The 239,320-nt window shown below is 46.4% G+C and overlaps 2 protein-coding genes across 5 annotated transcripts; one reads left to right on the forward strand and one right to left on the reverse strand.

Annotated features, from left to right (window-relative positions):
* The first annotated feature begins 21,486 nt into the window (after window positions 1-21,486).
* On the forward strand, window positions 21,487-127,340 carry FNIP2 (folliculin interacting protein 2). 4 transcript variants are annotated; one of them, XM_074376805.1, is made up of 18 exons: window positions 21,488-21,755; window positions 75,056-75,182; window positions 77,907-78,035; window positions 80,018-80,118; window positions 80,224-80,295; window positions 81,872-81,972; window positions 82,154-82,243; window positions 83,610-83,681; window positions 91,673-91,802; window positions 98,807-99,008; window positions 99,320-99,408; window positions 100,757-100,903; window positions 101,028-101,197; window positions 105,109-106,285; window positions 107,056-107,212; window positions 119,125-119,325; window positions 122,752-122,867; window positions 123,891-127,340. In XM_074376805.1, the coding sequence occupies exons 1-18, from the start codon at window positions 21,649-21,651 to the stop codon at window positions 123,967-123,969; spliced, it is 3,267 nt and encodes a 1,088-aa protein (XP_074232906.1). In that variant the 5' UTR covers window positions 21,488-21,648; the 3' UTR covers window positions 123,970-127,340. The 4 variants fall into 4 exon arrangements, with proteins under 4 accessions (XP_074232915.1, XP_074232906.1, XP_074232911.1 ...); XM_074376800.1 differs by lacking the exon at window positions 21,488-21,755 and adding an exon at window positions 53,633-54,265; XM_074376814.1 differs by lacking the exon at window positions 82,154-82,243 and having other exon boundaries at window positions 21,487-21,755.
* SPMIP2 (sperm microtubule inner protein 2) lies at window positions 124,597-172,163 on the reverse strand. Its single transcript, XM_074375332.1, has 5 exons — window positions 171,826-172,163; window positions 159,079-159,137; window positions 131,407-131,596; window positions 126,357-126,490; window positions 124,597-124,735 (listed from the first exon to the last, which is right to left on the reverse strand). The coding sequence occupies exons 1-5, from the start codon at window positions 172,108-172,110 to the stop codon at window positions 124,597-124,599; spliced, it is 807 nt and encodes a 268-aa protein (XP_074231433.1). The 5' UTR covers window positions 172,111-172,163.
* Window positions 172,164-239,320: the final 67,157 nt, after the last annotated feature.

Here is a 239,320-nt window from a genome sequence, read left to right on the forward strand (position 1 = left end):
ACCTAAAGGTCCATCGACAGATGACTGGATAAAGAAGCAGTGGTATATATATACAATGGAATACTACTCAGCCATAAAAAAGAATAAAATAATGCCATTTGCAGCAATATGGATGGACTTAGAGATTGTCATTCTAAGTGATGTAAGCCAGAAAGAGAAAGAAAAATACTGTATGATATCACTCATATGTGCAATCTTAAAAAAAAAAGAAAGACAAGAAAAAAGGACACTATGAACTCATCTACAAAACAGAAACAGACTCACTGACATAGTAAACAATACTGTGGTTACCAGGGAAAGTGGGTGGGAAGGGATAAATTTGGGAGTTTGAGATTTACAAATGTTAGCCACTATATATAAAAATAGATTTTAAAAAAAGTTTCCTCTGTATAGCACAGGGAAGTATGTTCAATATCTTGTAATAACCTTTAATGAGAAAGAATATGAAAGCAAATATATGTATGTATATGCATGACTGGGACATTGTGCTGCACACCAGAAACTGACACATCTAATAAAAGTGAGAAACCAAAATGCACAGTTATTGAGGAAAAAGCTAGTGCAGCCTGATGGTCTACACATGAAAGCCAAGTTGAAGAAGAATTCTCCATTTATTCACAATTCAGCCCAATTTGCTCAAAACTCAGAACTATAAGCAAAATTCGACCATAAATAAAAATTCTAGAATATGTTCAGTATTTCCAATCCTTCTTCAAAATCTAATAATGTTTGAGAGAAGCTTAAGTGATACCTGTTATCTCCATAAAGCTCTCAATTGCTCCAAGACTAACGCCTGAGAAATTTTCATTTGTATCCGGAAAACTATTCCTTCTAATCATGTTCTTTGCAGAAGTAGATTTTTTTAAATTAGCAGATACTCTAATACCTTTCTGAGAAGTGTGAATGATTACAGACCCAGATTGTGGGACTTCATGAGTTAAACAAAATGCCTTTACAATTTATAAGAAGACAAATTGTATTGTTTAAAATTATATATGTATTATAAAATCATTTATGTATTATAAATTATTTAAAATTAGTCCTGTATTATAAAATCTGTAGTGTTTAAATTTTTAAACAGTGGATTTTTAAAATTCTCTGGGTATCTTTATTTTAGTGGAAGATAATCAGTTACCATTAAGCTGAAATTTTAAATAAGCACTAATACATGTTGCATGCTTATGTAGCATGAGGGTTTTATATACTTTATATTGATTTATTGTTAAAAAATAAGATACATATTCACAGCATATAATCAAAAGATGAAAAGAATATATGGCAGAAAACTTTCTGGCCACTCAGGAAATTCTTAGAAAATTTACACCAGGAAATTCGAGCCTTACAGGGCTACCATTTTCTTGAGTGTTTCTCTTGAGCATTTCTGTGATTACACCAACAAATATATCTAGATATGTATTTATATAATATATTACACGTTATAAGTATATATTACATACTTTCCATTCCCTGTTTTGACACAGTGTTCCACAGTTTGCTCCTGCTGATTAGCATTGTCTCTTGGTATCCCATTCAACAACATAAATATTTCCTTGTTTTTTATTACAGCATGGTATTTGATTGCATGTGTCCATCAGGACAACCCCTTCTAGATGGAAATTTAGGGGTTTTTTTCCCCACTCTACTTTTACTGTAACAGTCCTGCAAGAAATATCGGGGAGGGGGAGTAAGTGTAGCTCATCATGCATGAGGTCCTGGGTTCAATCCCCACTACCACCATTCATTCATTAATTAAACCTAATCACCCCCGCAAAAGGAATATCTGCGTACAGTTATCAGTTTGTTCATTTCTAAGTACATCTGTTCCATAAATTCCAGCCAGAGGAATTGCTGGTCAGAGGTACGCGCATGCATTTGATAGGTATTGCCAAGCTGCTTTTTGTGGTGGTTGTATCCACTGACACCCCGCACCAAGCAGCGTATGAGAGTTCCTGTCTCCACCAGACCCTCAGCACCAAACGTATTATTAAGCTTTTTGATCTTTGCCAATCAGATAGGAAGAAAGCACCTTACTTGTGCTTTAGATGGGTTTTCTTATTAATCCCCATAACAGTAAGTCCTGTTTTATATATGAGGAAATTAAGGTTTGCAGAAGTTGGGTTACTTGCCCCAAGTTACTCAGATTGGGGGTGGTATAGCTCAGTGGTAGAGCACGTATTTAGCACACAGGTTCAATCCCTGGTACCTATATTTAATAAATAAATAAACTTAATGATCCCCCAAAAAAATACAAAAAAAGAAAAGAAAAGAAAAAAGTTACTCAGCTAAAATGTGGAAGAATCAAGATTAAACTCACTCTCATCTGCGTCTTGAACAAAACTCCTAACCATTACATCATACAGTATTTCCATTAAGGAACACAGCCAAATAGCCTTGAAACAAATGACATTTCTCATAATTATTTTTGATGACTCAGAACTTAATTCCAAAGCTACAGCAGGATTTTGCAGCATCTTAGTGTCAGCATTATTAATATAATTATCACTGAACAATGGACATGTGTCCTAGTTTAAAAAGCATCCTTGTAGACAGATGCCAGTAGACCAATTTAATGGTCTCTTATGACGTCACCAATGCTGAAAAATTTCATCTCATCCCCCAGAATGTCAGCTCTCCTAATCCACACCCAGTGTCCTGGTTTCACAGCTAGTTGAGCACTGAGGGATGAACTTAATTGAAATGAAACCTCGTTAGGTCTCGAATGCTGGTATCACGAGAACACGCTGGAAATCTAAAAGGCAGCACGAGGATTCCCAGCACCTTCCCTCCCCACAGTTCACTGTGGTTTGTCAAAGTCAAGTGCGGGTCTTCCTAGCAGGCTGATGGGGTAAGTCTGCAAAACAAACAACCCAAACACACATGACTGTTCCCTGCCACCTCCGGACACTATTGGAGAGACTGTGCGTGGGATGGAGGAGCTGACTATGTGAGAATCAGGTGCTCCAGCACTCCACGCTGCAATTTGGAGACATTGCATGTGCCTGTACTGGGTGTGGGCTTTCTGCTTGTTACAGGTTTGACTTGTTCGCAGCTCTTCGTGGCATGTGTGAGGTCTCTGCCTGCCAGGAGAGATTTCACAAAGAGAAAACACTGCTGCCTCGACCTCAGTTCACAAGCATGAAAGTCTGCCCCAGAATCTCCTGATTTCCCCATTTCTTTCCCCTTCTCCATTTCACATCAATGGAGAAGACATGGAAAATCCAAAAAACAGGGTGGGGACCTGAAAAAACAAAAAAGTTGGACATATATCTCACCTCCTGCGCCAAAATGAATTACAGATGGATATAAGATTTAAATGTAAAAAAAAAATTGTGATAAAAACATTATCTCAGATGAGAGAGGATGCTATGGTGTGATACAAAACTCAGAACCCCTAAAAGAAAATACGAATGAAATAGACTTCCAATTTTTAAAAAATTCGGCATAGAAAAACCCACCACAAATAAGGTCAAAGACAATTGACAAACTGGGAAAATATTTATTCCAATTCATATCAAAGTCCAAGTACTCATTTCTATTGTGGATAAAGAGCATCGACAAATAAACGAGAAAAAAACCCAACATCCTTAGAAAAGTGGACAGAAAATATGAGCTTAAGAGTTTTCGGAAATGGAAATACAAGTGGTTCTTAAACTGATGCTCAAACTCTTACACAAGAAAAGAAATGCATGTTAAAGTACACCATGACTGTCAAAAATTCAAATGTTGTTAAGTTTGATTTGGCCAGGCTACAAGGGAATCATGTAAGTGCCTATGTGATGAGTGAAAGTAACTGGGTCTTATTTTCATATTTATCACAACACAAATGCTGATGCTCTTGGACCTGTCAGTCCTACGTCTAGGGGAATATAATCCTATAGAGGGGAGTCAGGAAAGGACTTGACAGAAAGGCAGAGCCTGAAGGTGGTGAGGGAGGGAGCAGTCTGATTTGGTGGGAAGGGTGAGAACATCACAGGCATAGCACCAAATGCTAAGGTGCCTGGAGAGAGGACAAGGCTTGTGGCACAACAGGAGGAGGGCCAGTGTGGGCAGAGAGGGGACTGGAGTGGGTAGGACATGGTGAGGAGATGGCAGAGACGTTTGGCTGGAGCAGGACATGGAGGGAGAGTCTTACAGGTCATTTCAAAGACCCCAGCTTTTTTGGGAGGGCAGTAATTAGATTTATTTATTTTTATTTTTTAATGGAGGTGCTGGGGATTGAACCCAGGACCTCGTGCATGCTAGGCATGCACTTTACCACTGAGCTGTACCCTCCTACCCAAATGCTCAACTTTGATTGTAAAGAAATGAGAAAATCAGTGAGATTTTCTGAGCAGCAGAGTGATGTGATGTGACTTAACCAACATTTTTAAAAGCTCACTCTAGGGAACTAATTCAATATCTTGTAATAAGCTCTAATGGAAAAGAATATGCAAAGAAATATACATATATGTATAGCTGAATCACTATGCTGCACACCAGAAATGAACACAACATTGTAAATTGACTATACTTCAATTAGAAAAAAATAAGAAATGAGAGCTTAGGAAGAGAGCTATGAGATCAGTAAGTAAAAAAATCAATTTTATTTGTATATACCCTCAAGAGTTAGGAAGTGTAATTTGAAAAGGTGACAGTGTTCATAACAGCAATGAAAATCATATGATATGTGAGAATAACCTAATAAAAAATAGGCAAGTCATGCAGAAAGAAAGGAAGGAAGGGAGGAATGAAGGAAGGAAGGGAGAGAGAGAGAAAGAAAGAAAGAAAAAGAAAGGAAGGAAGAAAGAAAAAGAAAGAAAGAAAGAAAGAAAGAAAGAAAGAAAGAAAGAAAGAAAGAAAGAAAGAAAGAAAGAAAGAAAGAAAGAAAGAGGAAGGAAGGAAGAGAAAGAAAGAAAGAAAAGCTTATGCTAGCTGCTGTGCTAAGAACAAGGGAGGGGGTCAGAGAGCAGTCAGGAGGCAAGAGGTGACAATGGGCTGAATCAAGATGACAGTATAGAGATTCCTTAAAAAACTGAACATAGACTTACCCTATGACCCAGCAGTCCCACTCCTGGGCATGTATCCAGATAAAACTATAATTTGAAAAGACACATGCAACCCAATGTTCACAGCAGCACTACATACAATAGCCAAGACATGGAAACATGCTAAATGTCCACTGACAGATGACTGGATAAAGAAGTTCTAGGATATTTATACAATGGAATACTACTCAGCCATTAAAAAGAATGAAATAATGCCATTTGCAGCACCATGGATGGACCTAGATATTATCATACTAAGTGAAGTCAAAGAAAGGCAAATATCATATGATATCACTTATATGTGGAATCTAAAAAAAGATACAAATTCTGTTTACAAACCAAAAATAGACTCACAGACATATAAAACAAACTATGGTTACCAAAAGGGAAAGGGAAGGAGGGATAAATTAGGGGTTGGGAATTAACAGACACACATTTTATAAAATAGATGAACAAAGACCTACTGTATAGCACAGAGAACTATATTCAATTTCTTGTAATAACTTATAATGGAAAAGAATATGAAAATGAATGTACGTATGTATATGTATAACTGAATCGCTTTGCTGTACACCTGAAACTAACATTGTAAATCAAGTACACTTCAATAAAAAATAAAATAAAATGTAAAAAAGATGACAGCAGTAGAGGCAAAAGTAAATACGCAGACTAGGGGTATATTTTGAAGATAGAGTCCCTTGGAATTGCTGACAGAGTCTATTTGGGGTAGAGAGAAAGGGTCTAGAATGATCCTAAGATTATGAACCCCAGGCTGGAAAGACAGCTTGTCATCCGCAGAGATGAAGCCCAAGGGAGGAGTGGATGGGGAAGGAGGTCCGCATGGAGTCCCGGGCAGCAGCACCTGGAGATGCTCAGAGACACTCACCTGGGAACGTCAGCTGGGCGCTGGCGGTATGAACTTGGGTCTGGGGGAGACCCGCACGGCGCTAAAGCGAGGAAGTCGGCATGTGTGAATCGGTGATGAGAGCCTGAACTGGGTGAGATGGTCAGGGAGGAGGGGTGGAGGACGACTCTCCAGAGCTCCCACCTTGAGAGGTTCAGACTGTCACGAGAAGCCAGAAAAAGAGATGGTGGAAGAGCGACAGGCGAGGTAAATGGGGACCCCAAGTGTGGAATCCGGGCAGCCAAAGAAGTGGGGGTGCCAGGGAGAGTGAAGGGGTCATGGCCGCAGGAAAAGGAGGGCTGAGAATGAGCCACCGCCTTAGGGACAACGACCTCAGTCGTCAAGAAGCCTGACGGGGCGTGTAGCTCAGGGGTGGAGTGCGTGCTTGGCATGCGTGAGGTCTGGGTTCAGTCCTCAGTGCCTCCGTTAAATAAAATAAAGTAAATAAAATAATGATTTGGCTTTGCAGCTGTATCCCTTTGCTTAACACATTTCCCCCTTCTGCTAAATTAAAAAAAAAAAATACTTAAATAAGATTTTATTCTTGATAAGAAAAACATGCAAATAATTCTGAAAAACATACCATACTCCTAAAACGATTCCTGAACGCCCAGCCACGTCCATCCAGGCCAGAGTTACTGCCTGCGGACGCACTTACCGCTCCTCTGAAAACTCAGTCTCTCATCACTGACACCATCAAGGTAAAAAATAAGTAAGGAGGAGGTGGTATAGCTCAGTATAGACTATGTGCTTAGCATTCACGGGGTCCTGGATTCAATCCCCAGTACTTCCTCTAAAAAATAAATAACGTAAATAAATAAATAAACCTAATTACCAAACAAACAAAAACAAAATTAAATTAAAAAAAAGGGAGTGTGAGTGACCACACACACAGCCTTAGACAGGAGGACCATGAACGTGAGACCCCCACGATGCAAGACAGCAGGGAACTGAGCCTCAATTTACAGGAAATATAGGAGAGAAAAAGGAACATGTTGGACAAAACCATGAGGATTCAGGCAGCCAAATCCAGAATGTGGAGACGTCTACAGGAAAAATGACCTTTGTAAAAACAAAACAAAACAAAACCCCTCTCCCCCAGAGTAAAACACGTAAGTGGCATGAAAAAAGCGGGGAGAGACACTGTTAGAGATGGAAAACTGCCTCTAAATGCAATGTGTTTAGAGCCTGGTTGGAGCAAATCTATTGTAAAAAAAGATCTTTGCGAGACAATCTAGGAACTTTAAACCCTGATTATGTATTTAGACTTGCAGGACGATACTGGTATGCGACGGGTATTTTCTACAGTCCTTATCTGTTAGCGGTGCCTGCTGGCATGTTCACAGGTGAAATGCTGTGAGGTCTGGAATTTGCTTTAAGACACTCCAGAAGACTTAGAAAAGAAGGGTGCGTGAAATCAGACTGACAAAATGATACACAGAGTTCATTATACTGTCTCTCTACCTTTGTGTATGCTTGAAATTTTTCAAAATAATTTAAAAAAATAAGAAGACAAAAGCTAAGTTCAAGAAATAGAGATACCCTTTTCAGGCTTTTTGCCATTTAAACATGAACAGAGAGGTGACATGAAAGCCATCAGGCAAGGGAGCTGGCTGGGAAAGGGTTTTAAAATTCTTCAGGGTGGGAGAAGTAGAAGAATATTTGTACGCCATGAGAAAGACCACCAGGTCGTCTGCATCTAACATGCTCCCTGCTTAAAAGACCAAGTCTGTGACATTTAGGCAGCAGACATCCTTTTTATTTTGGATTTTTTCTTCTTTTTTTGGTTTTGTTTTTTGTTAGATTTTTTTTTTTAATTTTTCTTTCTTTTTAGCAGACATTCTTTTTAAAAGAAAATTTTAAATTATCTTTGCTATTCAATGGAAATAGCGTTTCAGGAACCCTCACATGAAGAAAACCTTTTGCATTTTTCTCAAAGCCTGAGGAAATCAGAAGCATCTATCTATCTCCTCGGGCTCTCTGAGTGAATCCACACTGGGGCAATTTGCTTAATATCCAGGTCATTTTGTTTCTTACGTTAAAAAAAAAATCAGACAGCTTGTCAAATTTCTCATGTGGTATAACCAAGCCACAATATGTCATCTATTTCTAAGGAACTGTAATTCTTTTGAATCTTATCCTGGAATGCCCACCCCCTCCTCCAACTCCAAGTCTTCCTGCTGGATTTCTAGCTGATGAATCAAGGCTTTCGTTCATTCATTTATTTAACACATATTTCTTTCCTTAGCAACTATGCCAGCATAGCTTTGTGTTACGCACTGAGGAGGTTGTAAAGCCAGTCTGTTTCCAGTCTTGTGCAAGTTTACAGTCCATTCCAGACGTCAAGAGAAAAAGAAGGAAGGAAGGAAGCAAGAGAGGGAGGGAGGAGAAAAAGAAAGAATGCATTTAAAGTGGCCAAAAGAGATGTGTTATCTTACATTCAAAAAGCAGCAGTGAAACCCATGAAACAAAACCCAGAAAACGTCATCGTGGGACATGAAACAAGGCTTGCCTAAATGAACAGACTCGCTGAGTTCCCAGATTGGGAGACTCCGTATTGGGACAATATCAAATATGCCCAAATTAATCTAAAATTCAGTGCCCTTCAATAAACAGCCTAACCTAGAGTTTCAGAAATTTGACAAGTTGATCATAAAAATGACTGAGAAAGGTAAATATGAGCCAAAAAAAAAAAAACTTTTTAAGAGAAGAAGAGTCAGGAGGAACTTGCACTGGCGAGAAATCAAAATATCCTCTAAGTCTATAATAATTAGTGTCATATTTGACTGGGCAGGAAAAAACTAGTATGTAGAAGAGAATAGAAAGTCTATTAAAAACAATCAGGTAGTAACCTTTAATGAAAAAGAACATGAAAATGAATATATGTATGTACATGGACACCGTGCTGTACACCAGAAATTGACACATTATACCTGACAGTACTTCATTTAAAAAAATTTTTACTAAAAACAGTTGGAATTTAATGCTAACTTAACATAGCATGTTTTTTACATGTTAGATGACCGTCTAATTTTTACTATTTAGAACACAGTGATTTTTTTTTTAAAGAATGACTTAGAAGGAAAAACTTACAGTGCTGTAACAAAACTCCCTCCAATCTCATCGACTTGCTTATGTAAATGAGGTTTCACAGCATTTACATCTATAAAAAGAAACAAAAAGTATAAATTACTGTCGAGCCCATCTGATTCTTGCAATGAGTAATCTTTATCCCTAAGAGTGAATAAACTGAATTTACCTTCATCTGTCATTGAGACATGCATTTATCACACAACTTTATTTTGTGTATGTTTAAGAATTACAAATTGATGCTACATTGTTACATTTTGTACTAGAATGATGGGATATTTTAATTAAGAGATTTATTATCCCAGAAGTAAATTCATTTAAATTTATATCTCTGTTTGTTACAGTGGATAATAATTGAACAATCAAAGATTTTCAAGTATAGAAATTGTTTTGCATGAAGATAAAATTATGTGGGGGAAGTGAATAGAATTATTAGCTCAAGGATATCAAAGAATGATGCAAAATCTTTGGCTGTTAATGGAGAGGTATCATATTTGGGGGACATTCATATTTAATTTGATATATTTTTTGTACTGATTTTTTCCCCAAAATTAGTGATGTTTAGATTCCATTTGTGCCTTGATTAGAAATTATTTAAGTAAGCTATGTAGCTCAGAGAATAAACCTTGACCTGGGGGCAGAACTGACGGTGCAGTCTTGCTAAGTAATTGGAAGCCAGAGGGTTGCACGAAGGTGTCTCCTACTAAGTCTTGAAAGAGAAGGAGCTCAGGGGAGGCAAATCAGTTCAGAAGGGGCTGAAAGAAGGAACCAAGTCCAAAAAGGAACAACAGAAATGGACATTTGAAACCATTATTTAGGCCATCGTTTCAGAAAACGTGTTCCCTAAAGCATGAGGGTCTCACAAGATGTCAGCAGATAGCTGTTCCATGAGAAAAAAAAAATTTTGGTAATGATTTTTTCCCTTTAAAATGAATCTTTTAAAAAATCTACACATAAGTAAATATCATATAGTACATTGACATAATTGTTTATGTGACTGTTCCTCTGCAATAATTTGTCCCGTGAGAGTGTATATAGCACAGCAGTTAAAAGGGTACGGTTCTGGGCCAGACTGATGGTTTCATTACTCAGCTGTTCACTAGGTGGTGGCAGCTACTTAACCTTGGGTATCAGTTTTCTCATCTGTAAAATGGGAGTAATCATATTACTTCCCTCATAGGGTTGTTGCCAGGGTTAAATGAGAGAATAACAGGAAAATGCTTAGAACAAGGTCTGGGACAGAATAAGTGTTACAGATGGACTTGCTATTATTTTTAAGAAATAGTGTACTGCACCTAAGAATATCATTGATCTATTAATAAGGAACTTTGATGTGCAAATTAGTGTGCAATCTGCTTAAATAACTAATAATTACCACACTATATGTTATTATTCCTTCAACAAACATTAATTTATTGGCTACTGGTTTGTACTGGTCTATGCGATGTGTCTTTTTAAAATATTTTAGACTTTTTATAGTCACCAAAATAAAAAAAGTAATTTCTCTAGCATTTTAATGTATAAGATTTAAAGAAAACAGATGAATCAAAATTTAATTCCTTCCAGCAATTAATCTGAAACCATATTTTGCTGTCTAGTTTAATCCAAATGACAAGTCGTGAACTCCTGTCATGTTTTATAAAGACAAAAGCAATTTTTAAAAAATTGAAAGGGTAAAGAAATTTGAGGAAGGCTGGCTGACACTGTAAAATTACTAAAATGTTGAATAAAAATACAAGGTTGTCAAGATACGCACATTAAATTTTCCAGTTGGACTCCAGCACTGGTATATAAAGATACCATTGAATGACAACATAGAGATATTTTTTCCAACCGTATGAAACTGAACTCTAGGCTTGGTCGACATCGCTGGTAGATGCCAGCAAATCCACACTGACTTCTTCAAACCACTGGGTTTATATCCAGTGCACTGCAGTGATCATGCTGTAGTATTCTCCTTGTAATGTGCTCAACAGTGGACTGAAAATTCAGCCAGTGCTTTCCCGTCTATACGCTCAATGAGCTTTATAAAGTGCTTAACCCACTACAACAATAATTAGGTCTGCATCTGACCTTAAATAATTAGCAGAATCTCATTTATTCTTGGAAGGAAGGCAGAGCTAGAAAAACAATGTTTGAACTTATTTGGGCTTGGGGGCATCAGTGAAAATCAGGAAAGTATAGACTTTTTCTGAAAGACTGCACATTCTTGCAAAACTCTGCACAGAACTTCAGGGGATCTGTGTGATGTGTCTCAAAGCGTTGTCTGTGAACCGTCTGCATCCAGATTTCTTGAGGTTCTATTTCAAGTTCATTTCCTGAGTCCTATTCTTACTAGATTGGAATCTCATAGGATCAGGCCCAGAAAGAGGACTTTTAACAATGCCCACAAGTGAGACGATTTAAAAATAAACTTTTTTTTAATCAAAGGAAAACACACACACACACACACACACACACACACGAGCATATCCACGTGTATCACTTTAAAAGTCAAATAGTACTAAAAGTCTTAAAAAAAAACCCCAGCAGTCTCCTGCTCCACACTTTCCCACCCCACCCCAGCCCTACAGGTTCCCACCCTCAACTTTTCTAGCTAGTTTCGTCATTTTCCTCCATATATTTTTTTTAAAATTACATGCATATGTCACGATTTCTTGGTTTGCCAATTTCAGTCCTGTCTCTTGACTTCCTGCCACTGTGAATAAATACGAGATCATTGCTTCCCTCCCCCAACTCCATTTTTTCTTATTCCCTCCCCATATATAACTATGTATAATTTTTGTTAAATCAATAGCCCACATTACGTTAGAGAGATGATGTAATAAATATTGGTCCCTGAGCCAAGTAATGTGCTGAAAGCACACTTTTTCTTTCCCTGTGCAAGCTTTCTCTTTTTTTCCCTGAAGTTAATCATTGCCTCACTTTATCACCTGTTTGGTTTCCCAGCTACCTAATGCTAATCTTTTCCTAGGGTTCCAGCATCTCTGCCGTATCCTCTTTACGTTCCCATACTTACAGTGCAGCTTTCTTGCAGCCTCAGGAGCCCATCCCTTCTCCTTCCCTGGTCTGGCTGTTTTCTAGAGGCCCTGGGCTGCCCCTTCCTGCCACCTTGCTGCTTTTCTTTCTAGGATCTTCCTGCCCCATACTCCCTTTTCTTGTTTTCATCCTCTATTTTGCTAACATGCATCTCCCAGCTGCTTAAGAAAGGATGGAGGTATGATGTCTGAGACCTTGTGTGTCCCAAAGTGTGTGTATTCTACGTGACGTGATGTGTAGTTTAGTTTGGGGAAGGATCCTAGGCTAAAATAGTTTTCTCTCCACCTGTTTATGGTGTGCGCCCTAGTCTCCCTTCACCAAGACCAGCCGGTAATGACTCTGATGCTTTTCTGAGTTCTGTTTGGTTTTTGTGAACTGCTTTCTTCTCTGAAAGGTCTTTTAACTTTTTTCCTTACACAAGATGTTCTGAAATTTAATGATGCTGTGCCCTAAAGTAGATGAAGAAAATGTATTCTTCTGGGTGAGCCCTACCAACATGGGGACTCATATCCTCAGTCCCAGGAGATTTTCTTCTGTTGTTTCTTTGATGATATGTTCCCCTGTCTTCGCTGATCTCCTTTCTGACAGTCCTCTTGGGAAGTCCATGAATGGATTCTCTAATGTTCCACCTTTCCTCTTCAATTTTCCATCCTTCCCAATTTTATCCTTCACTTTTTTTTAATTGAGTATTTTATTTACATCATCATATATTGAATTTTCAAGAGTACTTCCTTGTTGTGTTTTCTTTTTTCATCTCTTATTTTTGTTTAGACTAATCAATTCCAGTTTCTGAAGTCCCTTTCTCCCTGCATGGTCTCTGTTCACCCCAGATCCCTTTCAGCTCTGTGTGCATTTTCCTTTCCATGCTGGTGGTGTTCATCAAATACTGAGTTGTTCTTGGATTGCCCTTTGTATTTAAGAATCAGACTCTTGGGAGGGGGGAGGGTGTAGCTCAGTGGTAGAGTGTGTGCTTAGCATGCATGTGGTCCTGAGTTCAATCCCCAGGACCTCTGTTTAAAATAATAATAATAGTAATAATAACAATAATAATAAATAAACTTAATTACCCCCCCAAAAGAATGAGACTCTCAACGTGTGATGAGAGGCTCTGTGTGGAGAGCCGATTCGTGGAATCCATGAGTAGATACTCCAGTGGTGAACCAGCATCCACGGGGCTCCTACCATCACAGCTGTCTGCAGAGCTATTCTTGGCTGCCCTCCCCTCGCTGGGAGCTCGGCACTCGCCTAGTCCTTTTCTGGCCCACGGAGGGACAGTGTGGGTGAGGGCAGGAGGGACCTGGCGTCTGACTACTACATGTGCAGACCTTTCCCTCCCGAACGGCGAGGCCGTAGAGAGTCTCTGAGGGAAAATGGTCCTCATCTTCATCCTTGGGTTTTGAACTCCTCCTCTTTGATCAATTACTTACCCCTCCTTCATCCACTTTCCGACTTCCAAGCACTCGTCCTTGGCCAAACATTTGCAGAAACCTCAAATTCTCTGTCTCCCTCTCCCTTTTTGTCTTTGTTCCTTGTAGGCCAACGCCTTCTTTTTTTATTGCTTTGCTGTTATTTTTGTGGTCTTTGAAGAGGTGGGGGATGGGACAGAATACCTGTGGGCCAATCACGATTTTAAGCAGAATTCCACAGTAATTCTTGTGCAACAAACACTTCAGGGTCACTGGCCAGAGCACAGTGGTGTTGGAACACTGGATGACTACTGGCTAAATACATAAACTAGATGAATTTATGTAGAATTAATGATTTAAGAACAACAAACGATGATGTTTGTTGAACTATTGACTTAGGCAGTCATCAGATCCCAAAATGAAAATCCCTGTCAAACAAATGAACAAAAAGGAAACAGAAAGAAAAGGGAAAGAAGGAAGAAAGATCACAAACGTGTTACTGTAGCTATTTCCATCTGCTCAGGGTGTGGGATGGAGACATCACTATATTCTTCCCTGTACTTTTCTGCATCCTCTACATTTTACGCACTGGGGGTCATTTGAGTGTGAATGCATGTGTGGGACTGAGTTTCTGTCTCTCTCCCAAGACCTCACCTTTGGAGGCAAAATAAAGTCCACAGAATCTGAAATATGTGCTTTAGTTGAAGAAGCTTTTACTGAGTGCCTAGACCAACGTTATACACCTCGGAGGCATTAATAAATAGGTAAATACTACCAGAAAAGAAACTATTGTTTTGAAGTTTGGAAGAAGAAAGTGTCGTGTGGGTAATCTTTTTAAGCTGAGAAGGAACAGTATCTTATCAACATTTTGACATTTAATTTGTTCAAAATAACCTACATAACTGGCACTTCTTATCTCACAGAATCTATGCACGGAGCTGGAAATGAAAAAACCCATCCCCCTCTGTCCCACCCCAGTCTAAGCAAGATTCCAGAGTCATGGCACAGGGTCCTTGAAAAATATTCAGAGAAAACATAGCTGTCAGCATTTTATAATTTATAAATTAATGTATATAAGGCCAACTTTCTTGATTGCTTACCCAACGATCACCCTCCCTACTCCCTTGCTCTCTTTGTGAGAGCCTCAACTCACTGGAGGCAGGTGGGGTCCTTAATGAAGAATGGAGATTGAAAGAGTCAGGCAGTCAAGGTGTGAGGAGGTGACTTTCAGTTGAAAAGGGAAAGATAAATAAGGGTTAATGAGACAAAGAGCTGTGGGATGGGTGGGGGTCTCCCTGGAAGAGGAGTCCCGGTAGAAGTGAAAATGCACCATTGAGGCTGGAGGACAGCCAGGGAGTGGGAGGGTGGGGGGCTATGAATTGGGAGGGGGCGGGAGGGAGGGACGCGAACACAGGGGCCTCAGTTGGCCACACTAAAGGTTCTGGGTGGCACCACATGCAGTGGGAGGCCTTTAAAATGTTCTGATCAAGGAAGTGACACAAAACAACTCACATCTTTAATCGATCTTTACGGCGGCACACGTAGAGTAGGCTGGCAAAGGGGAGAGAAAGAGATCAATTCACAGCAGAAGTCCAGGCAGGGGATACTGATGGCTGATACAGGGTGACAGCGGCAGCTGAGAGGGAGGGGGACGGATGTGGGAAATGTCTTGATGATGAGGAGAGAGGGTCAAGACCGCTCCCCAAGTTTCTGTTTTAAACAAACATGTAGAGGGAGGCGCTGTGTTCTGAGGAGAGGAAGACGCAAGAGATGCAGGATTTGGAAGAAGCAAAGATTAAGAGTTGGGTGTGGGATGCCTGTAAAATATCCAACTGGACACATGGGGTAGATAGCTGGTTATAAAAACCGAGAAGAGGTCTGGATCAGAGGTAAAAGGCTGGGTGTCGTCAACGTATAGGTGGCATTCAGAGTCCCAGGAAGGGAGAGGAGGGGCACGGATGAGGGGAGAAGGAGTACTCTGGCCGAGATGGAAGAGAAACCCCGAGGAATCTCATGCTTTAAAGGATGGGGAAGGAGGAGCCTCCAGAGGAGACTGCAGGAGCAGCTAGGAGGGATGTGTAACACTAGAAGAGGTCTACAGCAGCAATGAGTGGGGATTTCAAAAAGGAAGAAGCGGTCAACTGTATCGACTGCAAAGACAGGGGGGTGCCTTGATTTCCACACCAGGGAAGTCACCGCTTGCTATGGCGAGATTATCAAGTGTTCTGTTGCAAATGCCAGAGACTCAGTTTACAGTGGATCAACCCTTGTGACATCAGAGTCCACTGAATCCAATTTTAGATTTTGAGTTTCTTTTCTGAGAGGTTCTAACTATTTATTGGGATAGATATTTCACGACTGTCATTCTTTCTTAGACTTATATTATCCAAAGAACAAAAAGTGAACCTACTGATTAAAAATATAAAAAGACTCATTCTGTCCTGCAATTACCATATGGGTCAATTAGACCCTTTCATAACTAGGTGATCTTAATTTCCTCCAGCTTTAAACATTTTACTATATCATTATCCTAGGAATTATTTCAACATTACTCAACAATTATTTCCAACTATGCTAGAAAAGACAAAGATAATAAGAAAACAGAAGACTCTGAATCACCTAGAAGGCTGGCTCAATGGTAACACATCATTATTACATCATCCTTTTATTACCTTATTGTATTGCCCAAAGTCCTGCATCATCTTTTAAGACAGGATAGGAGAAAAAAAAAGATGCTGGACACAGTGTCCTTGTAGTTTTTATTTTTTATTTTATTTTTTTGATGGAGACACTGGGGATTGAACACAGGACCTCCTGCATGCTAAGCACATGCTCTATCGCTGACCTATACCCTCCCCTACTCTTTGTAGTTTTTAAGTTAAAGCTTCTATCAATCACTGGTGATAATTCAGAATTCAGAAATTTCATTTTCTTCTCATAATAGCAAAGAAAAAAAGAAAACTGATAGAGAAAAACACTTCAGATTATTAGAAAACTCAGATGATAAATGCAAGAAGACAGACAGAAGCACTCCAGACTTTAATGATGGAATTTATCAGAGAAGTGAAACTGCAGGCAATGAGTCTTTAGCTGATGCCGCCCTAGATAAATTTTCTCAAACTCAAGAAAAGTTTAACTGAACTTTTAACTGAATCACTACTATGCTGTACACCAGAAATTAGCACAGCATTGTAGACTGACTATACTTCAATTAAAAAACATTTTTTAAATAAACAAAAATCAGGTTTGAAACAACAACAACAAAAAAATCAACGATTTAACAATATATATTTAAAGATGAAAAGGAAACATGGCATTTTTATCCAGTTAGCTGTTCAACAGGAACAATTTCATTATTCAATGAACCTGGGCTACGCTAAAAAGATGTGTGATGTATTCAGTTATCTTTTACGATGTTTTACATCAAATATACTTGCTGCAGTTGTCAGTCAACAAATGCTAAAAACAATGTATACACAAAGGAGACTGGAAAGAAATGCATAAGGTAGAGATGAAAAAAATCCATCGAATTGCTAATTCTACCTGTCCCCCAGATTTACTGAGATACAATTGACATATAACATTGGGTAAGTTTAAGGTGTGAATTGCTAATTCCAGCTGGTGTTTATAAATCTAAAAATGAAAATATTTTGCAGCTGAGAAGATAGTTATCCTCCCATCAACAAAATTACAAGCCATCTAAGTTTTCAGAAGTGTTGCTGAAAAATAAGATAGAAAGTTATTAATAAGATAGAAAACTAAGATAGAACTATTAGAGATGTTTTTGAAATCTGGTGTTAATATTTACGAGATGATTGTGTTCTGGGTTCATATATGTTGATCGAGTTGTTCAAGGGACATGGTCCATTAGGGTAATATTCCTTCAAATGTAGGAAAATAAGGAATAAAAATTGAGTTTGTTTGAATTCTTATTAAAATTCATTTAAAATTATTTTTCACCATTCCTTTATTTTTCCTCTTGTAAACGATTTGCAAAATGATGTAAAAATATGAAAAAATAGAGCAGGGCCATTGGTGACAACTGTTTTCTCTGGTGTACTGTGGGTTAAGCAGGTAGGGTGTATCTGTCTCAAATAATAAGCTATCGAGGACAGAAAACAGGACCCTCTCTTGGACACTGCTTTTGGCTTCAGATGATAGAAATATAATCTCATCAAAGGGGGAAGGTCAGCTCAGGGTGGAGGGATTGTGGTTCAGTTATGTTATGAAGGGGCACAGCTGGTTTCATGCTCACACTGATAGCAAGATAGTCAACGGCATTACACGTAAACGTACAGCGTCCACAGGGAAGGGAAAAACCCCGCATCTCTCCTTATACCTCTTTCTAGAGTGAGGAACCATCTTCCAGAATGGCTTCTTCTTCTCCAGAGGTTGAGATGGTGTCAGTGTGTCCTGAGGCACGCTGGCCTGGGGGAGGGATGGACACCTGAATAAAACTGGGGTTCTGTTGGGAGGAAGAGGGTTACGGGGCAATAGCGCCCACAACAGTCTAATTGTGGACGCAAAACTCCTAAAGCAATTTACAGGATACACACTGATTGGAGGGAACTCTGACCAGCGCTTCGAATGGAACCGGGTAAGTCAGCCAGCCGTTTTTCAATTCCCCCTTCGCCATCTTGGTGCTGTTCTGCACCTCCAGACGTCCAGGATATTGTTTGACTCCCTCCTCCTCTGGACGGCTGCCTATAGGGGCAGCAGCTAGTATATTTTCCAAGATGCAGTGAGTGGAATGAAGTGGATGAGATGTATGGACCAATTGGTGCTGGAGACTGGGACTGTGGCAAGCCTCAGGGATGAGGCAGTGACCAACCGGTCACAGGTGAGAGATGGGATGTCTGAAGAGGCCTGAACAGCCAAGAAGAGAGATAATGAAACTGCGGTGCGAGAGCTGTCTGGAGCTCAGCTGCCTCCCAGAACTTGGTTGGTTAGGATTTTTGTAATGCTTCAAAATCCAAAGAGAGGTGTGGCCAGAATCAGGATGAGGAAGAACGTGGTGCTAAGAGGAAGCACAGTGAGAAAAGGGAGATGGGGGACCATTTCAGTTCCTTTTTTCTCTCCTAAATGAAGTGTTGTCATTAATAGTTTTAAAATTAAAACCACACTTTTCCTTTATAGCTGCCCAGTCAGGTCCGAGGATGCTGGCTGCCTGATTTTTTTCATCTCATCTTTTGGATGATTCTGTACACCTGGACTGGCTGGGACAGGAACAGCCCCTGGAGGTGAGGACACCATGCCAAATTTCTCTCCAGTACGCAGTTACAAAAGGCACTAGGCACACCAAGAATATGCAGGTTTTAGTCTGAAGAATAAAAGACATTTCTTTTTTTGTTGTTTTTTTAAAACCTACTTTTATATAACAATTGACTTCTATAGCTTTCCAGAAGTCTTGTATAGATTTTTTTTTTCCTTTTTTCGGGAGGAGGTAATTAGATTCATTTATTTACTTTTTTTTTTCTTGATGGAGGTCCTGAGGATTGAACCTAGGACCTCGTGCATGAGGCATGCACTCTAGCACTGAACTTTAACTACCCCCCCTTTTTTTAAATGTGAAGTGTAGTTGATTTATAATGTTAGTTCCAGGTGTACAGCGAAGTGATTCAGTTATACATATACATACATATACTTATTTTCTTTTCAGTTTCTTCATAAAAGACATTTCTGACTAGATGGGGTAAGGGAGGGTGGTATGTTTCTGGCCATAATGTGACTTGTCTTAATAAAGTCACAAGAGATGAGACCAATATCTGAGATACAGGATACTGACCAGTACTGGCAGTTCTACTGAGGTACATGCTCCCAGTAAACAGAGAGAAACAGCAAAGTTGCAAATTAGGGTCCTGTGTACCCTTCATCCTGCAAAAGGATGCACCAGCACGAACACAACCCACCACTTTAACAGGAAAAATCTGAAGGAAAAACATAAACGGAGTTTCGGTTTCTACCACTTTCCCCTTACCTTTGTGAATTTCAGCACTTCACAGTTACTATCCTACCGAGGCCCAAAACCTACACAATAAAAATTGACGATGCAAATGAAAATGGCCCAGAAGAAATATTTTTTATTATTTCTATTTATGTAAATCCATTTGCCTTTTTGATTTCTCCTTTGAACAAGTCTCAGAGAACCCTGGTGAACCACTGCCCACTGCTGAGGCAGGAGATGCGGAGAGCCAAGGTGGGACTCTTCCCATCGTCAGAAAAACTGGAGAGCCAAGGATATAAGACTAAGGTTAAGAAGCTGCTTTTAGTGTGCTAAGCTCCATTACACCACAGGTGGCGATTTCTGCACCAAGGGGCGAAGTTTCACGGAGGCCAGAGTGGGCGGGGGGGGGGGGGGGAGGTAGGAAAGTGAACTCAAGTTTGGCAGCTCCTCCCTATCCGCACCAAAGAGTCTGCCGTAGACCCCACATTAGGATGTGCTCTGACTGTTAAACACGTATTAGGAAAGCAGCCCTTTGTTGCAAGGTAGCTTTAGTTTCTAAACCTATGTAGTAAATTCCACGTGTTTTGTAATTGCACTTTCAACTTTCTACGTAACTGTGGGACGGTGGCCCAAGACGCCGAACAGAGCAAAGTATTCGACCAAACATTTAAATTATTAAAAAAAAAAACCACTAAACAAAAGCACATCTGCAGAAATCTAACTTGGATATCGCCGAAGTGCCAACACCTCGGGTGCAATGGGAGTCCCATCCGATCCGCGAGGCAGCAACCAATTGTATTCATCTCCCCCCGCCCCCAGCGCACGCCCCCCCAGGAGGTAGACCGCGCACCTGCCCAAGGCGGGGACCAAGTGCACGGCCTTTTGTCTCCGGAGAACAAAGAGCCGCCTTGCGCTCTCTGGCTGCGTCCTGGGACCCATGCGGTCTCCGGGACCCCGCGCTGTCAGCCGGGCCGCGCCCAGGGGCAGCCCCCACTTTAGACGCGCGACCCTCTGGCTCCCACCAGCCTGGGTCCCAACCCCGCCCCAGGGCCCCACCTCACCAACAGGGTTCCGCCCTCGGCCCCGAGCGCACCAGGGCCCCGCCCCCGCCTAGCCGCGCGACCCCCGACATCGGCCCCCAGTCGCGCGCCCCTGCGTCCCCCAGGCCTGTCCCCACGAGCCCGCAGATCTCTGATCCCTCGTTCCCCCCGCCGCCTGACCCCCGGGCTCCCGGCCCTCCAAGCGGCTCGCCCCACGACCCCCGCTCCCTCGCTCACCAGGGCTTCGCCCCAACCCAGTCACACACCCCGCCTCTGGGCCCCAGCACCCGGCGTCCCAGGCCTCCGCCCCCGCGAGGACCCGGGGCCCCTGTTAGCCACGGCCGCTGGGCTCGCCTGCTCCTCACCCAGTTGAGAGAGCAGGGCGGGGCCACTGGGCCAATGGCGGCCGCGCTCCCCTCTGCGCTCCGCCCCCCGCCCCCCTCTCCGCGCTCCCCCCCCCGCTCCAGCCCCTCCTCCGGGCTCCTCCCTCTGCGTTACTCCCTCCTCCCCTGCTTCACCCCCTTCGCGCTCCTCCCCCAACGTTCCCCTTCTCCCAGGCTCCTCCCCTCTCCCCGCCCGCGTTCCCCCCTCCACCTCGCGCTCTCCCCGTTCCACACCGCGGGCTCCTCCCCTACCATCCCCCCTCTGTTAACCTCCCCAGGCTCCTCCCTCCCCCCGGGCTCTCCCTCTACCCCGCTCTCCTCGCTCCTTCCCCCGGGCTCCTCCCCGTTCACACCCCACCGCGCTCCCCTCCCCCCCGTCTCCTCCCCCTACCGCGCTCCCCCCGTTCACCTCCGCAATCCCCCTCTCCGGGCTCCTCCTCCCTCCTCCCTTACTCTCCTCCCCCCGCTCCCCGCCCCGCGCTCCCCCTCCCCCCGCGCTCTCCGCCTTCCCCCCCCGCCGCGCTCCCGCTCCTCCTAGGGTCCCCCCTCCCTCCGCGCTCCCCACCTCCCCGCGTTCCTCCCCTCGCCCGCGGGAGGGACCTGTCAGCGCGCGGCGGCGGGCCAGCGCCGTCATATGACCGGCCGGCCGCCCCGGCGCCCAGCACAGCCCCTCCGCCCCCGGCCCCGCGCGCCTGCCGCCGCGATGGCCCCGCCGCCGCCGCCGCCGCCTCCGCCGCCGCAGCCCCCGGCCGCGCGCTGAGCCCCTCGAGCGCCGCGCGGACCGGACCCGAGCGGAGCGGAGCCCGAGCGGCCGCGTCATGGCCCCGACCCTGCTCCAGAGGCTCTTCAACAAGAAGGGCGGCGGCGGCTCGGCGGCAGCGGCGGCGGCCCCGGGCCGGGCGCCCCGGGAAGGACCCGCCTTCAGGTGAGGGGCGCAGCGCGCCGGCGGGCGAACGGAGGGATGGAGGCGGGGGATGAGGGATGGAATGAGGGGGATGAGGGGAAGGGAGAGGAGGCGGTGGAGGGGAGGGGGCGGGCCGCCCGGACCCTGCAGCCCCAGGCTCCTGCCCGGCCGGGCGTCGCGGGCACTCTCCAGCGCGGCCCCGAAGCCTCCGTGCCCAGGAGGGTCCCTCGCCCCCCTCGCTCCCCTCACCCCCTTCTCTCCTCCCTCCGGCTCCTTCCTCACCGCTTGGGGTCCCTCCCCTCCCGGAGTTGTTGGGGCTCAGGGGGAATCCCCACTTTGCTCGGGCCTGGACGCGGAACCGGGGGTCCCTGGGGTCCCGGGGTCTGGGGACCCCTCCCGCAGAGCCGCCGGGCTGCACTGTCACCCTGGGGGCAGCCCAGCCTATTGTGTACGTGACAGTGTCCTGAACTTGTGAAGGAGCAGCTGTCGCCAGCAAGGCATCTTTCTTGTTCCTTGCTGTAGGTGACCAGTTCTCAGACGGATGATGAAAGTCTCTCGTTTGGAAGGGTGATGCCGCGTGAGGTCCGCAGGGGGCGGGATGCGTTCCCCATCTGCTGAGACCCTCTCACAAAGCTGATGCCGCGTTTAGGAGGGCTGACCTGAGTGCACACCTTTAAAGGGGCACTGCTCTCATTGCTGGAGCGTTTCCCATGCTTTATGTTGATTTTTCTCATTCATTTCCCCGACAGCCTTGTGAGGTGGGTGCGATCTAATCCCCCTCTGACAGCTGAGGGGACTCAGGGTCACGGAGGACCCCAGCAGCTTGCCCAGAATCCACAGCAGTATGAGACTGAACCTGCTCTCCACCCCAGCTGTTTGACCATAGAACCCAGTCTTTGTAACCTCTTTCTGCTTCCAAGGGCTAACTTTTAGAAGAGGCCTTAGAATGACCTAGACTGCCTTTCAGCACACTGATCTTGAGAAGTTCGTTTATTTACCATTAACAGTTTTTTTTCCCCAGCAAATATTTTATTGAGCGTCTACTTCCAACTCTGACATTCTGCTAGGTGCTCTTTGGCCAAAATGTCTTGCAAAAACAGTGTAATGTTAGACCCAGACTTCTAGACCCAGTATTATAAGCCTTTTAAAAGTTTGAAGTGAAGATTTGGATACATTTGGGATTAAGTTTTATGTTGTGGGTTTTGCTTTTCTTAAATTCCATTCATTTAACTCCTCACTGCAGTTAGGTGAACATTCCCCATATTTTGTGTTTGTGGAGTGCGCATGTGTGGTGTTCTTTGGAAGGTGAGTTGCCAGGGCGTGACACCACCTTCGTTAAATTTGCACGTTTTCTTTAGGCTGCCCAAATGCTTACAATTTGGGTAGGGAATTCTATTCCTCTCACTGCTTTCAGTCCTGTGTCCCTTCTCAGAATGGTAGAATTACTTCAGACCCAGGGTGTGTAATTTCTTCTCTTCCCTCCCAGTGACCCAGACTCGATCAAGGGAACAAAGCCTGGAGAGAAAAGGGTGTGTGTTTCAGGTGTCCTTGTTTTGACAGCCCCTGTCAAGGACATGTAGAGCCGTTTCCAAGGCTGGCGGAGATGGTGGAGTTCCAGGGCCATTGTTTCCTGTGCTCTTTGCTCACTTGCCCACCACTGTCTTCTCCCATCCACAAGTTATAACTGAGTGTATTTTGAACAACAACAACAACAAAAAGCTGTGGCTATATTTAGGGTCTGGCCATATTAGGGAAATTGGTTTAACTTTGCGGGAACATTTTCAGTGTAGTGTTCCGACTTCCCATTGGTGTCTAATGAAGAGCACAGAATTGTGCGAGGGAATGTCTTTTGGTTTCCTTTTTGGTGACCTCCTTAGGATTTTCTACAAGTTTTTAAGGTAAATGCCTTTGAGAGAATTGGAGACCTCAGGGGCCTTCGGCAGTGGCCCTGCTAAGGACTTATCGTGGAAAAAGAAGTGACGTTGCAGATGTTAAAGACTCAGGAAGATGAGGACAAGTCACCCATGACACACTGCATGGAGGAAGGGCGCCCAGCAAGCCTTTCCCCGGCTCGCCTCACCTGGCTTCACTCTTAGGTGCTGTGCAGCCTTCCTGGGAAAAACCTCCTGGAAAAGTCCCCTTTCTTGCCCTGCAGAGCAATGACCTTGCGTTCCGTCTCATAAAGATTTAACCAAATAGGAGCTGTCATGTGCTGTTCGGGGAAAGGGTACCTCAAATAGGGGATGAGCTGCCCTGGGAAGCCTACTTTGTAGTCGAACAGACTTCCAAAAGTCCAGGTGAAACCCTGAGGTTAAAACTCTAGTATGCCTAGCATGAATCTGTATGCTTTTCTTTTTTTTTAAAATTGAAGTATAGTTGATTAACAATGTTGTGTTGGTTTCAGGTGTACAGCATAGTGATTCATAGATATATATTCCTTTTCATATTCTTTTTCACTATACGTTATTAAAAGCTGTTGAATATAGTTCCCTGTGCTGTACACTAGGACCTTGTTGTTTATCTGTTTTGTATGTAGTGGTTTGTATCTGCAAATCCCCAGCTCCTAGTTTATCCCTCCCCATCCATGAATTTGTATTTTTCAGTGCATTTAAATACAGGCTGTACATGTAGATTTAAGAATGAAAGGAAGATTCAGGTAGACTTTGGGGGGGGGCAGTTTTGTAGCATAGATTACCATATATTTGGGGAGAAAAACCTAAGTAAAAATAAGATCTAATTTTTTATGTGTATCTTGTTGCTGCAGAGCATTTAGCTCTCTTTTCTCGTGGTGATGGACTTGGGTAGTTCTCAACCTTTTCTCCAAGTCTCTACAGTCTCACCCTGTACATTAGTCTGTTCACTCTGTGCATGTCCTCGTCACTCCCCCGAGTTTCCTGTGTGCTCTGGTCCCTCTGGTTCTCACCGGACTTGATTAGGGAGAGTCTTTTCTGCCCAGTGTGAGTAGCTTACAGCGCAGGTCATTTTCAGATCTTCATCCTTTCCGGCCTTCCACCTAAAAAGAGAATCGTCACAGTTGAGATTCCTTCTTAAGTGTATTTCTTTTAGGGTCTCCACAAGAAGCCCTTTTCATAGCTTTGAGGAAACAGGTTCCTAAGAAAACAGAAAAAGAATCCGAAGTGATTGAATTTACATGTTCGGGAGATGAAGTTAGGAGCACAACGTGATTATGGTATTTGTGAAGTGTGGACTCTAAAGTTATAAAATTGCACTATGGTCTTGAAATTTGACAGGATTCTCTATTAGCTGGTTTTGACAATGTTTTCGCCTTTAATTCATCACTACTTAAATATATATTTGAATAACCCTTTTTAAATTAAGGATAAATCTTAAACCAAAAAGAATATGAAAATGAATATATGTAGGTATATGCATGACTGGGACATTGTGCTGTGCACCAGAAAATGACACATTGTAACTGATTCAATTTTAAAAAAGGATAAATTAGCCACAAAGGATAAATTAGAACAAAATGAGATTATTTGTCTGGTGGCTTGAATGCAAAGTAGAATCGGTTCTTGGTTACCTTGAATCTCGGGTCAGCATGTTCACAGAGGGCGATTAAAAAGCCACAGTGTGCCCAGTGACTTCTTGCGTGTCTGGTTCAAATCTGGTGCTTTATCTTAAGGAGTTTTTTTTTTAAATGTCTCTGGTAAATTATTGGACCAGTTTCCACCTCAGACGTGTACACGAGAGGGAGGTGATAAAGATCACAGGTCATCGTACGTTTTATTCTGGACTAGTCAGATGGAGAGAAGAAGCTTGTGTGTGTATCATCTGGGATATGAGGAGTAAACAAAAGCACCTCAGCTGCTCGGTTGGGTCGCGAGCTGGGTAAGCGCTGGGACGAAGAGACCCCCCCACCCCGCCTCCTCCGGTGCTGAAGGGCTCAGGCCCCATGGCCTAGTTAGTGCTAATCCACGTTGTTCTGTTAGAGCACATTTAAGTCATCTGTTCCAGGGAGAGTCTAAGCATAATTTAATCCGCTTACCATCAGGATGGCAGGGGGTCTGGTGCTCCTCTGCATGTGGCCCGTGTGAGTCCAGGTGGGCCGTCCGGGGTCCTGCCTGCGGGAGTTTGCAGATCACACACCAAGACGACCAACAGCACATTGGAACCTGTAACAGGAAGGTCACTTGGACACCCGTAAAGAGTCCGTCTTTACCCGAAGTCCAGCATGAAGAACGCGCGCTTCTCATCCTGGGTGTGACCAAGGGCAGGACTGGGATTTATCTTCCCTCTGACGGAAGTGCCTCCTGCCGCTGCAGCTGCCTCCCAGCGTTTCTAACGAGGTTTTCCCGGGTAGGGCAGAGAATATTCTGGAAGAAGCACAGAGCAGTTCCACTGCACTCAGACTTAGTGACTATATAACATAAGGCCCAGGACACATAAATGACGGCTTTGATTTCTTTCTCCGGCTCCCTAAAAGTCTCCCCGGGGGTCTCCCTGCTGCTGCCCGGGGCCCCTCGGCACACCCGTCACATTCCATGTCCTTGTCCCGAGCCGGGCCGCACGCCGAGGGGGTCTGCGGCACCTGCGGCCGGTCCCTCCCGCGGGCCAGGTTCTGTTAAGAGCGGTCGGAGGACGGATTGAGGAGCTGGCCATTTTCAGCCCTTCTTGTGCACCGTGTGGACGCAGGATCCACCATGTCCCTCCACCCCTCTGGGCCTCAGTTTTGTCATTTCTAAAGTGACAGCGCCCATCCTGTGCCAGGAGGTTGTGGTAAGGAGGTAATATTTTTGAAGATTTTTTGAAAAGAATAAAATGCAGTGGGAAGTGATTTGAAGTATTACCAAGAGCCATTTAAGTCATGGAATTCAGTGTCATCCATATTGAGGTGTCACTAACATTACATTTTCAGAGGCTGTTTTCTCCCTCTGTAGTTGGGAGACTTGAGACAGAACTGAAGGGACATGTTTTTATTTACTTATTATTTTTTAATGGAGGCACTGGGGATTGAACCCAGGACCTCGTGCATGCTAAGCACACACTCTACCCCTGAGCTACACTCTTCCCCCTTACTTGTTTTGTTTGTTTTTTTTTTTTACCTTGATAGTGTCATTGATGAGGACATTGAGTCTTCAAAGGAGCATTAAGACCGCCCACAGGCAGTAACTCCAGCCTGGATGGAGGTGTCTGGGCGTTCAGGAAGTTTTAGGACTATGGTGTGTTTTTCAGAATTATTTGCAAGTTTGTCTTATCAAGAATAAAATCTTATTTATTGGAAAGGGATACAGCTGTGCAGCCATGTCTTTATTTTATTTATTTATTTAATTTTATTTTATTTATTTAATGGAGGTGCTGGGGATTGAACCCAGGACCTCATGTATGCTAAGTACGCACTCTACCCCTGAGCTACACCCTTTCCCCCAAATCATTAATTTATGTATGTTTATACACATACACACACTTGCACATATATCCACACACGTGTACATATATTTATATGTGCATATGGAAAGGTGCTCTCTAGAGAAAGTGAAAACAATATACAAATTTACGAATAATATTTCAAATAGGAGCGTGTGACTGATGACGTGTGGAAGAGAGGTCAGGGCACTGCACCCCCGCACGTTCACAGTGGGTGGCAAGGGGTGGGTGAAGGATTTGTCGTACTCCTCTGTGTCTTCGCTCTTGCTGGTGTTTCAGATTTTGCTCTAGCGAATCTGGGTTGCCTTCGTGATGTAACTTACTTTACAGGTTAAGTGGCCTTTGGAGTTTTTTACATTGTCACATAACACTTGTGGAGAAGCCTGATCTGACTAAAAACTCTTCATAGACTTTTTTCCTCTTTGTTAAAATAACTGGTAGTTCCTGTTATTGAAAGTAATATGCTGTTAATTTTAACGTACAAAACCTAAGTCCACTGCGATCCTTAGGAAGCCAGTTGAACTGGAGAAGTTGATCACTGCAGGCAACACACGTGCGCAGTTTTAGCTGGTGGAGCAGGGTCCCGACTTCCCCGAGCCTCGCTCAGCCCAGCGTGGTCTCCTCCAGGGCTCCGAGCGCAGTTTTGGATCTGCGACCAGCTCTCCTGCTGCTGATCAAGAGAGATCTAAGTAAGATTTGTCTGAAAGATGCTTGGAAAAAAGTGACACAACCGTCTAGGTTGGGGGAAGAGTTGGGAAACTTACGGGGCTTGGATCGGATGTTTTTGAAGCTGAGACGGCTCTGTCATGTTAAGTTCTGAAATGTGATTGTGTTGCACGTGGTCATTTGACTCCGCAGATGGTCTTGAGAGATGGGCCAGTGGTCTTTTAACGCCCAGAGTGCAGCTCCAAAGAGAGCGCTGGGTTCTTTTGCTGTGGCTTTAGGTTGTGTTTCCATGGTTTGCTCCTGAGGTCAGCTCAAGGAAGCCACTGCTGTTGTGTTTCCTTGGCACAGGAAGTCGTAAAAATGGTCCTTGCCCTGGTGGAAAGACTTTGAGGCCGGCGTGAGCTCCTGGCGGGTGAATCGGATTTGGGAACTGGCCCTGCGCTCATTCCCCCAGACGCTGCTTTTCTCGGTGTGGGCGAAAAAGAACCAGCGTGTTGTCTCGACTGCCCAGGCCCTGGCCTCGTGGGCGATCACGTCCTGGGCTGTGGAAGTCAGTCTTTCCCTCGCGGGTAACAGTGGGTCCCTACTTACCAAGTGTTCTTTTTATCTCAGGTTTGTGAAAAATGATTATTATGTGAAAGAGGAAAAACAGGATGGACGTTTCCAGCTAACTGGGCATGTAATAGTGATTTCCTTCAACTCCACCCCGTCTGGAAATGGACCGTCTGTGACTCACCGCTCAGGGCCACACAGGCGCTTTTGTGAAGGGTGCGTGGAGGGGAGGCCGGGGTGGGGTCCCCCTTTCGTTCAGCCGGAATCTGGCCAGCTGCCTTGATAACAGACTTCTGGAAAGGACAATGTGCCTTCTCACATACTGTGCTACAAGCTTTTTTCTTGTTGCACTCTCTGTTTGGGCCAAAATAACACAGTATATTAAGTGCAGTAAATGGGGCCATTAACATTCTAACGTGGGTGTGCGTCGTGTGGCAGGGTGTGTAACATTTTATCATTAATAGGAGTCTGGAACCCCGGACATCGTATTTCTAACTCTGTGCTTTCCATTTCTCTGTATACATAGAACATCTTTCTGGTTATCTGTCACTGAATCTTGTTGAATTTGTAGCTCTTGCCCTAGAATTAGTGCCCAGCATAGTGTTATGAAGAGATACATGTCTGCTTTATGAAGATGGTGTTATCACCACACCTGACACTTTTTCATCATAAATGAGAGCATTTCTCTATTTGAGATAATACATCTTTAAACAACTGATTGCAGGTGTCTGAAAATGACTGCCAATTCACACAGGGTGTCTCAGTGACGATGGTGACTGGCTCAATATAAATTTGTCCCCCAAAGCTGATAGGGACGGACTGAGACCCTGCCTGTCTGGTGGGAACCTGAGTCTAGTTTCCAGTGAGGACAGTTGTGTGTTGGAAGGTAATCATGTAATCACATGGCATATGTCAGCAACCTAAATAAACTGTGTGTTTATGATAGAAATATTTTTCTAGGAAAATTGATAGCCTGTTTGTTTGAACATACCCTAGGTTACATTGTGTAATAGATACCAGTAGAAATGAAACAGGTACACAAATGTACTTGATGATTTAACACATCCTAAGAAATATCCTAACTTTAGAAGTCTCTCTTTTTCCTTGGTTTAAGAATCCTGGAGACCTTGCAATACTAAATGCAGCATTGCCAAGATTTACTGGTCAGATGGTCATTGTTTAATTTTATTCATTTGTGGCCCGCTCTGACCAAAAGGTGTGTGTGTGTTTAAACATTTTATCCATGAAACTTTTCACAGAACATAGTATCATTTGTTTTGATGGCTTAACAAACAGAAAACTAGCATCTGCTTACAAGTGCACACGCATTAGTTAAATGGAATTGAGTGATTTTTGCATTTCACTGGTAAATTCTGCTCCTGAAACTTTTCATTCAGTTGTCATGGCAACTCTATTCCTTCACAAGTTGAAGACAAGGCAGATGTTAACCTGCATGTTTCTCAAGAGATGAAACAGGTGTGATTTAGGATGTGTTAAGAAGAAGCAACAAAATCACCTGTCTGATCAGCTCTGCCTTTTAACACCTCATAAATACTAAAGATCGCCAACTCTTTTTCCCTAGTGCACCCAAGAAATCAGACATTTTCCTTCTTCTGTCTTACAGTTGAGACCCTTGGGGTGAGGGGGGAAACAATTCAGTGTTTCTTCTCATTTGGCTCTTAATTAACCATCCTCTTTTGCTCAAATTCTTTTGTAAAAGACAATTGAAAAATAGTAACAAGAATATCTTTTAAATTTGCCATTTGAAAACATATTTGCAAGTGATCGAATGAAAGAAGCGAACGTCCGTGTTGTGGTTGGAGGGCAGATATGGGGGCTGTTCTAGGCCTGGGTGTGCCCCGTCCTGGCTGGAGGGCTCAGTGCAGCGCTTGGCAGGACATTGCACTTCATAAATAGTTGTTAAGCGGATGAGTGAATGAATGAGAGTTTTGCAAATGATGATCCTCAAAGATTCTCTGGTATTCCAGAATCTGACTTCTTGATATATTATGTTGTTGTTTTTGGTTTTTTAGGGTTTTTTGTTTTTTGTTTTTAGCAGGGAACTGCCTTTCTTGATGTTTCTCACGTGCAGTGTGTCATCTTTCAAGGGAATCTTGTTACAGACAACTCAATTTCCTTCTTGCCATTAATATTAATGAATTGTTTTTCTGGTATCAAAATCATTGGGTAAATACTCAAGGGACCTGTCCTCTCAAAAAAACAAACAAACAAAAAAAAAACGAAAAAGAAAAATCAACAGCTAAAAAAGACACATAAGAAATATGTCTGAAACCCAGTTATAAAATCCCACAGCTGTTGAAAGCAACCTAGGGAAAATTATTTAATTTAAATAACATCTGCGAACCTCTGAAATCACTAGCTGTGCGTCGGTAACGGTGAAACTCTGTTCTGTACTTTTTAGATTCGTTGAGTTTTTGCATGGCTTGGTAAAACGGAAATACATTACAGAGTGAAGTTAGCTAGTCGGTTCTTTCAGATTTAAGATACAGCACACTTAATCATAAAAACTGTGCCAGTATTCCAAACCCTGCAGACCATGTTCGCCTGTTACAGGAAGTAAGTGCCTTGGAGGAAAGGTGGAACCATCTCTGCTTTCCATGCGTGATGCGTCCATTCGAAAAACTAACTTAGAAATGGGTTTCTGAATCTGCCGTGTTCTTTGGGAAGAGTTAGCTCAGAACCACATGTCACCGACGATGGCCTCACCGTGTGAGGAAGTGGACTATGAGTAAACATTTTCCCCACGCGCTTTGGCCATGACTGTTTGCTTTAGGATGGTCCATTGAGCAAGTCAGCTGCTAGGGCAGAAGGAGGGGGAGGGCAGGGACAGCTGTCTCCACCCAAAGGGCAAAGAAGGCTCCTCGGTCCTTTCTGAGTGAGCCGGGCTCCTTGGGGACCCTGAGGACACTGGTCCTGGCCCCTCCTGTGGGACACCGTGCCCTGCCTGGCGCCACGTGGTCCTGAGAAATGGCTAATACATTAAATTATGAGTTTATTTTGTTCAAGATAATTCATTTTTAAAGGCACCTGATTAAAAATCAAACCCTGTAGGGGAGGGTACAGCTCAGTGGTAGAGCGCGTGCTTAGCATGCATGAGGTTCTGGGTTCAATCCCCAGTACCTCCATTAAACGAAAAAATACATAAGTAGATAAATAAATAAATCTAATCCCCCCCCAACAAAAAAAGAAAAAAAGAAAAAAAACCAAACAATACAAGATTATATGCATTTAAATATAAGCGCCTCTCACTTTTCACCCCTGATCTCTCTTCGTAAAGGCTACCAGTGTTAACACTGGTTTCTTTTAGTATACCCTACTGGAAATACTCTGCTCAAATACAAGAAAAATACATTCTCTTTCATTCACACAACACAGCTGTTCAGCATGTTGCTCACAGTGGTCTCATACTCCATTGACTGAATGCGTGTCGTACTCTGCTTTACCCGGAGTTCTCAGGTCTGCTGCACACCACGGGGGCCCCGAAAGAGCGATGTGCCCAGACCTTCTCTGATCCTGATGTAACTGATCTGGGTGCCCACGTGCCTGTCTTTATGAACACCCCCCACCTCAGGTAATTTTAGTGTGCAGCCAAGTTCGCTCATTTTCACCAGTCCCCTATTGATGGATATTTAGGTTATTTTCAGGCATTTTTATTTTGTTAGAGATGGTGAACTCCTTGGTTGGAAGATTCTTGTGCATTAGCTCAAGTGTATATGATGTATTAATTACAACATATTTTATATGTATATAATATGTTATACATATATAATTTGCTATAATATATTAAATTTAACATAACACTCATATAATCAAATGTTTGATATGGTAAATAAACCAAAATCAATTGGTACCTACAGATGAATACATTAGTAAAATATGTAAATGTATGACCAAGGACTGGAAAGGAAAACAGAAAACCACAACAGGTGATGTCATGGGGTAATGAACTTGCAGGCAAATATCCTTTAAAAAACATTTCTTTACTATTATCAGATAGTGTGGGCAAAAAATAAAAATTAAGAAAAAATTTATTTTATAAGGCATATAGCTATTTGTGGTTTTAAAGATGCATGTTCATAGAGTAAACCTCATTAATTAGTGGTCATATTATGGACTATCTACATAGGCAGCTTCTCTGGGACCTTTTGAGAGGCCAGTAGTAGCTGCTTCTCCGAAAGGTCAGAGCAGACCCTCTGGTGTGTGTGGAGGAGGGACTGTGTTCACGCCGTGCACACGTGTGTGCAGAGCAGAGCTCTGTGCTGTGTGGCTTTTCGGCGTCACCCTCCTCCTGCCTCACAGTTACCCTCTGGGAGTGGGCGTTTTCTTAGCTAATCTGTAGATGGTGAGGTTGTAAGCGTTTACAGAAGAAAACCCTGAGGCTCGCTGGAGGTTGCCGTGTGGTTAGCAATGACCTGGGAATCCAAGCCCAAGGCCAGGCGTGGTCTGTGTCCCCTCTCTGCACGGTGACACTTGAAGTACCTGTGACATTGATGTTCCGTGGGGTTTATAAGGAAGTGTGGGGTCTAAACGTCACTTCTGGGGGCTTCCTACTGAATGGCGCAAGCAATAGACACTAAGTTGAGACAGCGAATTCTACTCCGGGGCCGTAGTTCAGGTCCAAGTCTCCACTGTCCTGTTAGGATGAAAGCAGCGGGGGAGCCTCTTGGTCTGGCTGGTGAGGGGAGGCACCCCTGAGGGGATGAGACCAGATGGGTGGGATTCAGAGAGGAGCAAATGAGGAAGACTTCCCACCGCAGGGGTGCGCTGGGGCAGCGAATGCGCTGGTCTCTCTGAAAGAAGAGGGCTCTGTGAGGCTAGCCCTCCGGGACCAGGTTGTGGAGGGAGGGCCTCGCAGCTTTGTTTGTGTTACATTTTAGATTTAGGGGACCCCAAAGAGTAGGTGGGAGTCCTCAGTCTGTACTTTGAGAGTTAATGGATAGAGCTGGGACTTTGTTATGTATTTGCCTTCCTGGATCACTTACACTCACCTTACAGCGCAGGACACATCCTCTCTGAATTTCTCTTCTGTAAAGTGGGTGTAAAATTGCTTCTCTTGCAAGATTTGGAAGGCTGGAGGTGACACACGTTGGTGATACCTACTGCACGTGCTGGGCACCAGTGGGCCTTCAGTGAAAGGCAGCTCTTTTGTTTTCCTTTTTTTTGAGGTATAGTTGATTTATGATGTTGTGTTAGTTTCTGGCTAAGGCATAGTGATTCAGTCATATAAATACACACTGCTTTTCATGTTCTTCTTCATTATAGACTGTTACAAGGTGTTCAGTATAGTTCCCTGCGCCGTGCAGCAGGCCCTAGTGGTTGATCTATTTTATATACAGTCGTGTGTTTCTGCTAATCCCACACTCCCAATTTGTCCCTCCCCCAAAGGCAGCTTTTGTCTCAGGGTTGAGTGTCGTCCATCTTTCCCTCCAGCTCCTCCCCTGCATTAATCCCATCTCTGGGTGAAGCCAAGACAGTAGGGACATGGCAAGGAGCTTGTCTTCATCAAAAGGTGGGCTTCCCGCTCTCAAGGCGCTGGCTCAGCGCAAACACCTGGCATTTGGATGCTGGGAGCCAGGCTGGTGCAGTGTTACCATCTGTGACGTTCCTCAGTTTCCCCCCCTCCAAACCCCAGACTTCTCTTACCTCCATAGGGAAGGAACAAAACTGATATAAGCCCGGAATGTCACACTCCCACCTTTATGGTTACCCCCAAGCCTATGGCAAAAGCCATACTTGGTAAACCTACCAAGTTTGACCAATCAGTCTCTCTCTCCTTAAATAATGACCTTATCTGTTTAGAGCTGTTTGAGGTTCACAGTGGACCTGAGATCAGGTTGCAGATTTTCCTTCTGCCTCGTGCCCCCACCCATGCAGAGCCTCCCCGGTCGTCAGCCCCACTCAGCAAAGCGATCCGTTGCTTATGGAGGACAGACGGACACCCGCACAGCCCAGTCACAAAGCCGCGGGTTGACCTTTGGGTCTGCTCGCTGCTGTGCCCTGTGAGAGTCTGGACAAGCGTACCATGCCGGTCTCCACCCTTACAACGTCACACGGAGTGTCTCCACGGTCCTGCACATCCTCTGTGCTCTCCCCAGCCCAAAGAGCGCTCTTTTTTGGGCTCAGGAGCTCCTTTTCATCCCTGAGTAGTTTCCAACTGTTCCGTTTCTTGTACTGATGAATTCCCCCAGTATTTGTTAAGAGCCAGTTTCCTGAAGTGTAGACCTCTTCCAGGCGGGGGAGTTTGTGTCTGAGCACTCGTCGATTTTTACAGACAGAAAGGGAAGACGTTTCCCCGGGGAAAGGAGAGAGCGGCATTTATCCCAGAGCTAGAAGGAGAAGGAGCTTCCTTTTGTCCCATGGGCTCCTCTGGCCAAAGTGCTGTGTGCGGCCCCTCGTGTAGGGGTCCTGGTTGGATAACCCGCACCCCTGCCCCCTCTAGTGGATGTCGCTGCGGGCAGCCTGGTCCCAGGAGGCACAGCTCCAGACACATAACCTCTTGTCGCCGGGCCAGCCCTCCTCCGGCAGCCCAGGTGCGCTGGGCTTGGGTCTCACGGCTGCTGGCTGTGGAACAGCTGTTTAACAGGGGGGCTCTTTCCAGAATTGAGTCCAGATCAGCGCTCGTGGGTCAGGGCTGCTGTGTTCCAGTCGGCGGACCCTAGTTAGTAGGTCACTTCCAGGGGAGACAGCCTTGCCCGCACGTGTTAGACCTGCGCCATCTCCCTGTGTTCTAGAAACCTCTCTGTGCAGGGCCGGGACCCCCAGGACCCCGGAGCTAGTGTGGGGCGAGGGACGCAGCCATCCCTGAGGATGAAATGACAAGGTGTCTCCTCTCCTCCAAAACAAATCCCACGTGTGTTCACCCGCAGTTGCACCCTCTGCCCAGAAGACTCCCCCTTTCTCCCTGTCCCCCTAGTGTCTGGGACCGGGGACCTTGGCCAGCTCTGCCCCGAGCACTGGGGGCAGCAGACTTCACTTTCTTTTTCTATCTCTTTTCCTTTCTTTCTGTCTGACATTCTCAGTAAGGATCACCAGCAGATTAATTCTTCTGTGGCCCTTGTGGGCTAAGGAGGTGGCCTGACCTGCGTTGGTTCGGTCTGGCCCGCTGACCGGGATTGGAGGCTGAGATGGGGCCTCCATGCTGAGCGAGTGATTATGGGTTTATCTGTCTTCCATGACTTTCCCCGCATGTGGTTTCCTTGGGGACCTGACCTGGATGTGTGGAGGAATGTGCGTGGAGCCTGTTTCAGAGGGGAGACCAGACAGGGCATGAGAGGGACGGGACTGTAAACAGAGTAAACAGTCCTTAAAAGGAGCAGTGTATGATCAGACAGAGGAAGGCAAATATTGTCTGGTATCGTTCTATGTGGAATCTTAAAAAAAAAATGATACAAATTCTATTTACCAACCAAAAACAGACTCACGGACCCAGAAAACAAACTATGGTTACCAGAGGGGAAAGGGGCGGGGAGGGATGAATTAGGGGTTGGGGATTAATAGCCACACATGACTGCATATAAACTAGATAAACAGTAAGGATCTCCTATATAGCACAGGGAACTACGTCTATTTCTTGTAATAACATATAATGGAAAAGAATCTGAAAAGAAAAAACATATATGTATGTATATGTGTAACTGAATCACTTTGCTGTACACCTGAAACTAACATCACAAATCGACTACACTTCAATAAAAATTTTTTTTAAAAAAGCATTATGTGAAACAGTGCCCAGGGTTTGGGGCTGAGTCACCTGGGAGAATGGTAGCAGAATTAGTGGAAATAGGGCCGTCACAAGGGGAAGTGACTTTGTAAAGGGGAGTACGGGCGTTTGTTTTTGCAGAGGCCACGCTGGAGGTGAGTTGGACACTCCAGTGATGCTGTTTGTGGGGCAGTGGGGGTTGGGGACATGTTAGGCCAGCGGGCCCAGAAAGCATATATCTTGCTCTTAAGACTTTTTGTTTCTTGTTTTTTGTAGTTAAAAAGTTTGATCCATAATTGGTATATAACATTGTATTAGCTTCAGCTGTACAACATGATTCGTGATTTGTATATGTTGTGAAACAGTCACCTCGGTAAGCCCAGTTAACATCCATCGCTTGACACAGTTACCAAAACATTTTTTCTCATCATGAGAATGTTTAAGATCTCTTTTCTCAGCAACTGTCAAATACGTAGCACAGTATCAACTACAGTCACCGTGCCGTACAAGACTTTTCCTTTCCTATTTCCTTCCTCAAAATTACTTTGGTCAAAATTCTGTTTGCTCATCCAGACTCCGTTCAGATGCCACCTCTGATTGTCTTGCTGACTGCCCCAAATGGACATGCTCTCTGACTCCGGAACTTACTGGATTTGGGGGTTTTTTTGTTTGTTTTGTCTTGCTGGCACTGACAGCATTCCACTGGCTGGTGTTCTGAGTATCCGGAAACCACCGGGTTCCACCTTGAGAACACGGAGCACCGTGTGTCTGTTGCGTGGTACCCAGCCTGGCACTGAGGACGCTGGGGAGCTCCCAGTGTCTCAGTATGTTTATCTGAGCTGCTTTTTGTTCAGCTGGTATCACTCCTTAGAGGAACATAAATTATCAGCCATTGTATAAAGCTCCTCTTTGTGCCCAAACTCGCCTCTAAAGCTTGAAGAACCTCTCCCGGTGCTTGCATTTCAGAATTTAACCAGTACATGTGTGTAGGGTCCTGTCCGTGCCTCTGCCTGTGTTTACCCCTTTTTTGTTCTTTCTTTTCAGTTGCAGAGTTAAGTTTTTTTACGCCTTAGAGCCCCTTCTCTATGGACTATTTTATCTTCTTCTATATCGGTTCTAGTTTAGATTTCTGAGGTTCACTGCCAAGAAATGGAGTATTCTGCTAAATATTAATATTCTGTCCTGTTCTATCCTATTCCATTCTATTCTGTTCAAGAACAGAGTCCTCTGAGAGCTTTGTTTCCTCGGAAGAACTTGAACATAAGCCTTCCCTGAATGGACCACACCTTTGCCCACTTGCTTATCTGTGTGTTCAGAGGCCCCTGAAAGAGCTGCCTGTGTGCACTCTTCAGCTGGGCATTGTCGTGCCATTGGCAACGTGGCCTTGACCCTGGCCGGCCCGTCCCTCAGATCAGCCACGAAAACGCTGAGTCCACTCTTCACCCCCTGCCACTGAAAAGACCGCCCTGTTTCTACTCCTCCTTCCAGAGAAGTGTTTGTTTAGCCCGTCTTCTGTGTTCTGGCCCTAATCCAGCACTCCGTCCACGATAAACATTGACTGGCTTCACACCGTTCCATCCTCCTACAGACAAGGGACCAGATACCCGTGTACCAGCGCAGTTCCCACAGTACAAGCGTTGATGGCAGGGGAGATGCGGGTGAATGGAGGAGTGCTTGTTTGATTTCTCATGGCCGTCCTTTAAAAACACAAACCGCCCAAGTTTACTGGTGCATCAGTCCTAGACGCTTGCAGCTTCCAGGGGCTGCCAGACGTTTGTTCCTCCCGTTTGAGTTTTGCAGATGTCAGTTTTGAAATAAGTGGGCCAACTAGGGCTTGAGACTGTTTATTTCCCCCATAAATTGTGGCTGTCTTCAAATGGCAGTGAGGTTGACAGTGGTTTTTATTTCCTAGTGAACACAGCTTGGTTTGGGAAGAGGCTCCGATAGTCACCCTCTGCAACCTTTGTTCTGTGACAGTCTTGGTCCCTTTTTCCTGGAAAAGCGGTGATAAAGTGACTGGCGTCAGACGTATTGCAGTCTTGATCTCCTGGGGTTTCCTTCTCCTTCTGACCTTCTGTGATTTCCTCTGCACGATGCTGTGCCCTTAATTTGCCGCTTTAATCAGCTCAGATGAGGTAATCTCCTAGTAGGGAGTCGGGGTAGCAGACACAGCTTTCTGAGTATTGCTTCTTAAAGCCCTAGGTCCTCTTTTAACCCCCGAGTCTGTGACCTGACTTGTACGTCTGAGACAGACGCACCTGTGACTCCAGGTGGAGCTCCCATCTCCTGGAAGTCTGGAGCTGGAGGGTCTGGTGCTTAGATCTGTCGGGACAGTTAGGAATCTGCCCGTCCCCGATGAGTGCAGTCAGCCCAGGTCCTCTTAATTAGATCTCCTCTTTTCCTTGGGAAAGGCCGGAGAAGATCCGTTTCGTCTGTGAAATGTAGTGGTGATGGTTTCAAAGTAGAAACAAGCCAAGCTGGAGGTTTAGGATGCTGAAGTTGGGAACCACGTTGCTGCATAAACCAATTTTCCCTGCAGTTTTCTTTTCTAAACAGCGTGGTGAGAGAGGTGCACATGGGTCACACGTGCCCCTGGGTGCTAGAGGCCAGTGTTTCAGAGAAAACATTGTTGATAAGACAGACTGAACTGCAATCGTTCACATCAATGTGGATTTTCTTTCCTAAGTAGGTGTGTTTGTCTCCTAGAACAGGAAGCAGGCTCCCCGCCAAGGCGCTGGTGGCCTGCGCGGGTGGAGCGGGTCGGAAACACAGACCACAGTTCCTGCATCAAGCCTCTACTGGTTTCCAGTCCTACAGATGTGGCTGCTTCCCTTGTCTTGCACTTGTGAAAAATTGTTGTGACTTTGCAGCCAAAATGCATTTTATATTTTTTAATGATCGTAAACCTGTCCTGCTGTGCGTTGTGAACCCTTGCGTTGTTTTCACGAGATCTGTGCGCCTTCCTGGCACCGAGATGCTCAGAGCCCCTCAGACTCCGGTCCAGGCTCCTGCACGCGGCAGGGCGGGGCTGCTCTCTCTGGGCTCTGCCCCAACCTCGGCACCCTCAGCTGAGCTGTCTCGCTTCCTCACACAGTTCTGAGCTTTCCCTTCCCGAAGGTGTCTTTGCCTGGAGCTGGCCCCTCCCTCCACCTCTCACCCGCGGACTCCTGCCTTGTGAGGGTGGGCGCAGTGGGGGCTTGGAGCCCGACTCCAGCCGTCCCAGGCGACAGCATCGCTCGAGGCTGTGTGATCTTGCTCCTTCCTGGGCCTCTCTGTGCTGTGCTGCTGGGCTCCCGCTGGTACTTCGTGGTGTGGTTGTGAGATGTCGGCCGGCTGGTCTCGTGGAGTTAGAGCAGTGCGTGGTCCATGGTAGGTGCTCTAACAGCTGGTCGCACCCACCCCCCAGCGGATCAGACAGCCCTGCCACCTCCTGTTCATCATGCACTGTGGGCACCGTCCCGCTGGGCTGTCCCCGCCTGTGCCTGACTCTGCCCAGGCCCACTAGGTCAGGTGACATGCCATGTCCGTGTGTTCACAGGGGACCCGGTGCCTGGCACGTTGACCAGAGGGCCGGTTAGCTCAGGCCGTAAGCTTAGTGTCTGACCTCAGCTTTCCTTTCCCCATGTGAAGACCTTTTTGGCTTTTTTTGGCGTCCTTTTTATTTGGAGTATAGTCAGTTTACAATGTGTCAATTTCTGGTGGACAGCATCATGTTTCAGTCATACATATACACGCATGTATTCCTGTTCATATTCTTTTTCATTATAGGTTACTACAAGGTATGGAATATAGTTCCCTGTGCTGTACAGAAAAAGCTTGTCGTTTATCTGTTTTATATATAGTAATTAGTATCTGCAATTCCTGAACTCCCAATTTATGTCTTCCCACTCCTTTCCCACTCAGGTAACTGTAAGTTTGTTCTCTATGTAAGTCTGTTTCTGTTTTATAAATAAGTTCATTTGTGTCTTTTTTTTAGATTCCACATATAAGTGATATTATTTGATATTTGTCTTTCTCTGTCTGACTTAATTCACTTAGAATGATGATCTGTAGATTCATCTATGTTGCTGCAAATGGCGTTATTTTATTATTTTTATGGCTGAGTACTATTCCATTGTATAAATACACCACAACTTCTTCATCTACTCGTCTGTCAGTTGACATTTAGGTTGCTTCCATGTCTTGGCTATTGTAAACAGTGCTGCTGTGAACACTCGGGTACATTTTTCTTTTTGAATTAGAGTTTTCTCTGATAGATGCCCAGGAGTGGGATTGCTGGATCATATAGGTTCCTTTTAAGCTTTTATTTGGGCTTTTGATGAGAAGGGAGATGAAGGAAAAGACCGTCTCCTGGTTCAGCCTGGGGTCCTTTGTGGGAGGTTTGAGGCTGTAACGTGCGCTGCCTGGGAGGAGGGGCGGTGCACGCGGACGGGCCCCTGGGATGGTGCCATGTTCTCCGAGGAAAGGTCACAGAGGGCCCCACGGAGAGCTGGCTGGACTCTGGAGGAGCAGCTGGTCAGCACTGACGCCGGGGGCAGTCACGGCCACCGCCCCCGCTCTGAGCACGTGCTCCCAGGCTGTCCCGGCACCCGCCTCTGTTGGCCACGACGCAGCTGGAGAAGCCCTGGTGTTCTCCCCTTGCGTGCTCCGTCTGTGGCCAAGAACAGAAACGGTGTGAAGGAAAGGCTTCTGCGAGGGTAGAGTCGTCTCTGGCCACGAAGGATGAGAAGTGTTTCTGCCCTGGGGGTGATTGCTGGTCCTGGCCGCCCAGGGGCAGGCTGCCCTCGGGGAGAGCGCTGCCTCTCCTGGGGCAGGGGTGGGGAGGGGCTGGCTGCGCTGCTCTGAGCCCTTTGGTCAAAGCCATCCGAGGCCTGGCGCACTTGGGGAGTGAGGCCGGCAGTGGACTGCTGTGGACTGGCTGCAGATTGGACCCCCACAGCAGTGTAATTTGGCACAGGTCCCGTGTCTGAGCTTGCCCCTGCGCCCTCCATCCGCGCTGGCCCGAGGGGACAGTGGTGTGGGCACAGTTCGGTGGGCACGGACTGCGGGCAGCGCCGCTCCAGGCACTTCCCAGTAGAGCTGCCGAATGTGTGCTCATGACTGTTTATATGTGGGGCCTCGTCTCCTTCTGAAGAAAGCAAGGCAGGACGCATAGCATTAGGGGTGTGTGTGCACACACGTGTGCATGTGTGTGCGCGTGCGTGTGCGCATGTCCCACCTCTTATCACGATTAGCTCTGTGGTTTGGGGCAAATTGCTCTCCGTCTCAGTCTTTGTACCTGTGGGTGGAAAGAACGTCCCTGTTAGATGAGACGGTGAGAGCATGGTGACCACTGATTGTGACAGGCATCCAGGGAAACGGATGAACAATTTCCGAGCGTTTTGCCGGTGGGCCTTGCTGGGCAGGGCATGAGGGGCGGTTCCCAGTGCTCCTGAGAGTAAGGGCCAAGGGCACAGTCACTCTGCCCAGGCTTCCCAGGCCCTTCCCGGTCCCCAGGCCACCCTGTCCCTGGCTCTTGGTCTCTGCAGAGTCAGAGGAGGTGGGGGCGTGTGTCTCCACACCTGGCTGAGCCCCTCTGCTCCGGCAGGCGTGCTGCCCCCGGGGACGCGTTCACCCAGATGCAGCTCTGCTTCTACAGGTCCCTGTGCTTTCGCGGTGCCGTCCTGCAGCAGCTGCTCTTCGTCTGCTGGACGCTGCCCAGTTTCCCGCCACACCCCCCACCCCGCCCGCGGAGCCTCGGAAGGAGCAGGCTTGGGGGTGTATGTGTGTATGTGTAGCATGGCAGGCTCTTCCCGCCTGGAAGTCATTCTCACATGGTTAAGACATTAAAGATGTTATTGTTAGGAGGAACAGTTGGTCCATTTATTTGTTAGAATAATGGCTCTGTTACAGGCTAACCTGGGTTTGTAGGACAGCCAGGTACTCTGGCCGCCTCTGTCACAATGCTTCTTTTTTTTTTTTTAACATTTTTTATTGATTTATAATCATTTTACAATGTTGTGTCAAATTCCAGTGTTCAGCACAATTTTTCAGTCATTCATGGACATATACACACTCATTGTCACATTTTTTTCTCTGTGAGTTATCATAACATTTTGCATATATTTCCCTGTGCTACACAGTGTAATCTTGTTTATCTATTCTACAATTTTGAAATCCCAGTCTATCCCTTCCCACCCTCCACCCCCCTGGTAACCACAAGTCTGTATTTTCTGTCTGTGAGTCTATTTCTGTCCTGTATTTACGCTTTGTTTTTGTTTGTTTGTTTGTTTTTGTTTTTTAGATTCCACATATGAGCGATCTCATATGGTATTTTTCTTTCTCTTTCTGGCTTACTTCACTTAGAATGACATTCTCCAGGAGCATCCATGTTGCTGCAAATGGCATTATGTTGTCGGTTTTTATGGCTGAGTAGTATTCCATTGTATAAATATACCACATCTTCTTTATCCAGTCACCTGTCACAATGCTTCTGACGTGTGTTCTGAGCTAGAAAAGCAGACTTATGCGTGAACTCCGGGACCCCACACAGTACAGCCTCATTCAGAAGTATCTGCTGGGCTTCTCCATGTTCCAGGCACAATGAACTGTTAGGGCAGGGAATGAATGGTACGTCCCTGCCCTGGGGCAGTTCCGTTCATGTAGGTGTGTTCCACGCTGTTCTGTCCTAACGTGCACGAGAGGAGCGAACCCTGTGCCGAGAGGTAGAGGCGGGGTCTTGCCGGAGCCCCTGGTGAACGTCATTAGTGACTGGGGTCTAAGCCGGTGGGTTCCTGCAGGTTTCAGGTGGACTTTTTTTTTCCATTCAGGACTTTCTTAGGCTTTTTAATCTTACCGTTTGGAGAGTTAGATACTAAATATATATATACATATATATATATTTATATTTATGTTGGTATAAATAATATACTATATATGTACTATATATATTTAAGTCAATTTGCTATTTGAGCTCATGATTTTGTTTATTCTTATTGTCCTTCCATCTTCTCTGTAAATGATTTTCTAAAAATAAAACCCAAATTACCCTGATTAGAATTTGTTCCCCAGTTTTCAGAAAACCTGGCTCAGTGGGGTGGAGAGGTGGGGGCTGAGTGTTGGGGGGTGGCAGCAGATGCAAACATGGACTTTCTGGTAGGACTTGTGGTTGCTCCGAGACACGCTCGGGCTGCAATGTCTCCAGCCTCCTCTCTAACTTCATTTTTATTTTCAGCGTCCACCGATACTCTGGGCTTTAGCTGTTTTCTTCTGTATGGAGAGGCCTAAAGAAGTCTCTGCACTGGGGTTCTGGTGATACTAGGAGCTTTACCAGTTACACCAGCGATGGTTAAGATGCAGGAAATCCTCCTTTGGGGCGTCACCACTTCCCACGGGCTCACAGAGCACGGCTGTCGGCAGGGACCTCAATGTGCCCCATGTGTTCCCTCTCCTGCACGCTCTCCACATTGTGTGGAGTGACACAGGAGGGCTGTGTGAGTCTGTCATCGACCCGGACAGAGCTGCGTAGAGAGACGGGTTATAAGTGGTATAAGGTGTGTTTTGGGCTGGCGGGGTGGGCATCTGATGGAGCCGTGTCCCTGAGCAGGTGACAGACACGGGGACCCAGGCAGCAGGGTCTTCTGGTCTTTTTCTTCCCCTGGAGGAAGCAAACCTTTCCCCGTGGAAGGAGGCACAGGCCATGTGGGTGAGGCTCTGGGTGACAGACATTCCTCCAGTGCCTTCTGCTCGCCCAGCACTGAGCTGCTTTGTGGGGGCGCAGGGAGGACTACGACACGGTCTGCTTTTCTGGAGCTCACGGTCGAGTAGAGGAAACGGTCACAAAAACCGTCTCAGGTACTGGTCCAGTCAACCCGCATCACCCGCGGGTTCCCCGTGTGCAGGTTTGCCTGCCCACCGAAATCAGTGCGTGACCTTCAGGTCAACACTTGCGCCGTGTTCACGGTCATTCAGGGCCGTGGGCAGGTGGGCAAAACCCTGCGGGCTCCCTAGTGCGCCTTCGCAGCGGAGGTCAGACGGGGTGGCCGCCCCTGCTGGTTTCAGCCCTCCTACGCAGACAGGAGTCTGTTTTACAGTCCGTTTAGTGTGCAGGTGTTGTTTTTCCTTTGCATTTCTGTGCTTTTTGTTAGTGGTTTTGCTGTTTGAAATGGCCCCCAAGCTTAGTGCTGAAGTGCCGTCTAGTCTTCCTAAGACAAAAAGAATGTGATGTGCCCTGCGGAGAAAATGCATGTTTGATGAGCTTTGTTGGGGTGAGTTCTGGTGCTGTTGGCTGTGATTTCAGTGATCATGAAGCAACAGTACATATTAAATAGAGGGTCTTTAAACAGAAACATGCATAAAACAAGATTAAGGACTCATCACTGTATGAAATCTTGTGGCCAGAGACTGGCAGGAGCCGAGCCCTGTGTCTCCCCTGAAAGCAGTGGCTCGTTAACCAGTTTCCATAGCGACCGTGTGGCGCACAGGACCAGGTGATGGGGCAGCATCCGCAGGCAGCTCAGGATCGGCACCTGATCCCAGGACGAGTTCTGAGGTCGTTCCGGCCAAAGGACTGATGAGGTGAGGAGTCAGAGCAAGGGCTCGTGGGGCTTGAGAGGTAAGAAGTAAGACCCAACAGTTTCATGGGAAGGGCACTGGAAGCTGAGGAAGTCAGGGCAGGCTGGAGAGGGTGGGACGGCTGTGTGGCAGGGCTGTGGTCTGAGGCGTCCTGGAAAACCGCTGGTGGAGAGGGCGGGAGCCTCGTGGTCATGGTCAGCATTCACAGCCGCAGGGCTCTGAGACTCAGAGATGCCGAGACTCAAGGCCCCGAGAGCAGCACAGGTGGTTCAGCGTCCACGTGTGCGGCCGTGTGCGCGTTCCCGGGGATTCCCAGCCCCTGACCTGTGATCGGGAATCTCGAAAGCCCAGGTGCAAAGAGGCAAAGTGTCAGATGAGTGGCTGGGATCCTGATGGCACAGAGGGAGGTGCTGCTTTGGTTTACAAGTCCCACCTCCTTTGCCCCGTGGGGAGGCCCTGGGGCAAGAACCAGCAAGGTTTGTTGACGGATTAGATTTGGGAGGGCGCGGGAGGGAGTGGTCAAGAGTTGCCCCCAGTGTTGACTAAGAGTCACGAGATACTCTTTCTTCTGCAGAGAGTGGAGCGAGCTCACATGTCCGGAGTGTTCTCTGTTCTCCCTTGGTGGCCACAGTCCTTCAGTTTTCGGTTCCCTTGTCATGTGACTGTCATTACTGCGGCATCAGAGGTTGGCGACCGTGTGCAGTTGACAGAAAGAAGTAGTGAGCCCTCTCGGGTCTCTCTGTGTGGCTTTGGGAGGTGACCGCTTCCTCTCGGGCTCTCAGAGGTTTCGCTCTGGTCACCTCCAAATACTGCTCCTGCCGGCCTGGACGGAGCTGGGTGTCTTTCTCACGGTCTGGAGGTGGAGGGGAGGCAAACGTAGTTCTTCAGAGTTTCCCAGGGCTGCGGGCGCTGCCTGATTCGGTGGCCACCAGCCATGCGGGGCTGGTCTGAGCGGTGTTCTCTGCATATTAAACTCACCCTGGATTTCAAAGACTGTGTGAATTATTAAAATTCACTCCGTCTGTTTCTTTTTTGCTTTTTTAAATGTGAGTACTAGAACGTTTTAAATTACACGTGTAGCTCACAGTACATTTCTGTTGGACGGTGTTTCATTGCTCCCTTTGGATTTCTAGGGAATAATTTGAAAATACTGTTAGATGGTACTAGTTATAAAGATCAAGTTCTTGGGTCCACTCGTATTTATAATTCCGTGGAAGTTACTAACGTACCTGAATGTAGCTCTTGTAAACAGGAGTGCTGTCGTGAATACGAAAAAGGTCTCTGCCGAGAAAAACTCCTCCCTAAGAACTGTGTTCTTCGTTTTGTTTTGTGGAAATTCTGTGATTCTGTCCTGAAGGCAACATTCACAACAGTTCTGCTGGATGGACTGCAACTGAAATCTTTGAGAACTGATATAAAGGTTAGCGTTACCTCATGCTCTGGGCAAAATACAGGCAGATTTTTAAATGTGCAATTATTTTTCAAAGGAGCACCCGAATCTGTGCCACCTTGAGCCGTACTGTAATGAGGTTTTGCTGTCTCCGAGGGTGACTGTTTCCAGAACCCAGGTGAACCGCCGTTCTTGCGGCAGCCTGAGGGAATATGGCAGGAAAGAGGTTACTTCGAACTTCAGAGCCGTTGCCTCAGTGCCTCCTCTGCTCCGTGGTAGCTCACCTACACAAGCAACACGCAGGAAAGGTAAAAGACGCGGTGTGCACGTCCCCAGAAAGTGCCTCGCAGTTTAGGAGTCGGTAACAGACATCCTGACACCCGGCGTGTGTGGCGGGGAGAGGTTAGCACTTCACCGTAGCAGCTAAAGCGTGGAAGACTGAACGTGATGTTTTACAGAAAGGCACAAAATATCGAGATTCGCAGATACTGACTACTGTGTATAAAATACATAAACAAGGACCTCTTGTACAGCACAGGGAACTGTATCAGTATCTTGTAATAACATATAATGGAAAAGAATCTGAAAAGGAATATGTGTATATTCATGTATGACTGGGACATGACGCTGTACAGCAGAGACTGACAGACACTGTAAACTGTACTTCAATTAAAAAATGAAAAAAATTTTTAATTAAAAAAAATGTGATTCAGGGCGACTTTGAGTGAGCATGTGTGTTCTTTTAGGGGAATGTGCGTGGCCAGCAGCTGATCTGCCCCACACCGTGACAGGTCTCCCTGGGGGTGACATGGGGATAGCGTCCGGAGGGGCAGCCGAGGGCAGGGGTGGCAGCAGCTGAGGGAGAGGTGCTGAGCCTCCCGGTGGGGCACTGTGCGTGGAGTCTGTCCACATGTTAGAGATGTTGGAACATCTTCTGAGAACGAGTCCTCGCGGGCAGTGTTCAAGGACAGGTGGCCCTGGGTGTGCGTCCAGAAGGACCTTGAGGACCTGACCTGGAGAGTCAGGTGGCAGGTACTTCAGGAGGGGCAGCTGGTGTGATGGAGGCGACACAGGAGGTGGGAAAGGAGCTTGTCGGGGGAAGGAAGGATGCCCTCTGTCAGTTTGACAACTAATTGTTTCATAGATTTAATTTTCTCGCTGTTGCCCTCATTTGTTCTAGCATTTGTGGTTCCCAAGGGAGTCTGCTGTGGTCTGTTTCAGAAGCTTTGGTTGCCTGGAGCATCCAGAGAGCTGGTGGTGTGTGGGTGGGGAGGTGACTGACTTTCTGGGGAGAAGGGTGACTTGCCCGATGTCGCTGTGGCCGGAGTTACTTGTTCTGGCCGCACGTCGTGTGCATACAGGGTCGTCGCCCGTGAGCGCAGCAGCTCAGACAGGGCAGTGCGTGCTTTTGGATGGGGGTCGGAAAACGGAAACCCGTCTCAGCCATCCGGTGTCTCGGGGGGACTCTCGCAGGCTCACAGCGAACATCTTGAACGACCTTCTAAGATTGGGGAGTGAGTGTCGTCATCAGCCGAGGAGACCGAGGCTCCAGGTCACGTGGCCGCTGGGCGATGGGCCTGAGCGGCCGGAGCCCTGGCCCTCCCCCTGGGTCCTGTCCCTGGGTGACAGCCCTCACCGCGTCACGAGGAACTGACTCAGAGGAACGAGTCTGCTGATTCAGGCCGCACATCCTTTCCCGCCTCTCAGTTCCAGCTTTCTCTTCTCATAACTTGAGTTCCACCGGCGCCCAGGCAGCTTCCCTAGTCTGTGTGGCCCTGGAGCACTCAGAGCAGCAGAGAGGCTTTCTCTCTTAATTTACTGGCAATGAACTTACACGAGAAGCTTGTAATTTTAGCTCTGCTAGGGAAGCGCCCCTGTTGCCGCCTGTCGGACAAACCGGAAGAACAGGAGGCGCCCCTTCTGTCAGTAGGTGACCCCTCACCTGCCCTGAGTAGCCCTCACTGACTTTGTTCTGCTGTGTCCGGTGACTGTTCCATGAATGGGTCCTCGCAGACCAGGATGGGGGTTAGGGGGCCAGGAAGGAGGCTGCTGCACCAGTCCTGGCACACTGGGGCTGGACGGGATGGTGGCAGTGGAGGTTGTGACATGGGCTGTCATCTCTCCGTGGAGGAGCGGTGGTAAGCAGGAGCCAGGAGTCCACGTGCTCCAGGTAAAACTTTGACCCCTTGCCCAGCATCCATGCCCCCAGTGGTGAGGGGAGAGAGGGCCTGAACGCTCTGGGAACTTCGGGAAAGACCCTCTCCCACCACCATGGCACGGCCAGCCCCGTCGCACCATCACCACACCCGCCTTGAGATTGTGGTCACACTGATTCTGCTTACCTCTGTGTCATCAGTGTCCTGAACAGGGCCGGCCACATTGGTATTTGAAGGGCTGAATGGATGGAGTCCTGCATCCTTAGATACATATTTTAAAGGCAGGTCTATACATTATTCTGCACAACCAGTGAGATATCTTAATAAATTGTAGAAGAACATCAAATGCTTTTTATTTTGTTGAATCTTAGTTGGTGGTTTATTTAATTACAGCATGAATTGATTAATAACTCCTAGTTCTTCCAAAACTATCTCAATGGCTGTAAGAGTTACAATAATAAGAGTTATTACTGGATACCATTGCCAGTAGTTTGATCGAATCGTTTATTCCTCTCTGAGGTAAATAGTGGTACACCCCCACCACCAATGTTATAAATGTTAAAAAATTATACATTCCTAAAAACATTTTTTTTAACGTAAGAGAGAAGGGGAGACAAAGTTCTTTTCACCACAGAACTCTCCTCCAGGAAGATTCAGAGCTGGCTTTTGGGTGTGGCTCAGGTGTGGCATTTACCTGGGGGAACCAGAGCTGTGAGGTGGGGCACAGGTGTGGCATTTACCTGGGGGAACCAGAGCTGTGAGGAGGTGGAGGACGAGGGAGAGGCTCAGCACAGAGGGTCCAAGTGCTCAGCCAAGGGGGCCCGAGTGCATCAGTGGTGGCTTGACTCCGCGAGCTGCCCTGTCTCCGTGCTGACAGCATCTTGGGACTGGACCCCGCCTGGACCACTCTGCATTGCACTCAGAGTGGCCCAGGCTGCATCCAGTTCACAGTGTCTACAGAAAGGCTGAATTACGTGATAGCTGTACCTGCACATGGAAGGGAGGTGCAGATAGCTGAGGGCCCTTGATTGGGTATTTTTTGAAACTGCTCCTGAGTTACATGGTGGCAGTTTTGATAGGGACATTGGAAAAACTGGAAACTGGCGGTTCTGCAGAGCTGCTTTGGGTCAAATAGGTGGGGTGAGCAGCTGTGCTGAGGAGGGGTTTCTACAGCTGCTCCTCCAGGCCGCTTTGCCTGGACTGTCCCTGTGTGCGCAGGTCACACGCGCTGCAGAGGAAGGGAGCTCTGGGAACAGTTCAGCGGACGGCCCCGACCCAGGAGCTCAGCCTCCAGATTCTTTTTTTTAGTATTTCGTTTTGCTTATTTTTTAGTTTGTTTTCATTTTGGGAGGAGGTAATTAGGTTTATTTGTTTACTTATTTATTTTTATTTATTTTTTTCTTTTTTCGGTTTTATTGGTAGAATTATTACAGTTTGACTGCACATACACATTATATTGCATGTAGATGCATATATACAATATACTGAACGTTTTTTTAGTTTACAATGTGTACTGATCACTGTTTCTAAGAACAGATTAGAGTTTTAGCTTTTTAAACTTACGTATTTATTTACTTATTTATTTAATGGCGGTACTGGGGATTGAACCTAGGACCTCGTGCATGCTAAGCATGCCATTTACCACTGAGCTACACCTTCCCCCAACTCAGACCCCAAATTCTTAAGCAGACCTGGAGGGCTGGCACTTTTGCTAAGGTCCAAATGCTAGTGAGGGCCTGGCCTGGAGTCAGAGTTAAACTTTAAAAGGTGTGTACTATTTTGTCGCTGCTGCGTTTCTAACTTTGGGAAGTTTTCAAAGCCAAAGTTGTGTGTGGTGGTGGTTAATGTCAGAGAATGATGGGGATGCGCTGTAAAAATCATAGGGAGAAAGGATTGTAGGTTGAAATCTGATACTGTACCTTAGAGAAAAATGCTGGAAGTTTTTATCTGAATTGCTGGTTACCTAGCTGATTCCAGAAGGGGTGAATCATTGCACCGAGACGCGAAGACAGGCAGTGCCCCTTGTTGTGGGCGGAGAGTTAACTCTGCAGAGCCTCCCAGCCTGGAATGAGTGCGCCTGGCCCAGCCGCCTCTTCTGTTAAAGTTTAGATGTGAGGTCGTCAGAGCCACGGTTCTCCTGTGGCCTCCTTTTCCCTTGGAGGCCGGGGACCTCCTGGAGCCTCATTTCCCTCTTTCTTGTCCCTGTGTCCTCAGCCCCCCGGTCCTGGGCTAGAGAGAGAGCCTTTGAGTAGCGCTCATTCCAGGACGGTGTTTGCGTGGCGCCTAAAGCCCCCTCACCGCTGCGTGTGCTGTACCACTGCTGGGGCCATCTCCAGAGTGAGGGAAGCCGGGGAGGCTGGTTTTCAGTGAGCTGTCTCACGGTCCCGCAGCCGCAGCTCTGTGCTTCTGCCGGCTCGACGCAGTCGCATCGAAGGAAGAACCGTGTGCACGGAACTGCACGCTCACAGGTCGCTTTTCCTTCCCACCGTCTGAGATTGTTGTGGCTCTGACAGTTTCCTTACAGGAAAGCCTGCAGAGCTGTTACAGAGTGAAGAAGTCGAGTGATCGTTACCAGTTTGGCAGCAGGAGCTTTTAAAAAATCAAGTCATTTTCTCCACTGTGTGTAAATAATCCATACCTATCGCTGAAAAATGGAAAGTAGAGAATAATAAAGGAAACGCATTCCGAGGCTCGCTACTCAGCGATGTTCTGTTTCTTTCTAGTTCTCTTTTCTACGTTTGGTGTTTAGAAAGCACTCTTGTCCTCGAAGTGCATTCACCCCTTTGCATCCTGTTCTTTTTATTTAGCTTTGTAACATAAGGAGTTTTCTATGTTTCCTGGATTTCCTGAAGACGTAACACTCCTGCGTTCGCTCTTCCCTTTCCCGGGTGCCTCTTCTGCGCTGGGTGCTGGCCGCTCTGTCTTCAGAGCACGGGGAGACAGACAGGAGAGGAAGTGGTCTGCACCGTCAGGAGCCGCACAGCATCCTGATGGTCACTTTTATCTCAATCTGAAAGCTAAATTGTCTCCCAGGTGGTTCCTCATTTTAAGTCACAGCAGAAATATTGGTTGATTTTGTTGTACGTTTAATCTGACTTTGTACAGGTCAGAAAATCCCTCTGCGTAGGTGTCAGACCGTTGGCTGGAAGTCAGAACCCAAGGTGAGAGGGCGGTAAACTCTGAGCACCTCTCTACCAAGGAAATGGAGGCTGGAAGGTGTGCAGACTGAAGTTGGGGAGAAATAGTGACATTAGAGAAATGGACAGCATCGGTCCCTAAGATACAGGTCACGTCCTGACACATACACCACCAGGACAGCACTAGCTCCTTCTCCTCTTCTGTCCTTGGATGTCAGTTAAAGGCTGAGTCAGGGGTCTAGAGTTCCCTGTGCCGTCCAGCCTGGTTTGTGCTCAAGGGAATCCTTTCCTACTGCAGTGTGAGTCTTATTTCATCCCCATGTCCCTTGTAACCGCGTCATCATTTTTGTCTTTTTTCTGGTCATTTAAAAAATGTTTGCATTATCTGGATAGGGTATAAAACTTGCATTTTTATAACAACGTTTGAAGCCTTTGGAAAATGTGAAATATGGGACTGATTGAACGGCTCTGTGGCTAACTTCTAGGTAAGTGTGTGCACAGAATGCATACTTAGAAAGAGTTTACGTCCCAGATGAATATCTTTTAGAGACTGAAGTTTTGAAAGCGAAATTCATTTACTTTATACATAAAAAGTGGGATGTGCTTGTTCCCCCAGTGATTCCCCTACATATTTTATAAAATCTGGCTTTGGGGGCATTTTTCAAGGCCTCACCTTCTGGGCACTGCACTGTGCGGTCACTGCGGCGGTGACTGAACACAGGGGAAGCCCGGGAGCTGGAGGCGTCGACCCAGGGGTGGGGTAGGGGGGGCAGTACCTGCATTCACGCTCTTCTGGCCCTCTTGCAAAGAAGGGAAAGTGATTGAAGGAAGCAGCCAGGGTCTCAGCAGGGCCGTGCACTCAGGCCTTAAGCTCAGCGTGTGTTTGCTCCCCTTCCTGGAGACGTGCGCTCATTTTCCCTGGTCCTGTCTTGTCTCGGCATCAGCTCAGCTTGTGCCGCAGAGAAGTTGGCGGTCATCACAGTGCATTACAGGCTTTCCCTCTCAGAGCAGGGTGATTTGAGACCTTCTGCGGGTTGGTTACAGAGGAACTTTAGGGTCACACGTGTAGTGAAGTCTGGGCAACTGAGGCCCCTGCTACACCATTTGATTTCCTCACACTTGCGGAGTGAGGTGCCTGTGGCTGCCCTAGTGTAAAGATGAAAATCTCCCAAAACTTGTCAATGAAAAAAATGAATCAGTAGTCTAAGAAAGAAATGGAAATTTTTCTTCAAGCCACCCTGAGGATTATAACCAGGAGACCATCTTTCAGGAAGCTTTGAGGACTGTTCCGCCCATTAGAGGTCAAAGCACAGTTATATATGTTTTTGAGCCAGAGGGTTAACATCACATGATGTACTGGCAGTTTACAGAATCCAGATCTGCACGTACAAAGTGAGTAGAGGGTCGTCTGGACCCTTACAAGACTCAGAAGGATGGTGGTCTCCGAAGGAGGCCAGGTGCGCGCAGCCGCACAGCGCACGCTAAAGGTGGTGAGGCGGGGGGCCCAGATGGGCAGAGAAACATTTTATGTTTAGATTTTTCTTGTCTTGCCAAGAATTATGAATTTTATTTCGTTAAACTAAAGACCCAGTCAAGGGTCCATCTGATGTTAGGGATCTGTTAATGTTTTCTTCAGCCAGATTCCAGGACGACAGATGGAGGAGGAGTCAGGCCAGCCTCTTAGAGTTTTCTGTATCCAGACGTGACCTGTGTGTCGGGGACCTATGCTTTTTAAGCTCTTCTGAAAGAAAAATTCTTTTTTCCATGAATTTACAGTGGCGTGGAAAAATCATACTGACATGTATGATGTATCAATATACATCATAGAACATATATAAAATATAAACGTATAAAATATATGGAGTATGTACAAATACAAAATATGTATCATAAAAAGCATCCTGGCGTGTGTGACATATCAGTGCCTCCCTCGTATAGCGCTGAGATACGACACTATAGTGTTATTCTCAATTTTGTGGTTGAAGTGTGCTCGTGTCAGAAGTCACCCGCTTGAACTGCTTTTGTTCTTGGTGGCTCGGGGCTCGCTCAGCTTGGATATGGTTAGGAATTAAGAATTCCGCACAAGAGTTCTGAGGACGTATGGCTTCTCGTTTACTACTCTGTTTCTTGCGGATGCACATTACATGATGTATCCCTGCCCGCCCTGCAGGTGTCCCCAGTGTGGGAAGCCCTGCCCAGCTCTGTCGTGGGAACCCTGCCTCCCTCTCCCCTGCTGGGGGTGGAATCTTGCAAGGTTACAGAGTAAGTCCTGTCAGCTGACACTGGCTCACATGAGAGCCCTTCGGAGGGTGGTGGCCAATGTCACAGCAACCTTGCAGCTGAAGACGAGTCACGCCTTGTGCCCGGAGCCTTGCGGGCCACATGAACAGGTCTTGTGATCCATCAGTCGAGCACTGCTCGGTCCCCAGCCGTGCCTCGGATGGAGCGCGTCAGTCCCAGTGGCTCCGCCTTTGGCTGACCGGTGGAGCACAAACCCAGGAGCAGAAGTAGGACTCGGACTTGTCCGTGAAGAATGGGTTTGCTGAGCCACGTTTCATAACATGATGGGTGCATCGGACTTCCTGAAACATGGGCGGGCTTCATTTACGTAACAAATGAATGTTCCTTTTTTTTTTTTTTTTTAACTTTTGAAAGAGGAAATCAGTAGGCTGCCACCGAGAAGCCTGTCTCACCTAAGGCATCTGTGCAGGGAGCGCGGGGTCCTTCCCTGCGGGAACTCCTCCAAGCACGGGGTCTCCCACGCTTGGTCCAAGGCCAGCTGAGGGTCAGGAGATGTGCGGGGGCCCCTCGAAGGGCGCGGAGCAGCCCGGGAGCCGGAGGGACCCAGCTGGCTGCGTGAGCGATGCCGTTTCTGGTGCTTGGAGGACCCAGAAGACGCTTTTATGTGAAAAGCTTCGCAAACAAGCCAGGATAGGAAGGGGCCCCGACCCCACGGAACTCAACCACAGGTTTGAAACTTCAGTTCTGTTTCAGGATCTCAGAGAAACTCTGATGTAGTTTGCCACGTGGTAAGGAGAGAAAAGTGTGCTGATCTGAGACTCGTGTTTCCAGACTGCCCCTAGGCAGAGACTACCCCTAGGCAGGCGGCTCAGGTGGGGTGGGGGACGGGCAGACAAGTCCTCTCCTTCCTCGGGGAGCTGGGGGCACGAGCATTTTTCTGTGGCTGTTTGGATTCAGCCACCACGTGCTTCCCTCTTCACTTCCCACGGCCCCGCGGGAGCCACCATGAGCAGCGTTGCGTCCTGTCCCGAGGAGGCTTGAACACAGTGGTCATCAGGGAAGGGGGTGCGGCCCCGAGGGCAGTGCCGTGACAGATGTGGCGCATGGCGGGCATGCTGGCTTCTCAGCCTGACAGGTGGGTGGAGGGCCGGGCGTCCTGGCTGGCGGTGGGGAGGGGAGGGAGCGCCCGGTCTTGTCTTCTGGAGACTCCTTTCCTGGGCAGGATGCTGTCAGGACGAACTGGCCAGTAACGCAGCTCATCAAAGGAATACCATCATCCTCGCTGTCTTCTCTTAGGCTGATTATTTCATCCACTTGGGAAGAATTCATTAATTTTATTATCAGTAGCTCTCAACTGAAGTGTTATTTGTAAAGAGCGTTAGTGCATATCAGTGAGACAGGAAAACCCTTTGAGAATTGCACTTTATTTCAGAACGTTACGTGGATAGACAGCAAGGAGAGCCGAAGGGTGAGCTCCCGTCTCGTGGCTGGTGTGAAAGTCAGTTTCTCCATTGGCTTAAATGTTGTTACCTTTTTCCTTGTAGAAGTCTTATCAAAGTTAACATGACTCATAAACTGTTTTTTTTTTCCTTTTCTTTTTATAAATTGAAGTATAGTTGATTTACGACATTGTGTTAATTTCTGGCATACAGCATAGTGGTTCAGTTATACACATATATTCCTTTTTGTGTTCTTTTCCATTGTAGGGTATCACAAGGCAGTGAAGTTGCCTGTGCTGTATGGTAGGACCTTGCAGTTTATGACTCCCAAACTGTTCATCCCATCAATAAATTTCTTGGTTAACAGATAATCAGGACATGATTTCTGTCATGTAAAAATCATTGGATTTCTTCAGTGGAAACTTGATAAAATGGTACACAGTTCCCTGTGGTGTAAGTGCCCATAGATCGGATAGAGAGCTGGGGGGAAGTGTGGCGATCACACACGTGCTGTGTTACAGAGATGGGTTTGTGGAGGAAACGGTGGTGAATGACGGTACAACAGTACATGTGAGCGCTCAGATATGAGGTCCACTTTTATACTGTCTGTTTCTTACCAAGAAAGGGGGCTGAGTGACAGGAGAGGGGGAAGGCTTGGCACTCAGCCTTCTTGGGTCTTGATCCGGATCTGGTCCTGACCCCCAACTCTGCTGCCCAAAACCTTATAACCGGGGTGGGGGCATCTCCTGCCTTTTGGGGTCTCACCCTCAACTGTTAAGCTGTGTGGTTGGTTCAGATTGCTTTTAAATAAAGTTCTTCCCTCTCTGACTCTTCCATGTAGCATCGGGGCCTTCTGCATTTCCTATTTTTGTCACTCACACAACTCTAGATTCCCCAGGGAAGTGTTCGGGGGGGCTGGGGACCCCCAGGAGAAGATAATGTGCGGCCACAGCAATTTTCACAAAACTTCTAAGGTTTTTGGTGTAATCCTCTGCTTCTCACTTTTCAGTGAATTTGCCAGGATTCTCATCGTTTCCATTTTAACAACACTTTAAACTCAACGAAACATTTTCACATCCATTTTCTCCTTTCCTTATTTTAACTCCCTTTAGATTTACTTTTCAGATCTTGAGGTTTCTTTTTCAATTCTGTCCGATGCTGACGTGTGTCATTTCCTTGGAATTCATCTCTATTCAGGCCACTGTCTGGGTCGCTCTTCCACTTTCTCTTCCCCGTCCTACGATCTTGAAGAGGCATTAGTTACAGGCAGGGCTGTGCTTTGGTTTCCTGAGCTTCTTCAGAACTCAGGTGGGTCTCGGGGGTGAGTGAGTCACTGACGGGAGCTTGCGCTGCCAGGACCCGCCTCCGCGGTGCTCCCCAGCGATGTGTGTGTCCCGGGCGGGGGCAGTCGGGCAGGTGCCTTCCAGCGCCTGCTTTGCTCTCGGGGATGTCAGTGCGGTAGTTTTAGGTGGCTGTCTCAGCTGAGCACACTGGTAAGTAGTTTTTTCTTTTTCTTTTTCTTTTGTTTTTTTCTCCTGCTCGATTTTTCAGTTGTTTGAAGGTTGAAGAGGAAGATTCCACAGATACAGTGGAATCGTTACAGGTCCCTAGCAGTAGCGCAGGATAGAAGGGACAGGATGCAGGACAGAGAGTCACATTCCTCTCCCCACCAAGGCTCACGCGGAGTGAAGCGTTTCAAGGTAGAAGTTTGTCCTTTGTATCTTCGCGTCTGCTCTCCTTAACCTCTAGAGTGACAGACATGGGGCTTCAGTTTATTTTACAACACTCCAGAATCAGTAGAAACTGGTAGTGTTTGATGAGGTGTCTGAAATGGTTTGTCAATTAAAAATTCCTTGCTGAAACTCAATTCGGATCTAGTAACTGAACTGTGACGCTGGGCATGTGGTGAAGTCTTCAAATGGAACTGCTTCCCAGTCTTTTTTCTTAAAATATCAACCACGGCAATGCTGCAAATAACTTGATTTTTTCAAACTTTCCCAGCCAGTGAGATCCATCCCTAGGGCTGCTGGTTTGAGGAATCTGGGAGGGTTTGCCAAGCGTGTCTGTGAGTCACTGTTTCTCTATTGACGAGAGGACGTTTGACATAACCTCACCTTAAAAAGTGTCGTGCCTCCACTCGCCGAAGAGGAACCGAAACAGCACTTCAGGGTTGATTGTGCATGAAGTTTCGTATATGTTGAAATTTGGGTCCTGAGGGGATGCGTTACTGCTTTAGACTCACTGGGGGATGGAGGGAGCCGGAGAAGTAATGGATGGAGAACTCTGATTTATCCACACTTTGGATAAACTAATTTTATTAAAAAAGAAAGAGCCCTGGCTTCTTTGCACAAGTTGCTTAACAAGAAAACAAGTACAGAAACCAGGGTGTGTTTTCCACTAGTGACCTGCTTCACGGAGATGAGCCGACAGTGGTTTTACCACCTGGCTCTGCTGAGAGGGGTTAGGATTACCGAAGATTCGGGTGCAAGACTGTTAAAGGGAAGTCTGCTGCAGGCTGCAGGGGCGGGGACGGTGTCCCCAGGGTGTTCCGCGCTGCCACTTGGGAAACGTGGCTGCTGGCTGGGGCGAGGGTCATGTACAGGGAACCCCAGCCCTGGGCGGCTGGTGGTCTTGTGCTGGTGACGAGCTCCACGGGGAGGCTGTGGGCTGCGGGGTGTGACTCCCCCAGGTGCACCGGGCATCGCTGTCACCACACGCTGCCCCTCCTGCGTTCCTTCCCGTTTCACTGACCCGACGCACCACGAGGAATGTTCTGTGAGTCGTTAGGAGAGTTTGTTCCCACTGGCTGTTGGTCGGATTCCGGGATGTAATGTGAGAATGAGTGACTGGAGGACCGGACGCAGGGGTAACTCGGTATTGCGGCAAAGTCCAGTGGGCTTCAGGGCGAAGGAACACGGGTCTGTTCCACGAGGCCACGTCTCTCGGGAGTGAGTCAGAGCAGGCTCAGCTCCCGGGCCGGGCAGCGGGCTGGGCCAGCTCCATCGAAGCTGACAACCTGTGTGAACTCCTGTCTGGGTATTATTTTGACAAGTGTTGATGACCGGCAGGGTAGAGCTCTTGTTATCAGTCACCATAACCAATTGGGTCCAGAATGACAGCGTTCCAGACAGCAGGCAAGGGTACTCCACTGCCCGAGAAGAAAACAAAAAAAAACAAAACAAAACCTTGGTAGAGCTAAGCTAGTTTTTTTTCTACTTAGTAATTCTTTAAAAAATTCAGCCCTAACCCCAGGTGAGAATGTGGACTGCAGTACCAGATTTAGGGGACCCTCCTCTGATCTGGGGTCGGCTCTGCCTTGATCCCCTGATTGAGGGTTTGTCTCAACCTCACTGCATCTTCTATTTTCCCTTCTAGAAAAAAAATTAAAGTGGTGGGCTGGGTGAGTCATCCCCAAAAATGTAGTTTCCTCACTTCAGATCCATTGGACCAAATTCCTGGAAGTGGAGCCCCGTGAAGGTTTGCTCATTAAAAACAAACAGATGCAAAGAGCTTCTAGGGTCTTTCTAGTGATGAGTCAAGTCTGGGAACCACCCGCCGGAGGGCGGGCGGTGTCTGAGCCCCATCCAGCTCCAGCATTCTGATGTCCGCCAGTACTGACGAGACTCAGAGGGGCTGGAGAAATGTGAAGACCTCGGTAACCAACAGGGTCCAAACTATGTCAGTGGTCATTTTTTCCCACCTCGGGGAACACACCACGTGGATGTTTGAGGAAAGGTGTTCTCGAGAGAGGGAACAGCAAGTTCAGAGATCTTAAGGCAAAAGCATGCGTGATGTGCATGCTAAAAAGTGATGCCCATGATGCAGGGAGGGAGTGGTCCTTTGTGGGAGGGGAAATGGGCTGGGTGTGCTGGTGGTCAGGACCAGCAGCTGCTCACTGGGACCTGACAGGACTGAGAGGAGGGGGTCTGCAAAACTTCGGAGCCAGGACAGAGACGTTTGGTGGCTGCAGCCAACACTCAAGTCACGTGTCCTTGGTTTCGTCGCCACAGGGACTTCTCTAGCAGTTTATAGTAGTAGACCAAAATGATCTTCCCAGAATATCGCCATGACAGACTTTAAAACAGTGCTCATTACTCAAAGTTCCTGTATTTTGTTTTGTTTTTGTTTGGCGGCGGGGGGGGGGGGGTAATTAGGTTTATGTATTATTATTATTTATTTAATGGAGGGACTGGGGATCAAACCCAGGACCTCGTGCATGCTAAGCACGTGCTCTACCACTGAGCTATACCTTCCCCTTCAAAGTTCCTGTATTTTAAAAGTTCCCTTGGCCATTGAATTTTTTTACAAAACAGATTTTATTTTTTTAGAGCAGTTGTAGGTTCACTGCAAAATTAAGCAGAAAGAAGAGTTCCTCTCTCCTCCCTGCGCCAGGCTCCCAGCCTCCCCACTGTCCACACCTCACGCCAGAGCTGGACACTCGTCACAAGGGCTGGCACCACAGCCGACACCGCATGTCGCTCCAACCTTGGCTGACGTTTGAGGGTCGCTCTTGGTGTTGCTCATTCTGTGGTTTGGACGAACGTGTAACAAAACCTACCCACCGACGTAGGGTCACACAGAGGCATTTCACTGCCCTAAAAGTCCTCCGTGCTCTGCCTGTTCTCACCCCCGACCCCGGCCACCACGCTGGTTTTGCCTCTTCTAGACTGTCATCGGGCTAGAACCACACAGGGTGCGGCCTTTTCAGGTGGCTTCTTCCACTTAGTGATCTGCAGTAAAGTTTCCTCCGTGAGTTTTCATGGCTTGATGGCTTCTTTCTTTCTTTTTTTTGTTGAAGTATAGTTGATTTACAATGTTGTGTTCGTTTCTGGTGTACAGCATAGTGATTCAAGTAGCTCATTTCTTTCTAGTGCCGAATAATGTTCCATTGTCTGGATGGAGCACAGTCTGCTTACCTGTCCGTCCACCGGAGGGCATCTTGGTGGCTTCCAGGTTTTGGCAGCCATGACTCGAGCTGCTGTAACTGTCCATGTGCAGGTTTTTGTATGTTCCTAAGTTTTGTTCCTTTGGGTGAATATCAAGGAGTGTGATTCCTAGGTTGTAAGGTAAGAGTTTGTTTAGTTTTATAAGAAGCTGCCCAGCTTCCAGAGTGGCTGTACCGTTTGGCGTTCCCACCAGCAGTGAGAGGCAGTTCCTGTTGCTCCACATCCTCTTAGCGTTTGGTGACGTCAGCGCGCTGGACTTCGGCCGTTCTGGTCGGTGGGCGGTGGCATTTCACGGTGCTTCGCTGTTGCTTTAATGTATGTTTCTCTGATGACTAAGACGTGGAGCACCTTTTTCATATGCTTACTTGCCAGCTGTGTATCGTTTGTGAGCTGCCTGTTCAGGTCTTTTGCTTATTTTAATTTTTGTTTTTGATTTTTAAATTGGATTGTTTGTTTTTTTTTATTGTTGAGTGTTATGAGTCGTGTGTATATTTCGGATACCAGTCCTTTATCAGAATTATCTTTTGCAGATACTTTCTCCCATCCTGAGGCTTGCCTTCTGCTCCTTTTGATATTGTCTTTCACAGAGCAGAGATTTTAATTTTAACGAAGTCCAGCTTATCAGCTGTCTCATGGCTTGTGCGTTTGTGTTTTCATCACCATGCTCGAGGGCGTCTAGATTCTCTGCTGTGTTACCTTCTAGGAGTTTTATAGTTTTGCATTTTAGGTCTGTGACCTATTTTCTTTTTTCAAATCATACACAAAAATCAGTTTTATGTGTATGGTAGTTCTAAATATGAAAAGCAAACAATAAACCTTCTAGAAGATAACAGAAGACAAGCTCTTCATTGTGTATGGGTAGGAATAGATTTTTTAAACAGTATACAAAAAAATACTAATCATAAAGGAGATGATTGATAAACTTGAATATAAAATATTAAGATCCATGATCTATTTTGAGTTGAATTTTTGTAAAGGATTTTAGGGCCGTGTTGAGATTCATTCTTTCGTGTGTGGATGGCCACTTGCTCCAGCGCCGTCTGTTGAAAGACTGTCTTTTCACCATTGAACTGCCTTTATTCCTTTGTCACAGGTCAGTTGACTACATGGGAGTCTGTGCCTGGGTTCTCTGCTCCTGTTTATTGGTCTGTGTGTCTGACCTTTCACCAGGACCACACTGTGTTTGCGGAGACTGTAGTGGGTCTTGAAGTTGGGTGGTGCCAGTCCTCTGACCCTCTTCTCCTCCTTCAGTATCGTGTTGGCTGTTCTGGGTCCTTTGTCTCCCTCCCATAAAGTTCAGACTCAGCATGTCAATATCCACAAAATAACTTGCTGGGGCTTTGATTGGGATTGACTCTATGGATCAAGTTGGGAAGAACTGACATCTGGAGTCTTCCACCCATGAGTGTGGAATGTCTCTCCAGGTATTTCGTTCTTTGATTTCTTTTATCAGAGCTTCACATTTTCCTCATACAGAGCCAGTACATTTTTTGTTAGATTTATCCCTAAGTATTTCTTTTTTTTATGGGGGGGTTGCTAATCTATGATATTGCCTTTTTAATTTTAAAATCCAAATGTTAATGCCAGTATATAGAATATTTTAAAAAGTATTCTAACAGGTGTATTTTTCAGAGCATGGCTGCATTCATGTCACACTATCTACTGTCTTTTTTTTTAAAAAATGCCTCCTTTTTCTTTCATATTGTTACTAAACTTATTTTTAATATTTTTCTTAAGTATCTTCTCTGGTTATCAAAATGATGCAATTCTATTACAAAGCATTTGGAAAATGCAAGCAAATATAAAAACGAAAACCCAGATTACCCATAGTGCTGTCACACAAAGGTTTACTGCTGAGAATACTTTGATCTTCCGCCCTGCAGTCCTTTTGGGCACGCAGATGTTAGCTGCACTGGGCTGAGTGAGTCATGCGTCCTGTGCGGGTACAGAATCTGCTTTCTCACTTAGTGTTAACATGCTCCCCATGTCATTAAAATGTTTCTAAGACAGTCTTTAGTGGCCACTTGTGGCATCTTAAATGGATGGCGTCCAAACCTTTGGGAATGTTTTCCTAATGAGTTTTAGGAAAATTTAGTTTTCCAGCTTTTGACTGTTACAGTGCAGACAAAAACCCAATTTTTGTTCAAATTTCTGACGGTCTTCTAGGGAGGGAATTTTCCTTGGAGATTTTCGTGGTAGGAAACTTGAAGGAGACCCATTTTCCTTCCTCAACAGATTTGGAAAATGTGGATAGAAATTGGTCCAGTAGGTGGCAACCCCACCACCGTTAACCTTTGGGAAACAGCCAGTGGTCGGTTATCGACCTTCAGGGTCCACACCGTGCGTGTCCTGAGCAGCTCGGGCACCCACGGGCCTGGGCACATGGGACTCGCCCTGTAACCCTGATGTCCAGGAGTTGAGGATCCGATCAGTATGTGTGCGGCCTGCGGATCAGAACTGATTCCTGGGCAGAGAGGGTATAGCTCAGGGGTAGAGTGTGTGCTCAGCATGCGCAAGGTCCTGGGTTCCATCCCTGGGACCTCCATTAAAATAAATAAATAAACCTAATTACCTCCCCCCTAAAAAAAGCACTGAGTCCCTCCCCCGGGACAGGAAGGGCGGGGGGTGTGGCAGGCAGGTGTGACCCTCCTGGGGACTGTGCCTCTTCTTGGAAACCTGAAGCAAAGATAAGGACCCCCCCAACTCTGACATCTTTCATAGGTTAAATCACTTCTTAAAGGGTAGAATGTGAGGGTTTTTCCTTAATGTTTTAAAAAACATTATGTCTATATATCTTCAAAGATGATACATTCACTTAGTTCAATGATAAAAATACACATTTGAAAATTGATGCCCCCACCTCTTTTTTCCCCATCCCATTTAGGTCATCAGTTTTATTAGCTTCTTACAAATTCTTTTTTTCTCTTCCCTCTCATTTTAAAAGCTGTTAATGCTCTCTCTTTTTTTATGACACGTTCCCATTACACAGGAAGTACAGACTACATTACAATAGCCATGTGTGTAACCACAACCCAGTTTTCTTAAATCTTACAAGTTTGCCCCTTTTTGCTTCACGTGTATGATTTCTTTTTTAAAAGAACTAAAACATCAAGGAAGCAGGTGGCGCTTCCTGCTCAGTCCTCCTGGGCCCCGTCTTCTCCGTCCTTCCTTCCAGAGGCGACCCCTGTCTGTGCGACGGCTCTCATTCCTCTGCGTCTCTGTGGGTTGCTGGCTGTGATGTTTCCATCAGTCATACTGGGCTACATGTACCTAATGCTATAGAACGGGTATCACACTGCACATATTATTTTGATGCTCACTTCCTTATACAGCTGTATGTTTCTGAGATTCGTTCACATTTATCCATGTAGCTCCAGTTCCTTAATGCTAACCTCAGTATAGTCAATTCATTGTGTAAGTCAGTAAACTCATTTTGCAAATATGCTGCAGTTTATGTATCTATTAGTCTATTGATGAGCATTTCAATTAAAAAAATTTACTATTATAGACAACATTGCAATGAGTAGTAGAATTACACGTGTCCCTGTCTGCACATCTGCATGAATTTTACCAGATATATGCCTACGAAAGAGTGGGGTTTAGGTGTTAGGAAGTGTGCATGTTGGTCCCACTCCAACATCATCTTTGGGAGGAGGGTAGAGGGTGTAAATTGAATCTCGGTCTCTTTGAAAACAGCTTTATTGAGATGTAATTCACGTATCATACATCCATCCATTTAAAGTGTAGACACACTTCAGTAGATTTGACTGTGTTCACAGACTTGCACCACCACCACCACGTCAACTTCAGAACGTTTTCATTACCCTTAAAAGAGACTCCACACAAAATGTACCTGTCCTCCCCCCGTGCCCCTACCTCCAGCTCTAGTCAGCCACTAACTTACCATCTGTCTCTATGACTTGCCTGTTCTGGACGTTTTCTATAAACAGAATCATCCAATAGATGATCCTTTGTGAGGACTTCCTTCACTTACCGTGATGTTTTCAGGGTTGACCCGCATTCTGACCTGGATTGGCCCTTCGCTCCTCTCTGTTACTGAGTGACGTTCTGTTGCGTGGATAGACCAGATTTTATTTATCCAGTGATGGACACGTGGCTTTTTCCACGCTTTGGCTACCATGAGTGATGCTATTCTAAAGATTCCTGGACAAGTGTTTATGTGGGTCTTTTTTTTTTTCTGGATGAAGAAATTAGAGTCTGGATGCAGTAGGAACAGAAGGCAGAGGTCCAGGTGTCCAGCCGGTGCAGGTGGGTGAGAAGCCGCAGGGGCCCCTTCTCCGGCGCCCTTGGCCGTGGTGGCTCACAGCTCCCCCGCCGTTGCTGGGTGGCGGAGACTCGTGGCTGCCGGCGTGGCATCCCGACCACTGCTGCATGTCCACTTGTGGTGCCTTCTGTGGCGTCGTACACGTCCTGGCCTCGAGTCCCAACTCCCAGACACCATGCTGGTCCCTCCCTAGGATGGCTCTCCAGTTGTCTTTTGTCTTCCCAGCCAGCTAGGGACAGCATTTCCAGGCCGTGTAATTTAAAAGCCAAGCCTAGGAGGTGCAGTTTGTCTGCTGGGTCCCCTCTGTCCAGGGCCGGGAGCAGACCTCAAGACCTGGAACTCCCTTCCAGAACCGATGGCACAAAACGCCACTTCTGATAAACTAGCCTCGCTCTTCACCTGGGAGACCAGAACATTCCAAGGGCAGAGCTGTTCTTCCTCTTCCTGCTTTTTAAAAATTCAGTTTATTTGAACCAAATCATTTTCTATTTCTTCCATGCAGAAGTCAGCGAACATGAATACACGTTCTTCCTTCTCCCGTGGGAGGCGGCGTGCCCTGCGCCGGCAGCTGCGCTGTCCCGGGGCTCGGCTGTGTCCCCTGTGGCCGTGCAGGACGCACTGTCGCACGTGCACCCACCAGCGCTGCTTTGTGGTCTGTCGTGCGGGTGGAGCAGAGTGACTTGGAGCTGTCTCTGCCCGTGTCCAGCCCGGTTGTTTCCGCCTCCTGCTTTTAGGAGTCGAGCTGCAGTCACGCCCTTGCAACTGTTTTATTCCGGCAGCAGGCTGGGTGGGTCCCAGGCCAAAAGCACTGGTGATGCTGAGAGCTGTGACACATCCCCTCCCTCCTAGTCGTGTTGAGTCTCCGCCCGTGGTTCTCTCGTGTGGGTGTCTGAACTTGTGGAGTTTCGCCAGTCTAGCAGGTGTACGAGTTTAATTTGCTGTTCTCTTTCTAAGAACGACAGCTAGCATCTTTTTGTGTATTTAAGGACCATCTTATTTTTGTTTTCCTTTGAACCCTCTGTATCCGTTGCCCACATTCCCAGTGGTTTCCAAATCTTTATCGATTTCTGGATGTTCTTTATATAGTATGGAGATGAATCCTTTGTAATATGAGCTGCTGATTTTTTTGGTGAACTTTTAAAAAGCCCTTGATCACTTTTTCCTCCTAATTGAGGTCATAGCATATATATATACGTGTCCTGCTTTTCAGTCTTAACACTATGTCACCAGCATTTTTTGTGTGTTTTTGGGGGGTTTTATCTGTTTTTTTGTTTTGAGGGTGGTAATTAGATTTATTTGTTTATTTTTAGGGAGGCGCTGGGGATTGAACCCAGGACCTTGTGCATGCTAAGCACATGCTCTACCACTGAGCTCTCACTGAGTTTGAGAATTTTTATTTCTCAAACCTGTCATGTTTTGACACCTCAGTCAGAGACACAGAGGGAGGTCCTGGAGCAGAGCATGTGACCCTGTTTGCTAGTGACGTTAAGGTGGTGTCACAGCGCTGTGGGAAGAGCACGGAGTTTGGAGTCAGGAGACGTTGGTTTGAGTCCTGACTCTGACACTGGTTCTAAGCCTATAAACATCTCCTACCTTTTGTGCAAAACAGACGGTATGATGCAGACTCTCCCGGACGTCGGGGAGGGCCAGCTCGGCGCTCTCCGGGGGTCTGTAGGCAGCTATTTCCCACGTGCGGTGCAGCTGGCATCACCTGCCCTCCCCGCCCACACCCAACAACAGGCCTTCTAGAACCGGTGTCTCCAGGCTCTGAGATTACGTGGTGAAAAAGGACACTTACTTAATACAGTGTGAATCAATTTGACACAGTCCTGGGGCAATAATAACAAATGCAAAGCCATAAATAGTTTTAATGAATGAGAAGGGGGATTACATTCTTAGAGAGACGCTTCGCCCTGTCCTAAGGGGAGGCGGGGTGGGGCAGGGTGGGGACACGTGTCTCTGAATGCTGAGAAGGAAAGCCGGCAGATGTCCACAACGGGGGCCAAACTGGCTCGGAACGGCCCGAGGTCATGAAGGTGGATTCGCTGCAGGACTTGACCCACTGCCTCGTGCTCCACAGCCAAGCATCTTCAAGCAAACAGTAATTAAGGTTGTTTAAGTCAATACTCGAGTCTTTGACGGGTTAAAAAAAAAAAAGTGTTCCTGTTGTGATCCTCAGTTTCATTATTTTTTTCTTTTTTAAAAAATTTGCATCTTTTTTATTGAAGTATCGTCAGCTTACAATGCTGTCAGTTTCTGGTGTACAGCATCATGTTTCAGTCAGGCACATACATATATTCATATATTTTTAATTTTTCAAGAGCCAGGACAGTCATGTGGTTAAGGTCCAGAAGGCACGGAGTGCTGGTGCACAGCTGCAGCAGGCTCTGCGTGTCCTCACGGTGACAGGGCTCCCCGTTGTCCCCGCTCTGCAGAGGAGGGTGCTGAGCCTGGCCACGTCCTAGGCAGGGGCCGGACGAGGACTGGAACCCAGAGTCCGCACGCTTCCTCACTGCGCTGCCTCGCAGATATACACGTAAAGGTGTTTTCCACTCCAGATGGGACCATCCTTACAATGACAGCTCCTTCTAGAGATGACTCTATGCACGTATAACAAAATCCAGAGTTCTTCCCCTCGTTTTTCCTTTTTCAAAAATACATATGGTAGTGTCCTGCACACGCTGTTTTATACTTTTTTTCCAGGGCAGACGATGTCCTGGAGCTTATTCTGTAACCTCATAAGGAGCATCCTCGTCCGCTGCCCTGTCCGTATAGTGCTCTGTAGCATGGACGTGCTGTGATTTCTTTAGCCACCCCCGTGGGTGTTTGTCCCAGTCCTTTGCTGTTCCAAATGCTGCTGCAGTGGATCCCTTTTGTGTGTAATCATTTTGGACCCTGCAGGTTGGTCTGTGGGATTAATTCCTGCAAATGGAATTGTGGGTCAAAGAGCATGTGAGTTTGTGTGTTTGTACCTCCCCCCCTTATTTTGGCCCCTACCTCTGCCCCTCGGCCCAGCTCTGCCTCCTGCTCACCTGTACCCATCTCTTCTAAAAATAGTATTTTATAACCAGAGGTAGGTGTACGGTTTCTGTTTTTTGGCTTTCTCATTTGCAAACAAAAGACCATGTGGAGAATATCTCGCTTTTGACCCCTGGAAACCTCTAGGGGAAACCGTGATTTCTTCATCTGTGAACGGGTTAGATGGATTGAGAATTAGTTAATACATAAGGCAGTGTCGTGACTATTTACTTCGAAATTCATTCACTCCCATGTTATTAGCAGGCAGCTTCCCTGGGTGGAGAGGAGGAGGGAACCTTGCCTTCAGGAAAAGGCACAACACCATGCTGATGGAGGTTAGCTCTCAGCAGGGCTGGAAGTCACAGCCCAGTGGTCCTGGAGCGCAGCGATGCATGCTGACTGCTGTGGTTATGCGGACGAGCGTGTGAGAGAATCAGCTCAGGGAGTACGGGATTGAGGCACACAGGGGGACGGACAGCAAGGCTGCTTAAATACAGGTGGTTTCCAGTTTCTAGATACCAGAAAAGAGTTAGTCATGCTGTTTGATGAATTAACAAACCATTTTGGAAAGCATAAGCCACTACGAGCCATACTTAGAGATTCTGTAAGATTTTAAATGGGAGAAAGGGAAGAAGGTGTAATAATGACAGCAAAACCTAGGAAGCCAGCCTCGGGCAGGATCCTGGGACACCTGCCCCCTCGGGGTCTCCCTTGCCTGGAGAGAACTTGCCCCTTTCCCCTTGAGATGTCGGCAGTGTCTTCTGAACGTTCTACTGATCGGAGCTGTGTTCGTGTTAAGAAGCCTGCTAAGCACAGCGCCACGTCCTTCCAGGGAGGTGAGGGCGCCACGTGGGGGCGGAGATGGGTTCACGGAGGCCGCTCTCCTCCTAGGACCTGGCTGAGGTCACCTGTTCTGAAGGACACTGTGCCCACGCAGTTGACCATTTGAGATTACGGCGTGTCAGCGTCAGAAGGACACGAGCTTGAGGGATGATTCTGGCCACAGCCGTCCTTACAAAGCAGGGAGCTGGAGGGTGACTGGGCTCAGGCGCTGCCTCCTGCCTGGGAGCCGGGCGGCCTGACGTCCAGCGTGGCGCTCTGCTGGGCTGTCGCCGCCACGGTGGCCCCGGGCCGATGGTGCCGTGATGCCACACAGACTTCACCTGAACCAGGAAGGGGGCCGGAATTTGCCTTTCCCTCTCGTGTGTGGCACCGTTCCCCGCCTGCAGCACCCAAACTTCCAGCCGTGTCGCGACTCATCGGGTTCTGTCGTTGCTGTGTGGGCGTGTTATATAAACACTGTGTGGCTCCAGCTTGTGACCTCGTGGCCACGCATAGCCCCGTCCCAGCGCGCAGAGCCCCGCCGCGAGGCACCAGCAGCCCCCACGGCCGGCGTGTTGGGACCGCGCACGTTCACGGTCACGTGGGAGACCCTGACCTTCCCTCAGACGTAGGAAGTGTTTCCCTGAGCAACAAACTCATCCTATGATCCCCAAATCCTAAACTCTCTGAAAAAACTTTTGGAACTGACCTGAACGGTTGTAAGGCTATTTGTAGTCTCTCGATAATCCATTGAGCGTAAACGTCCATCACTTGGGCTGGTGAAATACTGACTTGTTTGGTCTGGGGGTTTGATCACACCTCAGCCCCGGAGGAGATGTTCTGTAATACGTGGCATAAGCTTCTTTCTCAGATCAAAACAGTCTGAATGCCCAGGATCTCAGTGAAAGAATTGCGTATCTGGACTTCTCTGAGTTAGGCTGTACAGTGTTCAAAGTGCTTTCCTACTGATTTTCTGTCTTCCCAACAGCCCTGTGAGGTCGGTAAGGCAGATGCATTTGGGGAGAGCTGAGCTCCAGGGTACGGACTCCCGAGTTCCCTGGGATGGCAGTGGCAGAGCCGGGAGCCCTGTCCACCCTGGAGGATGCTGACCATGTCCCAGGCACCGCGTCATCTGTGACCTGGACCAGTGCCTCACCCGAGCTGGGCAGACTGACCTCTCCTTCCTCATAGAGACGTTTACCGCAGTGATGGGACAGTTTACTGACTGGTTTGTGTGTTGACCTTCCCTACCAGATTGTGAGCATCTGGAGGTAGGAGCTGGATCTGGTTGGCTTCTGTTTCTGGTGACTTTCACGGCACCGGGGTCCAGCCAGGCTCTGAGGGCAGGCATGGTCCCCGGGGCTCAGGTCTCAGGGCTCCTTCCCAGCCAGGCTGCCGACGGTCAGGATTGATTCTTTCACACCACACGTTTCTTTTACAAAAACAAAAAAGACCTACATATCACCTACTTTTTAAAGACGAAAAAAGTTACAGCCAACATCCGATATCAGTTTCTTCTGGGGAAGTAACAGTGGGAGACGTTTAATTGGAATCATTTTAAAATTCTGTCCTTAGGTCAGCATTATGTATTAAAGCTGCTGGTGAGAACGTGAACCTTCCAGAACTTTTTTTCTGCTATACTCTTGACCACAGGACAGCAATTCAGAGGTGAATTTTTTTTTTTTTGTAGCTCTTCCAAAACAAAAAACCGGGCACTTTGTGAAGCTGTATCAGTACAAAATAGGGGAAGAAAGAAAAGCCAGCTAATTTGCAAATCGGTTTTCCTGTTAGTCAGCTTCCTGAGCTCCTGACCTGGCAAAAAAGAAATGAAGAATTCCAAATATGTTACTACCATCTATTTACATAACTTTTTCTTGCCTAAATAGCCCGTTACTGGGCAGGAAATAATGAATATTTGTGCCAACCGGGTGAACTAGTTTCCCCTCCCCCGACCCTGTGTGCCTGCACTTCCAGGAGACAGTCATAGGGCCCCCTGCACTGTTCTGAGAAGGGTTTCTCTTTGTATTTAGGAGCTTGTTTTGAGAGTGAGAAGAGGGGCAGTAGGGGCAGAAGAGCCCAGATGAGGGTTTACGGGAGCTGGGGGGACGTTATGCGAACACAGCGAGGTCATCACGGGAGCAGGAGTCACGCTTTGTTCGCAGCTGCATCCCAGTGCCTGGGATGCTGGGCGCGTGGACGGTGCCCGCCGGTCTCTGTTGTGATCATTATCGTGGGCTTTGTGTGACCTTTTCTCTGACCGTGTGGAGTTCCCTGTCACATTCTCAGATCACAAGACGGCGCCTGAAACTCCTCCCTTGAACCTATTTTGACTATTTTTGTTTCCTTGCGGGAGAGCAAAAGGCAAAGCATTCTTGAAGGGTCCTTCCCTCATAGACCAGGTTTCAACACAGACACCCCCAAGCCCCTTCCAGCCTGACCCCTGCTGTCGCTCGAGAGGAATCGGACTCCAGCACCGTGGGTCCTGGAGGACGTGGCCAGTCGCCCTGCAGCAAATCACCACCACTGCCCTCACCCTTACTGGCAGGACTCCTGGAAACCCTGGGTTCCCCAGTCAGGGCTGCCTCTCCGCTTGCCCCGAAAATGGTTCCCTCCACCAGCGTTAGTTCTCTCCTGAAACACAGGTCAGGACACGTCGTGCTCTTTCTTAGAAAGTTTGATTGGCACGTACACCACTGCGTGTGGAGCAGACATACAGTCCTTGACTCCGTGGTCCAGGCCCTCCATCCGTGGTCCCCAAACTCACCAGCCTCCTCTTCTGTGCAGCTGTTCTGCACTAGAGCCTCTCCCAACCCCCAGGATGGTGGGTGACTTTGGACCCCTCGACTCTGTGTCTGCCCCGCCTCCGTCTGCCTTGACTCCCCCCAGGCACCACACGTCCAGTCCCCGAATCCTCCATCCCCTCATTAGTCCCCTGCTTCTGGGGACGTTTCTGTCCCCTCTCCTGCCTTGTCCTCTTGTTTTCAGGTTGTCTCTTCCAGCTCCTTGAGAGGAGGGACTCACACATTGCTTCCCTGTCGTGTCCCCCGAGTGCCAGTGTCCCTGGGTTCTCCTGGGCTTGTAGAGGCACGTCCCCAGGCTCCGTCCCCGTCATCACATGGCCATCTCCCCTCTGGGTCTGTGACAGGTTTCCCTCCTCCTGTGTATACACCATTCACTGGATTAGGACCCGTCCTAACCTGGTGTGGTCTCAGATCACACTTGCAGAGACCCCGTTTCCAACCAAGGTCATATTCAGAGGTGCCAGGAATTAGGAACTGATTATATCTTCTGGGGGAGCACACTTCAACCATGACACATGATTGTATCTATTGTATCTATTTTAGAGACAGTTTGTTTTCTGTGCTTAGAATCGTCTGAACCGTTGCTTATCACCTTTCAGATACGTAACTGAGACTTTGGCCACTCGCTTCCCACTCTTAATGAGTAGTTCTAGAAGTAAGACCTGGTTTTACCTCCGACCAGGCAAATCTTAGCATCATGGAATTTTCAGACTGGGTAGGGTCCATGTAAGTCCTTTCATTTAAATTTTGCTGTAGGAAAAGGTAGACCAGTCACCTTATTTTCTTGTGCCTCAGGTCATACAGCTGTAACCATAAAGTTGACAAATACAGTGTCCCCCCGTGCCAGAGACAACGGTCTTACTTTGCTTTCAACAAAAGCAGAGAAATGTGGCGTTTCTGATTAGAATCAATGTCTTTAAAATACTAGCCAGAAAGAATATGAAAATGAATATACGTATGCATATGCATGACTGGGACACTGTGCTGTACACCAGAAATGGACACATTGTAACTGCCTGTACTTCAATTAAGAAAAAAAAATACTACCCATATATTTTAAGGCAAAAGCCCTGGGCTAGCTTTTCGCCCTCTCCGAGTCAGGCAGAAAGGAGCCGTGGTAGGTGCTCAGGGAAGCTCGAGGGTGACCAGTGCTTGGGTGTTGAAGGGAAGGTGAATGTGAAGGGCGCGTGCGTGCCCGTGGCTGCAGGTAACTCAGGGACGTGGGGAAAGAGCTGGCAGAGAACGGGAGACATGCACAGGTATCTCCCATGACCTTCCCCGCGGGCCCAGGGATGGAGCCTATGGGGGACGGAGCTGAGTGCGCTCCCAGGCCCGCCCCTCCCAGAACACTGGTTTAATCTCCTGTGTTTTCGTCCCAAGGTGCTCGCCTGTAATCCCCCTACCAGTCGTGGGGAGTGTCAGAATTACAGCTGGGTGTTCAGATTCACATGCAAGAAGAAGAACAGAGTTTTCCTTACATTTTAGAAACTACTTTGGAAGGTATTTTGATCACAAAGTGGACAGTCTGACATCCATCCTTTCCCCTTCTGATATCTTTTATTTTCACCTTTTTAAGTTGGAAAATAACATGAAACATTTAATAAGATGTCGTTATTAAATGTTAGCTCTTCCAGACAGGCTAGCCTTGGTTCGATTAATAGCCGAGTCAGGGTCACCCCTCAAAAATAAGGACTGAGCAGCTTGCTTTGTAAATTATAGTGCTGTTTTGGCAAAATGTAATTGTTGGGCAACAAGAAAACAGAGAGCAATGAAATCTTTGTTGATGTTTTTCTCTTTTTCTTTCTTTCTTTTTAAAATGGGTGTGCTGGGGGTTGAACCCAGGACCTCGTGCATGCCGAGCACGTGCTCTACCCCTGAGCTGCACCTGTCCGTCCCCAGGTTTTTTCACTTTTCATGGCTTCAGCCTGTGAGCCCAGTTTTCATTGTTGCGGAGGGTGTTTTAATGACCTGGTGTAGTTCTAAAGTGTCGGGGTTTGGGGCACAGTCGTCAGGGCTTGTTTGGTTGGAAGTGACGGGAAGCTCGCTGTGGGAACCCTGCTCCCCGGGAACAGCTGGCTGCCCCCTCACCTCTGTGTCCCTCCCCACGACCCCATTCTCAGGCGGGCTCTCAACCCACGATGGCCGAAACGGGCCCCAGAAGCTCAGGGCAACCCTTAGATTCACGCAGCCAGGGTGGGGCCGTGCGAAGCAGCCTGGCCTGGAACACAGGCGGTCTGGACTGAGAGAAAGAGGAAAACAGCTTCTGAAACAAACTCACAGCGTTGTGTCCAGACTGGGAGGCAGGGGTGCTGGGCAGGGCGGCTCGGCGTACAGGTTGCGCGAAGACAGTGCAGCCAGCACTGTGTGTTTTCTGGTGCTAGGATTTGAGAAAACAAATCTGCTCCCATAAAAGAGCGTATTCAGTGGTGACCACCACCGCCTGAAAATGCCTGAAAAAGGGAAGGACCAACGACGCGTAGTTTGAGATTGGGGACCAGTTTTTTTTTTTTTTTAAATGGTAATAGTAACAATTCTAAAAACTTTAAGGAATTACCATTTTGGAGCCCTTACCTGTGTGAAGCCCTGTTTTATGTATTTCACGTAATTCCTCCAGCAGCTTTGTGAAGTGGGGGTTACGACCCTCATTGTGCTGGTGAAGAAATGGAATCTGGGAGAACTGGGGTTTGAATCCACGTCTCTGACTTCACTCTGTTAAGCTGTCTCTTACTTTAAAGTGTGCCTTTGTCTGTCTGCCTGTCTGTCTGTCATCTAACTGTCCATCTGTCGTCCCTCCTCTTCCACTGTTCTCAGCACTCAGGACCCTTTGTCTTGGGGCCACCTGTGGGGCCCACACTGACCCAGTCAGCTCCGCCCCCAGGCACACCTGCCCCTTCCTCCCCCCCTGTGCCTGTCACTCTGGCGTTCAATTAAAGGGCCTGACTCGGAATAAATTCTGTTTGTCCTTCCTGCTTCTGGTCTTAATCTATCCAGCCCTGTCTTCCTCAGAGCAGCAGATTGAATTTTTTTTAAAGTGTAGACCCAAGTTTACCCACCTGTTGACCTTGGCTTCTCTTTGCCCTCCGGGGTGCCCGTCCGCCTGCCCCTCCAGCCCACTCCCTCTCTCCACCATTTTTACTTTCTCTTCTGGGCCTGTCCTTCTCTTACCCTGACCCTCCCTCTTCCCGTTGTGTTCTTCATTCTCACACTCCTTAACCTCTGCTTCTTCAAGTCTGTGGGAAACACCATGTCCTTAAATCCTTAGGGACCTCCCTGCCCCTCTCCCACCCCTGCAGTCTGAAAACGTGAGAGTCTCATTACATCCTGTCTTTTTTGCACTTAGGACAGTCTGTAGTTATTCATGGATTCTTGGTGCTTAGCCCAGTGTCCCCACTAGAGCATGTCCTCCTGAGGGCAGGGACCAGACTTCCAGCGTCCAGCGCGGTGACCGGGACATCACCGGCTCTCAGATCTGTGCCGGGCGGGTCGGCAGGCTAGTGACCGAGGATGCCCGGAGCAGTGCGCTTCAGATGACTGGCTATCTCAGCTGTCACGTTCTGATTTCACTTACCACTCTGGCACGAAGCTGAGTGGAGAGCAGCTTTGTCCTGGTGGCTTTTGGTTTGCTCAGGAGCAAGCTGTGCCTCCTTTAGTGCTGATGGTTATGGTGTGCGGTGCAGATGTGCACAGAACTCCTGTGTCAGAGCCACGCTGGCAGGACCTGCTAAGTTTCAGGATATGTAATTGCTCGCAGTTTGGCCTGAGCCTAGGTGGCTGGGAGTGGAGGACTGTGGGCCGTCCTGGCGGGCTCCAGATTCCCTGCCACTGTGCAGAGGCATGGGCACTCCAGACCTTGGGTGGGCCTCTCTTGGAACCCAGGCCCCCAAGATTCAGCTCTCCACACGCCTCTGCCCTCCTGCCCGCCGTCTTTGCCCAGAGTTGCTTTGGAAGGAGACGCTTTCTCTCCAGGGATGTGCTGTTTGAGCAGTCTTCCCAGCCTGTGTCATGGGCACTGGGAGCATTTGGATGGTCCTTCGGGGTCTACACCCGGGACCGTGTGCCCCCAGTTGGAAGGGATGGTGCCCGCTGTGCACGGTGGCTTTCCCGGCACCCGGGCATCCGGGCCGGGAGACTTCCTCCCTTTCTCTCTCCATGGTCCTGCCAGGTGTTGCAGCTGACATGACCTCTTTCTCTTCTTGTTAATCCATAGCTGGTCCTGTTCTGAGTTCGACCTGAATGAGATTCGCCTGATCGTTTACCAGGACTGCGAAAGGAGGGGCAGGCAAGTCTTGTTCGATTCCAAAGCTGTTCAAAAGATTGAAGAGGCAGCAGCTCAGGTATGAAATGTGGGTTTGCTTTCATCGTTTTTGTTCATGCTGTGAGCGCCCTCGCTGAGCAGCCATGTGTTAATCCATCGTCCTCTCTTTGGGCTGTATCGTGCAGCACCATTAATGGTTCAGAAGAAACCCAGGTGGAGCCGCCACCCCGCCCACCACGTTTGTGTTCTCACTAATACACACAGCCGAGACTGAGCAAGTGATGGTGACAGATGTAAGCAGTGTAAGTAGGTATTGCTAGAAGTGAATTTGCCGGCGAGTCACAGTCCAATAGGATTTTGGCGCCAAATACGTGCCGTGTGTAACGGGAAAAGTGAGGACTGTAAAATTCATGAAGTGTTAGCCTGAAGGGAAGGTACAGGTCATCCTGTCTGGCATTTCTCATAGATAGTAAGAGGTGTTACACAGCACTGGATTAAACAAGTAAACAGCTCTCCTCGCTACAGGGCTTCAGTGTGCCAACATGCACTGTCATCTTCGAAAGGGAGTGTGCCTCCAGCCTGTCTGACCAAGGAAGCTTTTATTTATTTCCTCTTTTTAGTAGAGGGCTGGTGGTGGAGCTGGTGGAGGTGGTGGTGGTGGTGTTGGAGGTGGTGGTGGACGTGGTGGTGATGATGGTGGAGGGGATGGTGGTGGTGGAGGTGGTGGTGATGGTGGTGGAGGGGATGGTGGTGGAGGTGGAGGTGGTGGAGGTGATGATGATGACGGTGGAGGTGGTTGTGGTGTGATGGTGGTGGAGGTGGTGGTGAGCGCGGTGTGGGTGTGGGGGGTCTGGAGCTGGGTAAAGTGAGGACAGAGCAGCTCTTGATCCCTTGGAGCCAGAACAGAAAAAGTGGAGTGACATGTCCAGGTAGGAGCAGAGTCTGGTCCTCCCTGTGAGTCTCAGGGACATCCTCCAGAGTACTTCTTAGTTGTGGCCTTTCTAACAGTTGTTCAGAAGTCTCCAAAGTAAAAAAAAGCTTCTTGTGTGCATTCTGTTCACATTCAGTCACCTGCTGCTGTGTTGATGGAACCCCGGCAGTGGGAGAATATGCGGCTGAGGGAGGGAATGGTCTGCATCACGGTCTCCGTCTCATCGGAGCGGAGATCTCCTCCTGCCTCTGATAAGCACCGTTTCTGCAGGAAGTGTCTGCTTAGAGGCAGCCACCTGGGCAGGCTCGGCGGGCTTTAGCGTGGGTGCCCAGCCAGGTAGCTGATCACTCCCGTAGTCGCCGGGCTTGTTAGGTGAGGTGGGGAGGCATGAGAAACCTCGTAGGTGATTCACCCAGAGGCCCTCCTGGCAGGTTGGTCTCAAAGCTGAGGTGAGCCAGGACTTGCCCGTCAGTTTGGTGAGCAGGACGTGGTTTCCCACAGCACTGCCTGTTTCCCCGAAGGCCCTGCCCAGTGGTTGACCACGCACAGGTGGAGGGAAAACAGTTCTCACCGGTTTCCAGAGGGAACCAGAACCTTCACTCTGTTGGAGCAGCGATGACCCTGGAGTCTGGAACTGAAGCTTCCTTGGAAGCTCTCAGGAATTGAAAAGACAGCTGGGTCCGGGGAGGTTTGTGACTTGCCCAGGGCTGCAGAAGGCATCCGGTCTCGGCTCTGCTCACTGTCCAGGGGCGGTTGCCGATCGTGGACCTCTTGGCAGGTTGTCCCCAGCTGGGAGCCTGGTAGCCTGGGGCGGGTGTGGACTGCCTGCCCCACCAGGCCCCTGCGGGCTGTGCTCCTGGCTTACGTGGTGCTAAGAGGCAGGCGGATCTGCAGGGGGTGAGGAGGGTGTGTCACGTGTTCAGGGACAGCTGTGGAGGCACTTCCTCACGTGCTTTGCCCATGTTCAACCCCTACCCCTTGGCAAGCACATGACTGCAGGCATTTGCATCCGACCACCCGTGTGACTGTCACGTGAAGATTAGATAAGCTGCGGTTGCATTCATGTTTTTCTGAGCAAAAGCTGCGTGAAGAAAAAGCAAATCAGAGTAGAAGCAACTTACCCTAGAGGGCGAGGGTGCTCCTGGGGGGAGGACTCCATTCTGGTGTGGGAGAAGCGGGGACGTTAGCAAAGGTGCGCCTTTATACCTTTGTGTCCCTGTCACAAAAGTCAGCAGCGAGCCCGTGTGGGGAGCGTGGAATAGCCAGTCCCTCCAACCCCTGACCTTTGAAGGCCAGGTGGCCGGCACACGCTGGGGCATCCAGGGGCCCCTGCTGCAGAGTTCTGGCTTCGTCTTTCCCAAGTCGACCTTGTGACTTTCTTTCCTGCGCCTTTACTGCTGCGGGAGCTGTGTCCCAAACACGGGCCTGTCTTTCCAGGTTAATAGGGGGCTTTCTCAGTTCCATCTGCTTGGTAGAAGTTTGCTTCTGAAGCAAGGGCTCTGTCCTCGTCGGTTTTGTAGATGACGACTCGACGTGGCAAAATCTCTAAGACAAGCACAGAGGGCAGACCTCATGGATGATTTTAAAATATGAATCGAAACAGAAGATATTTGAGTTACTTGAAGACAATAGTCTGCATACATAACCCGCCACCTTCTGTCTGTCCCCCTTCCTGAGTGCTCGCCTCTTCCAAGTGTTTCAGACTCTCAGGAACCATGTTTTTGTCCTTGTTAGAAAGGAAAAAACCCAAACTCTGGTTTTCTGCACAGCACAGGCACCACAGGACAGGAGGTTGTAATGAGGGAACCCCCGGTAACGCGTGTGTCGGAACCAGTATTCTTAGCGTGGCTGACCCTGCCCTCCCTCTTCCAGAGAGCGGAGGATGTGCCGGTGAAGGCGTCGGCCAAGTGCTGCCAGCGAGGCGGGGGCAGCAGCCTCTCTGCCCACGGTGCCCCCTGGGCGTCCGCGCAGCCGGCCAAGGAGCAGCTCCCGAAGTACCAGGTAACACACCCCTCCTGCCCGGAGTGCCCTGGGGCCGAGTTCAGGTACTGCCAGCTCTCCTCGGGGATGATGGCTGCTTGGCAGTTCAGCTCCAGGAATAAGAGATTAAGTGTTCAAACGCCAGTGCTGGGTCCACACGTTGGCTTTTCCCTCCCGGTAGAAGCTACTGAGCACGGGCAGCGGTGATCGGGAACAACGCAGCGCGAATGAGGAAGAAATGTTGCAGCTAGGGTGAACCCTCCTGTTTTGCTTCCTTTGCAGTCAGAACCAAATTAACACATGTGCATTTTCCAGTTTTGTTACACGAACTCTAAGGATTCTGGGATGTGTATCCTAAGAAGATAGCGCTTCCCGCTAAAAGGAAGGGAACCTTGTGTAGGAGCAGACGGAGAGGCCAGACCTACCTTGAGTGTGAAGGAGAGAGGGCTGGTGGCATTTTTCATGCTGTGTGTGTGTGTGTGCGCGCGCGCGTGTGTGTGCGTGTAAGCCAGCAGAGGACAGGAATTAGGGTTCCCGAGGAATACTGACTGACTAGGTCTAAGGGAGGAAGTGTTTCATCAGTGCTGACTGGCAGAAGGATGCTGCTTGAGCCAGGATATATCAGGGTTTTTTGGGGGGTGGGGAGGAGCCATGTAGAGTTTTGCCTACTATGTTGTGATCTGGACCAGCAAAGCCAGGGAAGTCACCAGGGGCCACAGGTCTACAGCGCTCTGTCAATTTCACGGTCTCAGGACTTGCGCCACGCGTCAGCCCTCGCCCTGCCGGGCTCCTGGTCTCAAAGCAGTTATGTGGTTAAACCAGTACAGGGTGAGACTTTCAGCTCATGGGGAATCACAGTTGGCGTGTGGACCTGGTACCCCAAGAAAAAGCAGGTTACGAAGTGGAGGTGCTGGGCGCAAGTCATGAGTAAAGAATGTGAAAGCCTGTTGGTTGCTGTCTGCGGGGAGTGAGAAGAGGTCGGTGTGCGCTGTAACCAGAGAGGAGCCCTGTTAGATAAGGCTGAGAGATTTGTGTTTCTCTTTCCTCCTCTGCAAACATGTATAAGGGGGCGTGTATGTGTGTGTGTGTGTGTGTGTGTGTTCGTGTGAATACATGTGTGTGTGTGTGTGTGCATTTGAGGTTTAAAAAAAAGAAGAGCATGTTAATTCAAGAGCGATTGGCGTGGTTTTGCTAGAGCAGAAGGAGGAGCAGCAGGAGGCGGCCACTGGTTTTGGTCCAGCTGTGCGGGTGCACACGCACACCTGTCCTCTTCATTGGTGTGTCACCAGCTCTTAGAGTAGGAGCTGAGGATCCTGTATCCGAGTGATTGAAAAAGAGCATTAAGTCCACTGGATACAGGAGAGATGGTTAAGAAAGCCAGCTGGGAGGACGGAGGCACCACCAGAGCAGTCTGAACACTGGGGAGGGGGTGGGGGGGGTGGGCAGCGCCGTTCCCCCCACCCCCAATGACAAAAGGGGCACAAAGGACTACTCAGGAGTTAGGGGGTCAAATATTTTAAAAATATTTTTGTGAAATGTTAAGGTCACCAGACCGTCCGTGATCCTTGGGACCCACAAACCCTGCCGGCCCCACCTGGCATCTTTGTTCAACACTGTTGCTCATTTGGTTGAGTCATCCAGACCGTGCTTCTCTCCAGGCCGTGTTCTTAGCTCCACGAGAAGCGCTCCCCTGTCTTCTTCCGTCATTCCATCTTTCTGTTTAGCGTTTGTAAGCGGGGATAATGAAAATGTTTGTTTCTCAGAGCAAGGTAAAAATGAGCTCAGATTAAACACTTGGGTCCTGCATGGAGAGGGTGTGTGTAAAGAAGAAACCGTGTTGGTTAGTGATACCTGGGGGGAGCAGGCAGTCGCCCCCAGGCCTGAGACACTGAGATGAGCGGGGCTGCCCCGAGCAGCAGCTCTCCTGCCAGCCGCTCTGGAGGTCGCCCTCCTCTGTGTTCACTGCCTGTGACGTGACTCTGGGTTTCTTCCCTGGCGCCCAGTACACCCGGCCAGCGTCTGACGTCAGCATGCTGGGGGAGATGATGTTCGGCTCGGTCGCCATGAGCTACCAAGGCCCCACCTTAAAGATACACTACATACGGTGAGTTTGGGCTGCCTCTGCGTGCTGGATGAGGGGTGCTGGGGCGGGCTCCTCCGCTCAGAAATGCACTGCTCCCTCTCCTTCTGTTTCTGTTTTTCCCTCCAGATCCCCTCCACAGCTGATGATCAGTAAAGTGTTCTCTGCTAGAATGGGCAGCTTCTGCGGGAGTACAAACAAGTGAGTGGGGGGCCTCGCCCCCCGTCTTCCTAGGTGGCTCTTTCTGGGGAGGGCAGTTCTTTGAGGCCCTGAGGGTTTCTGAGATGGGAAGCAGGGTGTGTCCCCATTCCCTGAGGGGTTTTAAAGCAGCCATGTGTCCAAGACACAGTGAGCTCCTATGAAAAGGCCTTGGACCTTACCAGGTGGCCGTAAAGACAAGCTACTGTCTAGATGGGGGTACTGGGGTCCCCATCTGCTACCTGCCATGTTCCTCCTGCCCGTCACCAAGTGCTCGTTCCCTGGAGAATGAAAAGTGAAGGGGGAAGAGAAGGGACCGCAGCGAGGAGTTCATGGGCGCTCCTGATACCACTTTGTCTTTAAAAGAAGCCTTGTCTGTTAGTCTGTTCACCGATTCCTTTTCTAAAGGAACGAGGCACAGGGTGAGACCCTCAGGCCTAGAGGCACCAGGACGGCAGGAGGGTTGCTGTTCTTGCGTCCGTCTGAGTCATCATGCAGACTCCGGGGTCGGCTGGGACTTGGCCAGGCAGTATTCCGATGGTCACTCCCGAGCTTCCCCTCCAGTCTTAATGTCACTCTTCTGTGCAGACTAAGAATGCAGAATGTCTGACCTAACTCTTACTCTGGGACGTGTGTTCATATATTCTCAATTTTTCAAGCAGAAATATTTCATATACTTCTTAGAACATCGGTTAACTTGGGTCAGGTTGAAAGAAATGTTTGTTATAAATTAAAGGGGTGTTCTCAGGGGTCAGATGAAGGCTGTTATTTTTTACAATCCTGGGAAATTAAAAGTATATTCCTCTGCAAATAGCTGGGTGCCATTCAGTAAGTCAGCTTACTCTTCAACAAAATAACGAATTTACTTGTTTGAGCATTTAACGTTGGATTGTCCTGACTTAAGCCAGGTTATGCATTGATGTTTATTTCTTGTGAGATATTCTTTTTCGACCCTTGATATAACCTGAACATTTATTACACTAACTCCCTCTGATAAAATACCGAGCTCAGGTTTAAGTAAAAATGATTTTGGCCTCATTATGCTCTATTATCCTCGAAATCTTTATCTGTTCTGAACTACAATGAATTATTAAAATCTGCTTCTCTCATGCGTGTGTTTATGAGTCATTCTAACTTTTTAGAAGTTGTGAAACCAAACTCCGATAGGGAGCAAAATTTCTGTTATATCCTCCTTCTGAAAAAAAGTGGCTGAATTGCTCAGAGATGTTAACAAGGAGTTAAAATGGATCGCATTTTGAGAGTTTATGTAGACTTGCCCTTGAAATGAGAGGCAGTGTCCTAGGTGTCAGTCACTAAAGCAAGGCTTGTAGAGTTTGCTGTCCCCCATCAGATGACGTGGAATTGTCTGGAACGTGTCGTTTAGTTTTCCAGGTTGAACCACCTCCAAAGAACCTGTCTTGTCTTTTCCTCCAACAAATTCCCCCAAAGCTTAATCCCCTTTGGCAGATGTGAGACTTTATTAACTTACTGAGGAAAGTCTGACCAGCAGATAGGATGTCTGTATCTGACAGTCCTCATGTTCTTCTCCCCTTGACCTTCCGTCCCTCTCTGGATTTAGCTTGCAAGACAGCTTTGAATACATCAACCAAGATCCCAACTTGGGGAAACTGAACACAAATCAGAACAATCTGGGTCCCTGTCGTCCCGGAAGCAACCTAGGTAAAATCCGCCGTGTGGCTGGGCTCTTTCTTTCTGGGAACCACTCTCGTGGGTGTGCATTCGCTTTCTGTGAGTCTGTGGTGGTGTTGTTCTCTGTGTATTTATTTTGCCCCATCTTTAATCCGTGTTTCTCTGTGTGTGTGTGTGCTGTGTCCGCCCTCCCGTGTGTCTCCACCTCCAGGGCCACTGCAGTCCTGGGGCAGCAGACAGCTGCAGGGGGGCGCTGAAGGAGGACCTCTCCGGCTCACCCGCAGCGCCTCTTTCTTTGCAGGTTTGTGTGGAATGCTGAGCCCAGGGGGACCCCCCCACCCCCACCGCACAGCAATACATCCTGGGCAGGTTCTTAGAAAACAAAATCCTATTTGGTGCCTCTCGAGAAACCCAAGGGGCTCTTGAGATGTCCGTTCCAAACGTTGCCAAGTTCCTGGTGTTTTGAAAATTCCACCAGTGAACCTCTCTCACCCACGGCTCTGCTAACAGCCCAGCGTGAGCTAATTGTGATCTAAAACGAGCCCTTCGTGTTTCTAAGAGGACAACATTCTGTGATTTTCCTCCACCTCTTCTGCTGCTGTGAACCGTTTCTCTTGGCCGTGGTGTCTCTGGTCCATTTCTTTACCCGCACCCTTTCCTGCACAGAATGTCTTCAAAATCACTCTAATAAGAGCATGGACGACCCCCCCCACTCCCTCATCTCTCTCTCACCCGCTAGCATTTAAGTAGTTGAAATGTACTTTCCAGCTTCTTGACAGATGTAATCACCTCGAGGTGTCTCTGGGCTGCGTCTGTTCTGAGATGGCCCAGCCTCCCAGCTAAAGCTGTCGCGCGTCTGCCGCACTCTGGCGAGCTTAACACGTGTGGGAACCTTCGTTACTGACACTCAAAGTGGTTGGTGGCAAGTGGCGTTCTACGCTGTTTGCCTCGGTAACCTGAAAACCTGCGTGGCTAACGGGCACCCTCCCACCTACTTCAGCACGAGGATGGCATGTGTGCATGCTCTCCTGCAAACTGGGAAAATAAACGTGCTTCACAAAGTAGCCGCGGGTGCCACAGGCAGGCAGCGGGTGGGTTCCTCGGGCGCGGAAGCCTCCCCGTAGCAACACATCACCCCCCTGGAGTCTACTTCAAAGTGAGTGGAAGTCTTTTCTGTCTGCCAAGACAGTGGGTTAGAAACAGAGGAGCCCCTTTTATGTTAATGAGATGGTTTCCAAGCCCGTCTCCTCTCCAGGTTGTCCCCAGCCACTGCTAAGACCAGCTCCAAAGCAGTTTGGGAATGCAGCGCTATTTAAATACTAATAACGAGGAAGACGGCTGGAACAACCTGCCTGAGCACGCTTGTCCGTGGCACCCACTGCACGCGCAGTTTACTGTTCCGTTTCTCCGAGAGACAAGTGTCCCTCAGAGAGGCTTCTCTGCTGCAGTGGGGCAGGGACAGGCCGGTGGGGACTTGATTCTGTTTCCCGCCTCCTCTCACCAAAGTCCGTAATGGCCTGAACTTTGCTCTCTGGCGCATCTCTCTGTAAACCCGAGCCAGTCATTGCGGGCTGTCGCCTGCCCTGAGACGCAAACGTCACAGCAGATTTTAGACGGCTGGCTCTTCGGAGAGCCCAGTAACGTAGCTTCCTTTGCCTTTTCCTCAGCACACAGCACTCCTGTGGACATGCCGAGCAGAGGACAGAATGAGGACAGGGACAGCGGCATTGCCCGATCAGGTACGCCTTTCCTCCTCCTGGGGTGCCTGCCCGCTGGGACCATCCCAGGGCCTCCCATGTTGAAGCTCCGGGACTGACGCGCAGCGTGTGGTGCACGTGGGCCGGTTTCTCCTGACGCCCACACCCCTGGGAGACTCCTGTGCTTGGGGAGGTTTCTTTTTAGAGGGAAACCTCCTGGAGCCAGTCATTCTGGGAACTTGCTTGCTGAGCACTGAGCGCGGAATCGGGGGAAGGACCGGGTCTGTGGGAGTAAGTCTGTCCACCACCGTGAGTGGGGCTGCCAGCTGACTTGTCACCCTTCCTTCTGTCCTGGTGCCACGCTGGCCTGGGTCTCATCCCCAGGACTCCCTCCCTCCTGGTGTCAAGCCTTAAACTTTCCTAGTGCTGCTTTTAGGATCTGTGGGTTTCTGCTTTTGCCCACGATTCTGCTGTTGGTTTTTGATTTGTGGTTCAGATCCAAAATAGCGTCCATGCTGCTGAAAGAAGGGTGCTGAATGAATGATCTGAAATTCGGGGGTTCGGGGGCATGTGGGCTGAGTGCCTGCAGAGTCGGGGCACCTGCCCGTCTCTCCAGTGACATGGGCCACCTGCCTGCAGGGGTCCAGGCTCGGTGCCTTCGCTCACTGGCTTCCCGCTCAGGTGCTCTCGGAGGAGCCCTGGGTCCCATGCGCCTGGTCCCTGCACCGCTCAGCGCAGCCCTGCCCCGCTTTACAGACGAAAGGGAGTTTGCTACTGAGTCAGCCTGTTTGGTTTGTTTGTGTCACAGAGTGGAAGGGACGCAGCATTTTATTAATGGTTAAATGACATGACACTAGTAGATTCATTTTGGTCTTCCTAATCCTTCCGCACGTCAAGTTGGGTGGTGACCTGTTGGGCGGAAGTGTAGTTAATTCCTGTTGATTAGACCTCTGTCATTTTCATTTGTAGCAATTTTTGTACAAACATAAAATCTGAGAAAGTGAGGAGCTTACGAGGTGCCCAGAGAACTGTTTTACTTTTTGTGTGTGCTTGATGGTACTCGGGGAAACTTCATCATGGGGCCCGGTCAGCATCCCCTCCGCAGGTGTGTCCAACGTCTCTGAGTTACATCCGTCCGTCAGTTACTCAGGGCTGTGAGGCTCCTCCTCCCCCTCCTCCCCCTCCGCCTCCTCCCAGGGCTGGCCTGGGGCGGGCTTTGTTCTGGCTGAACTTCCAGGGAAGAAGATGTGGGCACCACCGTGGAACCGAGATCACTCTCAGTCAGAACTGCTGCCCGAGTGGCTCATAGAATTTAGTATGTTGGGCCTGGTGTGGCGTGTGCTCTTTACCTCTCTGCGAAAGAAAGAAAGAGAGGAAGACAACTGTCCACCGTTTACCGGGGGCCCATTCTGACCCTGACCCGCAGGGTTCCTGCAGGAACCTCCCTGTGTTTATGTGTGTTTTGCCCCTTCTTGTTCCAGAAGAGATTAAAGAGACACCGAGGGAGCTGGTCCACCAGACACGTCGGGCAGCTTTGGAGGTTCCCAGCTCACGTCTCGGTTTATGCCATAATTGATGTAAAGGGTTCGTGTTGTGCACGTCAGAATCCCATTGGTTTGGTACCGTTCAGATTGTCAGTTGCTCCTGAAACTAGCTTTCCTTGCCCTTTGAGAAGCAGGAGCATTGAGGGGCGAAGTTTGAATTGGAGGGAGAGGTCTGTCACAGCCGGGTCTCAGTTTTCCCGTGGGGGTCGGGGGAGCAGGCGTGAGCCCTGGCCTGTCTGGCGGCGTGGCCCCTGGCCCAGGAGTCTCTCCTTCCAGGCTCCAGCTCTCCTGCTGGAGGAAGGGCAGGTGTGGGGCTGCAGGTGGTCTCCCTTCTCTTGGAGGATGTGCTCACCTTTCTTAGTGGGAGCTGCTCTTAGATTGGGGTGAGGGTCACCCCCGGGGAGGGCAGCCCTCTGCTAAGTCCTCTTGTGTCCCCACTGTGATTTGGTCTCCAGGTCTCTCCTGGTGACGTCACCTGCATCGTGCGGGGACCAAGGTCCTAGTCCTGGAGCAGAACAGGGACTCCCAGTGTTTGACTGAATTGGCAGCAGTAGGAGATGTAGAGAAATTAAAGATGTTGATGATTTCTTTCTCCTGTAGTTTTTAACCTCGTATCTGAAGAGTTGAGAGATGGGGGGAATATTTTTAAACAGGTTTTGTTTTTCAGAGCAGTTTTTAAAAAATTTTTATTTAAAAAAATTTTTTTAATTGAAGTAGTTTCTGGTGTGCAGCACAATGCCCCAGTCATGCATATACACACATAGATTCATTTTCACATTCTTTTTCATTAAAGGTTGTTACAAGATATTGAATATATTTTCCTGTACTGTACAGAAGAAATTTGTTTTTTGAATCTATTTTTATATATAGTGGCCAACATTTGCAAATCTGAATCTCCCAAGCTCATCCCTTCTCACCCCCTTTCCCTGGTAACCACAAGATTGTTTACCGTGTTCAGAGCAGTTTTAGATTTGCAGGAAAACCGAGATGGGAGCACAGGGGTTCCCAGCCTGCCCCGTCACTAACGTCTTACACAGTGCAGTGCACTCGTCCTAGTGACTGAACCCAGATCGACATGTTATTATTCTCTGAAGCCCACAGTCTACTTCCAAGTCCTTGGTTCTTACCCAGTGTCGTTTTCCTGTTCCAGGACCAGGTCCCCTTTGTTGTCACCGCCTGTAGTTCCCTCCAGGCTGGGGTGTTTCTCAGACTTCTTTGTCGTGACGACTCTCACAGCTTTGAGAAGTAGTGGGCGGGTGTTGTGCGGAATGCCGGCTGTTAGGATGTGTTTGGTGTTTTCGGCGTGGCTAGATGGGGGTGACGGGTGTCTGGAAGAAGGATCACAGAGGTGAAGTGCCACTCTCATCACATCACATAAGGGTGCGTGCAGTCAGCCTAAGTCGTGACCGTGACGTTGGCCTTGGGCACCTGGCGGAGTCGGGTGTGTCCAGCTTCTCCCTGTCCCCTAACTCGGACCCCTCGCAGCAACTCAGGAAGGAGGTCACCGTGTAGCCCACACCTACAGCTGGAGACTGTGCCTGCTCCTGGGGGCAGAGCCCTCATCCACTGTGCCTCCCTCATCCATCCATCCACCCACCCACCCTTCTGTATCAATGTGGACTCAGATATTTATTTTTCAAATGGGTCATCACAATACCACCTTATTTTGTTGCTCTGAGTCCTCCAGCTTTGGGTATGGGAACCATGGCTCCTGTGTTTCTTTAACATACCAGTCCCGTGTGTGTGTGTGTGTGTGTGTGTGTGTGTGTGTGTGTGTGTGTAGCACTTCTGACCTTCTGTCCAGACTGGATGCTCCAGATCTGCCTTGTATATTTTCTACCCAAGTCCCGGAGTCAGTCTTGTCTTCATGGAGTCCTGGCTGTCACTGGAGGATGGAATTAGATTCCGAGGTCAGGACACAAGGTGTGCTTGCTGCCACTGGAGTGTCGTCTATTACAAGCCCGCTCAAGACATTAAGCCACATGTGTTTACTGAGTAACGTTACCACCACCTCCTCTACCTCCACCTCCACCACCACCACCACCATCACTACCACCGTGACGGGTCACCACCACCACCGTCACCATCACCACCACCACCACCACTACCAGACAAAATGGGGGAAGAAAAAGAGAAAATCCAAGCACTGTGTATACAGCTCTGACCACAGGAAGCTTTTAACAAACTCAGACTTTGGACTCTGCCTAGAAATTGTTTTCTAATGCCTTGCCCCTGTCATACTTATCAATTGAGGCAGGCATCCCTGTCCTGCACGTCATCATCTGCTCATTTTCAGGCAGCGTTTCTTGAGCATCTTACGTGCCAGACATTTTTGCAGGCTGTGGGACAGATCAGTGATCCAATAGACATGATCCCCGATGTCCTGATGGAGTTTATATTCAGTGAAGGACACGTGGGTCATAGTCAATGAAATGCAGGCAAGTATTCATCACTGAGCTGGAAAGGGTGCTTGGGAGGCCTCTCCGAGGAGATGAAATTTCAGCTGACTTGAGTGCCCCTGGTAACCAGCCTCACGGAGACCAGAGCAGAGAGCGAGTTAGGCCAGGGGGGCGGAGACAGAGGGGGGACAGGCCATGCAGTCTGCGTGTAAGGACTGGCAAGACCGCGTGCACCAGGAGCCCAGGGGAGGTGGATGCAGTGAGATGCTGGTACAAGTTGAGCTTGGAGAGGAAGGAGATGCTGACCCCGTTCACGTAGCTTTACTTTGCCAGGAGCGTTCCCAGATACACACAGACCCGTCTGTCCAAGCTGCAGAAGCGACAGAAGGCTGGGAGCACTCCCGGCGTCCTTGCCCAAGGTGCCTCCTTGCAGGTGGGGGGTGTGGCAGGTCCGAACCCGCGGTTCTGGGCCAGCGTTCGCACTTGCCCTGAACGTGGGCCAGAGCCCTGCCCCTCCACCCTCCGGGCGTGCTGCTGCGCCTTTGATCCCGTGATCACGGATTCCAGCTGCGTCAGCGAGTCAGTGGGAATTCTCCCACTGGAGAAATGACAGCAGCATCTGAGCTCCAACCCTCAGTCTTCCCTTTCCAGGGTCCAGGTGGTTCCCTGTGACTCACCACCTTCTGTGGGTCTCCTGTGCTTCCTCGGGCATCTTTGTTTCTTCTTCTCCCCTAGCGCGTGAGCTCCCTGAGAGCGGAGATGCACCTCCTGTGTCTGCTGACTGCTCTGTCCCCCGAGGCCAAGTCCACCCGGCACACAAATTGAAGATGCTCAAAGGATGTTTGAATCAGGGCAGTGGGGATGTATATGTCCCTGTATATACAGGGAGAAATGCACATAGGTTTTTGAAAGAGTTATTAATATATCCAGCTACTTTCATTCAGAACACCTGGGCTGCCCTTCCCACGGCTGGGTCTCCTGGCTTTTAAGTCTTAGTTGAGATGCCCCATTTTCACAAGGCTGTTCTCCAACCGCTGATTAGAAAGTTTACCTTGACCACCCCCGTAAATCTTTGCCCTAGCTGCTTCAAGAAAATCGTATGACCTTGTCACAATCTGAAATCAGGATGTTTATTTATTCCATGCTCAGGAAACATGTGTCATAACAGTTTCAGGGCATTATTTCTTCAGATCCAAAGTCTGCAGCCAGATCATCAGTCCAGTGTTTCTAGTAAACTCTCCCAATAGCAACCATATTTCCAAAGAAAGTTAAACATTGATCTTGAACTTGCACGACAAATGACACAGGCCCAAGAAGAGCCAGCAATCAGCATTCTTAAGCCATTAGACTTACTCTCTGTTCTCACTGCACATTTCAGCAGCAATAACTAGATGTTCGTGGAAGAGCTCCCCCTCCGCCAGAAGGGTGGGGATGGAGGCACCAACCACTTTCTTACTAATGTGCAGAACTGCAGAAGCCTTTGCAAGCTGTATGTCTTACCGTTTTTTTTTCTAATCAGAAAAGTATTCTGAAAAGGAAAGTGAGACTAACAACATTAAGGCGTGTTAGACAGAGCACTTGTAAAGCTGAAACAGCCTATGACGAGTTTCATTCAAAAGTCTCCCGTCTTACAAGTGAGGCATCAACTGGAGGATGTCTTTGCCAGCTCCCCTTCCCCCCCGATAACCATAAGTTTGTTTTCTATGTCTGTGAGTCTCTTTCTGCTTTGTAAATAAATTCATTTATGTCTTCCATAAAAATTGTTATTCAGCGTTTTATAGTGAGGATAAGAGGACATCCTCCTCGGGTTTTTTTTATTATTATTTTAATTTTTTGCCTTTCCTTTTCATGTCTGTATTACAAGTTCTAGGTCTTTCCATAATTAAGTAATCAGAATGAATGACCTTTGAGTACTCCGAAATGTCTTCCTTAATGCACCTTTGCCAAGAATGATCAGAGAGAGAGCACAGCTGACATTTATTGTGTGGGGCGCCGGGCTAAGCGTTTGACTTGAATTGATGTGTTTAATCCTCACAGGAACCTTCTGAGATAGGTCAGTGGCTTGCAGACTTTTCATTTGTCTGCAGCCCACGTGAATGCATTTCACATCATGGTCCAGTAACAAGCATCTTTATACATAACAAACAAAAGTGTCCTCCCTTCATGTTAATGCTACAATCTACTCTATTTTCTTTTCTGCTCCTTTTTTTTTTTTTAAATGCTGGTTTTGATCCACTAAACAATCCCTAACCAACTACAAATTGCACCCCTCCTGAAACACACTGAGGCGCGGTCCTTTCCTGCCGCCGTCTCACAGACGAGAACGCTGACAGGTTAGGCGAGCTGCCCTCATGGCAGCGCTGGGGTCTGAGCAGGAATCCGGGCTCTTCCTCGCTTCACTGAACCCAGGGACGCAGCAGCACACTGCCCAGCACACACTGGACCTTGGGGTCGTCTCCACCTGCTTCTCTGATAGGGAAGAAGTGTTTCTGGTACAAGTACTGGCCCTCAATCCTGTCCTCCACCTGCCAAGGAGGTGATTTGCTTGGCCTGACACCGGGAGAGAGACAGGGAACCTTGAAGGTGTGGGAATAAGGGACAAGAATCTCCTGCGTCTTACAGGGGGCTTTGGGAACCTGGGGGCAGGCATAAGTGTCTAATTAGGGTTTTTTATTAAGTAATTTTGTGTGACTTTGAGAGAAAATTCTCTTCTCTCCCCCTTCAGAATTCTCGGTAACGCTACCTCCCTGATGCTGTTTGGAACAGGGATTTGATTTTGGAGGTTTGAGTCCAGCCTCAGGGCTGAAACCTGGTCGTCTGCTGGCGCCAGCCTCATCTGGTGACACCAGTGCAGAAGCGCCATCCATTTGCAAACGTTTACTAATTGTCTGTTGTGTCCCCGGCGCTGTCCTGGGTACAAGGATCAAAGATGAATAAGATCTAGCAGGCATGTGTTCTGTGCATCGGACCAGATCAGAGGAAGAGCATGTTAGAGATGCTCGTGGCACCGGAGCCGTTGGCATCCTAGCTGTGTGGGACTCCAGCCTGGCGGCCGTGCAGCTCCATGGGGGACCCCAGGTGCACACACAGTGCCTGGCACACCGTAGACACCGGACTTGCCACCAAGTCACTGTGGCAGGATTCTGGAACTCAGGCCGAGGGACTCGGCTTATTGCCATCTGCCTGTAGAGTATAAATAGGAATATGATGGCTCATGCGGAGAAACTGCCTTCCAAGTGCTACCCACGAGCGTAGTATACCGCGTTTAGTGAAATCCGTGTCCTCTGCCCCGTGCGTGACTCGCTTCTGAAAATGTTGACCGGCCGTTGTAACGTTCCCTCCTCCACTGGACCGAGTAACGTTTTGGCGTCTTGGTCCCTGAGCCCTGGGGCAGTAAAAGGAGAAAAATTCCATCTCCTCCTGTTCTTCTAAACCAGCAGCCCCCGCCCAGCAGCTGGGGTTTGAAAGATGCTCTTTGCCTGTCCGGATGGGGGCTGGTCGGGCTGGCGCGCGCCTCACGCTTACTGCGAGACCTGGTGCAGCTCGGGGACCACGTACAGGAGGAAGCAGAGAGGCTGGGAGGCAAATGAGTAATCCAGGCAGAAAATCTGCTCGGTGCTAGAGGTTGTGCCTTCACAGCTGGGGAGTGGCAGGGCTGGGGGAGGGTGGGTGGTGTTGTGTATTTGGGGGTTGAGGGCAGGAGGGGCTCCTTTTTAGCCTGGATTTCACCTCAAAATACAGAGTGAAGAAGTCGTCAGGAAGGGAAGTGTGTGTAGGTGAACAGCGTGCACGGCTCCCGTCACCGGGGAGCAGTACCGTAGTTGGGTGCACCCCGCCGTCAGAGACCTGCCGTGTGCACAGACCGGGGGAGCAGCAGTTGTTTGCATTTGCCGTGGTGCCCTGGCTGTGTCTGCAACCCTGTTCTCCCTTTTAAAGGACGTTTCTTGGCTGTACAGCCGTCTTAGAGAAGCCAGTCCCCCTGCTGGGGGTGGCTGGGAGGGCCTGAAGGTTGAGGTGACCTGGCTTGTGTTTCAAAGTGCAGGTTCAGGTGGCCTCGCTGAGCTCAGCTTTCGGACTTTCTGCCCCACAGCCTCACTCAGCAGCCTTCTGGTCACCCCTTTCCCATCTCCGAGCTCCTCGACGTCCTCTTCCAGCAGTTACCAGCGCCGCTGGCTCCGAAGTCAGACGACACGTCTGGAAAACGGCATCCCGCCGAGGAGGTGAGCTGCGGGTCCCTCTGGCTGAGGCGGGTGCCGGGGGGTGGGGGGCCGCCCACTGAGACGGGCATGCAGTGGGCACCTGCCACCCACGCAGACACTGGCTCCCGCTCAGCCTGAAAGTTCACAAATTAGAGGTTTCATGGAAAGAAAAAAAATTTTTAAAAAAACAAAAATCTCCTGGTTTGGAGGACACTGGGAAATACCCGCGTAGCTGTGAGGGGGCCAGATTTGTCCATTGGAAATGAGCCTGCTCTGTCTTTTCTGGCTCCCTGAGATGCGGCTTTTGTGAATTAGGAGGGTGGAGTACAGCTTTCCTTGGCCGACAGTGACACCAGTGTGGTCTTTGAAAATATCCAGACTCGAGGCTTGTGACAGACTCTCTTTAGAAAACTTAGATTCTTAAACTCAACAGCCATGAGCCTGATTATGAAGAGGTTCGGCCTCAGGATACTTTCTGTCTTCATTTAAGTGGGTTTAGTTATGTTGCAAAATGGACATTTTGGACTTAGTGCAATGTTACATCTACAGCGTCCAGCCTCTTCTTCCAACAATCCAAAAATTTAAAAGGGAATTAAGGTAGGTTGTACCTATGAAGATGCACATGTCAGATGGTGGACTTTGTAATTGACCAGTAATCGCCACGCGCGGGGATCTGTGACGGGGTAAACGTGAATTCGTCCACACATCTGCACCGAAGATGATACGCATATAAACGAGGGTGTGGAGACCCTAAGTGATAAGCACTTGAGAGGCGTCAGGTGTTTTAGTGTTGGGGGCAGGGGAGCTTCATGGAAGAGGTGATACTGAAAGGACACGGTGGGAAACGAGGGGCCGAGGCATGTGCAGCGCAGCTGTGCTGGCCCCCTTCTCCCGCGGCCCCACCACCCCAGGGAGCTGGACAGAGAGAAGGAATTACATCAGCTCACTGGCTGAGGAGCGGCTCCTTGGGTAGTGGGCTTGGAACTGAGTGGTTAAGCGCCTGGAGTTGGTGTGGGGCCAGGAACTTGCTCCCGCTCGTGGATGCAGGTGAGAAGGACGTGCCATGTCCCCCTCAGCAGTGTGATGGCTGTGCTCACACCGCAAGTCAGGTCAGGCGGGACAGAGCTGGCAGAGGAAATGCCGCCAGTGTGGCTGTTGTCACCATCCCCATCCCCACATCCCCATCCCTGTCCCCACATCCCTGTCCCTTCGTCCCCCATCTCTGCCTCCCGCATCCCCATCCCCTTCCCCGTCTCTGTCCCCATCCCTGTGTCCCTGTCCCCACATCCCCATCCCCGCGCCCCCGTCCCTGCAGCTGCCAGAAGGCACCCCTGGCCCCGCGTCATCATGACAGCTTCTGGGATTGGAGGACACAGGTGGTCTTATCCACTGGTTTCACCGTGGTTCAGGCCCTTTTTGCTTTCTTTCCATTTTGTATTTTTACTTTTTATGATAATTGGTATCCATGATAAGAAATTTATTTTTTCTTTTTTACTCTTTTAACTCTTTTTTTAGATTTTTAAATTTTTAACTTTTATTATTTTTTTTTAATGGAGGCACTGGGGATTGAACCTAGGACCTGTACATGCAAAGTACATGCTCCACCACTGAGCTGTACCCTCCCTGCAGGTGATCCTATTAGAAGCCTTCCCCTTCAGACATCTCTTACTAAAAATGCTTTTCCATCCTTCTGTCCCCTCAGGTTCAAATTCAAAGGTGAATAGCATTCCCCAACCCACTCCTTCCAAAGTCTTCAAAAGCTATAATCCGAATCGAGGCCTGGCTTGGAAAGTAATGAACCTCTAGTGAACTTACACCTAAAATAAGTAGCTTGGGCTCAAAAATGAAAATGTGGGGCCCCTTGTTCAAAAAGCAGGAAAAAGTGCTATTAAAGGTAAACAGTGTAAGGCTTTTCCATTAAAAATAGTTTACTTATAAAATGTAAGAGGAATAGCAGTGATACATGACTAACATAAACTTGTAAATTGAAAAAAAATGTTTTGGTGTAATAGTTTTATATAGTGTAATCAATAATAATACCTAGCGTGATGTTTTGATTCATTGTAAGTTTTCTGGCTCATTCTTCTGCAAAGTCAGTTGTATGAGTCATCAAAATTTATACATCAGTCAGTGGGGACGGTATAGCTCAGTGGTGGAGTGCATGCTTAGCATGCACAAGGTCCTGGGTTCAATCCCCAGTACCTCCATTAAAAAAAAATACATAAATAAAAACCTAATTATCCCCCAAAAAGAAAACCAAAAAAAAATTTATACCTCAATTGATAAAATTAAAAGCAGCGTTAGTCGCTGCTGGCAAACGCAAGATGGCAAATAACTTTTGATAATTCTTTTATTTTGAGAAAGCTGTTTCTGCTCACTGTGACTGTTACTGGAGACTTAAAGGTTGTGACAGCACTGACATAAATTTGTGATAAACTTGAAAAATATAAATTTCAGTATGTCTAGATCAGATGTTCTTATGGAACCGTTTTGCCAAAGATTCTGTTCTTCACACACATCCATTTTGTGTAAGTTTGAACTTAATTTTAAATGTAAATTTGTACAAGGTTATGTTAGTGTGCCCTCTGACAGTTCCTGAATGGTGTGGAGGTCTCACAAGAAACTGGAAGTGTCTTCGTGGGTTGCATATAATGCAGAATGCCTATTTATGCATTCTGTCACGGCATCTTCAACTACATGGAAAAATTAATTTTAAAATGGGCTTCCTGGTTAATGATTTCTTCGCCTGATGCTTCATATGAAAGTAACAGGTACTTTCTATGCAGTGCAACAATATTTGCATTTAATTTCTGTATCTGTGCCTGTGGATATTTGCATTGCAGTGTTGCCACATTTTTCAAAAGCAGAGATTACAAAGTCTTGGAAGGATTCGGGTGACTCCCTGATGTACTCCCGTCCACTGTGGGCTCTCACTTTGTGGCAATTTACTGTCCGGGGCTCAGGTCGGAGAGAGTAATGTTTGTGCAGACTCCACAGGGACGGGCTCCGATGATGGACAGACAAGCTGCCTCCACATGGGTCATGGCCTTGGTCAAATCCTTCCTCTCTCCGATGGCCATGATGGCTGCTGCTGCCGCCAATCTGGGCCCAGGTCCCAGCCTTGCAGGCCCCCAGGTTCCCTGCCCCCCAGGTCAGCTGCTCAGTGTCCGAGGCCCCCCCCCCCGTGCACTCTGCTGCCCGGGGTCTTCCCTGCACACGCTCATGTGTCATTGTCACATCAGACTTCACCTCTGTAGCTTAAGGGTGAGGGTGAGGCTGTTAGGGATGGAGATGGCACCCCCAGGTCACCACCCGAGCTGCCTCCCAGAGCAGGCTCCGTGGGGCTGCCAGATGCAGGGCTGGCCCTGGATGCTGGGCTGCTGGACTTGGGGCAGGTGCTGGACACAGGGCTGGTGCTGGACGGGGACTGCCCAACACCCATACGGAATTTCTGTGGGCACTTTGACTCGACCCCGTGCTTGTGAAGACCCCTCTTTGTTTACAGCTTGCAGCCCCTCACCACCTTTGGCAGGCATTGGGTTGGGGAGAGTCTCTGGACTAGACGGGGCACGTGGGTACCAAAACCATGATTGCTGCCGGCGTTGAGAGGGAGTTCACAGCAAGCAAAGACTTCACCCCTAAGAGCATTCAGGGGAGCCAGGGAGGCTCCTCACCACCCTAGGGGTCAGGTGCCCGCTGACCTCGGGGCCCCTGCCAGGCCGCTGGGTCAGCTTTGGTGACCCGTGGGGAGTCGGGGGACTGACCAGCTGCTCAGCATAGTGGAGGACGCTGCAGAGAACCCCCGCCCCAGCTTAGTGGGGCTGTTGAAACCCTAGAGAAGCAGATGTGCTGTCCCAGAAAGGCTGTTGGCTGGGACTGTAAAGCTGAATAACCGTGCAGAGTTTGACCTACAGAAGTGGTGGTTTCATGTGGGCCGCTGTAACACATAGGTTCCCCATAAGTTCAAAGCTGACGTAACCAGTCAGACTGAGCAGTCCCGAGACGATGGCAGGTCGCTGAGATGTCCTTAGACAGCCTCCATCGCTGCTTTATTCAGGACCTGGATGTGCACATAGTGTCTGTGAATGCTGGGTCATAAATGTCAGCTCAGCCCTGCTGGATTATTTTATTAAAAGGAAATTTGAGCGTGTAGCGCAGTCTTCCCTCGATCTGAAGGCCTGGGGCTGGTGTGACTGCCCCCAGCCCCTCCTCGGCGCCCCGGCGGGTGACGCGGCGGATGGCGTGGACTCCAGCACATGGAGGAGACGTAGGGCAGGGCTCTGGTCCTTCCCAGTGTCCAAGAAACGAGCCCAGACCAGCCGACAGGAGCCCTGGGCTCTGACTCCAGCACCGTCACTAAAAACCTCTCTGTTCTGAGGGAAGGGGATGCATCGCCCTGCCTCAGTTTCCTCATTTGCGAGACGGTCTATGTGCCTGACCCAGTGGCTTGAGGGTAAAGATATGATGAAGTGTTTCTGTGCATCCTTACCTTTTTTTAAAAACATTCTGAAACATCCTTTCATTGTAGCTTGGCTTTTAAAGTATATTTCCAAATACCACATGACCTGGTTTATTCCAGTTTGCATGGTTGATCCAAGACTATAGATTGAACGAAGCTCAGTTGCTTTTTTTTCAAATTTTAATTTTTTAAAATCTTTTATTGAAGTGTAATTGATTTGGTGTTAATGTCAGGTGTACAGCACAGTGATTCAGTTGCACATATACATACATATACTTTCTTTTCAGATTCTTATCCATTATATGTTATTACAAGAAATTGAATATAGTTCCCTGTGCTACACACTAGGTCCTTGTTGTTTATCTGTTCTGTATATAGTAACATGTGTCTGTTGATCCCCAGCCCCTAATTTATCCCTCCCCACCCTTTCCCCTTTGGTAACCATAGTTTTCTATGTGTGTGAGTCTGTTTTTGGTTTGTGAATAGAATTTGTATCATTTTTTTTTTGATTCCACGTATAAGTGGTATTATGTGATATTTGTCTTTCTCTGTCTGACTTACCTCACTCAGTGTGATCATCTCTAGGTCCATCCATGATGCTGTAACCTCCAGCTGCTTTAGAAGTCAGCGGAGATATGCAGTAAAGCACAAAAGAGCTGTGCACGCTATCAAAGGCGGGGAAGTTTCTCAGACATTCAGTAGGTGGCACCGTCTGCTGTGTTAGGTGGAGTTGGTGACTGCAGGGTGGAGGTGAAGCTGGTGGCCATGTCTGCAGGGGCTCAGTGTTTATCACCATTTGATTATTAAGGACCACGTTGGCCCAAGATGAGTGCACGGATATGGTCGTCTTACTTTTGAAAAGGGAGGGAGATAGGAGATAACAGACGAAGAAGAAAGGGTTGCAGGGAAGTGTTGGTGTAACAGCAGCTCAGAATTACCTGTGCGGAACAGGAATAAACTGGTGCAGGAAAACAAAGTTACAGGACCGTTCTCTGGAAAAGGAGAGGGAACTCACTGTATGAAGCTAAGTAACATCGCCAGAGCGCCTCCGGAACGTTTTTTCTGACGAGCGGATGGTTAGGATCAAGGAATTTCTCAGAGAAAACAGTTGCTGGTTCATTTTCGCATGTAGCATGAACCGGAGCATCTGGAGCTCCTCCCCGTGCGTCTGTGGGAGCGCCGATGTGTCAGCCACACTCCTGTCTCCGGGATCCTGGATGAAGTTGAGAGAAGCAATGACCTGTCCCTCTGAGGTCAGAACAGGATGTCTGTGTCCTTTCCTTTAACAATAGGATAGCTTTCCTGGCGATAAAACTTCTGATGTGGGTATGTTTGAGGTCACAGGAATGTTACAGACCCTGAGCAGACACTAAATAAGAAGTTTAAGACCAAGAAGGAGGCTGGGGCCTGGAGTTCTGCTAGCAGACATGGTTGTTGGGGGTAATTCATAGTAAAGGAAGTGGGAAAGGCAGTGTCCTCCTGTACTGGGCAGATAGAGGAGGCTAAACATGGAGGCTGTGAAAAAAGGAAGGTTAACTGCACACCTGCCGCGTGCCAGGCTGGGAGCATTCATTTGGTGTTCTGTCCTTTGCTTCGAGATCTTAGAAAAAATAATTTTTTTTTAAATTTTCATTCTTGATTTTAGTAGCTATGTGGGCATTATTCTTGTTTCTCGGGAGAGTTAAAGAAGGAACATGGTTGGGCCATGTCTGGGAGGCTTACCCCCGAAGACAGACTGAATACATATTCAGGATTTATTGGCTTCAGGATTCTCTTATCATAGACGCAGAGCCTCTCGACAGAATCTTAAGTTTGTTGGGGATCTGACTATTCCAGGAGAGAGGAGGCTCTTTCTGCTTGGCAGACTTCCTGGAGAGTGTGATCAGCCACCGGGGTGAATCTGAGCGTTTATAGGAGTAACTGCGTCCAATGGTCTTAATAACTTTGGGAAGTCGGGCGAGCCTCAACTCCCGTAAATACCCAAATGTGGTGCCCAGGGCACACGCAAACCACAGAGGGTCATTTCCCTTCGAATGCTCTCATCCAGCGGGATCCATCAGCCAAAACAAAGGACCTGCATTTTGAGCCAACAGGTGTTCCACGCCCCTTCCTAAATACTGCCAATCTGGTATAAAAATAGAGCCCTTGGGGGAGGGTGTAGCTCAGTGGTAGAGCACGTGTTTAGCATGCACAAGGTCCTGGGTTCAATTCCCAGCACCTCCATTAAAATAAGTAGACCTAATTCCGCCCCCACCCCCACCCCAAAAGCAAAACCAAACAAAAAATAAAGTCCAAGGGCGAAGGATTAAGAGTCTAACAAGAGGACATTCTCAGTTACTCTCAGTTGTCACTAAAGTTGCTTTTCACGTTAGGAAAGCACCGTGTGGTGACCAGATGTCTTGGTTTCCATGGCAGAGAATGGAGGATGGAGGAGAATGAATTAGCAGGGGACACTCAGCTGGACCGAGCACCCGGGAGTAGCCGTCTGAACATCGCCCTGCATTTCAGTTCACCTTCCGCGTGGCTCCTGACGCAGGACAGCTTCTCACCCCTCTCCTTCCTCCAGGTCCACAGACGAAACGTTCAGCTTGGCCGAGGAGAGCTGCAGCTCGAACCCGGCCATCGTGCGGAGGAAGAAGATCGCCGTCAGCATCATCTTCTCCCTGTGCGAGAGGGAGGAGGCGCAGCGGGATTTCCAGGACTTCTTTTTCTCTCACTTCCCGCTGTTTGAATCTCACATGAACAGGCTGAAGAGTGCCATTGAAAAGGTACTGAGACCGTAAGCCGTCGTCCAGTGGAGACACGGTCACGGGGCTCGCGAGGTGGTGGGGGCTCTAGGCACCACATCCCTTTCGCGGGGAACATGACTCGTCCAGCAGGGCTGGACCCGTGGGCACCGTGGTGTTAGGTGCCAGCTGCTGGATGGCTTGGGGAAAGGAAATCCCTTCTCCTGTCACCATCAGTCATTGCTACCTGGGGTGTTGACTATAACATCGTCTCTTACTAGTGAAGCCCTGTAGATGGTTACGAAGGAATTTCTCCTCCAAGGGTCATGTGGTTTGTTTTCTCTTCAACGAAGGCCATGATCTCCTGTAGGAAGATAGCAGAGTCAAGTCTCCGCGTCCAGTTCTACGTCGGCCGGCTGATGGAAGCACTGGGGGAGTTCAGGTAAACTGGCAGCACCCAGGGAGCCCAGCAGGGGACAGGACAAGCCGCAGCAGGGCAGCTGCGGCTCTCAGGACGTTCCCACCGCAGCTGTGAGGGCTGCCTTTCCTCCACACTGTTGCCAACGCTTGTTATTTCTTTTCTGTTTGATGATGGCCATTCTGACAGATGTGGGGTGGTGTCTTATTGTGGATTTGAGTTGCATTTCCCTGATGTTTAGTGATGTTGAGCATCTTTTCATGTGCCTGTTGGCCATCTGCATTTCCTCTTTGGAAAAATGTCTGTTCAGGCGCTCTTCCCATTTTTTAATTGGATTGTGTCTCTTTTTTTTTTTTAATTGAGCTGCATGAGCTGTTTATATAATTTGGATATTAACCACTTATTGGTCATATCATTACAAATATTTTCTTCCATTCATTAGGTTGTCTTTTCATTTTGTCGATGGTTTCCTTTGCTGTGCAAAAAGATTTTGAGTTTTATTAGGTCCCATTTGTTTATTTTTGTTTTTATTTCTTTTGCTTTTAGGAGATGGATCCAAAAAAAAATATTGCTGTGATGTAGGTCAAAGAGTTTTCTGCCTATGTTTTCCTGTAGGAGTTTTAGAGTATCCGGTGTAACATTTAGGTCTTTAATCCATTATGAGTCTATTTTTGTATCTGGTGTTAGAGAATGTTCTAATTTCAGTCTTTTACAGGTAGCTGTCCAGTTTTCCCAGCACTGCTTATTGAAGAGACTATCTTTTCTCTGTTGTATATTCTTGCCTCCTTAGTCGTAGCTTAATTGACCATAAGTGCATGGGTTTATTTCTGGACTTTCTGTCCTGTTCCATTGATCTATGTGTCTTTTTTTGTGCCAGTGCCATGCTGTTTTGATTACTGTAGATTCAGAGCCTGAAAAGTCAGGGAGTGTAATTCCTCCAGCTCCTTTCGTCTTTTTCAAAATTGTTTTGGCTTCTCAAGATCTTTTGTGTTTCTTCCTTTGTTCTGACACAAAGCATTGTGAAAACAAAATTTTTTAAGAATGAGCATTTTATATGAAGAGTTACTATACTCTCTCTGTAGAGGGTCTCTGTCACTGCTGCTTAACTTTGCCATTGTGCAAAAGCAACAATAGATACTGTGGAAATGGTTGCACATGGCTGTGTTCCAATAAAACTTTATTTACAGAAAGCTGGCAGTCAAGTCAGATCTGGCCTGTGCATCCTAGTTTACTGACCCCTGTTTTATATACTGCTTTGGATCCCTTGGGGCTACATAAATCCAGATTACTGTTTTCTTCTTTATTCCTTTGCATAAAGATTCTCCGAAGTAATGTCTGTGACAGTTCTGGGTCACCCTTCTCTCCTCTGCAGAGGGACCATCTGGAACTTGTATTCTGTCCCGAGGATCACAGAACCGGTGTGGCTCACCATGATGTCCAGCACTTTGGAGAAAACGCAGCTCTGCCAGCGCTTCCTCAAGGAGTTTACCCTCCTGATAGAGCAGATCAACAAGAACCAGTAAGCGTTGGCTCCCTGGAGCCCGGGATGCGCGTGCAGTGGCCGGTGCCTGTGCTGAACCTGACGCCGTGCCGCGCCTCCGCGGCCCTGACTCTCCCGCTGCCCCCTTTCCTGTTCTGCCCAGGTTCTTCGCTGCCTTGCTGACCGCCGTGTTAACCTACCACCTGGCCTGGGTCCCGACTGTCATGCCAGTGGACCACCCTCCCATCAGGGCTTTCTCAGAGAAGCGCACCTCTCAGCTGGTGAACACGCTGGCCAAGACACACCCGTATAACCCTCTCTGGGCGCAGCTGGGTCAGTACCGACGTGACTCTTCAGAGCCCATGTGGGATGGGTTGGGGAAATGCTGGAGAGTTTAGCTGATGTCGGCCACGCAGCCTGGCCATCCAAGGTTGTCCTTGGGCAGGCAGGGAAGTGGCCCTGGGAGCCTACCTGTAAAACATCCCCTTCCTCCCCTCCCACTGCCGGCAGCGTCCTTCTGCTCTTTAAAGTGGGGTTTCTTAACTTCGGCACTCTGGATACGTGGACCGGATCATTCTTGGGTGGGTGGGTGGTGGAGGGGCTTGTCCTGTGCCTGGAGACTGAACACTGCATCACTGGCCTGTGCTCACCAGCGGCCCAGGAAAACCCCTCGTAAATGTCTCCAGACACCGCTGAGTGTTCCCCCCACCCCCCGTGCAGGGTGCAAAACACCCCCTGGCTGAGAACCGCTGCCCTAGAGGATGGACTGCGTAGGAGAAAAGTGAGAGAAAAGAAAGTAACACACTCTGTGATTTCACCCCCTTTTAAATCTGAGCTGAAGTCAGAAACCCCGTCTTTTCCACACTGCTCTGCTCAGTGCTGGTGGTTTTTATGTCCTCTAGGCTTTGGGCTCAGAGGGGTTGCAGGGACCTGACGCCCCAGCGTGGCTGGTCAGAGTGTGGACTTGGGAGACCAGAGCTCATGTGCAGGAGAGGTGTGCTCCGGGGCCTCACCTGGCACACGTCTGCAGTGAGCAAGGCAGGCCTGCACAGCTGCTCTGTTCCAGACCCTATCCCTCCGCTGGGCCCAGGGGTGCAGAGCTGGGTCACGTGCAGCTCAGCCTCGGGAAGCCTGCAGCCTGATGGAGGAGGCGCAGGTGGTATTCAGAACATCCTGGTTGCTCCTTCGCTAGGGGTGTGTGATGGACATGAGAGACAATGCAGTGGAGAGGGCAGGACGTGGGCAGCAGGGCCAGACTGCCTGGACCCAAATCCAGCCTTCATGGGCAAGTGCCTCTTCACCTGTAAAATGCTAGTTCATGGTCACCAGGGGAGGTAAACCAGTTAACGCTGGGAGCACCTTGGTCATGGATGCTGTGCTGAGGATGTTATGAGGGGGCTCCGAGAGACGGGGGTGGGGTGGGGAGGGGGCTTTCAAGGAAGACATGCTTGAGGAAGTCGTAAAGTGGCATTCTCCAGAAACAGAATTGCAGACAAGCACTTGAATGCCAGGAAACAGTGTGTTACAGTAGTAATGCAAGCCATCCCTGGGAGCCATGCATGGCTCCAGGTGCCTTTTGCATGTGTTAATTCATTAGATTCTCATTTTAGACCTGCTAGTGTGTCCTCACCAGACGGTAGGTAATGAAGATGCCTTTCCCTGTGCCCTGAGTCGTGAGGTTGTGAGGTGGGGACTACATGTCCATCCTTAGGGGATCACAGGTGAAAAGCAGCTTTTCTCCTCAAAAAGGGTTTGATATTATTGGCTTAAGTTAATGCAAGTTAAACAGTCTCAGATTTTGTCTTCATTTTTTTTTCCTCCAGAAGTTTAAGTTGTATTTTCCAGAATGCAGTGGAATTAGACTGCAGATCAATTTTTTTAAATGACCAGGAGACAATTCCCACCTGCTCAGAAAATCAACAGCCATATTTAAATAACCCACAAGCCAAATGAGAGAAATAAGAAAACAGTTTGAACTAAGGGATAACAAAGAGACGGTGAATGACAGCGTGCAGGACTAGCGAAGCACTGTCCGAAGGGGGCTTGGTCGCCCTGACGCGTCTATGAGATGAAACAGTGAAATAGACACGTCTGTGATCAGCGGCCAATTAGGACCAAGCTCCTCTCTTTGTCTCCTGTTTTCTCAGCCCCCCATTCCCGCCATCCCCTGTACCCTCTCGATTTGTGTCCTGAGCGCTTCTCCCTCCCTCCCCTGTCTTGTTCTCTTGTCTCTAGTTTGTTTCTTCTCTTTTCCCTCCTGCTCCCTGTGATCTTATCCGGGGTGTGTTTCACCCTCCCTGCCCACCTCACCCTCTTTTTGCTCCTCCGTCTCCTCCCCTCTCTGTTATTTCTCTGTCTTCTCTTCACCCTCCCTGCCCCGTGCCACCCCTCCCCCACACCTGTGTCCCCCTGTCCCCGTCCATCTGTCCTGCCCCTTCTTGCTTCCATGCACTCCGGGTTTTGGACTCTCTCTGTTTCACCTGCACACACTCTTTTTACCCCTTCCTTTCTTCTCATTGAGTTGCCTTTCCACAGTGAGGTGGTTTGGGTTTTTTTTTGTTTTTTGCTAGATTTGGGATATGTAATACTTCTTTATTAACACTGGGACTGATTTAACAACGGCACCCCAGGAAGTCCTGAGGTGGCCGTGAGTCCCCACAATGATGGGCAGATGTGATCACAGGAAGTAACAGCAATAAATCCTTAGTCAAGCAAGTTTTCCTGAATGGAAGTGCCTGTCCTCGCATCAGATGACAATTCTGAGTTACTCTTTTGAATTCTTGGGTGATTTTTCAGTCAGTTGCAAAAGCCTCAGAGATGAAGTTCTATTAGCTGTGACTTGGTCCTTTTGTAGAGAGGATGGTTTCATATCACTTCCGTCCCACCCTTTACCTGTTCTCTAGAGCCCTACCCCAGGGAATCTTTTCCAGAGGAGGCACTTCTAGGGGGATCCTCTCCCTTTCTCTCGGTTTGCAACTTGGCGATTAGTTTTATCCAGTATATGCCGCATAAATGCCTCCCCTCCTCTCTCGGATGGAGTCCAACTCCCTGAGTTCTTATTTATAACTGTTACCATGTATCTCTGCTCCTTTATTTAGAATCCTTTCACTTTTTGATCTATTGCAATATCCTGATTAATCCCACGTGGTTTCTGACTCAGGGATGATTATGCAGAGATGTAAACAAGATAAATCCGTGTAAAACATGAAACACTCAGCAGTGCTCCTGTGCAGTCAGTAAGTGTTGGCTTTTGGTTGTAATTGTCAATAATAATAATAGCAGAGCATCAAAGGTGCAGCTGTCAAGTGTAACATTCCGATTATCAAAAGCACTCCTTTTGATAGGCAGGCACGTGACAGGCACTTGTGAGGAGAAGCCGCGCTGCTGGGTTGCTCCACACATTGGCCTTTCTTCTTCCACCTGTAAGCTGAGTGTCCGTGGTTCATTAGCCAGTTTCTAATGAGTGTGTCAGGGTATAACTTGTGGGACATTGTTTTCCAGTAGAATTTTCCTGTGAAGTAATAGGAAAAAATTCAGATTCATTATTTACAACTAAGTGAGTTTCTTCTACTTGGTGTGCGTGTGCAGTGAGCAGACCGTTTCATTAAGCATTCTGAACTGATCCACTGCACTTCTCTTCAGAGATCCCGGCATTGGGATTTCACGCCGAGGCCTACTGTCCTGGGAGTCTTCTAAAGAGATCTCATTCTAGTCCCAAGATAAATTATTTGATTTGGTCACATATTCAGGGCTCTGGTTTAGCCTTCCTTGGGGAGATGGGAGCCGGGCAGCTTACTAAGCTGCATGGAAAGACCCAGCAAGCATCACCAGGGACTGTGCACTGCACCAGAATTACACCAGTGCTGCACCCACCATGCACTGCACCCTCTGAGCACCAGCCCTGCACTGCACCCAGCATACACCGGCACTGCACTCACTGTGTACCGGCTCTGCACTGCACCTGATACACACCAGCACTGCACCCGCTGTGCACTGCACCCGCTGTGCACTGCACCCAGTATATACCAGCAGTGCACCTGAGCAACAAAAGCGGGGCTGCACCCGGCAGGCCTTCCCAGGCAGACTTTCCATCCTAGAGGAAAACTGAAATACCGTCAGCGCTCAGAATTGCCTCTTTGCCTCAGTCAGGGGAGTGAAGCAGCGATTCCGGGTTTCAGGCTGACGTGCCCTTGACTCGATCACCCAGATGACTGTCCCTTGTGTCGGTCTGCTCTGCCCTCCAGGCGATCTGTACGGAGCCATCGGCTCTCCAGTGAGGCTGACGCGCACGGTGGTGGTGGGGAAGCAGAAGGACTTGGTCCAGCGCATCCTGTACGTCCTGACCTACTTCCTGCGCTGCTCCGAGCTGCAAGAGAACCAGCTGACTTGGGGCGGGCCCCCCGGCGAGGCCGACCAGGTGCTGAACGGGTGCAGCATCACCACAGCCTTGGAGAGGGGGCAGGTGGAGGAGTCTGAGTACGTGGTGGTCACAGTGCGGAGCGAGCCGGCCCTGCTGCCGCCCATCCTGCCCCCGACCGCGCCTGAGGGGCTCCCGGAGGGCTCTGACCTGTGTCCCGTGCTTGACAGAGAAGGGAGCCTGAGGCCTGAGCAGAGTCCCGAGGCCGGCGGCGCGGGGTCCCCAGCGCCAGCCCTGGACGGCGCCGGGCATCCTCCGGGCGCGACGGGTGGGGATGCAGAGAGTGAACACGAGGCCCCGCAGGGCGGCGCTGCCAGGCTCTCGGGCTGTGCGGGCTCGGCGGCGGGACCGAAGATGGGCCCACGCGCGGCAGGCGAGGAGCTGAGGCCCGAGATGCCTAGGAAGCTGCCGGAGCGCTCCGCGGCCAGGCCGTGCCCCGACAGGCCTTCCCGGGAGCCGCCGCCCCGGGAGAAGGTCACCTTCCACATTGGAAGCTCCGTGTCGCCAGAGTCGGACTTTGAAAGTCGCACCCAGAGGATGGAGGAGCGGCTGAAGGCCTGCGGACGGGGCCTGGAGCCGGCGCGGTGGCCCTCGGCCGGGTGCAGGGCGGCCGCCGACGCGGCCCGGGACCAGTGGGCGCCCGGGTGCTCCTGCGGGCCTGGCTTCCCGCCCTCCGAGGACTGCGGGGGTGCTTCCGGGACCCGCAGCGTCAGGACCGGGGGTGCGGAGGATGACGCCGCGTGCGCACCTGCGCCGGGCGCGGACGGGCCCTGGCCCCAACAGGGCCCCAGCGCGTGTGGCCCGCGGGACGCTGTCCCCCATGGGGACGCCGGCTTCAGGGTGGAAGGAAACATCCCCAGGAACGAGAGCTCGGACAGCGCCCTCGGGGACAGTGACGACGAGGCGTGCGCTTCCGCCTCCCCGCTTCTGGATCCCGGCGGCGCCGGGGACCACGACCCCGACCGGATGGAAGGGTCCCTGGAGGTGGAGCTGCCGCTGCCCAGGTAACACGGGTAGGAACAGAAGGCGTGGCTCAGGGGCGGTTCCTGGGACGAACATCCCGCGTTTTTGCCGCTGTGCGCTGTGTTGCGGGTCAGGGTTGCGTTCTCGAAGGTTGGGGCCTGCCCTTCCTCTGGGAACGATGGGGGATTAGAGCAGCCGAGCCGTAAGACAGGCGGCCGGCAGGGCCTTTGCGGCTCTTGAGACGTTTGGGGGAAGTAAGGGACGGATGCGGTGGCTTTGGGGAGCGGGGAGGGCCATCTCCCGTCGCGCCTCAGTGGTGGCGGGTCACACCCCGCCGCCTGCAGCCGGAGCAGTGTGAAGGGGCCGGGAAGCACCACCTCTTCATAACACTGTGGCAGGTCGGCGGTTTGGTCTGTGGGGCCCGGAGCCGGAAGCAGAGATCGCTGTGTTCCGCCCTGTCCTGGACGGATGTGCAGCTGTGTCCAGCTCCCAAAGCCAGGCTTGGCAAGAGCCCCTGGGGAGACTTCCCCTTTCTTGCCTGCTGGTGATGTGCTGTGTGAGGCACAGGAACAGACTCAACCAGCTGTCAGAATGCTTGTTTTTTCCTGCTCTTCCCCTTTAAGGAAACCCTTCTTCCTCTACACTCCTTTCCTTTTGTGGCAGGCGCACCAATGCCCCGCTTTCTGGAGGGGTCCCGATGGGAACCACCTGAATCCATCTTCTTACCCGCACCCCCTGGGGTTCAGGCCCAGCGGCAGTGCGAGAAGGGGCACTCGCTGGTCGTGTGTTCTAACAGCTGGTGTCGTCCTAGGTCTCAGAGCATCAGCAACCCGAACGTGAGAAACTTCGGCCGCTCCCTGCTGGCGGGCTACTGCCCCACCTACGTGCCCGACCTGGTGCTTCACGGGACCGGCAGCGACGAGCGGCTGAAGCAGTGCCTGGCTGCCGACCTGGTCCACACAGTCCACGTGAGTGATGCCAGCGGGGAGCCGGGGGGTGCGTCAGCAGCAGGTGCTCAGACCCAAGAGACTGCAGTTACTGGCTTGGTGGTGGAGATGCCGTGGGCAGGGTTACGGGAGGAACGCGGGCTGCCAAGGCACCCAGGACTAGCAGCAGTTGGAGGCTGAGCATGGGGGCCCAAAGCAGCGAGGGGTGCAAGAGGGGCTGCCTGGCTACAGGAGCACAGGGTGAAGGGGGGACCCCGACATCCCTCTGCTCCTGCCTCTGAGCCCAGCCGGAAGCCACAGAGCAAGGCCATGGCTGATGCAGATAGTTCTGCAGTCCAGAGGTCACGTCCCGGGGCCATGCTGGACAGAGGAGGGCACAGGGCGGCTCCGGGGAAGGCAGGGGTGGGCAGACAGAGCAAACGGCACAGGCGGTGACAATTACAGCCATCACAGGGAGGACCAAAGAGTCGTCACATATGGTTTGCTTCTTATCCAATCCCTCCAAGTTCCTAAAAGTGATTTATTTTCACCCATTTGTCATGAAGCTCACTGTGATGGCGGCTTGAGGATGACTGTGTAAAGACTAACACGTCTTATTGGAGAACCGCCTGGCGGTGGCTGCCCAGCGCCATTCTGCTCTCTGCGGCGTGGCCAGGCTGGCAGTTAAGGAGACTGTCAGCCCGAGGCCTGCTCTTAGCCAAGCTGCTCCGGGGCAGCTGTGCACAGACAGATGTCGTGTATTAGGAACATACTATGTTTTGTACAACAGGGAAAGTCCTTGTGGCTTTGGGAGAGTTGGAATTTGGCTGGTTACCACCCTCCCCCGCGTAGCAAACTCTTTCGCGTGGTGACCCACAAGGCAGTACGTCTTCTCTCTGGCCTCGAGCATCTCCTCTGTGGAGACCAGGCATCCATCAGGCACAGGCCAAGCAGGAGGAAGACGTTTGTGTAAAAGGGGAGGAAAGGGCGGCCCTGAAGCTGATGTTCTCACCCCGTGGGCGAGGAAGGCAGCCGGGGAGAGGTGGCCCTGCCCTTTGCTGTGACCTCACCCGCCCAGGAGGTCCCTGGAAGGAAGCCGGTGACGTGACTTTTGTCTCTGTGAGGATGGAATGCCTCCACTTTATCCTCGTAGTTGTGTGAGCACTGGGACTTGTCCATCGTCTGAGGCCGGTCCATCCCCGGCAGAGAGAGAGGAGGTGCCCTCGTGTGCGGAGCTGTCTCCAGGCTGTGGTAACCACGTGGGGAGCCCCAGTGATTCCAGAGACCCGCACACATTTATCCAGGGAATGAGGGGCCCTCTTCTCCTTGTCTGTTGGCACCTTGTGTTTATGATCACATATGCAAACCCTGTGGGCTTTCTCTCCTGTCTGTGTCCGTTTGCTCTGTGAGAATATCTGTGTTGCTCGGTGCGCCCTCCTCCTGTGAAGCCCTGTGTTCTGCTTCTGACGGGCTGTCGTCCGAATACCCTGGAGACGGCATCTGTTGCTCAATGCCCCTCCTTGAACTCACCAACCGCAGAACCATTCATGACCCTTTTGAGATTTTCCACAGGCTGACAAGTTCAGGTGTTTGCTTGTTAGGTTTTCATGGTGACCATCTGGCTCTGTATTTCTTAAATTAAAGGAGAAAAAAAAAAAAAAACCACGTTCCCTCTGTTTGTTCTCTGAAAGGCTTTTCATCTCTCATTTCCTCTTCCTTTTAGTAGTAGCGTTTTCACACTACAGCTGTTTGCATCTCTTTAGACTTTGCGGTCAGCCTGAGAGGTGGAAACTTATTGGGCATAATAAGCCAATATTGTGTCATATTGTGGCACATCCACAGTGCAGCCAGGCCTAGGTGTTAATAGGAAATTATAGAGGGGTCACAAAAGTATTTTCAGACTTTTAATACATTCAGAGGGTATCCATTTGGCATTAGTGGAGTTCCCATTTTACTTGGCACGTTCCTCAGAATGAATTCTGCTTTTGAAGTAAGCGTTCCACGTAAACCACTTCTCAGACTGGGGCTCTGGTCTGCGGCAGTGTTTAAGTAAAGACAGCCTTACTTTCAACTACCATTGACAAATATTTGTTGAGAAATGAATGAGGAGGTGGGTGGACATTCTATTGAATTTACTGCTCCATTAGCCTAGTCACTGTTTAAATTCTTGAGTGTGGTCCCAGAGAAAGAAGCAAAGAGCCAAGACAGAGTGCGGGACCATAGTTAGAGCTGATGGAGGAAGAAGAGATCAGCGTACGTGGCTTTACCATCACTTGTTTTTTTTTTTGAACGTCTTTCTGTTCATGCCAGACTTCGTCCAGCTTTGATATTCACAATTGTTTTTAAAGAGGAATTTTTAGTAATTGTTGAAAAGCAGTTGATTTCAGTTACCGATCTCTTGTCAAGGCCTGTGTGTGACTGGACTGTATAATCTGTCCCGTGTAAATGTGAACTTTTATAACCGCGGTGGGCCGGCTCATGGGTTCCTTCTCTCACTGAGAGATGGTGTCTGGAGCTTCCAATTCTAAGAATTTCTTTTCATGCCTTTCCTTATTGTAGGCTCTTATCAAAGAAAGACACATTAACTTTATTTCCGTTTTTATTATCGGCTTTCACATGGGAAGATTCTGATGGTTTTTAAATATTTAAACACATGTTCTTGTTTAATCCACCGTCTACCTCTTTTCTGTCATTTGAACTGTTGCTTTGCCTCCTAACATATAGATTACACAGCTGCCTTAAATTAGGCCAACATCATATTTAGTTTCTTTTTTTTTTTTTTCTGCCACATCTAAACGTGGCTTCTTTCTTCTATTTTCCTTTTGACTAGAGATGGTGATGTGGGCAAGAGAGGGTGAGAGAGCCAGCTTCCCTTCTTGCCTCTGACCCTCCAAGAACTTTTTCTCTCTTTGTGTTTTCTCCCAGATGCCCTACTGCTGGGGGCACTGCTGACCAGGGCTGGGTCAGGGTATTAAATTACAGGTAGCTGTGGGGTGGTGGAGGGGCACCGACTCTACACTGATGGCTTCGGCATTACCACCCGTTCGCTGTTCCTCAAGGAAATCAGTGGGTCTCGCTAAGCCTCAGAAACGCGTGTTTAGAGGAACAGATAAAATAATCACTTAGCAGTTAAAACTTTGGCTTCTAAAGGCAGGCGTGCCTGAATCTGAGTGACGGCTCCTCCCCTGTGGCTTCGTGACCTTCGGCAGGTTTCTTTAATCTTCTAGGCCTTAGCTTCATCTTTCAGGAAATAACAGGACGTAAAGTCTGGTGTGAAGACTGCGCGGTGGGGCGTATGCAGTGTGTAGCGTGGTGCCTGGGACTTTACCGGACGCCTGATGGCTGTCAGCAGTTACAGTTACACAGGTGGCCGTGCTTCGTGAGTGAGTTTCCCGGGAGGCTCCCGTGGGGCTGCCAGGACAGAACCCGGACAGTCACCCATTCAGCGCGGACAAGGGCCACTCTCCCTCTGCCAGCGATGTGGCCAGGAGCAGGGCAGGCGCCCCGCTCTGCAGGGGTGGGGCATCAGGACCGGAATTCATGTCCCACGTTATTGGTTCTCTTCAAGAAACCGCGCTCCAGGACCTCAGGCATTTTCAGCAAAATCCACAACACCAGGCGGCAGTTGGGTGTAGCAGCCTCTTTCATTTCATTTTTGAAGGAGCAACAGACTGACTCCAGAAATATCCGCAGAAAGCCGCAGCACAGATCAGGAGCGGTGCTGAGCGCTCGGTGGGGATGTAGGCCTATGAATAGCTAAGTAAGCCTGATGGACCAGGAAGTCTCCCAAAACAACAGCGAGTCCCAGCGAGTGATCAGTCATCACCTCCGTAACAGACGGCCCTGGGGTGGCCTCCTGTCAGTGGCAACCCGACACAGTGCTGTGGGGAGTGTTTCTGGGGGATGGGGCTGCTGCTTCAGAGCACCCCTCGCTGCCTTCACCCCTGTGCTGGGCGATGTGTGTGGCGGGGCCGCGGGCCTGCAGTGCCGTCTTACCATCCAGTGAAACCTTCGGGGCGTGTGTGCACGTGTACAGACGCAGAGGCACCGATGGACACTCACTATAAGCGTGCACACTGGGTATGATGTTAACATGTGTCTCCTATAGCGGACTGTCGTTCTAACGATGTGGAAACAGTACTGATCTCTCCCGTAGTGCCCGGTCCAGTCTGTGGGCTTCATGGCCCCCTCCCTCCTCACCGTGAGTGCAGTGACCTTGCAGCCAGCACCTGCGTCCAGTCGTCCTGCATGGGGCCACGGAGGGCTCCTCCTCCAACGTGGATTTGATTGCTTACTTTTTTTTCCCCAATCTTTGTTGGTGGGGGAGATAATTAGGTTTATTTATTTATTTTTCACAGAGGTACTGGAGGTTGAACCCAGGACCTCGTGCATGCTAACCACACACCCCACCACTGAGCTGCGCCCTCCCCCCCGATCGTTTACTCTTCTCTCTCCTGGGGACCCATTTCTCCTGGAGAGCAGCATCCAGGCTCCTTGGCTAGAATTGCCCCTCTTATGTCCTCGGACGTGGACACAACACGCACAGCTCTGCACACGCCTCCTTTCCGGCACAGTATGCCATGAGCCATCCTTCAATGGCCTGTCTCCTCCTGGCCTGCCCTCCCTGACTCCCTCTCCCTCTGGCATCGTCGGACCAGCCTCTGTTCCTTCTGCAGGACCTGCTCCAACATTGCCTCTTCTCTGAAGCCACCCCAGGCCCCTTGGCACGTCCTTGTCCCGCCAGGCCTGTGGGCCCCAGGGCAGGAGGGGGGCTGCATGCACCCCTGTGTGTTCCAGCACCTCTCCCAGGCTCCAGGACATCCGAGGGTCCCCACAGGACTGGGTGTGGGGGTGCGGGCTCCTCCACGTAAGGCTGTGATCGTGGCCATGACCCTGCCTTCCAGAGCGAGAGAAGCAGATGAGGGCCTTTCTTTAGAGGGTGAAGGGGGAGGGTGATGCTTTCAGATATGACGCTCTGGCTTTTGTGCTCATTTTCTTCCCCTAAAGGAGAATAAAAAGTTTAGTCTATGTCTCTCAGGCATAATTCCTCTTGTATTTTGTAAATATTAGACACGTCGCTGATTTTGATGTTTTCCCCAATTTTTCCATTGTGTGCAAAATATTTGGATGTCTGTGCCATTCTCTGAAAAAAAAAAAAAAAGCTCCTAGCCTTCTCACATTTTATTGTGGCATCACACACATCCTTACAGAACGTTACTCCAACGACCTTTTTGACCCTGAGCCCCTTCCCTTGACTTTAAGCTGTCTCCTTCCTCCGCAAGTGACTGGCCTGCCTTCTGTGGCATCCCCGGAGCGGCACGTGGGTCTGCAGGGCGCCCGGCAGGAACAGGCAGAAGGGCAGGTGTCTCCCCTGCACCCCAGCCCCAGGCCCCCTCAGCAGTGTCCGGTAGACCAGAACAATCGATTCTCTCTCCTCCACCACCTTACCACAACTCCTAAGACTTCAGAGAGACACCGAACCTGCTTCCAGGGAACACACATGGGACATAAAATAAACAACTCCAGCAAGATAGGCTCACGGTCAGAAATTACCCACCATGATGAGGGGGTACAGGCAGGAGGCTTCGCCCTCCTAGAACAATCTGAAACAACTGCCGAGTAACTACTTTAAAACGGCTCCAGTGTAAAAAGAAGGAACCAGAACCTTGAGGAAAGATGGTCTGATACAACACATGATTGTGTAGATTTGTTAAAGAACTAAAAAGAGCTGCTAAAATGGAAAAACACAGTCATGGACATTAAAACTCAAGGGATAGTTTAAAAAGCAGAGCAGATTAAATACAGCCAGAGAGAATTAGAATTCATGAAGGAGACACTTGGTACGACACTCTCTGTAGCTCTGAGACAAAAATACAGGAAAAATTATGAGAGAGCAAGTAAGAGACGTGGAGGCTGGAACGGGATGATTTTGTAGCACATACAGAAGGGGAGAAAGAGAAACAGTACGGGAAGAAAGAATGGCCGTGATCGTTCAGATTAAAGGAGCCCACCGACTCCTGAGTAGGGTGAATAGAAAGAAGCCCACACTGAGTTCTGGGACATCAAGGATGAAGGAGACTCTCAGCAGCAGCAGAGAGGACGCGGCCCTGTCCTTCAGGGACCGAAATCCAACAGGTGATACAGAGAGCCCACTGTAGGGGGAGGTGTGGGGCGATGCACAGAGGCTTCCTGGAGGAGGGGGCGTCTGCAGTGGGGATGAGCCGGGAGAGGGCTAGGGGGCCAGGCCAGCTGCAGGAGCTTCAGACTCACCATAGGCAGGGCCAGCCTGGCCGCCGCAGGAGGTTCTGTCTGTCCGTCTCTGTAAAACTGACATCAGGGAAGTCAGGATGCTGGAAATTTAGTATCTCGTTTTCTGGATGGTTGTATAGACAGGAGGAGGCAGGTGACCAGCAGGTCTGTTTCCTCTGCATGGATGTGAGACTGGGCACTGGTCAGCAGTCCACACATCTGCATCCTGGCAGGTGGCTCTCAGCCATCCAGAAGTGGGTGGGTTGGCCAAGGACTAGCTTAGCTTGCTTAAATCTTCAGTTCAAGGACATGGAGGTGTGGTGATGGAGGTGGGCCTTGGCTCCTAAGGACGCAAAGGGGATCTGAGGACATTTAACCAAGAGCGGATGCTGAGAAGGTAACCGTCATGGCAAGAATCACCCGTTTTCTCTTTGCGACCAGTCAGAGCCTTACTTGAAGCCACATGAAGGCTGCTGTCACTAAGTCATGGTGCTGTCACCAATGGTGAGGGTCTCTTTGGGGTTTTTTTGTTTGATTCTTATTTTTTTTTATTGAAGTGCCATCAGTTACAATGTGTCAGTTTCTGGCGTACAGCACAATGTCCCCAGTCATACATATACATACATATATTCATTTTCATATTCTTTTTCATTAAATGTTATTACAAGATATTGAACATACCTCCTTGTGCTATACAGAAGAAACTTTTAAAATCTATTTTCATATATAGTGGCTAACATTTGTAAATCTCGAACTCCCAAATTTATCCCCTCTCACCCGTTTTCCCCCGATAACCATAAGATTGTTTACTAAGTCTGTGAGTCTGTTTTTGTTTTGTAGATGAGTTCATAGTGTCCTTTTTTTTCCTTTTCTTTTTTTAGATTCCACATATGAGGGATATCATATGGTATTTTTGTTTCTCTGTCTGGCTTATTTCACTTCAAATGATGATCTCCAGGTCCATCCATGTTGCTGCAGATGACATTATTTTATTTTTTGTGGCTGAGTAGTATTCCATTACACACACACACACACACACACACACACACACACACACACACACACACACACACACCCCTTCTGTATCCAGTCATCTGTCGATGGACATTTAGGCTGTTTCCATGTCTTGGCTATTGTAAATAGTGTTCTATGAGCACTAGGGTGCATGCATCTTTTCAAATTAGAGTTTCCTCCAGATATATGCCCAGGAGCAGGATTGCTGGATCATACGATAAGTCTATTTTTAGTCTTTTGGGAAATCTCCATACTGTTTTCCACAGTGGCTGCACCAACCTGCATTCCCACCAGCAGCATAGGAGGGTTCCCTTTCCCCACAGCCTCTCCAGCATTTATCATTCATGGACTTTTGAATGATGGCCTTTCTGACTGGTGTGAGGTGATACCTCATGGTAGTTTTGATTTGCATTTCTCTGATAATTAGCGATATTGAGCATTTTTTCGTGTGCCTATTGGTCATTCATATGTTTTCACCAGAGAACTGCTTGTTTAGGTTTTCCGCCCATTTTGGGATTAGGTTGGGTTTTTGTTACTAAATTGTGTGGGCTGTTGGGTGAGGGTCTCTTTGAAAGGTGTTTTCTCACGCAGCATCCTCTTACTCAACTTCAGTTTAATCAAGCTATGGAACTTGCTAGAGTTATCCTCTATAGGACGGCTAACAAGTTGGTGCTTACATGATCCCCAAGAATCTTATGTTTTATAATCTAGAATATTTCAGAGAAAAATTCCTTCCTAGCCTCCAAGTCACCAATCACCTGCCCCCTTGTGTGTGGAAGAGGCTGCCTGGTGGCTTGTCCTATGGTTAAGTCTGCAGTTGTCAGTCGTGTGCAGAGTGTGGGGCCGGCAGTGAGTACGATGTCCATCTGCACACCTGTCGTCTGCTGCACACTCCGGGCTGCCCCTTGAGGGCTCACAGAGGCTCTGTTGAGAGTAGACATTGGGCCATGCCAGCGGCATAGAGACGGGAAGTTTCTTGGCCAAGTCACATCAGAGGCAACCGTGTTCTCTCCTCTCGACATAACACTGCGACCGTCACACGCACTGTCACAGTCTTATCTCCGAGGGACTTCCACCCCGACCAGGTCCTCAGGTTTCAAAGGAAACGGCTTGGCAGACTCGAGCTAAAATGTCAGAGGCAATTGGATGACGTCCTAGATTCCGTTTCTGACACGCCAGGATACGTCGTGAGCTCTTGTATTTTGTGTCCGTGTGTTTCTCTCGGTAGCGCAGAGCTGCCCTGGGCCCCCACGGGGGGGGATGGCGTGATGCGCTCATCAGTTGCTGGGGGAGGGTGTGGCTCGGTGGTGGAGCGTGAGCCTGAGGTCCTGGGTTCAGTCCCCAGTGCCTCCTCTAAAATAAATAAATAAGTAAACCTAATCACCTCCTCCTGCAAATAATAGTAATAATAATAATAGTAATAATAATAATAATAATAATAATAAATGAAGACAATTTTTAAAAAATGAACTCATCAGTAGCTGAAGGACACGTACGTGGGGGGTGGTCGTTTCCGCCTCTTAAATGAGAAATAGGTAACCACGTGACAGGTTGGTCATTTAAACGTGGGACGTGCAGGAGAACGATCTTGACAGTTGTGCAGATGACTTAACAGGAACTGGATTGACCCTAAAAAGGAAGAAATCTGAGCAGAGGATTATTCGCCAGGGCTGGCCTGTATCAGATAGCTAGCCCACGCCTGGCGTGTTGTTACGCTCATTTCAGAGGCTACAGAAGAAAAATGTGACTTCTCTCCTGGAGTGACTTATGCCATCACTGAGGAGACAAACAGATGTGAAATCGTGAGCACGTTAAGGCAGTGATTAAATGCCTGATGGTGAACGTGGGGTGCCGGGGAGACTGGACCCAAGCTGGGTCCCTGAGGACCCGAACCGTTTAGGAGGGAGGCGGGGAGACATTCAGGGACAGCCTGATAAGAGCAGGCGCCCTCCCTCCCCGGACAAGGGGGCCCTTCTCAGGGAGCCCGGGTGGGGGAGGTGGGCGCAGGCGCAGAGAGCTCTAAGGTGGAAAAAGACAAGTCTGCACTGGAGCGTTTCAGGGGACGAGCTGGAGCAGGTTGATGCGTCGCTGAGGGAAATGGCAGTGTGGTATGCTAGGAGGTCGCAGGGTTTTGGAGACAAGATTAACGTGGCAGACACGTTTTTCTCACAGACTGTGTGACTTAAGTGCCATCACACTTCACAGACGTGGAAGCCGGGCGGCCCCCAGCTGGCAGGGGACAGAGGCAGTGCCCCAGCCCTGTCCTGCCTGACGTCAGAACCTTTGCTCTTTGGTGACCATCAGAACCAAGTCCTAAGGACAGAGCTGCGGAGGTCAGGGGTCTGACAGGTGTTTGAATCATCGCCTCGTGGTCTGCAGCACTTGTTAAAGTGTTCCCTTCTCAGAAGCACGGTGCCACGTGTGTCACTGCTGGGTGGGTGAGTGGCTCCTTGTGTGTACCCGGCGTGTGCGTGAACTTGGTACAGTTGTGAACTTAAAAAACCTACCTGACAGACTTCACTAAGGACCAGGTTACGCTGATGACAAGGCATTGTCATCTTGCTGTGAATTTATGACGCGGATTGAGCAAGAACTTGCAGGAACTGGTAAAGGAAAGTCGCTGCAGTCACCCCGTCCTTCCGCACTCCCTGTTTTGGTGCGTGTGTGTGTCTGTCTCTGAAGGGCAGGAGTCGGGGTCGCAGAAGCCTTCAGGTGGGAGCGGGACTTCGGGTCATCATGTGTGTGGCGTTTGTACAGTTTGGTTTCCATGTCTGTAAAGTGAGAACCATCCTTGGGAAACTGGGCTTCATTCATTCCAGGAGCCGCCTTGCCACATTCTTCACTTCTCACGTTTAAGATTCGTTGAACAGACGCTTAAGGAAAGGTCTGGCCATTAGACTTGCCTGATCGGCTCTTCTTCGCAATGGGAAACACATTTTAAGTCCTGACAGTCTCCTTCCTGGGTGTAATAGAGGAAAAATGTCGGCCCCAACACGGCTCTCATTCAGCCCACCAGTCCCTCTTTCCTCATCTGTGAGAAAGAATGCAAAGCGAGGCAGGTGAAAAAGCCCCAAACTGGGGAGCCAGGTCGCCTGTTAAAAGTACAGTGTAGCACAGTGAAAAAAAATGTGACAATGAATATACGTATGTTCATGTGTAACTGAAAAATTGTGCTGTACACTGGAATTCAACACAACATTGTAAAATGACTATAACTCAATAAAAAATGTTTTTAAAAAATTAAGAAAAACAAAAGGGTACAGTATGACAGCCAATGTCTGGAGTTTCCGACATCAGCCTCCCTCCCAGCCCCGAGTGCTGTCGTAAAAATCCCAGGCCACGGTTGTCCGCGGCGGGGCTGTGTGCTGTGTGGCTCCTTCGCTGCAAGCAGCAGGAACCGACTCTTAATTTAAGCAGAAGGGACTTTATTGGAAGAATATCAGGGAGTCTTAGAAATGATAAGAAGACCAACGAACTAGGCTTGGCCAGACGGAGAACGAGGCATCCCGGGAAGTCGGGGACCAGGAACTCCCTGAGGGGTCTGTAGGAGCTGCTGTCTGGCCAGGAACACGGTGGTACCAAGCACCCTGGGCTTCCTGACCCCTTGCTACGGGGGGACCGCTGGGCATCCCCGGAGCATCTAATCGGACTTGCCTGGGTCGTGTTACCACAATGCGGTGGAGGGTGGGCGGCCCTCCAGGACTTACCCAGGAAAGGTCCTTCTCCAAAGGGAAATTGGGAGGAAGCTAGACTCAGCAGCCAAAGCGACAGTGGCCACCACCGGGCAGGGAAGGGACCGCACAGGGGACGAGGCCAGACCCGGTTTCCTTTGGTAAAGGAGGGTCAGAGGATGTTTGCGAGGACGTTGGCTGCAGGGTGCGTCTGCCTGTACCCTCTCCCACCCGCCTCCTTGCTTCTGTCCTGCGGCCGGGAGGGCGGCCTTGTGCTGCTGGTTTGTGCACGTGTGGACGCTCAACCTGTGTGGCACAGGGCCTGGCAGGGAGGCAGTCATATGGTGATCAGTTTCAAGGAATTCAGTTTTTTAGGCCCTTTTCCTTGGCTGCGTCCACGGTCACCCCGTCTGCCCTGGGGCATGGCTCTCGTCACTGCGCAGCTCCTGGGCGTTTGTGTCTTAAGTCTGTTCCTCAGGAGCTGTACTTGGACTTTCTGGCCCCATCCAGATAAGTGACTCGCTGCCCACGTCTGATTCCTGTTGGCAGTTGGAGCTGATCTACGCCTGTGGCACGCGGTTACTGAATCCACACTGCTTTGTGATTCAGGCCATGCCTTCCAGGGAATGCTGTGACCTGCCAGACCTTGTTCCTGGGGGTAGAATCCTTGCCCTCATTCTAAGTGTCCATTTTAAAAGGAGGGTGCAGTCTTGCAGAAGGAAGTGGACTTTAATGTCCGGGGCTGGAGGGAAAGCATGTGCCTTTGCACATTTCTGTGAACCCCCACATAATGATGACATTACAGTGTGCCTCCCGGTGCCACAGGGAAATAATGATTGCATGCTGTTTCTGTCAAGTAAATTTTTACATGACAGTCCGATAACACCCTGTGTGAGTCCCCGGGAAGCTCCCCACTCCTGGGGTGCCCATCACCCCCTCCCGCCCCTCTGACGCTGCTCAGAAACTTCTGGATGCTCTGGGTGACACCTGGGAAGAGCTGACCCTGTGCTTCCCCCGCAGCACCCCGTGCTGGACGAGCCCATCGCCGAGGCCGTCTGCATCGTCGCTGACACGGAGAAGTGGAGCGTCCAGGTGGCCACGAGCCAGAGGAAGGTGGTGGACGACTCGAAACTCGGCCAGGAGGTCCTTGTATCCAGCCAGGTGTCCAGCCTGCTCCAGTCCATCCTGCAGCTGTACAAGCTGCACCTCCCTGCCGACTTCGTAAGTATGGCCAGAGGACACGGCCCTTGGTATGGTGACTGTGCAGCCCGAGCTCCCGTGGACTGCTTGTGCCATAATTGGAGGTTAGATCAGTGGAATCAGACCTGCGACGGAAGAGCGGCACAAGGGTAGATCTCAGTCTCAGTGGCTCTCCCGTGAGACAGGGGATGTGGAACCACACACAGCTTTCTGAACAAGTTCTGTAGAAAAGTAAGTAAGGTGTAGAGGCAGGGACCACACAGAAAGGGAGATTGAAAATCCTCCTCCGGAGAACTCACTGGTTTTCCTTTTATTCCATCCATGCCAAGCAAGCTGGTTTCTGAAGGGACCGCAGTCCCGTGTGTTTGGGGACTGTCCTCCCCAGGTTGTTACAGATAAAATAGGATATGGTCTGTGTCAACACTGAAAATGGGGACGCACCAGACCCACAGAAGATGGTAGCAATCATTCCTTGTCAAATGGGATTTTAAATCATTTTGGTAACATTACATTAAATACAAGCAGCAGGCAGCGCCCAGCATCTCCTAGAAAATGATGACAGCTCTGCTGGAATAATATGCAAAAGAAATCCATGAGTGCGTGTGTGTGCAGAGACTGAGGGAAAATGTACTTAGAGAGGGAGGGAGGGAGGTTTCCAAAGCAGGAAGCAGCTGAAGGGCGCGCGCCCTGGGAGAGCCCGCGGGCTGGAGCAGATGCAGGTGGGTGAGCGAGCATCCCCGTCCGCCCGCCCTCCCTCTGCTCAATGCTGCTCTCTGCGCTTCTGCCCCAAACCACACAGCCGTCACTTCCCTTCCGGCCGCCACAAAAGATGCAGCGCTATCGCCCACGGAGTAGGAAGCGGAACATTAGCTACCTGCACCCGCCACTTACGGAGCAGTGATTTTCATGAGCTCCTGTGACCGAACCTCCAATCACACCACATTCTGCAGGAAGTCAGGGCTTCTCTGTCCTGGAAGAAGGAGCCCTGAGACACCGTCCGGCTGTCTTCGGAGGTGGCAGTGCGACATCACAGGGACACCGCTGGACGTAACTGGGGTAACGTCCAGGCTCTGCCACTGCCTCGTTGGCGGGCGACCTTGAGATCTCAGAACCTCAGCCTTGTCATCTGTAAAGTAAAGACGGTGCCTGTTCGACAAGCGTGTTTTGAGACTCCTCTGAAAACACTGCCCATGAGAGGTGCCTTAACCGCCAGTGGACACTCGTGGCCAGTCCTTTCAGGGCCAGTGGCCCGGCCTCGTGGCCCAGCCCCACTGCCTCCTAACCGTGTGCCTTGTCAGAGCTGAAGCTGGGGGAGCGACAGAACCCGTCTCGTGTGGTGACGAAAATGAAGTCAGGTGGTTCAGGGAAGCCCTTGCAGTAATTGTTACAGATGTTTTAAGCTCTCAAGAAACATTACCGTTGGTGCCACTGTTGGAAACCATTGGTTCTCTCAAGCAATATTCGTGGCTCTGAAGACCGACACCACCGCTTCACGGGAACATTTATTTGGGCCTGAGCAGCGGGGGTGAGGGACGCAGGAGGCTCCTGTGGGTCTTACAGCCTCATACTTTGTTCTACATTTGTAGACAGCTTTCCTTTGTAGTAGCAAGTTGCTTCCTGCCGACTTGGAGGCTGAAATCTTTTCTATAAGAGAGGAGCAAGAGATTTGATTTTACAAATTTTTACTGTTACAAGTATTTACAAAAACTTTTATGTTGTAGTCTATGACATATCTCTTGTTAGATTTGACATCTTAGTTATCCCAGTGATCAGTTCCCATAGCTAATTCTTCCTCCTCCATTTGGGTGGAAGTTACGTTTAAGTTAAGAGTGACCGACTTAACCTGACAACATCACCATCAAAGGAAATTTAACCCACAGTTTAAAATTCTTCGTAAAAATCACTTGAATGAAACACTTGACTAAATGCCTGTTAGTTCCCTCAGTATGAGAAGAGAAAGTCGCTATTTAAAATTTCAGAAGTTAAAATTGAAGAAATCCATCTCAGAATTGAAGAAATCCATCTCAGAAAGGGAAGGGGGATCCCCAAACAGTTCTGTTTCATAATCAGGCTTTTACAAAGTGCTTTGAGTTCAAGTTCCGTGTCCACTCTGTGTAACCCGGTGTTGTCTTCATTTCCACGTGGCAACACCCAGTTTTCCGGGGGACCACGAAAACACCGTGAACGAGCTATTTTAAGACATAAAGGACTCAGCATAATGTGAATGTTCTCTTTCGTATTTTGTAACACTTAGTAAACCTTTGCATTTGCTCCGTTAGGAACTGAAACGTAACAGGACACCTTTCAGCACTGGACTTGGTTTACCTGGGGGGACGTGTCTGTGAGAATGGCTGCGGCCCTCCTTGCTTTGATTATTACTCTCACTTGCTCACCGGTTGTGCTCCAGCCACCCTGCACGGCACATTGAAGAATTTAAGCCAGTGAGAAACGGAAAAGATGGCATCTCTCATGGGATGCTTTTTCCATCACTGATCCGCCCAGATGGTCAAGATCAACATTTTTAAATGCATCTGTTAATCTTTTTACCTTGAAAACAGCAGGCATAATGATCTACAAGAAAATCACGTCTGATGGAGTTAGCCGTCCCGGAGCCATCAGGTGCCTGGATAGCTCTGCCTGCCAAACCCAAAAGCATTTGCCTCTGGTGCAAGACACAGATGGTGGCTGCTCACTAAAAAATGAAGCTGGACACAATTCCAAGCGTAGAGACGTCCTGGAAATAACTGACCTTTCTTTACTGTCATCAAAGACCTACTTAAAGTACATTCTTGAGAGAAAAAAAAAAAAAAGAGTTCAAAATAACCTTGTTCCAGTCATTCTGGGGATGTCTTACACCAAAATAGTCTGAGATATAGGGGGGAAAACAGTAACAAAGATACTTTTTACAAAATTAGGTACAATAACAAAAATGCAGATGGCTATATGGGTAAGTAAGTCATGGTGAATTCACCTTCTGAAAAATTATCTAGTCATCAAAATTACATTGAAGAATTTTTAATAACATGGGGAGAGGATTATTCTAAAGTTTGTGAAAACAGGAAATAATTGTACTTACAGAATGATTTCGACTATGTGAAAAACATACTTTTTTTTAAAAAAAGATTAGAGGATACATATGAAGGTCTTCATCAGCTTTTTATATATATATACACATTTTTATTGAATTACAGTCAGTTTACAATGTGTCGATTTCTGGTTCTATGGAGATCTTAAGTCATTGGAAAACTTAAACATTATTGTTTGACACAAACCTCTTCGTATTATCTTTCCTAGTGGTGGGGTTTGAGGGGGCTTGTGATTGTTTAAGTGTATGTTGAAGAGCTGAGACAGCGTCGTGGGCTTAGAGGCGGATTAAGGGAGTTGCTCCTAGAGCGCCAGCGGGGACCCGGGCGCGCGCCCTCACCGTGGCCGCGCTTGGCTCCGCAGTGCGTCATGCACCTGGAGGACCGGCTGCAGGAGGTGTACCTGAAGAGTAAGATGCTGTCCGAGTACCTCCGCGGGCACACGCGAGTCCACGTCAAAGAACTGAGCGTCGTCCTGGGGTGAGTTCTGTGAAATGGCACCGCTTCTCCCCGCGACGGGGCTGTCCTGGCGCTGTTCCCCCGACCCAGCCAGCCGCGGCCGCCCTGAACCCGCAGACCCCCCCAAGCGCGTGCGGCTCCCCAATGAGTTTCACACCCACCCGGGGACAAATGCAGACCTTTAAGCTAGCGGTGCTTCCTTCGTCTTCCCCTTGGGTGGTTTTCTCCTTGAAAGTGGAAAGTGAAGTCCCCTCCACCTGCCCGTGTCTGGTCACTTCAGAAGGACGGGAAATCACCAGCTGTCACTCCAGCAGCTGTGTCTGCCTGTCTTGCTGGAGGAAGGAGGAAGGGCCGTTCTCCGGGACTTGGGGGCCTGCCCGCGTGTCCTAGGGGTGACTGCACCCTCCTCCCTGTCTGTGCGCCCAGCAGAAGAGGGGACGTGCTTGTTACTAGTCGTGTGTCACCTGCGCGGGAGTCTCTGCCCTGACTTCTCTGGGAGAAGTTCTGGCTTTGGTTTAATCTCAGAGAGAAGTAAGAAAAAGACACAGACACTGGGCACATGGGGAAGTGTCCCCCCAACCTCTGGTGACCATCCCTGCACTTTGGGGCAGGAACGCATTTTCAGCCCTGAAATTGTCTATTACGTCCACTCATCCAAGTGTGACCCCAAGACTCAGGCGTCTGCGTTGTTGTCCGAGTTTCCATCCATCACACCCAGGCTGTGACCGACTGTGCTGTTTGGCGCCCAGCGTTTCCTGTCACACGTTTGTTTTCCTTACGTACCACACTTAAGTCCCCTCCCCTTTTGGGGCATTGGCTTCTGCAGGTAACTTGCAGGTTTCAGGTGTACAGGGGAGTGGTTCGGTCAAACATACACTCGTGCTTTTTCAGATTCCTTTCCATCGTAGGTTATTACAAGGTATCGCGTGCATTCGCCGTGCGGGGCGGCGGGATCCTGCTCGGTGGCGGGGCAGGCTGGGTGCCGGGCAGCGGGCCTCCCTGGTGAGCCCTGCACCTTGCGTACTCTGTCTCCTCTCTCCGCAGCATCGAGTCCAACGACCTGCCCCTGCTGACGGCCGTCGCCAGCACCCACTCCCCCTACGTGGCTCAGATACTCTTATGAGCTGGCGCTCAGGCCGAGTCTTCCCGCGAAGGAGGAGTCAGGCTCTCCACCGGAGGAGGGTCAGCCCTCCGTGTCGCCGAGGCCACCGCCGTGCCATGTGGCTCTCCAGGGGATGCTGGGCCGGGTGACATGGTTCGTGCGTGTTTTTCCGAGCACGTCGGGCCTCCGGTTCCCGGGATTCTCGTGCAGGAGGAGGCGGGGCCCTGCGTGGACGCGGACGCGGAGCTGCGGGTCCCGACGGCGTGTGCGGGCGGAGCAGTGACCACCTCCCAGCGCGGACCATTCCAGGGGGAGACGGCTCAGAGCTTCAGCGTGGGCTCTCCAGGCGGAGGAAGCCTGTCCTGCTGTTCTGAGAAGGGTCCCTGGGTGCCAATGCCGAGGGCCGAGTGGGAACTGGCCGTGGGGACCAGAGCTCCGGGGACCCGCTGCTCCCTCGTCTTCCCCGAGTTTACCTCGTTTGCGATGCTGGCGTGGGCAGGTTAGGGACGCATTGTTGGTGCAATAAACCCAAGACTCATGTAGCCGCTTCACCCCATCCAGACGTGGTCCGCGCCGCACGCGCTCGGGCCCGCCCCACGGCGTTCACCTTAATGCTTCAGAGCTTGCCGCAGCCTTTTCAGAGGCCGTTTACCAAAGCCGTTTCCACAAGCTCAGGAGTGTCTCCGTTGCTCGGTTCTTCCAGCCGAAGCCGCCTTCTTCCCGGAAGAGTGAGGACGAATGACCGTCGAACTTTACCAGGTACCGCTGTCCTGGGCGGACACGGCACCTGTCACGGTTCCGGGTGACTCACGGAAGGGACTAGTTTGAGCGTTTGTGAACAATCCACACATGAGCTAAATTTTTACATTATCATCTCCGTGCCTTCCAACCCCCACGCCCTTTTTAAAACACCTTTCCAGAAATTCACTCATCCGCCAAAATGAAGAATCGTCCATGCATTCACACAATTTGCTTTAAAAAACAAAACAAAACAAAACAAAACCTTAATTTTCTGTCGATAGAAAAGAACTTTAGTTGACTGATGGTGAAACAGATGATGTGCTGATGTCCAGGGTAAAGGAACGACTTCTCGAGGAATGGCCTGGTAACAGGCAGGAGTGAGCCGAGCCCGGCAGACACTGCCCGCGCCCTGCAGCTCGCGAGGACCGCTCGCTCGAACCAGGCTCCCATTTCCTTCACTGTCGTACGAATCGATTCCAGTCCTTTCCATGTCACCCCCACACCTCACAATACGAAACGACTTCAGATTTTCTGTCCAATGAAATCCTGATCCCAAACACCAAGTCACAGAAGTCTGTGTCTTAATTCTGTTACAAATGCGAGTTACTTGTTTGACAGAGCATCGCAGCAGAACCAAGGGAGGAAAAACAGGTGTGTTCTTCCTTAGGAATAGTTCTTTGGAATGGGTCAGGCCTGCTGCCCTCCCCTCTCTTTACCACGTGAAGTGGAGGTGGGTCCGTTAAGGCTCTTAAGATCTTTAATTTACATTTTCTGTCTTTTCTCTCATAAACTTGACGTTGTCCATTCTTTATGTTTTTTGTTTGTTTCTTTTCGCCTGACGTCTGAGATTGGTGTTTTGAGTCCCTGGTTCCGTGACAGGGTTGCCGTTGTCACGTCCACAGATGGAGTGGACCTCCCCCGATGCTGCGCTCATCCTGCCGTTTGTTACGTGTGCATCCTTGTGATAAACGGCGAGCCACCTCCCGGCTGCACGGCTCCAAGCTTCCGCATCTCCAGTCCCCTTCCTTGTTTACACATTCTGGGCGCCCCTCCGCCTCCACCTCCTAGGGGTTCCTAGGAAATAACAGATACAGAACTGGCTCTGTCCTTGTGGAGGGGAGCGGCCTGTTGCAAGTTGGACCCAGGCCGGGGGAAACTGAGCTCTAGATGGCTGGTTCCACACTTCACCTAGAAACCCCTCAAAGCCTGAGGAGACTGGGTTTGCCTCAGTCTACTGTCCCCAGACCCCCGGGGAGAACGTCCTGTGGGGAGGCTTTGTGGGGAGGGGTCCCCAGGGTGGAGGCGGCCTCAGGGATGCTCAGGGCTCCAGGCAGCATGTATCCCCGTTAGCCGCTGCCCTACAAACACAGGCCAAGATGGTCCCTGCTCCGTGTAAGCCTCCTTATCTAAGCAGCCCCGCGTGTTCGCCCAGAAGCGGAGGGGAGAGTCTCGTGGCACCGTAAGATGCATCCTCAGCACCGCGCAGCACCCGGCGGCTTCATCCGCCTCAGCCCAGGAGGCAAGAAGGGACCCTGCCCTCTCCCGTGCCCACCTCGAGAGAAAAAGAAAAAGTTAAAAATACACATGAACACAGAGCAAACTACCTCAGTTGACAGGACCCCACCTTCCGGGCTCCCCCGCGCCGAGGTCTTACCTGGCGAGCGTACCTTCGTAGCGCCCTGCTTGTCCGGACGCCAGCGAGCAGGCGTGTCCGCGCCAGTGGGACGACGTCCCTCCGGGCATCGCAGTCGGCTCGTGCGCGGTCCACGAGTGATGCCAGCGTCGAGATGATTGTGTGCGTCTCAACAGGACGAGGAAAAGGTAGAGTGTCGCTTCCGTACTTGTGCAGAATTCCAAAGGGTTTTATTTTTTATCAGTGTTAAATAGCTTTTTGTACAGGCTTCAATCCATTTTTTTCCTGAAGCGTGCTGTTTTTTACTGAAAGCAACTATCAACTTTTCACATCCCACGGAACTGCTGTTTACACGTCAAAACTTTAACTTAACCATCCTTTTCAGAGTGGACTTTTTTGGAGGGAGGACAATCCCGGCCGCTCGATGATACTAAGCCGCTGTGAGCGCCCTCTTGTGAGGTCCTGAGATTTTATAAAACTTAATCCGTAGCTTTTTAAGTTCCACACTAGACTTGGGTGTACATAACAATAAGGAATAAAAAGTGACCCCACCGTTCTTTTAAACATCCGGCTTTTTCCACTGATGCGTACGTACTTTTGCAAGTATTTTGTTCACGCATACTTTCACCATGAAATTGAAAAAGTCTTCAACTTCTCGGTAAATGTGAACCATTTGTTTTCTGTTGTGCTTTGGGGGTGGGGACGTTTTAATATCATATTTGCCTAAATCAAGCTGCCCCCTCTGAATGTGCATTTTTAAATGTCAAAATTCGGTGAACCATCCCAGATTGCAGTATGCTTAAATTTAAGTGGTGTTTAAAAAAGGAGAAGATTATAGGGTTGATTTGTTGTTATTGAAGCTCTGTTAAGACAAATTGGTAAGACTTTCTGTTTTTGATCAGTTAAATAGTGATCAATGTCAATGTATGGAAATCTTTTCTTAAAACTTGTTCACAGATTATTTTGATCCATTTTTCTGTGGCATTTGGTGCAATAAACCTTTTGAATTTATCTTGAACGTTTTCCTGGTACTGCACATGATTTGTTTGTTGCATTTAATTGGACTGAAGTTCTCATTTCCAGTCACTCATGCTGAAACAAGTTCACTGTGTAGATCAGAGGTTTTCAGCAGGGATGTCCTGGAAGTGTTGGACATTTCTGGTTGTGTAGTGATGGGTAAAGGCTGCTGGCAGGGAGTGGTGGGGGCTGAGGGAGGGGAGAGACATCTTGGAACGTGTGGGACACCCCACGGAACGAGGAGCTGTCCTGCCTCCTGTGTGACTTCTAATATCCTGCTGACATTCGTGTGGCTGAAAGACCCATTTATAATGATCTAAGCTCAGAATTTAATTCTGCTCTATAGGGAAACACAACGTATTTCTCTCATGATTTGAACAGAGGCTGAATTTTCCAGGGACGCCACTGTTGTACACACTGAGGCAAGATTTTACTTGGTAAGGTGTGGATTTTAACAGGAATTGACATAATTTGGAAAACCGTGTGCCCAATCGCTGTGGTACCCATGTAGTGTGAGTCATCAGTTGTCTACCTGTATCTGCGTTCGCTCATCTCTGTTGCCTCCTGGAGACCCAAGCGGAAGGAAGCAAGCGTCTCCTTACCCTCATCATAGTTTCTGTTCTAATCTACCAGTGCCCCAGTGTCCAGGTATTAAAATATATATTCCTGTGAGTTTTAAGATAGTATAGCTGGGCACTATATTGGTTTGTTATAATTAAGTGTGTGAGTAGTTTATTTTATTTTTGAATTTTATTTTAGGAAAATCAAGGGCATTAGAGAATATTTTCTATGAAAGGGATGAGATCATTGATCCCCGTGGCCTCAGGAAAAATATGCTATCAAGTATAACTTTTGTAGCAACATCATACCATATTGAATTATGTTAAGACTACAGGAAGAAGTAATATTAGATATTGCAAAATCCTTTCTGGATTAAATGGAAATCTCCAGTGTTTTCCATGTCCCCTTTAAAATCACGTCCTTGACAACAACTTAGACCTGTACATACACACCAACCACATAGCTTTCTGGGTCTGTCAGGTGCTTGCTACAGGTGACCTCATTTAATCCTCATACCTGGACGAGATGGGTACTTTTTTTTTTTTAACATTTTTTATTGATTTATAATCATTTTACAAATGTTGTAGACGGGTACTTTTAATAGTTCATCTTAGGCGTCTCATCTTGCTCAGGCCATGGTACCCAGATATTTGGTCAAATACCAGTGTGGATGTTGCTGTGAAGGTATTTTTTTTAGGTGAGATTAACATTTAGAGGTTTAGATTACTTTGAGTAGAGCAGATTATCCTCCATGGTGTGAGAGGGCCTCGTCCAATCAGATGAAGGACTTAAGAGAAAATAGACTGACATCCCCCACCAAGGGAAGAAATTCTGCCTCCAGGCTGCCTTCATGGCCTTCTGGAGTCTCCAGCCCACTGTGCAGGTTTGGGATTTGCCAGCCTCCACAGTCTCATGAACCAGTTCCTTAAAAGAAAGCTACCTACCTACCTACCTTCCTACCTAACTACCTACCTAACTACCTATCCATGTAGCACCTGTCTATCGTCTACTTATAATCTATCAATCTATCTACCCATCCATCCATCCATGTATCCATGTATCCATCCATCCATCCATGTGTCTATCCATCCATCCATCCATCCATCCATCCATCCATCCATGTATCCATCCATCCATCCATATATCCATCCATCCACCCATCCATGTATCCATCCATCCACCCATCCATCCATGTATCCATCCATCCATCCATCCATGTATCCATCCATCCATCCATCCATCCATGTATCCTTCCATCCCTGTATCCATCCATCCACCCATCCATGTATCCATCCATCCACCCATCCATCCATGTATCCATCCATCCATCCATCCATGTATCCATCCATCCATCCATCCATCCATGTATCCTTCCATCCCTGTATCCATCCATCCACCCATCCATGTATCCATCCATCCACCCATCCATCCATGTATCCATCCATCCATCCATCCATGTATCCATCCATCCATGTATCCTTCCATCCCTGTATCCATCCATCCATCCATCCCACTGGTTCTGTGTCTCTGGAGAACCCTGACTAGCACCGGTACTTGAGGGGTCGGTCCAGTTCTATATATGATGCCCCCAAAATGGAGACGGGTAGTGGAATACCGCCACACCCATGATAGGAAGTGGACTTTGAAGTGAGATCTCTAATGCAGTGAACAGTAAGGACCTCAGCGTCACCCCTTAAGGGCTGACATATCCAAGTCACATGATCTCTGAGTATGTGTAGCCAAGGGGGTGCTGGAGAGCAGGGGAAGTCTTAAGTGAGAACCACCCTGTGGGATGGCAGAGGAGGAGGTCCCACTTCTTCGTGCACCGTGGGAGAGGAAAGCCTACCTGTAGGCATTAACCCCTGCAGCCGGGTGCGAGTTCCCACAGCTGGGCATCGCCCTCGGCTGTCGGGGACCTCCGGCCATCACCTGCAAGTTCTCAGTCTCCCGACTTTCTCCTCTGTCCCCCTCCCCATTCTTTATCCCCAGTTTCTCCTTCCTTGACAACTCAGCTCTTTCTAGAGAGGTTTACTTGTCATTCACTTCTTTGCCTCCTACCCTTGCCCCACCCGCATCTCATAAGGTCTGTGGTCCACTGTCTCCCCTTCCTCCTTCTGTGCAGCTGAGGTCTCCCCCACATCCAGTCAGTACCCAGAGTGCCCAGCTTACTCTCTGCATCCCAGATGCATCCGCTGTTCCCCTTTCTCTTTGCCTTCTTTCAGTCCCTCCTTGTCTCTCAACAGTTACCAAAATGCCCTCCAAACTCGCCCCTCCACACTCACGCCTCACAGCAATGCTTCTAATCCATCCTCCCCCTAGGCTGATGTCTAAATAACCTTCCCAAAAGTTTGAAATCATTTCTAAGTAAGTCTTTTCACAGATTTTTTTTAACATGCAAAAACATCTCAGTTGGATTCAGCAAGTGACAGGAGGCATTTGGGATCATTTAATCCACGATTGCTCTAATCCTACACAAAATTAGTTCAGTGGTGGGAAAGAGCTAATCCAAGCCTCCTCCTGCATGCTGCAGCAGTCTCATCTGGACCCAGCTCAAAATGCAGACCACGTAGGCACGCTCGCAGCCGAGCCGCTCCCTTCTTCAGTACAGAGCATCCTGGGGGCAGCACCCACCAAGGAGGGCTTCTAAGGCTGCCTCACAGGATTTCATATACATACATAATTAATTGTTAGATGGACAACTGCTGACGCATCAGATCCCTGGAGAGAGATGATAAGCAATATTCTGGGGAGGTAGCACGGTTCTCCAGTGGAGCCAGGAGACCCCCTCCACGTAGGGAGCAGGTGTCTCCAGATGCATCCTGTCTGGTCTCTTCGCCATGTCATCATGGAAGGCTGCTGTCACCCTCCACCCTGAAATGCCAGAGGACCGCAAAGCGGACCCGGCTGTGGGATTATGCAGCAGGACCCCAGGAAACAGCTGTTCATTTGAATACATGCTTACACACTCTTTCCTTGGCTCTCACGACAGCTACAGAATGTTCAGGACAGATACTAACACCCCCGTTTTCCCAATACAAAAACCCGTATCAGGAAATTACGCAACTCGTTCAAGATTCCACGGAGAGCGATGGGGAGGGAAAAACCCTTGAATTGGAACTGGTATATTCTTACTCTGCTAACCAGTCTGAGAGGTTTTAAGAAGGGTTGTAGGTACCTCCATCCCTCTGCCTGAGACCGCTCTCAGGTTTTGGAAACCAAGAAATTGGCCATTCTCTCCAGGTTAAACCACATGATAAACAAGCAGTTCTAAGGGGTGAGCCCCACACCTCCTGTTTTCTTTATCTACAGTGTGGCGATGATACCCACCTGCCCGCTGTGCGGACGTCACTGCGGAAATCCAACATGGCTTACAAAACGTTTTGATAGGTTAAAAGGAGATGTAAGACTGATTATTCGTAGCATTAATATTAAATAGCATTATTGAATTCTCACGTTGAAACAGCCTGACGTTTTCTACGAAGATCCAGACAAGCAAGTGACCCTACCTCCTCCCTCTGGGGCAGCTTCGGCAGCGTGGGTGGTCTGGAAGTCCTGGGCAGTGCCGCCTTGCTCTGCTTCACGAGGGTGGCCCGCCGGGAGTTTCTCTGATTGGCGTCCTCATAGTCACCCATGTGCCAGGCAATGGAGCCCCGGCTGTAGCACCCCTGCGCATCCATGACCGAAGGGCTTGGTTGCCTGAAATAGGAGCAAGTTGGTTGGTTCTCAAATCAGAAAGACATTAGAAGTAAGGCCACCAGTTTTCAGACAGTTGAGATCTGTCTGCTTCTGTTGCAATTCCAGGTGATGTCTAGCTTGGCAAAGCTAGGGACCTGAGCCCGCAGCCAGGGATCTGAGAAGCTTGCGGATTCCGCCCCTCCACGTCCCTAGACATCCAGCTGCTGGAGATGCAGAGAACTACCTGCCCAGCTGGACACTCATCTAGGAAGCTTGTTGATGAAGTTGCCTCTGGGCCACGGCTGCTCCGCACGGCCTTCAGATACCAGCACGCAAGGGGCTGGGAATTTGGAGGCGGCACATTGGGGCTGAGACCTCGTGGACCCACAGGTTCTCCTGCAGGACAGGCCCGCCGGGTCTGAGATCTCAGGGGGGTCCAAGGACACACCAGCCTCACTATCATAGGCTCTGGCTTTGGACAGTGTGCAGGAGGAAAGATCTCAGCTTCAGACTCTTTCCCTAGAGAAATCACTGTCCTGGTTCCAACACCCCTAAATTAGAATATTACCTGAGGTCTGCTTTCCCACTGAAAAGGGCCAGGTCTGGGGAAAAGACAACGAGATCATGGTATAAGGATGTGCTGTCTCATTTGGAAGGCTGTTGTCGCCCGAGAGAGCTCTTGGGGCTTCTCACCCCCAGACCCTTCCAGCTGGAGCTCAGAGCCTCTCGGCCACTACAGAGTCCCTTCCTGAACTCTGAGTGTCCTGGCCTCCCCGGTTCTTTGGGTTCAGATTCCTGGCAGGCCTGCACGGCCCCTCACTCCATCCAGAGCACGGCACACAGCAGAAGTGCTGGGGGTCTGGGGGCCGCAGGAGCAGGACAGGGACCCTGTTAGCACAGAGGTTAGATACCCATGTGGAGCAGACCATCACCAGGTAAGTCAGTCACATACTGGAGAGCATGGAGAGAAGTAAAGCCGGGTGAGTGGCAGGACGTGCAGGCCGGCTGTTTTGTGAGGACTGGTGGGCAGGAGGCCGCAGTGCTGGAGCGGAGGGTGGAGTGGATGGGGAGCCAACAATTCCAGCCCCTCGGGGTCTGATAGCCCCTTCTTCCCTCTTCCCAACCACAGAGCCCCGTGTCACCCTCCAGCAAACCCACCACGGGCACCGAGTGACCTGCAGGACGGAGACCGAGCTCCTCTGTGCGGCACGAAAGGGTGTGTTAGTTTCTGTCAGTTTCTGGTTTCCATGCTCTGCCCTCGGGGCCTCCCAGGCCCTCTCCAGCCGGGCCTGTGCTCACCCTGCTCCCCTAGTCCCCCCACCAGCTCCGGGGAAGCCTGCCTCCAGACCCCCAGCCACAGGCTCCACGTTTCCTTGTCCCTCCTTCCCTGACAAATGCAGCCTGGCTGGACGCGCTGCCCTTTCCGGGAAGGCCTTCCTTATTCCTGTCCCCAAGCAACTTTTCCTCCTCCAATAGCAGGTGTATTTGATTTCCCTGGTGCAAACTGTTAGAATAGACTTAAATTTCTAGTGCCATGGGCTCTCTCCCTCCCGACTCAGGGCCCCTTAAAGAAGCCAGCACATGCCTGGGCCATTACCCTGCCTGACACCCCGCTGACACTCAGCTAATCTGTGCAGGATGGAGTTGGGGGCGGGGAGGAGACCAGAGCTGACTTAGTTTAAGTTTGCAGACCAGCCCTCCTGTTCCCCTTCCCCCGCTGTGTCTGAGATTTCTTGCTTACAGGATGTGGTAATAGCCCAGAATCGCTTCAAGGCAATGTAAAGGAAAGACAGTTTCTAGTTAGAATGTATGGAACAGGCACTGTTGACAGTTTACAGACGAATGATGCATAAGAAAGCCATTTCATCCAAATGTGCCACGTTTTCTTAAAAATAGTATATTATGGAAGTAACGGTGCTGAATGGATTAGAAAAGAAGAATCCTTGCATGTAGCTAGTCTTCATTTAAGTCCTAAAACAGCTTACAACTTCTATTTGAAAGTCAGACCACCCTACGGCCCTGAATCTTGCAGCACCAGGAGCCATGCAAAGTTAAACGTTCGTTGTAATTCAAAGATTTTAAAGATCTTATAGAGAAAACAGCCACGTCAGCTGTGGAGATTTACACGCACTGTGTGGAGCTCACAAATGAGGCACAAAAGTCAAAAGAGGTAAACCAAGGGGCAGAAGTTTTGGCTCCAGAAAGGTTTGGAGCATGAAATGGGGTTGTCATAACGGTCTGTTAGTTACAAACACACAACAGCAGTGAACTCACGCGTGCACACACACACACACACACAATGCGATCATTCTTAGTGTAACATTCTTACTACTACTGACTCTTGTGTTAAGTTGGCCCCTAAGGCTTGAATTCTTTTCTTGTTGAAATAATTTCAAGCTTATAGAAAAGCAGCACAGGACGAAAGCTTCTTTCCCTGAACAATCGGAAAGTACGTTGTTGGCATGATACCCATTATCCCCAATATGTGAGTGTGAAACTCCTGCAAAGACATTTTACATAACCTCAAGATAACCATCAAAACCAGAGGAAATCTGCATAAGCAACAAAATGAAAAAAAAAACAAACAGAACGACGTCAAACTAAAAAGCTTCTGCACAGCACAAGAAACCATCAACAAAGGGAAAACACAACTTACGTCACGGGAAAAAGTATTTGCAAACCATGTATTTGTAACAGGTTAATATCCAGAATATATAAAGAACTCATACAACTCAATAGCAAAATAAACGAATCAATTTTAAATGGGCAAAGGACCTGAATAGACATTTTTCCAAAGAAGATACATGAATGGCCAACAGGCGCATGAAAAGATGCTCGACATCACCGATCACCAGGGAAATGCAAGTCAAACACAATGCAATATCACCTTACGCCCATTAGAATGGCTGTCATCAAAAAGACGACAGATAACTGAGGATGTCGCTGAGGATGTGGAGCAAAGGCAACCCTCATGCACTATTGGTGGGAATATGAATCGGTGCAGCCACTGTAGAAAATAGTATGGAAGGTCCTGAAAAAAATCAAAAATAGACTTACCACATGATCTAGCAATTCCGCTGCGGAGAATATGTCAAAAGGAAACAAAACACTAACTCAAAAAAGTACCTGCACCCCCGTGTTCACACCAGCACTGTTTACAATGGACAAGACGTGGAAACAGCCTAAGTGTCCGTCGATGGATAACTGGATAAAGAAGTTGTGGTATGCTGATACACAAAGGGATATTATTCAGCCACGCAAAAAAAAAAAAAAAAAAAAAAAAAACAACCCAGGGAAATCCTACCATTTGGGACAACATGGATGGACTTGGAGGGTATTATGCTAAGTGAAATGAGCCAGATATAGAAAGACAAATACTATCTGATCTCACTTATATGTGGAATCTAATAAAAGCCAAAAACAAAACCCACCAAAGTCATAGAAAAAGACATCAGATTTATGGTTACCAGATGCATGGCACAGGGGGAGAGGGAATTGGAGGAAGGTGGTCAGAAGGTACAAATCCCTAGTTATAAAACGATTAAGTACGAGGGATGTGATGTACAGCACGAAGGCTGCAGTTAACACTGCTTCTCCTACAGTGGGAAACCAGGCTCCCATTCTCTTTATGTATTTACCTATTTGATCAGTCTTCCTATCACCAGCATCCCATTGCAACCTCCATCCCGCCACCGTGTGCCTTCCCCCTCGCCCCATCTGGAATCCAGCATGCTACCACCCCCAGATGCCCTCCCGCAGATGCCCGTCTCACCCTGCTCTGAACCACGCGGTTCCCCAGCGACTCATCCTGCAGTGACAATTCCTTTGCTTGGCTGCCTCCCTTGACTCTAGTAAATTGCAGGGGAAGGGAAGAGAAAGGCAGCCAGGTATCTTGGAAACCTCCCCAGATGTCTAAAAGGGTACTTGTGTATGTCAGATGCTTGAATAAATGAATTTTCTAGCACTACATCTAGACAGATGGACCTTCAGTGCAGAAATCATGCCATATAGCAATTTAAAAATTAAGTTATAATCCACATACCATAAATCCACATGTTTAAGTAAACAAGTCAATGGTTTTTTATCACATTCACAAAACCGTGCAGCCATCACCACTAAGTCAGTACAGGTAATTTCATCACCCTGAAGAGCAGCCTGTGAGAGACCCAGTAGCAGCCACTCCCCATTCCCCTGCCTCCAGCCTCCGGAAACTACTCATATACTTTCTGTCTCTGTGCGTCTGCCTATTCTGGTGTCACTGGCCCCCGGGTACATCCCCACATTTATGTATTTCAGACTCTAAGGGGCAAGTGGTGAGGTCCTTCTACTGCAGCACACGGTGAGGTGAAGGCAGCCACACTGCCCAGGGCAGCTGCTGAGTGGACCCACTAGCCGTGGGGGCCCACCACGTTGCAAGGAGGCAGTGGGCTCTCTCTGGTCCAGGTAAGGGAACACTGTACCACTGGAGCCTGGATGCCTGTCGTCTGTCCTCAGTGACCTTTGAATCACACCCTGGTCTCTTCCCTGGCTGGCACTTACCTGCCTGTTAACCTTGGCCACACCCGTGTTCTAGTCTGACCTGTGACCCAGCCTGACCGCCTGCTGAAACAGTTTCCTTTAGTATTTTGAACTTATTTGCAGAAAGTGACAAAGCTGTTGTCCCGTAACTGCGTCTGTGCCTGCTTGGAGACAGTTTCTATTGACTGCTTTTTCTCCCCCTGTGTATGGGCCATCCTTTCCTGTTCCTTTGTCTGTCTCTGTAATTTTTTATTGACAAGTTGACCTGTCAAATAATAAATATGCCAATTCTGGACATGAGATTCCCTCCTCCTCCCTCAGGCTCGTTGCTGTCGCCACGTGGATTGTTTGCGGTGGTGGTGGTGGTGGTGGTGGTGCTGTTTAGTGACTTTCCTGGACTAATTGTTCAAGGTCTGTCATGTGTGTCCCCAGAATTTCCTGCTCGGTTAGCTTAGTGGTCAGCTAATAACTGGAAAGAAATCTCCTTAAAGGCCTCCAATCAGTACATCTCCCGGCCTTTGTGTGGGTCTGGGCACACCTTCGATGCCCTGGAAGGCAGTTACGGCTCTGCCTTAGCCTTCGTTTCTTGCTTGCGTGGAACCTCAAGCTCAGCCAAAGGGCCAAAGAGATCAGGACCTTCTCAGGTGTCTCCTGGGCATGTGCACAGCCTTTTATATGTTAGATCTTTTTGAAATCCCCCTTAGATATCTCATTTCCTGGTTTTTCCCTTTTAAGATTTTTGGTCAGTTCCCTGTTCGCCCCATCAGGTGTTCTGCGCCCCCAGGCAGCTGTGATATTAAATGACGATCGGTTTTGACGGGTGCCTGTGAAACAGAGCCGTTCACACAGAGTCAGGTCAAATAGCGACACGCCCTGAGAACGGAGCTTTTCCAGGGATTCTCAAGACAGATCAAATATAACATCTCTCTGAGCAGGAAGCTTTTCAAGGAGCTTCAAATCTGTCTTTCCCCTCCAGTAACTGGTAGGTTGCTAGTTTTCACAGCTACCATGGTTGTGAGGCTGTTGGTTTTTTTCAAGGCTATTTTGAAGCTGGAAAGAGAGAGTGGGAATAGAGCGATTTTAATTTAAATTGAAAATGCCACAAAGATCATGCTTCTTTCTAAGATTCAGCCATTTTCCTTAAATAAATTCTTCGTGGATTATTGGGAGCATCTGCTTCTTCATTCCCAATGTGATTTTGATCATTTTTGCCACTGTTCTTATTTCTTTTATGGAGGAATATATTTTTGGAGGTCCTTACTGCACCATTTCCAAAGAGTTTCCAAGCTGAATTATTTAAAAATGAAATGGAGACTCACTATTGAAGGAAAAATTGTCTGTACCTTTTGTTTGCACGTCTTCATTTGCCCCTGTTCCATCCATTGGATTCTGCTTTGTCTGTGCTGGTTCTGACTCTGGCCACCAGCAGCCTCCTTACCTTCCGCCAGATCAAATCACCTCTCTTCAGACTTTCTGGCGTGACTTCCCAGAAGCACGTGTGACTGCCGGCATTGTCCTCCTGCCGGCTTTCCACTGGGCTTCCGACCTCTTTTCTTTATGCCGCTCCTCTTCTTTGTCATATCACTGCAGCTACATTTCTTCTGGAAGAGTCTTTCATTCCTTTGGCTCCTTTACCACTGGTATTCCATCCCGGATTCTCACCTCCGTCCATCACCACCCATCTCCAAACCAGGAAATAGTCTTTGTATCTGGTCATCCAAACAACATCAAGAGACTGATGTTGAAAACATTTACTTGCAGCTCGAGAAATCTAGACACAAATCCTCAGCTTCTGACTGCACAGAGCACCAGGAATCTTACAACCCATCATGACAGTAATGTCTAGCCTTTACTGAGCTAGATGAGGCTTCAGACACGATGCTGGTTCCTTGATACGTATTACGTCTCTCTAGTCTTCATAATAATGCCACATGATAGATATCATTTCCTCCTTTTTACATCTGGGCTTAGGTTGACCAAGTAATTTACCCAAAATCAAACAGTTAAAAAGCAGTAGAGCTGAGATTTGAACTCAAGAGCTGTCTGATTCTAAATGTATACAGTTACCTCATCTGTAAAATCTGGATAATATTATAATACCTACTTTTTTATAGGAATTAAATGAATTAAGGCTCATAAAGCACTTAAAACAGTATCTGGCCCATAGTAAAAATTCAGTAGAATGTTAGCCATTTATATTATATTATTATTAATTATTACTGGTCAGTGCCTCTCAACTCACCTCCCCACTTCCTCTCTTCCCCCAAATTACCCTCTCCCTCCCACATTCCCCTTTTTGGTCAGTGACATAACCATATACCTAGGCCCCCAAAAGAGCCAGATCAGAAGTGCCTTGGACTTTGACATCCCCTCCATCCACCCACGTTTAGCTGGTTGCCAAGCCTCACGGAGTCCTTCTCCAAACTGCCCTGCAGTCCGCGTCTCCCTCCTTCAGGCTCCCGTCACTGTGGTTACTGCAGTCTTACCTAACCTGCCTTCCTGCCCTCGGGGTCTCCTGTCTCTGCTCCACCCGTTCAGTAAACAGTTGTCCACAGACACGACGAGCCACGTGTTCTTTCTAACACAGAGGCTCTTCTTTCTAATATTACAAATGAGTTTATTCTGTAACCCAGATTTTCTCAGCCTTAATACTATTGATTTTCTGGACCAGATAATTTTCTGTTGCGTGCTCTGTCCTGTGTATGGAAGGATGTTTACAGCACCCAGCTCAACTGTGGAGCCAAAATTGTCCCTGGGCACTGCTCAGTGTATCCCCTTGGGGGAAAAATGCCCCCCGATTAGAACCACAGATGGAATTTAAGAATCACAACATATGTTTCTAGCATTGACATAACAGCAATTTAAAGATAAATAATATGAAAGACAATCAAAAGTGTGGGCAGCACAGCCACACTGTAAAATATGTAACCACGGAAATAAAACCAATTAATTAATCAAGTGAACAAACAAACAACAACCTCTTGCCTCTGGGTTAAGATGAACTGGCCCTCAGGGCATGATAGGTAAATGTTCTTGGCCTCCTTTCTCTCTGGCCTTCTCACGCAGTCAAGTGGGTTACTGGACTCCCTGGGATGGGAATGCGGAGAGGAAGGTCTCTGGGCTGGGCTGGGGTGGGGGGTCTGAATTCTTCCCTGGATGGCTGATGATGGAGACTGAGGCTCTGTCCTCAGACAAGGCAGCAGGAAGGGATGAAACATCAGTCCCCCAGCCAGAATTAGGAGAACAAACAACAAACCAACCAGCCAACCAAAAAACCGATCTAAGCCCCTTCCAGCCCAAGTTTACACCGGCTGAGAGACTGTAGATGTAGAGATTTTTATAGCTCTCCATACATGCTCATTAGGCACATTTCTCTCTTGTTATTTCAACCTCTAAGACATAATTCCCTTGTGGGAAACTTCTGGAAAGAAGAAAGTTTTTCCTAATGATTCCACAGAGACTTACTTATATCACCTCCTTACGTAAACATCTGAACACAGCGCTTTGCTGCCTACAGAATTAAGCGCTCTGCCACCTTTAGTCTGGAATTTGAAAGAGGACATGACCTGGCTGCCGCCCTGCAATTCCAGCCTCTCCTCCACGTCCTGCCACACCCAAGACTGATGTCCTGTGCACCAGCAATGCAGGACAAGCAGTCACCTGCTCAGCACATCATGAAGTTTCCCTCCTCTGTGCCTTTGTGTACACGATTTCTTTCCTGGCTGCACCTCCATGCTCTCCTTTTGATTTCCCAGCCAGCCTTAAAAATGCAGCTGTCACCATTTACAGCAGCCAAGATGTGGAAGCAACCTGAATTCCACTGACAGATGACTGGATAAAGAAGTTGTGGCATATTTATACAATGGAATACTACTCAGCCATAAAAAAGAATGAAATGATGCCATTTGCAGCAACATAAATGGATCTGGAGATCATTATATTAAGTGAAGTAAGCCAGAAAGAGAAAGAAAAATACCGTATGATATCACTTATATGTGGCGCCTAAAAAAAGACAAATGAACTTGTTTACAAAACAGAAACAGACTCACAGATGTAGAAAACAAACTTGTGGTTACCAGTGGGGAAAGGGTATGGGGAGAGATAAATTGGGAGTTCAAGATTTGCAGATACTAACTACATATATAAAATAGACAAACAACAAATTCATACTGTAAAGCACAGAGAACTATATTCGGTATCTTGCAGTAACCTACAGTGAAAAAGAACATGAAGACAAATCTACGTATGTGTATGTGTGACTGAAATGTGATGCTGTGCACCAGAAATTGACACAACATTGTAAACTGACTACGCTTCAATTAAAAAAAAAAAAGGGAAAAAAATGCAGCTCTCTTCTTAAAAATGTGATCCACAAAAATTCCTGACTGGCTACCTGACCCTCAATGCTGGGCCACAGTCATGCCCTCCTTTGTCCACACCCTGGTCACACGGGTTCCACATGGTGTCCCCACATTGACTCTTACTCTCCGTAAACCTGTGAGTAGTGGGAAGGAATCGTGTCTTCCGTTCCTGTGTCTTCAGTGTCTTGCAGTTCCTGACACAGAACATGTTTCCGCTCCAGTTTGCCTGCCTCTATCAAGATACCAAAGGACATTCTGTGTTACCTCCAGGGAGAGAGCCTGTGACCGCACAGGACGGAGGGTTGGGAGGGAGGTGAGACTGAGCACAATTCACACTCTCTTTTGTCATTTGAATTTTTTAAACTGAGAGCATGTTTTTTTTTTAATAATAAAAGATGTCTAAATTTTCCTTAAAAACTGTTGGTTATTTGGGAGATGATCAAAATTTTCCTAGCAGGCTGGACAGCAGAGAAACGGGGTGAGACAATCAAATAGACTCCAGCACTGAGTTAGGAAGTGACTGGCTGGGACTTGCTTACATAACTGTCTAAAACTGATGGGACAAACGACTTTCCTGGTGACACTTGTGCCAGGAAAAATACTCCGGGTAGCTGAAGAGGGGCCCTGCTGGGGTGGCGCTCTGCTCGGTCTCCTGGGTTCCTGCTTTTTTGTGTGAACTGAGTCTGCCGGAGACCTCAGGGCAGCCGCTTTGACTCATGACCCAACGGTCCAAGGAACTCTCAGTCTGCTGGCGAAATAACCAGCTTGAATGAGTATGTTTACTTAAATGGATCAAAGTAGCTGGCTCTTCTGCGGATCGACCACTCGGCATCCGTCTTGTCCAGAAGCAAACATTTTCTACTGTTTGGACATCTTCTGGGTTCCCACTGGTCGGGTAAAAATAGCTCTAATAAGCTGTAAAATTACCACTTGCGGATTCCAAAGTTAAGGAAACAAACTACTAACTGTTTAAGTCCCGGTGAGTCAGTCTGGCTGCCTAATATGTACCCTGATTGTACCCCCTGGTGCGGTGCTTCACTTGACTTTCAGCAGAGAGAGACGGGGAGACCTTCCTGCAGGGCTTTAGCATTTCCTTGCAGCATCGCGACGTGCTGCAACGCTGTGTATTTCTAGCCTTTGAAGAAGAGGACCAGGCCGTATCTCTACAGCGATTTAAAAGCCTGACTACCTGTTTTCTCCGCAAGCTAGTTCCCTGAACGTTTGCTTTCTTGCACAGTCATTGATTTCAGCTCTTTCCATTTCCGGAAGTACTCCAACGCCATTGATGGACGGCACATGGAAACTTCTGAGAAACACATTTAGAAGCCATTTGGCAGGATCTGTGCTTTCTGGGAGAGCAGGACTATCCTCTGCTGTTTTTCTCTATGGAACATTTGCAGGAAAATAAGACACCGCCCCCACTTTTTTTTTAAGATCTCTCCGCCTTTACGGGGTAGTGGACACCTAAAGTCAGAATCTGCCAAGGGTACTGTTAGTGCTTTAAAGATGAAGACTGCATGTTCCTCTTTTGCACTGGCCTTCTGCATCAGTGGGCGTTACTCCTGACACAGGCAGCCGCACGTGCCGGACGACTTTAGAGACACCTGCTGCCTGAGAAAATACTCCGAGAACCTCCCTTGCTGCTCCTTTTACTCACAGCCAGAGCTGGCTTCTTCCAGTGCACACAGTCGGGAGAGGTCATACGAAGCATCATCACCTTGGCCTTCTCAAGAGAACTTATCTTGAAGGGTCGCAGCACAGAGGCGGACCTGGGGAGATCAGAGGTGCCACAGGTCCGTGTGAGTCATCCTCTTCTTAAGTCTGACCTTATTCTAACCCACTGACCTTCCTGCTCTCCCCGCCCTATAGAATCACTCGTGGTGATGTTGCGTCTTAATCCTCCGGGGTAACACTTACTTAATCCTCAATCAAGGGCTGTCATGGAGATGATTAAAAACATGAAATTATCTTGATGTTTCATATTTGGACAAACAAGATGAGTGCATAACTATATTTAGCAATTCTTAATAGAGAAAAAAATTTTAATGTGGATGGAATTGGTCCTAGGTTTGTTGTTGCCAGGGAGATTCTTGTCGAGTGGAAAAAGAAAGAGACTTATTTAAAAAGCTATTCCTTAGTGACTCCTCCCCAGAGCGGCTTGTAGAGAACTTGTCTCAAAGACATGAGCCGAGCTTGTTTAATGTCCAGACTTCAGGATGGTGGGAAAATCAAGGTCCTACGTCTGCACTGTAGCTTAAGTAGTTTACGAGAAAGGTCCAAAGTTAAATATAATGAGTGATCAGGACAATGTGAGGCCATGTGCAGCCTCAGAGATGCTGACCCTGGCTTCAGACAAGAAGTCAGCACCCAAGTGTTTTGAGCAGACACTAGCATGCCTTCAGCAGTGTCCCAGGTCCCTGGACACCACACTGAAAGCGCACAGTCCGTGTAAGGTAGACACAGGGTGAAGGGACCAAAACGTCAGTACCTGAGTGCACGGTTGCTTGTTCACTGCTCTGCCTGGACACGAGTCAGTGGCTACTCAGAGATTATTTGATTGCAATAAACTTTCCATGTTAATCATTCATGATGAAGTGCAGAAGATACATTTTTACACCTGTTTGTTTGGCAGTTCTCTCCTTCCCAAAACAGCAGAAATGCCTACGATTGGTTTTACATCATTAACAAGTCAAAAACAAACTTATTAAACGAGTCTGTGTAGCTACGGGCACAAACTGTTTTGCAAAGGAGCTAGGATTATTTATATCTGTAAACAAGACTGTGTGATTCACATAGCATGAAACATACTGTCTCAACGATCAAAATGAAATTGCTTCCCAAAGAAATGTTTGGGAAAACACACGAAGTCCCCCTAAATTGCCAGTGTAACGATTCCAGGCATAAGAACATTGTTTGAAAGCTATTTTTAACGACAGAGATAACCAAATGCAAGAATATTTCTTCTTCCCTTTAAGTAGAAAAAGCCCACTCTCTTGGGCTTTTTTTCAAGAAGGAGAACATCTCAGGCTTGTGTAGTTCTGTAAAATTACACACACCATATGCTTCAGACCTCAGACTGGATTATTTTGGTTTGATTTATTGCTTTTATTCCATAAGAAACGCAAGCACTTTATTTGAAAGGCTTGTTAAATATCCTATCACCACGCTGAAGTAAAGAATTAATCCGAGCAAGAGAGGTCTCGCATTGCCCTAAGGGGACACGTCCACGTGACTTTGCCAGAGAGTCTTCCCCAAGCTCCAGAATGTGGAAAAGGCCGTCCTTGCCACAGCACGTGGCTGGTGGCCCTTATGGGCGCCAGCTGGGCTTCCAGGCACACGGGCTAAGCGATGGGAACCAACCATGCTGTCTTCCTCTACCAAGCAACCAGCTCCAAAAGGCTCCTGTTGCCAAGAGTTTGTCTGCGACGTGGAAATACACAGAGGTGCTTATTGATTTTCGTTCGGTATTTTAAATGACTCATGTGAAGTGACTATTCCGTGCGTGTGGCCTCGGGGGCAGCTGTCCAAAATCTCCCAGGAGGTGTGTCATATTGGGCTGTCTAGGGTCGCCTGTGAGGCATGCTGGATGTGTTTCCTGATGTTGCTAGAGATACGGGAGGTTTTTTGTAAGACATCCAGGCGGTCCTGACAGTTTGAGCTGTGCAGGCTTCTCTCCTTGCTGCTGCCTCCTGGGTGTCACTTGTTTGACTGGGTCAAGGTCAGAAAACAACAGGGGAAGAAGGGAAGCCGCGTTCATTTCAGCTGCTTGGCAGCAACCAGGAGCAACTACAGCAGTATTGACTCAGTGCAGTTTTGGACTAGGTCATCTATCAGCTGGTGAGGCTTGACCTTCATTAACGAAAGATAACATTGATACGACTCACTTTTGGTCATTTTGGAATTTCAGTAGACACAAAAATAGATAAAATAAGTCACCAAACAGGAACAGACTCACAGACGTAGAGAACAAACTTGTGGTTACCAGGGGGGAAGGTGGGGTGGTGGCATAAATTAGGAGTTTGGGATTTGCAAATACACACTACTGTACATAAAAGAGATAAACAACAAGGTCCTACTGTAGAGCGCAGGGAACTACATTCAATACCTTGTGATGACCTATAATGAAAAAAATATGAAAAGGAATGTATATATATGTATAAATGAACCGCTAGGCTGTACACCAGTACACCTGAAGTTGGCACATTGTAAATTGACTCTACTTCAATAAAAATTGAACAAATAGTTTAAAGATCCCCAAGCACCCATTACCAACTTCATACACTAACAATTTCTAGCCAATCTTATTTAATCTTTCTCCTACTTACTAATCCTCCCCCTGTCAAGACATCAACTCTCAAAGATTTAAATACTCATTTCTTAACATAATCACACTACCATTATTTCTCCTAACATTTTAATAATGTCACCAAATATTCCACATTCAAAATTCTGATTGTCTCATAAATGTTATTTTTTTAACAGCCTGTTTGTTAGAAACAGAATCCAAATAAGCTTCACACCTTGCAGTGGGTTACACCTTCCAAGTTTCTTTTGATTCATAGGTTCTCTTCCATCTCTCTTTTTCCCTCCACCTCCCCATCTTCCTCCTCATCCTTCCCCTTCTGTTTGTTGAAGAAACACATTTTGTTTCTATAAAAACCTTGTTTCCATTTGTCTTGTGACATTCACCACAGTATTTTTCTGACAGCAGCTCCACGTTGTCATTTAGCACATTCTGCCGTCTCCTTGATTCCTATGCACTGTTAGTTGGATGCAAAGGCTTGATCTAAGGCAGCTTGGGTCTGGGGGTAAGACCGCTGCATTAGTTTGCTAGGGATGTATAATGCAGTACCACAGATGGGCGGCTGGGCAGTGGAAATGTACCGTCCCCCCACTGGAGAGGCTGGAAGCCCAATATCCAGGTGTCTTTTTGTTCTTAGATTTGTACTCAAATTACTGTGCTTTAAAACCCCTGGGGATATTTCCTCTCCGAGGGTTAAACCATCAGTGGGTATATATGTGGTGGGTTTTTTCTTTTTATATTTAACTTAATTTATTTTATAAGTAAGAATTAAGATACAAGCTACATATCTCATAGGTAAGACATGCACATGGTTTCAAAATCGAACCAAGTGTGGAACCAGTATCTCCTTCCTGTCTTTTCCTTATCACGCTGTGTGTCTAATCCAGAGAAAGGGTTGGGCTGGGTCGTGGTGGGTCCAGAGGAAGAGGTGATGCCTGAATCGTGTCTAAATGAACAGCTGCAAAGAGTCATTTAGACTCTGGGGGAAATGTCTTGAAGTCCTTAGTTCTGCTCAAGGAAGAAAACATTTGTTCTGCCACCCACCACATAGTTCTTTGAATTTTAATGAGTTAGCCTTTGGGCTGTGAGACAGAAAACAGCCTCAGCATTCTGTTTAAACACTGCCATCTTCGTGCTTTGCTGTAGAGGCTCAAAATGAAACGTTTTTGTCAAGTATGTGATAATGTGCTCCAGGGTGATTCTTCTGGACGTGTGAGGTTTCATCTCTAAAGTGACAGCATCTTGGAATCTAAATATAGCCATTCTAGAAGTTGTCTCCTACCCATCCTCCAGGCTCAGGGAACCTCGTGGAGCCCCCCTGATCCCTCCCCAGAGTTTAGATTCCCTGATATCCGTTTCCATGGCACCCTCTAAAATAATCCTGTTGTAGCAGGCATGGCTGTTAGCTGTTACACTTGAAGTATCTAAACACACCACCAAGCATGGTGCCAGGCACAAATGGGTCATCAATAACTATTAGTTGACCTGCTGTTTCTATCACTGCATCCTAAAACCCTCTTGGATAATTCTTTGGGTGTCTCTTTCCCCTAACTCTTTGATAAGCTTTCTGAGGGCAGAACTGTGTCTTATTTCCTTGGGGCTACACTTGTCCATCATTTGGATGGACTGAAGAACAGAAACGATGCCATTAAAAGTGGAACTGGGGTGACAGAGGACACGCACAGAATCGTATTATGAGTCCATGTTGGAATATGATGAGCAGCGTCCTCACAAACTCCCAGCTGTGGCTTCATGCTCCAGTCTGACCTCTGCACCCTCAGGCTGTAAAACATAATACGAACGTTTCCATATATTCTATTCCGTATCTTATTATTTCACTTTCAAAGCGCTGAACTGTTTAGTCCATGTGGAATTTATGTCATTGTGTGTTCTGAGGCACAGATGTAATTTTACTTTTCCTAACAGGTTAGCCCGTTGCCCGATCTTCACCTTTTCTGATCCTCTCTCCAGCTCTTCTGTGAAAGAGATGGGCCCTTCCTGTGGGATGGCTGGATAATCTTGCTGATGAGAATACGTGGTCTCACTCATAAAACAGCTATCTTTTCATGTATCTGTTCACCCCCTTCAACAGCGACCCTAAACCTTCCCTGTTTCCTAAGACCTGCTCCTGTCTCACTCCCAGTACTTTCATCTGTCCTCATAGGACAGAGCCTTGTATGACACTCTTCATGGACCACTAAATTGCACACTTAAAACAACCCAAATGTCCATCAACAGATGACTGGATAAAGAAGATACGGTACATATATACAATGGAATACTACTCAGCCATAAAAAAGAATAAAATAATGCCATTTGCAGCAACATGGATGGACCTGAAGATTGTCATTCTAAGTGAAGTGGGCTGGAAAGAGAAAGAAAAATGCCATATGACATCATTTCTTTGAGGAATCTAAAAAATAATAACAACAATAATAAGGCCACAAATGGACTAATTATTATTTTGGTTTCTCGAATATGTGTAAGCACATCTGACTGTGCTTTATGGTTGGATTACCACATTCTGTTGAGTCTTATTTTGTAGTTGGCTTTATTCCTTTGATAACTATGTAAGTTTAAAAAACTAAAGTTCTAATCTGTTCTTAGAAACAATGATCAGTACATATATGTAAACTAAAAAAAAATGAGCAGTGTACTGTAGATATGTATTTACATGCAATACAATGTATATGTGCAGTCAAGCTATAATAATTCTACCTAATAAAACTGAAAAAGGGAAAAAAAAAGATTAAAATAGTGATTTTAACATTATGTATATTTAACCATCATTAAAAAAAAAAAAAAACCACGCAAAAGAGACTTCCTGGAGAACACCAAGGCCATCAAGTCTAAGCTCCTTCAACCCCCATCGCACACTGACAGACAAGCACATCCCCACCTGCGTAGACGAGGAAGTCCCGCCTCCTTCCTTCTGGCCTCTGGGAGTGAGGGAGCCTTTCTCCTCCTCCAGGGCGTCCACATTCACGTGTGCCCTCAGGCCCGCCGCTGCAGCCCCACTGACCCGAGAACATGGCTCCACAGCGGTTAGCCCTTCTCTGGGTGATGCTTCTTATACCCAAAAAAAGCCTCCACTGGCCCCTCATCTACCTCCAGTTACTATCCACATTTTCTTCCTTTCTTACCCCAAATTTTCAAAACAATGGCTTGTACTTGCAACTCTACCTCCCCTGCAATGCACACCCTGACCCACCTTATCTGGGTTTCCATCCCTCATTCCCTCCCCATCCGTGTAAGCCTTTCTAGTCATTCTATTCTCACCCAGGTCTCTGATCACATGTGTCCACCCTCCTCATGGACACTGTTCGGTTCACATCTCATTTAACCCCGGACATCCATCCACGCTCCTGGTTTTCCTGTTTCTGCACGTCTGCTTTCTCAGCTCTGCTCCTTCCCCAAACAGTCAGATCTGAATTCTCTTGCCCCCATTCCTGCAGATTACCACCATTCTCCTCTAACAGACTCTTGCCCGGCTCCCTGTCTCCACAATGCCCCCCCCCAACTCCTACCCTCTGCCCAAAACGTAAGCCTGACTTCATCTCTTTGGCTACTGCATACAAGGATGGGTGGGTAAAATTTAAATTCCTTCTTGGGGTCTTCATGCTCTAACAGTCAAAACTCAAGAGTGAGCTCTTCCCTGCCCGGCTCCCGACAGCTACTCTGGTTTCACCTGTTCCCAGAGCATCCACTACGCGGTGGGATCCTGCAGCCCTGAAACGTCCACTGCATCAGTCAACGCTATTCTGGTCTTCGGTCCTGATGTCTGCTCTTCTTGAAACACTCCTCCACTGCCTCCCTACCACCCTCTGTTCCCTAACCTCACCTCTTCAGTCTCCTGTGCCTCTCCTCACCCCTGTGCTGGGCTGTGTGCGCAATACCCGGCGTGGCCGGCTGTATCACTGTCCTGTCTACATGTCTTTTCCCCACTACACTATGAAGTGCTTGATGGAAAAGACAGTGCTCCAAACGTATTTACTGGTTTACTGGCTCAATAAACGAGTGGCCCAATTAAAGGCCATAAACCAAAGTAGTCAGAAAACGGTATTTCCTCTTCTTTGAATATCAGTGGGACTATTTAACTTGGGATAAAATGAGTTTCAAGAGAAATGCACATGCTGAACAAGCACTTTCCTTCTGACAATTAATAATTAAAAAAAAAAGTGCTACAGGGACTCTTGGATTTTTTTCATAGCCCTTAACTATCCCATCTGAGCAGTGCACTTCTGTCCCAATCACTGTGCTCCATGACTGTCTGGGGACACGCCCCAGTCATGGAACTAATGATACCACTGATGGGAGGTGACGTGCCAGATGATAAAGCCACCACCACTGAAAACTGAAGTCTTTCCAAACTCAAACTGTTTGAAATGGTTTGACTCCCATCAGGAAGATGGAAGGGAAAATATTTTTTAAAGAATCACTGTTCTGAAAGCAGAAAGCAAATAATGTATCTCCAAACAGTCCAGTGCTCTTAGACAAAATGTGACAGAAGGGGAGAAAATTAGAATTAATCTATTTTGAGGTGATAGTGTTCAAAAATGAATGGGGGGGGTGGACGGGTGCTCGATGGTAGAGCATGTGCTTAGCACGCATGAGATTCTGGGTTCAATCCCCAGTACGTCCATTAAAAAATAAATAAATAGCCTCAAGAAAGTGGCTAATCCTACGATCCCTTTGAGACTCTCTTAGAATGGGGAGGAAGCAACCCTCCTGTGTGCCACCTCCATGCTGGGAGCCTTACACACTCACACGTCATTCTCAAGACAACCCCATGAGACAGATGTAATAATCTCTCCCCCTTCTCCCTCAAAGCTGCGGTCCGAGAGCATGTTCACTTCACAAGATGGCGGAATTACGTCCAGCTCTGTCATCTGCACGGCCTTTCCTAGAAGTACGAGCAGGCTTAGAAGACAGAGTGTAGAGCAGAGCTGGTAATAAACAGTGCGCATGACGGGGGCCGGCTGACTATGATCTCTGCTGCTTCATCTCGTTATGTTGGTGGGTATGAGACAGGTGATACCACTGACCTTTGTGAACCACCACTGTAGACGCTGGTAATAGAAGGATGTTTGAAATGACCACGCCCAGGGCATGTTTATGACTTTCCAAAACTGAATAGATTACAGTGAAATAAACCACTCCGAACACCTCGAACACACCTTGTCCTTGTTTTGGGGGACTCTTTTTCAGGGCACAAACTCTCTTTGCCTGGGCCTAACGTTTGTGTTGGATTTGCAGGCCATGCTTGGATTTCAAGGTGAAAAACCCTTCTCTTGGCCCAGTAGCTGCTCTCTCAGTGACCCTGGTCTCCTGAAACAGGCTCTCAGAGCTACGGCTCTGGTGTCTGGAATGCTGAGAAAGCCAGCGAACTGACAGTACCTCTTCCTTACACGCTTCAGATGTCAGTACCTCTTGGGAGTTCCACGGAGGGTGACTCGCAGTACAGTGTCCCATTCTGAAGTTAACTGAGTTTACCCAACCTGGAGGACACCAAGGGATCGCCCAGGAAGTTTTCTTCTTGAGAATAATAGCCCTGTCTCTTCTTGAGCTCACTTTCCTTTCAAAAACAGCCGTATCTCATCCTTTTGCTGTAAGTGCTTCATCCCGAGATGAGCAACACTCGCTCCATCAACAAGAAGTATTTACATGCATCCTGCATCTCTCCCTCATGGCACCTCCTGCAATTAAGTTATCAGTCGTACATCAGGCTGTTTCTGTCCTGTTTCTCCTGATGAAACAGAGCAGGACCCTGTGGGGCCGTCCCAGACAGACCCCCACCCCCCACCCACCAATGTCCTCCACCTGCCTCTTGTCTGTACAAAAACTTTAGTCAAAGAGTAAGTTGAATCAGAGAAATAAGAAAATACAGAAACAAAGGGAAATAGTCAAGCCAAACAAAATAATAATAGTTTAGTCATTAAACAAAGTCAAGGACTTCTAGCTCCTCTGCAAGGGCTCTGGATAATATTCTGAGCCATGTCCTTGGAGCTGTTTTGCAGATGCTAAGACCCCCACCAGCTGGAAGAAGTTAACTACATGATCACCAGACTGGAGCCATGACAGAAGCTGCCACAGTTCCAAGAACTGGCCTCAAGGAAATGGGAACTAACAGACCCTGGAACTGAAGATTCGCTGCACTTAAAACAATCAAGATGACACTGATCAAACCCCCGCATGCCCGCCAAAGCTGACTGTGCTGTTGTGCACGCAGCCCCCTCCCTCCCCCTACACACCTGAAACTCCCCTTGAAAAGCTCTTCCCCCCGATTGGCAGTGGGGTGGTGGCCTCTGGACATGAGTCCACCCTCTTCCAAGGTGACCAGACTCTGGAATAAAGCAACCTTTCTTTTCTGCCAACACTTGCCTCTTGAATATTGGCTTTTGAGCAGCAAGGAGCTCGACCTGAGTCTATAACACTGATAGGATATAAGGAAGGTACGAGGGACGTCTGTCTTGCTCACTCCTGATCCCAGGCCTAGCATGGTGCCGGGCACAGAGTTGGGGATTGGATGTTCATTGAATGAATAAATGGTCCTCCACTATCCATGTGGCTCTGCAGTGTGACAAGTGCAGGAGCTGTGCGCTGACCCCACTGCACCTGAGCTTCCTGAGAACCTCCCCCCTCCCCTCCCCGCTGGAGAGGAGGCTGCGGGGAGGAGTTTAGGTAACAAGCCAAAGGCAGGAAAGGTGCTGATCTCAAACATCACAGCACTTTGCCCCTAAATGCTTATAGGAATCCCTCCAGGGTGCCAGGCGCTGACAGCCTTAAAAATAGAAAGTTGTCAAGATTTATGGATGTTTTGACAAAAACATCTCCAGGAAGAAAGCATGCTTTATGTACGAACATATTTTTAAATTGTGGCTGTCATTAAGCCTGTGCTAGTTTAAGAGCTGGCGTTGGCAGTATTTCATCATGAAATAAACCCAGCAATTTTCTACACACCCCAACCAACACCAGACATAGGCACACCTCCCACCTTTCTGAGGAAACAGAGAGCCCTGTTTATTCAGGTCGGTGCACATTTCTTCAGTACTGAGAGTCCTCATTTTAGAAATTTTTTTCAGCTTAGGAGCCCTAACTACTAAAACTCTGGTTGATCGTTGCTGTTCCTCTCATTTTAGTTAGAATTAACTCATTTTTATCAAAATAAAATACTTGTCCATTGCACATAATGTGGTGGTAATCTTTCCCCATTTTAATGCAACCAGGTAGGTACATTATACATACAAATACATAATACATATAATAGGACTAAAATGCTTATAATAATAATAATACTTCCCTCTTCTCCACACTCCCTGTCCCAACATTCTCTTCTACAAAAGCAGACACTTTGTAGCCCATTTGCTTCTTCTGGAATTTAACCCAGGATCTGTATACAGTCAGGGCTCCCAGGGGAGCCCCCCGCTAGACCTGCTCCTCCTCTGGGTCCCCCCACCCCACAGCCACATTCCTGGGCCTCCCCTTTAATATCTTGGGCATGCCCTTTGCTCAAGACCTTTGTTGAGTCTCTTATTTCTTGAATCATATTCCTTTCTCTGCCCTGGATTTTCCCCTATTGTCTTGCTAGATAGTATTCTCCAGTTGCTTCTGGGGGAGAAAAGGCACTCTTTTGAGTACGTACTTGCATGAAAATGTCTCCCTTCTATCTTCGCACTTGATAGTTGGTCTGGGTGTCGAATTCCAGGTTGCAAGTCTTTTCACTTTCCATCAAGCATAGAGGTCATTGCCCCAGTGTCTTCTAGAGCCTGGTATCACTGTCAAGAAGTGTGATGCCTCATGGATTCCAGGTCCTCTGTGTGTATCCTGGCTTCCCTCTGGGAAACTGTCTTTTCGTCTCAGCACAATGAAGTTTCACAGGGACACGGCTTGATGCACTTGCTTTTGTGGGTGTTGTTTGGCTTTGGCACAGCCTTTCAACAGCCTTTCAGTCTGGACATTCGTATTCCCTTCTGAGACATTGTCTTAAACTATTGATTTTCTTTCTTCTGTTTTCTCTGTTCTCTTTTTAGGCCTCTTGTTAGTCAGATATTAGGCTGGCTTCATTTTAATCGATTTCTTGTTTTCATATCTTTCCCTATCTTCTGTCGCTTGGACTTTTTCTTCTACTTTTGAGAGATTAACTCAGCTATAGAGTACGAAATTTCTCTCCTATACTGAATCTCAATACTGATTGTTTTTAGCTAACAGTATAATAGGAATTTTAGAAGATGCATTTTGCTTCATTATTTCAATATACTTTATTTATTTAACTAATACATAATGTTGATTAACAGAGGGATCTGATTTTTTTTCAGGATATTTTCAGTTTAATGTGTTGTCCAAGTAGATTAGCTTCTTGTTTCATTCTCCAAAGTGTCCTATTTGGGGGGATAAAATATATGGTCACACTATATACTGAGTGCTTAAGTGCTGTGTCTGTAACAACACATCTGTGGAGCAGACTCTGTTAAAACCATTTTACAGATTGGGAACCTGAGGCATCAATAGTTTAAATAACTCGCCCAGCTGCCAGGTGGTAGAGCTGGGACTTGAACTCAGGAAGTTTGTCTTTTCTTAATCACCGCAGATCCTGCTTCATCACTGCTTACCATCCTATTTGGGGGCTATTAGGTTATTACTGCCTTTGCATTACTGCAAACACTGCTGGACTCCCTTCTACTACATTTTGTGTAGCTCCTTCGCTATTTCCTGGAGGAGGATAAATCCCTGGTAAAACCCACTTTCTTGATTCTCAGTTCAGCATTCTTTCAGCTATGCTGTGCTGTGCACGTCTTGAGGATGGACACTGACTAAGAAATCCCATGATTATGAGAAGGTAGACAAGGAGGAAGCCGACTGGGAGAGCCAGCACTTGGAGAAGAGCTGTGACCCTCAAGTCAATGAAAAGGCAGTGGGGGTTGTAGTTAATTCTGATTTTTTTTTTTAAAGCTCATGCTACTCTTTTCTTCATGGTCAACACCTAGGTTGGATGCCTCTGCCTTAGAATTTGCAGCCTCCTTGACACCCACCGATCCCCAACCCCTGCCATCTCCCGACAATGGCTGTCCACAGGAACTTGAACCGTTCCTTAAGACATTCCTAAGACAAATTTATACATTGGCAAATAAGTGGATCCAGTTGGCAAAGAGACAGCTTCGTAGTGACACCAGGGCAGAGTCACATCAGCAGCTCCTTTCTGGAAAGAGGTTTATCTGTGAACAATTCTCCTGATTTTATAATCTCAACAAGACTTTCATTTGCATGGATAACAACTTTACCCAGATAGGCAGCCAGAGACTTCCCTAAAATGCTCCTCTGAGCCCAGCTTAAATTTCATCTCTCTCAGGAAGTCTTCACAACCTGAGCTCCTCCAGCTTTTCCGGCCTCAGCTATGCCAATCTGCCATTCTGAGTGCAAGAAGAACTGGGATTAGTTTTTTATACCCGATTCAGCAAATGTGTCTTGAGCACTCATATGTGCCAAGCCTGCGTTAATGTAAGGAAAAGAAAAGAAAAGAAAGCCAGGTACTTCCACGCCTCACAATTTTTAGTAACAGATCTCGCTTACTTCTTACAACAAAACGAAAAGCCCCACCCACTCGCTATATGCAGTGCATTCTCTTATAACTGGACTATAAAGTCTTCCCCCATTTCCTGTCTGTACATTTCCTTCTTCTTACTGAAATTAGAAATACTGTTTGTATGTGTTGGAAAACACCTAACTGCCAATAGAAGAGACGCAGATGAAAACAAATTAATCATCAGGTCACATGTCTAGAGAAACTTAAGTATGTAAAACAAGAAAACACTTCCTTCAATTCAGAAGAAAAAAATAGAGTTAACCCACACCCAGTTACTGCAATCCTTCTCCATTCATACATATTGTTTTGAAATCTTCTGTTGACATAGATCTGCCCTGAGAGTCTGTGAGCTACTTGAGAACAAGGACCTTGCTTATTAATTTTCAAATTCTGAGCACTTGCCACACAGTAGGTCTTTATTTCCAATTTGTTGAAGCACATCTTCACCGGTCTTTAAGATGCAATACATTGTGTAACACACTGGAGGAGAAATAGGGGCTCTGCATTTGTAAACAACTATTATAAAACACATCCTGATTTCAAGAATGTTCAATTTTTAAAGTATGCCCCAATGGAGGAAATCCTGTCATTGTCCCCGACTGGCTTCTGGTCTCAAAAACAGAGTGGACTCTTCTATGACGTCAGCAGACAAAAATTCTTCAGTGCTGGTTGTATCGACTCAGATCATCCTAGTCTTCCTCCAGTGCTTTTTCTGAGACCACTGATAACTTCCAAATATTTGTCCATCATTGTTTTCTTGGATTTCCATTTCCTTGTGCTGAACCCCTCTCTTTGAAGTTCCTTACTGGCTTTTACAGACTTCTATTGTCTTAAGGGACTTACCTTGGGGGCTCTTTCCTCCTTCTGTGGCCCTCACTCCCCTTGTCCTCAATGTGGGCTCCCCCAAGGCTTATCCCCTTCCTCGCCCAGTCTCCACTAGTGGTTCTCAACTCGGCTGAGCATCAGAATCACTCGGAGAGCCCTCAGAAAGGTCCACGCCCAGATCCCAACCCAGAGCAGTGGAATCAGTCAACTTGGACTGAGATATTAGCTCTGTGACTGTGGTTCATGGAACTTAGCCTCTGAAGTTCAATTTTCTCACCTGCAAAATTAAGACAACGCTAAAATCTGCTTCACCCGATAGCTGAATGCAATCTTACTCCCCAATGTTATAGCAAACATCGTCTCTTCTTCTGGCTTATTTACTTCCTTGAAAGCTCAACTCAAATCCTTTCTCCTTCTCACACCTCTCCACAATCACAGTTTATTTTGGATCGTTTACAAGGCACACTGAAAACTCAAGAGGGACCTGTTAAAAATGAAATCGTCTCCCAGCTGAGTTTCCTACAGCTATTCCAACCACCTTTCAATTTTTCCTCCACACAGCACTCTCACATTCCAGAGCCATCTTTGGGGAAAAAAAAAAAAAAAAAAAGGATTGCTTCCTATTTTAAATCCTCCAATGAATTCTCTCTGTTCTTAGGTAAAAACCCACATTTTCTAATGTGGCCACAATATTCTACAAAATCTGACCCTCATCTTGCTCACCTCCCATTGCTTTCCACAGTCCAGCCACCCTGGTCCTAACTAGATACATTCTTCCCCTGCTCTGGCCCCTTCTCACGCTGTTCCCTCTGCCTGGAACAATGTTATACTCACATTTTTGAAGTCAACTTAATAATTGAACACTTCTCTGACCCTCAGTCCAGGTCGATGCCCCTGGTAAAACCTTTTCTCTCCATCCCGTAAATAACCTTTGTAATGAAATGTTTTATCATGAACTGGATGGAATAGGGCAAGATATTAACTTCTCAATATACCCCTGTGTTGTTTGATTTGTTGCTGTAAACATGAATTATATTTCTCATTTTAAGAAGTTATTTAAAAGCATGAAAAACAGTATAATTACAGTTGTTTGATATCTGTCTCCTTCCCTAGAATACAAATTCCAAGAAGGACATATACTGACCTTGTCTTGTTCTGCACTGTGGCTGCAGAATCTAGCAGTGCTGTGAACACAGGAGGCACTACATTTATTGAGTGAATGCAGTTGACAGAGGAGGACAGAAAGTGAAAACGGTCTGAGAAGCTAAGTACGAATCTTGCCCAGGAAGGAGATGGCCCTCAGTCCAGCAGGTGGGGCACCCCTGGGCCTGTCAGGGTCAGCATCCTCCTTAAGAGCGTCTTTCCAGCCAAGAGTGGGGCAGGAAGGCTTTTAAGCAGCGGTTGTGCTTAGAGTCTCAAGAGTGGGCAGCATTCAGGTTACTGGCATCCGACTGGTTAGAAATAGGACCCAAGTCAGAGGTTACAAGCACATCTGGGGGCTGTCACTATATTTAATTTTTTTTTAACTTTTCTAGTTATAATTTTCTAATCATGGTTGCCTTCATTAGGAATTTAGCACTCAACATATACAGATTGGTTTTGTAATTTTTATACATATATCTATAATTTTCCAATGGAATTCACAATTCTCTAAGTACCGGGTCTTTCTCATAAACATTTTGCAGCCTCATAACTTAGTACAATCCACATCATAGCCTGTAGAAACAAATGCAGCCAGTAGTCTTTCCTCTAAGGAAAATGCTCAGAGCTTCAATATATCTCAGGTTCTTTTTCACAAGTTTTTTAATGTGTGAATAACTGGAGATTTTCACACTCATGTCGTGTTTGTCGACATTGCTTTGATTTTCAATGGCATTTATTTATTTACTCATTCATTCACTCACTTATTTATTTTTTGCTTAGAACTATTCGATGGTGCATTTGGAAATAGATACTGGCAATGTTATTTGAACAAAAGAAATGGAATATTTATTTATTTATTTATTTATTTATTTATTTATTTATTTATTTAAAATGTAATATTTAAATGAGACCATATGCTGTGTATGCAACAATTGTAACTATTTCTCCATGGCTTTAAACATAAGATATGTTTCCTAGTGGGGAGGGTATAGCTCACTAGTATAGTGTGTACTTAGCATGCATGAGGTCCTGGGTTCAATCCCCAGTACCTCCATTTAAAAATAAATAAATAAACCTAATTACTTCCCCACCCCACACACACAACAAAAATATATATGCTTTATAAATTATAGTGAGACAAGCTGAGACCTGGGACATGGGGCCCTGGGCTGCCATACTTGCACCTGGACAAATGCCTCCCAGAGCAACAGAACACAAAGAAACTGCAAGGGACTAAAAATAAAACTATGTGCATGTGCAGTTGAGGCAAATTATAAACAATAAGATACAAAAAGGCCAAAATCCAATGGCCACTTCTGAGGTTCAGGGATCAAAGGAAGGGACCTGTGCGTGATCCCTGTGCACAGACCACCAAGGGGGTGGGCAGACTACCCGAGCCACCCTTCCAGCCCCACCCCTGGACCCACCCCTAACCTCATCCCATTTAAGGGACAAGCTTGTCCCCCTTTGGGGAGTGAGCAAGATGTTTTCACTCCCTTGTGCTGCAGCATGAGTCCCAGTAAAGTCTTGCCTGAATTTCTCATCTGGTGTCTTATCAATTTCTATTGATTACAGCGTCCAAGTAGCCAGGTCAGTAAAATAGGAGTGCGATGAGATATTTTGCTGTCCGGGGATTATAATGTAGTAGCACTCAGATGTTCAGACAAGGTTTTGACCAACAAAGTAATGATGTGTATGGATGAGGTCTATAACTAGAAATTAGATACGGAAGTCTCATATCTGAGACTGATGGCTGAGCTGCACAATAATTAGGAGGATGGTATTATTTTAGAGCAAAGATATTTTCAACATAACAAGGAGGCAAAATATAACCCAGACCACAACACACCATTAGAACGGCTAAAATCCAAAACATTGATAATATCAAATGCAGAAGAGGTTTTGGAGCTATAGGCATTCTCATTTGGTGCTGGTGGAAATGCACATATGATATAGCCACTTTGGAAGACAGTTCAGCAGTTTCTTACAAAGCTTACCGTATGCTTACAGAACCATATGATCTAGGCTTTTGACTTGGGGTTGAAGGTCTTGTCTCTTTTTGGTGTAGTTTATGTTGCTGTGGTACAGCAGACACAGACTAAGACCTATCAATTTTGCACATGCTAATAGCAGGAATCTTCAAAGATAAAAAAAAAAAAAATGAGGCAAAACAGACTCCAGAAACCCTCACCTCCAAAAATCTAAGGTTGACAAAGACATTATTGAATCCACAGTCTTGTAAGAGCAATGCTGATCAATTCCTTCCCTCTATAGAAATCAGAATACCCCTAATTTAACATCCCTTGTGCTAGACATGTTTAATTTAGGTTACCAGCTGCCTTAAGAGAGCGTGAATCCAAGCCACTGTGTGACTGCAGCAGGATTACACTTATTGCCTATCATGGTGGTTTCTAACAGCATGAAATGGGAGGGTTTTTTTTACCCCCCAAACTATATTCTTGTTCACCCACAAAAAGAATTATTTATATAGTTAAAGCTACCCAAATTGTCCAGTTGCCGGTCTTAACAAGCTGGTTCCCTTTTCCTCCACTGTCCTCACTCTAACCAAGTTTGCTCTGCCTCGTTCCTCCCCTTCAGTAAAACCTAGTACAGAGTGAACATTTCATAACTGTTCATTGGGAATAAAAATTCATAATCTTGCAAAAAAAACTACAGGACATAAAAAGCTTTTTTTCAATGAACCCTGTTACTAATTTAAGAAGGAAACACATTAATTCATTAGCTAATTTTAAATGTATTAGGATGTGCTTACCATGGGTTCTGGTATCTGTGGCTTATTTTCTCGATAGCAGCTTGACTCAGCTCTTCATGCTGTAAAAGGAAGAAAATTAATGTACCCTGATTCCAAGGTCACTAGGCACCAACTTGTCTAAGAGTCTGGGTTCCTGGTGGAAGAGGAAGTCATGTGGAGAAACTGAACTGGAAATGCCAAATTCAGGTACAAGAAGATGGTCTTTTGGTTCTTGAACTGAGAGATAAAGGTACAAGGCGGAACATAAATCCCCTCCTCTGAGCTTTACCTGCCCTCTCTGTAGAAGGACGGTGTGGGTAGCAAGAAGTGTGTCGATCACCATCTCTAAGCTCCGTATGATTCCGTGTCTACACGAGCAGGCATGCAAAACACTGTGGGTCATTTAGACGCCAACAGTTGAGTTACTTTCATGTTACTGGACCCTCATAGAATTAGGAAACGTGATGTCAATAGCAGAGGAAGGAGTTGATTCTAGCCAGCCTGTGACAGAGTATGAATCTGAACACTCCTTTCAGAAAGCATCGTCTGGAACATTGGTAAAGTATTGGACAGTTTAGAACTAGTTCTCGCATTAAGAGATGATCCCCAGACCCTCTGATGTGCATCAAAATTATCATAACTGAATAAAAGAATATGTGCCAGCTCATTTTCCCAGGAACTGGTCAATGGAGGGACATTTTATGCCCAAGCATGGAGAATGGGGTGTCAAATTTATGCTGAAAAGGGTTTTGTTTGGTAATCCTTTCTCAACTTTCCATACTAGGGTTGGGAAACCATGATACGGATTATCAAAAGTAGTTCACTTCAGTTTTGGAAAGCATTTTTACATTTTCACATCAATGGGGGACACTGGAGTTGTAACATCGCACAAAGCAGCAAACTCATATCATAATGTTCACATGAGAGGAATCACCTGGTACTCTGTTTTTCATCTTTCCTGTTTTCATCCTTTTTCTTCCAGCTTTGGTTTACAGTGACTTTCCTGATCAAATGCTTCTGAGCTATTTGTGTTGGGAAAACAAATCTATTTACTTATGTCATCTTAGTGATGAAGACCTAAAAATTTGATCACTTCTACATCTTTAATTCCATATATAAAGTAAACAAACCAAGGAAGGAACAAAATAGACAAGATTTAAAGGCAAGGTTGACCCACTCTTCCATACAAAATTTGAAAAGTGATAATCTGTATGTAATGGCAAAATCATTGTTTCCCAATTAACTTCTGACATGTGATTCCCTGAAAATCGACCTTATCAATTAATTTCTTTTTTAAATTTTTTTTTTTGGCAGTGGAGGTAATTAGGTTTACTTATCTTTTAATAGAGGTACCAGGGATTGAACCCAGGACCTCATATATGTGAAGCACATGCTCTACCACTGAGCTACACCCTCCCCTCAACTGACTTCTATCTATTATCAGCTTTTGGACAATCTTCTTTGATCTTTGTTCCCATTTTTAATAACCAAAAGTTTCATTGTCTTAATCTGGAAAGACTTTTCTTAGAAACATACAACAGATTCATTTGCCACCCCCCACCCCATGTCTCCTATAGCAATCAGCATCACAAAAAATGTATCTGAAATTAACTAGACCTTCTCTGTCTTAATTTACTAATGAAATTCACCATGATTTGTTTGGACAGTCATGCTCACTTTGGTATTAAATCTAATGATATTCAGAATCAAAAAAATACTTTTTCACTGGTCAGTTATTCATAAGAGTAAAGAAAAGACTGATTCAAAAATTAATTCGACATCTTCATTAGGCACAGGTACAGCTGAACTGATTATTATAGTCTATCTTAAGGATATCAGTGAGAATCTTTTACAGTTATTTTGAATGTTTTCAACTAGTGACAATAATCATAACTTGAAATGGAAAATATTGCTTACTAATCAATCTTTAAATAAGTCTGGGTATTAATAAAAACATCTGCTAACTACATTCAGATACTGTGAATCAGACACAATTTCTGAAACGAGTTAAAAACTGTTCAATTTGAGTTAATTGCAGACACTGGGGCCCATTCTAGTTAACAACGAAAATCATCGCTTAATGCCTTGACTTATCTTAAACCACCTCTAGTCTAGCCCTGGCATACACCACTGAGGAATCCTCTTGTTCTGCTGCTATACTTAACTCAAGATGTTTTTCTTAATGCATCCAATTTTGACTTCCCTTTCCAGAAAAGACCGGTTTTCATCTCAAAACCTATGAGGTCTTTCTCACCCCATCAGGACAATGGCAGTGTATTCCAAGAATGCATAGACACTAGGGTTTCTCTTCACCGGCCTCCTCCTTGGTAACACAGAGCTCCTAGTACCAAACATCTGAGTGGAAATATCCCCTAAGGCTACCTTTTCTTATGCTAATGTATTTTTTTTTTCTTCCCTTGCCTCAATTTGCAAAATATGACTGTTAACCCCTTAGGGGCCTTTCTTCCCACAGCCAGTGAGAAGCATTCTCATCATTGGCGCTTCATCTCCAAAGTGCATAATGTTGCCTATTCTAGGCTGGAACTATTCAAGGGGGACAGAGGGCTCCCAGGCCTTTGTGTGGATCGAGCATTTGAATATTCATTTTATATTCAGAGCACGGGTAGAAACAAAAACCATTCTCTCTGAAAAAAATGCCAGTGTTTAAGGCACGGACTCTGTGATGCATTTTTCTTACTAAAAAGCGAAAAGTGAACCATGCAGAGACCCACACTTCATTTTATGCCACGTTGTATGTGGGCCTGAATATCAACATGAATTATATCCTAGTCTCTCTTTTTTTTTTTTAAACTGCCCTGTTTTTAAGTAAATTGAATTAGTACCTCAACTTTCAGCAAATAGACTAAACATTGAGTTTCGTGTGTTGACTATGGCCCAGTATCTCTGTTTTCTGTGGAGTATCCAAATAATGAGAAACATATTCCATCGTGCTCCTAATGTGCTGATCATACTATAATTTGAAAATCCACATAGGCAAGAAAATACAGTGCATGGAGACATTAATAATGCTCAATCCTATTTCTTGAGACTTATTACACCAGATACTATGCAGAGTGGTTTACACACACTTAATCCATTTAACAATACTCTAAGGTATTATTATTATCCGTATGGTTCACAAAACTCTAAAGACACCCCCAGATTCTCACTCCTTGATATGCACACCTTCTCGCAGATATTCGACCACATACTATTCTAGGTACTGTTGTGAAGGGACTTTGCGGATGTAATTAAGAGCCCAAATCAGCTGACTTTAAGAAAGGGAGATTATCCTCGGTGGACCTGACTTAAGCAGGTGAGCTCTTAAGAGGACCTGGGCTCTTCTTGGCCAAGGGGAGTTGAAGAATGAGAGGGATATGACATGAGGGAGCGTCTCTGTTGCTGGTTTTAAAGATGGAGAGGACCACGTAGTAAGGGATATGCACAGCTTCTAGGTGTGGAGACTGGTCCCTGGCCGACAGCCAGCAAAGAAACAGGACTCAGTCCTATAACCATAAGGAACTGTAATCTGCCACAACCACGTGAACTCAGCAGAGACCCCAGGCCTCAGGGGAGGTCACAACCACAGCCCACACCTTGACTTTGCATGAGTTCTGAGCAGAGAACCCAGCTGTGCCTTCCCGGGACTTCTGACCTACAGAACTGTGAGCAAATAGATGGTGTTGCTTTAGGATGCCACCTGTGTGGTCATTTGTTATGCCCAATAGAAAACTAATGCATTTCCCATTTTACAGATGGGAAAACTGAGGCATTTTAAAGACTAGTAGGCAGATTAGCATGCAAAGAGAGAAAAGGGGGAAAATAAAAGTTCTTCAACTGGCTACTCTTGCAGGTAAGTCACAGTCAACTTTTCATAAAGGCCACAAACACAGATTTGCCCTGAAAAGCATTAAGAATGCTAGCTACCTCACTTATTCCCAGAAAGAAGGCACATTTCTATTATTCTTTCTGCAGTTCTCCAGGAAGATTCACGTTTTCCTTACTCATGCTATACTTCAAGGACACACTAGGATTTTATTTTAAAGCAAGACTGGAACTTATTGTGTTGGGGATTGTTAGGATTTGTGATGAGAAACCAGTCATTCTGCTACCAGCCCTTTATCCAGAGTTGGTGGATAGCTCCTACCAGCCTCTGAAATATGAGTGAATTCGACTATCCAAGCTACAGCAAAGCTACACAGGAGCTTCCCGAGTGTCTGTTTGCGCTCAGTGCGGTTTCCGAACATAATCAAGTGCCTGGTTGGCGACCTTTCTCACCCTTGGAGTTGTCTAATGTGTTGGCATTGTTTTAATTCAAAGGTTAGGAAGCGTGCTCCTCCCAAGTTAATTGTCCAATTAGCTCTGCAACACAGAATTACACTGAGGGTGGCAGCTCAGGCTTTGTGAACAGAACATTATAACTAAGTTGCAGTTAAAAATAAATGCTAAGTAGCTCTCAAACAACTATCAAATAAGCTAGGAGGAGAGTAATTCTCAAGCCACTGCAGACTTAAAGCTCACTTCCCCCTAAAGTAGGGGGGGGTCGGGGAAGGATAAATTAGGAGTTTGGGATTAGCAGATACACACTACTGTACGTAAAGCAGGTAAACAACAAGGACCGAATGTGTAGCACAGGGAACTATATTCAATAGCTTGTGAGAAACTATAATGAAAAAGAATCTGAAAAAGAATAGATATGTATGTATCTATACGTATGTATAACTGAATCACTTTGCTGTACACCTGTAACTAACACAACACTATAAATTAACCATTAAAGAAAGCTCATTTTTTTTCTGCCCTTCTGCAACTTAATCTCTTAATGAAGATTCTGCATAAGAAGGGAAGGGATTTCAGTCTCCATCATCCATCATTTCTTTTTTTTTTTTAATTTATTTTTATTTTTATTGAAGTTTACAGTGGAATAAAGAATAAAAGAGAATGAAATAATGCCATCTGCAGCAATATGGATGGACCTAGAGATTATCATACAAAGTAAAGTAAATCAGACAGAGAAAGACATATCCCATCATTTCCTTTTGGGGGGGGTGATTAGGTTTATTCATTTATTTATTATGGAGGCAGTACTGGGAATTGAACCCAGGACCTTGTGCATGCTAAGCATGTGCTCTACTGCTTGAGCTATACCCTCCCCTACCCCATCATTTCTTGATGACCATATCATCCACAACATGTGAAGCACGAGGAGGAGAACTGTGGATGCTGTCAGTCCAAAGTCAAATCTGAGACAGATCTCAGACCTCAAGCTGCTTAAAGCCATTTGGAATGTGGCTGGGAGCGTGCAGTCCAATTGCAGACAACAGTCGCACTAAAAACTTCAACATTGCGAAGACACTATCCTATGAATTCTTCCTCAACCACAGGAGCTCACATGGCTTCCAAAGCATGGAGTTTCAGTGCCATTTTCTTTGTGCCCAGAGACAGAATGGGACCACACACCAGGGGGCCCTCTACTGAATGGATTGTTTTCAGTTCTCTCAGTTAAGATTTCTTGAAGCCTAGATGCAGTCCTGGGAAGAGGATAGGTATCTCTAGATTGCTATGCGTTCAGTGCATCTTGGTCAACACAGCTGAAGCAGTCTGGAAGTGCAGTAAATGAATAGGAGGGAAAGTTATAATCCTAAATTTATAGTATTAGAATTTCTTGCAAAGATCTGAAAAACCTAGGATAAATGCCAGATTTAGAAAACACATGTCCTGGCATTTTAGCCACCTGTGCTTGAGATATTAGATCACACACAAGTCTTGACAATATATTTAAAGGAGCCCAGCTGCAAAGCCAAACATCAGGCTTACTAAACCCATCCTAATTTATACAATATTTTTTTTTAGATTTTTGTCTCCCTATTATCAAATAATATTTGTTGAAGACCTATGACACATGCTTAATACTAACTATAGGAAGTATAATTTAAAAAAAAATGATGTGATGTTTACACTGAGATGCGTATTCAAGATGCATGTCAAGCTTTCCACCATGGTGTATTTTTAGCCTTCCTTAATTAAGGGCTAAAATCACCCACTGGGTTCTAAATTACATTGAGTTCCTGTTCTTTCTTTTGTTCTTACATTTCCACATCCTAACAAAAGATGTGAAGGTTAGGATGTCTTTTTTCTTTTTTTTTTCCAGTTCACCAATAATCATCTACAAAGTCACAACCAGAAGGAGGAAGCTGGCGTTTGGCTGGGGAGCCAGGTCGTTGGGGCTGGGATGCCCAGGAAATGCCGGGGTGGGGGCAGGGTCCCCAGCTACTGACAGACGCTTCCTCTCCCAAACCTGCTGTTCTTCACGGAACCGCTTTGAACACAGCACAGACAGTGCACGTCAGCGATACACGTCTCACTTGCTGTTCTCATGGTCTGTTTGAGAAAGGAAGTATCAAACTGAAAATTTATTCTCTTGGAGTTCAGACACAAGAAAGTTCCTTCGATTTATTTGAGGAATCCTACAAAGCCAAGCCATAAAATGGGGGAAATATGACACCTGTGTATACGGTTCCTGGGAAAAAGGAGGGGTCTTTGGCCTCCGTAGCCAAGGTTTCTCCTCCCGTACAGAGGGTCAGCATGTGGACCTCCAACCCTAGAAGCTTCCTGGGGAATCAGAAGAGCTGCAACTTTATATAGCACTTGAGGATGAAAGGTGCTAATGTCTTTATTTTTGTAGGAAACCACAAACCGTTGAGATGCCAATAACTCTAAGAAATAAAAAGTGGGAGCTAAACACACACCCATCTGGAAAGAAACAGCAGATACCCGAAGGCACGCCTAATTTTAGAAAAGCTATTTTCTAGCTTGCTTTTATAACTTGGTTAGAAAAGGAAGCTTTATTATCTTTTAAAAGTATTCTGCATTGATAATACCACCTGGAGATTAGCAGTGTGAGATCTTTGGAATTTTAACAAGACTGTGATTCGCCCACATGAACCCAAAGGTGAATGAGAAATTGGGGATGAAAAACATCCAGAAATTCTGAAATGTGTGATTGATGGTCTACCTACTGCCCAGCTCCACACTGGCAATACTTCTCTTTTCCAGGTGAATCTGAAAACTTTCCAAGACACGTTGTGTGAAGGTGGAGTTTGGAAGGATGCACGATGTGGGGCTGGAAAGACGGTGCGGTTTGGAGGGGGGACCTCACTGTCTTCTGCTGTTTTTTTTTTTTCCTCCAAATGCCAAAGATTGTATTTGATGATATGTTTTGAAACACTATAGAACGGGTATTACATAGAAATCCAAAGATAACTATTACTAAGTTCTTTCTTATCAAGTATGTGGGTATTATGTCTACTCAGGTTAATTCACTTCACTATTATAAAGGAAGTATATTGTGTACAGATACAGAGAACATCAGGAGAAGCTTGAGAGCACAGTGAAGAAAGGATGCCTGCCTTAGGAGAAGGCAACTGGGCTTGACCCAGCCAGACCCTGCCTTACAGAAAAGCAACCACACACGTTGAGTGTTCCCGTGGGGGCTCCAACCCAGCGTTCTGACTTCATTTTCTATCATTTCCTCTCATTCACGCTGGACTTCCTCTAAGTCCCTGAATTCACAGCCTGGGCAGACATCCTGGCTCCCTCATTGACCAGCTGTGTAGCTTCGGGTGTCGATACCTCAGTTTCCTCTTCTGGAAAATGAAAGTAATCAAAACTACAATGAAGTATCACCTCACCCCAGTCAGAATGGCCATCACTGAAAAGTCCACAATGAAAAATGCTGAGGACGGTGTGGAGAAAAGGCAACCCTCCTACACTGCTGGTGGGAATGTAGTTTGGTGTAGCCACTGTGGAGAACAGTATGGAGATTCCTCAAAAAACTGAAAATAAACTTACCCTATGTCCCAGAAACTCCTCTCCTGGACATATATCTGGAGGAAACTCTAATTCGAAAAGACACCTGCACCCCAATGTCCATAGCAGCACTATTTACAATAGCCAAGACATGGATGCAGCCTAGATGTCCACTGACAGATGACGGGATAAAGAAGCCATGATGTATATACATGATGGAACACTACTCAGCCATAAAAAAAGAATGAAATAGTGCCATTTGCAGCAACATGGATGGACCTGGAGATTTTCATACTAAGTCAGCCAGAAAGAGAAAGAAAAATACCATATGAGATCACTTATATGTGGAATCTAAAAACAATAAAACAAGCGAACTTACAAAGCAGAAAGAAACTCATGGATGTAGAGAACAAACATATAGTTACCAAGGGAGAATGGGTGAGGGGAGGGATAAATTGGGAGTCTGGGATTTGCAGATATACACTACTGTATATAAAATAGATAAACAACAAAGTCCTACTGATAGCAAGGAAACTATATTCAATGTCTTGCAATGACCTGTAATGAAAAAGAATATGAAAAGGAATATATATATATATGAATCACTATGCTGTACACCAGAAATTAACTCAACATTGTAAATTGACTATACTTCAATTAAAAAAAATCATAGTAACTTTCTCAGAGAGTAAATACTCAGTCACTGGGAGCTCTTTTTATGTTTACTTTCTCCAAATAAATTCACAGTGAGAAAAATGTCTGATAAAGCAACCAGCCTTGGATGCAACCTTTATTTGACATCCATCAAGGAGCCTGTTCACATGTCCATAAAACTCACAGACAAACCGTCTGCAGTCATAATGTGGGAATTTGTGGCAGTTATAAATGAGGCAGAAGTTTCAAAGCCTGGAAGATTTTCCTTTGTTTATTTTACACTGTATCACATATAAATGTCTTGACGGGTCTCCATGGTTCTCCTTATTACACACGGACTGGACCGTTCAAGGTGTTCTACTGTATGACTGCAATGTATCAGTGTGTCGGTTACGACGTATCAGCTGCAGTATCTGCCATGATTCATTGATTTAATATTATCTTTGGGATCACACCTAAGAAGAGTCAGCTATCAAGTCCAGTGCGACACTGATTCCGTGGGAAAACCAAGCGACTGAAATCACTGGGCCGTGAGGTCGGATGCAGAGCGTCAGGAGGCCAGGGGAGCGGAGACAAGCCCAGCCACCAGGCGCTTAGAGAAATGCTCCTTGCAGAAACAACACATACAGCTTTGCAGAGACCAAATCCATTTTAAAAAAAGGATGTACTGCTCTTAAATCTGAGACAACAACAAAAGCACCGATCTTTCCTGGTTTATTACACGTGCATTATTCATACATTGTGGACCCGCACAGGAGTGACTAGGAAATAACTAAACCCAAAAAGACCCAGAAGGGAAACCCGATATCGTGGTTTTTACTGACTTCTGCAATGTGGGGAAATTTTTCAGGTGTCCCTCAGCCTGGAAGTTATTATCTTTCTACCCAAATCCAGATGATCTGTGGAACCCCTCCGGGTGCCCCAGCGAGGAAGGACCATTCCCAGGCAGGAAGCGGCTGCCCTGGGGCATTTTACCAAGAGTTCTTGGTGGTGCCCCCTGGGCTGCGGGTCTTAGATGAACCTGGAGCAGTAAATTAGGAAGAGCAGCTGCTCTGGCTGTAACAATCCGCTAGATGAAGGTTTGTGCTTAAAAATCAAAATTCTGAGCTATTGTAATGGGAGACACTGAGGCGTCACTAAAGTTAGATGGAAACAAAGCGTCACCTTGTTGGGACCATTCTGGATGTGAACAGCGTTGGGAGGGGATGGCAGTGCACCAAGGACAAGGAACCAGAGAGAGAACAGAACATGGATTGAGACACTGCCCTGCACTACATCCCACGAAGGACTCGACCAGCTCCCTAGAGAGGAGGGCGCGAATTCATGTCACACGTGATTTGTAATTAGGGGCTTATTTCTAGGCGTGGAGGGTGTGTGTGTATCAGCTCAAATGTCACTTTGTGCGGAGTCTCATTGATTGGAAGAGGCTACCTGAAGCCCTGAGTTGATAAGGAATCCAGGTCTGAGGCCAGAAGCTGACATTCACCTGCCCTGGATATAGTGGGGACCAGGCCCAGGCTAGGAGGGTTGGGAGGCAGGTGAGCAGCCCTGATGACAAAACCTAGGCTTTTCTGGTGGGTAAATCATATGTGGTTCTTTTTTCCCATTTTTTAGCCTTTTTAACTTTAATGGAGGTACTGGGGATTGAACCCAGGACATCATGCTTGCTAAGCACATGCTGTACCACGGAGCTACTGAGCTGTACCCTCCCCTCCTCATTTGTGGTTTTTCACCAGTACGTATAGTCACTCTCAATGAATCTTTTTGCTCTCATGATAAAGTTCTAAGTCCAAGGAATCCTTCAAGACTTGTTTAAACATTGCCATATATAAAATAGACAAACAACAAGGACCTACTGTGTAACACAGGGAACTACATTCAACTTCTTGTAATGAGCTGTAATGGAAAAGAATCTGGAAACATATATATATATATACATATATATGTATGTATATATATAACTGAATCGCTTTGCTGCACACCTGAAACTAACATTGTAAATCGACTACCTTTCAATAAAAAATAAGAATTAAAAAAAAAACCAACAACATATCCCTTGGGGTGCGGTGGGCAGAGGGGAGGAAGACTTGCTGAAGATTGTTATCTGAAGATTGTTACATCTTTGAAAATAATTACTGTCAAAAGGCCGGAGCCAAGAAAATGTACCGGTGACCAGCAACGGCCCTCACTTCAGGAGCCCAATGAGAGCTACTTGTGCGTGAGCCTCAGGTTGGGGAGGTCTCCAAGGGGCTCATGGCCAGCCCCACAGGGGTTAAGAGGACAGGGCTACCACCAAGAGCGGTGATTTACAGTCATCTGTGAAATTCCATTGAAGAAAACGGAAGGACCCCCTTCTTGGAAGGCCACGTTGGGGTTGACGTGGATCCTGGATGCACAGCTGTACACACTCAAGACAGACAGACAGATGGACAGCCGTGCACAGAAGCCGGGCATCACCCAAGGAGAAGCAGCAAGGCTTCTAGACTGTTCAAACCAGCTGCCTTGCTTTGGGGTTTGTCCCCTTCTCGCTGGTGGCCACGTCTGATACTCAGTCAACGTTCTGATCTTTCTCTTTACGGCCTGAGTGGATGAGGACACAGTGTAGGAAGCTGAGGCTTCACTCTGTGTAACCGGCCCTGAGTGGCAGAAGTACAGCAACCACAGCACTGATCGCTGAAGTGGGGTGTCAGGCCTGTGCCGGGCACGGTGCGGAGTGCATTCCTCGTGTCCCCAGAGTGAGTCCTCACGACATAACTAACGCCGTTAAACACACAGTGTTGCCGCGTGTGGGGCTCTGTGCCCAGCACTTCACAGAGGCTTATTTACAGCAGCCCAGCAAGGTCCAGGCTGAGAGTCATGGTGAGAAGCGGAGGTGCACAGGTTAAGGAACTGTGCCCGTTCACAGCTGGTGGGTGGCAGGTCTCGGATCGGAACCCAGGTGGTCTTAGGAAGCGGGCTCTCGGAACGCTGCCACGTGGTGGAGGGGCAGCGGGCGGGGAGGTGAGCTCACAGCCAGGGTCACGGCGTCGGGAGTCAAGCCCACACCTGTGCGACTTCACAGGCCGAGCTCGTACTGCCCAGGGCTGGGCCAGAAGGAGGGTTTTCCTTTGATAACCTTTACTGTCTGAGGCCGGACTGGATTGTTTTAAGAAATTCAGTTACTGAACTTATTCACGAAACAGAAAGAGACTCACAGACGTAGGGAGCAAACCTGTGGTTACCAGTGGGGCAGCGGAGAGGGAGGGGTAAGTTGGGAGTTTGGGATTAGCAGATACACACTACTGTGTACAGAAGAGATGGACGGGGGAGGGTACAGCTCAGTGGCAGAGCGCGTGCTTAGCATGCATGAGGTCCTGGGTTCAATCCCTGGTACCTCTGTTAAAATAAATAAACTCAATTACCTTCCCCCCGCCCCCCAAAAAACCCGAAAAACAAAAACCAAGCAAAACAAAACGAAACAAAAAACAGTGGATGAACAATATGGTCCTACTGTACAGCGCAGAGAATTATATTCAATACCTTGTAATAACCTGTAATGAAAAAGAATATGAAAAGGAATATATATACATGTATGTGTGTAACTGTATCACTATGCTGTACACCAGAAATTAACACAACATTGTAAATCAACTATACTTCAATATAAAAAAAGAGAAAAAAGAAATCCAGTTAATGCTTAATTGATATATGTTCAATTTCCAGGCTAAGGGTCTGCCTGGAAAAAAAAAAAAAGTCCCATTTCTCAAATTTTGCTTCTAAAATCACCCGTGCTCTTTTCCGTTTCAGGGGAGACTGCATGGACTCATGCCTGCATCCACATCAGAACGGAAATAAGACAAGGTTCCTAGGAGCCCTCTGGTTCCACAGCCTGGATGGTCTGGCTTCAAGGCGTGATCCACACAGTGGGTTTTAGAGCCCTGGGTGGGTTTCTGGGTTTGTGGAGGAAGTCCCAGCACAGGCCTCCCCTTTCACACCACCCACTCACAAAGCAGCGCGAGAATGGGGGACATGTGTGAATGTCACAGCCTAGATGGAATCTGACTGCGTTCCAAAGCCAAGTGCAAATGCTCTTGGATTGCCCACAGCTTCATTTTCTTCACATCCCTCCTCTCCTGTCTTAAAGGGATGAAGGGAAGGGCCGTAGGAAGTACACTGATGCACACACTCATCTTTCTGCAAAAACTCATTTGCCACTGCTTCGCCATGACAGGTCATGGGCATGACGTTTCCTGTGGAAGCCAACGCAGGGAGCATTTGAACCAGAAAAACAAGACGCCAGGAGGAATGCAAATTCAAGATCAATACCTTGATGTGAAAGCCAGTCTGAAGCCTTGTTCTGTTGATAAAACCATACTGTGGTATTCCCCAACCGATTTCACCCACGTACTCAGACTTGTATTTTGCTGGTAAGCTTCGGTTGGAGGCGGGTCTCCAGAGATACTGGAGATCTCCCGTTTTTTCTAGGGCTGGACGCTTTTCTCCGATATAGGCGGTGTGTTGGGGAACCTTCGGTAGATAGTCCTTTACATAATCTGGGCCTTCAACAGAGAAAAGAATATGTTTAGAAGAATCAGACTCACAGACAGACATGGAGAGCAAACTTATGGTTAGCAAGGGGGAAAGGGGGTGGGAAGGGATAAATCGGGAGTTCGAGATTTGCAGACACACACTACTGTATATAAAATAGATAAACAACAAGGTCCTATGGTAAAGCACAAGGAGGTACGTTCAGTATCTTGCAGTAACCTATAATGAAAAAGAATGAGAACAAATACATGTATGTATGTGTATGACTGAATCACGATGCTGTACACAAGGAACTGACACAACATTGTAAACTGACTATACGTCAATTTAAAAAATAAATAAACATCAGTTTAAAAAATAAATAATCACCACACTTTCTTCTAAGGTGCTTTTGTTATTCTAGCGGTAGAAATAATAGCAGCTAATGATGGTACAGCATTTCCTGGTTCTAGGTGCTGTTATAAACCTTTGAGATGCGTTAATGCAATTAATTCTTATACCATCCAAAGGGAGCAGGGAGCATTGTTTCCGCCAGTTTATCACTGGGGAACGAGGCACAGAAAGCTTGGTCCCTTGTCCAGAGCCACAGCGATCGAGCCCTTCCCTCCCCCACAGGCTGGCTCACAGTTTGGAGTCTTAATCGCCCCACGCCACGGCTTTGTTTCTAACCGGCTTAATGCAGACATGTTCTGTACTCTAAAAATCCTCACGCAGGCCACGTTTGCAGGAGGCAGGCCTTTAGACATCGGGATGTTTTAGCTACACGGATAAAAGCCTGAAACGAGAATTAGAAAATTCCCCCAAATGTATCAGAAGCCGTTGGAAGAGGGAAGAAATTATCAGATGAGAAGGACACTGTCTAACAGGTGATGCCCAAAGGCAGGGGTATTTAAGATATATTGGCCTTTTAAATGTAAGACAATGAACAAAAAGGAATCAAGGAATTGTGGAAGTGGGTGAAACAAACAAAAATAAGAGGAGGTCTGGGTGGCTGACCCCCGAGGTAAACTTGGTACTGAAAGTTAAGGATGTGAGCATATAAAGGAGCTAAGACTTTCGGGGAGAATGGTCCTGCATAAAGTCGACAGTGAGCTGCTGGCCCCAGAGGAGTTTCAGAAGGCCCGGAACCAACGCAGGTGCAGGACGGTCCAGGCAGACTGGGGACACAAAGAAGGAACGTCACTCCTCTTACCCAAAGTTGACCCCAGGCCTGGGAGGGGGAAGCTGCCTTGGCTGCAGTCGTGGTGTCACCTGGCTCCCCCCCCCCCCCAGCCCTGCAGCCCCTTCATTTTGTTCTGGGTCAGGGATGCTCAGAGTTTACAGAGAGCACAGGTGGGCGACATTCTGACCAGATGCTCGGATGGAGTGAGTGGTTGGTGTGGTAACAGGTCTGTGCCTAGAAAAGTCATCAAAGCTTTCCAGAGAAGTTGAAAATGTGAGAAGTGGCTCTCCAGATGCAGGATGTGGGCGGATATTTGCCCAGCCCCTAGTCACCACGGCTCCTGGTGATGCCTGCGTGTTCGCCAGTGGGTCCAGTTCCCACTCAGGTACAACTGCTCTGGTGAACGGCCAGACCGCGGAAACTCTTTTCTCTCCCAACGTGACAGCTACCTGAGGGCTCTCCTACGAAACCCCTGCTGTCAGTAAAATTTCACCATCTCCAAACAAGATGAAATTAGAGTTGTATTCATTCGTCTAACTGAAATTTCAGGGTATGCTGAGGTCGGTGTTTTCCCAAATATTCCCCAAATGCTGTTCCCATGAGTGGCATGGAGACGTCTGGGTCGGGGCAGGGGTGGTCCACCGTCAGTACACTTGGGAATACTGTCCGGTTGCCTTTTAGAATTTCCCAGAATATGAAAACATGTTAACAGTCCTGAGAAATCCAGCGGTAGATCAACCTGTGTCCAATAACCTAGCGTTTCCCAAACTTACGTAAACACGGATCTTTTGTCCCTGTTGGGCCACCTGCAGGCATCCTGCAGACACCTGCTGATTTGGGGGACATAATGACCCTCTGTGTGATGTTTTAGTTGTTGCTAAAATTTCGTCGTCCCCTCACACTGCTGCGAATGTGAGAGAAGCGTCTATACGCCGTCTTTCCTTCTTCACCCTGTGGACCGCAGTCCATTTTTTTTTAAAAGAGCAATTCCTTGGCACCTGAGTCTAGACCCTTTGTTTCAGACCAAAGAGTGAGAAGTACGTGTGCTCTGCAAACAAAGCGTGGGGATGGGCTCCCCAGAGACTCAAGGTTCTCGGTGGGTTTTCAGTCAAGTCACGGGACTTTCCTGAACCCCCATCTCCTCATCCGTGCTTTAGGAATAGCGGGATGCTGTGTGCAAGGCACAGAAAGTTCTGGGACGACGCCCCCTGGTCACCACAGCTGATGCAGGCACCAGGTACAGGACACCAAGCTCACAGCAGTCCCCCGGAGCCGGCCCAGGGCTGACCTAACCGAAGGTCCGCCTATCACCACCCATCCAGCAACACAGACATGTGGCTCTCCTGATGGGCAGTTTTATGGGTGTTTTCTTAACATGACCCACTTTTCCTCCCCTAACCCTCATTCCCCAGAGCCTGGACTCTCTGCTGGATCCAATTCCCTGCTTAAAAGGTCAAAATTTCCAACTCCTGTCCAATCCACGGTGTCTTAACTCTTCCTTTAACAACTGGCATCTTTGTTTGGCTGCTGTTGCAACATCCCGTAGGGAGTTAACTTTTCTCATCATATGGCAGGCTTTTTTGGCTCTTCCATTCTTTTCCCCAAAATTCCAGCCCTCATTCGCCAGCCGTGAAGTTGGCAGCTCCTGGGTTAACAAAACCCTCAAGTGCCCGTCTTCTTTGGAGTTCTCACTCACGGCTGAGGACCAGCTCCCGTGGGACCACTCACAGCTGTGCTACATAAACAGAGCTGCCCAGCGTCGGTCCTCCGCCGTGAGCGCCATGTCGTGATGGGGAAGGAGACGTGCTTCCACTAACACCTGCGTCAAGCTTTGTGCGTCCTGTTTCTGCACCTTCCTGCCCTGGAGAAACTGTGATCTCAAGGACAGGGAGTAGAGCCCGCTTTCCGTCTCCCCTGTACGCACCCAACGTGACTTCCTCCTCTGGTTCTGAAATTCTAAAGTTACAGTCAAGGATGCGTTTTTGAAGCTAAACTAGTGCAGGAATGGCAGGGGGTGGAGGGGTTTAGCTCAGCGGTAGAGCGTATGCTTAACATGTATGAGGTCCCAGGTTCAATCCCCAGTACCTCCATTTAAAAAAAAAAGAAATTAAAACTACTGTAGGGTCCAATCCTGGCTTTGTCTTGTGCTGGCTTTGTGACCCAGGCCTCTGAGTTGAAGCTTCTCATCTATTAAGCAGGAACAGTGACGCCTATCTGGTGGCCTTGCTGGAAGATGAGGGTTAATTAATTAATTTTACTTAAAGATGTGCTTATCTGAGAACCTGACACCTGAGATACAGCAATATTATCATCAGTGTCTCTTCCTCTTTCTTGTTTGTTTCTTGTTGCAATTTGATGCTTTGTCTTACTTGTTACATTTTGTAAAATATGTTTTGGGAGCTTTATCAGTGATAAACGATTTATTTCTTACTGTGAATAAGCATCGAAGTGTTTCTCGAGAGTGCTTCTAGACCAGGGGTGTGCAAACTTTTCCTGTAAAGGGCCAGAGAGGAAAAATTTTTGGCTTTGCATGCGGGGCATACAACCTCCGTCTCAACTACTAAGCTCTGCCCTCGTGGGCCAAAAGCAGCTCTGGACACTGTGTAAACGAGTGAGCATGGCTGTCTTCCAATAAACCTTTGTAGACAAAGACGTTATAATTTCAGTTTTCACATGTTACAAACCATTACTCATTTGCTTTCCCCACCCCCAACTATTTGAAAAGGTAAAAGCCATTCTTTGCCCACATGCCCTGCCAAAGCAAGTGGCAGGACAAGTTTGATCCAGCAGCCGTAGTTTGCCAACCTCTGAAGACAGTGGACACTAAAGAAGCAGGTGCCACAGAGGCTGGGAAGAACACAGACAGGCGAATCTGGGAGAGTTTCCAACAAACTTCATCTGCTTGTCAACACTTCATCAACACTTGGAAAGGACCCGGCAGTAGCTTGTGTCAGTAGAACAAGAGAATTCAGAAAATTCCGTGCCGAGGCAAATGTCTTTTTCTGACCTCCGCTCTTCATCTGCGGTGTTTCAGTTAATTCATTAACTCATCTATTCATTTACTCTCTCGCTGATTTATGTATTCATTTATGTAACAAATATTTATTGGACTATGTGCCCAGCACTGTTCTGAGTGTGGGGGATACAACAGGAAACAAAGCCAAGACCTCGCCTTCAAGGGGCGTCTCTTCTCGGTGAGAGGCAGGCAGTGCTGGCAAACAGTCTTTCAGCATCTTTCGTCTGGTTTATCATGATAACCTCCTAACTAGTCATGGCTCCAGTTTCTCTCTTATCCGGTCCATCCTCCATCAGCTGCCAAGAGTAATCCAAAACTCAGATAAAGTAACATCCCTTCTCCTAAAAAACGTGAAATGATGTTCTCTTGTTTCTGTAAGTTTTTTATCCAGATTTCTTAGGATCGCTAACTAGTGTCTTTGTAAAGTGAGCCAAGCCTCCTCCTTTTTTTTTTTTTTTTTGCTTTTTTTCTCTTTCTCTCTTCTCTTTCTTTCACCAAGGAAATAGTTCTTTTATTGTAAAGAATAAGCCAAAATGGGAAACAACAACAAAAAAGATTTCACTCCAAACACATATTCAGGCGCGTATATCCATGAACAGAGAAAACTGTAACCAAAATCTACCTAAGAAAGAGCTCAGGGTAATGATCGTAAAGATGATCAAAGAACTTGGGAGAAGAATGGATGAACAGAGAGAGAAGTTAAGAAGTTTTTAACAAGGATTCAGAAAATATAGAGAACAAGTAAACAGACGAAAAATACAATAACTGAAATGAAAAATACACAGAAGGAATCAACAATGGTCTAAATGCTCCAGAGGAACAGATCAGTGAGCTGGAAGGCAGAGGAGTGGAAATCACTACCACAGAACAGAAAAAAATAAAAAGAAATGAGGACAGTTTGAGAGACTTCTGGGACAACATCAAGACACTAACATTGACATTATAGGGGTCCTAGAAGGAGAAGAAAGAGAGAAGGGGGCAGAAAACATATCTGAAGACAAAATAGCGGCAAACTTCCCTCACCTGGGAAAGGAAAGACATCCAACTCCAGGAAGCACAGAGAATCCCAAACAGAAGCAACCCAAAGAGGACCACACCAAGTCACGCTGTAATTAATATGACAAAAATTAAAGATAAGTAGAGACTATTAAAAGCACCAAGTGAAAAGCAAACAATAACATTCAAGGGAACTCCTGTAAGGCTACCAGCCAACTTCTCAGCAGGAACTCTGCAGGGCAGAAGGGAGCGGCACGGTATGTTTAAAGTGACGAAAGGGAAAACCCTAGAGCAAAGAACACTTCGCCCTGCAAGTTCTGAATCAGATCGATGGAGAGATGGAAAGCCTTACAGACAAGCAAAGCTAAGAGTTCGGCACTGTCAAGCCAGCTCCCAAGAAATGTTAAAGGGACTTCTCTAACCAAAAACGAGAAGGCCACCGCCAGAAACACACAAATTACAAAAGGTAGAGGCAAAGCTACAGTAAAGGCAGCGAATCAGCCACGTGGAAAGCTGGTGGGAGGTTAAAAGATGAAAGGATAAAATCATCTACACCTGCAATAAGTGTAGTCAAGGGGTACACAGAGCAAACAGATGTAGAACAGGGTGTCAAAGACAGCAAATGTTGGGGGCGGGGAGTAAAACTGCAGGGTTGTTGAAATGCGTTTGAACTGAAGAGATCAGCAACTTACAATGATCACACACGGAGAGCGCTATGTACAGTGTGGGAAATAATCAACAGTTATGTAATAACTTAGTATGGTGAACATGACAACTAGGCTTATTGTGGTGATCACTTTGAAATATACAGACACACCAAATTACTATGCTGTGTAACAGGAACTAACCTAGTGTTTCAGGTCAATTACACTTCAGAAACCAACCAACCCATGGGAAAAGACGTCAGACTTGTTTGTGGTCACCAGGGGCAGGAGGGCGGGTCGTGGGGGAGAGGGGTTTCGGTGAAGGCAGTCAGCATGAACAGACGCCCGGTTATAAGATAAATCAGGACTCGGGATGTAATGTACAACATGAAGAATACAATTACCACCGATCCAGGTTACACATGACAGTTGTTGAGGGTAAATCCTAAGTTCTCATCACAAGAAAAAGTTTTGTTTCTATTTCTTCTATTTTGAACGTGTATGAGATGAGATGAGGGATGTTCACGAAACACTGTGACCGTCACTTCATGATGTATGCAAGTCCAGTCATGATGCATAAAATATTACACCTTAAACTCATGCCGTGCCATATGTCAATTGCATCTTAACAAAACTGGAAGAAAAACCAATATTCAGTTTGTTAAATTTCTGAGAGCGCCAAATAAGTCTCAGGCAGAAACATCCTTGCTACAAACCTTTGTTCTTCCCTCAGACAATAAACCTCCTGTGAACAATCTGAAAACATCAGAGGCAGCCTCCAATAATCTCGTAGGATTATTGTGTTACCACGGCAACCTCGATACATGCTACGATACGAGGAAATTACACAGAGAATTATAAATTGGATTTCAGAGTTATAAAGAATTCGAGAATTCACCTGCTGCTTATACACAGTTCAGCCGATGGTTCAGCTAATATTGGTGGTGCCTACCAGGTACCCAGCGCTGGGTCAGAGTGAACAAAGGTTGACGTGGCCTCAGGTTTCCTGGTTTCTCGTTATGTTACGGACCGAATGCTTCTGTGTCCCCCAGATTCATATGTTAACTCCTAAGGCTCAATGTGATGGTGTTTGGAGGTGAAGCCTTTGGGGCATGATTACAACCGAGACCCCAAAGAGCCCCTCCCCACGTCGGCCATGTGAGTTTATTGTGGAAAAGGGCCACTTGTGCACCAGAAAGTGGCCCCCTTGGCCCCAGACACTGAATCTGCTTTCACCAGGAGCCTTGATCTCGGACGCCCAGCCTCCAGGACTGTAGGAAGTAAACTTCTGTTGCTCATAGGTCACCTGGCCTGTGCCATTGTGTTACAGCATCACAGATGGACGGTCACACCGTGCAGTCTAAAGAGGACCACGTTCGCCTCCTTCAGGAAGCACCGTCTGCTCTCAGGACAGATGCTGTCACTCACTGAAACCTCAAAGTGCGGTTTGAGCCACAGGTCATGGGGTGCTCAGCTTTTCCGGCTGTTTCAGGAGTGTGTGCCTTGTCCATCTGCTGGTCAAGCAATCCCTGGTTAGTTCCCTTTGGAGATTTGAACTGTCTTCTGTTTGCATTGAAGCTTCCACAGCATCCCGGCCAGTGCCACGCGCTAGTCAAATGCTTGGTAGTATTTGTTGCAAGAATGACTACTTCATCATGAAGGTGCTGATATCATCCAAAAATCTAAAATTCCGCATCTTTCCCGGTGAGCACAGCAAGAAGGCAGGAGCAAAAGTTTTACAAACGTCTCTGGACCTTTTACTTGGAAAATAAAACTGACAGGCTCATCTTGACAAAACTTTGCAACCAGGTGGTTTATCCACCTGTTTATGTCACCCGAAGGGGGAACCTAAGAAGATAATAATAAATAGGTTTCATTGTTTCGGTTTGATTTTGGCTTGGGATTTTCCTAGTATAAGCGTGCCTAAAATAGTCAATTTAATATAAGAATTCTTTACCTTCATGGAGGCAGGCTCCAGACATTCCCATGAGAAAAGATGCTAACAAGATCTACATATGCAGAACCAATAAAACCCACCAGAGTACTGCAAGTAACAGGAAATTGGTCACAAGTGACTTAAATAATAAGAGAAATCATTGTCATATACTAAGATTTTCTAAAGTCTGAGGAATCCTGGGTTGCTTAACTCAGTCGCTCAGTGGTGTCTTCAGAAGCACAGCCTCCTCCCAGCTCCGTGTTCTGTGGCCTCAGGGTAGCAGGCTGCCTTCAGGCCCAAGGAGGCTGCAGCTGTTCCAGGTGTCCCATGCAGATCCCACAATGCCCAAGAGGCAGGGTGGGATGTGTGTTTCATCAGTGGAGACGCCTTTCCTCGAAAACCTCAGGTGCATTCCTCTCTCATTTTATTGGTCATTACTGAGTAATTTCTCTCTTCCTAAAACCGAGCGCTGGCAAGAGGACTGGAATTTCAGGGACTGGCGTGGATGAATCAGGGTTGAACCCTGAATCACATGGGGCCAGAGCAGACAACCAAACACAATGGCAGCTCTCTAGGAAGGTGGACGATGCACTGGTCTCTGACTTGTCTGCCACAGAGCATACAGGGAAACGCCTCACAGAAGAGAAGACATCTTACACACATACACACACACACACACACACCCCCCATGCAACGTTTTACTGCTTTACAATTTACTTTTTTTTTTTTTTTTTTGGTAGCGCGAAGGTAGATTTATTCAGGGAGATGCACACTCCCTTCATAATCTATTTTTAATACCACAGGAAGTTATTTAAAGTCACTCCTTGACCCTCTGTTTTTTTATGCTGAATTATCACTTGTTTGGTGTTTATGCTCTCAAAGTGGAGGATATGGATTTACACTGAAACAACACAGAAGTAGAGGCAAGCCAGGGGCCCCATCAGAACCCATCTTCACAAAATGCAGGGCCAAATATATCCAGAGAGAACTCCAATTCGAAAAGAGACATGCACCCCAGTGTTCATCACAGCACTAGTTACACCAGCCAAGACATGGAAACAACCTAAACGCCCATCGACAGATGACTGGATAAAGAAGTTGTGGTATACATCTACAATGGAATACTACTCAGCCATAAATAAGAATAAAATGTTGCCATTTGTAACAACACAGATGGACCTGGAGATCATCATACTAAATGAAGTAAGTCAGAAAGGGAAAGAGAAATGCCATATGATCTCACTTATAAGTGGAATCTTAAAAAAAAGACAAATGAACTTATTCACAAAACTGAAAAAGATTCACAAACATATAAAACAAACTTACGGTTACAGTGGGAAAGGGGGTAGGAAAGGATAACTTGGAGGTTTGAGATTTGCAGATACTCTTATATATAAAATAGATAAACAGCAAGTTTCTTCTGTACAGCACAGGGAACTACATTCAATATCTTGTAGTGACCTGTAATGAAAAAGAATATGAAAAGGAATATGTATGTGCTGTACACTAGAAATTGACACAACATTGTAAGCTGACTATACTTCAATTAAAAAAAAATGCAGGGTGGAGAGGGCCATGTTCCTTGCTGGTCCAGCCCTCTGGGCTAGAGCAGAGATGGGGAAACTGTCCTATTAAGGGCCAGACAGTGAATGTTTCTGTCACCCCTGCTCAGCGCTGTCTTGTAGCACCCAAGCAGCCACAGGCCATACACAGAATAACCATGTGCCTCTATTCCAATAAAACTTCATTTCTGGACACCCAAATTAGAATTTCACATAACTTCACGTGTCACAAAATAGCCTTCTTTTCATTTTTCCAACCACTTACAAAGATGGAGACCATTTTCAACTGCACAACACCAGGGGTCGAGCCAAATTTGGCCCACGGGTCATGGCTCATGCCCCCTGATCTGGCCGGTGCCCCCACTGTCCCTTCTCTCACACGTCCTCCATGCATATTTTAGACAGGCAGCTTCTCTCTCTGTGAGAGTCAAATAGTTGACAACATCACTGCAAGAATAAGTATTTCCTTTAAATGCACTGTTTTGCATGAGAGAGTTTACTTTTTGATTTGTACAAAAGGTCCCAGGAGGGAGTGTGGCTTCATTCTACTTGCAGGTGTCCATTTGGCCCCATGTCATTTCTGACTTTGTGATCATTGAGTTTCTTATTATTAGAGTTGCAGAGAGACCAGTGCTAATATAGTTAACCTGCCAGTGCAAATTAAAGAATAGAAAAGTGGACTTCAAGATAAAAAAAATTTTTTTTTAAATAGAAAAATGGGGCAGGATACTAAGCAATACGGATAGACTGGAAATCATAGCATTAGGGGAGGGTGGCACTGGTTTTGCCCACACTGGGAAGAGCTGAGCGGGAAGGCATCGCTCAGTTAGTGCGCTGAGTGATGATGGTAATTTCTGCCTGGACCAAAGAGAGGAGCGTCGCTAACACTGGGCAGAAACAGCTGGTATGATGCTGTGCATTGTGAAACATACCAGCGACTTAATGCCAGGTTTACCTCAAAAGAGAAAAGAAGAGGAACTTACCACTTTGAATGTAGGCATTAAAATGGCAAGGCACATCACAGTGACAGACGAGTTAAAATGTAATTTACTAAAATAACGTTTCTGAGCTTGGCTGAAACACGGCGGTTTCCTTCTCTGTCCCCGGATGGTCAGGACAGTGGGGAGGGATTGTTTATTTCTAGGTGGCAGGACGTGACTGCAGCTTAGATCAGGGCAATTTAGACTAGTAAGTGGTGCTTCTCAACCTTGTAAAATCTATAATAAAGGAGTGAAGGTGGCTTAAAAACGGCTGCAAATAGGTTGTAAGAAAAACACGTGAACCCGCTATTTGGATTATTGAGAAATGTCTAATTCTAAGAAGCAAGCAAGCAGTGCTCAACAGATGGGTCCACTTTACATTTTTGCAGCTTGTTTGTTACACCTTTACCCTCTTCTGTGCAGCCAGCCAGGGGACGGGTTGCCCTCCCAGATACTAGTTAAGGGGTCTGAAATGAAATGACTCCTCACTTGATCCAAGAACGGATTCACTATGCTGCCACACTTTGCTCTTAAAATGAGTTTGTGAATGCTGGAGAGGGTGTGAAGGGAAGGGAACCCTCCTACACTGTCCATGGGAATGTAGTTTGGTGCAGCCTTTATGGAAAACAGTATGGAGATTCCTCAAAAAACTAGAAATAGACTTACCCTATGATCCAGCAATCCCACTCCTGGGCATATAACCAATGCCCTAATGCTCTAATTCAAAAAGATAAATGCACCCCAATGTTCACAGAAGCACTGTTTACAATAGCCAAGACATAGAGGCAACTTAAATGTCCATCAACAGATGACTGGATAAAGAAGTTGTGGTATATTTATACAATGGAATACTACTCAGCCATAAAAAAGAATAAAATAATGCCATTTGCAGCAACATGGATGGACCTACAGATCATCATTCTGAGTGAAGTAAGCCAGAAAGATAAAGCAAAATACCATATGACATCACTCATATGTGGAATCTAAAAAATGGGAAAAAGAGGACACTAATGAACTTATCTGCAGAACAGAAACAGACTCACAGACATAGTAAACAATCTTATGGTTACTGGGGGAAAGAGGGTGGAAAGGGATAAATTTGGGAGTTTGAGATTTGCAAATGTTATCCACTAAAAAATATAGATTAAAAAATATCTTCTGTAGAGCACAGGGAACTATATTCAATATCTTATAATAACCTTTAATGAAAAAGAGTATGAAAACGAATATATGTATATATTTGTATGACTGGGACATTCTGCTGTACACCAGAAATTGACACGTTGTAACTGAATGTACTTCAATAAATAAGTTAATTTTAAAAAATAAAATAAAATAAAGTGGGTTTGTGAACAGGTGAAATCCAGGACTCACAATGCCATGGGAGAGCAGAGATCAGACGTGATAACACATTAAAATTTCCTTATCAGTCTAGATCTGGATGTCCTCACTTGGGGTCTAGTCTTCCTTCCTGGGGAGCAAACATATTCTCGCATCAACTGTGAACAACAGGGAGAGCTCTTGGACTAGGGAGCCTGGCACTGGGACTTTGACCTTGGAGTGGTTGCCACTGCTGGGAAGCCTGGGGAAAGTCATTGCATCTTCCTTGGTTAATCCAATTTCTTCTCTTCTTTTTTTGTAAACAACTCTATTGAAGTGTAACTGACATACAATAAACTGCATCTATTTAAAGCATGCAATTTAAGTTTTGCAGAAGTGTGTAAAGACGAGCAGCGTGCCGGGTAAATACAGTTGAATTTGTTTATGGGTATTTTTGGTTGTTGTTTTGGTTTGGTTTTTTGTTGGGGGTAGATAATTAGGCTTGTTTGTTTGTTTATTTATATATATAATGGAGGGAATGGGAATTGAACCCAGGACCTCCTGCATGCTAGGCATACGCTCTACTACTGAGCTATCCCCTCCCCACTACAATTCAATTTGAATTTCAGATAAACGACGAGTAATTCTTTTAGTATAAGTATGTTGCAAACATTGCATGGTACACACTCATACTAAAAAATACCCTCTATTTGAAATTCAATTTTAATTGTGCGTCTTATATTCTCACCTGCTGATGGGCCACACAACCCCTGAAATAGCACCACAATCTAGATTAAAAACCCATCACCCCCAGATTTCCTCATGCCTCTTTGGAAACCCTCCCCTTCCCACTCCTGCCCATCCCCATCCCAGGCAACCACTTATCTGCATTCAGTTACTGTAAATTAATTAGCAATTTCTACAATTTTATATCAAGGGCATCACGGAGTACACACTCCTTAGCCCAGCTACTGACACTAAGCATAATTATTTTGAGATCATCCACATTATTGTAACAATTACCGCTAGTTTGTTCCTTTTTCTTGCTGGGTAGTATCTGATCATATGAATATGCCATAGTTTATTCATCTCCCTGATGATGGACTTTTGGGTTGTTTTCAGTTTGGGGCTGATACACATAAAGCTGTGGTGAACAACCGTGCACAGATCTCTGCAGGGACACCTGCTTTAGTTTCTCTTGGGTAAAAACCTAAATGGAATGCCGGGATCCTACAGTAGGTGTACATAGAAACTGCCAAATTGCTTTCCAAGGGGGTCGTGTCATTTTACATCCCCCCAGCGGTGATCTGAGAGAGCCCTACTTTCTCCTCAGCCCTGCCAATACTTAATCAGTTGGTCTTAACTTTTGCCCTTCTGATAGGTGGTGGCGGCGTCTCACTGCAGCTTTACCCTGTGCTTCTCTACTGACCAATAATGTTGAGTGTCTTATGTTTCTTTGCCTTTGGTGCGTCTTCTCTGATGAGGTGTCCAAATCTTCCACCCATTTTTAATTGTGTTGTTTTCTTATTGAGGCTTTTGAGAGCTATTTGCATATTCCAAATAGAAGTCTTTTATCAATAGGTACTTTGCAAATATTTTCTTCTAGTCTGTCTCTGTAATTTTACCCTCTAAATGGGGTCTTCTGAGGAGTAGAAGTTGTAACTTGGATAAAGACCAACTTATTGCCGTGTTCTCTATGGGTCATCTTTTAGGTGATGCATCTAAAAACCTCTTCCCCTAACCCAAGGTCACAAAGATTTTCTCCCTGCTTTCCTTTAGACGTTTTATAGTTTTAGGTTTTTCATTTCGGTCTATGATTCATTTCAAGTCCATTTTCGCATGTGATGGGAGGTATGAGCTGAAGTTGAATTTTTTGGGGTGTATGGACAGCCAATTGTTCTAGCGCCATTGGTCTCGAAGACTATCCTTTCCCTACAGAGTTGCCTTTGCTCCTGTGTTTTACTGCTGTATACACACACACACACACACACACACACACACACACAGTGCTGGTTGACTGGGTCCCTGTGTAAAATACATTGCTCACTCTGGGCTGCCGTCAGACGGGTTTGAAAGCCACTGATATAACGGTCACCCGAGTTATTTTTCCTCTCTCCTTTGGTCTCTTAATCATCACTTCTATTCATTCAGTCCCTGCTACTTCTTCGATTTTCCCTGTTCCTCTGAAACTTCATTTTCTGCGGAGACATATTTACGATCACCTCAGGACACCCTTGTTTTCCTGCCCCTTCAATTGTTCCCTCTTCTATTATACAGGGAAATGATGAAATGCCCCATTTCTCCCCAGCCACGTTTATCTCACCCTCTGTGTAATTCACATTCTGCCCTTTCATTCTGCATTTCTTGTGGTTTGCAGTTGGCTTCCAGCCAACCAGTTCCTTTTTCATTTGTTTGGCTTTGCTGGGAGGCATCGTGGCGTAGGGGAAAAGAGACTGGGTCGTACTTCATCTGAATTCTATTTCAGAAAATGTTTGTAACCTGCTTCAAAACCCGGCTTCACAGGCTCGGTTTCTTTGTCTGAAAAAGGAAAGTACAGCTAACAATCTGATACAGTCGTCATAAGAACTGGGAGATGCTGTGTGTAGGAGATGTCAGCCGTGTCTGTACAGGTACCTGGTGCAGAGCAGATGCCCGGCAGTAACTATTACCATATTACACACCTGCTAAACATTTCTGCTCTTTCCGGCACTTCTGCCACGCCCAGCCCTTCTTCCCCACGCTGACGCTGGTGTACAAGATTAGACCTGTGATGCCTAAATGCAATGCCCTCCACTCCCGGAGTGCAAAATGTTCAGTGAGATTACACAGTGCCAAGCACACAGAGATCAGATGGAATTGTACTCTAAAAAAGAAAGATTCTTCTCCCACTAAAGAGACCTTAAAAACCCTCCTCCCATTGACAAGGTGGACAGAAAAATACTCCTCCCTAAAGAGAACTCAACTGCTAGAGATGCCAGCCATTCAGTTAAGCGAACTGAAGCTGTACCTTCAACTACCAGTCCCCAGAACCCGAAAGCCAGAAAGCAGAGGGCTCTCTGATTGCCGATGGGGGCAAGAATGTTTCTTATTGCAGGTAAGAAAATTCTGGACACTGGGAAGAGATTCAGACTGGATGCTGTTTAAGAGCTACCACCTTTTCAGCCCTCTGTGAAGAGCAACAGGAAACTGTGAGCCTATTTGGTGTGTGTTATGTTTTCTCCGTTAAATATTAAAGATGCTCAAGAAGCCACTCTCTGAATTCCTAGATTCCTAGCCTAGAGAGACCCGACCTGATTATAAATAACTGAAATTCTGGCAGAGAGTATGGTGGTTCTATTTCTGCAGCCTAGCACAACTTTAAGAAATTTATGCATTTTTATTTATACACAGTACGCGCCTGGCTGTTCTTCACCGTAATTAATTTATTATTATTCATCCTTATTATAAATAATGACCTGGTATAAAAGCTACACATCAAGCAAGACTGTTTAATTGATACCTCATTAAAAACCCATCAGCTGGGCGTTCGGATATTTGGATGTCCCAAGAAAACATTCATCTGAGCTTTCACGAGTCTGGAGCTGTGCTTTCCAACTTCGTAGCCACTAGTCCCAGGTGGCTTTGAGAACTTGTTAAGTGCCCAGTCCAGACTGAGGCAGGCTTTGGCTTAAAGACAGAGCTTTCCAAGACAGTACAAAAGGAAGAATGTAAAACATTTCATTAATAACTTCAGACATCGATTTCATATTGAAATGATAACCATTTGGATATATTGGATCACCTAAAATATGTTATTAAAGTGATTTCATCTGTTTTAATTGTTTTCAATGTGGCTACCAGGACATTTTGAATTATATTTGTGGTTTGCCTTTTATTCCTGTTAAACAGAGCTGGCCTAGAGTTTGGCAACTCGTGAAATCTTCTGATACTCAAGCTGGTGAATAATTATAAACGCGGCTCACGGAGGCTGGGGAAGTTGTTGCAATGTTTGTTAGAGATGGTGAGGTCTTCAGTGCACATAACTGGCAGAGGATTGAGACAGAAGCAGTCCAGGGGGGTCTACTCAGACGACCAAAATGAAACCAAAGTGAGCAAGGGCGTTTACGCCGGGGAAGGGCCAGCGGCTGGGTGGGGTGGCTGGGCGTCCACACCCTGTCACTGCTACCAACTGTTTGACTGGTTACTCAGCCCTGAAACCTCCCACCCTACCCCCTCAGGTTTCCGTAGCTAATTGCTCCCAGTCAGATCCCTTTTAAAGTGAGATTACACTCCTTCCAGGATGTGTCTCACATGCTGACAGCTCGAGAGGGTCTAAGTTTTCACCCCAGGTAACATTCATTTTAGGTCATGTTATGGCTTCGAACAAAACTCTGAGCATGACAGACAGACTGCAGGCAACACTAAGTGGGAGCAAACAGAAACGCCCCAGGATCTAGACTTGTGCTTAAATAGACACAGAAGAATCTCCGAGACAGAGGGTTTTGAAGTCAGAGCAATCACAGGCTGGTAATACCATAATAATAATGGAGAAATAAAAAATGTATCAGGCATAGTAGGTCAACCTCATGGAAACAGAAACAGCAGGAGTCAGAGGGGCAAACGCTGAGAGTTTCCACGCACCACTGAGGAGGGCTGAGGTGCAGCTCAAAAGAGGAGACTTCAGATGGTCGGACTGTTATGGTTTAATGCCACGGAGCCAATGTTAGCATTGTTTCCCTGGAAAGCCAGCGTTGTGCTAGGATGGTCTTGGAGACCACTGATGCTAGCAGTGCTTTCTTCTGCAATGAAGAAAAGGTATATGTAAGGGACCCCTCCTACACTGTCGGGGGAATGTAGTTGGCTGCAGCCACTATGGAAAACAGCGTGGAGATTCCTTTAAAAACTGATAATAGAGTTACTATATGATCCAGTAATCCCGCTTCTGGGCATATATCCAGAGGAAACTCTAATTTGAAAAGATACACGCACCCCAGTGTTCACAGCAGCACTATATACAATAGCCAAGATGTGGACACACCCTAAATGTCCATCAACAGATGACTGGATGAAGAAGGTGTGGCATGTATATATATATATCCACTTCTCAGCCGTGAAATGGAATGAAATTTTGCCATTTGCAGCAACATGGATGGACCTGGAGATTGTCATACTAAGTGAAGTAAGCCAGAAAGAGAAAGAAAATTACCATATGATATTACTTATTTGTGAAATCTTTAAAAAAAATAGTACAGATGAACTTATTTACAAAACAGAGACAGATTCACAGACATAGAAAACAAACATGGTTATCACAGGGAATGGGGTTACCACAGATCAGGAGTTCAAGATTTGCAGATACACACTATTATATAAAACAGGTAAACAATAAGGTCCTAGTGTGTAGCACAAGGAACTATATTCAATACCCTGTAATAGACTAAAATGAAAAAGAATGTGAAAAGAAATATATATGTATAACTGAATCACTATGGTTTACACCAGAAATTAACACAACATTGTAAACCAACTATACTTCAATAAAAGAATATATTTAAGAATATAGTGATTGTGTAATAGCAATGTGGTTGTTGTCAGTAAATTATCTTTAAGAAATGCTGGATTTGAGGTTTCTAGGACATTACACATGACATCACCAGATCCATGGCTGCCTGACATCCATCCCTCCAGCACTGGTCCACAGCATCACATACCTGTGACTGTGACTTGGGTTTTTATCTGTAAAATGGGGATAATAATATCTATGTGACAGAATTTGAGAAGAATTAAGTGAGATCATTCATGTAAAAAAGCTGACAGTGGTGCCTGGCGTATTCTAAGCAGTCAGTAAATGTGAGACGGTGGAGATGATGAGGTGGTGGGGACAGTAATGAAGTGATATGTACGTTTATTTAATAATCACAGGTCTAGGTTCCTTTTCACTTATTTAATTTTAATACACATCTAGGAAATGCGTCAAATGTTGACTTTTCCTTACGGCAAATAATTAATGTCTGAAACCATCTTTCATCGCTTTAATCCAAGAGCATGTGTTACTTCATGAACTCCATTTATGTTCAGTCCTTTCAACAGATTATAACTGAGAAAATATTGCTGTGGTTACGTAGCCAGGACTCAGGAAACCATCATTAAATCCACGGCTACAGTGAATTGGAGCAATGCTGCCTTAGATGTTTAATTGTCCCGTGTTTTCTTTCTGCTCTGAGTCTGTAGCAGTGGTTTCCCGGTAGATGTTTGACTACCAGCTCGCAGAATTTACACTCGTTTCTGTGGTGCAAACACCCCCACCATGGCCCGTTTCAGACTCCCAGTCCGATGTCACGGAAGGCAGAGTTAGGAAGACCACGGGCATCACCTGAGAACTTATTAAAAAGGCAGAATCTCAGGCCCCACCTCACATGCCCTGAAACAGAGACTCTGAAGGTGGGGCCAAGCTGCCTGTGTCCTAGCAACCCCTCCAAGCGAGCCTCACGCCCGCTCGGATTTGACAGTGCGCAAGTGCTCAGGCACCTCTAGCCAATATTAACCTGCGTGCCAACGCTAATGACCCTGGTGTTTTGTTTCCTGGGAGCGTCTAATACTGGCCTCTGAAATGATAACTCGTGTATTCCTGGAATCAAGAAGGGATATCATGGTGCTGCTCCATGGGAAGGTGGGAAGGTGATTCCATCTTCCAGAATCTCCACGCTTCAGCTGCTACGCAGGGGCTCCGAGAATGGGTCACTAGGTGCTACGGGTGGTGAATTCTGGTGGCTTCCTCCGTGGGGGCCAGGGCGAAATTCCCATGTGAAATGAAGACATGCCCTGTTGCATTCACGGCCGTGTTAACCCGCTTGGGGTGCCAGCAGGTTTTGGCGATCACATTAGTACAGCCGTAAATCCAGGGGTTGCAGCCTCAGTGTTAGTGCAGAGGTCCACGTTTCCAGTGCCTTCTGGGAGCTGGGATTGGTCAGCAGGTGTCACCTTGTACGCTTAGGTAGGGTTCCCTTCCACGGCTGGTGTCCATCCAACAGCCAAAACATTTCCAGCGATAGAAGCACATTCTATTCGGGGACGGGTCTAATTATTCCTTCTTAGGTTGAACTGAAATCTGCCTTCCTGGAACAGTCCCACAGTGGTCTGAATTCTGAATCTCAGTTCATAGACCCTCTCTCAGGGGACCACCTGTCAGAAGCTGGAGAAGGCGAGAGGCTCACACTAGGTTCTTTTGTAGATCAGCTTCCCACTTCTTTCCAGTGTCCTTCCTGAGACGTGATGCTCAGGCTCCGCCCCATCCTGCCTCTTGGGGCGCTTCAGTCCATTAACGTCTACCTTTAAAATGTGCTGTACATGCAGGACTGGGACATTGTGCTGTACACCAGAAATTGACACAGTGTAACTGACTGTACTTCAATTAAAAAAAAAAAAGTGCTGCTCCTAGCCAAAAGTGATGCTACCGTGTCATCCGCTGTCTGCTGAGCAGAGACCCCTGTGATTCTGGCAGGTTTCCTGGGACCCACGCTAACCTCCAGGCTCATCACAGTCAGGGATGACCTCCACACCAACTCATCACACAGTATCTCACCTAGTCCTCACTTGTATTACTGAATTTTTCACCCTAAGCACCAGGTTCAGACTTATTCCTGTTAAATTATAATCTTGTTAGTTTGAGCCTCTAATTCTAAAATATTCTCGCTTACAACCCAAATTGTCACCTCATTTTTGCTCGCTCTCTCTCTCTCTCCCCTAGGTTGATGCCTTCTGCAAACCTGATTTTCCTCTATCCAAATCGCTGAGAAAACTGTTGAACAAAACAGGGCTTGCCCCCCATCCCCCAATCAATTATTAAACTTCCAAGCCTGAAACTAGGAAAAAATGTCCGAGTGACGTGCCAGTGAAATATTGACTCTTGCTTGCCAACTGAACTTCAGTCTGTTTCAGCGGAAGGAGCCCAAGAAATCAAAATGCTGCAATCACTGTCAGTAATCCCTAGGGAATATTTAGCACTCCTAGCAGCTATTTAATATTTGAAATACATGTCCTGACTCTCTGAGGTGTGCAGGGGACAGTTTAAGGACAGTTTAAAATATAGAATAAGTAAAAGATTTAATCTTGACCCCGGGTTGGTTGGCGTATTTAATCAGTATTGATGCTACGCTGGAAAACATGGCTATGCAACTTCGATTTTTTTTTTCCTTTTTCTGAGTTAATTATTTCCACGTCCATGAACATTATTCCTCATGTGGCCCCTCAAGCCTATGAAAATTGAAAATAATTATAAGGAAAGTTTTTATAAAGAGATCCTACTTCGCACAGGGTATTAACACAGCGTTTACCGGCTACACGAGGAAATAGATTCCTGAACTCCACTTAAGAGCTACATGAGTACGTGAAATGCGGAGCTAAGCACAGATACCATCGTGATCACAAATACTATAACTCAACTCAGGGGGTGGTTCCTGAGATGATTTCTGACCTGATGATACCTTTAGACCAGCTGGAGAGGAAAGATGAGAAAACAGATTTCAGTTGACATAGGACAGGCCAGTGCTGGTGAAGGGGTATGTGTGTGGCCTTTTCATTTTTAACAAGAATAACCAGAATCTGATGATAATTTTTTGACGAAGCAATGCGGATGCAAATTGGCACCTAATCTTCCTGTTTATTTTGAATTTCCGGAGGAGGGTAGGGTGCATGATTAGCATGCACGAGGTCCTGGGTTCAATCCCCAATTCCTCCATTAAATAAATAAATAAACCTAATGCCCCCCAAAAGTAAATAAATAAGGTTAATTTTGAATTCCCCCTTTTAAAAGCAGTATCATATACTGTTGCATTACTGCTTCTGGAAAGCAAATTAACTGACATGTTTGAATAGGTCGTCATGAGTCCCAGGTCCACAATTATTACAGAGCGACCACGGTGTCCTCGCCGTAACTGAAACGCCGCCCTTAAATGTTTTTATAATGAGAGATACAGAGAAATGGGAACCTTGTGCTTTGCTAGAGGGAACGTAAGGTGGTGCAGCTGCTGTAGACAGTGGTGTGATGATTCCTCAAGCAATTAAACATCGAATTAACATATGATCCAGCAATTCCACTTCTGGGTACTTGCCCAGAGGAATGCTAGCGGCGGCCGTCACAGGTGTTTGGACACCTATTCAGAGCAGCATATAAAGGTAAATCAATCAGCTTAAGCGTCCATCAGTGGATGGATGGACAGACAGAATGTGCTCTCTGCGTACATGTCAGTCTGTGAGGCCTGCTATAACAAAATACCTCCGGCTGGGGGCTACACCACCAGTTCCGGAGGCTGGAAGTCCAAGATCAAGGTGCCTTCAGGGTCGGTTTCCGGTGAGAGCTCTCTCCTTGGTTTGCAATGGCCCCTTGTCTCTCTGTGCCCTCAGGGGGTCTTCCTCTGCCCCCAAAGAGAGAGGAAGCACCCTGCTGTGCCTCCCTCATCCTATAAGGTCACCAGGTCCGTGGGATGGGGGTCCCACCCTATGACCTCATTCAACCTCAGTTACCTTCATAAAGGACTCATCTCCAAAGACAGTCACACCTGAATTTGGTGGGGGAAAAATTTCAGTCCATAACAACACACAATAGATTATTATTCAGCCTTGAAAAAGAGGGAAATGCTGGCACAAGCTACAACGTGTATGAATCTTCAGGACACTGTGCTACGTGAAATAAGCCAGTCACAAAAAAGACAGATTTCATGTGATTCCACTCGTATGCAATTACTAAAGTAGTCAGATTCACTGAAACAGAAAGGAGAATGGTGGTTGCCAGGGGCTGGGGAGAGAGAAATAGACAGTGAGGGTTTAATGGGTCCAGAGTTTCAATTTTGCAAGATGAAGAAATTCTGAGGATGGATGGTGGTGACAGTTTCACGAGGGTGTAAATGTGCTTAATGCTACAGAACTGTACCTTTTAAAGTATTTACCATTCTATGTTTTTTTTAAATTTAAGTATACTGTTTTATGTTCCGTTCATTTTACTACAATTTAAAAAAATTTAAAAAATGAGAAAATTAGTCTTAGATTAAACATTCATGCTTTAGCGTGTGACCCCAAATGGCACTCAACCTTGGTGGGTCTATTTCTCCTGAAACACATTCTAAATGACACACTATGTTGCCTTCAGTCCACCAAATGGTGGTCTAATTCTCTGTTTATGCTTTTACTATATTTTCTTTGCACAGGTAGAGGATGGGTATTTATCACCTACGTTGACCTCTCCATAGACATTCCTAAACTGTTAGTACAAATTGTGACAATTTTCCTCATGTGTTGTCATCACGGTGATGGTAATAAAATTATATATTTACTGAATTACGGGAAAATCAATTTGGGGACTTCCAAGCCCTGTAAGAATGTAAATCATTTAGCAATATTCTTTGGTGTTCACTGACGCTAAACTAAAAGAATTGGAAAGTCCCAGATTTGTTTTGCCTTGGATTTCTTTCCCTCCCTTAACCGATACACAAATGCAGAGCATGCCTGTTTCCTGATGTGTGATAAATGTTTGAGGGATAAATGAATAAACATGTGACATGCAGGTTACAGAAAGCAGTCCCTTACACGGAACTCTCAGCCCTCTTACTACCACCGTGCTCACCAGTTACAAAATAACATCACCTCCGCACCATCAGGGGTTACTTTTTCATGTTAATGATTACTGGGAGAAATGCAATCATTTTTAAGTGACAGATCTTTTTTTTCTACTTTCCAATTTTCTAGTTCACCAAAGGGGGAAGGATTAATTCTGCCATGACTTCTTTTCCCCTTCCCTTCCTCCTTAGGGAGGCTTTCTAGATTGCCATCTTCTCTGCTTTATTCTCCTCTACTTTGGTAAACCCTTGGGGTTGCAGCCTAGCTACTTGGTGCTTGTTTGTCAGTTAAAAAGGCTAAGTGGGAGTCCTGCTGGGCTCTCATTTTCTCATTTTTACAGCAGCCTGTTCCCCGCAAGGGGACACCGGGTGAGCGCAGCTGGGTCACTAGAAGCAGGAGGGGTTAAATGCATCGCCTTGGAGTTGAGTCCCTCCCGTGGCTCCCCACCTTGCACCTGCAGTGTCTCCACTCTTCCATTTCTCTCTCCTCTAAGGGAGCATGAACAGAAGTAGCCACCACCCTGAAAAGGTTTGGGGAGAACGGTTGCTGGGTGGCTAGAGTGCGGATTGTAAGGAGCAGGTGGAAGCTATTTGTCTGAAACCTATTTCTGAAGTTGCTCTCAGCAGTGCTCTGTGAGCGAGCAAATCAAATAAATCACCGAGAAAGTGGCGTTAGAGGCATTCTGAATGAGAAGGGAGAGCGATACCGCAGAGGACCCCTGCCCTTTCCGCCAACACGCGTCTACTCCAGGCAAAGACGTGAGCACCGAGAGTAAACAGCGATGTGTTCCTTCGGCCTCATCCTTTTATGCTGGGATCATTACTGACCCAGTTTAAGGATGAAAAAGAAATTCAGGATGACTCTCTGGGCGGGAGAACAGTCAGTCAAATGTGGAAGGTAGCGTAATGTGATGAAGGAAGATGCCAGACGGTAAAGCTCTCAAGGACTTGTCAGTCACTCAGTCCATGCACACCTTCCTGCATTTGTGGACAGTGCCCCCTGCATTAGGCGGACCTTGGAGCCAGGACAGTATCCTGGCTCCTTATCCTTTGAAGCTAGCACCAGAGAGGTGAGTCCCAGAAGTCCCAGTCCCCCAGCTCCACAGGAAAGACCCTGCCTGTGGTGTCCCCACTGTGGGGAGTCAGGGAAGCAACTCAGATGCTGGGGGACAAGCAGTAGATCAGAGGCAACAATCAAGCCAATGTGGGTGTGAGAATGGGAAAGAGGGAGTCTCGGGGCAGCGAGACACACAGTGCGGGGCGAGCACAGGAGGCAACCGTGCAAACCCAGAATGCTGGCTACCGCGTCTGTTCCAGGTGGGCTTCGCGGTGCTCCCAATCCCTTAAGGTGGGCTTTCCTGCTGCAGGATACACTGGCACCCGCAAGGGTTAGCTGGACCCCCAGTAGGTCTCTCACTGCCTCCAAGCCTCCAAATTGGATCATCTGGGGGACTTGTGGTGAAAACGGGTGCCCTTCCTCACGGGGCTGACCACCACGTGGTCCAGAAGTCAGTGAGGACGGAGGAGGCACGGGAGGTGAGCCAACGGTCCGCAACAGCAGCAGGACCCAGCGGGGGCGCCCACGCCCTGGGCACAGACAGCCTGTCCCTTCTGCCCTGTGATCTCACCCAAAACGGCTCCCGGGCCCAGACTGACCCAAAACTGTGCAGAGAAGGGCATTCGGGAAGCGTAGTTCCAGCACCGCTAAATCCACGCGGCACAAACCCCGCACACGGACGTGGGGCAAGTTCAGCACAGCTGACGTGTTCTGCTGTCTCTTAATTGCCCTTTATGTGATTTCTCTGAACCGAATTTTAGGTAGTACATTCCTACTGGTAATGGAAACTAGTCAAATACAGGCACCGCCGATCGCTGAGAACAAGGCAAGAAAAATCCAAAACATAAAAGGGGTAAAAAGATTTTATTAATTTTTTTTTGCCTCCAAGCAAGTGTTTTGGTCTTGTTGCCTTTGCAAAACTTGAGGCCTCCTTGGATGCCTGGAAATAACTTAGGAGAGACTCAGGGTCTCCTGCTTGGGTTTACAATGATCTCAATAGATGGCTTTGGACACAAACTTATTTCCAGACTCACAGACATAGAAAACAAAGTTATGGTTACAAGGCGGGAAATGGGGTGGGGGTGGGGGTAAACTGAGAGCTCAGGATTAGCAGACATACTAACTAGTATATATAAAACAGATGCACAACAAGGTCCTACTGTGTAGCACAGAGAACTATATTCAATACCTTGTGATAGCCTATAATGAAAAAGAATATGAAAAAGAATATATATGTATGTAAGATTCACTATGCTGTATACCAGACACTAACACAACATTGTAAATCAACTATACTTCAGTAATAATAAAAAAAAAAATAGATGGTCCAATTCAAGTGGTTTTTAGTCCAGAGAAATAGCAGCCCCAGGTCAGGGAGAGACCAAGAGGCCAGTGAACGTCACCCGCCCAGCAGTGACCCAAATGTTTCCATGCACCGTGTTTGTCTATGTTTGTTATATCATCATACAAATGTGGCTGAAAACCTCCCACCCAAATTTGGAGATAAAGTTTGAGACAGTCTGACTTAAAATAAAGGCTAGATATTGTGTATGAATATCCCAGTATTCCAAAGGCTTTCTTCAAGGCCATTAAAACAAACGGATAATGTCACCAAAGGGGAAAGGGGGCGGGAGGGACAAATCAGGAGTTTGGGATTAGCAGACACACACACTACTATACGTAAAATAGATACACAACAAGGTCCTACTGTACAGCACAGGGAAATGTATTCAATATCTTGTAATAGCCTATAATGAAAAAGAATAATAAAAGGAATGTATGTGTATAACTGAATCACTATGCTGTGCACCAGAAATTAACACAACATTGTAAAATTCTTCAATTAAGAAAAATAAAATAAATAAAAATTAAAATTAATTTTTAAAAAAAGAAGTGACAGTGACTCCCAGCTGAAGAAAGCCGTATGAACATGCTCGCACCCCATGTGACAAAGACAGAGGATCTCAATCTCCCGCCAGGATGGTGGACCAGCCGCCCCTCCAGGCTGCGGCTCCCACCTGGGTGCTCTGGGTGGGGACCGGCAGGAACTGCTTATTTAACAGTGACTAAAGGGGTTCCTGACCAATATACAGACTAACGTAGATATCTTCCTGCTTTATGGTCCTCACACTGAAAATCCCTCCGATCAGACGGTATTCCCACAGCGCCTCCCCTCCAACAGAGTCGGGGGTTAACTGCAAACTCTCGTTTCAGTCTTTTCTGCCAAGGTCAGTGAGAAACTATTGTTTTGAGGGGGCGGGGCAGGAGGCGACATTTCAAGGGAACGTAATACTTTGGGATGGAAAAAATTTTTTAAAAAAAGAAAGAAAAAAAATTCTTGAAATAAAAGCAAAAATAAACAAATAAAACAGACTCGCAGACATAGTAAACAATCTTATGGTTACCGGGGAAAGGCAGTGGGAAGGGATACATTTGGGAGTTTGAGATTTGCAAATGTTAATCACTATATATAAAAATAGATTAAAAAAATTTAAATAAATAAACAAACAAATGGGACCTAATTAAACTTACAAGCTTCTGCACAGCAAAGGAAACTCTCAGCAAAGCAAAAGACAACCTATGGAATGGGAGAAAATATTTGCAAACGATGCAGCTGACGAGGGCTTAACTTCCAGAATATATAAACAGCCCATACAGCTCAGTAACGACAACAACAAAAAAACCCAACCAAAAACTGAAATCCCTGTGATCTGGAAGTGCTTTTTTTTTTTTTTTTTTTTTTTAATCCCTGCAGACAATAGGAGCTGACACCCCTCAGGTCCTTTCTCCAGTAAGGGGGGTGTGTGTGACCGTGTGTGCACCTGGACACAGGCTCACCCCCAAGGGGCGGTGATGGGATGTGAGTGTGGTTCCGAGGTGGAGCCTGTGTGTTAAGTGGCTAACAATCCCCAGAAGAGGAAATGAATGACATCTCCCACGTCAGTTCCTAGGGTTGTAGAACCATAGGCATGTGCCCTTCACTGAGCCCACGTGACTAACACTCCTACTTTGTTCTGCTTCTATTTTGTGAAACGGGGGTGTGATAGCTACTTAGCTGGTGAATAAAAGTTTGAAAGAGTCTGGAAATCTGTAGAAGAAAGACATGTGGGAGGTATTATTTCCTTGCTTGGAACAAAGGATCTATCCAACCCGATTGTCATCAGCATGTAATCCATAATCTCGGCTTAACTTCAGATAGTTTTGTTTGCCTAAGTTTTGACTACCTAGATTCCTAATTATCCTGTCATCAGTGCCATAATCCACTGGGCTGAAAGAGATATTCTGGTTTATATTAAGCATTTACAGAATGATATAACACACTAATATGAATTATACAAATGATCCGGTCTTTTTAAAGAATTATGAGCCTTTAGAGCCCTCCCACACTGTTGGTGGGAATGTAATTTGGAGCAGCCCCTATGAGGAACAGTACAGAGGTTATACCCAGAAAAAAACCCTCTAATTGAGAAGATATATGTACCCCAATGTTCACAGCTGCACTATTTACAATAGCCAAAACAAGGAAGGAAGCTAAATGCCAATCAACAGATGACTGGATAAAGAAGATGTGGCAAATATATAAAATGGAATATTACTCAGCCATAAAAATGAAATAATGCCATTTGCAGCAACATGGATGAAATCAGTTTAGAGACTATCATACTCAGTGAAGTAACTCAGAAAGAGAAAGACATGCTATCACTTATGTGTGGAATCTAAGAAAAAAATGATACAAAGGAACTTATTTACAAAACAGAAATAGATTCACAGGCAGAATACAAGCTTAGTTACCAAAAGGGAAAGGGGGTGAAGGATAAATTAGGAGTTTGGGATTAACAGATACAAACTACTATATACAAAATAGATAAACAAGGACCTACTGCATAGCACAGGGAACTGTATTAAATACTTTGTAATAACCTATAATGGAAAAGAGTCTGAAAGTGAATACATATTTTTATATATATATATATATGTATGTATAATTGAATCAACTTTGCTGTATAACTGAAACATTGTAAATCAACTATACTTCAATTAAAAAATAAAAATTAGGAAAAAATAATGAGCCTTTAAATTACATTTAAAAACCAAAGGTTGTGAGCTGAGACTTCCGCTCTTCTGACTAGAGGCAAGTTGGACCTTCCAGACTTGGAGGACCTGTGAGCTCCTGGGGGTAGAATGAGGGAAGCCCCTGCTGCCTGGGGTCTGCAGTGTTTCCCACGTGTCACGTGTAAATGTTGTCACAGTCTGCTTTTTCAAGTGCAGGTTCCAAGGCCCCTGGAAAACTAGCTAAGAATTTGGCCCATTCTACATTCTTAAATGTCTCCTTAAGTGATTCTTACGCACACTACATTTCGAGATTCAGTGCCCTAGATTTGGGAGTGTGGTTAGTTCAGAGTCCCCTTTGGGGAGATCTCAGTACTGCCAGCAGTAGAACGTCACCAGGAGCCCAGAAGGTGGACTTGGCTCCCTTCTCAAGGCACACCGTGTCTCCCTTTTCCTCAGTAGCCACTCCTCTCCCCCAGCGGTGCGCTGGAGAGTTTGGATCATTGTTTAGTAAACCTGGGAGATGCTGCCCTCATTCCAGCCACTCGGTGTTCCTGGCTCTGCCCTCACGTCTCCCACCTCCAATCTCAGGGGGTGGGGGTCACTTGACTAACAGGAATGAGGCTTGGAATAAACCAGGGGTCGCCATTCCTCCACCGGAAGCTTCCCTTAGGCTGTTCTAAGTCCTTGCGAAGCCTGTCTAGTTCAGCCCCGGACACACATCAGGAGCGACCATCGCATCCCTCAAACAACTGCCTCTCCCGCAATTCTGTCGTTCCCAGAGGGGATCTCCTTTGTTTTAGAAAGTGCTGCCCCAAATAAACGATCTGACCAAACAAGTGTTTGGATGTCTCGTTCAGTGCTGTTATTCTTAAAGGCGTGGATAATCTCAGACTCTTCCCTGGAGTGTCTCTCTCTTAAAGGTGATACCTGTGGTCAAAGGGGCCTTTTACTAGGTGCTGGGAAAGGGTCCGCCTTTCCTGAGATAATTGCTGGCACCTGGAGTTAGCAAGGGAGGCACGCTTCCCTGTATCCCTCGGGACCACACCCAGCAGCACTGGGGAAAGCTGCCGCTCCTCCTGCAGAGGAGCGAGGAGACAGGAGGGAAGCAGACTCAGGTAAACGAAGGGGGCGCCTCTGGAAGACTTCACACTTAAGGAGACCTCTCTGTTCTTCCTGACAGGACCACGTGTCGGTTTCCTCAGCCAACATCACGTGAGTTCACGTATTCCAAAATCTGCCATCCAGCCAAAACATCGTGTTAAGGGAACTTGTTTTCTTTAGTATTATTTAGATCAGGTTTATAGGAAAACCCAAAAAGCCAGTAGTTAGCAAGTTAAGAAAAATATTTTGTGGGGGCTTTAGTTAGCATCACAAAGAACGTTCTGGGCCCAGTAGCTGGCAGTCTGCTGGTTTATAGTGCTGGCGATCTATGTCAGCTGGGAGTGGTTAACGCGTGTACGGTGCTGACCACGTGCCAGACATTCTTAACCAGAAAGAATTCAGATTCTTGGAGCCCCTGAGCCAGCATCATGGGGTCACCAGAGGGCTTGGTAGAAATGCAGACTCTCAGGCCCACCCAGACCTTGGGAGTACAAATCTGCATTTTATAAGGCTCCCCAGGTGATCCACATGCACATTAAAGTTTAAAACCCACCGGCTTAGAAAATCTTGGATCATTTTTCTCTGCACCCATTAAAAAACCTGCTTCTGGCTTCAGATTTTAGGAGATAATGTGTACTTGGCTGGTTTCTTATGAGAAAAATAGGATTCTAAGATGATTTCGTGTCCTCCCCGAGAAAATCCCTCCTCCAGAAAATCAACTGTTCAAGAAAATAAATAGTATAAATTCTTAAAAACAAAACCTTCAAAAAAGTTATTGAAATAGATAAACAAGGACCTACTGCATATATACCACAGGGAACTATATTCAATTTCTTATAATGAGCTGTAATGGAAAAGAATCTGAAAAAAAAATATATATATATATAATGTATGTATCTGTATAACTGAATTGCTTTGCTGTATACCTGAAACTAACATTGTAAATCAACTACACGTCAATAAAAATAAGAATTAATTAAAAAGTTATTGAATCTGTATTTATATGCAGGTGCCTTAATTTCATTAAATCATCATAGAAAACAGTATGAAATAGGTCCTACTATCCTCAAATTACAGACGAGGAGACTGCAATCAGAGGGATTAAGACGCAAAGCCAGCTTGGACGGCTGAGTTTACAGTCCTTGCTTCTCCAAGCAGGACCTTCACGTGCAGGAAATCCTAGCAGGGCCACAGTGCCCAGCACACAGTGAACCACCACCTAACCTTTGACACAATACTTTTTTCCAACCCTGTTTCAACAAAAACATTTTTTGCCTAATCCTGAGCATTTCCCCCTGATTTAAAGAAGTGATATTAATGTAACCTACAAAGTATCAACTTTGGAGAATAAAATCAAAGCCCAGAAAGGCAAATCAATTCCTCTCCTTTCCATCTTAGTTCAGCCAATAAAAGCACACGTTGTTCAAAAAAACCAAAAAGACAAAGAAGACAAAAAAACTAGAGTTTGAGACAAAGCTTGTCCTTGGAGATCCTCTTCTCAGGGCTTGGTTTCAATGCTTTTCAAAGTGATGCCAGCAATTAATGTTTTTTTTCCTGCAAATCACAGCTGTGATGATTCACACGACCAACAAGTTCAGGTAGAATTGATTTGAAACTGCTGTTACTTGTAGATAAATTTTGATCCAGGTAAATCACATGCTCTGACTCCAGAATAAATACAGATCAGCCAACAAACATGACAGGACCACCAAAATGTGTAAGCTTTGTTCACAAGTTGGTTTTTAAACGGTGACATATTTGCTTCATGAATTAGAGTCGTGAGCCTTAAGCTGAATTTGCCATAGGTCTCTTTGATTCTTTCTTCAGCTAGGAAACCACAGACAGTTCCGTGTGAAGTCACATTCTATTTTTAAAATTAAATTGAAGACATAACTATTGGTGTGACAGCTTCACAGGGCAAGAAACGAGATGAATCAATGGGTCTGAAACCCAGGCTAATGGAGCAAGCCTTTCAGAATCACACACACATTTATGTACTTCACCTACCACTTAGAGTTTCATTCATCATATTGGTTTTTGCCCATTTCCTGGAGAGTATTTCCAATTCTCACATACTTCTAACAGAAGTCCCACATTGTGATTCCTCCTTCAGGAGGTGGAATTCTGCAACATTCCTGGTTTACATGTGCAGATTTTCTAGCAGATCTGTGATGGCTGGATAAAATACTAATATTTGTATTTAGTCAGTACTCTGGGTATAATGCACATAAATACATAATACAAACAGGGGGCAGGCGGAGGATCTCATCCTTTCGATCAAGGTGGCGTGAACTTGAGATCAGGGCTTTGTGACCTTGAGCGGTTTACTTAATTCTCAGAGCCTCAGTATTTCCATCAAAAACATACAGATTCTGAAAATCAAAACAGGGTCTGATTCGTGGGGGCCTGGGGGGGAGTCACATAAAGGAACTTTTCAGGATGATGAAAATATTCATGGTCTTGCTCTAAAAAAGTAAGCACACAGGTGTGCTCCCGTTGTAAAGTGTCACCGAGCTCAACACTAGATTAATATACTTAACAGAGTGTCTGTTACTTGTCAACTTTTTAAAAGGTTTTTAAAGTCGGACTCCCTGACACTTCTTTCAAAACGAATTGCTAGCCCTTTATTAGTTGCAAAATAAATAAACTCTAAGATCCATCTATTATGCAGGAGGCAACTGATGCCCTAATTATGACCTTCGAAAAGCAAAGAAATGAGTAAGAAAAAACAAAATAAAACACAGGACATGTTTTGGAGGAGTGTCCTAGGAGGCAATGGCCCTCCCTTCCCACTTCCTCTACGCGACTCAAGGTCTTCAGAATTGGATTTTTGAGCAATGCACTCGGTGGTCCCAGGGATGTGTCTCCAGCTCCCATGGTGTCTGGACAGAACAGACCCAGGGACCCCCTTGCTCCAGCCTCCCACCACCCTCCAGCCTTTTTTCCAGTTGCAACCTTCAGAACCAGCCACTCTGCCACCCTCGGCCTCCGAGACCAGCCAACACCATCCTTTGAGCTTAGCTCCTTGTTACGGATCAACTGTGAGCCCCCAGATTGGTCAGAATTACCCCACCAGGTGGAGGCCGTCTTCACCTGCCCTGTCACCCTGCACCTGTGGGCCCCGTCCACCTACCTCTCTCTGGGCCCCTATTTCCCCCAAGACCAGGTGGCTTTGGAGGGTGTGGGCCACTTTCCCCGAATCAGCCAAGGAGAAGCGCGAGGGCCAAGAGCATCTCTTGAAGATGCAAAGCCAGTGGGTGACCGCGCCCTCTTGCAGAACAAGCAGAAGCCACCCCAAGACGAGTGGGGTGAAACCCAGGACGCTGTGGAAGCCACTGGGGTCCTGGGGAAGAACCTGAACTAGGCCCTTTCGGGTCCGCCTGCCCTGGGTTCTGCCTGCAGACCCCTCCTCCGTGACGTCCTGGAGATGCACCTCCTGGAGGCGCAGGTGAGACTCATCCAGAAGACGGGCGGTGGACCACCTGACCCTCCTGTGCAGGTGGGCTGGTCCCCGGGGGCTGGGCTGGTGTCCCTCCCGAAGGCTCAACCCCAAGCACGACTCAGGGGCTCTGGAAGCCAGCAGCCTTGGGGGGGCCCGCTGGTGTCAGGGTTTCTGCCTGAAGCCTCTCTCTGCCGCCACCAGGCAGCTTTTTAACCATCCTGGAGCCTTTTCTCCAGCCTTGGGCCAAATGGAAACAATAAAGCTTTTTGCAGGAGAGAAAAAAAAAAAAAAAAGGACTTGTGTTTCCTTTCACTCTGGGGACAGCTGTGATGAATATATAGATTAAGCAGGTAACAGGATAACCTGTCCCATTCTAACCAGAATAATGCGGTTTGAGAGAACAGGAAACCCCTTATTCACGTCCATTTTTGTGCCCTCCAAAGCTTGTGCCCAAGTCTTTAGTGATCTTAGGGATTCGATTTCTAGTTGTTAAATTGGATTTCAAATCGATACAATAAAAATTTAGAACAAATTTTTTTTCTAAAATACATTTTAAAAGGAAAAATATTAAAATTTGACAGAAAAATAAAACTTGAGTGGTCAAATGAGGTAGTCACAGTATGCTAAAGAAATATACACTGTGAATCATTTACGGAGTAATGGAGTTTCGCTAGAAATTAGAGAAATTGAAATTAGAGCAATTACAGCTATTGATGATGTGGTATAGTGGCATTACACTTACAGCAAAAAAAGGAAAATTTGATTTTAAACTTTAATTAGACGTTAAAACCCTACACAACTCTTTTTAAATTTTATTTATTTTTTTAAAATTTTATTTTATTGAACTATAGTTGATTTACGATGTTAATTTAAGGTGCACAGCAAAGTGATTCAATTATACAGATACATACATAGATATTTTTTCAGATTCTTTTCCATTATAACTTATTACAAGAAACTGAATACAGTTCCCTGTGCTCTAGGTAGGTCCTGGCTGTTTATCTATTTTATACAGAGTAATGTGTACCTGCTAATCCCAAACTCCTAATTTATTCCTCCCCTCCTTTCCCCTTTGGTAATCATAGTTTGTAAAACCCTATAAAACCCTGAAATCATACTCAAAGTTGCTGCAAAATTTCTCAACCTCCGATAATCTGGTTAGTTTCTCCTTTACATATCAGCATTCAAGATAATTTTAAAAAATAATTTCTCATGGTATTTTCTTGCTTTTACATTAATTATTAATAGTGAATATTTTCTACATTTTTATTGCAACTATACAATATTTGATGTAAAGTATGCATCAAATCAACTTTTTGTATGCCTCACCAGGGTAACGTAACCACTTATGCCAGTATTTTTATGAGAACATGGGCTGTCCGTTGAAATCAGTTCCAAATCTGGAGGAAAAGATTTAAGTCCCAATATTTTAAAAAGGTCCCGAGTAATTGGCTTTAGAGGAATTGAAATTGTAATGCCTGATCTGAGTAAAACTCAGCGTGTTGTGTGTTGACCACGGAAGCATCCCAGACGCAAGCTTCCCTAAAGAGGTGAACCTGACTGTAATCAAGCCTCAAGAGCTAAACACAGTTTACAGAAAATACAGAGGAGAAAGGTGCAAGTGAAATGAAAAGACAAGAAAGCAGCAGAGAAATCCAAATCATTGGGTGTTTCTACTGGATAACCAGCCTCATTCCTGCAACAAGCCAATGGCAAGACGGAAAGAAGACTGCACCAGCTCACAAGACACCAAGAGACACAACACAACCGAATGCAACGTGCGCAACTAGTGTGACCCGTAGTCTCACAATCAACTGTAAAAATGCATGTTAGAGGAAACTAGGGAAGTATTACCGTGGACTAGTCATTGCACGATGTCAAAGGATAACTGTTAGTTTTGTTAGGTGTGATAATGGCCATGTGGCTCCACAAGACATACACACAGTGAGATGTGTAGGAATGAGGTAATGTGATATCTGGAATTCACTTTAAAATATCTCAGCACATGAAAAAGAAAAAAATGATAGGTGATCAAATGTGGAACATTTTTGACAAATTGTTGAATATGAGTGACAAGTGGGGTGTGCGTAAAAATATTCATAACAAAAATTTTAAAAGGCACATCCAGAAAACATTGATATATACCTCTCCAATTATTGAAAATAAACCAAAGTAATTTAAAAAAATATTTGCAGGCTTTACATTGTTCATAGTATTTTATACAGCTCCCTAAAGTTCATGGCCTCAATAAGAGTCTGTATCTTTCACAGATACAGCTAATTCCGCTGTTTGTAAATATACCACAAAACAATAATAGAAAAGGAAAAATAATTTATGTAAAAGTATTCCTGTAGCTTTATTATAACAGAGAAAATTTGGAAATTAAATATAAAATACAGGAGAATGTAAAGTTATTATGTACCAATATATTGAAAAACCTTAAACTTATCAAAGGTGACAAGAATTTGAGCTATGCAAATACATGAATCTGAGTACACACTGATATAAATTACGTATCAATTAAGATTCTTTCACAGCTACAAGTGACAGAAAAGCCAACCCAAACTGGCTTAAGGCAAAGAGGAAATCCACTGGCTGGTGGAAATGAAAAGTTTAAGAGACACACAAGTCACACTGAAATGGATCACAGATCTAAATGAAAACACAAAATGGTAAAACTTTCAGAAGAAGACAAAGAGAAAATCTAGATGACCTTGGGTTTAGTGATGAATCCTAAGATACAGCAACAAAAGCATGATCCATAAAACAAAAGAGAATTGATGAGTTGTGCTCCATTTAAACGAAAACTTCTGTTCTAGGAAAGACAATGCTAAGAAAACAAAGAGACAAGGGCAAACCAGGAGAAAATATTTGCAACACACTGATCTGATAAAGGACTTGTATCTAAAATTTATACAGAACTGTTAAAACCCAACAACAAGAAAACAACAACCAAAAAAAAAAACCCAAATAAATAAATAAAACAGGCAAACGTTATGAACAGACATCTCATCAAAGAACATATACAGATGGCAATTAAGTATATGGTCACTGGACAGTAGGGAGTAATGCATTAAAACAATGAGATGTAACTACAGACAGTTGGGATGGCTAAAGGTCAAACCACAAACAATACCAGACACTGACAAGGATGCAGAGCAACAGGTATCCTCACTGCTGATGGGAATAAAAAATGATACAGCTGCTTTGGAAGACAATTTGGCAGTTTCTCAGAAAGCTAAACAGAGACTTACCACGTGAACCAGCAATCCCATTGCTAGCTTACCAAATTGATATGAAATCATATCCACATAAAAGCTTTATAGAAGTTTTTTGCAGAATTGCCCAAAACTGCAAAACACCAAGATGTCAACAGGTGAGTGGATAGACAAATCATGGCACAACCAACCATACGATGGAAGGTTACCCAGGAATAAAAATAAATGAGCTCTCAAGCCATGAAAAGACATGGAGGAACCTTAAATGCATATTGACAAGTGAACGCAGCCAGTCTGAAAAGGCTGCACGCTGTGTGATCCCAGCTCTCGGACATTAAGGAAAAGGCAAAACCACAGAGGGGGTGTGGCCAGGAGCCCAGGGAGAGAAGGGCGGCGGTGGGGCTGGGGGGACCTAGGTGAAGCACAGGGATGTGTAGAGGGGTGAAGCTATTCTGTGCGATACCGTAATGGTAGATATATATGCACTCACCAAGCTTTCGAAACCTACAGACTTTTTAATACAAAGAGCAACCCCTGATGTATGCAAAATTTTCAAAAATCATTTAGGAGTTTGGGGGGCTCCAGGCCAGAATTCAGAGGGTGACAAGAAAATCTAACTGTGTTACAAATGTATGAAACAGCCACACTGAAGGGGGTGGGGGACCTAAGTCACTGACCTAAGTCACTTTGGAAGCGGACAGAGCCCAAAAGCCTAAGGCCAAAGGAACGGCCAGGAAGCACTACGCTCTAGCTGGTAAGCTTTTCCCATGGAGCACCGGTGAGCAATCCTGATACTCATATGCACATGCACTGGAATTAACCCTTAAAGTAATGGGTGGCAGATAGTGGCATCTGAGCTGCTCATGATTGGGGTGGGAATTTGCAGATAAGTGAGGGGCATGCTTAAAAATACGCTTATGATTTTAAAATACAAAGGAAATAAGATAAATCTTGATTTATTTCTTACAGACATCATGATTAGCCATATTTTATTTAACTATTTTTTTTAATCAAAGTCTAGTTGATTTACAATGTTGTGTTAGTTTCAGATATATGGCAAAGTGATTCGGTTATCCATGCATATAATTCCACACATATATCCCGCCCAAATCATGTAAAGCAAGTTGAAGGAACAAGACGCCAGCCAACAATTTCACTAAAGCTCATTACACACCCCGCTCAAAGTTTTATCACCAAATACATCAAGTTTATAAAGATACAATAAACTTAAATCAGTAATAATTAAAATTTGACCCAAACGATGATTTGTATTAACATCAGAGTTGCCCCCATTACACAAAACACAGCCTCTATGATATAAAAACGTTCCTGAGTGGAAGTTAGCTCAGATAGGGTGAGAACAAGGATGTCAGAGATCCTTTTAGGGCAGCGCGGTGTCGACACCCAGAGCGCGGTGTCGACACCCAGACCGCGTCGTAAGCGCAGCGGAGTCGTATAAAATAAACAGGTGTGTTATCACGCTCACGTTCCTTATCACGTGCGTCCCATACAGGTGAGGGGTGTGAAAGAAAGTTTAGATCTCCTCGTGAAAGACGCACACAAGCCCTTTACCTGTGAAAACCATCCGCTTCCCCCCCGTGGCGGACGCCGGCTCTCGAGCGGATGCGCCCGGCATGGCCGAGGTCCTCACTGGGCGGCAGGACTTCCTCTCTCAGCTTCTTCAGGACGAGCCAGCGACTCTGCCGTCTCTCCCCTCCTGTCTGTGACCCGAACTAGGCGGTTGCTAAGGACTCTTTATGACAGGAAGGCAGGGTGTTCCTTCTAACACAGCTCAGCATTCCATCCTCCGGGAACAGAGCCACAGAGCTGCCGCATTCCCAGGACACGCATCCAATAATAGCTTGTCCTTATCTGTCAATATCAAGTCAAGAACAGACCTGCAGAGCAGCCTTCTGTCACAGATGACCTGGGAGCCGCCAGCAACACAGGCTTTCAACATTTCCCAGAGATTGTCCGGCAGAAGGGTGTGACTGCGAGAACCAACCAAACAAAAAACACAGACCACGGTTGAAGGTATCTGAGAAACTCCAGCTAGATAAATTATATGTATATATATATATAATAAAAATTATATTAATAAATGAAAAAGATCATCATACATGTATTCCACCCCAGCCCCATATTTCAATACTTCCTTAGACACAATCTATGCCTCGGTCTTGTCTGCCTGTGGTTCCCATGATGTGTGATGCTCTTTCGTTCCTCTGTGCCTTTACACATTCAATTTGCTCTTCCAGTAATGTTCCTGTGTGAACCAGCTGAGCACCATCTCTTTCCTGCCCCTTACCTTCTATCTTTCTAAACAAATTGGTGTCCTATTTTGTCTGCCTCCCTGCTAGAGTCCAACTCCCTGTTCATGTGAAAAGCATCTTTATTCATCTTTCGGTTTCCAGAGATGGCCATGCAAGAGATATTTAAGAAATGTTTGTGGGATGAATGAACGAACAGCTAATTTCAGCCTGCCCAGAAATACACTATTGACTACCTGATAATCCATGGAATATAAATTCTAATAGTAATCTTTTAAATAGACTTTATTTTTTTAGAGTAATTTCAGGTTCACAACAGAATTGAGCAGAAAATATAGAGTTCCCACATAGCCCTCCCCACCCACACATACATACACCCCTGCCCTGAGCATCCCTCATCAGGGTGGCATATTTGGTACAATCGATGAACCAACATGGGCGCATTATTATCAGCCAAAGTCCATAGTTTACATTAGGGTTCACTCTTGTTGTACATTCTATGGGCTTTGACAAATGCATAATGACATGTAGCCACCACTACAGTATCACACAGAATAATTTCATTGTCCTAAAAATCCCCTGTGCTCCATCTATTCATCCCTCCCTCCCTCTCCCCAGACCCCTGGAAACCACGATCTTTTTATTGTTTCTGTAGTAATTTTTTAAGTCAACCTTAAATATATAGGGTCCTTTACTGAAACGTAATGCGTTTTGTTTGTTGAGAGAAATTACAATAAAAACACCCTCTATTAACCCTGGAGAGGTTTGCTAGCACAGCAGCAGAGGGGTGCTCCCCCCTCAGGTCCCTCCTCAAGGAAGGGCTTGCATCCCGCTACAGGAAATACCATTAGCAGGCAGCCTCCAGCTGTCTCCTCCTTCGGGGTCTGCTTTAGCTGCAGAGAGCTGCCTGTCTGTCTGAGATCAAGCCCTTTCCAAGCAGCGCCATCAGGAGACTAAGTGAGGTGGGGGGATAAAGGCAGGACAATTTTTCACTCACTGAGCCAAGGCTTTGTTGAGCCCTCATCACAGTTCTGATTCTTTCTCCGCCCAATCCTGCATCAGCCTCTTTCTGTTCACAGGTGTAGACCCCCAAATAACCATCTTGACCCCCCAACTTCTGGAGACCATGACCTGTGGCAACCAGACAGCATAGACATGTAACAGAGAAGAACAAACCTGACTCCATGTTAGATCTGTTCCCATTACCTCTAACCCTGGGCTCTGTTTCCCATGCTGAGTCATGCTGGTTCTGCACTTTTGTAAAAGAATGTTGCCTAGAGCCTGAAATGTACAGGAGAGCCCATCCTCAAGGCTCTGACCTTTAAGGGTGCAACACTTTTCCATTCACGTAGAGATAAAATGTTGCAGAACAGAGGATAATATTTGTCTTGTCAGAGGTCTATAGGAACATCTTGACCTGACCCACATGGACAGCTGCAAGAACAAAAGATTCCAGCACCAAGAAATTTGCAACCATCAACCACACCTCCTCTCCTTTTAATATAAAGGAAGCCAGAATTCTGACTCAGGGAAGACAGTTCTTTGGGACACTAGTCCTCCATCTTCTTGGCCTGCTGGCTTTTGGAATAAAGTCGCTATTCCTTGCCCCTGCATGGCATTCTTCTTCACCTCTCTACTGTCCTCTGCAGTTTCAGAAGCTTTTCTACTCCTTCTCAGGTTACCTCATATTATTACTACAGTTGAGGGCTCTCTGATGCAGGCTGAAAGCTTCTCTCAGAAAATTCCCTATTTGTGTCTTTGGAACCACCACTTTCCAAGTCAGCCAAGTTTGAAACCTCTTAGGTGAAGACAGGAGCTTGACTGTTTGGGTTTCTCACTGTGGTTTTCGTGATGCTGAGAGAGAAAAGAAGGAGGAACCCGAGTGAAGAAAAGTAATTCTTTAGTAAAACAAGCAGAAAATAAAGGAGATCTTGGCTTTTGGCCATGGACCTCCCATTAACCCATCGTGGGAAACATAGGCTTCCGCCTTGCCTTAGAGACAGTTATAAACTTTTCACTCTGTTGTGAGTTTAGGGTCAGAGATTTTGATGGCAAAAGGCCAGAGGGAAAGGAAAATAGAGGAGAAAATCAGAGTTAGCTCTTCTCTGTGAGATTATTCCACCAACTCAATAAGGATTTAGGTTCATTTATTTTGTTTTGTTTCTTTTTTTCCCCCCTAGGGATTTAAAAAATTATTTTCTAATTCAGTAAAATATTTACATCGTTCCAAAATAAAATGCTTAAAATAAGGGATATTTAGAGAAGTTTAGCTTTATCTTTATCATCTCCATCTTGTAATTTCTCTATCATTATAGGAAAACTTATAAAATCTAAAAGGGAACCATATATTTATAATCATATCCTCTTTCTCAGAAAAAGGCTAGCAAATTTAATTTATGTTTATCCACCTTGCCTTTATCCAACTAGTCCTCTATTAATGTTATATGGACTGTTTCCAACTTTTTGCTCTTATAAAAAGTGCTACAAAGTATACATTTTCTCATACATTTTGCAGTACATCTTTGGGATAGATTCCTAGAAGTGTGCTTCCCAGAGCAGAAGGTAAAAGCATGTATACATTAGCTTGATATTGCCAAATGTCCCCCCATAAGGGTTGTACCATTTTGTATTCCAACCAGCAATGTCCGAGAATGCCTGTATCTACACAATCTCACCCACAGAGTGTGTCATCACACTTCTGGACTTCTGACAAGTAAGAAATGGTCACACAGTCATGGACATGCCTCTTCTATCAGCAAGATGGAACAGCTTTCCCTATGTTGTGTAGCTACTGGCGTGATTTTCCATGACGCTTCTGGTCACAGCTCTTGTGTATTTTACTACCAGGCATTGAGCTTTTCCCCCTTTTCCAAGAAGGAGCTGATATTCTAAAGAAGGACAACAGACACACAGAGAATTACAGTAAAGTGCAGGAAGGGCAGTAATGGTTCCCAGAACACATTTCATACTTAGTTTGCGCTCACAGACACGGGGACAGGGAGGAGGCCACATCCGATCTGTGTCTCCAAGAATGACGAGGATCTAGGAAGGAATGGGGGCTGTGGGGTGGGGTGGGCAGAGAGGGCATTTGGGACAAAGAGGAAGGCTTTAGTGAAAGGCTCAGAGGGGAGGAACAGCCCACAGAACCATGCACAGCAGACAGACCAGTGGGCATAGCTGGAGTGATAGCTCTTCTGATTGTTTATCGAGCAGCCTACTGGGTGGGGGCAGGGGCAGCACCTGTGATTTGGAAACTCCTCTACACCAACCCTCCAGTCATTTGTTGGATCCAGGGCACTGCGCCTGCCACCTTTATTCTTTGCTCCGCTAAAGTCTTCCTCCTGCCTGGAAAAATCCACCTGCGGAGTTTTCTCTATCCACATCCTCTCTCCAGCCAGCTCCCTTTTTTGTATCCCTTATCCAGTTCACCTGACTTGCTTTGAGCTCTTTTCCTGAGAAACTCCCAGCTCCCTTTGAAAACCCTGGAAGCAGGGAGTTACCTGGAGAGCAGCAGAGGGTGAATGTCTCCCCAGAGCACAGCCAGGAGCCAACACTCCTTACCTTTCCGAGGAAGTGTATTTTCATAATGGAATATAAATATTTACACTTATTAGGGGGAAAAGCAATTAAATGTCATCTGGAATGATATATGTACTTCCACAGATTCTTCTAAAGTTCCTCCTGGAAACTTTAGAACCAAGGTCTGAAGCTGACTGATTTGTTTTCATCCAGCTTCCTGAAACTGGGCATAATTACAGCAGCTCTACAACCCAGGATTGGTCTCAGTGTCTGACCTTCGATGTTGAAAGACAACATATAACTTCTCAGTGTTTGCCAATCATCGGCTGTGATGTAGAATGAGCACTGAAATGTGTGGAGAGTGACCCTCAAGGAGCCACAAACCATCTAAAAATAGCTGTTACCTTTCACTTGAAATAGATTATATGCTGGTTTAGAGTATGGGCATTTAGTCTCAAGAAAAAAAAAACTACTTCTTTGAAAAAATTCACTTTTTAGACCATTCAGCAAAACTTCAATGGGAAAATAACTTCCCTTCTTATATATTTTATTAAGATTTTTAAACTTAATCTTTTTATTAAACTCGAATGTAACATTTGAAAGTGTTATTTAAAATGGCTATGAACAGGGTGGTGGGTATAGCTCACTGGTAGAGCACGTGCCTACTGTGCACGGGGCCCTCGGTTAAAAAAAAAAACAGTAATTCACAAATTTCTAAAAAGAAAATGCAATGACTAGGATTAGTTTTTCTTTAATTTTTTTGAAGGATTAATTAGGCTTTTACTTTTTTTTTAATGGAGGCATGCTAAGCATGCTAATGCATGCTAAGCACATGCTTTACCACTGAGCTATACCCTCCCCACATTGAGTGAGAACAGTCACTAAACCTAGACCATGCTGAAGGGTAGGGCATTCCACAGGACACGACTGCCGGGGGTAGGAATCACTGGGGCCATTTAGAAGCTGTCTGTCACAGACAGTCAGGGAAAAATCCGCAGTGGTGGTGGTGGTGGGGATTTTAAGAGCAGAGATGTTCGCTATGGAACTTTCAGTTTTTTGTAGAGCTACTTCAGCTCTTAAACATCAAAACCAACTCTTTCTAAATGTCCATTGACAGATGACTGGATAAAGAAGTTGTGGTCTATTTATACAATGGAATACTACCCAGCCATAAAAAAGAATAACATAATGCCATTTGCAGCAACATGGATGGACCTGGAGATGATCACACTAAGTAAAGTTAGTCAGACAGAGAAAGATAAGTATCATATGATATCACTTATATGTGGAATCTAAAAAAAAAAAAAAAACACAGATGAACTTATTTACAAAACAGAAACAGACCTACAAACATAGAAAATAAACTTACAGTTACCAAAGGGGAAAGGGAGTGAGAAGGGATAAATTGGGAATTTGGGATTAGCAGATACAAACTACTATATACAAAATAGATAAACAACAAGGTCCTACTGTACAGCACAAGGAACTACATTCAATATCTTGTAGTAACCTATATTGGTAAAGAATGTGAAAAGGAATATATATATATATATATATATATATATATATATATATATATATATATATATATATATATATATATATATATAATGTGTAACTGAACCACTATGCTATACACCAGAAACTAACACATTGTAAACCGACTTACTTCAATTAAAAAATAAATAAACAATACCAACTCTTGTGCCATTCATCAGGGCTGGGTGACTGATTCATCACTTAAAGAAGTGGGGTGGGTGAGGGGGTGTGGGTGGAGGGTTGGAAGTTACCCAGACTCTGATATTTGGTTGTCTCGCTCTTTAATTCCTGTATTTTCTGGAGCCTTTTGGCGCATTCCTATTTCATGACCAGGATCCTATCAGTTCTGTTAAACCACTAGTATTCTGGAACCCAGCCTTTAGAAAAGCTAAAAATATTATTCATGTTTTTCTAAAGCAAACGTCAATTCTTCTATATTTTAAAGTTTTTGTTTAAAAAGCTATAAAAATAGGTTGTTATTGTTGACAAACTAAATAATCAACTCCTAAGTAAATTTACTCTACAAGTTACCCAATCCTAACAGGAAAGGAAACGCCCCTCCCCCAAATATATAGATACATACATACATTTATTTTTGTCTAAGAGCATTTACTCATCTATAGAAGTAATACTTTTCTTCCTTAATTGTGTATTTTTAAAATCCCCTCTGATTTTCTCTGATTTTTGTTAAGAGCAAAATTCACACTTGACTTTAAAATTGAAGAAACATTCTTCTCATTCCTGCTAGGTTCCAGGGCTTGATTGATTGCATTTTTATCTGCCGGTGCTTATCATCCACTCCTAGAAATCGCCGCCTGGGACAGCGCTCTGTCTTGGTCTCTTTATCTGTCATGTCTCTGAGTCAGGTTACAACAGACTCTCGGTAATCTGAAAAATACCAAGATGCTCCTTGATAACTAAAACTCCCCGTGAGCGAGAGTCCCTGCACCCACCAGACAAGCCCTGCAGTTAAAAACCAGGCTGGAGCCCCCGTGGAAGCCACAGTGTGTCTGCCCTGCTGCGGGATGTTCCGTGATTTTTGTCCTCCGTTTCTTGAGATTCTGCACGATCTGAAATAAGTTCAAACGTACAAGAAGTGGGGGGGGGGGGTCACACGTGAGAACCATGATATGGTAGCACTTAATAGACAAACGGACAAAGAAGAAAACTGACAAGGGCTCCAACTCCCAGCATGTGGGAAAGATGACGCTTACCTGCTGGCGTGCAGAGGTGCTTGCTCCTGGCAGCGATGTCTGTGGTCCGCAGAGGAACTGCTTTGCCTTCTCTGGGGCCCCTGAGCTAGCTCAGGCACCCTGGGACATCCTCTTACCTCCACCAGGGCGTGGTGGCGGGGAACAGACCCGCCTCTGTTTCAGACGGGCGTCGTGCTCTCCAGGTGTGCGCGCGGCCAGCTGCGGTCCGGTCTGCAAGCGTAGCGCGGTCGCCCGTCGTGTGCGGTCCCAGCGCGAGCTTCCCACGCTGCTCATCCCTGGAAAGGGTCCCAGAGGAGACCCACAGCCTTGGGCTTTGTTTTGTGGTCTCACAGAGCTCAGAGCCTGCTTCCCTCCTGCAGGCACTTCTGTTGGTGCCGAGCCACGTGCACGTGGGAATGGGAGGGGCCGCCCCCTAAAACTCCCCCCACGTTCAACCTGCGAAAGGACCTTCACTGAAAATGCCTACGGTTTGCTTGTGAAGGTATGGTCAAAGAAGTTTGTCTGCAAAGATAACTAATCGTTATTTTCAAAAACAGATAATTTATCAGAATTCAAGAAATCATTCAACATCAAAGTATAAAACATAAGCTTTTAGGAATTACTTAAAATGCAGATGTCAAAGATTTATCGCAAACATTCATTATACTTATAAAAAACCTATCACTGATTTTCACAGAAAGAAAATACAAGAGTCTTCTGACTATTGTAAATTTCTTTTAAATGAGAGGGAGTTCTGAAAAAAATCACTGTCAAGAAAGAGGAACATTGATATGTCACAACTCAATGGATTTCACATCTAACATAGATTAGCTTTTTTTTTTAATTTAAAAAAAACAAGAAGGCACAGCTGGACCAGTTAAGCTTTTTGTTTTTATGTTCGTTCATTACACACAAAAGTCTCAGACATCTTTACTGATTTCCTGAAAGCTCTGAAGTAAGTAGCTTTAAAAATTCTGTGGGGGGGGGTATTCTTTTTTGAGATGAGTTTTATTTTTTATTTATTTATTTGGGGGGATAATCAGGTTTTATTTATTTAAAAAAAAATTTTAATGGAGGGACTGGGGATTGAACCCAGGACCTCGTGCATGCTAAGCATCTGCTCTACCACTGAGCTCCCCCAGCCCATGCAACAAATAGCTCTGAAAATTGTTGAGAAGATGTAAGAAAGCGTGAAATGTATACATAAATATCAAGATTCACAGAGACTGTTTAAAGAATATGGGATACAGACCAAGTGATTTTAAAAAGTCACAAGTTTGATCCCAACTTAGGATGTTCAGTCAACTTTTCTTGAAGATATTTATTCTTTAGAATGTTCTGAATTTTTATGATTCTTTGGAAATATTGGCCACCTGGTCTCAATTTTTTATATTAGGTCGGGATCTACTTAAAAATGAGTTAAAAGCCACATGAATTTTGTGTCTGCCTGGAAAATAGGGTTCGACTTCCACAGATGTCCTGTAGATCCCAAATATACACTGCATTACTGCCCTGGTATTTTAGCTGTTACCAAAGAAACAAAAGCAAATTTAATATTGGAGAAATCTTGCTAGGAAGGGGGCATTGAGGTAAACGTTACTTTGGACTCCTAGACTTAAAGGAGCCTCCTTTATCTACCTACTCCTCGGTAGATAAACATAGAAGGTAATTTTTTGCTAACACATCAAGTAACATGGACATTATTTTAATTGTGCCTTGCCAAAAAATTTCCCTCAGGAATGTAAATTCCTGCAGGAATTCGTGCAGCCACTATGGAGGACAGTATGGAGGTTCCTTAAAATACTAAAAATAGACTTACCATATGATCCAGCAATTCCGCTAGCACATATTTGGAGAAAACTCTAATTTGAAAACACACATGCACCCCGGTGTTCATAGCAGCACTGTTTACGATAGTCAGGACATGGAAACAACCTAAATGTCCTGCAACAGATGACTGGATAAAGTAGCTGTGGTATATTTATACAATGGAACACTGCTCAGCCACAAAATAGAATAAAATAATGCCACTTGCAGCAGCATGGATGACCCAGAGATATTATACTAAGTGAAGTAAGTGAGACAGAGAAAGACAAATACCATCTGATGTTGCTTATATGTGGAACCTAAAAAAAAAAAAATCTTATTTACAAACCCCAAATGGACTCAGACATAGAAAACAAGCTATGTTTACCAAAGGGGAAGGGGTAAGGGAGTGACAAATTAGGAGTTGAGGATTAACAGATACACATTACTGTATATAGAATAGATAAACAACAAGGACCTACTGTATAGCACAGGGAACTATATTCAATATCTTATAATAACATATAATGGGAAAGAATCAGAAAAATATATATATGGATGTATATGTATAATTGAATCACTTTGCTGTACACCTGAAACTAACATTGTAAATCAATTACACGTCAATAAAAAACAAACAAACAAAAAGACGCCCCTCAGTGTCAGCTTATTACTCTGGCCCAGACTGCTTTTTTTGACCCAGCCGGGGAAGCAGTGAAAATAAAGTTAACAGTGACATTAATCAAACTTCTCTTAATTTGACAGCATCTGGATTTCATTCTTCTTCCTGGGTGGTGAGACCTTGGTTCTGTTTTCTGTTTTGACTGTTTGTGCTCACTGATGACCCCAGTAGGCTTGAGAAGTGGGAAGAAAGGTGCGATGACCTAACTTAAGTGCTGGCCTGCTGAACTGAATGGGAGAGAAAAGGGGTAGCATTTTTAACATGTAAAATATGTATGAAAATCAGGGTAGCGTGATTATCGTCATTAAAATGAAGACGGTGGGAAAAGATTTGTGAGTTAGTAGAAAGGATCGCTGTATATAGTCATGGAAACCTCTAGCCTAGACTCAGCCTTAAGATTAGAGAAGTATAAATTTAGTGTGTAAAATCTGAACGATGCTTCCAAGAAAATGCTATTCTTTGCATTTCCTTGAAGAAACATAAAAACACACTGGCTGTATAACAGGGGAATAGTTTTAGTAAACGTGGTTTGAATTATGTTCAGATGAATGCAAAGTGCTACGTTTTCTGGGAGAGGTGTCTAGTTCAGAGATTTTTATTTGTTTTATTGCTTGAAACTGTTTAAGATTTGTTGTGGGCTTCTGGGGAGTTCTTTGTCCTTTTGCAAATCTGATACGACTAGACTGTAAACCGCTCAGAAGAAAAGATTGCATCTACCGTTTCCTTGCCTCCCCCCACTGTGCACACAAAACGAGCTGCGAAACCCTGTTGCCTGAATTACTGAAGCACCACTAAAGCACTTTCATTACCGAATGTAGAGCAGAGACCATTTACACCGTGGCTAGTTCCCAAATCTCTCACTGCTAATTAATGAAATCTTATCTGCCACGAGATGTAACATCTACTCGGAAGGATGGAAATGAGTTTCTTTCTTTTCTTGTCACCCTTCCTCCACCATTTATTTGTTTCTGTAATAGCAGGAACATTTGCCTTGGGTTCATCACTCAGGGTTTTCTCTTGGCCAAGTGAAACTGTCTGCAGTGTCAATAGAGATGTGTTAAAAAGCTCTAGGACCCAGGTGCGTGCCAGAACACAGCCAACCACCACATGCTTATGTCTCTGCATCCTTGTGAACTATCACTCTCTAGTTCATTGCTGTTTAATATTTACTGAGAATGCATCAGCTCCATCCTTTCATTTCCTGTCTGCAAGGGCAGCGCCTGTGCGTGATGCTGCCTCACCCTTCCTGCTCTTCCTTCCCTGCAGCACCCCCTCCAGCTGTCTCCTGCCCAGTTCACCCCAGGTCAGGATGCTAAAACCAGCAAACAGCACAAACCTCCCTTGCTACCACTTTCCAAGTGTCCCACCCCCAACCCCCAAAGACTGGAAATGAATTAGATGGAGGGAAACTGGCAGAGGAGATGAGGAACCCAGGGCAGACGTTCAGACCAGGTGAGTCTGTTGGAGAGAAAGGTGTAGGAAGAGAGTGCAGACTTGATAGAGTTACCAGTACATCTCGGGGAGCAACTGGGAAGGAGCCAAGGACGCCGATCAAAGGCAGGAGCTTCCCAGAGGTAGCCAGGGGGTTCCATTTGTGCAAGGTTCTGATTTCTTTGGGGCTCACATTCCTGCAGGGTGATAATCAGCCAGCACTGAGCAGAGCTTTCCGTATCCCCTGATTTCAGGAGATCCTGAACACACACACACACACACACACACACACACACACACACGTGTACACACACGCATAATAAAAGGTTTTTCTACCCAGATGCCACAGACTTCAACTGCCCAGTTGTGCAGGGTAAAGCAGACTGGAAATGCTGGAAAGTTTTGGGCTTAGCACCTGGCTTCTCCACTTTCTAACTGTGTGACCTTGTAGATATTAGCCTCCACCTTCATTTCTGCAGATGGGGTGGTGATGCCACCCTCTGTCCTCCCAGTGTTGTTTTTTTTTTTTTTTTTTTAATGATTGGAGAGAGAGTACACAGTGAATCACGTGGCTGCAAGTTTTTGTTGGTCATTCTTTTGTGTTAAGTGTTATCTACTGTACGTGCCCTCTTGTAAAATACAGACAGACATGGATGGGTGATAGATTGATTTCCGAGTTTGTAAGGACACCCAGGAGGACACTAGGGTGGCCAGGACCTGGGACCCAGGACCTCACATCCTGGGGCCCCCCTGACCCACAGCTCCTCCCGGGAGCTGACGTGGCTCCCGAAAGCTCCAAGGTTGTTTTGTTTCTGATTCCTCTGCACTCCCCATCACTTAGGGCCATTCCTGGGAGTCGTGGACCACGGTCCCCCTGACCATGATCGTTCTCAGCAGACTGGAGCTGTGAGTGGCAAGGAACAGACCAGCAGAGATTTTCTTTCCTTTTTCCCTCGCTTCCTTTTTTCTTGCTTGTCTTTGATTAGAAACAGATCCATACTATAGCAGTTCTTATCCCAGCTTACGATCATGCCAGCTCAACTCTTTCTCTAAAATCCATGTAATAATGACATTCCCTGCTGTTCCGTCCCTCCCCCATCTTATACGGGTGCGGAAACACAGCCCCAACTCCCACCGAGTCAGAGGGCAGAGACTGCGTGCGCCACAAGCCCCTTCTGACTGCCCCTGTCTCCTCCTCCAGACCTCACTCAGCCTCTTCCTTGTATGCTAACACCGCTCTCTCCAATCCACCCCCCAAAACACACACACCTGCTTCCCTAACCTTCCTCAAGGCGGCTGCGATCAGAAAACTGCCGCCGGCGACAGTGTGGCTGAGCGGTAGAGTGTGCGCTTAGCATGCACGAGGTCCCAGGTTCAATCCCCAGTACCTCCATTAAATAAAACATAAATAAACCTTGACAACGAAAGCTATGGTGATGTGGATTTAGGGGTGCAGTGGGTATAGGGCACATGCTCATTGAAAGGTAAGCCATTTCCCAGGGACATGACAGACAGAATGGGATTTCCACTTGGGTTCTAAAATCCTTGTTGAAGCTCAGCTGCTCAGCCCCTCTCTTGCCCACCTGTCCTTCTCTGGGCGAGTTGCTGAATCCAGCCTCTCTGGAGGAACTGACATCTTCCGTGATCTTGCTCCCTAGCCCCTCCCATCCTACCCTCATCACCCAGAAGACGCTCCAAACGGTGACAATCTTTACAGTGTGTGCTCCGCTTTCACTGGAGTCAGCATTTTTAATCACACAGGGGAATATTGGACACCCCAGGCAGTGGCATCTCTATTTAACTTATCCCCCTGGTCCAAGGCTTCCACAAGAATGTCTGCAGGACTGAAGAGGTTTATCAAAGCCCCCCGCCTCACTCCATAAAGTTTGCCTTTGCCCAAGGACCACATTTAAAGCCATCAGATATGTGGAGGTCTGGGTCCAAGTGTTTGAATGCTTTTCTGTTTCAGAAGCAGTCCTGAGGGTTCCTTAGACCTCCTCGAGGAAGGGCGTGCGATCAGGAACGACAAAGGATTCAGTTAGAAGACAAGCATGTTGAGCCTCGATGCACGTGTGTCTGTGGGGCTGCCAGTGCGACGCGTGGCAGGACACAGGGTGTCCATGCTGCTTGGATGACACCTGACTCTATCCTTTCCTTCTCCCTTTTGGGAACTTCCAAGGCCACAGGCAACTGAACCAGACGAAGAAAACTCCGCACCCAGAAGCTTTAGCATCTGGAGTCTCTGTTGCCACAAGGAAAGACAACGACACAAATCTTGACTGGTGAGGTTTCTACGCTGAGCATCAGTACCAATTACCTCCCGATCAGATTCTGAATTTCAGGGTGGGTACCCGAGAAGCAGCAGTCCCTTCCTTCCCGAGCACTGTACCGATTTTCAAGCAAAGGAAAAAGAAAACTTTTTCTGCAAAGGTTGGCTTCCAGCTCCTGATGTGAATTTACGCTACTGACGGTGACCGATACGCTGTTCCCACCTGTGGCAGGCAGGGAGGGGCCGCGGGGGTCAGCCGAGGTCTCTCCGGCTCACAGAGATAACCGATCGATGTTCCAGCACCTCCCCCCACTCCCCTTCCTCATTTCCTTTTTCACTCCCAGAGGTATGTTGCATTTCATTGCCAAGGGCTTAGACACTACAGCAGCGCACACTACATAAATAATAGATGGAATGCTGGAAGAGTCTTGGGCCCCCTGTGTTTGGCCTCCATCCCAAAACAGACAGGTTTAGGCGCAAGTTAGGTGTTTTTTTACCCCCCTCCCTTCCTTAAAACTCATTCATTGTGTTTGCTTTTTGAGATTTCTGTGTGCCAGTTTGGAGGTTAGGGGAAAGTCTACAGTCTTCCAATTCTATTGTCGGCGGATACGCTCAGTGTAGTGTCACTGCATATAAAACAGAAGGAATAGAGGCAGAAGTGGGGAGGGTGTAGCTCAGCATGCAAGAGGTCCTGGGTTCAATCCCCAGCACCTCCATTAAAAATAATAATAATAAATAATAAAAATTTTTTAAAATAAAGGAAGAGCAGGAGAACAAAGCACACAGTCTAACAGGATAGAATTAAATAAAACCAATGATACAAACGCACTTACATCGTGGGAGGTGATGAAGCGTTGAGACGCGGGCCCCACTTCTAAGGGACCTGTGATGCCTGGATGCAGCCTCACATACAGAGAGTCTGGGAGGCAGATGGTGGCTGAGGAGAGAAGTTGGTTTCCGTCAGGGCAAGCAGTCTGGAAGGGCCTCCTACCCGGGTCTTCAGTAGGAACGTAGAGATTTGAGGAACAAGCATGGGATGGACAAACTAGAAAAAGCAGAGGTCCAGAAACAGAAAAACAGCCGGTGAGCTAGGGAGTCCACGGTGGGTGGGGCGAGAAAGGTGGAGCCCAGATTGGAGAGGAAAGAAAGAGAGGGATTCACATCAAGGAGGCCCTTCGTTCTGGGCCCTTTGGAGTGAATTCTCTTCACATCGTCCACAGAGCCTTGGCAGACAGATGCTGCTTTTCTCACCATGCAGATAAGCAGATTCCAAGGTCAAACATTAGCACAGGGGAGGGGCTTGAACCCAGGTCCTCAGAGTCTGTGGCCCGTGCACCTCCCACTTTCTGCTGCCTCAGAGCCAGGACTCAGGACTGGGAATTTATCTATGGTCAATAATTGGAGCCACGATGATTTTTTCATCAGTCAGATCAGAAAAGAGAGAAGAATCTTTAGAGTGTTCCATTCTTACCTTCATCCGTGGGCTTCCAGAGCAGGGGTCCTGACGGGGCAGTCAGCCATCAAGGAGTAGTGTTCTCATCTCCTGACTGCCCTTTTGCTAAATCTGATAACTGATTGTCTCACAGAATACTTTAGGTCATTCTCGAATAATCTGAAGATAATCTGAGGTTTTATTTTTTTAAATTGAAGTATAGTTGACTTACAACATTCAATGTTGTGTTAGTTTCTGGTGTACAAGAAAGTGATTCATATATATATATTTTTATATATATTCTTTTTCAGATTCTTTTCCATTATAGGTTATTACAGGTTATTGAAGATAGTTCCCTATGTTATACAGTAGGACCTTGTTGTTTATCGATCTAAGTTTTTAAATAATCTGATGTGAAAAGCAGCTGAGGTGATCTTTTTCCCCCCTTTTATTTGGTTCCCAAAAGATTAATTACATCAGAGACACCTATCCTAAACTTCGTGCAAATTCAGATCGCTGAAACATTTAGTGCCAGAACACTCATGCCTGCCTGATGGTAGAGAAACTAGGAGAATCATTGAGAAAAGTCATCTGAAAGTTTAGATCTAGTCCTGAAAATATTGCTTTTTAGAAATTTTGAGTAAGGTACCATGTCAGTTGAAGCAAACTGTGTAACCAAACATATTCATTGTCTTATATAATAATAGAAAGTAAACAATAATAGTACATGTGCTGAATAGTATATTATGAATTTATTAAAATGAAAGATATCAGCAGCATGTCGAAATATGGAAGTCTTTATGATGTAATGTTTCGTGAAGAATGCTGAGTATTTCATTACAATTTTTAAGATATCAGTATATGAATTAGTAACTAGAGGAGAATATTATGGAAAACATCTTGTCATTATATTGGCTTCGGCTTTTTTTCTTTATAATTCTTGTTTTGTTGTTTTGAACATGTTTTTCTTTTTTGGAAGAGGAGGTAATTAGGTTTACTTGTTTATTTTTTAATGGAGGTACTGGGGATTGAACCCAGGACCTCGTGCATGCTAATCATGCGCTCTACCACTGAGCTACACCCTCCCTCCTCTTTGTAATTCTTGTTTTGTTGTTTTGAACATTTTCTAGTGGTGTTTTTTCTAAACGTCATGGTTGCAGGCAGAAGCAACTAGAGCAAAAGGGGATGGAAAACCCATCACTAGGAACAGTAATATCAAACCACAATCTACGCTTTTTACACTAAGCACTAGCAAAAGAAATACCATTTTTATTTGTCTTGTTTTACCTTTGATCATTATTTATATCGTTAAACCAGAAATATCTGATATTGAATGAAGGGACAACATGGAACTTCTTTTTTTTTTTTTTTGCACCTTTATTGTGGTATGGCTCCAGTAAACCACACATATTCCAGGTGTACAATTTGATGAATTTTGATAGACGTCTACACCCATGAAACCACCACTACAATCAAGATAACTATTTCCATCTCTTCCCAAGAGGTGCAAATTTCCAATTCCCAATTTATCCCTCCCCACCCCCTTTACCTCCTGGGAACCATAAGTTTGTTCTCTATGTCTGCTTTTATTTGAACTTCTTTTTAAAGATGTACGCCTTGCATTGATAAACAGGAAAACATTGACTCTACTTTTTTTTCCATTTGTGTGTGTCTTCATCTTTCTGAATAGTTTGAGGGCAGCTCTGCCTAAGGTCAGAGAAGTGGGTAAGAGTTTTAAAGTCTCTTCTCAGTGTCCAGTGCCCTATCGCTCTACAAACCCACAGCTATTACAGGATAAAGAAAATAAGTAGCTATAAAGGAAATAATGGAGGCCTGGCTAAGAGTAGCTTATTCCTAGTTAAAAGCATAATTATAATCCTGAGGACAGTATACTTTTTAATTTTACCTGGCACATTTATGAAAAAGCAATAATGTAGGAGTAACTGAAATGGCAACTCGAATGGTATGTTACGAAGCACTTTCGCATCTATTACCTTTATAGCTTTGCATAAAGCAAAACACTGAACGGCTAATGACCTTAATGACCTTTAATTTGCCTTCCCACTTTCACTTTAGGATAATGATTATGATGAATATGCAGGAGTTTAAAAAAGTCTATGTGCAAATGTAATCGTACTAGGAACGCACCAGACTGATGCATCGTGCACGTAGACCTCACCTGTGAGAGCTGAGTTCTGAGAGGGATCGCACAAGTGCAGACACATACCCCGGGACAGCTTCATCCAGGAGAGCAAGGAGAGAAAAGACAACAGCGGGGCTAAGAGAGCTGCCAGTAGACAGACACCTGTGAGTCAGGACAGGGCGACACGTCCCTGAGCACTGGAATTCTATAGGAGGCCGGGGGCCGTCTATTCTTTGTCAAAGACCCCGGAGAGCAAGTTTTCTTGAGGCTCTGTATCCTAAAGAATGAACGTGAGCCGGGAGGGTGTAGCTCAGTGGTAGAGCGCGTGCCTAGCATGCACAAGGTCCTGGGTTCAATCCCCAGTACCTCCATAATACATAAACAAATGGACAAAACGAATTAACCCGCCCCCAAAAAAGAACGAATGTGAGTCTAGGAGTAATCAAATATGGGGTCAAATATGTTCAACATGCTGTGGAAGTTGCTAAGAGTTGACTTTAAAACACAGATGAGTTTTGTGAAAGCACACCTGGGACCCTGTGGGGAGCTAACCTCGGTGCTGGGAGGGGAGACCCCGCAGGGCTCACTGAGGAGACGTGGGGGACTGGCTTCCAGCAGATGGGTTGGGGGTGGCAGGTGCTGTCCCTTCCTCCCCAGGAAAGGGGTACAAATGCCACGTGCTTGTCTGTGGGGCTGACCTCAGAGGGTCTTTGAGATGAGAGAAGCACGAGGGCATCCTCTCCAGTCATTCTGAGGTCCACGGAGGTCCAGGCGAGGCTCAGGGGTCCCCCAGGTGCACGGGGCACCGGCCAGAGAATCCCACTCTACCTGGGGACTCAGAGACTCCTGCAGGGTCTGATCACTGAGCACAGCGCCCCAGCACTGGGTGGGCCGTGTTAACTTCCAGGAGGAATCGAGTCTGTTCTGCACTTGCCATATAAAGGACCAAGACAGCTTTCCAACTTCACCAGCCAGGCCAGAGAAGATGGACTCGGGTTGGAACTTTAGCAAGGGGTTCAACGACAGGGTGGGACAAAGAGGGACAAAGGCCTCGTGGGGGCAGCAGGGCAGGGCTCCCCGGTCAGTCCAAGGAGATCTAGACAGGCGGACATGAGGGTCTTTGACAGCTGCCAAGTCGGGGATTGAAAAGGAGCCTGGAACAGCGTCGACAGCCCAGCACCCACGCGGATGTGACCCACTGTCCGAGGGCCCAGAACCAGAAGCCCAGGGTTTGGAGTTGGGTCCCCAGTAGGGAAGACCACTACCCCGAGACACTGGAAGACACTAAATAACACAGGCGGCTTGAAAAGGGAGCAGTGGGTGAGATGGTATAGACCGGGAAGATAAGCATGTTCTGAACAGTTAGATCTGGTCCGGGCTGTTGACCCTGACAAACCCAAGGGACTGTGGGGGACCAGGGAGGGGCAAAGTGCACAGTGCATGCTGGGGTTCAATCCCGTGCAGAGCAAAACAACCAGCATAAACTCACCTGTGCAATGCTTCCACCCTGTGTAACCCCCCCGGCAGAGTAGGATTAAGTGCACGCAATATATCTGAATAGACCGCTATGTGGGACAAGTTGGGGGAAAGAAATACAGCCAGAAACCCTGTATTTCAGATGAAAGGCAGGGCCCTGGAGTTTGGCCTCTGTTGGGCGAGCCCTCCACAGCACAAGGCCCTGGCTGCGGCCCCAGGCCCACGCCTCCGTCCCCTGTCCCCTGGGAACCCTCAGCCCCCACACCCAGACACTTCAGCACCCCCTTCCCCGCAATACAGACACTTGCCTACCCACCCACCCCCACCCCCCCGAGACCGGGGACACGGCTGGCCCTTGGTTGTATCCCAAGACACTTGTTTGCAATGCGGAGAGAGGTGTGGAGCAGGGTCCCCCACGAATCCTTTGAACCAAATGACTGGCTTGTCAGAACTGGGTACATAAAAGACAGAAATGAAACACCATGGGCGCCATGGAAATCGAGGTCTTCCCTCTGGGAAAGGGGGATGTCTTAGCGCTGACGGGGAGCACGGCGCTGCGGGGAGCGAGGGCCCAACACCGGCACCCAGGACCGGGGAGGCGGGCGCGACCGGGGAAGCCGGCAGCAGCAGCGGGGAAGCACCGCGCTCGCCCGCAGGAGCCGGGAGGACCCCGGCCGCGGTGCGGCGCCGCCAGAGCAGAGCACCGGGCTCGGCGATTCCAAAGCGAGGAACCGCACACAAGACGCGATTTTCACTGCTTCCAAGTAGTCATGCCTCGACTGGTCCCCGCCCGGCTGCTGCGGTCTAGAAAGCATTGGTAACATGGATTTGAAACTAAGACAACTGCTTTCGCTGCAAAAGCAATTTAAGTCGTTCTGTTTTTCCTTCTTAGTGGTATCAGTCACTATTTTTTTAAACTGAAGTTGATTTACAATATTGTGTTAGTTTCATGTGCACAGCAACGTGATTCAGTTATACACATATTTTTTTCTGATTCTTTTCCATTATACAAGATATTGAATATAGTTTCCCGTGTTATACAGTAAATCCTTGTTGTTTATCTATTTTATATGTATCTTTTGTTTGTACCTGCTAATCCCAAACTCCGAATTTATCCCTCCCCCAACCTTTCCCCTTTGGTAACCACACTTTTGTTTTCTATGTCTATGAGTCTTTTTCTGTTCTGTAAATAAGTTCATTTGTATCATTTATTAGATTTCACACTTAAGTGATATCATGTGATATTTGTCTTTCTCTGACTGATTTAGTATGATAATCTCTAGATCCATGCATGTTGCTGCAAATGGCAATATTTATTTCTTGTTTATGGCTGAGTAGTATTTATTCCATTGTATATATATATATATATGTCACAGCTTCTTTATCCAATCATCTGTTGATGGACATTTAGGTTGCTTCCATGCCTTGGCTATTGTAAACAGTGCTGCTGTGAACATTGGGGTGCATGTATTTTTTTCAGATTAGAGTTTCCTCCAGATATATGCCCAGGAGTGGGATTGCCGGATAATATGGTAAATCTATTTTTAGTGTTTTAAGGAAGCTTCATACTGTTTTCCATAGTGTATCAGCCACTATTTTAAAATACCTATTCCATGCTAGTCATTATGATGTGATAGTGTATTTACACATACAAAAAAGATTTAACTATCCCCTTCTTCAGGCGAGGAAACTGACACTCAGGTGAACTGAGACTCAAACTCAGGTCTGGTGCCTTGTTCCCAAACCCAGGTTTTCCCCACAATTCCCCCACCATTTCCTTTTCCTTTTACCATGTAAACTAGTGCCTCACCTGACTATCTTGACTAGCCTTGGAAACTACTCACTTGAAAATCAAGTCACCGTCTACACTGCTATCCGTTTATGTTCAGTTCCTTTGGACTAATTGCATTTTAAATGGTCTGTACCTCAAAAAGTCGATAAAAATGTATGAGGGAATTACCATTTGGTTTAAGTTTATCTATTTAGGACTCAACCCCACAAAGACAATTGCAGGACAAGATGTGAGGGTGGCTTTGCAAAGCTAAATTTCAAGGCTTTTGTTTTAAAGCTCAACAGAAGGGAAGATACGGAGCGAAAATAGGAGGTTTACCGCCTGAAAGCCAGGCTGACTCAGTAATTATTTAACTGCCCTGTGCTCTAAAAATAAGTAAACTTGTCTTCAGGAGGGTGGCATTTCCCTTGCCCTTTTTCACTGAAGTTTATTCCTTAAGCTTTAGCTTTTATGTGTTTACTGAAGTCCTTGCTGGGATAATGTCAAAAGACAGTCCTAAGAATGTTAACTTGGATGCTTGTCATTTCTGCCCATGTATTATTAATAAGGGTGGATGAATAAATAATGAACAGCAAGATGAACAATGAATATTTTCAAATCAACAAAATTGGTTTGAGAAAATGGTTGCAAGAGAATGATTAATGCTTCGTGTGGCAGAGGTTTACATACTTCAAATTTTACCAAGGCGAAAGGATTGTGTGGAAACAGAAAAATGTATTTGAAAATTGTAAAACATTTCAAATAAATTGTCTCTAAAATCGAAACAGAAATTCAAAACACGGAAACTCATCTGAAAACCAAAGTGATCTATAGGAGTTTCACTGCTATTCCACCTCAGTGCTCAGTTTAGTGTTTAAAAGAAATTCCCCCATGTCTTCTATTTTAATTTGAAAAGTGACGTTGTGTGAGCTAGAGAATAATTACCAAGAAAAAGGACGTTTCTGGTGTCAGTGATCTTCCTGTAGCTCTTCCTTGTTTCTCGTTTGAAAGAAATACAGACAAATAATATTTTCCTCTTCTCTTACTCAAAAATGGTTCCAGGATTGTTTTCAAAAGCATCATTGGTTTTTCACGTTAAGTGTCTCTTGAACATTTGTAATGTTTAGGGATTCCTCCCCAAAATTCTGTGATTTTAATCATATTGAAAAAAATTAAGTACTCCCCAATGTATGAAAACTACATTAAATGTGAAAAGTTCTCAGTATATACACAGACATATATTCGGAACGTTTAGACACATCTATTGCTTTAGAGCCCTTTTCATTGAAATGTCTTAGTCTGATTCCATTGAGAGAACTCTCATCACCTGTGAAGTCATACTGATTTTTCAGATCAAGTTCTACACGTGGAAGGGTTACACGTGCATACCCAGGAGATAAAAGGAAGCATTGATTAGCTCTCCGATGACATGAACATAACACAACATTGTGTTTTCTATTTGGTTCTATATCTTTGCATTAATACTACATGCAGTTATTTTCAAAAAGAATTGTACACTCTTGGGAAGATGTATTTGGTCAGGGGACCTTCCAGAGTGTTTCCATGTACACCTGCTGGCATAAACTCAAGGCCACCCTGCACTTATCTGCTCACCAGTGCACAGCACTGAGCACCCTGCACTTTCATTCCAGAAGACTCCCGAACACAGGTGTCTTGCTAGTTCCTCACTAGGCGGATTGTCTTTTAGAATTCTGTCTTAGTCCTTTCAGGCCATTATAACAAAACACCATGGACCGCATGGCTTATGAACAATAGACAGTTACTACGCACAGTTCTGGAGGCCCGGAAGGCCAGCAGCAGACTGGTTTCTGTTGAGGGCCTGTTTTCTGGTTCACAGATGCCCGTCTTCCCACTGTGTCCTCACTTGGTAAAAGGGGCCAGAGTCCTCTCAGGCCTCTCTTATGAGGGCAGTAGTCCTGTTCTTATGAGGTCTGCTACCCTCAAGACCCAATCACTTCCCTAAGGCCTCACCTCCTAAGGCCCTCACATTGGGGGCTGGGTTTCAACACAGGAATTGGGGTAGGGGCGGACAAACATGCCGTCTACAGCCAGCTGGCAGCTGACTTGGAGTATTTGGCAATGAGTCGAGAGTCAGCTTTAACATCTATTTCAAAAAGAGGGGTCTGGTGGGTGGAATTCACTCTACCTTCGAGTAGATGTCTTGGATAGCTCTAGATAAATTCATCATGACCTTAGTTTCCTACCATGAGATGAATATCTCTTCATAGTAAATAAAATGGATAATTTTTAACTAAATTATTCATTGAGTCAATTTTTGGAAAGGCATTTTTCTCTACAGAATGTAAGCTTTGTAATGATGGAGGGTATCTGGGTTTTAGAGACTGAAAGCATTCAAGCACTGTATCGCTTTCCTTTTTCTCTTGACGTGGTTGGAAGTGAAATTATACAATGCTAGTTATGTGCTTAGAAATCCTTCAAAATATATAACCAAAGGGGATTTGCATCCTTATATTTAATACAATTGAATAGGTTCTAATTGAAAAACAGGTTGAAGCTTTCAAAAATAAAACTGTGGATTGATTAAAATACTGTAAGGCAGAGAAAAGGCACTTGGGAAAAAGATTTGTGTTGTCTTCCATCAGACAATGAAAGATCGTATCGGAAAAGGCTGCTGGCGTGGGGGGGAGGGGTAGAGTGTAGCTCAGTGGTAGAGCACATGCTTAGCGTGCAGGAGGTCCTGGGTTCAATAACAGTATCTCCATTAAATAAATAAATAAGTAAACAAACAGACCTAATTAGCTCCCCCTCCAAGGAAAAAAAAAAGATTACTTGAAAACACTAGATTTGAAAAGAAAGTTGATCTAAAGGATTTATTGGAGAAAGGAGTCATTGCTCTCTTTCAGGGGAAAAAAAATGCTGCATCTGAATAAATAAGATGCAAACAGTGCATCCACACTGGCTGTGCACCCCTTCCTTTTATGATCAGAATAGCATTCAGCTGCACCACATACATGAAAAACAGTCTCCTCTCCACCCTCTCCCCAGGTATGCTGCTTTTTCTGGGCTGATCCCCCTCTCCCAGCCCTCATGGTCAGAACCAACATCCTGCCTTCCTTTCCCCAAACCCAGACATCTCCTTTGTCCTCACACCGTGTTTTCTGGCTAAGTTTCCCCCTCCTGTCATCCACCTGACGAGCAGACTCAGGCAGATTACTTATACCAATCTGAGAACCTTCTAAGACAGTCGTGGAGGCGTGATTACAGAGGCCAGATTCATAAATAGTTAGAAATGACTGGTTTCCCAAGGGAAAGACTTGATAACAAATTGAAGTTTTTATTACCATGTGTTTGAAATAACACCTCGCCTCACAGCCCTGAGACTTATGAAGATCATCTCGAATAAGTGACTATAAATCTTCTACAGCATCTTTATGTGTTTTGTCCCTCTTCTTGGAGTAAGGTAGTTGCCATGGAAATGATGACAATGGCTAAATTCAGCCGGAAATATTTGCTGTTACATATGCCACATGTTAGATATGGTTCTCTCCTTCCCTCCAGGCAGGAGAGGGGTGTTCTGAAAAGTGACTCATTCTTGACATTGTAATACATTCATGTTAATTGCAAGGGTCATTCGCTGAGATTGGCTCTGTGTTAGACTTTATTGTTCGATTTTACAAAGAACGAAATTGAGAGTCTGGGGCAGTGATGGAAATGTTAGCTATCTTGATTGTGGTGGTGGTTTCATGGGTGTATACCTCTATCAAAATTCATCAAATTGTACATCTGAAATATGTGTAGTTTACTATACAGGAACCATACCACAATAATGTTGCTTAAAAAAAGAAATGGAGGTTATGAGAAGTTAAATAACTTTTCTAAGTGTCAACTAGGTAGGATTTAAATTGGGGTGTCTGATATTGGGGTCCTCTCTGCCATGTGGCCCTCAATAATTAGTGGCAACGTACGTATCTTTACTTCCAACATTGCCCACTTCTGTCTCAATATTCCTACATGGCTTTCACCTTTATGATTCCACATAAATAATCTCTTTCAAAATCCTAATTTTTTTAGGGAAGTTTTTAATTTTTAGTCCTCCAAGGTTCCAGTTCTACTTTATACAACTTTTAACTCCCAGTGATATGACAAATTACATAATGTGAGCAATATTTTGCCATAAAACACCTATAATTGCTGAAAAAAAAAAAACAAACCCTAATACAGAGCTGATCTATAAGTGATCCCTGCAGGAGTCAGAGTCAAAAGTGAGCAATTGGGAGAGAGGAGGGTGTAGCTCAGTGGTAGAGTGCATGCTTAGCATGCATGAGGTCCTGGGTTCAATCCCCAGTCCCTCTATTAAAATAAATAAATAACCTGATCACCACACCTCAAAAATTAAAAAACAAATTTTTTTAAGTGAGCAGTTAGACAGGGAAGGGTATAGCTCAGTGGAAGAGTGCCTGTCTGCAGGCACAAGGTCCTGGGTTCAATTCCTAGTACCTCCACTTAAAAAATAAGTTAATAAATAAAACTAATTACCTCCTCCCCTAAACAAAAAAATGTGAGCAGTTAGGATAGGAGATGTGGGTGGGGCATGGCTGTGGAGGGGGTGTGGGTGTGGCAGGAAAACGTGCTTTCCCGGATCTAGGAATTTGGATTTAATGGCCAGGCTATGAGGTCTTAGGCTCTGGACTCATGCAAGATAGAGTTAGAATCAATAAATCTGCATGACTTCAGGACCCGCAAATAACAACGTCCTTAATGAGATTATGTCCTATAAAAACGAAAACAGAGCCACCTCCCAGCTAGCACATGGAACAAACCAAGAAACTGTCAGCTTGGACTCTGAGTGGAAAAGTTAGTCTCTCTCCTGAGACTCCTTAACCTTCTACCAGCTCTTAATCTGGTTTAGGATTTGAATTTATAAAAGGGCCAGTAGTAAATTATCAGCTCATGGGCCATGCGGTCTCCTGCAGCTCCTCAACTCCACCGTGGGAGGGGGGAAGCTGCTGCCGACCACACGTAAACAAGTGGCGTGTGCGTGTTTCAATAACACTTGACTTACAAAAACAGATGGTGGTTTGCTGAATGAGCTATCCCATCTGCCTGGGCCAAGTTATCTGTAAGTTGAAAAACTGATATAAAAATTGACCCTGTCCAGGAGGATGGCTCTGACAAGGAGGAGGACTTCAGAAACATTGTCAGACTAAGGGAAGGGCTAGTCTGGGAAAGAGGAAGCCTTTGTGGACCCTCAGATCTCATCACTAGAGGATGAGATGGGTTTCATGTCTCAGTTTCCCATCTAGATTAAAATTCCTTGATATTTAAAAACAAAAGTTAACAGTGTCCTCCATCCCTTTTGCATCTTTATCCAATCCTGGAAACGTGGAAGGTGTTTAATAAATGCTGGTTGAACAAGGAAACAGGCAGCATTTCCAAGTATCTGTAACACAAGTCGGTGAATCTCCCACTTGAGCGGCAGTGGGTCCCTTGGGATCACCTCTTCGGGGCTGATGATGCAGACCTCTGAGCAGACCTTTCCCCTCCTTGGTACCCTCCCACGGTGGTCCCTCCTACAATGCACTTCCTTCTAATAAAAAATTAAATCCTTGCTCTGGCCCTTTTCTCTCTCTCTTGAGATGCTTTTGAAATCATGCAATGGCAGAGAGTTTTTAGGAAATGTGAATGTGGGTTTTTAACCTAATTTCTATCAAACTTTTTTATATCTTGATGTAGTATCGGCAGTTCCTCATACTCCTTAGAAGCTCTTTTTCATCAGTGTAAACGTGATATTTATATCACTTTCTTCAGTTGTGTTTTATTCCCCAAGAGGCAGACACCGGAAATGCTTAAAACAAAGTGGGATATTCTTGATGCATAGTTTCAATTTTGTCTCCACATTGCTCTTCTGACATTACAAGAGCAATTTGCACCCATCTCTCACAACCTCCTGAAGACTTGGGAACCACAAGAGCAGAGACTGTGTGTTTAATGCCACGGGGAACAAAGCATGTCATATTTCAAGCCCCATTGCTCTAAAGAGAGACAATAGCTGCTGCCTCTTGCAAAACTCCAGCAAGAAGGTGGTATTTTTTCTTTTTTCGGTAATAACAATTAATCATGACAGAAGGACTCAGATGGGGGGGAAAGGACAGATGGTTCTTGTTACAACCTGTCCCTAACCTGAATTACCATGCCCTACCGTAAATAGAACATTTGTACCAAAACTGTGAGACAGAAAGAACCACCAGGAATAAAAATCTACAATATGTTGTGTGAGCAAATGGTTTAAAACCACACTGTAATGAGGAGGACACCCATGATACACTGAATACGGTGGAATCAGAAAAACTTAGGACATAATATACGTCAGTAGTCATCAAGTATTTAATTGATTCAGAAGTAACACTGGCAAATGATAACATGTAGGTATGTTGTAAGTTATTTTTTAAGAGTCACTTTAACTTTGTTTTGTGTGTTTTGAGGAGGGGTGGGGGTGGTAAGGGGTAGGCTTGTTTGTTTGTTTGTTTGTTTAATGGCGGTACCGGGAATTGCCCAGGACCTCGTGCATGCTAGGTATGCGCTCTACCACTGAGCTATACACCCCCCCCGCCCACTCTTAAGATTCAGTCTAACAGTTGCATCATATTGTCTGATGTAATCTTGACAATTCCACTCTAAACTTAGGTTGCTTTAGTAGTTCGTTAAGCTTTGACCTACATGGAGGAAACTTCTCTGAATGGGGACTAAGTTTGAATCAGATGCTCCCCTGGGCATCTTCAAATGTGAAGATACACATATGCTTTGTAAGAAGGTTAAATTATTAACATCAACCGAATGATGCCATGTGACCATTTTGCTAACTTTCTAGGGATGTCTTAGTGTCCTCACACATAAATCTGATCGGGTGGTGCACACCACGGCTGCGTGTAAGGTGATACAGTGTGAAAAGAAGGATGCTCTAAACTGGAGGTGGGCTTTATAGGATTGACGAGTGTGCAGATCATAAGAAGCTCCAGGATCATGAAGGATAAGAGTCATAATTCTCTGCCAGAGAGTCCACGTTTCTGCGGCAATTACCCGTTTTTATGAATGTTTCAGAAGGGAGGGTTGCCAAGCGAGGCCTCACCCCCTAAGAACTCAGGATGGTGGGCTGCAACATTCACTGTGGACCGTGGACCGAGGCCAGGCCTCTGCGGTCCGCACTGATCATCAGCATGACTGGCAAGAAAGAACAATCCAAGCAGACTTCCTTTGTTGCCCTGTGGAGCGCTTCCAAGAAACATTTTTGTCTCTGGGTGATCAGAGCCTCGTCGGATGGGCTGAGAATGTGATCGCCGGTGAAATTAGCCAATCATTTTGCAGGGAAAAAAGTTGTTAGTGACTACTAGCTAACTCATTTGCATGCTAATGTTTTTGGAGGGGCAAAAAAGAAAAGCTTTGGAGGCTTAACTTTTTTTTAATGTATGTCAGAGTTATTTCTGGCTTTAGCTGTCGTTAGCAGACTGTAAAGGAGAGTGTGTCTAGGTTGTGTCATCAGAGAGTCTTCTGAGTCAGCTGGTGGGATCCGTGGGTGGATTCTGGCACCTCAGTTCAGGTCCCCCAGCGTGACCTGCCCCCTTGGGTCTCTTAGGGGGACAAAGGGCAAAGGAAGGAGAGTAGCCTGGGGTTTATATCATGCTCCCACAAGACGGAAGATTCAAAACACCAGCCACCTCTCATGATCGAAAAGCAACCCAGCCATTTCTATTAAACTCAACCAAACATAGGGCAGCAATAACACACATTGTGAAAGAAACTGAAGCAAGTCCCAAGCCCTGAAAACGATCTTATGAGCATCGCAATAATGTTAGTCACTGCCCCTCCCTGTTAACATGGGCTACCTGAGGATTCTTTCTTCTTTTGTCATCATGAGGGAAAGAATTTTTTCTTTGTTGGCCCAGGAGGAGAGGATACTGGAGGAAATGACTCTCCAGACCGTGGGGTCATGGTGGCTGGCAGTTTGGGAAACGGAGAAACTCCAGCATCCTGGCGGCGAGTTGGGCTGTCACTTTTCAGTCTCAGGAACAACAGACAACTGGAGCTGTTGGTGCAGCTACGTGGGGGTTGGTAATTCTGCAAGGCCTGCTAGAGACCTAACCACCATTTTTAATGTTGGGAATTTAACGGCAATATTTTCTTCTGAGTTCCAAGTGAACTCACAAATATCCATTTGGAGAGTAAAAACAGCAGTCAGCAGACTGAGGAGCACTTGGACTTGATTATCTCCCTTGCCTGTCCTCCCCCTGAGGGACATTTTCCCAACGTTCCCCAACCCTCCTGTGTAGTTACTTCTGGATCCCGTCTTTTCGGTGATGGTGTTTTAATGATGCTCCTGGTTCATCTTATAAGCTCTTACTTCAGTGTTGCAAGTTCTTCAGAGAACCCCTTCACCAGTACTGGCGTAAATGCTCTAAAACCAAACGAGGTTTTAGTGAAAATTTGCACTTTCATAAGCTCAACAAAAAGTGCTGAGTTGCGTTGGCTTACTCCTTCTAAATAGGAAGATAAACTATTACTAATATCTACGCACCATTTCCTGTCTTTTCAAGGGCTTCGTGGGTGAGCTCACAGAATGCTGCAGGGAAGTGAGCGACAGTGACTGTTAATACAGAGCAAATTCTTGCGATGGGGGCACACACCCCATTTGTCTCCTGCGCTGAATTTGCACTTCACTCCACACAACATCACACCTACAGAGGGAGGGCACTATGCTTTGGAAAAATAAATTTTCTTCTATCAGTCAACTTAGCATTCATTCAGGCTTTCTCAACCACAGAAATAAATAAGTAAAATTCCACAATGAGCATTAAAACCAGAACATCACTATTAGTCATTGGTACCTAACCATACTTGCTAATTTTAAAATGAGAAGAAATGAAAGCTCTCCCCTCTTTGTACACCCACTTGCCATGCGCTCTCTCTCAATCCAATCATTTTTTCCCCCATGGGAAATAATCTGGACTAGGAACATGTCCAAAATATGTCTTAAGACATATTGAATTTCAGTAGAGGCTTTCTGAAGGCTCTTGGTAATAAAAAGTTCCATTGATTCTGATGCAGATGGATGGATCAGAACTTTTCTAGTGTACGTCTCGCCAGCATCACTGAATTCTTCAAAACAACTGGGTTCAAATATTAGAAACATATCAGCTTGCAAAGTTTTGCCATTGTTTTAATTAGTACTTTAAAAAAATTACATGTGACAGATACTCCAACTAGTTCAAGCAAAATGAAAATACGAAGTTTTAGTTCACATACTGGTGAAGGCAACTGTGGAAGAGATGCAGGCCCAGGGGCTCAGGGGGACACAGTGACCCCGGGAGCCTCCTCTGACTGTCATCATTCTCTCATTCCTAGTTGTCTCTGCTGGGCCCCATTCCACAGAAGGCTCTACCCGAGACTAGGGAAGATGGCCACAGAGAACCCCAAGTTTGCATTCGCTAGTTCTAGGTTCAAGAAGTGGGCAATCTTTACATCTAAAGTCAGGGATTCTGTTGGGAGAAGCCCTATTGTCTGGCTTAGAGTCTAGCTTCACCTGGGGAACTAATGATCACTCCGAGAGGAGCAGGGTAGTAATAGAGTTGGCCTGCTGTGGTCCTGGATGGTTGTTGCACTGAGGCAGTGTGGAATGGGTGCATATTTTATACACCAACAGAAAAAGGAAGTTGACCAGAAGAAAGAGGATGTTAAAGCTGGGAGGCGATGATATTAACTACATAGTCCATTACATCATTTCTAATAAGAATTTGTTTTGGTGTAGCCACTATGGAGAACCAAACGGAGAACCCTAAAAGCACTAAAAATAGACTCACCCTATGGTCCAGTAATCCCACTCCTGGGCATATATCTGTAGGAAATTCTCATTTGAAATGACATATGCACCCCAATGTTCATAGCAGCACTATTTACAATAGCCAAGACATGGAAACAACCTAAATGCCCATTGACAGATGATTGGATAAAGAAGCTAAGATATATTTACACAATGGAATACTACTCAGCCATAAAAAGGAGTGAAATAATGTCATTTGCAGTAACATGGATGGGCCTAGAGATCTTCACACTAAGTGAAGTAACTCAGAGAAAGATAAATATATCATGTGATATCACTTATATGTGGAATCTAAAAAAAATTGATACAAATAAACTTATTTACAAAACAGAAACAGACTCCCAGCCATAGAAAGCAAACTTATGGTTACCAGGGGGAAACAGGTTGGAGGAGGGAGAAACCGGGAGTTTGGGATTTACAGACACATACTACCATAGATGAAATAGATAAACAGCAAGGCCCCCCTGCGTGTCACAGGGACCACACTGGGGAGGGGTTTAGAGAGTAAATACTCCCAGCTCTTGCTGGCGCCTCTCTCCCATCTGCTGATATATCCTGTTGGCTGAACCCAACTAGAAACCAACAGAGAGGTTCATTAACATAGCCGGTACAGGCCGCCTACCAGTGCAGAGACCAGTGTAGGAACTGCTGACAATCTGGAGAGACAAGCAGAAAATTTTCAGCACAGCCTTACATACATACAAAGAGATACCTAGACAGACAGACACACATACACACATTCCATATGATAGAAACAACCATGCAATTGAATATCCAGTAAATGTTATTGGATATTACATAAAACGTATATTG

Source organism: Camelus bactrianus, chromosome 2 (genome assembly GCF_048773025.1).
Source record: "Camelus bactrianus isolate YW-2024 breed Bactrian camel chromosome 2, ASM4877302v1, whole genome shotgun sequence".
Taxonomy (NCBI): domain Eukaryota; kingdom Metazoa; phylum Chordata; class Mammalia; order Artiodactyla; family Camelidae; genus Camelus; species Camelus bactrianus.

Excerpts from the sequence above, each read along its gene's own strand:
- SPMIP2 (XM_074375332.1), bottom strand. The coding sequence starts at position 172,110 with ATGTCTGTCTGTGAGTCTGATTCTTCTAAACATATTCTTTTCTCTGTT. Across the intron at positions 126,491-131,406 it reads AGCTGCCCCAGAGGGAGGAG|ACGCACACAATCATCTCGAC; the intron begins GTAGGGTCACTT and ends CGTCCTGTTGAG. Across the intron at positions 124,736-126,356 it reads ACAAGCAGGGCGCTACGAAG|GTGCCGTGTCCGCCCAGGAC; the intron begins GTACGCTCGCCA and ends GAACCGTGACAG.
- FNIP2 (XM_074376800.1), top strand. The coding sequence starts at position 54,090 with ATGTGCGGGGGCCCCTCGAAGGGCGCGGAGCAGCCCGGGAGCCGGAGG. Across the intron at positions 91,803-98,806 it reads AACGGCATCCCGCCGAGGAG|GTCCACAGACGAAACGTTCA; the intron begins GTGAGCTGCGGG and ends TCCTTCCTCCAG. Across the intron at positions 99,009-99,319 it reads TGAAGAGTGCCATTGAAAAG|GCCATGATCTCCTGTAGGAA; the intron begins GTACTGAGACCG and ends TCTTCAACGAAG.